This window comes from Arctopsyche grandis, chromosome 1, assembly GCF_051622035.1.
Source record: "Arctopsyche grandis isolate Sample6627 chromosome 1, ASM5162203v2, whole genome shotgun sequence".
NCBI classification, from domain to species: domain Eukaryota; kingdom Metazoa; phylum Arthropoda; class Insecta; order Trichoptera; family Hydropsychidae; genus Arctopsyche; species Arctopsyche grandis.
Window position 1 is genome coordinate 35,487,315 of NC_135355.1, and position 288,358 is coordinate 35,775,672.

The 288,358-nt window shown below is 32.1% G+C and overlaps 4 protein-coding genes across 4 annotated transcripts; 2 read left to right on the top strand and 2 right to left on the bottom strand.

The window, feature by feature from the left end:
* Positions 1-344: 344 nt before the first annotated feature.
* On the bottom strand, positions 345-12,111 carry LOC143919618 (acetylcholine receptor subunit alpha-L1-like). Its single transcript, XM_077442015.1, has 12 exons — positions 11,967-12,111; positions 11,514-11,852; positions 11,165-11,356; positions 10,946-11,077; positions 10,719-10,877; positions 9,289-9,482; positions 6,717-6,823; positions 5,862-6,099; positions 5,577-5,790; positions 5,344-5,496; positions 4,151-4,311; positions 345-888 (listed from the first exon to the last, which is right to left on the bottom strand). The coding sequence occupies exons 2-12, from the start codon at positions 11,584-11,586 to the stop codon at positions 736-738; spliced, it is 1,776 nt and encodes a 591-aa protein (XP_077298141.1). The 5' UTR covers positions 11,587-11,852; positions 11,967-12,111; the 3' UTR covers positions 345-735.
* Positions 12,112-23,855: 11,744 nt separating this feature from the next.
* Positions 23,856-177,110, bottom strand: Lrt (Leucine-rich tendon-specific protein). The gene is made up of 13 exons (XM_077433551.1): positions 176,915-177,110; positions 167,253-167,434; positions 93,731-93,771; positions 54,482-54,662; positions 44,919-45,117; positions 39,859-39,977; positions 39,499-39,790; positions 33,983-34,111; positions 32,143-32,334; positions 31,755-32,056; positions 28,499-28,728; positions 28,290-28,424; positions 23,856-25,594 (listed from the first exon to the last, which is right to left on the bottom strand). Exons 4-13 carry the CDS (start codon positions 54,659-54,661, stop codon positions 25,024-25,026), a joined length of 2,349 nt encoding a protein of 782 aa, XP_077289677.1. The 5' UTR covers position 54,662; positions 93,731-93,771; positions 167,253-167,434; positions 176,915-177,110; the 3' UTR covers positions 23,856-25,023.
* Positions 77,577-83,874, top strand: LOC143913656 (lysozyme-like). The gene is made up of 4 exons (XM_077433562.1): positions 77,577-77,895; positions 79,828-79,916; positions 80,217-80,280; positions 81,844-83,874. Exons 1-4 carry the CDS (start codon positions 77,745-77,747, stop codon positions 82,083-82,085), a joined length of 546 nt encoding a protein of 181 aa, XP_077289688.1. The 5' UTR covers positions 77,577-77,744; the 3' UTR covers positions 82,086-83,874.
* LOC143910720 (lysozyme) lies at positions 93,635-107,868 on the top strand. Its single transcript, XM_077429315.1, has 5 exons — positions 93,635-93,689; positions 93,818-93,997; positions 95,703-95,788; positions 107,282-107,345; positions 107,732-107,868. Exons 2-5 carry the CDS (start codon positions 93,829-93,831, stop codon positions 107,866-107,868), a joined length of 456 nt encoding a protein of 151 aa, XP_077285441.1. The 5' UTR covers positions 93,635-93,689; positions 93,818-93,828.
* Positions 177,111-288,358: the final 111,248 nt, after the last annotated feature.

Sequence of the window (288,358 nt, forward strand, 5' to 3'; positions counted from 1 at the left end):
GAGCAGGATACAACAGAAACAAGAGGAACAGGCTTTTCCTTTCGTATTAATGTGCGCGCGCAGAATACGGGAGGAAAAGCCTGTTCCTCTTGTTCCTGTTGTATCCTGCTCGCGCTAATTAAGTGAGTATGTGCCGTTTACCATGCACCATTTTTTTTTTATCTTTCGACTTAAGATCTTTCGATTTTCGATCTTTGCCTTCCGATATTTGCGTTTTCTGTCATTTAACATTCTGTCTCGTCACGTAGACCCGTGTTCACAATATACGAAACTATTGTCGATTCCAATGATGTTTACAAAATAATCACGTTGTACAACGTAAATGTCCAATAAGAAAAAATAATGAAACTTTGTACATAAAACAGAAAGTATGTTTATTATTGTTACTACATTTTTTTAACAAACGCACATATTGTCTGCCATGAATTCGTATACCGATTTTGAAAATATTTAATAATAAAATTCTTTTCAACTGCCAGATATTTCAGAGGCATTTCCATGTTTCGAAATATCACTAGAACCTCTATAAAATGTGCAACAATAAAGTTAAACAGGTCGCTGCTGGGCCATTGTGAGAGTCGGCTGCATTGTGAGCTTTCATGGCGACTGCAATTGCACCACAGTGCACTCGCTCCGAAATTGTAACCTGGAATCGTTACTCTCTCAAAAAGTAAAAAAAAAAAAAAAACAACAAAATCTGCATACATTTAATTTGAAATTTCACAATATTTAAAATCAATTGAAGCAACAATAGATGGAAAAGACGACAGTGAACACGGTGAAGATGATCCTGTCCAAGGTGACTCCGACCATTTTCCAGTGTGATTCATTGTCCTCTTCGCATTTGTCCGCGTCGTTCGTTTGTAATGTGGCGTACGATTCTTCCACCTGAAAAATTCATACACATTTACGACACGATGTGCGCATACACTCTGTTCATACTTAATTTTCAATCCTTTTTATACGTATCGGGTGTTTACTGACAGATGAAGAGAGTTTCGACGGGAGATATCGACCTTGGAAATTTGGTCGCGTCGTAAAAAATACGACGATGTGCGACGTAGGAAATGGGATGAGAAACGCCCTTACATATTTCACTTCCTTCTGGGAAAATTTTTATTTACGACACTTCCCTTCTTATCCTTTATATCCTCCCCCAGTAGTCGTTGCGGACCGATTTTGCGGACGCTGCAGAAATGTCAGCGTCGCGGACGATACGCCACAAGTTGCCGAAAATGCTTTCCAATTACATCAATATATTATTCTTATATAAAATAATTCATTTTTGAATACGATTTAAAGTTAGTTATTTTCCATTTTTACATTAAAACGGTATTTGTTATAGAAACCGCTTAAACATGGCTAATATAATAGTAAGCATTTACTAATAGTAAATATTAAGTAAGAACTGAAACAGAAATCCGGGTCCGGAACTATAAAAGGGATCCGGATCCAGAACTGAAAAATCAATCCGTAACCGGAACAGAAAAAATACACAGACACATACACATTTTTTCTAGATCATGATATTTATAAATTTTAGAGTTAAGTATAATAATTAAGATGTATTTTTAAATTAGCTTGATAGCTAAAATATATATAAATAAATAAATAAATAAATAAATATGAAAACGTGACCAGTAATCGATTCTGAGCTCGAATCAGTCAAAATCTCTAGAATTTTCGGGTGATCGTCACCGCACTGAATGTTAAAAACTCAAAAATTTTCGTTTACAGTACTTCAAATAGGGGTCTACGTGACTTGACAGAATGTTAAATGACAGAAAACGCAAATATCGGAAGGCAAAGATCGAAAATCGAAAGATCTTAAGTCGAAATATCAAAAAAAAAATGGTGCATGGTGAACGGTACATACTCACTTAATTTGCGCGAGCAGGATACAACAGAAACAAGAGGAACAGGCTTTTCCTCCCGTATTCTGCGCGCGCACATTAATACGGGAGGAAAAGCCTGTTCCTCTTGTTCCTGTTGTATCCTGCTCGCGCAAATTAAGTGAGTATGTGCCGTTTACCATGCACCATTTTTTTTTGATCTTTCGACTTAAGATCTTTCGATTTTCGATCTTTGCCTTCCGATATTTGCGTTTTCTGTCATTTAACATTCTGTCAAGTCACGGAGACCGTTCAAATAGATATGTAAAAAATTCTTAAAAGATTATTGGTTAAAAGAAATTATATAACCTAATTACGTACGTATGTATATTCGTCCGTGACCCAGTTCCCATAACTTTTTGTTTCAAATATGATTAAAAGTTATTTATTTTCAACTTTTATTTAAAGCTCTTTCTTATATCAAGGTTTTAACTCCTGTGCTTAATTAAATGGAAGTAAATAAAATCTGAAGGGTATAAATATCTTGTGGAAATTTAAGTTCAATGTATAAATTGCCGAAGTATAAGTAATTTTGCCGTAATTCTTCACATGTTTTCATAAACAGTTTCTAAAAAAATTCCGATTCAAGCATATTTTATATTCTGCAGACAAATTCGCCTTTGATGTGATGTATAATAGGACAGTTATGTATCTTATATACATATATATTGTATAGATAGATTTGAAGCATTCATTTATATTATTTTATACGTGAAATAATAAACCAACGTGAATAATTAAAGCCAAATATTAACGCATAGCATGAAGCCTACGCTCATATTATAATTTAACATCACATTTTCCGTATAATACTTTGCACGTAATTTTAGATTCAACAATTAAAAGGGGCTATATTAAAATAATTACATATAATCAGTCTGCTCATTTTTTGTTTGTAAAGGTAAAATTTCTATATATTTAATTAAACAAATATCAAACTGCTAATTGGAAATTAGTCGTTAGACTTTTAGTCATTTTTCATACATTGTTTTGTTTTAAATAGCTTGAATATGTATTTTTAACAAGACTTTGGCGTATTTTATACATATGTATGTATAGAGTTAAATATTTGCGTATTTTTATCTCAGTTTTATATATCAAATAATATATTGAAATTTTATATAAAAAATGTAGTAAAGCAATTATTGAATCTATTTGAAAAATAATTGTTAAATTTCTAAAATAGATAATGTCAATTGGACCAATTACTGCTGGAAAATACTTCAGATGTATTATGTTATATTTTAAAAATATGTAAAATAAATGAAAAAAATATAAGTAAGTTTAATATTCATGAAATATGTACTTGAAAAAAAATGAGCATTGTGAACTGAGGAGGAAAAACTTCTACTTAACTAAAAATGACTTTTAAACCTAAGCTTCATCGTTTGCTATTGAAATGTTTAAAGAGCGTAAAAGGCCGGATATTATCGTCAGACCGTTTAGAAACTCGTGTTGCACAAACTTTGCTAAAGTGGTGTCGTTTGTAAACGATTTTAAAAGAAAACTGTGACAAATAAGTGTAAAGTTTATCACTTTATTGAAAGTCACTTCTCCAACATAGTTTCTTAGCAGACTTTAACATAAAGGATTGTATCTATCACGTACATTATTTATAGCATCTTTTTTATAGTTACTGTAAACTCCCATCCCATAGTATCTTTTTAACTCCTAAGCCACTAAATAAAATGATCTGAAATTTTATAAATAAAATCTGTAATGTCAGTTTTATACAATGATATTTTTCATTTTGTCCCAGACATCTTTCTGACATATTTTCCAACTAGTGCTTAGGTATCAAGTGTTTATAGTAATATTCGTGCCTTTCTATATACATACATACATTCTAAGACATTAAAGAATTCCTTTGAAATGGTACAGTAGCGATTGAAACCAAAAAATTCGGAGCATCCGAAGCCACTGTCCGAGCTCCGGGATATATATGACCTAGTGGACGAAGATTTAGTCCCGTCTGGATGTGTCTCGGGACACTGCAAGGCAATAACTCAGGTCCGTGCTTCTTTCACAAAGGATGGCCGAATTATTGCCTAGAAATTGATAGCAGTCGTAAACGGATTGTTTGGTATCGGTCTACGAGCGGACCTTCGCCCTCACGACCCCTTTCGTGATTTCACGTTCGCGAAAACGAGATTCTCCCCTCTAACTTCACCCCATCCTCAACGACGATGAAACTTATATTTATTGCGCTGTAAATTGTTTTACTGCTTACTCTGCGAAGTAATGTTTGTGGGGTGTACCTCTATGTTGTGGAAAATCAGGCAGTTGTTGATACGCAAGCTCGATAAGAACTTGCGACTCCTGTCCATCCATGGTTGAGGGTCTGAACGCATCTTGAAGACAATCAGATTGACGATGATGCTCAACCAAATGCTAATCATTGCCCAGAAGTAGAATAACACTGAAATTTTTAATTTTTAGTAATTTAATAATGTGGGTTACAATACAATTAGTGCATTTTGCGTACTTGGTGGAAAATGTTGACTTTCCTATACATTTAGTGCTTATTTGATTATTTTTACGGATTCATATTTTAATCAATACTATAGATTTGATCAATACTTGATAAAATATTAAAAAACATATTTATTAAATTTTTTTACTATTGGTAATAAAGAATATCGAAATTGAATCTCTAATAAGAAATGTCCCCACATTATTTTTTTTTAATATTTTTAATTTAATCAATTTATACATATTAAATTAATATAAGATAAAACTAAAAAATATAATTAATCAAAAAAAATACTAGAATGTAAAAGAAACAACTATGATATGAAATTACTATCCAAAATGAATGATCTATGTATAATATATAAACATAATACGTATACTGGCTTTCGGCATAAACATTGAACAGTCAATGTATGTAGTATTTTCTTTCCAATTTTTATATGAACTAAAAATGTACACTGATGTATGTATGTATGTATATAAATATAATATAGTATGTGAATATGTACATATATACGGCCATTCGGCATAAACATTGAATAGTGAAAGTAATCATAGAAGAATTTATTTATATAACCAAATATAAAAGCTTAAGTTATACAAACATGATTTAAAGGTTATATTATATGTATACCCCAATTTTTACTTTATATATGTACATATGTACATACATTTGTAATATGTATGCGTATAATTCATAATAAGAAATGAAGTGTTGTTATTTTTACATCAAAAAACATTCCATTATTATTTTAAATCATATATTTGGGGTAGACGTATCTATAAATAAAACTAGAAAATCAAACATTATCAAATACTTTCTTGATAAAGTTATTAGGAGACCAAACAAAATGTATATTTTTCGAAAAAATGAGGATTAATCCAATGTAAACACTCATTTTATTGATAGATAAATCTCCTAAAGATTTGACCTTCGATTAAATATCTTCAATAAATAAACTTCAAATATGTTATTTACCAATATGCGGAAGTTGTTCGGAAAAAGCTGGAATCTTATCCATAACTTCAACTAAAAACATCAAAACGAAAAAGAGCTCAACACACAATATTGTAACTTTAACTGTAGTGCTCGTCGACACCCAAAATGTAATCAGAATCATTAAAATGGTACCTAAAATTCAAAATAAAACTTTTATATTATATTACTTCAAAAATACACAGGAATAATAGTATATTTTGTACGTTACTGACATATAAACGGAGCGTAAAGTGTAGCATTGTAAGTTTTATCAATTCTTCTAATCATCATAGATATGCTGAAGGTGTTCCGCGTTTTTCCATCATTATCATTATCATCATCAGATTCTTCGCCTGATAATTGCACATACGGTGAATAGTTGCTCCAATCACTTGACAATCCCATACCGAGCATTTCCCATTCGGTTGGATAGAAAACTTCATTGCCCTAAAATTACAAGATCATTTTAGCCAAAATTTACACATATATCCGATTAGCCTGTGGATTATAAATCTGACCATCATCATTGGATCATTTTGTGAGAATTCTTTATTAGTCGAGATGTTTAGTTGCGCATGCTGAGACCACAAACCCATTCGAAGAGCGCACACATGAGTATCATGAGGCCAATGGACCAAATCTTCGCTGGGAGAACACCATGTTCGTGCCATTACATGTGCAGTACTTACTATGCCACCTTCATGATTTATCAGTACATTTCCATCTTTCCACTCGATATCATTGAGATCCAGTGAACTAGATAAAAATTTCACGTGAAAAAATTAATAGATACTAAAGTATACCCAAATATTTCTAACCAAACCCTTTCCAAGCTCCAAGTAATACAAAATAAATCCCTAAAAATAATTTATAATACACCCATATATACTAACCTAAAAAAACTGCATGCCATTTATAATATTCCGTTTGTTACAGACATTACTAACAAACTAACCAGTAGATTCTATGACAGAATCACTAATAACCATACTAACACACTTGTGAAGAGTCTCGGTGATTACAACAAAATGTCTATACCCTTCAGGTATAACACACAGATTACCTAAACACAATCTGCTTTAGGTCATCGACTTTAGAGAGTCTTTAATTAATATTATGTATTAGATGTATTATGAACATTTATAAGGATTGTAAATAGGTTTTTGAGCTCTTTTTCCTATTATGCTTTAGATTAACATTAGAATAATATAATACTGTGATTGATAACCAAATTAAATTAATTGTAAAATAGAAAATGATCAGTAGATCAGTAGCTATTAAAATAGATATAAGATGTATTGTGAACATAATTTCGTAATAATAAAAAGCATTTAAAAATCAAAAAAAAAAAAAATACCCAAATATGAACCTACTCGAAGATTTTGATTTCCGGTTTCCATATTTCTTTTGTGTTGAAATTCATATAAGTTATATTATCGTAGTCTGCGGGGTCCCAGAGCAGAAGGTGATCTATCCAATGCTAAAATCATTAATATTTTTAATGTTTGGACCTTAGTGGCATTACAGGAACTTTTAATGCGCTACAATGGTCGACAATATATCAAAGAAAAAATGTATAATTACAGAAAAAAAGCAGCAAAAGTTCAAATAATAATAGAATTACAAAATATATTATAGTAGTTAAATATGCGAAAAAAATTGGGAACGACGTGCATCAACATTCAGCACCAATATATAACATGTATAATGATTTGACAACAGTTATCTTTACAGTGAATACAATTAAATTTTGTTACAGCTACATTAACGTCACCTTCACATTAAAAAATATCACATTTAGGCACAGTAGCAACGATTTCATTGTTTTATTTTATTTTAAAAATCAATACCACAAATACTTGACTAGTAGCTCCAAAGTGTCACTGTGGTTATAGTATAAATATAAGTTAAAACAAATCTAGAATAATAAAAATCATAAAAAAATAATAAAAATTAAGTAAGAACATATAATAAAAAACAAGTAATAAAAGTACATATAATAAAAAAAAAACAAATAAATAAGGTTGAAAAATTACATCGTGCTATTTAGGATGTGCTCGACTAACTCAACATAGCTGGCATTGAAGAATTCCAAGCAATGTGCCAGTAAGTTAAGGAGTCGAACAACTCTCGAGAGGGGGGAGTTCATGAGCACGTTTGACTTAGCCGCTCTTGGAATATGAGCCATTCGAAAAAGAACTGTGCGGGCAGAAGGTACAATTATCAAATGATGATGTCTATCACGCACATAATTACCAAAAACGACGGGAGTGTCGTATTAGAAGCGTAGAAGCTGAAGAACAAAACAAATTAATGAGAAGTTTCCACGAAGTTCAAGAGAATTATACCCAAGCATGCCCAAAATGAATGGAGTAGGGATATGGATACTACAAATACTATTTCCTACATAAGAAACGAAGAAGAGCTTTTTGAATTTTTCTATGACTATAGAGTAATTTGCTTCATGCGGATTCCACACAATACATTATACATTATAAGAGTTGAAAAGTAAGCGATAAGACAAATGGTCAGAGAATTAATATAATCTTCAGTAATGATATGTCATTTTCGATAACTTGAAATTTTCATTTCAGTGCGCATTTAATCGCAATATTGAGTCGAAAGATAAATAAGTAATAAAAATCCACCCCGGTCAAATTCCCAATATTGATCTGCTTCGAGTGTAAATATTAAATTCATCTCGGATTTTAAGAGCTGCCTTTCTGGTTCTCTCCAATATCGTTGCGTTTTGATTTCCGAATACGAAATATTAGTAGGTAATAAATCTTTATTATTTTTAGCTTCCCCTCCTTCTTCGATCTCTTCCTCGAATTGCTTCTCGATAGGCGCTTTCTAGCCGAAATTGAATGAAGATTTTACTGTTTATTTATTGTTTTTGCTTTTTTTCCCTTTTCATTCTCTCGTCGTGTTTAAATCTCATTGAAAATAAAAAAAAAGGTTTTTGTGACGGTGCCACAAACGAGATCAAAAGCAGATTTTTATTATGTATTTGTGAAGCCCCTTTGAGATTTTTAGCTTACGACTGTATTAGTGTAGGCATGTTATAGATTACGTCCATGTTATTGTTTTATCACTCGCTTAAATTATTTCGAACGAAAATTTTAAACTACATGCTTATTTTTTATTGTTGTGAGATAAGATAAATTTAGAGGAATATATTTTAATAATGTTTTTTATCATGAATAATATATTTCTCGTACAACAAAAGAACAGGGTACGTTCCATATTTTTATTAAAAATATAATTCCATTTTATTTTTTACTTAATCTCCTCCCCATAGCGATTCAGAAGTTGTCAACAGCGCGTATAAAGGAAGAGTTACGATTCGTTCGAGGTTGAGACCTTTTTTCACTGTATTTTCTTTCGTTTTCACGTTTGTCAGGGTCGTAAATTTTTTATAACACATTCAAAGGCGGTTTGAACAATAAAAGCTGAAAAACAAGATGGACCTACTGAAGTCTCATTTCGTTGTTATTTGTTCGCCGCAAATAATTTAATATTTGAATACGCTTAAATTTTTCGTGCAAAGGATCCCTCTTCTGCTGTCTAAAATAAAATTATAAATAAATTTATTAATTTATTACTGTCCGTTTAAATTTACTCGCAGTTCGTGTACACGTGTCAAAAATGTCTCAACGGCAACTTAATGGTTGAAAAGACAGTAGCCATTCATGTTAACATTGAAGGATATGGGTAACGATGCGAATAACATTTTTTCCTATGACATATGTCAACACTATTTACAAAGAGGCTTCAATGGACATATCATGGCTGAAGGAACGCAAAAAATATCCGAGATAAAATTCGCGCACTATTTGAACAATAAATCATTCCGATACACACACTGAGATGGCTTTACATATATAAAAATGTAATATTTACATACTTATATACAAACATACATATGTTAAATCAGATTATTACCGCTATGAGATTTCCATGAGTCGTTAGTATTGATTTGGTCACGTCAAATGATACACTTTTTACGCTGTAGTATAGCATCAATGATGTTATTGTAGATTCTGACAATACTGGTCTTCTATATTTGTCGTAATCTTTTAATAGATCTTGACGAAGACGTTCGACGTCGGTCAAATTCTTCAGGACAATTTCCGATTCTGCAAAAAATATGTGTTATGAATTAAGAGAAATCAAATAATATGCACAACTATTAAGTTTTGTAACAGAAAAACGCATTGCCAAAATGCTTTCATAGTATTATAGCTATTCATTAGGCTGGAGCGAAAAACGTGAATTTTAGATTTTCATCGATGGACCTAATGGAAAACTTTAGTCGTATCAAGAGACGTTAAATACAAAAAAAAATCATCAATTTTAAACAATGTCCTAAGCATCCAATCAATCGATATATCTCGACGAAAATGTAGAAAAAGTAGGTTTTTTTCATTTACCTTTTTTCCAAGAATAGTTTAAATTTATTAACTCTTTTTAAAAATAAAACAACGCTTTATATTTACTTATTGAAGTTTATTTGGTTCGATTATGATAAGTTTTGACTGATAAACGAGAATTTAAATTTGCCGTTTCGCTCGAAACTCTCTTTATAAAGCGGGCAATGAATATTTATATGGGGAAGTGGTATTTTCAAAAAATCGTCTTTTTTTCATGTTCCCGTGATAATTTTAAAAATAAAAGTCATTGAGAGGTGATTTAGGTTATATATATATTTAATTTGAACACAAAAAATGCCCAAAAAAATTACGAATTTTATGAAATATAAAGAGTCCAAAATTACTAGATTTAGACTTCATTCTTAGTTTATCGAAGTATGATAAATTAAACATTGTTTAATTATATACAAGTGGTTTTACCCGGCTTTTCTCGGTATTTGTAATATAAATCGCTTAAAAATGACTAATCTAATAGTAAACATTTTATTAAATTTATTTGAATAGTTTTATTTTATATAAATTTATTTGAATACTCATTTGTTTTTTTTTTATTAAATTTAAATGTCACGAAAAAACAAACATATATACTGTCTCTTTTGAAATTATATGTATACCAGGATCCGGCGCCTGCGCCCCCGGAGCCTTCGCCCCCGGCGGTGCCTACGCCCTCGGCGCCTTCGCCCCCGGGGACTCCGAATCCTTTGAATCGAAAAAAATCGAATCGGCGCCTATGAATCGAAAAAATAACTACAAACCAACGAACGAAGGTTACATACATACATATATGCAAAGTCTCATTCCAAATTATTTATTAGATTTCAACTCTAAAAGGGTTAAATATCAATATTATTCTAAAGTATAATTATAAGAATATATCTACTGCTATGCTTTTCCTATTTACCTTAATTAAATAGTAAATATCATATAAATTTTAAAACATACCATCTGTAAAATTTCCATTTATTGGACAATCATAAAGGACCTCTGCTTTGATATTTTTCCAAGAAGCAAAGCTGAAGTACTTCACATCTAGAGGAGAAGTATCATTATGGCTTACTATAGGTGTAATTTGTCCTTCTTTTCCAAACTCTACCAAGCCATCTAAATATCGAAAAAAATCGTGATTTTGCTACATGCTAAAATTTAAACTAAATAATAAATATATATACCATCGTGCACTTTGATCCAAAACGGCACAAATTTATTTTTATCCAATATTTTAGCTGTGTTAGTAGTACTTAAGCCCATTCTGGTACGTAACCTTCTCAATTCCGTAAAAGAGTTATACCCAGCTCCGACAGCTAATGATAAAAAAATTAAACAAACAACATTGATAAATTTATCCTCATATTATCAAGTATTGGATAGCCATTTATTTCCGTACATACTTATTTCATAAACCGGATCGTTCGTTCGCAAATACTTAGACGAAGCCAACAGAATGTGTCCGTTGTTTTCAGCCTTTATGGCAATGTGAATTTCAAACTTAATCCCAGGGGATTTGTGACCTCCAGTCACTTTAAAATAATCCTCATACGAATATCCTTTGGTACACGTGTAGCTTTTGCATTGCGAAGCGACTATATACGAAAATTTTGATTAATAAATGTAAAAATTATCACACTTTATATAATACAATATCTGCACAGTTTCCACTATATTTGATTTTTCACTAAACAAGCAATAAATTATACATTAGCCATTCTCGAATGAATTTTGGAGTTTTAATCAACTTACTCTTCTCAGTGAATTCGTAGTCGTAGTCCGATAAGACAACATTAATTAAAGACAAAAACACTATTAATTTCATTTTGATTTAAATACACCACTTATTATGGTTCTTCCAACGACCATTGAAAGAACATTCACAATGAATATTGAAATAAATATAATTAATCTCTGTTCAGTTTTTACTGTGAGATATGAAACCATCGGCACTGGAGCTGTATTAAAAACTTATAACATGTACATAATTACGATTGGACTTTTTCGATTTGTTTATAACGGAATTTTTCAAACATAATACTTAGAAGGTTTAATAAAAGAAGCTGTCAGTGAGAGTTTTTTTTTTGTGTGCTGAAAAAAAAAACATAACGAAAAAGTTGTTAGATAAGTGGAGTGAATTTAAAGTCTCCCCTTGAAGACGTCGAGAAAAACACACACTTTTTTCATTTTGCTTTATTCGTTGACCTTAAAAAGTTTCCCAACCCATGACTGAATGGTGGAGTTTTATCATTCGAAAAGTTGGTCCACTTCATGAATGATAAGCAGCTTCCGTTACATTTGTCACTTAGCGTTTCCTCGGTTCGCTCGTTCCGCTTGATAACGACACTCTGCTGGATTTTATGCGGTTAATTATCAAAAAAAAAAAACACACAGCTTCTCAACGCATTTATAAACGTTTATATAATTTATAGTGGCTTTTTTCGTAAAAATTCGGTATAAATGTCGGTATCTGAAGTTAACACTTGGTACGTGTGGGGTGGATTTCGTACGACAGATTGCAACTGAAAGGAAGTGATACTGATTGTCTGCATCATCAGGGCAGGAAGTTAATCCATCCTTGGGTGTCTTTGAGACACACTACCCGGTTATTTGTCGAATATCCGTTTCCCTTCCCCCAAACGAGCTGCCTTTTTGTATTTTGTCACCGAAACAAACGGTCCACAAGAAAAATAAAGTAAAAATCTCGAAGATAAACATCCAACACTTGAACATGCTTGTTTATATTTATACATGTTGTATAAATGTATGTTCAATACCTACAAATATAATAAACAATATAAAACATTTTTCTATTTTCAAAATTAGTTGGGAATATAATTTCTTTTAGTAAACCTTTTCAAGACTTGTAAATAATCAAGAACAGACTTTACATACTTCTAAAATGTCGAAATACGAGTACTGAGTAAATTTCAATTGAACGTCTACATACATACATACTATATACTATATAAATATATGTCCAAAACTATCTTGTTGTTTCTTTTTATATTCAGAAAATAAGTGATGACATTTGTAATTGATCTTGAAAGTTTTAGTATTTATAAAAAAAACATCTTTAATATTTTTTTAATAACACAGTTACCTGATCAGAGTTTCAACAATTATAATTAAATTTTCATTATTCGAATATGACAATATTTTTTTATGTGCTTTCCTTTATGAGATATGAGCGTAATCTATGTAAATCAATAGTTAGATGTTTTTTCTATTGACGCTGATAATAGTTGGCCCAATAAATAGCATGAGAAATAAAGGTGTAAAAAATATATATACATATATACATATTTATATAATATTTTGAATTTTAAAATTCGCTAGATAATTAATTACAAGCATTTTAAAGCAATTAAAAATTAAAACAAATAGAAAAAACATCTGACTATTGATTTCAATACTCATTTCTGTACGAAAGTACAACATTTTGAGATCAATTTTTATTTAAAGCATTGTTTTTAACGCTTATATCGCTTAAACTAGAGAAAATCAACACAAATCATTGTCATATTCAAATCTAATTAGTCTGTGTAACCAACTGTTAAAATTTTTATGAGATAAACTACAAAGGTTCCATGAAATAGCTAGAATAAAAATAATTATCCCATTTATTTCACAACCAACGCTCTATTTTGGGAAGAAAAATTTAATTTTAATTTGAGAATAAAATAATTTTTCCTAACAATCATAGCAAAAATTAAAATCAATGCATAATATACATATGTATTTTCAAACTGTCAAGATTAAAAAATGTATGAAACATCTACGTACATATAACTCAACTGGAATCTTACAGTAATGCCAGAATTGACGCCAACGCCTTAGAGAGCGGAGCGTCTCTCTGAAAATGTGAAAAGTCTCGCAGGAAGTGCCGAATTTCCACATTTTCACCATTTTCACTCTTTCGGTGGCACTCACAACCTCCCTCACTACATATACGTCGACGCGGCGTTTCGGCAATATGTTGTACCCATTTACCAATACGACTTTGTCACCCCCTACATCCTTATATAACACCATTGAGACCGCAACCTCAAGTTGGCCTATTCAAAAATTGCACCACGCTTAAATTTTCACCATAAAACTGCAATTTATATACGTATTTTTAATTTAATTTAAATTCTGATCTAATTATACGCAGTTTCAGTTCGTAATGGCATGGGATATTGAGATTGGGCTCCATTCGGACACTGTCCATGGGGATCGGGTTTTGAAAGCGTCCCGATTATCCGACACATGGGGTCCCTCCTATGGCAATAAGCTTTTAGTCCGATCCTAGATGCACCTGCTACTTGAATGCATTTTTTATGCAACTGACCCGTTTCTATACATACGATCGACCGGTTCGTAACAACACTTGTCTACAGCAAATATAAAAAAAAATACTTTAGAAGTTATAATTCTTCTAATTAAAACTATCAGAAAAAGTACATATGTATATCATACTAATTGACTAGATATACGTATGTATAATATTATCGTAGAACTAAATCTTTCCTAGATAGAGGAAAGAGTTGTCTATGATACTGAAAAATTCAGTTTTTAAAACCGTTATAAGTTCGAGATTATTAATAGTTCAGCAATAATAATTATATATTTGAATATATCGAAATAAAATAAATAACTTTATTACAATATAAGTTAATTGGTCTGGTAATTTTGAGTTAGTCTGCAGTATTTCGTCAAAGTAATGCCAAAAATGTATGAAGTCCGTAATAAACGATATTATTAAACGTACACCGCCGAGTAAGGCCGGACCACCGGATTAGGCCAAGTAACATCCCAGAGACAGTGTGACCATTATAATTGGTTTCAAGGATTATCTACAGGCTTAAGTGCAAGTCGGCTAAACAATGAATGCACTTAGCGGCGATAGCGGTACTCGGTCGCATTCCCGTGGAGTTCTCAAAAGTGACCGATACCGTGGGACTGGGTGTCGTGAGAATACATATCCGGGTACATTCCTAAACAATAGAGAAGTAACCGGCTGCCTTGAGTGACCGACCCGATATAAGGCGGTACTTAGGCGATATCAAGACATTCTGGACGGAGCACTGGTGGTGCGTGTATCTCCTTAATCATCAATAAATGCTGTGACACGACTTTGGCCTTTTACTTGGATCCTCCACCCACCCCTACGCAACAATATTATTCATTACGATGATTTTTACAACGCAAATGCTTGACAAGACAATGTTATTGTAACGTAGATATTAGGTAATTGGTGCTAGTGGACCACTGGTTTACCATCACTAATCGCCTGATCGCGCGTTCGCGCCAAATAGGTCTAGACGTATGAACAAGCTGTATACAACAGCCAATAAGATTTAACGATTCATCGACCAATGACCTATCTATGCTGAGAGTGCATGATGTTTCGGTGGTTTTGTTTGATGCTACATTCGGAGCTGGCTGGTTAATGGATCGATACTACCTCTACCAAACTTGCTGCGTCTTTTACTCGGATTTCGGAAGCCCCTCAACACGTCCACGCTATAATTACATGAATAAATCTTAATAAATGAGAGTGAAAAAATATAATTTGACCACTCTCTAAGTGAGTTGTGAAGGGGCGGTTTAAAGCCGCGTTTAGATATTTGCATATGTAGTTGTCATCGCTTCAATCTGACAAATGATTCAGATGTCATTCAGAAATTCGTTAATGATTTCACTCCTTTTGCTTCATGTTGGAGACAGGCTACTTAAATTTTAACTAATCCCGTATGTCGTTATGATATGAAGTGTGGAAGTGGTTTAAAATTAGATCACAATTAATTGACGGGCAGGAATTTTGTGTAACAACAGAATGATCCTAATAAAAAGCTTGGAAAAAGAAGGAACACTTCAGTGAGTCATACTTCATAATTTTATCCGTTTAAGCAAAACGGGCAAATTTTGAACACTCTAATATGTATTGGAAGTTGGATAAAAATTTCAGATGCACTTAGATGGAAAATATGTTAAAAAAATGAAAATATTACTAATAATAATCAGGGCTGCCGAGAGGAATCCCGAACCCTTGAAAAAATAATTCCGGGCCCTATAACAAATTTCAAAAAATATATTTTAGATATATTTATAATATGCAAAAAATCTATCAGAACTATTAGAAAAATACCTACCGTGTTGGTTGTTATTTTTTTAAATACTTGAATAAGAAAGGTAACGATTAACAGGCCCGTAGAATAACCCGGGCCCTAGAACTTTACCCCAGTCCCCCCCCCCCCCCGGCGGAACTGATAATAATAATAATATTCAATAATCAAAATATTAATAAATAATAAATAATAAACAATTTTGTATATAATATGTATTATTTTTATTATTTACATGATTTGTAAACGGGTATTTGAGCATTTTATGTTAGCTCTAACATTAATGATTGTTGAGTTATAAACTATGAAAATATACTACAATGTATTGTAAAAAATAAAAAAACTTAAAAACAGAGAAATGGAACAGATACAGGCTTTAAAATTTGTTTATAGTTTTAAGTATATTTCTATGTTTTTAAAAATAGCTCTACATAAATAAAACAAAGCGATATATCATTGTAATGCGTATTTTCCAGTTGGTATACGATACATATAATGGCCAGGAATTTCCAGGACATACCGAGATAAGCATATCCTTTGTAGATAACGTTATTGCATGTGCACTAAAATTTACAACGATTTACATAATCGTTGTATTTATTTAAAACATTCCTCAGACATTTTCACAGGTAGTCTTTATTTAATTCGAAACGATCGATCCGCGAAAGAGGCGGAAAGAAAGCTCAGTCCTATTTCAAACATTTCGAACAAAGGACGCGGATTAGCGTCGTTTTAAAATTCTGATAGTTCTCTGGATAGCCGAGTCCTTCGGGAGGCTGACGGGAGAGCAGTTCAAACACTGCAAAGTTTCATAGCTCGAAACGAAAGCTCGTTGGCCACAGATTAAAAGTGTACGACTCGTGTTCTCGAGGCTCAAAGCTCAATTTTGCCATAAAATGAAATACCCGACCTGCCTTCTGAACCACTAGACCAGAAATCTCATATCTTTTGTACATTCCCTTTCCGGAATTAATATGCGCCTGCAGGCTATCCAATATATCTCGTATGCACGTATGCATCTGTAAAAAGTGTCGTAAATCTATTTTTTTTACATATACGGATATTGTTGATTAATTACATTCGGGGTGAATTGATAGAGTGAACCGTTTTTTTCCTCGTGATAATATAAGTCACAGTCCAATACATCGTCTTATTGTCCCCTGACGCGTTTGGCAAATCTCCCTTCGGCTAGTAATCCATCTAGTCGTTGCGAGGGTGGCAAACTAACTTTTTTTATACACTTGTAGTGGGGTATATACAAATATATATATACATATATACGTATGTATGTTTTTTTCTATTTTGAATCGTTACACAAATCCACTCACTCTTATTGCGGGGCCATCTTTGTGATGGAAGAGCTTTTTCCGACGTCGAGAAAATCGTCCACCACGACGCCTTGTTCCCTTGTTTGTTTTTTTTTTTCCTCTCTTTCTATTCGTATCGACGACTTTCTGATCAATCACTCTCAAACATTAACTCTAATAAATTACAGAGAAATTAAATGAATAAGAGGAATCTATGTATATTCGATCATTCGCCGATCGTTAACTTGCACTTTACAATATTGTATACAAATTGATATGGTTATATGAAGTCAAAAGGATTGATATTATTACGAACATATTTTCTTTGAATACATACATACATTTTTATTTTTTATTTTTACATAGATGTCGCCAAGATGCTACACAAAGTACAATGCACTCAAAGAAATATGGAACGCTATATGGTCGGCGTAACGAGGAAAGACAGGAAGCGGAACACGATGTGAAGAAATCGAATGTGTTGTCTACGAACCAACGAACGAAGGTTACAAGTCTTTTTTGAAATTATATATTAGATTAACAACGTTAATATAATATAAGATCGTTCCGAAGGAATCTAATTATTTTTTGAAACCCAGTTGAAATTGTTCAGTTTAAATACAAATATTATTTATTTATTTAAAGTTTGAACCATTGAAGCATTACAGGATTTCTAATGCGCCACAATGGTCAAAAATATAACAGAAAAGAAAAGAAACAAAATAATTACCAAAGAAATTAGACATAACAAAAACAAAACATATATACATATACACAAACAACTAATTATAAATTATAAAAAACAACAAAGAAGGGAATGTCTTATAAAAGAAAAAAACAGAAAGAATAATCGTAAGTGAAACGTAAAGGAGGTATGTAAAAATAAATATAAACATATGTATGTACTGGGTCTACGTGACTTGACAGAATGTTAAATTAGAGAAAACGCAAATATCAGAATGCAAAGATCGAAAATCGAAAGATCTTAAGTCGAAAGATCAAAAAAAAATGGTGCATGGTAAACGGTATTTACTCACATAATTTGCGCGAGCAGGATACAACAGGAACAAGAGGAACATGCTTTTCCTCCCGTATTCTGCGCGCGCACATTAACACGGGAGGAAAAGCATGTTCCTCTTGTTCCTGTTGTATCCTGCTCGCGCAAATTAAGTGAATATGTACGTGAGTATGTACCGTTTACCATGCATCATTTTTTTTTTTGATCTTTCGACTTAAGATCTTTCGATTTTCGATCTTTGCATTCTGATATTTGCGTTTTCTGTAATTTAACATTCTGTCAAATCACGGAGACCGGTATGTACTATATACACAGACAAAAATACATTTATACATAATCATAAAAAAAAATAGCAATTATAATAGCAGATATGTAAAAATATCAAATATAAAATATAACATAAGGAATGCCTTGCACCTGGGTTTGGTGTATCCGCTCTAAAATCGCCAGATTAACAGAACAGCAGCTTTAAACGTAATTCTCGTTTTCTCGAATGATGAACATCAGATGACGAGTAACCTTTCGATGTGCACAGATGCAATTATTAAAATTGAGTTGGATCTTTCTGGCGAGTTTAATAAGGCAAGATTCGGAACTTATCGAATCTTCCGTTATTAAACTCGCCTGAAAGATCCAATTAAATTTTAATAATTACCATTTTAATAATTGCATCTATGCACATCGAAAGGTTACCCGTCATCTGATGTGCAATCTATCATTGGAGAAGACGAGAATTGCATTTAAAGCAGCCGTCCGTTAATCTGTCGTTCAATTTGTCTGGCGATTTTAGAGCGGATGCACCGCATCCCTTGCACCTACAGCCAGTTCCAATAAACAAGAATCAACTGCAAATACAAAACATCCCTGTGAGGCCCAAATGCAAGAGAGTTAATCAAAATACCACTCATAAATCACAATCAATCATGAAAACAATGATGAGCGCAGACTACCAGATAAATGGGTTAGAGTAATATCCGAAAATTTACGCTAATTTTTTATATTATTATACTGTTTAAAATAAGATACATAGGAATGGCTGCCCTTATTTTTTGTATTGAGCGTTATTGTCAGCGCATATTTGTCTTGCGCGAGTTAAGGACTGAAGCCAGCCCTTTACGACCAAGACAACACTCACCTAGATGTGGCCTGTTATCAATATGTTATCTAAACAGGATGGCTAACCACAATTATACGTGACCAATTATCAATATATTATCTAACAGGATAATTAAACCACAATTATATAATGTGTAACTTTACCAAATCCTTTGCTAGAAATAAGTATATACATAAGATCATAAAATGTGTAACATGTTAGTTCGTAATCATCTCTTGACTGAATAGATCAATCAATATATTTTTTATTCAAACCCCTCGTCTGCAAATCTTAATTCACGCAATTGTCGGAACACCTGTATATTCCAAATTATGAAAATTCGCGTAATCTCAATTGTTATTAAATTTATTAGATATTAAAAGCCATTGGATTTATATTTACGGTTTTATATGCATTAATAAGAAAAACTTTTTGAAAATCACACTTTGACAACCGTTTACTATTAAAAAGTTTAATTTATATAAAAGTTTCTGAAAATATATTTGAAAAAAATTTAATATATTGCCCGTTATAATTAAAATTGCATTCCTACATTATATAATATTTTATTACAATAATTTTATTTTATTTTTGAATTTAACAACATATGTATTGAATGTTTATTTTCTGTAATTTCCTTAGAAACCATTTTCCAAAATAAATCAGATTCATACTTAAATAATAACAGATTATTTTTCATATATTCTATTTGATTTACCAACCCCTGATATAAATGATAAATTCACTGTTGATCCGTTGCCTTTCATTATATACATACATACATATATACTTTTGTGCCTATACAGGATTTTCTGGTTGGCTCTTAATGCTTTCTTTTTACCCCAGAGTGCCGTTCTTGTCCCTTTATGAGGGGAAGTTCCTTTTAAATTATAGCCATTGCATATACAAAACCGCTGAAAACAAAAAAAAACGTTAATTTAAGTAAACGCACTTTAATTCTCAATATGAAAATGATACCAACATTTTCCAGTCTGATATAATATATATAAAACTTTTCATGTATCTAGAGCTATATTACAACATTAAAGAAATGAAACAAATTAAAAGTTTAATTACGTTTTTTCATTCAAAGATTCAACTCCAATATTCCGTCCGCATTAAAAATTATAAATTACGAAATTAAACTTTCACATAAGTTTTTTTGAGTTTGCGTCTGTTAAATCTTCCCACGCGGATACGCTTCGTATGATATTTATTTAACGCACTGTTTTTAATTATATGTACAAATATGATATTCCTTCACCCTGATAACGAATACGTCATAATGGGTGTATCCTTATGAGGATTTAACGGGGGATTATTTATGTATCCGAGTCGGATGTGATATTAGTTACGAAATTCGAGCAAAGTTGGCGGCAAGCCTGGGCAAGTTGTGAATCCTGTCGGTGCAGCATCCGCGAGACATAAATTAACGTGGACCAGCATATGCAGTAATGTGCAATAACATTATAATACTGCATTCTACTGCATACCTATGCACGCATTTGACTTTCACATCACCTGCTGCAATATTTAATACTTATGACCCATTCGAGCAGACTCTAAAGCGAAACGGCAAACTCATTACCCAATCAAATATTACACATGACTTACTTTAGACATAGATTTAGGTCTTCTTAAAATGATTTAATATAATATGTACATACGTGATTCATTCCTTTCTATGCAATGATTGAGAAAGTCCAAAAATAATTTCTTTATTTTTTATATGGACAGAGTATGAGTATTACCCATATAAAGTGATTTTCATTTCTCGAGGAATAAGAATTCTCAATTTAACTTCTTAAATTTCTCGAGAATCCTCGAGAAATTTCGATAAATGAAAAAATGTATATAACACAGTAAAGTATCGTTTATTCGGCATAATTGGATTCAAGAATACAAATATATGTTTTGGCATATTGTGTATTCAATGCATTCAGAGGATAATTGAGTATTTCTAAAGATTGACGCGTTTGCAATGTCCAGGTCAAAATAAGATAAAATAAGGCACGTTAGAAAGTTAGAAATCATTCCCAGACCCCTTCTAAGAAGTATGCACATTATGTATAAACCCGCCCTTTCAAATGTAGCATTATAAAAGGCAGTGGTTGTATTCTTTTTGAAAATATTCAAAAAAAAAATATTGTTGTATAATAAAAAATGTTTTATAAAATTTCTCGAGAAATGAGAATTCTCAATTTAGCAATTTTTTCGAGAAATTCTCGAGAAGGAACACTAACCTACCCTTTTCCTTTTGGACATGCTTGGGTATAATTCCCTTGAACTTCAGAGAAACTTCTCATTAATTTGTTTTGTTCTCCAGCTTCTACGTGGTAATACGTCATGCCCATCGTTGCCGGAACAGTTGGGACTTTATGTCCCTATTAATTATGTGCATGATAGACATCATAATTTGATGATTGTACCTCCTGCTCGCACAGTGCTTTTTCGAATGGCTCCTATTCCAAGAGCTATCCTCAATGAAATCGTTGCTGCTGAGCCTGAAAGTAATATTATATTTTCCAACTCAGAGAGTACTTTAACTTCCATTGGAGAGTACTTTAACCTATTTGTCTGTTAGCCTGCGCTCATCATTATTCATAATTGAATGTGATGTATGAGTGGAATTTAAATAATCTCTCTTCCATTTGGGCCTCGCAGGAATGTTTTTTATTTGCGACTGGTTCTTATATATTGGTGCTGGCTATATGTAGATGCAAGGCATTACCTACTTTGTATTTTATTATTTGATATTTTTACTTTATCTGCTATTATTATAATGCTATTGTTTTAATGATTATGAATTTGTTGTCTGTATATATATGCATGTATTTATATACATATGTTTATTTATCGATCTCATCTCTTTGTATTTTTTCGACCATTGTGGCACATTAGGGAATCGTGAGATGCCACAATGGTCTAAACTTATTCTTAAATAAATACTCCAAACAATAAATATACATGGAAATGGCAGAATATTAAATATAGTTCTATCGAATCGAAAAATTAATACCGTTTGATTCATATTATTCATCATATTATATAACCAGCAGCATACATATATCAATGGTTAACATGTAATGGTTTCAATTGAGCGGTCAAATTTTCTATTCCTGGTGTATGCTGCTGGCCACACCTTGAATATGTGACTCCAAAGTCGGTCGTTTATTATCAGAGTTTGCCAATTTATCTCATTTTATTGAAATGGTCCCATGAAATTGGCATTCCTGTCCTATCTCTCTCAAATCATTCAGCATCTCGATTTTCACTGATGCGTATAAATGCTGCAAATTTGTCCATATATGTCTCTGTGGATGTTTAATCGTTGTTTGTTGCAGTACTCCAGTATGATGTTTGGCCATAAATGGCGTGTTTAATGTAAATATATAATTAATAATTCTTAATCCATATAAAACACTCGTTGCATTAGAGCAATCTGTTAATAAGAGTGTGCATGATTGATTGAATAAATTGAAATATATTAAAAATATGATTTTTAAAATAAACTAAATAAATTGTATATACATACATATATGATATTGAGTTAGCACTTAAGGTGAGATTTCATCTCGTCGACCGGGCGCATATTCGACACACTTTTCTCGACATGGTATACAATAAGTTCGGTCGGAGAAAGACTTTGTACTGCAAATCGCGTTCTACATATACATATACATAGATGACGTTGCATCTGTGATTCAGAAAAGTGCATTGTGTTCTGTGTTCTTTCACCTTCTTGCAGCGCCGTACTTTGTGATAATATCTCAAGCTATTTTAAAAATTTCTATACGGAATGGCGAATATCTTTAAAAATGCATGCATGTGTATAGACTGATGTGATTTTTGATTGGCTGAAATTTTTCTAGTCGATGTTGACTAGGTCTTTTTAGTTGTTAACTAATTTTAAATATCAGATGTAATAAAACCTTTAAATATTTTATATATATATATATATACATATGTATGTATATGTATATGTAATGGCAGAAGGCACCTCTTTGACCTGGATTCTGCGATTGGTCTCAGCAACGAGCTTTTATACGCGCGAACAAAGCTTCTTGTCTCTTTTTTTAACGATAAGTTCTTATTCTTTTGCTACAATATTAAAGCTGTAGTGTGTGTATTTTCCTTTGAAATATATATTTTTTTTTACCTCAAAATAATTCTTGCGTATTCTTTAATCGGTGCAACCATCTCACAGTTTTCTTCTTTATTGTACATATTTATTAACAATATATTTTAAAAGTAAATTTTGCTTATTAATGAAATATTATCTACATAGCTCGAAGCTTTTGGCATACATTTTCCGTTGACCTTCTGGGGTTTTGTAATATTTCATAAGTGAAAAACACTCGCGTGAAGTGAACAATGCCGTTTTTCATGCATAAAGGACAAAAAAAATCCCCCCTGGGTTTTTATGAGAAAACCATATTTTTTTACAAGGCCATTTTTTTCTTATCTGCGTGTGTTCCCCTATTAAACTTAACCATAAATATTAGATTAATCTTAACTATGTGGAGAGTTTTTGAATTCTCAACAAAAATAATAAAGAAAAATGCATTTAATAACACTATATTTTCATGAAAATTATTATATAAAGTTACAGTTAAGTCTATTAATTACATTTCATCTCATATTTACTACAATACATTTCAATCAAAATGAAATATTTACAAAGTTAAATTGTCGCTTATTTGGTGTCGTCAGTAGTATTAATATTTTACATACATACGTAATATACTTTTAAATAAAACTTACACACGTACACTTATTATATATTTACATTCGATTAAAATTTCAAATACACAAATTTAAAGCAAATCCCAAAGAATCGGATGTCTTTCGCAAGACAAAATCTACAATTAAAATTAAATAAATAGCACATAAACAATACAGTCAATGTTAAATATTTCATAACATTCGTACACAATGGCATTGAAAAAATAAAATCACACAATTTACAATACATATTTCAAATTATACTCAATTAATATTAAAAATACTTTTTTATATATAATATGATTGACTTTTATTACAACATATTAAACATCAATATCGATTCTAATGCAGATGGCAAATACGTATCTTCTTTTAGAAGCCAAAGATAGCACTTACAGACATATATGATGAATTATATTTTATAACTCTAAATGACCAGTTTAAAGTTGTAATTGTACAACTATATCTTAATAGTAATAAATCATGAAAGATTATAAAAGACTTGCAAAAAGTATAATAGCATTCAAAGTCAACAAAATGTACAGAACTGCAATCCAAGTACTGACTTTTTGTTATTGTTTTGTTTTCAACACACACTTAAGATTATATTTCAGTCTTTCATTTATATTTTCAATTTATTTTACATATGTAAAAAGCAACCAGATGATTAACTTGAAAATGAACAGTACAAAACTGCATTAAAAATGTTCAAAAACGTGTTGAGCTCACATAAGTGATATAAACTGAACTTTGACTACAATAAAAGTGCATATTCATTTTCAAGACGCTAATTTTTTCTGTTAATCATAATTAATTACGCAACAACTTTGCAATATTGAAATTGAAACAGTATTACTTTGACTCTTTCGCACTATACCCTCAATATTTCCAATCCAATTTCTAGACACAGCCTCCTTGCAAGTCTGCGAATCAGTCAAGCTAACTGAACTGCTTCGGTTTCTTCAACAACTTCTTAGAAGACCACAATCAAAGTGGTGGCAGATCCTTAAAATTTTGTAGTAGCATGCAGTTTGACGTATCTGGAATGCTGGGCGGCATCTTCGCAAGTCTGCGGATCAGCTCTAAAGCACTGGTGAGGTTGATTGAACTGCTTCGGCTTCTTCAGCAGCTTCCTGGAGGCCCACAGCAAAATGGCGATAATCGAAATGAGACCTACACAGGCCGCAATCAGGACCAAATTGACACCTTTGATGGTGGCGACCGTTTCAAGCTGGCCCACCTTTTGAGCGGAGACGCATCGAGAACTGGGTCCAGTGACCTGGAATTCGGAGAGGGATGCGCAAACCCTGTAGGGTCCTTCGAGAAAGCCCTCCATCTTGACGAAGGTGCGATCGCAAGGCGTGTCCCTTTGGGCTATGAGCGAGCCCTGTGCGAATACGGCCAGGCTCACGTAGCAGTTGTTTAACATTTCAAAGTACTGTGTTATCTGCTCCTGAGACGGCTCCATGTCTTCGGACATCTCCAGGTTTTGCGGTCTGTTTGGTGGATATCCAAATAGGGTTATTTCTATGGAGAGGGTGCCATTGGTGGTGACATTCGACCTTACGCCCGAGACTCTGAAAATAAATTTCAATAATATTATTAAAATAATAATTATGAACAGCTCACGTTATTCAAGTTTCAATCGAAAGCTATTGCCGGTTATAAAATTATATTGTATCGGTCATAAAATTACACAGCTTTATTTGTACAGGGCTATTCGAAATTAGTGCTGTAATTTTTTTACCGAATTTCGGATATTAAATTCAAGATTAATGAACGTAATTATTTGCAACATCATGACTTTCATTTTAACATAAAAGCATCATAATTTGATATACATACATATATTAATTACTATACTGTTTATTTTTTCTAATATATAATTTCGAAAGAGACTTTGTATGTAAGTATGTAGGTATATACGTATGTTTTTATGTAAGTATCTTTGGTTGAGAACTTCTTAAACAAAATAAATTTTCTATGATGACAAATCACTTGGTTGAATATTATATTTTTTTCGATTCAAATAAATTTAATAAAAAAACAAATGAATATTTACTATTATATTCGCCATGGTTAAGCTGTTTATATAATAGGTTTTTGAGCTCTTTTTTCTATGATGCTGTAGATTAACATTAGAATAATATAATACTATGATTACTAACCAAAGTAAATTAAATTGTAAAATAGAAAATGATCAGTAGATCAGTAGCTATTAAAATAGATATAATATGTATTGTGAACATAATTTCATAATAATAAAAAGCATTTAAAAATCAAAAATCAAGCTGTTTATATTACAAATACTGAGCGAAGCCGGGTAAAACAACTAGTATATTAATAACTATACAGTAGATATTTGAAACAAATGTAATTTGATTATTTTATACAATTTTCTTCATCATTTTTGTTTTAATCTCAAGTCTGTTTTTGTCTTTGTAAATGTTTTTTGTTTGAACCTATGTAAATCTACATTTTTTAATTTAGAATCACCAAATTTGCTTTATACTATTTAATGATACTCCAATTAATAATATGACATATTATATTACATTTTCTGAAAAAATATATTTTGTTACATTTGATCCAAATTTCACAATGCTTTTCAAAATAAGCCAAAATAGGAAGATTTTATTAGCTTCTGTTAGTTACATAAAATTTCTGCGGGTCAAAAATTTGTGATCTGATTTTGAACCATTTCCACTCTACATATACATATATCACTTTCATTTTTTACTGACAATATTTTATATTTTATTTTATGTTTATCAAATGATTTCATATTTTAGCTAAAATTGAAGAATCTCCGACATGAAGCTAAAAGAGTTTAATCATTAATGAACATAATTGAAAATTACATTGGAATCTTGTGTCGGATCAAAGCTAGATATTCAAAGGCGACTTTCTACCGCCCCTTCACAACTCAATTAAACAGCTTTTAAATCGGAACTGTTTCAAGCTTAAGATATTTTTGAAAATAAATTGAATAAAAATAACGTATTTTTAATGAAATAATAAAATTCTACTTATACATCTGTATAAGATACAGGTTTTCTCACTTGTTAAGACATTGTTTACCATTACAGAGGTAGTGGGTTCAAATCCCGACTGAAATTGAGTAATGATTCGATTAATTTGCCATTTATCTAACTTCATTGTTTTAACTGATACGAAAAAATGGCATTCTCCTCCATTCCCCCCCCCCCCCTCAATTTCTCGCAAATTCGTCGCAAATCTGAATTTGTTGATTATTAATGTGCGAGATTGGCAAGTATTAAAGTGCAAGATTGGTTACATTTTGTGGGAACCTATAATAAAAATGAATTAATATAAAATAAAATGTTATTTATGGAATTAAACTATGAATTTTTTTAGAAAATTTTCTATAACATAAAGAGAATATTATGTATAAATAATAAAGCTGTTTTCAAACGTAAAAATTTCAAAGAAATAGTACCTGGAAAATTTTATTTCAAAGGGTGTAGAAATTCACTACGAGAGAACAGACAAGATTCAATTTCATATATGTACATATGTATTGTAAAAAAATGAGGCTTTTTATGCAGCAGGGACTATCAAATATTCATCATTATATTTATACACAAAAAAAACCAGTATATTGTAACAGTTGACGTAAACTATCAATAAAAATAATTCAAAACGAAAAATTACCGCAAAAATATATCATAAACAAGTCACACTTCGAATACAAGTACCTGACCGCGTTACAAGAAAATTTATGCTTTACTATGGAGAGTAGTTTTGCTCTTTAATGGCGCTCTATAAATTCGAGATCCTCGGATAATTTTGCATAATTCAAACACATGTCATAACGTATTTTTATACGCGAGTCCATTCCAAAACATGAGAAAACTTGGCGCCAAGTCATGGCGTTGTCCTCGCGAGGGCGACATTTATCGCATCAATAAAATTCTGCGCCGAAAATAAGAAGTTAAATCCCGCAAAAGTATTCCGACGTAGAACTACATCCATTCGTTGGGATACAAGATCTCTATTTCGATTGAAACCATGTAGACTTTCATCCGAGATTGTACCGCTATACGTTGAACACTAACTAATTGGCCTCGATATTTTTTCCACTCAATATTTGAAGAATAAATTCAATAAGCAAGAGCTGAATCTAAAGGCATGCATTTTTTCCCCCAGCTTTCTATATACATACATAAACACAGTACTTCTTTTGAAGTATAATTGAAGTGGGGTTAGTCCATTCGTACGGGCGAAAAGGGGAGCGGTTAGGATCATTACCTCACGGATGGGTCCTTTTGATGCACTCCCACACCACTTGTTGGATGAAGTGGTATAATATCACTACAGCCGAGCACCAGAGTTAATACGTAGCTGTACTTGGACCTCTGCAGCAGAACCAGGCAGTATCTGTACCTGTAAATTAATCGGGGTAGTAAATCAAAGGACTGCTCTATTCCACGACACGGAAAATTGCATGTTGCACTCACTTGTGGCCCTGTTTCAAGTCCCTGCTGCCTGGAACGGTGATTTTCAAGTCGACTGCATTCGGAACTGCATTGGAATCGCAATGCAAGGGTTCGGAGCTTAAAAATACTTCGTGTTCTCCGATCTCTTCGTATACAAAAACGGCGTCGCACGTATAAGGCATGGCATCTGCCTGGACCGACCATTGTAGAAAAACCAACGAGCCGTCGTATTGGAAATCGGTTAGAGTCAGCTGAAAAGTTCAAACATAATTAAATCAATGGGAAAGTACGTCAAATGGAATGGTTCGTTTCGAAATTGCTAGAAAGAAACTCCGTTCAAAAACTAAAAGTAACAAATTGAATATGTGGCAGAATTTACTTCAAATTTTCTCTGTACAAAAAACATCGTTCATAAATAGCAGGTTCATATGTAAATGCTTGCATTAATTCAAGAGTATTAACATCTCAATAATAACTAAAAATAAAACTATCACTGTTTGATCTGAATACATGTGTAGCTTGTATTGGTAAGAAAGTTTGTTTTGAAGAAATAAACAATGCAATTTGAGGTTATGGGTAGCTGTTGAACTAATTGTATGTATGTAAGCTTATTGTAAATCATATTAACAATTAGATACAACATAACTTCTTATTGAATACTTATCTCGCAGATAAAACTCCGTGAAGAGGTATACTTTAAGCCGTGAAATGTCAGATTTGACACATTTGGCCATAAATCAATATATATCGTGTATATTGATTTATATATACATATGAGAGTTAAAACTATAAATATTTATATATTAGAGATAACGAGAACCAATAGAGCAAATTTCATAAAATATAGAGTGAATTATAGGCGTTTAAACAATTAAAATCTTATATCGCCATATCAAGGCGAACAGGTTGGAAGATACGGGACGAACGCTTATTAAACGTCAGGGAGATTTACTTTCCGCGTGTTTAAAACGCGTTGTATACGATATTTTATCTCCAACGTAATGGCAGACGATACATTAACGTGTATTGATGACAAAAATGAACAATATGGCAAAGTATGAAAACGATCGGATAAGAGATAAAAATGACCACTGACACGAAAGCCATGTGAAACGTAAAGGAGGTATGTAAAAACGATTGTTGCCACATATATACATAGATATATTTATGTAGTAAAAACATTTGATTAAATATGTTAGTGCATAATAGACTAGTAGACTAATCGACTAATAAACAGAATAGTGGTTAGCATATAAAACTTTGAAGAAAGTGCTAATGGGTTCTGAGAAACGGTTTCAAAAAAATGGGAACCTTACCCATTTTCTTGCAAATCGAATTGTATAAAAAGCTGAAAATTTACAAATTTGATTATAAATGTCTCTGTGGATGTTAATTGATAGTGTAGCATATGCTAAAAGGAGCCGCCGTTATAATTGGTTTTCGAGGATTATCTCCAGGCTTAAGTGCTGGCGGCTAACAATGTCGGTAACGGCACCCGGCCACTTCCCGCTAGAGTTCTCAGAACTGACAGTACGAGACCGTGGGACTGCATATCTGGTACGAGACTATAACAATTGGTAAACAAACGTGTCGAGGAAGATGCACTGAGCGACCTGCCCTTTATAAGCAGGCACTTAGGCCATACCAAGGCATTCTGAACGGAACACTGGCAGTGCGTGGATCTCCTTAATCACCCAATAAATGCTATTATTTGGATAAAATAAAAAGCCACCCCTGCGCAAGAATATCAATTAACATCCAAATATATATGTATTTACTGAATTTTGCTGAATTGCTTTAAAAAATGCTGCAAATTTACAAATTTGATCATAGATGCCTCTGTGAGTTTTAATTGATATGTACATATTTACTTTGAATAATACTAATAATACTTGTATCAAATGTACAATGTTTCTGGCCAAGAAGGCGCATTGAGGTTACCTGCGAGACTTGCCTGGTATAAATTAAAATAAATATGTATGTATCTACATATGAGTCACAATATTTAACGATTCTATAATATTATTCATTTAAAAGTTAAAATTGAATTTTTAACTGAACAAAATCTGCTTTATGATGATTTATATTAATTAAAAATAATAGTTTGAATTTACTGGTACAAAATCTGTTGTTAATTTAATTTTGGTTGAACCATCAAAAGCACATCGATCAGAACTAAAAATAACAACGTTTGAAGCCTTCCTAAAAAATGAACAAATTTGCAAATATTGGCCAGTTTTAATAACTGCATAGTACATAATACGCATATCACATTCGTACATACATACAATAACTACACGGCATTAAAGCGTATTTTACAAACTCAATTCGAATGGTTTTTATCTATTTTAAACAGACAAATGTATGCCATTACATTGTATGTACATAGTTTTATTAACGATCAATAATTTTAAATATTTTATAAATTTATTATTTTGTGCCGCGATATTATGTAATATGCCTTTTTGAGAAAATGCAAAGTTCTATCTTTTGGATGGGTAATTTTTTTTATTTGTTGACATATTGATTATGTCACTAAAAGATCTTCAAAAATCTTAGGCTTTGTTATAAGAAATTCAATTCATTTTAACAATATTAACACAATTGAATTATCATTTTTCTCATTGGTAAGGAATCGATTTGAATACAATTCGTCAATATGGTTCCCTAGTTCACAGGTACATAGTAATTCCTTTGAAAGGATTCAGAATAGATTTATTAGATTCATTGTTATAATTTTTTTACAAAATCTAACCCTGTCACCAACAAGTATATTAAATTGAATATGATCAAACTTTGTGACAGGAGAATAATCAATGATTTATTATGTCTTTTTGGTGTTCTCAGTGGAGCTATGGACTGTAGTGAATTAGTGGACCTCATAAATTTTCATACACCGGGGAGATTTACCAGATGCAACTATTTATTACAGATCAAAAATTATGCCACTATAACAAAAATTGAACGTTACCCCGATTTCATAAACTGGGAAACGAATTTAGCCAATTTGATTTTTTTAATATTAGTAAACATAGTTTAAAAAAAATGTTGCATCATCATTTTTCTGATTTATACAAATGCTAAATGCATTTTATTTTATTTGTTTTAATTCATTCATTTATTTATTCAATTAGTTTTAAAACTCTTTTCTTTTCTTTTCTTATATTAATATTGTTTTTTTTTTTTGTTTTATTGTTCTATTTATATTATTGTTCAATGGTCCTTGCAGCCGTATATGTAAAGTAAATAAATAAATAACTTAATAAAGGATGCTTACTTGAGACTTTGAAATCGGCAAATCACCATTGCCTTCAGACATAGGCAAAACGGGTGCAACCAAAGAAGCTGTATAAGCAGCCAGCATCGTAGTCATGGTATCGGGAACGTAAGTCGTCGTTGAATCATCATCTATGGCAGAACATATTAATCTTTTCGGGGGTAAGTCGAGCAAAAGAGCACCCTCTAGATTCGGAGGGGTCGTGCAAATCGAAGTCGATCTGTCAGCCGTCGACAGGTGGGTCGAATACTGCAGCCATTGGGTGAACTCCAGCAGACTACAATCGCAATTGAGCGGATTCTCTGAAAATTTCAAATGGGATAAAGTTTTGCGTGATTGTCTGCCATCGTTTGGAAAAGTTTTGCTTGTTGTTGAAATATAATGGTACCGGATAAGGTGAATCTATCCAAGATGACGTCCGCAGAGAGCGCATCACCGGCCACTATTGAAATGTCGTTGTCGTCGAGACGAAGGTCCGTTAGTGCCTGAAGTGGTTTCACCAAGTCAGCGGTCAAAGCTCGCAGGAAATTGTGTGACAAATCCAGCTTCTGAAGCTTCACCAAGTGTGCCAATGAATTTCCTAGTCAAAAATAAAATAAATTATATCATCGTATTTAGGAAAAGTCTACGAAAATTCATCTTGTCTTTTTATTATTTTTTCTTAAATCATATGTTTAAATTTTAAGTTGTGCTTAATACCGTTTGAATATTTGTATGTACATCATATAATGTGGTATCCGGGCATGTACCCCCCGGACACATACCCCCGACCTCCAGTGCAAATAGCCCCCGCCATGGATAAAAATTGTTTAAAAAAAAAAGTTTTTTAAAAACATACCTCTTCTATAATTTGTATATAAAATTATTATTTTGAATAAAAATACCAATAATTTTATTCTACTACCGCCATCTATGTTAAAAATTAAAAACTGGATAAACGTCAGGCACTTTTCAGAAATTCAAATTTCAAACGCGTCTAAAACGATTTTTTTTCTCCATCGTAATGGAAAAGGATACATTGACTTAAGTTGATGACAAAGTATGAAAACGAGCAAATAAGAGGCAAATTTTTTCCTGAATTGTAATCGTAAGTGAAGCTAAAAGGAGGTTTGTAATAAAAATAGTATGAATAATTAATAATCTAATATATAATTTTGAAAGAGACTTTGCATATATGCATATATGTATCTGCGCGCGCACATTAATACGGGAGGAAAAGCCTGTTCCTCTTGTTCCTTTTGTATCCTGCTCGCGCAAATTAAGTGAGTATGTAAATGAGTATGTACCGTTTAACATGCACCATTTTTTTTTGATCTTTCGACTTAAGATCTTTCGATTTTCGATCTTTGCCTTCCGATATTTGCGTTTTCTGTAATTTAACATTCTGTCTCGTCACGGAGACCGGTATGTAACATTGGTTGGGAATTCTTAAAAAAACTCATTCGATTTATTTTTTTTTCGATTCAAAGGATTCGAAAGCCCCGGGGGCGAAGGCGCCGGGTGCAAAGCCCTAGAAAGTGAAGGCTCAGGGGTCGTAGGCGCCGGATTCTGGTATATACATATAATTTCAACAGAGACAGGGGCGAAGTCCAGAGGGGTGCCGGGAGAGCTACCAGATTCTGGTATATATATAATTTGGAAAGAGACTTAGTATATATGTTTGTTTGTTCGTGACAGTCAATTTAATAAAAAAGTAATTGAGTATTCAATTAAATTTAATAAAATGTTTACTATTAGATTAGTCATATTTAAGTGGTTTATATTACAAATACTGAGCGAAGCCGGGTAAAACCACTAGTTATTAATATCTGTATTTCTGAATCTGTATTTTTCTGGCTGAAATAAATTAGCATTGATACTGACTTTTTATTAATGATATTGTCAATTTTTATCCTTGACGGGGGGGGGGGTTATTTGCACGGGGGTTATTTGTCCAGGGGGAAAGTGACCTAGAACCATATACTATATATATGTATGATGTATATTCAAATACATCAAATATCGGATAAAATATAAATATATGAGCCGTTATGTTTGAAAGTAGCTTAAGTCCAATTTTGAAAAAAAAAAAGCGAGTTAAAGATAGAATCAGGTATGCTTTTTTTTCATGATATGATCAGTTGATTATATACATTTATTTTTATAAGAAAATATCTAACTTTAATAAAGCACGATTAATATAATATTATATGTAGGTTTATAATATAATATATTATGTATGTACATACCTGAAACAGCAACTATGCCGTTATGAGCTAAATCAAGTTCGGTGAGATTAGACAATTGCCTGAAGGCATGATCCTCTATTACGTCTATCTGGTTGTGTTGCAGGCTAAGCGATGTCAAATTAATCAAACCTACAAAGAAAATCAATAATATAGATAAGAATTAGTAAACAAAGGATGTGCATATTCGCAGGACCATTTTGGTGCATCAATTCAACATAAATCTCGCTCGACAATACCCATTCGCACTCCAAGTTTTCCGGGTGAAGCAATTTCAGTGAATCGTATCTCTCCTTTTAAATAAAACATTTTTTTTCGGTGACGCACGTTATTTCCACGTGATAATTGAGTTCGAATCCCGGGGGTATCTTCCATCTACGCGCCGGGTTTCGCATGCGTTGTGAATTTGCATATGTTTTCGCGTTTAAACGTATAAAAGCCTCCCTTTGATGTCCGAAACAAAGGGTCAGGAAAAAAAGGCGGCAACGAAAAGGGGGCTAAAATAGCATTCGAATGCGTGCGTATGACTGGTAAAGCCCTTTTTTCCGCGAAATATCCACATACAATACAATTTACTCACTGATTCGAGATCAATCAAATTGGACGGGTCGTTCTTTTGAATGATGCAAAGCGTTTTGGATTCGAAATCAAATTGACAATTATCGCTTTGAATCTGGTATAGTATGTGGTATAGTTTTTTATATACCTAAACTATGCACATTGTATATAGTATATATGGTGTCCCGATAAAGCCGCGTGGGACAAAATCGCCGGGACAAAGCCCTTGGACGAAACTGCGCAGCGACAAAATCGCACAAACCAAAATAGCGCTGCAAAAAAATTGCCCAACGCATATCTAATATATAATTTTGAAAGAGACTTTGTAAATATAGTTGGGTGGGAAACGAAAACAAGTCAAAGTTTCCATGACGACAAATAAATTCGCCTCCGGCCCCCGGGTGTGCTGGGGGCGCAGGTGCCGGATTCTGGTATACATATAATTTCGAAAGAGACAGTATATATGTTTGTTTGTTCGTGACAGTCAATTTAATAAAAAAAACTAATGAATATTCAAATAAATTTGTATAAAATAAAGCTATTCAAATAAATTTAATAAAATGTTTACTTTAAGATAAGTCATATTCAAGCGGTTTATATTACAAATACCGAGAGAAGCCGGGTAAAACCACTTGTATATTATATAAACAAATATAAGTACGAAAATAAATACAAAAACAAGTAATACAAATATTAGAAAGAGGTTTAATGTATAAAGATAAAACACAGTAGTGATAAAATAAGAATCATTTATTTCTATTGAAAGTGTACTTTTGAATTTGTGGTGATCCTTTGATAAATTATTTTAAATTTAGAACATATAATTATATTTATTTTGCCTATTCTTGTTATTTAAGATTCAATAAAGTGTGGATCAATTCAAAAGTACACTTTCAACAATAATAAACGATTCTTATTTTATCATTACTGTATTATATCGGATTTTTCTTATACATTAGACCTGCTTTTACAAGGCTCTTTGTTAGCTTCACTTCGCAATCGATTCAGTATTATTTCCTACAGTCTTCCAATCGTTTTGAAACTTTTCCATTTTTTATATTTATATTACTTGTTTTTGTATTTTTATTATCTTGGGTATATTTTATTATGTATGTGTTGCGCGATTTTTTCGCGGGAGCGATAATACGGTGTCGTAATATGACGTGTCTGAAAATCATCATATGCACCTGGCAACACTTTCGGTAGTACGGGTGCACTCGCCACTATGAATAAATTGTTTCAGTTGCTGCTGCTGTCAAATATAAATAACGGAAGATAGTAATGTCATATAGAATGAACTAAATAGCATTTTTGGTTCTGTTATTTAGAGGGCTGTACATCAGCAAATACGAAACAAAAAATACGAGCACACAAACAGAAAATATCTTTCTAAAATATCAGAAAATATATTTTTTAAATTGGTCCTGTTTTGGAGGAGAAAACTGGAGAATACGAAACCTCGATTTTGTCGATTTAAAATAGATATTATCTGGTCGAGGCGCAACTGTCGCATTCACTCAATATATATATTGATATATTAATATAAATTGCGAACGTAGGAAACTAATAAAAGGATGCAGTAGCTCTCCAGACTTCGCTCAACTAAGGTCTAGGAAAAAGGAATTCGAACTCGAACTTGGAAATAGATACGAAAAATTAAACCCAGAAGCAGACATCGAGGAATTGAACACTGTAATTAGTTCGGTTCTAACCTCAACAGGTAAGAAATTAGGTGGATTCAGGAAACAGATTAAATTAAGCAAAATTTCAGCGGAAACAAAAAACCTAATTAAGCATAAAAGGAGTTTAGATAGGGATAATAATAAGCAAGAATACAATCTAGTAAATAAGGAAATTAAAAAGAGAATAGTCAGGGATGTCAGGGATTTTAACAGCAAGTTAATAGAAAGTACCATTAAGAATAACCGTAGCCTGAAAAAGTGCAAACAGGATCTTTTCTTAGGCAAAAACCAAATGATCGCAATCAGATCAGAGAGCGGAGTAATAATTAGGAATAGAGAAGAAATCATAGACAGAGTTTACACGTTCTATGCAAAACTATACGAGAACGACAACGGCCAATCCCCCGCTCTGGAATCGACAAACGGCCAAAGGGTTCCTTCAGTATTGCCTAGCAAAGTAGAGGCCGCGCTAAAAACTGCAAAGAACGGTAAAACCCCAGGGGAAGATAATATTCCCATTGACTTACTAAAATGTGGCGGCTCCCCCCTAAATAATATCTTAGCTAGGCTTTTCAGCAAATGCATCCAGAACCAAGCTATACCAGAAGGATGGAATAACGCAACTATCATTTTAATACACAAAAAAGGTGATAAAAGCGATATCAAGAACTACCGACCCATTAGTTTACTTTCAGCGGTCTACAAGCTCTTCACGAAGGTTATTACAGAAAGGCTGAAGAATATCCTCGACGAGAACCAACCTATAGAACAGGCAGGATTTAGGGCAAATTTCAGTACAATGGACCACCTCCAAGTAGTTGGCGAACTAATCGAACGCGCCAACGAATATCAACGGCCATTGTGCCTAGGTTTCGTCGATTATGAGAAAGCCTTCGATACAGTGAGCCACAATGCAGTACTTAACGCTCTACAAACACAGGGAGTACCGGAACCCTATGTGGGGCTGTTAGCTGCAATATATAAGAATGCCACAGCTTCGGTTAAAATTTTTTCAGGTACAGATAGATTTAGCATAAGAAAAGGAGTAAGACAAGGAGATACAATCTCGCCCAAGTTATTCAATGCGGTGCTTGAGGGAGTTTTCAGGAACTTGGAATGGGACAAAGCCGGAGTAAGCATCAACGGTCGCTTCTTGAGTCACCTTCGGTTCGCAGACGATATAGTTTTAATAGCTCGTGATTCAGCTGACCTACTTAACAGACTAACACAGCTGGACAGGGAAAGTAGAAAAGTAGGATTAAAAATTAACGTAGATAAGACCAAACTAATGTTCAATAGGTATTGCATGCCTGATAGCATCCCATTAGATGATAAACCAGTAGAAGTAGTAAATAATTATTTATATTTAGGTCAAATAATTGACATGTCTGGTAATAAAGATGAAGAGATAAAGAGACGTATGAAATTAGGATGGAGTGCATTTGGACGGATGAATGCTGTTTTTAAATCAAAAATGCCACTCTGCCTGAAGAAAAAGATCTTTGATCAATGCGTTTTGCCAGTGATGACGTATGGATGTGAAACTTGGACACTGAACACCAAGATGCTACATAAAATCCAATGCACTCAAAGAAGTATGGAGCGCTGTATGCTTGGCATAACGAGAAAAGACAGAAAGCGGAACACGTGGGTGAGAAGTATGGCAAGAGTAGTGGACATAGTGGATAGAGTGAAGAGATTGAAATGGCAATGGGCGGGTCACGTAGCTAGGAGGATGGACGAAAGGTGGACAAAAGAATTGCTTGAATGGTACCCGAGAGAATGCAAAAGGGTAAAAGGAAGACCGCAAGGAAGATGGGTGAACGAAATTAGGAAAATGTGCGGGGTGAGATGGATGAGTGTTGCGCAAAACAGAGACGGGTGGAAGCGTGTTGGAGAGGCCTTCATCCAGCAGTGGATGGCGAGTGGCTGTAAATGATGATGATATATATACACTCAATATACGTATATATCGAAGAAAGGAACGGCAATAAAATTAACGTTTCGGGTATCCAGCCCTATTAATGTGCATATGCCACGGATTGACCTGTCCTGGTATAAACGAACCTTTATGTGGTGAGTTCAGAAAAAATAATTCAACTAGAAATAATATTTCTCTCTTGCGCTTTGAGGTATTTTTCGAAACCATTATATGTATCAAACTGAAATTTTATATCTATAAGATTATATATGTACATATGTACGTACATTTTTAAGTTAAAAAATCCATCAATCAGGAGTGGCAGCTTACCTCTAATATTGCGTACTTACTTACTTTTTAAGTGCTGTTTTTTTATAATGAAATTAAATTATGATCTACATACTAATATTGAGGTCAGACTTTTTTTTCTTTTTATTAAATTCAGTGTGTCGGAATTGAACTATTTTGTAAGGAAGATTTTCAATTTTAATTAAGATAAAACGTCCGCCGAATGCCTGAGAGGGGTGAACGCATCGCAAAAGTTAAAAAATCTCATTTAGAGATATGAAACTTGACGTAAAGTAGAGCTGTGCATCCACCGAAATAACTAACTACTTAGCAAGTTTCATCCAATAAGAAAGTTTTGGATCAAAAGCGTAACTCTCCCACTACAAAGGCCGCGTTATTACACATTTGAATCCCTGACATTTGACCTGATATATTACGTTACATCATCCATAAAAATTTAAGCTTTCATGTGAAAAAAAAATTACAGCGGCGTACCCAATTTGATTTAATTAAAGCAAATGGAATTTAATAATGTTCGAGAGTGGGAAATTCGCTGATAAAATCTAAAAAAGTGAGATTCCCTCCTATCATATTTTTCACTTTCGCAAAGAAGAGGGCGAACTTTTCAGGTTGTCTTCGCGCTATGATAATATCCAGTTTCCACTTTGAAAATGCGAAATGCTCGTCGGCTAACGAGAAAATTTCCAGGAATGAAATCATTAAGGGCAAAAGTTAGCGCGACACAGAGGTGGTCTTTGTTGGACCAACTATTATCCGACTTGCTTAACTACCTGTAAGCTTTAATCTGGCCGCGTTATATGTAACTAATTGAATAACCAAACTTGGCTCAACACCATCTTAAATATTTAAATAAAAATAGCTCACTCAATCATCCGGATTATTTATATACAAAGTCATTTCAAAAACGCAATTTTCATACCTGTTCATTTGAGCGAAAGAGAGCACCCACCTGGAGGGGGATAAAACACGAAAAGCTCGACCCGGTTTTAATTAAAGTGTATTGGCTTTTTTTTCCATTTGCAAATATTTGGGGACGAAAAGTCACTAACCTGCAAGGGCACCCCTTTTGACGCTCGTTAACCCGTTGTGACCCATCTGGAGCAGATGAAGACTCTGCAGCCTGGGCAAGGTGTTGGGTCCTAATGGACCTGACAGGGCGTTTTTCGTCAAGTCCAACTCACTGATGCTGTTCAGATCCTTCAGAGCAGCCAGTGCAGGGACATTCAAGTTGTTTCCTCTCAATCTCAACGTCGATAAAGTCTTGAGGGGGTGAAAGCAAGTCGGAGCCAAATGCGTCAGCTGGTTATCGCTCAACTCCAAAAAAGTCAAATTCGACAAACCCTACAATAAAAATATACATTGAAAATAATTCAAAACACTTATAATAGGTTTATTTTAACAACCCTCACCTCAAACGAATTATTTTCAAGGCTTTTAAGCTTGTTGTACGACAGATCTAAACGGTCCAGTCCTTGCAGTTGAGCCAAAGCCTCCGTTGGCACTGTCGTTAATTGATTGTTCGGTAAGCCTGATTCCAATAACAATATAATTATATAAAATAACAAGCATTTAAAATTATTTATCATGACACAAATTACTTGAGCACGACGCGATCGATAAATTTTGCAAAATGGCGATGTAATTAATTGTTTTAATTAAAACTAGACACTGATGCTATCACAACTCTTTCACGGCTTTTGTGTTTTAAATTCGTACATAGAATTAAAACAATTAACTTTGTAAAATATATTAAGAGTTTGTCCATATCATTGAACTACTTATGTATTATATAGTGCTATCTACATATATAATATTTATATTTTAGAGAATAAGAATATATTTTTAATATTATATAAGCTGTAATCAATATTTCGTTTTGACGATACGAAGATATGTACATATGTACAAATAGAAAAATATTTTTGTATCAATTTATGACGAAAACGCCTTTTTCAATTCCTTTTGGGGGAAATTCAGGCATTGTCTTATCTTTTTTTCGAATACAATTTCAAGTATATTTTTACTAGTTTCTTCTCACTTCGCTTTCGATTTTTTCGTCAGATTTCGTCTGACCAAATTTTTTAACATATTTAAAACAGTGTAAAAATAGTAGTCCAACTTTTGTATGAAACCATTTTTACTTAAAAGCTTTATTTTCTGGTCAAATGCAGAACTACAGTATCTGAAAAATTTGAGTAAAAAAAGTTGCTTTTACCACTGTTTAATTGAGTTGTGAAGGGGCAGTAGAAAGCCGCGTTTGGATAACTAGCTGTCATTGCTTCAATTTGACACAAGATTTCGGAGAATACGTACAAGTTTTTTATTACCTTCGGAAAAAATTACGATCTGATTTTGAACCACTTCCACTCATCAAGTCGCTTTGATATCTTACCGACCGGTCTCCGTGACGAGCCATAATGTTAAATTACAGAAAACGCAAATATCGGAAGTCTAAGATCGAAAATCGAAAGATCTTAAGTCGAAAGATCAAAAAAAAAGGGTGCATGGTAAACGGTACATACTCTCTTAATTTGCGCGAGCAGGATACAACAGGAACAAGAGGAACAGGCTTTTCCTCCCGTATTAATGTGCGCGCGCAGAATACGGGAGGAAAAGCCTGTTCCTCTTGTTCCTGTTGTACCCTGCTCGCGCAAATTAAGTGAGTAAGTACGTGAGTATGTACCGTTTACCATGCACCTTTTTTTTATCTTTCGACTTAAGATCTTTCGATTTTTGATCTTTGCCTTCCGATATTTGCGTTTTCTGTCATTTAACATACTGGCTCGTCACGTAGACCCCTTACCGACATACTAAAATTGAAGTTAGCTAGTGTATCCGACATGGAGCCAGAGGAGTTTAATCATTAAAGAAATCATTAAAATTTATATCGGAGTCTTGTGTCAGATCGGAGCAATGACAGCAAACTATCCATACGCCTCTTTATACCACCCCTTCACAATTCACAGGCTAAAAAAATAACTGATAACTAAAAACAACTTTTTACACTCTCATCTTACACTTAATCTCTCACAAACTTAATATTACAAGATTTTATACTTTCTCACACACGTTTTCGATTCAATAACAGATTAAATAAAGTAATATATTGGTGATATTCATGGCACAACTATTTTTTGTGTTTTGTGTTTTGGCCAAATAACCGTGTTGGAAAGAGATGTTCTCGAGCGTCCACACTCCTCATAAATTTTCACTTATTAAAACAGTTGTAAAGCTATTTTTTCACTCCCATTTACTCTCACTTCATAACTTAATACTATAAGCTTTTATACTTTCTAATATTTCTTTTTATATACATCAAAAGCTTATTTTTAATGAATTCGTTAACAACTAAACTCCTCTAGATATAACTTGAATGTTAGCTAACCCCCACATGTCTTAAGATATCAGAACGATTTAAAGAGTAGTTCAAAATTAGAGCACAGTTTTTTGGCGGGCAGGAATGTTACTAAACTAATAGAGTGACGTTAGTAAAAAGATTGAGGTATGATGGATGAGTGTAGCTAAGAATAAGGTTTTGAAGAGGCTTTCACTGATGGTCAATTAAATACAGTTAGATGCCAGAGTTTGTACTATTTATGCTACAGTAATTTCATAGTAGTAATGCAAGTATACTTTCACTAGTATTTTATGGAATTCATACTCCATATACTTCACATTTACTATAATTGTCTGGTAGTCTGCGCTCATCATTGTTTTCATGATTGATTGTGATTTATGAGTGAAATTTTGATTAACTCTCTTCCATTTGGGCCTTACAGGGATGTTTTGTATTTGTAGTTGTTTCTTACATATTTATTGAAACTGGCTGTAGGTGCAAGGCATTCCTTATGCTATATTTTATTTGATATTTTTACTTTATCTGTTATTATTAAATGCTATTTTTTATGTTTATGTATGGATGTATTTATGTTCATGTTTAATTGTTATTTTGTTTTTTTTTCTTTTTTGTGTTATATTTTTTGACCATTGTGGCGCTTTAGGAATTCCTGTTATGCCATAATGGTCTGTTTAAAATAAATAAATAAATAAATAATTAACGTCTTCTTCTTGTACCTTCAACAAAAGTTCTTAGATACCTTCTTCGGTGTATGGACGTTTAATTACATCAAAAGTTAAATTTGATTGAACCAAATTTTGCATTTTGTCTAACTACAGCTTCATATGGGGATTGCTTGATTGCTGAATGGAATATTTTGCTTTTCATAAATTGGACATTCCTCAGCCCCTTATTTCAATTGGTGCTAGCAACCAAGTTGACAGCATGTTTTCAATGTCCTGATTTGTGTAATTGCTTTGAACGACTGATTTTGTGAAAGTGTACTTCTAATAGTGAAAGTATTAGAATACAGATTCACTGTTACATGTACATTAATAAGACAATTTCCTCTGTCGGTGTATGAAACTTATATATCGCTAGTAGAGATAGCTAGTGCTATGAGATGAGTATATATGTATGTAGATATGTACATACATACAAATATATGTTGTAAATTAAGTTAGAATTATCATAAATATGAAATTGAAAGTCACATACGGAATAATTTCATAATAAAAGAAAATAATACGCAACACTATGACGGATCAAACAAGTCCTAACGCTATTACGGAAACACGATCGTAGCATGGCTACGATGGACCCCACCTACGCCGGACAAGGGTTGACCCGCTCTAATCGAAGGATCTTTCGACTAATTTAATATAACGGGCGGGCCTTCTTTCGCTTCTTTTCCTTACGGATAGAGGTGCAGGAGGAGTGGGAGAAGAAGAAGAAAAAAAGAAAAACGAGGAAAAAGTGCGAACGAATAAAATAGAAAAGGGTTTTTCTTTTTGTCGTCGGTTTTTTCGTGCGGCAGGGTTGAAGATATCTGCCATACATAGGCTTCCGTTGCTCGTTGTTTCTTTAATGAGTTCTCATTCAACCCCTGTCCGTCTGTCATCGCGTTTCTCCCCTCCCTGATTTATTGCCCCACCGACAAAGGACCTAGGGGTGTTATAGAAGTGCCTCAAGCACAGGTCGTTCCAAAATATTTACACTCAAACTTCGGTCCTAAGCATCTGATACAATAATTTTCTAACATTTCAATATATTGCATATACGTAATATTCAATATATTACATATAATAATATAACAAAATGTCTATACCCTTCAGGTATAAACACAGATTACCTAAACACAATCTGCTTTAGGTCATCGACTTTAGAGAGTCTTTAATGTAGCTGTATTATGAGCATTTATAATAATTATAAATAGTTTTTTGAGCTATTTTTCGTATTACGCTGTACATATTAACATTATAATAATACAATACTATGATTACTAACAAAATTAATTTAAAATTGTAAAATATAAAATGATCAGTAGATCAGTAGTTATTAAAATAAATATAAGATGTATTGTGAAGATAATTTAGTAATAATGAAAAGCATTTAAAAATCAAATATTTTAATAAACACAATATACAATGTCGAATTCAATTTTACGAAAACATTATCTAGAAATCGAACAGATTAATTCAACTTTTTACAAGCTTTTTATTAGCTTCACTCTGTTAGTTCAGTGAAATTCCTGCCCGTCAAAATATTGTGATTTGATATTAAACCACTTACCGACATAGGGGCCTAGCTAATTATTGAAATAAGGCAATGTTTCCGGTATGAAGCTAGATGAGTTTCATCATTAACGAAATCATTGAAAATTTCATCGGAATCTTGTGGCAGATCGAAGCGATGACTGCTAATTATCCAAACGCGGCAATCTACCACCCCTTTATAACTATATGTATATTTACATACATATATAACTAAAATTGAAGTAAGGTAATGTCTCCGACATAAAGCTAAGGTGGGGTTGCCATACATCCCGGGAGACCGATACATGTCCCAGTTTATAGATATGTCCTGGTCCACGAGTCAGCTATCCCGGTATTACATCTAGCTAGCTAATTAAACATAAACTACTAAAGGAAAACAAGTAAATGTGAGAATGAAAGATAAAAAGGCCGCAAAGATTCAAGTACAAGTGTGAATTTCAAGTCAAATTCTAGTGTGATCTTTCTAGTGTGTCCCAGCCTTTAAAATCTTGGAGGCGTCAAAATCTTCATCAAGAATTTTAATTTTAAATGAATGCTACCAATCACCGAATTTTTAAGTGAAATAATAAATGCAACGTTACAGCTTTTTAATGAAGTTTTTTTTTATTAATTGATATATTGAACTCTATAGCAAATTATAAAAAATGAACATTTTCTTTAAAAATTTTCATTAGACTAAATTGAGCTGCTACGGATAATATTATATTATCATTCAAAACTTTTGGAACCTTATTTTTGTACATAAAAATTCGAATCTATAAAAAGCCGTTCAATATGTAGGAAAGGTCAAACAAAGCAATGTCGAAAACAGCTCCAATGATATTGTGTCGATTTTTAATTGAAAAATAATATTTACCCAGAGCTTGTAGGGGTGCTGCGAGGCCTTTGAAAGCAGAGCTGTGTACATCCCTTATCTCCCCGGATGAAACGACCAAGCCGTGCAATGCAACCCCTTCCAACAATGCACCACCCAGTGCAGATACATTCTGAACTGTACAATCCAATAAAGAGACAGCTCGATGTGTCGGCAACGATCGCAATGTACGTCCGATGATCTGAAAAGTGATATGAAAAATAGAAAACAATTAAAAATACCATTGATTCGATTTGAACTTCACACGTTGGAATCTATTCATTGTATTAATGCATGATTTGATACGAGAGTTATGATACATATGTATGTACGATATATCTAAATCAAATCATTGACATGTCTGGTAATAAGAGGGAATAAAGAGACGTCTGAAGTTTGGATGGAGTGCATTTGGGCGATGAGTGCCGATTTTAAATAAAAAATTGCACTTTGTCTGAAGAAAAAGATCTTTGATCAATGTGTCCTACCAGTGATGATGTAAAGATGAAACTTGGGCATTGAACGCCAAAATTCTGCATAAAATCCAATACCCTCGAAGAAGTATTATCGAAATAACTAAGATAAGTACAAAACGGAATACCTGGGTGAGATGTATGATGTTTTTATTTATTTTTATTTTATTTATTAATAACACCCATTTTTTTATTTTACACGACATCTATGGTCAAAAATTGTACTTAAGTATTGTAAGTGATTGAAAGCCACTAAAAAATCGTAAATCCTGTTCCATTTCTAACAAAATTTCAATTTACAGCATCTCAAAATTTATCGATATTTAAAATTGTTAGCTAGTTAGTTAGTTGCTAGGTAGCATAATAACTAGCTGGTTCGTTGTTTTGCTCGTCCGCTATTTGGATGCTTTTTTCGTAAATATTGTCGGTTAATGGTGTCGTGCTTTGCATATTGTGTAGAGTTATTGGTGTTGCTTTAATTTTTGATTAAAATTTTTGCAATTGTGATTAAATACAGTGGTTAAACTGATTTCTAAGGTTATATTTTAAAGATAATTTTCACTTGAAAAAAAAAAAAAAAAAAAGAAGAAGAAAAAAAAAAAAAAAAAAAAGTTCTTTTGTTTCTTCAAATAATATTCGTTTGGCAACGAACGTGATCAAACTGATTTCTGAAATTATATATTAACTCTCGAACCCAGAGCATATTTACAATATTACAGCATAATGCAACATTGTTAAACAAAAAACTATTTATTTCATACATATTTTTGTGCGAAATTTTGAGAATATTCTCTTATTTAAATTATAAATTGTGACGCTAATAACTAATAATACTTAACAATGATTTGCTATAAATGCAAAAGTGTTGTGTTGTTGACTAATTATGTGCTGTGCGAGCTTTGTGAAGAACCTTTCCACCATGATTGTGTGGGGATTTCGGAAACAAAATACAAAAAAATGACGTCAAAGAATAAGGAAAAATGGCGATGCGTTTCTTGCCGTATCCATCCTAACCCCCTTCCGCCGTCTCAGTCCTCATCACTAATGCTCAGTTCTCAAGATTCAGTCATCAGTCCTCAGCCATCTTTATTTGATATACTTAATGAAATTAAATGCTTTCGAGCAGACTTTAATACCATGAAAAATGAGTTTGAAAACATAAAATCTGTAATCACAGACATAAACAATAAATTATTCACAATAGAGGCTAAGTCTGATGAATTTGATGGGAGACTAACCACTGCTGAAAAGAAAATTTCCTGCTTTTCTGATGTAAATAAAGGTTTAATTGAGGCGCAAAATACTATTGTTGAACTGAAACAAGAAAACAATCTGCAAGATCAATTCTCTAGAAAAAACAATGTAGAAATATCCGGCATACCTATGAAAAAGGGTGAAAATCTAGTGTCTATATTATATGACTTATGTGCTGTCGTGGGTCACAAATTGTGCGACACAGATATTGACACCATACACCGTGTGCGGCCGTACCCGTCCCAGGGCGTTGCAGGTTCACAGCAACAGCAACAGCGAGAGGGCAACAGCGATGTGAGTGTGCGCACGTCATCAGTGGTCGTACGGTTCACTCAGCGCCGTCGTAAGGACCTGCTGATGGCGGCCGTGCGCGCCCGCCGCGGCATCACCACCAACGACATCAATATTCCAGGCCCGCCCACCACCCTATACGTAACGGATCACCTTACACCAACGAATAAATTATTATTGAAGCGAGCACGCCAATTGAAAACTGAATATAACTACGCCTACTTGTGGGTTAAAGATTGCAAGATCATGATTAGAAAAAGTGCGAGCTCCAATATCATACAAATCTCAAAAGAATCAGATCTTTGCAAAATCAAATGACTAAGTGCAATATTAAATTTTAATAACCTAATAATTATCTATGCATTTATTGTCTACTGGTCTGCATCACATATTATAATGTATGTGCAAACAATTATGTACGTATGGCTATATAATTTATTATTTTTATTATTACTATATAACTATGCTATTTACATATATTTTACTCATAAACTAAAAAAGGTACGAGTTCGTTTTTATATTTGTGTCCATGTATACCTTTGCATTTCAACTGGTATCACCAAGGATGGTTTGCTTAATAATTCCATATCTTTATCTGTGTATGCAGTTATGTGTATGTTTATATGCATATATCTATTTTCATTTATGCATATGGATATTTATATTTATATCAGTACGTGCTCTATCTACTTCCTTTTTTACAATGTCTTCTAATCGTCTTGTCATTTATTATCAAAATGTCAGAGGTCTCCGAACTAAATCTGACTCTTTTCTTCAAAATGTATTAGTTAATAATTATGATATTATCTGTCTATCAGAAACTTGGCTAAATGACTCATTCAATAATAGTGAGTTTTTTGATGCCAGATATCAGGTGTTTTGACGTGACAGAGATTATTCTCTTCATAACCAAATATTTGGTGGTGGTGTAATCATAGCTGTGAAAAATAATCTACCCTCTGTCATTCAAAATAATTGGTTAACTTCCACAGAAGACCTTTGGATTACTATTACCACTAAATTTTTTAAACTAAATATCTGTACTGTCTATATTCCTCCTGGTAATTCTCACCAAACTCTATTAGTTACCCATTTAAATAAAGTATCTGATCTAATAACCAATTATCCAGAGGATCGATTCATTTTACTCGGTGATTACAATCTTCCCACTATTGATTGGACAAAATACGACTCAAATCTGCATCTATTTCCTTCCAATTGTATTAATTTTTCTTCCCTTTCCTTTACTCAATTCTTATCTTATAATAAACTTTATCAATACAATTATTTGTCAAATACTAATAATCGTATTCTTGACCTAGCTATTAGTAGTTTCCCCTTATATATTTCTCGTGCTGACTCTACGCTAATCCATGAAGATTCTCATCATTTATCCTTTTGCATCTCAATAATTTACAACAAATCTTCACCCTTGAATTATAATTATAATAAAACTTTCCTCTTTAGAAAAGCTGACTATGCTACAATTATTCCAATTTTAAGCGATATCAATTGGAATTCACTTTTGTCCAATTTAAATATTGATTTAGCTTGTAAAAAATTTTACGATACCTTACAAAATATTATTGAATGCCACGTCCCTTTTACTCTTAAATCTAAGCGTACCAAATATCCCCCTTGGTTTACATCGTCTCTTATTAAAATAATAAAAGAAAAAAACAAATTCCATAAAAAATTTAAAATTTATTCAAATCCCTTAGATTATCAAAGTTTTTCACTATTAAGAGCTCGAATTAAAAAATATTCTTTAATCTGCTTTAGAAATTATATTTCTCTTATTCAAAATAATATTAAAACTAATCCCAAATCATTTTGGTCATATATAAATTCAAAAAAAAATACCTCCTCTTCATATCCTTCCGTAATGTATTATGGAAATAAGTCGGCTTCACATGGTTCTGAAATCTGTACCATTTTTGCTGACTATTTTGACTCCACTTTCAATAGTGATTCTACCATTTACCTTTCTATCTCTAATACAGATACTTCTTCTTGTAACTTATCTACTTTTCATTTTGACTTATCTACTGTACTCAGTCACATCAACTCTCTCAATGTTAATCTTGGTGCGGGTTGTGATGGTTTGCCTTCTTTTTTCCTTGTTAAATGTGCTGTCCCATTATCTCTTCCCATAACAATCCTTTTCAATCTTTCTATGTCGAACGGTAAATTTCCTGACTATTGGAAATTATCTTACATCACCCCTATTTTTAAAAAAGGTGATAAGAATCTTATTGAGAATTACCGTCCTATATCTAAACTATCTGTCATTAGTAAAATCTTTGAAAAAATTATCTATAATTTCCTTTTCTCCAATTTCAAAAACTACATTATACCTGAACAACATGGTTTTTTTAAGGGGAGATCGGTAGAGACTAACCTGCTTAATTTCACTAGTACTCTCACATCTTATATGGACAAACGAATCCAAATAGACGTCGTTTATACGGATTTCTCTAAAGCTTTTGATAAAATCAATCACAACCTTTTACTCAATAAACTTTGGTCCCTTGGAATCCGAGGAAATTTATTTCGTTGGATCTCTTCGTATATACTAAATCGTCACCAAATCATAATTCTCAATGGTTTTAGATCATCACTTAGACATATTCCTTCCGGTGTCCCACAAGGGTCGCATTTAGGTCCCTTATTCTTTTTACTCTATATTAATGATATCTCATACATCTTCAAACATTCCTTTATACTTCTTTACGCTGATGATTTAAAAATTTACAAACCTATATACACCATAGACGATTGTCATAAGATACAAGAAGATCTAGATAGATTCTCTATATATTGTTTAAATAATGATCTTTTTATTAATCTAGAAAAATGCTCTATTTTAAATTTCACTAGAAATAAGTCAATTATTACTAATCAATATCAATTAAATCATTCAATCCTTAACACGTCATCTTCTATTAAGGATCTTGGTGTAATACTCAATAATAAACTAGATTTCTCTGAACATATTTCTTTTATTACCAACAAAGCATTTAAATCTCTTGGATTCCTACTCCGCTCAACAAAACCCTTTAATGATCCTTATGTACTAAAATTACTTTATTTTTCCTTTGTAAGGTCTCACCTTGAATTTGCCTCAATTATCTGGTCACCTTTTTATTTATCCCATATTAATTGTATTGAGAAAGTTCAACTTAAATTTATTAAATCCTTACGCTACCTTTTTCCTACCTATACCCATTCTACTGTTTCCGACATTTTAAAAATCCTTTCTTTTAACAATCTTTCTGTCAGGCGACGACATTCTGATGCTATATTCTTCTTTAAGCTCATAAATGGTTTCCTTGATTGTTCTGATTTACTGAATAAGGTTAATTTCAGAATCCCAGTTCGATACCCTAGACGCGTTACACTCTTTTCACTTGATCCTTTCAATACTAATTCCCAAAAATATTTTTATCTGCAGCGCGTTTATCGTATGTTTAACGGAGAGCTGAATGAGGTTGATCTGTTTGGTATTTCCCTACATCAATTCAGGTCTAACATCAAGAGAATCTTGACCGATTGATTCATTTTTTCTTCTATTCTATTTTTCCAATATTTCCATTATTTTTATACTTTAGTTTAGTTATGTAATGTGCTATTTAATCATATTATAGCTTTCATTCCTTTCCATTTCATTTGTTTATTTTGTATTTACCTTTTTCATTTGTTTTTTATATTTGTAAATTTCAATTTCTTCTTATATTCTATCTTATAACCTTTTCCAAATATTTTAATACTATAGTTTAATTATGCAAAGTACTACATATTTTGTCATGCCTTTATTCTTTACTTTTTAATTTGTTTTCCTTATATTTATCTTTTTCATTTTTGTAAAAATCTATTATTGGACTCGGGTGTTACATATATTATTTATTTACTTTTTGTGTTTTTTATACCTATCTCTGTACATCCTGTCTGTTGATTTTTCAATTAATAAAATAAATAAATAAATAAATAAAATGCTGGAAAAGTTTGTCCATAGATGTCTTTGTGATTGTTAATCGATGTTTACAATTATTAAAAACATAATCATAAATGTCAAAGGTTCACGCACGTACTTATTGGCATTTATTCAATTTTAAATATTACTTCTAAGTAGGGAGACCATACGTCCCATTTTGGCCGGGACAGTACCGATTTTTACGCGCTTTGCGTACGTCCCGTCGTTTTCGTAAAATTGTTCAATTTATTCCAGTTGTTCTCCGTCCACTGATGCACAGAAGAATTTCATTGTACATACATACATATATTTCCTTGAGTTTCCAAATCAATTTGTTTCCCAAAAACAAATATTATTATATAAATAAACATTTGCGTAATATATAAAATATTCATTTTAAATTAACATTTAAATATTTTGTTACAATTTTATGAAAACAAATGTAAAATACAATATTGTTATTCAGTTTTTTATCTTGTTTCATTTTCTTTTTTTACAGAAATATACGTTCTAGTAAAAATTATATAACTTTACAAAAGAAGAAATGAAAAGTAAAGAAATCGAAATTTTCAGTCGGGCATTATTTTTGCAGTTAAAAGAAACCGATAATATTGTTTTAGAAAATTAAGTTATTTGTTATTTTACACGATTCAGAAAAAAAAATCATGCCTGCGGCGCATGAACGTCGGCTATTCTATAATTTTTCGTACACAAGAATTTCAATTTTTTAATAAAATTATAATTCCTTTACTAATTTATATATATTTAATTCCTTTACTCTTTTAATTTAATTGGTTATTTGAGAGAAAATTTTGACATGCAACTAATTTTTATTATATAGACGGGAAGGGGACTTTTTGCGAGAAATTCCGTTTTGAGTCCTGGGAAATATGGTCACCCTACCTCTACAGCAAGAAATATCAACAAGAGCAAAGGCTTGCAATATTAAAACAAATTCTTTAAATTATTAAATAATACCACCTAACATGATGAGTTCTTAGAAATTAAGAAAATAGTAAAAAATCGGGTCACTTTTTGTTAAAAATTATTCAGATTTTAATTTAAAATAATTAAATATTTCGAATATCGAAACTCGAATAATTCAAATTGTTTGAGAAAATTGTTTTCAAATACACAGTTAATTTAATTTACTGAAGTGTTTGTCAATCAACGTTCTGTCCACAACAGTAATGGCTTAATAGATTAAATTTCCTGTAGAAATGCTGGTCTCATTTGAAACTAATACAAAATACTGTCTGAAAGCTCTTCAGACCATACATATATTTGTTAATTTATTTTGCTAGGAAAATTTACAGTTTTACTGATTTCAAAATTAATAACAAAAAATAATTATAAGAAGATAAACCATTTTAAAAATTTTCGCATATACATATGTAGGTGAGAGAAAAAGAAAAATGAAAAAATTAAAAATAACAATAAAATAGTACCAATTGTAGTGGTAAGATAATAATATTAATAATAATGACCTAGATTATAGTTATAACAACAATAAACTAATAATAATAACACTATGCGACACGAAAAATGGTTCAGAGACGAGATATGACTTTTCTTATAGATCTATAAAGTCAAAAGTACGTATTTTCACTTGGGATTTTTTCCCACTGTTAATAATATTTTATATTGAGTATTTTCTATTGAAACATTTTTATTGGAATAGTGTTTTGGCCGCACTATCTTTTTTTATCGTTTAAAAGGGTTAATTGGAAGTGTGCTTAATTTTAAATCGGGAAAAAATCCTAAGTGAAAATACGTACTTTTGACTAGATTTAAGCTGGACGACTACTTAGAGAGATTTAAAAGCTGAAAAGTACTACAAATGAAAGATAAAATACCCAACTATAGATTCCATTATTCATTTTGAACAGGAAATCGACAGCTTTTGAGACATCGACCGAACAACACCAAGATATAGAAAAAACGCGCGATTTAAAAAATAAATACTATGTATATTTATTTTTTATTTTTATTTTTTATTTTTTTATTTAATTTACACCAAGAAGGCCTAACAGGTAAACCCAATGCGCCTTCCTGGCCAAAGACAATTATATAAACATATATGTACACCATCCATATATACACAAATACTTCCACGTATACACAAATACACATACATACATACATAAATATAAAAATACAAATATATACATATACATACATACACACCTACACATTTATATATTCACATATACATACATATACATATATATATATATATATATATATATATATATATATATATATATATATATATATATATATATATATATATATATATATATATATATATATATATATATATATATATATACATATACACATACACATACAATACATACATCCATATACATACACACATTATACATGCATATACACATAAACACATAAATCATTACAATTAGTTATTGAGTTCAATTGACTCATATTAAATAGTTCTGACATAAAAATTAATGTCAGAACTATTAATCTCGAGCTATGTAATCAACATACTTTATTACCAGATTCGTGTTCACTGGGCATAGATCTATAAGAAAAGTCATATCTCGTCTCTGAACCAAAAAAAAAGTCATCATTTGTCGAACAGTGTAATTAGGTTAAAATTAAGCAAATCAGTAAATAATATTATATACAAAACTAAAAGGTTAGTATTTAAAAAAAGTTTTTTTAACCAGGGTTTTTATTTTAAAATTTTTAGTTTACTAGTTATATAACCGGAGTAGAACTTTTAAATCAGCTGATAACTAATAACTAAAAAAAAAACTACCACTGTTTGATCTGTGTACATATATTAAGCCTGTATTGGTTAGAAAGTTTGTTTTGATTTGAGGTTATGGGTTAAACGTCATTCTGTTAGATTCACTGAACAGTGTTGCCACCCTGCATAAAGGCCGGTGTGGCAACACCCAAGACCGTTGGCTCAGCAAGCCTCCACAAAACTATTAATATTTATATATTAGAGATAACGAGAACCTATAAAGCAAATTTTATAAAATATAGAGTGAAAAAAGAAAAAGTTATAGGCGTTTAAATAATAAATTTGAGAGCGAGATGGCAGGGCGAAAAGTAATGAAACTACCGATGTGAATGATGAATGTGACAGATAAACGTCACCGTGTAATACGATGCAGTATTTTCAAACGTGTCTTATGCGATATTTTTTCACCATCGTAATTGCGGATGATACCTTAACTTATATTGATGACCAAAATGAGCAATATGGCAAAGTATGAAAACGATCGGATAAGAGATAAGGGATATAAAAAATGACCGCTTACACGAAAACCATGTGAAACGTATAAGAGGTGAGTAATAAATTAAGTAAGATAATTAATTAGAAAAAACACAAAAATAAAAAACAATAATATAAAAACTACAATCTGTATAATTTAATAGACGTATGTATATTTTGATGCCAACTAATTGTTTCAAACGAAAATTTTTACACAATTTAAAAACCCAAATATAGTTAAATATCTTTTATAATAATAATAAAACTAAAATCGAATTTTATATAAAAAAATGGTTTCAAAACTGAAAAAAAGTGAATTATGTACCTGCATGGCAGATCGATCTCCGGTGCATCTCAAAGTGTGGGGAAGGTCACAGGAGCATTCAACAGCCGGATGGTCTTCGAACTGAGGACACCGCCATGCTTCCTCCATGTTGGCGGTGCGCGAGCCACAGTTTGAGAAGAGCGCCGCAAACAATACGCACATCGACCAAAAGTGACCCATCCTGAAAATGTACGAGCGCTTGCTTTAAAGGACATATATGGCTAAATTAACTGACAGCTGTTTCGCGATCGTTGCATTTTTCCTTGCAACCGCACAGTGGTCATCCATCGTTTGACCGCTGGCCAAAACACACACGAGTGAATTACGTATTTTTTAAAAACAATCTAAACATAACAATCTAGCCAGCAGCATAGCTCGGACGTTAAGCTTCTGCTTACCGTCAAGAAGGTGCCGGGTTCTATCCCTGAATGAAAATGAATTTTTCAGAGTATGCTGTTGGTCAGACCTGGATTTGTGACTCCAGGTTGATCGTTTCCTATCAGAGTTTGCCAATTTTCTCTGATTTCATTGTTGAAACGGTTCCCGGAAAAAAAAATTGGCTAAAAATTCTTCCTACCTACTATGTCACCACTATTTGAAATTTGATGGATGTACAATAAGAATTTATGTACAATTCATAGATGTCTCGTTAATTTGCGAGTTTTTTCAGTGTCTTGCAATTCAACGAATTATAATAAAAAATGCTGCATTTGTATTTGTAATTGGCCAGGAAGGCGCATTGGGATTTTCCTGTAAGGCCTTCCTGGTATATATGTAAAATAAAATAAAATAAAATAAGTCAAATCTAAGTTGAAGATTCAATTTTGTTTTATTTCATAGAAAATGAACACTCGCCTTTATAGATCATTCCAAAGCGACGAATGCACTTAAGCAGATACAATACAATAAGAAATTCTCATTTACAATGCGAATTCATACAAACGTCCACAGTGACATCTATGGAGACATTTTTGCAGCATTTTATTATTTATTAATAGTTTTGGACCATTGTGGCATTACAGGAAGAACCTAATGCGCCACAATGGCCTACATTTAACAAAGATATAAATACAAGTAAAATTAGTAAAAAACAGAAAAATTAGAAAGCAGAAAACATGGTAAAATAAAATAATAATAAAAAAGTAACAAAAGGAAAATAATAATACAATTAAAATAGTACATAAAAATGAACAAAAGAGAAAGAAAAAGTAAAATAAATCAAACAAAATATGAATAAAAAATAAAATCACAGCGAGGCCCAAATGGAAGAGAGTAGATTAAGATTCCACTCATACATCACATTCAAATTAAGAAAGTAATGATGAGCGCAGGTTACCAGATAAATATGTTAAAATAACATCCGATAATCTACGCTCCCCAAGGTGGAAAATATCACATTCAAGGACGGACATTCGGGGATTTTATAATCAACTAGCTGAACCCGGCATGTGTTGCAATGCCAGAATAAGGGGTGACCGTGATAAAGTCGAAAATATTCGTTTATCATGCATACATATGAAAAACAGTTAGTATATATATCAGTGGCGTGCGGTAAAACTCTCTCTCCCCCCATCGTACATCCTCACTTAATTTGCGCGAGCAAGATACAACAGGAATAAGAGGAACTGGCTTTTCCTCCCATATCCTGCGCGCGCACATTAAACAAGGCTATATGACAACAAGAGAGGTAATTTCACCGCATGCCACTGATATATATGTATTATATATACATAATACCGAATACCATGCACCCTTTTTTTCGATCTTTCGACTTAAGATCTTTCGATTTTCAATCTTTGCCTTCCAATATTTGCTTTTTCGACCTTTTTCACTTTTGATCCCGTGAGGTAGACCCCAGAATAAGGCATGCAATTTCCATTCCTGTTCCCGTTCCTCTTTCGTTCCCGTTCCCGTTCCCGTTTCAAGTACTGGTTGGAGCTCCACTAACGTCTCTTCAACGCGGTGTCGTCATAAACCAACTGGTAACGAACTGGTTACCAACGAACACATTTCCTTGACTACACAATGGCGCTTCAAACTTTCACGTCAGTAAAATCGTAATTATGAATATTTTTATTAAGAGGTTTTTTCCCGTTTTTTTTAACACAGTTTTTTTTCACATTCAAATTTTAAAAGTATTAACACTTAATCTTCCTTAAAATATATTGTAGAAATGCAGGATGAAAAGTATTTTCGTTTCAATATACTTAAGTATTTTTTTTTTTTCGGAAGGAAACAAACGTCTATACTGGCGGGATTTCGGAAAAAAAGTGTGCTTCTACACTCAATTGCGTTTTAAAATATTTTTATGAACAATACTGCACCAAATATTTTCTAGATAAATACAATAGAATATTACGCATTGTTTACAAAAAAAAAAATAAATAAAGTAATAACCCAAAATATAATTTATCACGAGAGCAGGTACACAAAATAGCCTCGAGTAACGCGTGTTCATACTTCGGTGAGCAGGCACTGTACATATTTATATATGTAGATAACTTTTTTTTAATCAATATAATTTTTTTATTGACAGGACTTTGTATAATTGAGAACGAGAGTAGAAGATCAACCACGAAACAGAACGTACAATCAAACGGCACAAAATACGGACTTTTTCAAGAAACCTTTATTACAAGCCTTCTTATCAGCTTGCTTTCGATTTTTTCGTCTGACAATATTTGGGTTCTTATTTATTTATTTATTCTTATCCAAAATTTTCCGATCATTTTCAAACTTTGTCATTTTGCTCAGCTTGGTCATCAATATATGTGGAAATCAAATCCGCCAGTACGATGGTAAAAATCACAAATAGACACGTTTGAAAAATACTACTTTATTAATAGTGTAATACATTTATGATGCAAAATAATCAAAAGCGAACAAAAAATTGACTCACTAGATATGTATTGTATGAACGTAGAACCGTGTATAAAAATATTGAAGATTCGTCACTTTTGATATTTATTTCATTGAATATGAAATACAGAACTCGTCTTTACAGAACACTCCAAAGAGAAAAGTGCACTAATAAAGATACAATACGATCAATATATTATACATAAGCGTTTTATACAATTCGAATTCATACAAACATGGAGAAATTTTTGCAGCATTATATAATATAATCAAAGTGGAGGACCTCAAGACGCTGAATAACTTCAGATTAGCAAGAGAGATAGGAAAAGAGATGCCAATTTTACGGAAATTGTTTCAATGGAAACCAGAAAAATTGACAAATTAATAAGAAACAATCAATCTGGAGTCACAAACTAAGGTATGGCCGGCAGCGGGGTTGTAGTGGGACTTGAACTGCTCGGAAGCTTAATATGCTAACTACTAATCCACGCCACTGGTTAAATTGCATATTATTGAAGATAGTCTCGGTTTCGGCAACTTGAATATTTTTACATCGATTTTACATTTACAAATATCCAAGTTTTGTATTAAAGAACGTCTTGAATCACTTACATATATCAAAATCAATAATACATGAATATTTTTGACCGAAAATGAATAAAAAAATGCTACTACGTATATATGCTACTATCTATCATCTATTGCTACTACGTATATACATTTGCAGATAAAGTAAATATACTGTTGAGCAAATATTGTCGCAGTGAGAACGGCGACCACTGCGCGTCGGGTAAAACTATTCGCGAACAAAAGCGCGAGTAGTCTTTTGCAAAATAAAAGCAGAATCCTGTTTCGTCCGGTGTCCTTTTAAAGGGTCCAAAAGGCCTTCGGGGTCTTCCCTACAAGGACATGGTGGACAGTCGAAGAATGGTGCATTATTCATTGAATAACGAACTCCCGGCTCTCCGGTGGCCCTTTAAACCGCGCTTATAGACGATAATAGCGCCATTGTTTATAAATCAAATTATTGCATTTACATACCAATATATAAATGTCTTTATCGCAACGAGCAATACTTCAGTGCCAAAATTTCAAAAAAACCCGTCTCCAACCACATACGCTTTCTTTATTCTGCATTCAAATTCGATTTATTGAAAGGGCCATACCATACATATGTATAATACCAGAAAAAATATAGCATTGCATATGTATGTATGTAGTCTCGACTATTCATAGACAAAATTTGTGTGATTGGTTGATTGATTGGCAAATATTGAGAGCCACAGTATAATAAAAAAATTTTATTATATATGTTTTTGAGCTCTCTTTCCTATTATGCTGTACATTAACATTAGAATAATATAATACTATGATTACTAACCAAATTAAATTAAAATTGTAAAATAGAAAATGATCAATAGGTCAGTAGCTATTAAAATAGATATAAGATGTATTGTGAACATAATTTAGTAATAATAAAAAGCATTTAAAAATCAAATAGAAATATTTGATAAATAAATGAATCAGTTTTATATTGTATCTGATACACATTTTTGGGTAAATGAATACATACATAAGTACATATATATGTATTAAAATATCTTGAAACCTATTAGAAATTTATTTTCAGATTTTGTCGATCATATCTATTGGAGGTTGCAATTTACTGTCAAATTTCATAAGCTGGTTTATGATTTATGCTTTTTCCTACCACCGGTATACCGGTATTTATCGATAAACGAAAAAAAAAGTGGATTACATAACGTTTGTGGTTACTTTTCCTAAAAAAGCTAACTTGGATTGAATCTTAAGTAATAAAAAAGTTGAATAATCACATACACATAGGTAAATACATTAATTAAGTTAATTCGAAATATTAAATAAATTAAATTTTTTTATTTTATTATTTTATCCAATATTTATGTTATGTCCGTTGAAATATCAACGGGTGGTTTCGGGAACAAATTGATATATGATTTAAAATTAAGTGTCAATACGAATAGTAATAATTAATCGGAAATGGAACTGAAATAGAAATCGGTACTGAAACAGGGATCGGAAATAGGAACTGAAACAGGAATCGGGATTCGGAACTGAAACAGGAATTGAGAATCGGAACTGAAACAGTAATTGAGAATCGGAAGTGAAATAGAATTCCGGATCCGGAACTGAAAAAGGAATCCGGACCCGGCATACAAATTGTATTAAATGATTGGACCATTTGACAGTTTGGATCATAATTGAAACATTCGTCTATTATTTATTTCGATTTGCTTGGTCTATGTTACCAGTGAATGTATCAATTTAAAATTTCACATTTAATTTTGGAAATAAACAAATTCCAGACAACTTAATCCACAATACGCCATTTGCATCGATTTAAATGTAATATTTTGCAATAATGCACCTGCATATGTACTTAATTCACGATAAAATAGTTTCCGATATTTACAGTTGGCGACATTTTGCCGATTTACAGATAAACCGGTAAACCGGTATTGAGATCCCTAATCTCTATATAGGTATAAAAATTGCGATATAAATATTTTATCAAATATTTATCTTAAATTTTAAAATAATAAAACAGATCTGAAATACGTATTACAATAACTAGTTTTAAAATCTAAGATATTATATTTAATTTAAGCATATAAACAGAATAAACAACTAAAAGAAAAATGCAAAATTGTTTGCATTCCAATTTTGTTTGCTTTTTTTGAGCGTTTTCCTATTATACTATACACTAACATTGAAATAAGTTAATACTATAAATAGTGACAAAAGAAATTGTAAAATAGAAAATTATCACTACATTAGTAGCTATTAAAATTGAACTAAGATGTATTTTAGCGTAATTTATGATCGGTAAAAAGCATTTCAAATTTAAAATAACGAAAATTATGTCAAAGGCGACTCACATCACATTATTATTATTATATTATTTTATTGTCAAGTATTATGTACATTACACTTGACAATAAAAGCAATACGTATTCTCATGCAATTATATTTTGAAGTTTTACTAAGCTTACACTAAGAAGCGTACTGAAGTTTAGAATATCATTTTAAACTTTCGTTTCTCCGATATTGAAAGCACAAGATATTGAAAGTCATACATATCGTAAAAACCACAAGCAGCTACAGAATCGCCTACAACTGGTTTATTCGTAATTGTCATTTCAATTTTAGTATGAGTTTAAATCGTACGAATCAGTCTATGAATGTTTGTCGAACTTTCAAAAAACCTATCTACGTTTGTATGATGCAGAAACTCGAAACGGGATTCATTGTAGTGAAATATCCGTAATATGAGCTTTTCATGTTCGGGAAAAAGCGTATATTTTACGACTTTTCGCATCGGTCTATCGAAAAATATTTTTATTGTTGGGCGTGTGGTGTACACTTTATGTTTATAGATTCTAAAATATTCGCGAATGCGAATTTTTGTATTGGAAAAATAACAACACAACGCAACTATTAAAAAATGAAGTAAATATTACGGGGCAGCAATGCTTCTGACGAAACATTATATCGTTATGAATGGAAATATTTTATCGTTGAGTAATATTATAAAGTTGAGTAATAATTATGTAATATCGTTATATTTAAATTAATAAAAATCCTACGTTTTATAAGAATTTACATATACTAAAAAAAATATTTGAAATTTTATACTATGAATTTGCATCGCGATTTTTTTTTATATCATACACACATACATCATCCCTCAGTTTACCGAACATTTAGATTTTTTTTCGTGTTTCTAAAACTAAAAGGCTTATTTTGAAGATAAAGTGGTTTTGTTTCATTTTAGGAATATCAAATATGCATAGAAAATATTGAAAATATATCACAACCCCGAATGGACGCAATTGCTTATTTTCTTCGATATACATATATTATGTATATATATCGTTTACTAATTAACCGTGGTTTAAACACATTTTTTTTTAATTCCTTACATACAAAATTCTTTTAATAATAAATACAGAATATTGAATATTTACTAAAATACCAAAAAAAAAACATTTATAGTTGAGGCAATTTTCAATAAGAATAAATCTACATATAAATTACGATATATAATTAAAAACCTAACAATTGAACAAATAATAATAGTTTTTTAAAAGAAAAATTCTTGATTTTTTAATTGTTATTGTTTATTTATTTTTACATATATATACATATACCAGGAAGGCTTGACAGAAAGACCCCAATGCGCCTTCCTGGAAAATTAATTACAAACAATGCAGCATTTTATTATTACATAAATAACTGTATTTTCAGAAGCTGAAGAACACGAAATAACAATGAATTAATTAATTAATTACATAATTAAACCATTGAGATATCTATGGATTTAGATTTTGTACATAATTTTTACAAATTATACCCACAATAAATACAGAAGATTTGTGACAGCAGGAAAGATGATTTTTTGCCAATTTTGACGAACCTTTTCAACAATTATCAGATAAAATTGGCAAACTCTGATAAGAAACGATCGATTTGGAGTCACAAATACCCCCAAATCTAACCAGCAGTTTGGCGGATCGAGCCCACTAATCACTTGGTGCTAAACATACACATACTACCATTAATCCATACTGCTGGCATGGGTCTACGTGACGAGACAGAATGTTAAACGACAGAAAACGCAAATATCGGAAGGCAAAGATCGAAAATCGAAAGATCTTAAGTGGAAAGATAAAAAAAAAAAATGGTGCATGTTAAACGGTACATACTCACTTAATACGGGATTATGTACATAAGTACATAATCACGTACATACTCACTGCGCGCGCACATTAATACGGGAGGAAAAGCCTGTTCCTCTTGTTCCTGTTATATCCTGCTCGCGCAAATTAAGTGAGTATGTACGTGAGTATGTACCGTTTACCATGCACCATTTTTTTTTTGATCTTTCGACTTAAGATCTTTCGACTTTCGATCTTTGCCTTCCGATATTTGCGTGTTCTGTCGTTTAACATTCTGTCTCGTCACGGAGACCGTGCTGGCATATACATATGTGTTTTAATATCATTACTATTTTTATTATTTTATTATTATTTGACATTTAATTTTATATTCATCAAATATACATTTTGTTGAGCACGGATGTTTTGCATGCTTATATTTACATATGTTATGATTATATGTCTGGCCACAGCTAAGCGTTAGAGTACTCTATAATGTCACTGTGGCAAATATGTTAAAATAAAATATTGAAGATATTGGATTGCACTATTATTCCATTCGTTTGGATTAAATAGCATGTATTATTAAACGGTATATGTACGTATTAATGTATTATATACATATATGTCAGATAAATCACAAATTTATGGTGATCTTAAGCACACACATGTGAATAGAATAGAGAGCTTTAGAAACAGATACAGTATAATATAATAGAATACAATCAATACATTCATACATCGTTTTTCATCGGAGTAAACTTCCGATTTTAACGAATTCCGAGCGCAAGGAGCTTAAACAAAATAAAAGCAAAAAATGATCGATTTTCAAAATTTTTATTCGGCATCGGCTCGCCATTCACGTCTGCGATAAAACGATAAGATCTGGACCCGAGAGAGATGCGCATTCCCGGTCATTCATGCGCCCCCCAAAAAGGACCTCGGGACGAAACAGACGGCCAGCATTGTGTCTGGTAGTCCTTAATCGGACGCAGTTGCATCCCTACAAGGATCCAACCGAGTGCATCCTTGCACCGTGGCCACCGTGGAATTACCACGTCGCGGAATTTTCCCGACTCTAGAAAAAAATGTCGCGGTCGACGTGTTTACCTCGGCGAGATATTCCGAAAGTATTCGCCGATTGATATTCGGCGAGTCATTATTTTCGTATGGATAAATACATCCATATGTACGTGTATGTGTGTATGGGATATATGTATGAAAATCGACCGTTTTCTGAATTCCATCTGTTGAGAAAAAATTAAAAATCAGCCGACTTTTTTGCTACTCGGATTCAAATATTCGATGCCTAACTGAATGGAAATATTTTGGTAGCGGTGCGTATAAAAATTTATTTTGTTGCAAATATTTCGAAATTTTACAGCGCCTCTATTATTGAATTGAACAATGGAATGTTTTTTCACTATTTCAAAATTGTTATCATAGGTATTTTACATATTTTTCAAATTGGTTCCAGCCTATAGCCTGGATTTAGTATTCGAATTGATGTGAAAAAAATTACAATATATTCACATTAAACATAATAATCGATAAACAAAATGTCTATACCCTTCAGGTATAAACACAGATTACCTAAACACAATCTGATTTAGATCGTTGAATTTAGAGATTCTTTAATTAATATTATGTATTAGATGTATTATGAGCATTTATAAGAATTGTAAATAGGTTTTTGAGCTCTTTTTCCTATTATGCTGTACATTAATATTAGAATAAAATAATACTATGATTACTAACAAAATTAAATTAAAATTGTAAAATAGAAAATGATCAGTAGATCAGTAGCTATTAAAATAGAAATAAGATGTATTGTGAACATAATTTCAAAATAATAAAAAGCATTTAAAATTCAAAATCAAATAAAATGAATCCAATTAGCATTAAGAAAAATGCAAAGGAGGTATGTAAAAATATAATTTCTTTTGTAATCATTAAGATAATAACTACAATTTCAAATTGAAAAAAACGTATGTACATATGTACCTATATAGGTATGTAGTTTTAAATATACATACATAATAGCACAAATCTTGCAAGAAAATTTTCTGATCTTTCACCTGTTGAATAATCTCAATATACTCGACTGTTTCTATCAAAAGTAAGAATACGTTTGGAAAATCTTTACCAAAATTGTCATTTAATATCTCTTTAAATCAACTTCATAGACAATTAAATTTTACCCTTTGTTCTTATACACATACATATGTATGTACATACAATCCTGTAATTCCTTTTTACATACAATAGATCTTGCTTTTCTCCTAATCATATTCCGCCTCAATTTCATTTTGTTTCTTTAAAGTTTTATAGTTTAGTCATTTTTAAATTCTGAATATCCCATATATTCCATATCTCAACTTTCAAATTGTTCATTTATTAATTTCTTATCTACAACTTTGAGTAAAAGAGTGTAGATTATATTTTCTAAAATTTTGGAGAGCATGCAATGTAAGCTAATGGGTCGTTATTTAGTCGGGTTTTTTAGGCTTTTGTCGGGCTTGAGTATGGGAATTACATTGGCTGTTTTCCAGTATTCTGGGAAATACCCAGTGAGTAAACATGCGTTGAATATATACTGTGATTCCTCCATCATCGTATTAAATACGTTTTCATCCAAAAATAGCACAATATTTGTAAGGACCTGTCAGCAAATGTCAGACCTTTCTCCTGTTGAAAAATCTCAATCGATATATTCGACTGTTTCAAATAAAAGTAAAACGATATTTAGAAAATCATTACTGAAATTGATATATCTCATAAAATCAACTTCATATTATAGACAACTAATTTTTACCCTTTGTTCTTACACACATACATATATACATACGATCCTGTAATTCCTTTTTATATGGATCTTGCTCTTCTCCTAACAATATTCCAATTCATTTTCATTTTGTTGTACCTTATCTTGCTTTAAATTCATACAGTTTAGTCATTTTTGCGATTCTTAATACTCCATATATTCCATATCTCCATTATTCAAAGCTTTCTTCACTAAAAAATTATTTATATCTTGTTTTAAATTTATATCATTATTATTATTTATTTTAAGAAACATTTTTGGTTTTGATGTTACATTCATATATGTATGTACATATGTACATTATAATACTTTTTGTTTCTATTTTTTTTTATTTAAAATAAACACAACAGAGCATAAATACGAAAGTCATTAATTTATAAGAAATTAAAACACATACTCTTATGTACATGTATTCCGAATGCCTTACATTTTTAACATTGAAAAATTATTTCATATTATGCTTATAGCTTAAAATTTAAATAAAATATAGCACAGTATTTCTTAGGAAATTTTCTGATCTTTCAAATATTGAATAACTAAACCAATATATTATACTCGACTGTTTCTAATAAAATAACAAAGATGTTTCAAAAATCATTACTGAAATTGAGATTTCATATCTCATAAACAATAAAATATGAATAAATATGACTTCATGAATATATTAATAATATTGAATAATATGAAATAATATTGAATAATATGAATAATATTGAAATATGAATAATATTGAAATATGAATAAATATAAATAATAAAATTTAACTTCATGAATAATAGTAAAATTTCTCCCCTTTTTACAAGGCTTTTCTTAGTTTCACTTCGCCTATCAGTCTGACAATATTTCCTACATTCTTCCGATCGGTTTGAAACTTTGCCATTTTACGCGGTTTGGTCAATGATATAGATTTAAATGGCTTCCGCTAGTTCGATGGTGAAAAATCATCGTAATAAACACGTTTGGGAATCCAATAATTTTGTAGACGGTGACAGCTCATTCATTTCCAATGGCCAGCAGCCTTGTTTGTTTCGTTTTGTCAGATTTTTTCGTGCAATAGAACATAAATCTGAAAGTTTTTGTAAAATTTGTCCTTAAATTTTTAATACTTATAATCTGAATACCTAACTTTAAAATTGAAATTAGTGCATCGAAAATTGGCGATGAGCTTTGTGGCGAAATGAAAAGGTAAATCTAGAACTTCTGAGAGTCTTGAGAATGCAAAGGGTTAAAGTCAATGACATGGAAACGACCACACGAAAGTAACCAATATCTTACCCGCTATCCAAATGAAAATTTACAATATCGCAAAGCTCCATAGCCGACTGCAAATGAAAACAATAATTCTGCGAGCTCGCTTTGAGGCACACAGCGGCCAATTTAATTATATCGCAATTATCAAAGGGTGAGTTCGGCTAATTGAATTGTAGTTAGTAGGCTTATTGCTTACCACTGTGCAAACGTGCCCAGGCTATGATCCGCTTTCCTAAATACATATAATACATATGTATATAATACCACAAAACAAAACGCATCACCATCCCGAGATATGTATGAAATGATTTCGGATGCTGAAAACCGGTGCGATTTTTCAGCGGAAGCCTGTTCAAATATTTATGAAATGAAATACGTCGGCGACGAACAATGGCGCTCTTAAAAGTCGATTACAATAAATAAAGTCGAAAGTTCGATCCCTTTACCCGGTTAAAACGCGATACGTCGTATAAATTCTAAAATGTATCGTCTCGGTCCAAAATACATAATAAATTTTCCATCACGGCTCCAAAACAACGTTTAGATGGATCCCATTCCGGACACAATTGCAATTATGTCCCCGAGGTGTGTGTTTATCATGAAACCTATTCTCTGGTTGCAATTTCGCATAAATTCCAGGTGTTGTCGTATGTTATTTCGAATTAATTGAAAGGGGCAAAACGCAATTATTGCATCAACGATAAATGTATAGAAATGCAAAGTATATAATTAATGCTATATAAATAATTCTATTTTTAATCTGAGACTTAATAAATTCGTATAGTATGATAAATATAATGACATATAGAAAGTATCATTACAAGGCTCTTTTAACTAGACTTTTCTATGTTTCACTTCGCTAACGAATCAGTATCTATTCCTACACTCTTGCGATCGTTTTGAAACATTGCCATTTTGATCAACGATGGAAACTTAAATCGATTTTGATAGTTCGAGGTTGAAAAATAATCGTAATACACAAGTTTAAAAATTCAAACAGTTTGAACATCCTGACTTTTAGCGGTCAGTAACCATATGTATGTATATGTATATGTTTGACTTTCCGCCACCATCTCGTTTTGTCAGATTTTAATTGTTTAAACGCCTCTAACTTATTATATGCTTTCATTATCTCTCATATGTGTATATTTTACCTTCACTAATAGATTATATAATGAATGACAAAAAAAAAAAAAAAAAATATATATATATATATATATATATATATATATATATATATATATATATATATATATATATATATATATATATATATATATATATATATCCTGGCGCTACAAACGATTGCAAACCAAGCAGGCGCATGCTCATTTCGCTTCATGCTCATTTCATACTTTTGTCTCGGCTTTTGCCATTTTAAACTTGCCAGAAATATCCAACTCAATTTTAAGAATTGCCAATCATCAATGTACATCGAAATGTCATCTGCGCAACCCCATGAATATCTCGTCTTTCGTACATGCTGAAATTCAAACAGTTAAAATTCAGTCGAAATGAGCATGCAGCCGGGTGGTTTGCAATCATTTACAGCAAACCCCTATAGTATGTATGTAAAATTGAATGTCTGTCTGTCTCGTATAGGTTCTTAAACCACTCAACTGATTACGATGGAACTTTCAGGATTTGTTGTATGCATGTCCGGGAAGATTATTGTGAAAAAAAACTGGAAAAACCTCTTAATAATAATATTCGTAATTACGATTTTACCGACGCGAAAGTATGAAGCGCCATTGTGTAGTCAAGGAAATGTGTTTGTTGGTAACACTGAGCAACAAAAAAAAAATACCAGAGCGGAGACTAGCCAATCTTTACTAAGTTTGACCCACTGAATTCGAATATGATATTGATTTTTGTTGGTGGGTGATCGTTTACGAGATATGAGCGTTTAAAAAAATCCGCGATTTTTACAGTTTTTTGGCTTTTGCGGTCTTTAACTCAAAATTTAGGATTGTTACGCTCAAAGTGAGTATTGGAATCAATAGTCAGATATTTTTCCTATCAATTGTTATATTTCATTGCTTTAAAATACTTCTAATTAATTGTCTAGCGAATTTTAAAAGTCAAAAATATATTTTTTTCCGTGCTATTTTTCATTTATTTGGCAATTTTTTTATTTCACCACGTTTATAAGGATTGGTTTTCTATCTCAATATATTTTTTTTTATCTAAACGTACTAACTAAAGCGGTAATTGCATATATATATATATATATATATATATATATATATATATATATATATATATATATATATATATATATATATATATATATATATATATATATATATATATATATATATATATATATATGTATATATATATATATATATATATATATATATATATATATATATATATATATATATATATATATGTATATATATATATATATATATATATATATATATATATATATATATATATATATATATATATATATATATATATATATCTTGTGTATACTATACCATTGTCTTTGTTTAACTGAAGCCATGTTTAATATCGTGTAAGTTAAATGATAAACGTTAGATGTTCAAAAACGTTCTTGTGACATATTCCTAACAAGCTGAAACGTTGGTCGTGCAACTATGCAAACAAACCCAACAACTGTCAAAGGACAAATTCAATATACTAATAGTCAAAAGTACTGGAATTTATCTACATTAAAAAAAATCACATTTAAAATGACCAGCCCTGAAGTATATGGAGCAAAAATTTCCCATCAATTCCAGTCTTATTTTGTTAAAAATCAAAATTAATTAGATTTCTCGTTCGCATTCACAAAGTAATTCATCTTTCCGAGCGAAGAGGAAGTGAAATTATTTTCCAACTTAATTTTACATCAATATCGCATGCATAATCTGTTCGGAACGAGTTCCCTTTGTAGCAAAATTTTTGACCTTTGCACACAGCAGTATGCAAATTTCGCCTCCAAAGAACTCTCGAATGCCCCATTATTGTATCGATTATAATTTAAATTGGATGCTAATTCAGTTGTACCGGGTGGGCTGTAATATATACATACATACATATATATATATATATATAATACATATATCTCAGCCTGCCCTTACGCCCACCCTGTATATACACCATATTATCCGGCGATAAGTGTGAGCTTTCAAACTAATTAATTTTACGACGTCACTTTGAAAATTGAGATTGTCTCGCCTTTGAACGAGACGCGAGGGACTACATTTCACTTTGTGCGTGCGTATTATCCACCGGATGATGATGATGATGATGGTGATGATGCTGGAGTAACACACCCCTCGACACACCTTAATTGATCCTCCTGCCTCGTTTAATTGAGTGTCGCGTACAAATTTCGCAAAGATTATCAAGACGGGGATGTATTAAAAATTCAATTAGACTAAGCGGATCGAAAGGAAAATCTCTCTATGTATGTATGTATGTTTAAAAATAAAAACGGACCACAGAATCACGTAATACATAGGTGAATTTTCATTTCGCACAATGGACCAGCCGTGATAAACGACACGATATAATGATGACACAGTCGTGCACAATGAGGGTCAACAACGGCTACAAAAAAAATTATACACACGACGATGTGGACGCGTCCGAAATTACCGCGAATATTTTTCATACAAATTTGCTCCACATATTCATTTAGTGAACGTGACGCTACAAACACTCTCAAACTTTTTTTTTATTTGTTTTTACAAATATACCACAGTAGCTTTGACAATTTTTGCAATACGCCACCATGGCCAGACTTGGTGTGAATATTATGCAAGTTGTTTTTATTTTTATTTTATTTTATTTTACATACATATGTATACGGCCACAAGGATCATTGAATTAATTTTAACAATTAATTAAGTACAGAAATAATCATAGACATCTATGGATTTTAGATTTTTTGTGCACAATTATTACAATTTATACACATAATAAGATTATAGAGACATCTATAGATTTAGATTATTGTCCATAACACTGTTCGACACGAAAAATGTTTCAGAGACGAGATATGACTTTTCTAATAGATCTATGCCCAGTGAACACGAATCTGGTAATAAAAAGTGTTGATTGGCTCGAGATTCGGAGATATATGTGTTTTTTAAATCGCGCGATTTTTCTATATCTTGGTGTTGTTCGGTCGATTTCTCAAAATCTGTTAATTTTCTGTTCAAAATGAATATTGGAATCTACAGTCGGGTATTTTATCTTTCATTTGTAGTACTTTTCAACTTTCAAATCTCTCTAAGTAGTCGTCCAGTTTAAATCAAAAGTCAAAATTACGTATTTTCACTTGGGATTTTTTCCCACTGTTAATACTATTTTATATTGAGATTTTTCTATTGAAACATGTTTATTGAGATAGTGTTCTAGCCACATTATTTTTTGTTTTCGTTTAAAAGGGTTAACTAGAAGTGTGCTGAACTTTAAATCGGTAAAATTGCGAGCAAAAAGCTCGTACTAGTGTTTACTCGTATTTACACGAATCTGAATTGAATTAATAGGGATAATATATTAAATTATCTTTATATGAGAATTAAATAAAATTCCACTTCGAAAAATCATATTTCGACTATTCTTGTGGATTAATAACAAAAATTCTATTGATAACTGGCGTACCTCGATAAAATAAACGAATTTTTGTTAATAATCGTTTATTTTATCGAGGTACGCCAGTTATCAATAGAATTTTTGTTATTAATCCACAAGAATAGTTGAAATATGATTTTTCGAAATATTAAGAAATTTATTCAGAGTATTTCTGTAGTGCTGCTGGTCAGATTTGGATATTTGTGACTCCAAGTCGATCGTTTCCAATTAGAGTTTGCAAACTTATCTGATTTCATTTTCATTCAGGGACAACCCGATAACGCCATCATGGGAAAATATAAAATTGTGTCCATTGGCGATGACGTCTTTCCCAAAGTGTAAATAAATAAATAGTAGGTAGGACGGTTTTTTCCAAATTTTTAAGGAACCCTTTTAACAATAAATTAGAAAACTCTGATAGTAAACGATCGATAAATATCCATATCTAACCTGCAGCACTGCATAAAAACTCCGAATATACTCTTTCTAATCAAGGTCAACTTAGGGCGCGAGCCCGGAACCTCTCGGTAGTTAACATTAACGCAACCACTTAGCTATACTGCTGGCTATTATAATTCAAGTCCATTTTTGTATATTTATAAATATTAAAACAAACACGAAATTGTAAAGTGATGTCGATTGTTTCCAATCAGAGTTTGCTAATTTGTCTGATTTCATTGTTGAAACGGTTCATTTTAAACTGATTTCATTGTTAAAACATCATCATTGGGAAAACCATCTTACGTACTATTTGAATATGATTTCAAATTTCAAACTTATAAATTTACAAGTTTAATACCTGGACAGGCTTGAGCTTACGTCCGTGAACGTACATAGGAACGAACGAACTTGTGTTTACGTACAAACGTGACATACGTCCCCCCACCAATCATTGTAATGCTCAATGACGTGAATTGCTCACGAACGTTTAACTAGACACGCGAAGGTGGTCCCCAGTGACACCTATACACTAAAGGTGCTCTTCATAGACACATCTATGAAGACACGTTTGTCCACTGATAAGAAGCGGACTCTTATCCTGCAGCTGGAATCACCGAGAAAGCATAAAGCCATTGGCAGTTCACCTCACTGAGAAAATTCAGGAAAGTTATACATTCATTAAAATAAATTATATACAAAGAGAGAAGAAAGGCATTTCAATCAACTCCACACACTCCCAAACAAGGTCCTTCGAACTTAACTACAACCCGAAACATTACCATTTCTGTCACTTGAGGGTAAAGCGAAACAAACAGATTGTGATTTTTACTGCTTTTCAAAGGATCTATTTTTATTTTACCACCACTTAAGTAATTTATTTATTTTTTATTCACTTCATAATTTAAACAAAATAATTTTACATTAAAAACAATCTCACATGGAATGTTTCATCACATTGATAAGCTATGAAAAAAAATCTGAAACTTTGTCGCACGAACCTCAAACGCCAGAATCGACCCAATATATTAGCAAAATTCCTTAAAAATTATTTTTCTTCGTAAACATCTTATTTTAAATAATATCAAAATATGATATTATTTAAAATAATTTCATATTTTGATCTATTTTGAAGAAGAAAAAAAATCTTTTTTTTGTCGATTCGCCAATTTAGTATGTAGATTTGGAATCTTACACGTAATCATTGAGAAGATCCAATAAATGATTAGTTTCGACTGAAATTTGCTTAATCGTCTTTTTTCTGTGAATTTAGTTACGTTTATTTAAGAGGAAATCATAGTAGAGTTTAATTCCACTCAATTGGCAATTGATAAACATGTTAAATATAAGTCGCTTATCTCCCGAGTATTATTTATTGAGTGTTTTAATTGCGTATTAAATTTGTTTACATAATACACTGTTTATATATGTATATGTATGTGCATAACGTTTGATAAGACCTTTCATGAAGAAATAACTGCAGATAAGCTACTGCTTGGTTAATGTGCAAATAATTAAGCACATGTGCATACATACATACATATATAAATTGTTGAAAGACAATATTTGTGATTCAAATCTGAAATAATGAACAAGAACTTCAAAATCGAAAACTGTTTATTTTCAAAGAGTTTGACTATGGAAAGAATATTAAAAAAACCACAGGTACTTCAATATTTCAAGATCCTTGAAGGATCTTAAAATAAAAATTAAATAGTAATGTTTGAAGTTTGAAAAGCTCAGTTGTTAAGCGCGCATGTTTTATGAAAAGCACGCTCATTTTTAACACTTTATAAAGTAATTTCAAAATTAAACATACCAACCAAGTTTTATATAAAATAATAAAAATAATCACTACACGCCTTTTTCATTACTATATTATTATGTAGCATCAAAATTTTATCTTGCTAATACATACAAACATACGCATTTATTAAATACGCAACATAATTTCTACTACCAAATTTGTCGATATCACAAAAAATTGTTTACTCTTACGGCGCAAATCTTTCAATGACAAAAAAATACTGCTAATCGTTTCTGTGAATACGATTACAGTTGCCGAATCATAAATCAAACTGATATGAGCCGTGTAGAGGTGTATAAAGTTTCATTTTTTTTTAATATTATATATTCCGGATCAGAGCTGGCTGTCGTTTATATTAAATCAATTATTGATGACAGAAAGTTCGGAGATAAATAAAAATTCGCTTCAAATTAAATATAAATTGCACCACCAGTATGATATATAAATTTGTCCAAAACTAATATTAGTAAATTGAAGGCTATTAACACTCAAATTCCAAACACATAGGCACATATGTAAATTCAACTTGATTATACGCCATTAGAAAAATTGACTTGAGCTGATTTTCACACTAACAAAATATAGCAGTCATCTGATCTCTATTGTGCGTTGATTTGATTAATTTATTTTTATGACTGGTAATAACTGACATAAAAAACGGGTATTTCCCATCCTAAAGAATGAAACTTGTACGGTTATAATACCGATTTACCTACTCAGATAAGACGAACGATACGCGTATGCAAATTAGCAATTTGCAACAAGATCATTGCATGTAATATTTTATGAGCTAATTATAAAAAATGATTTATTATTAAACAGCTTTAAAAATATACAGCTGTCGGCACAATTTCGTCTGAAAATCATTAGCATGCTATCGCTTAATTTATAAATATACATTTTCGCGGAATCGCAAAACAGAAACTTAACACTCTGCAATAATAACACTGTAATTACATTATTGTATTTCATTAATGCGGGTAAAATCGTATGCAAAGTGGAATATGCAGGAAAACATGTTCTAACTACGATGTTAATTAAACAAACACGATTTGGTTAAATTTACGGTTTCTGAATTAATATTTCGCCTGAAATATTAGCGTGGAAATGTAGTTGTTTTTGCCGTTCCTTTTTTCAGCTTTGAATAAATAGCTCTGATGAATAATGTATAGGATTTTTTCAATACAACACAAGCTGATTGACGATCAAAAAGCAACTACAGTGATATACTAAATTTGACAAAAACAAAACGAAACGTTTTAATATATTCCGAGACTTCGATGCACGTATAATATGGGGCACATTAGGGTGATCAGATGACTTTTACACGTTTTTTTACAAATCTGCAATTATAATGCATTCAATTTGATTTAGCCAGACTTTAGAAACCGTTTCTAATTCTCTCCATGTATATTTTATATGTTTTTTCAAAATAATTTTAATTAATACTGGTTCTGTCTCTTAACTTCATTTTAAAAAGCCGCTCTAATAAATAGATTTTTGCATACTTATTTTTTAAATCCATCCAATAGCTAGATAGTCTTGCATTTGGGAGGCTGTTTTTATATGCCGTATTAATTCGAACCGTTTTTAAATAAAAACTGTTTATATTATGTATATACATAGATACATATGTATAAAGCCATTCATTAATACTAATATACTGTACAACATCAACCAACCTTCAGAGATCTTTCCAAACAATCTCCTAAATAAGACTCATAATTGTCACGTCACCTTTTTGTAAATACATAATAATAGTTACAAAATATAGATGCAAAGTCTACATAGTGCAATGACTGCTTATTCTTACTTTCATTTAGTAAATATATACATAAATGTACAATGAATCGATAACATGCTTTGCGATGAATCGATTTGCATACGTTTTTGTGATAAGGCCATCTACAAGGTACATATGTATATACATGATAATATATTACATACGATTACACAATTTTTCATCATTTCACAACGAGTAATGTGAAATATAATATGTACATCCATATATTTCAATATGAAAATACGAATTATGATTTCATCTAAGCTGCACTACTTTTTTTCGATATTCAACCAAAGTTAACAAACAAAAATTGTGATGGTACATTTACACATTTTCCTTAAAATTATATAAATGAGAAAATATCTTTCTAAGGGCATTGATACGTGCATTGTTGAATAGTGCAATAATGAAGCTATGTAATAATAGAAAATAATTGACGTGATGGTTTACAGATGGTCTGTTGTATTGTTGCGTTAACATTTTGAGAAATATAAGAAATTTTAAATGAAACTATCGTAAAATCCAATGAAGTTCACGAAGCAAATGTATAAGACAATGATTTAAAGGTTAAAATAAATTAATATATGTATGTATGTACATGAAAGTAGCAACCCTGATTTTTTCATTTCATTAAAAAATCTGAGCTGCATTTGTAAATTAGGCGTAAATATAATATGTAATTGATAATTTTTAATGTGTTCCATTCGGCTAGTTGCTTTGCTTTTCTTCTACATCAGTGATCGGAAACCGTTTACAAACAAAGTTTCAAATTTACGAAATTGACAAATTATAATGTAAATATTTACTTCTGAATCGTATTTAATAATTTATTTCAAATTTTAGTATCTCCCAAAATATCCAAATAACAATCAAATGTATTATAAAATTACTTTCGAATTTTATTAATAAACTACATATGTACATATATACGACCCGTTATGTTTGAAAGTAAGTGAGTTGAATTTTTAAATTTCATCCAGATATTAAAGGATATGTCAAATGATTTTATCGTAAAATAGTTTTTAATTAAAATTCAACGGAAATTTAATATACATTCTGTCACAAAAAACCAACTTCAATATATACGAAAAGAATTTTGTATATTATAAGTTCATATATGAGCTGTTATATTTGAAAGGGCGGTAGTCTAATTTCCAATTCCAAAAATAATATTTCTGTTTGACTTAATTCCCATTTTGTCATCACTTATTTTAATTAGATATTTCTAGAATCTCGGAAAGGCACAATAAACGTATTACAGGCCACCAGTATTTTTACAAGCCCATTCTCTGTTTTTTAATATTGTTAAACACAAAACATTATATTTAATGTTTTGTGAGATATTTCTCGAAATAAAGAAAAGTGGTATTATACCGTATAACGTTTCTAATAATACATTCAGCATATTTTATCATTTATGGAATTTCAACTATGCTTGATTTTTGGCCTGTTTGAAATACAATAAATCTTAAATATGATTTATATATCATAGATTTACTATTGAAATGATACAAAAAGAAAACAAGAAAATATGAAAATGGTATTAGAATTTGTGGAAAATAAACTCTAAAAGAAAGTATTGTACTGTATAGTATAAAAAAGTATAAAACCTCGATTTAAGGGAACGTTAAGTATAAAATCTGATAGATTTTTGGCAACGAGCCTCCAACTAATCGACTTTTAAACTATTTAAAACAAATAAACGTTCAATAGTCACCTTTTGCAGTTTGTGACTATTAACTTACTTCGATGTAAGCTTACCCCTATTATTAGCTTACTTAGTATGTGGGTAAGCGACCTTAAGAGTGAAAGTGGTTCAAAATCAGATCACAAATTTTTGACAGGCAAGAATGCCACCGAATTAACAGAGTGAAGCTAATAAAAAGCATTTAAAAATATAGAGTGAAAAAAGAAAAAGTTATAGGCGTTTAAACTATTAAAATCTGACATGACCAGATGACAACGAAAATTAATAAGAGGCTAAAAAAACGCTCGATAAACGTCAGAGAGAAATACGAGGAAGTATTTTCAAACGGGTCTAATACGATATTTTTTCACCAACGTAAGGACGGATGACACTTCCGCTTATATTTATGACCAAAATGAGCAAAATAGTAAAGTATTAAAACGATCGGATAAGAGCCAAAATTGTTTTTTAAGAGGGCTGGACAGCAACGCCTTGTCCATACAAACGTACTATACTTTTCCCTACCTCAATTATAGCACTAGAGAAATTATTTTTAATATGCTATGGATATCCACCATTGGGGTGCATCTATCGTTTTATTTTTTTGATTAATTATTTTTTATAGGAGCTAGGAGCCGCCAAACATCTATAAAATCGCCTCTTTTTTACACCCACGAAAAGAGTCTAGCGTGGTTATTTAACGGTCGATTTTAAAAAAAATACGCCGATAGATGCACAGAAAATATCTTTCTCATACCGATGATGAAATTTTTTTTTAAATTTATCCAGTTTTGGAGGAGAAAATAGTAGAATACGAAACCTCGATTTTGTCAATTTAAAACACGTTTTATCTGTTCGAAGCGCAACTGTCGCATTCACTCAATATATATATTGATATATATATTGTCGCATTCACTCAATATATACATACACTCAATATATACATCGAAGAAAGGAACGGTAACAAAATTAAGGTTTCGGGTGTACAGCCCTCTTAGTGATCGCAAGTGAAAGTAAGAGGTTAATAAAAATACACGAATTTTTAAAAATATAAGCAGGTCAAAATGTCATATTTTGCGTATGTTCCCAACCGTTCACGACCACTGCTCTATATCATTGACTACGATGATTCGTAAATAATGTTTATATGATCGTGATTACGGTTGTTTGGCCTTGTCACTTGGCATGTGCCTGAGCGTAGTCGACAGTACAGCGGAGGCGCGAACGCACGCGCTTCGACGGGTACTTTAAAATACACAAATATACACATAAGTATATACAAAATCCGCACATCGATAAGAATTGAATAGCAGATACTAGGATGAAATACTTTCGAGAAAATCACGTCGCTATCGCTTGGCTGGTCTCGATATTTCTACTGATGCAACCCGCTGAAAGTAAGGTTTTCACGCGGTGCCAACTCGCTAGAGAACTGTACAAGCAGAATTTCCAAAGATCGTTCCTCACCAATTGTAAGTCAAATCTGATCGAATCTGTATATATGTATGTATACTCATGTCATGAATTCCTCTTTGAGTTGTGTAATTATATGTATAATATGCAGATTGTTTTTGATTGCTGCAAATAAGTTTCTTGAAAATAGACTTCGCCCTGATTATACATGCAAACATTCTGTCAATTGTATGTATTCAAAGATTGTAAAATGCATACGTTTCTAAATTATGTCATAATCGTTACAAGTTTACAACGAACAATAGCAATATTCACACATATTTGATTTTTAAATGCTTTTTATTATTCCTAATTTATGTTCACAATACATCTTATATCAATGTATTTTAATAGCTACAGATCTACTTACTAATCATTTTCTATTTTACAATTTTAATTTAATTTTGTTAATAATCATAGTATTATGTTATTCTAATGTACGGCATAACAGGAAAAATAGCTCAAAAACCTATTTACAATTCTTATAAATGCTCATAATACATCTAATACATAATATTAATTAATGACTCTCTAAAGTGGATAACCAAAAAAACACACATATACATACATATAATATCAAGTTAGGAAATTATCATTACAATTTGATGATTGAATGATGATTGAATTGAATTTTATGTGTACGTATTTACACATAAAACCCTCATTTTTATTGGTTACAAATTTCATTTGATTTGGTCAGTAAATAGATGATCAGTAAGTTATATTATCGGTCACTGACTTGATTATAATCTGTTAGCCTAAAAATACTTAAAAATAATTAACGATTAACTGACCATTAATTTCTATCTATTATGAACATTTTTTGTTAAAATTTACTTACCATTAATAGAAAAAAATTACCATTATTCATATATATAATATCACTATGCTGTGTGTCTGTCTGAATCACTTGTCGTACTATAATAGTTGTTTTGATTCGACATACATATGTATGCAAGTCAAAGCTAAGCCACTGCCAAAACGTATATACGAATACAATAATAAAGAAAAAAACTTCTATATATACTGATCTTTACTAATTTATCCGCTTGCTAGAGAATTTACCGCCATCTATTGATAATTTATTTAATTACATAATTAGTTTTTCTATTGGTGTTTAACATTTTTTAAATGTAGTTAGGTAGGTAGTTTTTACCTTTTTGCATATTTAACAATTAAATATAAATAATAAATAAAATATATTAAAAAGGTATTTGAAAAATTCGACCGCATGGGGATCGAACACGTGACCGACGACACATTTATTTAATTTTTTTTTATTTAATTACTGAATATGCCAACACCCATGCGATGATATTTCATCGGGTACAACACTAGTATTATATATTTGGCATTGGTATGTAATGTTTTTATTTGGAAAGTATAGACATTTCATTTAATTTATGTGAAAGGTCACTTTCTGACATTTATACCCGTTAGAGATTAGAATAGAGATATGCTTAGAACAACCTATCTTAGTATTAAAACTTTCATATTTTGTTCTACAAGAACAAAATACTACGTGTATGAACTCGTTTTCTATTGCAACAAAAAGACTCAGTTTTTTACTACGTATTTACAAGTTAAACCTTATCTCGGTTGAACATAATTACATGTATGATTCATTACCGAAAATAGCGTTTTTCAACTTGACCAATACGTTAAATAATTATGAAGAATGTTATATACATTTCAATACAAGAGTTAATACATGTATGAGTGGTTAGAACCACAATAACCGCAAGAGGAAACCAAAATTGAATAACAATTTGTTAAAAAAAATTATGTTACATTACAGTTTTGTGGTTAAATAACACAAACTAAATACAAATAAATTCACAATTTGACCAAATGATTACATATATTCGTTATGGATTAATTTATCTATGCATATTTACGTACATACATTAATAAATAATGATTTTAATTTATATAATTTGTATTACTTGCAGGGGTATGTCTCATTGAAAACGAGAGTGACAAAGATACGGCAAAAGTTTTGAGGCAAAGCAACGGAAGCTACAATTACGGAATTTTTCAGGTATCTACATAAACATACATACATACATATATGTGTAATGTATTCTTGATTCATTTTCGCTATTGTATTTATTGAACATTGGGCTATTTCGTTTTGCAACGTGCGACATGATTTAAATTCAAATTCAAGTATGGAAATGTATTTAAATCAAACCTGCATATGCTTGTTGTTTATATTTAGATTGAATCAAAAGTAGATTACGGTTTATTTGATGCATCGAATATCATGTGACAATAATATAATTTTAATATGTTAATATTTTGAATATCTAAATATGTTGAAAAAAAAAATATTTTTCAGATAAACAGCAAGAAGTGGTGTAAAATTGGCAAAAAAGGAGGCACGTGCAATATTGCCTGCGAAGGTAAAAATATTCATGAATGAATATACATATATCAGAATATTTCTATACAAAATTGATTCCGAACTGAAAATTATCGTACGTTTATTAATTCTACTCTATTTAATAAGAATCAAATTAACAAAATACGAAAAAAATACATACATACATATCATACGACCAGATTTTCCCAGGTCTCATTTGGAATTTAAATATATTCAGTTTAAAAAAATATCACCCTCCCCTTTCTTAAAACTTTTATTTTGTTTAAAATATTTTAGTGTACGTTCTGTTATGTTCCAGGATTTGTTTGTTACGAGGTTTTTATTAAAAACGTTGATTAGGATGATGACGATTCAGTAAACATCACAATTAATATTAATTTAATAAGTTCTGAATAAAATAAATTCTTTAACACTTAATATTTTAAAATATACACTTTTAATTATCACTAATATATTTGAAGAACATTTTAATATTGGAACGATGAACTTAAGAGATCCGTACAACTGTTTATAATGTACTGCACTTATTGACTGGCTCTCTTGAAGAGTCGGATGTTAAGTCTATAAACGCTTTTCCCGGGGATGACCGCTATAAAAGTCATTTGTAAAATTCCATTGACAATAATGTCATTACTCACTGGATAAACACAATACTTCAGGCGTGATTCAATATTTAAAAAAGTACTTGACATATTTAGTTACTTGAATAAATCATACAATATATATGTATCGAAAACTCCATTTAGTAATTCGTTAAATAAGTTTCGAAAAAAATGCTGCGGTCAAAGGGTTAAGAGCTTATATGTAATCGTGCTGGTTAAATCGATGTTATGACTTGTCAAATGGGTCTGTTGTTGTGACTCTACTGCGGAGTCTGATGTTATGACTGACTGTCGTACCTCGGCACGGTTTAAATACCGAATCTAATGATGTCGGTATTCATCTTAAATCGATTAATTTTATCTTATCGTTTTTATAGTTTTGTCATTTCCATATACATACGATTCGTGTATTTATTTAAAATTAGTATAAATCGTGTTTATCGACACGGGATACGTAACAGTACATACATACATATATCAAACCAAACTCTCCTTTTTTTATAAAGTCCATATTGATATAAATCTCAAACCTTCCTATTTCAATATCTAGTATCCTGTAGAAATTATTCGTGAATTAAGATCAATTAAGCTGTTTCGGAGTTATAAGACTTACATATATCTACAAAAATGATAGATATACTGTTTGCTTTATGCTTTTATGTGTACATATATATAAATATTGAAGTGATAAATAGGAAATATCATCATTTTATATATGTATTGTTTTTACTCATCAGATTGGTTGATAACAAGTCATTACGACGGCCTTGATTCGAATCGTTGACAATACAAAAACCATTAAAATTCATTTTAAATACCATACATTGCACAAGATGTACTTGTATATGCGCGTTTTCTTAACGAGATAAAGACGCGTGTTTAGGATATTAAAACATTTCCAAGTATCGAACAAGTGTCGTGAATAATTCATACAACTCACATCATGTAAAAATTTACAAAAATTTCATTACAATTTTCAGCTTTGTTGAACGACGACATAACGGATGACTCTGCGTGTGCTCAGAAAATCTTTGAACTCGAAGGATTCAAAGCTTGGTCTGGATGGATGAAGAGATGCAAAAACGGACGACTTCCTGATATATCAAATTGTCCTGATTTGACACCGCCTTCGTCCAGGAAAATATCCGAAACTGAAGCCTACAGAGTATCTCCTCCGAGGACTTTCCGTACAATTAATCATCCTTTGACTGCATTCGTGTAGATACTTTACACAAGGTTAAAATAATTATTTAGTCGTAAGTTATTACAGATAAAGACTTAATTTTATTAAAAATGATTAATATATAAGATAAATTTGCGTAAAACGGGATGCAATATACTTAAAAACTTAATTTGTATTTAGATTTGTACTTAGATATACATATAACTAAAATATCAACTTAGGTTTCTCCCAGTGAAATCATGTAACGTAAGAAAAAATCATTTTACATGTTTAGTATCAACTCTACTATAGATGTGTATATGTTTTTGTGAAATAAACAAAACTTAAATACTGGTTTTTGTTTTAAAAATCAAATTCATTATTAACGAAAACATTCACCAATCTTTCCAAAATATAAAAGAGAGTTTGCAAGTTGATTTTGCAGTTTGTAAATGGGTGCATATCTAATATCTATTTGCACAATTTTATAAGTTATATCGTATTTGCTATCGGTATATACTATATATATATGTGTATGATATACGTGCAAATACAAATCTACACCGATAAATAGACCCGGAGCTATCGATAAAAGCAAACTTTGGGACATGGCAGTCCAAACGGTGAATCTCACTGTTGTTTATTTGCTGGAAGAGAGAGAGAAGCTAGCATGTGTTTGCACGGAAATCGGTAAGACAAGAACTAAGTAAATCGTGCTATAATAAAACTGGCAAAAGTTTATATAGCAAAAATCGAATAAAAGCATAAGTATATACATAAATATATAGAGTAAAATAGGATCAACGGACCAGAGGATGAAATTATGGGGGTATTGGAATGGAACGTATGGTGGATTCGATATGACCAAAGTATTGGGTATTTGTTTTTCCTTCTTTTGTTGCATTGTCAACAATGCATGTGGAAATCAATCCAGGTTCGTTAGAATTGGCATGAGTGTTCTTTTTTTGGTGCATTCAATCACGGAAAAATCGAACAAATGATTGGTTCAGCTGAAGGCTCTATTGAATAGATTAAATTATATTTATATACAGATAAAAGTAACATTAGATTTCCATTTACATATACATGTATACAAATACGATCACATATGTGTATATTACAGTCCAAGTTTACATTTCGTTAGTTCATGAACATACTAGTTTGTTCATATACGAACCAATCTGGCTAGTTTCCCAATCGTTTTCCTCACTCTCTATGTAATTGAATATGCTTGCCTTGGATCGTAATATAATAATCTAATATATGATTTCGAAAGAGACTTTGTATCTTCGTTTTTATGACGACAATTCAATTGGTTGAATATTTTATTTTTTTCGATTCAAATAAATTAAATAAAAAAACAAATGAATATTTACTATTATATTCGCCATGTTTAAGCTGTTTATATTACAAATATTGAGCGAAGCCGGGCAAAACAACTAGTATATTTATATATAAAAACGGACGGGATGGATTTATGTATGTATATGCAAGTGCATCGACAAGTATGGAGATTTCAAAAAAACAATTTTTAAATACCAAGAGTGTTTAATAAAGATTTTAATGTTTCTGTTATATTTAATTTTACCGTGTATCGTATTGGTGTAAAATTTTTCTAGAATTATATTTTGTAATATTAATTACTATACCAATAATTTGTAGTGCTGTTTTACTTTTTAACTTATGACTTTCATGTTTTGTTGAATATGAAATATTTGCATTTAGACGACAATTGACAATTATTTATTTATAATAATAATACTTATGTACATATGTTAATTCATATATTCGAGAGAAAACGTTGTCAAAATAATTGATGTAATAAAATGAAATTTTAAGCAAATCATTACAAAATGTATAAAAACACTAAGTGTTGAACCATATGCAATAAATATAATATAATATAATATAATATAATATAATATAATATAATATAAATATAAGTGTTGAACCATATGCAATAAATATGATGAAGACATCAATATGAATAAAAATGATTTTTTTTGTTTCTTTATGTACATATGTATACCAAGGAATCGGGTTTTTAAGCTGCTTTTCATTTATGAGAGCTTAGGAAATCGAAATGGGAGTTTTTTGAAATAAACATTCGTCTCTTCGGTCATATTTATTTTCAGACGATGTAATTGCTTCAATAGGAAAATAATAAATATTTAAAGTACGATAATATAAATTTAAGTCAAGTAATCAATATTTCCATATATCTAAGAAGAGAACGAGGAATTATTAAAGTTGCGTGAAATGTATTTAAACGAATATCCCAAGTTCAAAATGCTGCTTTGCCTGTGTTTTGTAAGTAATGATACACAGACGTGAAACTTGAGCAATGAATCTCAAAATGTTGCATGAAAACTAATGAACTTCAAGATGTATGAAGTTATATATGTATTTATATTGTATATTGCACACTTATCGTACTAAGAGAGACGAAATATCAAAAAATGATACTAAAATATATTAAAGGGAGTAAACATGATGGATAGACAAAGTGAGAAAACTACTTAAATTTAATAGGTGAATAGTATTCAAATCAGAAAAGAAAATAAAGCATATTGTAGAGGCACAAATCTAGCAGTATTATCACAATTTATTTATTAAAAACAAAGAAAACAGAAACAAACAGCATTACAATGAACAAAAATTTATCTAAAGATTAATAACAACAATGAACAAAAGAAGAAAATCATTGAATAATGGTCGATATGGCATTTTATGTAGATACATACATATGTATTTATGAATTACTAAGAAAAATGATCAAACAATAGATATTTAAAACAAGAAAAGGATCAATATGAGGGAGAATATTCTTAAAAGAAGAGCAAGATCTATATGAAAAAGAATTACAGGAATAGTTGATAGATCAATGTGAAATAATGAAGAATTATAGAGGCAACTTATATTGGAATAGGATCTTTTTAATAAATAAGGACTATCGATTATTTATTTCAAATGCTTAAACATAAAACATCGTCATAAATTTTCCTCCTAGATTATTAGGAAAATAAATGATCGTTGTGAAGAAATCTGGCGATTGCAGAAGGATTAATTTTTTATTTATGCGTTCTAAATTATTACTATTTACGCGATATAAAGTAATAACAAATTCTAGATGACTTCTTACAAATAAATTGAAAAGCAAGGCAACATTACTATGGTATTTTAAAGGGCTTGAATAGTCATGAAACCCGAGTTCCGATATGCCTTGCGTATTATTAAATCAATATGAAAACGGAAAGATAATTTACTATCTAGTAAAATGCCATGGCCTCTCACACGATCAAGCCTAAGTAATTGTTTAGTATTGATGAGAAAATTAATCAATATAGGGGATGTAAGTCTAAAATATGTTATGTGGAAACACTTGGTTACGTTGATAAACAACTGGTTAGTAAGAAAATAATTAAAAAAAAAAGCATACCGGTATTGAAACTAGACATTTAAGATGTAAAAAATATATATCGAACAATCAAAATTGAACTAAACAATCTGTCAATCCTAAAAATCAAAAACGACATATGATAGTATCGTTCGTTCATTCGTAATACGAGTAAATTTTGTATGGTGTCACGCGCACAATAACACTCGCATGTAATTAATCACCGAACGCTGTGTACAAACACTTAAATTATTCGTGTTGCTTTCTGTCCATTTCTGACACAAATCTGAATTGAGATACGAGCTTTATCGGAACTAATGACACACGTTTTCATATTCAGCCTAGTTGTAATGACAATTTCGATATGAATTATACAAATTTGGCACATGAAACTAGCGACGCGGCAAATCGACGTTCGAAACATTCGACGCACGCAAATCAGTCATATGTATTGTATTATAGTTTAATCGTAATCAGAAATCGTCATACACTCGATACTCAAAGGTTTTTGCATTTAATTTTCATATTGGTTTGAAGGTCTTGAGATGATCCTGTGTGTGTGTGTGTCTGTGCATCAATTGCTTACTGCAACGTCCTCAAGGGAATATGGTTTTGTGCTCGTAAGGACATAATGTGGTGGTGATTTGTGTGATTGGCCTCAAGCGAACTCCATTGTCTGGATTGGGGTCGGCCAATACCCCATAACTATCCGCAGGATCATCACAACGAGATGATGAATAAAAAATATTTGATTCCTAGTAAAAAACAATTTTTTGGTTGTGTAATGTAACTGCAAGTGGAACTAATTGACAATTCAGACACGTTGACGCTAACTTAATAGTGTATAATTTGAATTATCAGTTAATTTAGATTATTGATTGTATGGTCATTGTCAAGCTTCAATTATTCCGTTTGCCAAACAATCACACAATTGATTGAATCACAATAATAATATATGAAGTTTATTACTAGTGACTGTGTATCCTTTTGTTGATCAAACTAGTGAGAATGAAGCCGTAATTCTATTAATTTAATTTAATTTAATTATTAATCCAATAATTCTTTTGAGTATTTGACTTATTATTAATATAGAGATGGAATTTATGCTGTGCAAAATTATTATTACAGTTAAAATTGAATATATAAATTTGACATTAAAAATCTTTTAGTTGAATTATAAGTCAAGACTTCACTTCCTTCTAGACCTTTTATTCAAAGTATATCGTAAATCAATAATTAAAAATAAAGTACGGCGAAAATATTGTACGTATACATGAGACTATGTATTTCAATTGATTATTATTTGAATATACATATGTATATTGCATGATATTTAAAGCAAAAAAATTCTTCAAAGCAAGGAGCACGCAAAAAAAAAATTTTTTTTTGACACTTGTTGATCGGTAATTCCCACGGTGTATAAGGGACTCAACAGCTGATTTTTTAATTAAAAAATAAATCGATTAAAATTATTAATGATTAACCGACAGTTCATGAATTAATATTTTATTGGTAATTTATTTATATATTATATTTATTTTTAATTTATACCTGGAAGCTTGACAGGTAACCTCAATGCGCCTTTCTGGCCAGAAAAATTGTACATTTGATACAAATATACAAAGTAAATAGATATCAATTAACATCCACACAGATATCTGTCAAATTTGTAAATTTGCAGCATTTTATACACACAATTCAATGAAATTCGAGTTGAAAACACGATATTTGAGAGAAAAAGGGTAAGTTTGCCAATTTATTGGAACCACTTCAATTGAAATCATATAAATTGGCAAACTCTGATAGGAAACGATGGTTCTAGAGTCACAAATCTAAGGTCTGGCCAGCAGAAACCAGTGGGATTTGAACCCGTGACCACTTTATCTAAAACATTATATCCTAACTACTGCTCTATTCTGATGGTTATTCTACTAGTCTAGTTGCCTAAATAAATCAATACCGGTACTATAGACAGTGTGATTTTTGTGAATGTCTCTATTTTTAGAATCCCTTTTATATTTGTATCTATACACACATATAAAGTTAAACAAACATGGTTTAGATTCAATTTTCAAGTATCCGAGGGCTGGACAGCAGCGCCTTGTCCATACAAACGTACTTTACTTCTCCCTTCCTCAATTATGGCACTAGAGAAATTATTTTTTAATATGCTATGGATATTCACGATTGACGTGCATCTATTGTTTTATTTTTTTGATTAATAATTTTTTATAGGAGCTAGGAGCCGCCAAACATCTATAAAATCGCCTCTTTTTTACACCCACGAAACGAGTCCAGCGTGCTTATTTAACGGACGATTTAAAAAAAAATACGCCAATAGATACACAGAAAGTATCTTTCTCATACCGATGATGAAATTTTTTTAAAAATTGGTCCAGTTTTGGAGGAGAAAATAGGAGAATACGAAACCTCGATTTTGTCAATTTAAAATACGTTTTATTTGGTCGAAGCGCAACTGTCGCATTCACTCAATATATATATATTGATATATAATGTCGCATTCACTCAATATATACATACACTCAATATATGTATCGAAGAAAGGAACGGTAACAAAATTAAGGTTTCAGGTGTACAGCCCTCTTAAGGTAAGGGTATATGTAGGTACATTTGTACTTGTACCAAAATACAAAATTGATTCCTACAAATACCATTGGACGGAAGACACAATCCTGATTCATAATAAGGATAAGGGCATCTCAAGCTTCATATAACCGATCCTTTAATCCGATTGCACAACAGACGATTACAATTTGATCCTTGCACATTGAGTCACGTATACACATGTACTCTGACGCTCATGCACGATGGCTCACATAAGAGGGAAAAGGACACACTGCGCTTCTCATACTTTTTACATATGTACATACATAAAATACATATATCAGAAACGCAACATCGTCAAAGGTCGTCCGTGTAATATAATATATATATATATACATATACATAATTCGATCGGAGTGTTTGTGCGCGACCCGGCGATCAATTAGTGGCAAGTTTGGCCGGCCCGTTCGGCTAATTTGTTTGCAGACGGGCCGCGATGTTAAACACAAAAGTTAGCCCGAGCATTGTAACACAATAACAATCAATACTATCCATCATCTAAGTGTCGAAGTTAACTGAGGTTCGGACCTAAAAGTAAACAGTGTCCAAGTTGGAGATTAACCGTTCGAGTCTGGTGGACGTTGCGCCACACCGGCACCACCACTTACTTACCCAACAAATTATTGCTCGGCAACTTTGCGATACACTATTGCTTCGACTCGTGCCTCAAATTCTCAATGTGTGTGGTTTTTCAGATCACGACTGATTGGGCCGTTGACGTGTCTTAAGTTGCATGCTTTGGCATAAGAAAATTTGCGAAAAAATCTAGCCCAAAATAAATTGTGGAAAAAATTTCGCACTATCTATCTTGAAGATATGCAGATGATACCGCATGCTTCACAAGTAGCAAAAAAGCAGACACTATTCGTAAAAATCTTGAATTTGCAATTAAAACAATGACCGAACACTTCACTAAGTGGAAAATCCAAATTAATCAAACCAAAACAGACGCCATATTCTTTAGTGTTAGAAAGCATAAGCCAAGTTCAGATCTGAAAGTCCCCTCAGGAGAAAGTCTGAAATGGCAGTCAATAAAAAAAAATATTTAGGAGTAACGCTCGATAAAATAAGGAGATGGGCACCTCATATCCTCAATATACCGAATATTAAAACGCCATAGCTCTTTATCAACTCAAAATAAAATAAAATTATATCGCGCGCTCATATTACATGCTTCACCTGTATGGAATTACGCCTCGAATTCTAACCTTTCCAAGCTTCAAATAATACAAAATAAATCCCTAAAAACTGCATGCCAAAAATAATATTCCGTTAGTTATAAACATTACTATCAAACTAACCAGTAGATTAAATGACAGAATCACTAATAACCATACTAACACACTTGCGAAGAGTCCGGTAAATACAACAAAATGTCTAAACTTTTCAGGTATAAACAAAGATTACCTAAACACAATCTACTTTAGATCGTCAACTTTAGAGGATCTTTAATTAATATTATGAATTAGATGTATTATGAGCATTTATAAGAATTGTAAATAGTTTTTTGAGCTTTTTTTTCTATTATGCTGTACATTAACATTAGAATAATATATGTAATACTATGATTTCTAAAAAAATTAAATTAAAATTGTAAAATAGAAAATGATCAGTAGATCAGTAGCTATTTAAATAGATATAAGATGTATTGTGAACATAATTTAGTAATAATAAAAAGCATTTAAAAATCAAAATCTATCTTGAAGGTCCTTTACATCTCTCGTTTTATAGTTATCTGGTGTTTTTATCGTTCCTATTAATTAAAAAATTCGGGCGTCACCAACCCATGACTTTATATATGTATTTGAGGAATATAAGAAGGTCACAAAACAAAATTTGATATTGAACCTTACAGAAACATTCACACATACCGGCAGCATTACGAAATACTATAGCTATCACAGTATTTTCGATACAAATTGAGCGCAAATGTATGGAAACTTGCACAGGGCCAAAGTTCTACTACCGATTGTTGGATTATGTTCAAATTTTTTTTTGACAAAAAAATCTCACTTCCGGTTTATAAAATTTAGTAATTTTTTTTTATTTTCATCCCATTGATACATGCGTAACACTTGATTTTTTTCGTGAAGAGCACAAATGTTAAAAGGGTCGAAAAAATCGAACAGGAGTAAACTGCCACTTCCGGTTGACGGATGCAAAATTTTATACACAACTGGGTATTAAGCTTAAAGTTGTAGGTATAAAATTTTAGTTCAATAAACCAAAAGGTTTCTGAGAAAAACGTAGTACTACTTCCGGTTCAGGAAAAAAATATTAAGTTCTAAAATTTATAATTTATATTACATGTAAACAAATTTCAATCCGATTCAGTTAGCTGTTTGGTAGATAATTGAATTTAAAAACTTAAAAAAAGAGGACACCTATGAGGGGAGGTTCCGTTTCCGGACAACTTGTTAATTTGAAAAAAAATTACGTCAGACACACATTTTTTATAGATCATGAAAACGTGATCAGTGATCGATTTTGAGTTCGAATCAGTCAAAATCTTGAGTTCGAATTAGTCAAAATCTCAAAACCTTGAAGTTATTTAAGACGTTGTTTATACATCTTATTTCTATTTGAAGTCAAAAAAATCAAGTTGATTAAATAAAATACTGAATCGCTCTCCTCTTAAAATTTCAATAACTCAATTATAAAAAAAAAAATTATCCTAATTTATTTATTATAATAGAACATTATTAGACTTCGTCAGAAAAAAATAAAACAAATTTTCGCAGTGCAACCGGATAAAAGGCAATTACTAGGGGATTGTGCATTTTCAAAGTTCAACTGTATTTTATTACATTCAATTATAAAAATACTAAATGTAAATTAAGAATTTATACAAAATTATTTCTTTTCCAGATATTTGGGATAAAATAAACGACAATATTTTTTAACCAGCAGCATACATATATCTGATTTTAATTTAAACGGTTCCAACAAATTAACAACCTATACAAATTTCTTGCAATTTTCGAGTTTTCAGCATCTCAAATTTCACTAACTCGTGTAAAAATGCTGTCTTTGTCCATAAAGTGCTCCGAAAATGTAAGTTTATCAAAAATTTATCCAAAGATGTCTCTATGATGCTTTGTTAAAATTATTCTAAAAATTGTATATGAATGTTTTTAATATGCCAGTAAGGCGAATTTGGGCTTACCTGTTAGGCCTTCCTGATAAATATTTATATGTTAAATAAAATATAGCTTATATTATTAAGAATTTTCATAAATAATATAAAAAAATATTTTTAAAACATATTTTATATTTAAATAAAATATTTTGATTGAATTATTCAAAAGTCACTGCTTAAATAACTCCCTCATTTACTTATCGTCAAATCTGTCAAAGTTTGTTGAAAATTTTAGCGTAGTAAAAGAATTTTTTTTTTATAGTATAATTTATACGAAAATCTCATCCTTCCTTTGACAAAAAATATAATTCAAATAGAAGCAATTTCCCACTAAAAAATTAAATGAACTGCGTAATTTGAAAATTTTGATCTTTACATTAAAAAAATATTCATTTTCCAAATACACTTTCATACATATTTTTAATGTAAATACAAACCTCAAAGGACGTAACAGGATGACTCAAATATGATATTATTAATAATTCTATAACTACGTATGTCTTTATATGTATATATACATAGATTTACTAATGTAATACTCGATATTTCAGCGTATTCATATTGAGAAATAATATTTGAACTTTTATCATTAAAATGATATGATATTTCAATTTAAAACGCCGAAAGATTTCAGGAAAAAACACAAATAATCTTAATTCTCTAGAGTAAAAATGCTCACATAGAATTCATAATATATTTTACATCTAAAAAGTTTCAGTCCAATTCAGCAAGCTAAGGTGACAATTAAATTATAAACTATTAGTGAAGTCAAAATATATATGAGAGATAATGAAAGCCTATAATAAGATAAAGTTATAGGTTTTTAAATAATTAAAATCTGACAAAACGAGAGGGTGCCGTAAAGGCAAAAAAATAAGGCTACTCACCATAAGACATCAAGATCAAAATTGTCAAACGTGTCTATTACTACTATTTTTCACCATCGGACTTTCTATCAGAATCGATTTAAATTTCCATCGTTGATCAAACTGCGCAAAATGGCAAAGTTTCAAAACGATCGGAAGACTGTAGGAATAGATATTGAATCGTTAGCAAAGTCAAACATAGAAAAACATTGTAAAAAGGAGAGACCTATTAGAGGAGGTACCACTTTTGATCAATTTAAAATTTAAAACGTAAGGGTGAACATTTCAGTAACTGATATCAAGATTCAATTAATGATTAACGTTATTTGAATTATAAAGTTGTTATCAGTCAAAATCTTAAGGTTGAATTTTCGCATGATCACACAATTATCACTTCGTATATTATATTATATATATATAAAAACATTAATCTGTGTATGTGTGTGTGTGTGTCCTAACGCTAGCCGAACATAATGAATTGATAAAAAGCCTAAACTTTGTATAAATTCATTCGTCGAGACTTTGCCGCGGCATCGAACCAGTGACCTCAAAATATCCTCTTATAGGTATACCTGAGTTCAACGGTCTCATCCACGAAGCCAAAGTCAATTTTTAAAATCACCTTTTTTTTAAACATTAATTGAAAGCATTACCTTCCCGCCATATAAAAAGTTAATAAAAAGTTAGTACTAATAATTTTATTTATTGAGGTTTTGAACCATTTTTTTTCATATTAAACAATTAAATATATATTTTTAATTCAAATTAATTTATATTCATATATTTGAAAAATAAAATTAATTCCAGATCGCGGTGTCAAACCCCCCCGTGCGCCCAGAGCGGTATACCATTCAAATATAGTCCCGACCGAGAAAATGCTTTAAATAACGCAATTGAATTGCGATCTACATATATATGTATATGTAATTTATAATATTCAAGGTTGCGAGGTCAATGACCGGGGTTATTTTGTACATAATTGTGGGTATTGGGTTTTGTAAATTAAACATACATTTTTGCTTTCGTAAAAATACGTACTTTTCATAGTATCCAATTCCGATTTTGGGTTTATAATTTTATTATTTAATATTGCATAATTTAATTGGCATAACCGATTCCCGATCATGTCTCATCATCATGTATCAATCCGAAAGCACCCGTTGAAATTTCAACGGGCATAAAACTAGTAGATAAAATAAAAGTAGACCATATAAATTCACATAACGTATTAAATTATACAACCACACCAATTGCAGTATGGCTAATTCATACATCCTCATCTCGAATCGCACGCATCCAAACGAGAAAAAAAGTACGTGGACCGTTTTAAAATAGGCCTACGAAGACGTTCAATTGACAGTAACGATTTACGCAACGTATTTTTCCAGGACGAGCCGTAGATTTGCGGCAATGGACTAAAAGCGGCGACTTCCGGTGCATTCGCTCGAGTGCACCGCTTGAGAAATACATACAGCATCATCTGATCGGATACTGTCGTGCAACACTAAATGCCAATCACTAAATAGAGTCATCCTCTCAGGATCCGTCACTAAAGTCTTGGCAGTCAGCCTCAGATGCCGTTCAGACCGACAACCGATCGCCATCATCGACAGACCACCATCGAAACCAAACCTCAGGTTCGAGCCAAACCCCAATCCACAAATTACAATCGGCTCACCTGCCATTAAGGAGTCCAAAGTCTCGTCCCGGGTTCGAGATCTGAAAGTAAACAATAATTGATTTGAATTAATTTTGTGTCGTTTAGAAACTGCCATCATGCTACAACCCAGTATTGCCTCGTCGCCATATCTAAGAGTGTTAACGTTAAGTATAGTGTTACTCTATTTGACGTCGTCGCATCCCGGCAATGCAAAAATCTTCACTAGGTGTCAGCTTTCAAAGGAGCTAATGAGGTACTCCTTCAACAGAAGCACCATTGGAAGTTGTGAGTATACTATGATGTCATATTTCCTTCATCTATCTTAATATTTGTCCGTTTTTCGCACGACTATAATCCAAAGTGTCAAGTTCGTGAAATTTTCTTTGATGAGCACACTGCAAAGTGCAAAATTACAACTATGTAGTTTCTACATCATTTGCAGTTTCAACTTGCTATGTTGTACTTCAAAGCTAAATAAGTTACAATTTTACAGCCGACTAAATTTATATACCTACATATATAAACTATTGAACCGACCCAAAAGATATAAAACAAAAATAGTATTAAATCTACATACATCTATTACAAGTTTAAAAAATTGTGCAATTTTTATATGAAAATGTGTACCTAAGAGTATTCAAGGGTATTCTGATTGGTGTGGTTGAAGAAATTTTGTGATGATTTTGAGTCTTTACAAGGTTAATATTAGGTTTATTTCGCTAATCGGTCACACAAAATTTCCTATATTCTTCCGATCGTGTTAAAACTTTCCCATTTTGCGAGGTTTGGCCGCCAATAGAGATTTAAATTATTTCCGCTATTTAAACGGTGAAATGTAATCGTAAAACGCTTAAGAATCCAAAAATTTTGGATACGATGACAGATAGCCATTTGCCATTATATGTTTTTGACTTTAAGTCCTCCACTCGCTTTGTCAGACTTTAATTGTTTAAAAGCCAACAACTATAACTTTTTAACAATACATCTTATGAAATTTGCATTATAGGCTCTCATTATCTGTCATATATATTTTTACCTCACTGATAGGTTGTTTTCAATTTTAAAACTGCAGAATCCGAAAAAATGCGCAAATTAATCAAAACTGCTTTGAATAGCACGTTTTACATAGAATAGTCGAACCAATGCTATTTTTATAAATATTTTTAGATAATTTCATAATTATTAGTATACATGTGTGCATGTTTATAAGCTGTGTATGTTCTTTAAAACATAAAAATAAGAAATATATAATTTAGAGTGGTCCATATTTTGCCAATTCATTTTTAATAATTCTAGATGTCATAGGAAAAAAAATATTTATTTATTTTCTGTTAAGGAAGAGATTTAGAACAAGCATAAAAAATATAAATCGTCTTATACTCAAAGGAACATTTAATTTTTTATGCTTTATTCCCATGAACATGCAAAAAAGAAATAATATAAGCTATGAAAGTTTCACCGAGAGAGTCGTACTTACTTTAAAAAGAAAAAAATCTACTAAGTGAGCATCGTTCTATGCAAAGTATTTTTAAGTGTGCATGTTTTAAAGAAGTTAGGCCGATTACTATTTAAACGAAACACATTAAAATTACATAAATATATTATTAATAATAATAATGCTTTTAAAAAAATCTCTTGAAATAACGACTTAAATACGAGTTGGTTCACCTTATTAATTCGCATGTTTGCTCGCCAGCAATAATTTATCGACGAGGGTGGACCGAAAGTTCATTTCTAAAACGAGCCATCTTATTTCACGTTGTTCAGTGATCCGACTCGGTCTTGGGATTGTCCCAAATTTGTTTTAATAGAGAGAGAGCCTTCAGCGGACTTTCGCCATTCTTTATTGAAAAACTTTACTGGCCGTGTTCCCGCTCCTTCCGAAATACCTTCGCCATTTTGTTTACTTTTTTCCTTTTCAAGCTCACTTCATACAACGTGCGATATTTAAATTGAAACAAACCTAATTTAACATTTTTTTTATCGACAGGGATATGTATAATTGAGAACGAGAGTGGAAGATCAACCACGAAACAGAACGTACAATCAAACGGCACAACATACGGACTTTTTCAAGTAAGTTTTTAAACCGTTCTTATCAATAGTGTAATACATTTATGATGCTGATTAATCAAAACCGAACAAAAAATGAATTCACTAGATATGTATTGTATTAACGTAGAACTGTGTATAAAGATAATGAAGATTCGTCACTTTTGATATTTATTTATTTATTTCATTGAAAATGAACACTCGACTTTACAGAACACTCCAAAGCGAGAAGTACATAAGCATTTTATACAATGCGAATTCATACAAACATGGAGAAATTTTTGCAGTATTATATAATTAAAGTGGCGAGCCTCAAGATGCTGAATAACTTGAGATTAGCAAGAGAGATCGTAAAAGAGATGCCAATTTTGCAGGAACCGTTTTAACAAAAATCAGAAAAATTGCCTAACTTTGATAAGAAAAGATTGACCTAGAACACAAACCAAGGTCAGGCCAGCAGCGGGACTCTAGTGGAATTCAAACCCGTGAGCACTCTGCTCGACAGCATAATATACTAACCACTAGTCCACGACGCTGGTTAAATATTAAATACTTTGATATTTTACCGACATATCAACGATATATTAGCTAACATAGAAGTAAGTTAATGTCTCCGACATAAAGCTAGAGGAGTTTAATCACTAACAAACTCATTAAAAATTACGTCATAATCTTATGACAGATCAAAGCGATGACAGCTAGCTATCCAAACCCTTAATATTTTCAATCTCATTTTTGACATCTGATCCCCGTATGTCAGTTTAAGTATCAAAGCGATCGGAAGAGTAGAAGTTTAGCCACAAGCATAGCTCGGTCGATAAGCTTCTGCCGAACACCGAAAAGCGCCGGGTTCGATCCCATGATCTGACCTCGATTGAAAAGAATTTTGTATAGAGTATATCTGTAGTGCTGCTGGTCAGATCTGGATATTTGTGACTCCAGGTCCATCGTTTCCTGTCGGAGTTTGCCAATTTTCTCTGATTTCATTGTTGAAACGGTCCCCGATTAAAAATTGGCTAAAAACCTTCCTACCTACTATGTCACCACTATTTGAGATTGATTGATGTACAATAAAATTTATGTACAATTCATAGATGTCTCGTTAATTTGCGAGTTTTCAGTGTCTCGTAATTCAGCGACTTGCATTATAAAAATGCTGTATTGTTTGTAATTGGCCAGGAAGGCGTATTGGGGTTTACCTGTAAGGCCTTCCTGGTATAAAATGTAATAATAAAAAGAATTGCACCTAACTAACGATAAACTAAGATTTTCAAATAGCGAATACCATAAATATGTACTTTCAGGAATGAATATATATATATATATATATATATATATATATATATATATATATATATATATATATATATATATATATATATATATATATATATATATATATATATATATATATATATATATATATATATATATATATATATACATATATATATAGTTGTGGATGAATTTTTTAAGCCTTAGAAAGAACTAAAATTTAGGACTTGACATATTGATTTCAAATACACTATCTATGGGTATGCTCTGGACAATCCAGCTTTCAGTGCTATCATATAATTACGAACATCGGATAAAAAGCTAATGGCCCTGTGAGTTCTAATTTAGCTTAAAATTACAGGCTCGAAACATTAATATACACATTATACTGATCCAAATTGAAATCATGACCCCGTAATAAAGAGCTAACGTTTTACGATTCCGACCGGACATTGCTTTGTATGTAGAATAGTGCGAGCTTTCGCCTTTCAGACTTTCTAAAACTGTGGGAGGGGGGGGGGGGGTTAGACGTATTCACCTGTGGAGCTCCAATTAAAACGGCCGCCGGTTTTTGTCGACAAATTCCATTTACGAGCCGGATTTCGCCCTGCGGAAACATCGACGGGTGATTATAAGCGACGGATTCAATCGTTCGGACGCAGCGCGACCAATTAGCCAAATTGAAACTTCATACCTTCGGGGTTGCTTTTATTTTTTTGCTTCTTTTTAGTTTGGAATATACGTGCACGATGGTCTATTTTATATCCATATAGATTTTTATGATGGTGGATTTTAAGATAAACACGATGGTGGAATTTTCCAGGTCGGAAAATCAAACCGTATTTTGATCGACCGATTACTGCAACGTTACTTATTGTTAATCGGTTGAACGCTTTCCGACACATATAGACTTATAGTATTTTTTCATTATATTATATAAAGCCTTTTCAATGAAATATTCGTATTGAAAATACAAATATTGACCGTCCAATTTAATATATCATCTACAATATATGCACATTAAAATTTAGTTCTTAAATTTTTGTCATACATTAAATCGAATCAATTCCTTGTCTTGGTGCACAGATATTGTATGTCCATTTTGAATTGCATTTTAATGTATGGAACTTTAAGTTTTTAGATGCTGGAATAATTCAGGTTTTTTTCTTTCAAGGTAATTTATGTGGTATACATAAATACGTAATTATATGTTACAGTGCAACTATTTTTGTCAGAGAAATTATAATTTCATGAGTACGGATTTAAAAATAGAATTGAAAATTCACTTCTTAATATTAGTGAATTTGTAATTTAAATCACAACGTTCTGCCAACCCAAACAACCTAGTCTTACATAAATAAAACCAACTTAACCTAAACTAACCTAACCTTAAATAAACTAAGTGTTGGCTGCTAACATATTTTGATGTGTTTGCTTCCACACCCAGTCAGTCCCACACATGTGGCATCAAAAAAAGCCAAATCGAAACAAATAGTAGACCATGAGAAGAGTGGGAATAGACAGGTGCAGGGTTCATAGTGGGCATGGAGAGGAGCAGGGTTGTGACGTGAGGTGGCGCGATTCGTATCGGCGACGCACTATCATCCAACTGTCAAAATTTTTAATTTCACTAATAGCAGCCAGTGAAAATGTACTTGGATTTAATTTCATTGAACTATACCGAGTGAAAATGTAACTGATTTCCCAGAAACGTCAGTGAAATTATAATATAACTGTGATATACATATGTATATATAATAAAATAAAAAAAGCAATAATTTAATATGAAATAGTTTCATCCAAATTTTATAATATTGTACTTAAACTACGCACATTTTATAGGGATAATATTTTTGGCACGGCTGTAAAATAAATTACACGACAAATGTCAAATCATCATCTCTAAAATAGCTTGCACGACAGAATCGGCATTCGCCCGGCAAATTAAACGTAAAAACGGGTTGCCAGTAACATAAATAAAATTTGACGTTTCAGTGAAATCATAACTTGTTACATCTTCACTGAATAATCGTAATATCTTTCACTGAATACCTAATATCTTATTTAAGATTATGTTGTTAGGGTCGGTATTTATTAAAAAAAAACATATCTTAGCAGCCAACACTTATTTATTTAAGGGTTAGGTTAGGTTAGGTTAGGTTAAGTTAGGGTTGGCCCTATTCATTAAAGATTAGGTTGTTACGGTCGGTATTTATTTTTGTCAAATTTTATTTTTATTACCGGCAACCCATTTGACGTCTGATTTGCCGGACGAAAACCGAATCTGTCGTGCGAGCTATTTTAGAGAGGAGCATTCTATTTATTTGCCGGGCCGATAAATGGTACCCCATTTTATATTGTAGTGACTGATTACACTTTCAAACGAAACATACATATGTACATACATACATGTATATGAAATATTCTTTAGAAGTATATCAATGGTTGAAGTTTTGTCATTTTATTTATATTTATTTATTTTTTACATAAATACCAGGAAGGCCTTACAGGTAGCTTCAATGCGCCTTCCTGGCCAATTACAAACATTGCAGCATTTTTTTTATTATACAAGTCGCTGAATTACGAGACACTGAAAAACTCGCAAATTAACGAGACATCTATGAATTGTACATACATTTTATTGTACATTAATCAATCTCAAATAGTGGTGACATAGAAGGTAGGAAGGATAATTTTACCGGGAACCGTTTCAACAATGAAATCAGAGGAAATCGGCAAACTCTGATAGAAAACGATCGACCTGGAGCCACAAATATATAGGTCTGACCAGCAGCACTACAGATATACTCTATACAAAATTCTTTTCAATCGAGGTCAGCTCATTGGATCGAACCCGGCGCCTCTCGACGCTAAGCCGAAACTTAACAACCGATCTATGCTACTGGCTTTTAGTACACCCTTATGCATATAAACCATTCACATATTCAAATAAAAACCAAAAATATATTCCTCTGAGCGAATTGAAACGCAAATAGATATTCTTTGACACAGACATATGTATGTATGTAAGTATCTAAATGTACTATATATATATATAGCATACAATAGCCGCACAGACAGCCACCAACCCCAGTGCAAAAATAAACCATCTCCATGCGAATTGAAGGACCGGAAACGTCAAATGCATTCGGGCACACAAAGTATAACCGGACTTGATTTACAATTCCGGTGAAATGGCAACGCCGGAATCCACCCGGATAAAACGCACACACACGTGCATATATACACGTTACATACAAGTCCAGGCCGTAAATCACACTCTCGCCGGTCCACCGGATAAATGACCGATTTATACAATAAATTGCGCTAATTATGCGATTCCGATACGGAGCCGGGCGAATTCGCTTATTAAATTAGCAACACCGCCACTCGACCGGCAATTCGATCGTTGTTGTCAAAAAGCAAATGCGATAAGCGTCGCTTAATTACTTTAACGGTTGACGTTTACAGACGTCAACCGGTCTCGCAAATAATATCCCAAATTATGCAATGAATTTACATATAAGTCGCATCGGGCAGCTGCATATGTAATATTTAACTGGATTTCCTTTTGTAAGGTTTTTTTTCATATATTATCTTGTGCCCGTTGAAATTTCAACGGGTGGTTTCGCAAACAAATTGATACATGATTTAAAACAAAGTTACGATACTTATAGTAATAATTAATCGGAATCGGAATTAAAACAGAAATTGGGAATCGGGAATCGGAACGGAAACAGGAATCGGGAACCGGAACTAAAAAAGGAATCGGAATCTGGAACTGAAACAGGAATCCAGATCCGGACTTGAAACAAAAGTCGGGAACTGAAACTGAAACCGAAATCGGGATCCGGAACTAAAACAGTAATCGCCTTTAATAATACATCCTGGCATAATAAAATTTGTTTTTCGAAATCCCCATACTGTTCTACGTTCCGTCACATCTTACATATAAAACACTTAAGTTTGTATTTTTCATCAATTTAATTAATAGTCGACAGTCTATTGTTCTGACGTCATCGAGCAAATAATTTTCTTTTTTCCGATTCAAAGGGTTCGAAGTTCCCGGGGGCGTAGGCGCCAAGGGCGAAGCCTTACGGCTTCGCCCCCTAGAGGGTGCAGACCCAGAGGGCGGAGCCCTAGGGCTTCACCCCTTAGGAGGCGCATACGCCGAGGGTGGAGCCCTAGGGGGTGCAGACCCCAGGGGTGTACATATAATTGTTCATAAGAGACTTACTATACATATATGTTTGTTTGTTCGTGACAGTCAATTTAATAAAAAAAAACAAATGAGTATTCAAATAAATTTATATAAAATAAAACTATTCAAATAAATTTAATAAAATGTTTAATATAAGATTAGTCATGTTTAAGCGGTTTATATTACAAATTCCGAGCGAAGCCGGGTAATAAAGCTAGTATTTATATATTTACCGATTACATATTTACCGACGCTCCGTTTTTATATATATTATTTTTATAGTCACTGATGAATGAAGGAATTGATAACCAGCGGCGTGGACTAGTTGTTAGCAAATTATGCTTTCGAGCTGGTCACGAGTTAACGTGCAATATTTACAAATTTTTGGCTTTTGCAATTTTTTATTTAAAATCTAGTATTGCTGTGCAAAAAGTGAGTATTGGAATCAACAGTCAAATGCTTTTTTCTATTGATTGTGTTTTTAATTGATTTGAAATACTTATAAAGCCAAAAATATACTATTTTTTTCAGTAATATTATGAGCTAATTTTTCAATTTACCACGTTTATAAGGATTAGTAAAGATTGATTAGTCTCCGCTTTGGTAAGTAAAAAATGTGATTTTTTTGTTGTTATAAAAGTGCATCAACAACTCAATCTAAGCAAATTGAAGACATATCATCATCATGCTCTAATATGTAAGTTTCATACAAGCGTATCTGGCATGTATTCAGATGTACTTTTAAAAATTCCCGGTTGGATTTAGCGATGCGAATTAAATTTCAGATTAGAGCGCATACACAAAGGGGTTGATTTTCAACTTCAGTTAATGTCTTTTATATTAAAAACAACTCACCTATGCAAAGCGCATCGCTAGATCTTGCAATATGCAGTTAATTTTAACAAAAGCGACACTTTACATCAACTTTATTATTAGCGTGAAATTGCATAGAAGATTGTCGAATTAAATCATCGGAAACGAACCACGTATGTATATGATGTAGTTATGTATATAGTCGACCGGTTTTCTTTTGGGGAAACTTCTAACAGCATCAACGACGGGGTTTAATAGTCGGATGATAAAAATGTCGCATTTGAAGACATTATATTTAATTGAAATTCGAAAGTGAGCCAAGCCGGGCGAAGGTTGCATCATCTCTCAGCTTTAATGTCTAAATTGTAAAGTTTTTATCAGTCGCCTAACTTATTTAGGCGGCTAACTTCCATCCATCAGCCTCAAGTCGGCCGCCGGGAGAATTTCCCGGGAAACTCGCGTTAATCATATCTCGTCTCGTTCTTTTTCACGCAACATTTACCGTCCCTAGTCTGCACTAACGGCTAGATTATATTCATCCGCGCACCTAATTAAGCCAACTTTCCCAAGAACAATAAATTAAGGCGGGAGAGGAGCTACGGATGGGGTGTAAGAGGGGCTCTAGATCCAGCCGGGGGTGTGTTTAATTCGCCGGAACGTTTTGTTCTGGACGCGTGACTTGGAAAATTCGGTCACAAACTAGCCATTAGTATAATAAGAGCACATACGGCACCTCAATATGCAACATTCCCAACCGAATGAACCTCCTTGGGAAATGTCAAATTAATTCAAATGCATGTTGTCATAAATAAAAATTAATATTGATAGTTGACTCTACTTATTTGAGGTTTTTTCATATATTTTTTGCATAAATTTAAAGCAATTATAATTGTTTATATGCTCATTTTTGCTCTTTTCAATTATTGAAATAGTCTCAGATAATCGAATAACCTCATAAATAATTACATCAAAACATCAATTAATTTATCTCATATATTTTTATTTTTGCATAAGAAGGCTTAACAGGTAAGCCTCAATGCGCCTTCCTGGCTGATTACAAAATACAATTACATTTTTTAGAATAATCTTAACAAAGCATCATAGATACATATATGGATAAATTTTTGATAAAATTACATTGTCAAATTTCGAGATGCTGAAAAATATTTATGGACAAATTTGCAGCCTTTTTTATACGAATGAGCGAATTGCGAGATTCTGAAAACTCAATAATTGTGAGACATTTTGAGGTATAGGTAAAGGTTGCCAATTTGTTTGAACCATTTTAATGATAAACAGATAAATTGGCAAAATCTGATCGGAAACGATCGACACTACAGACTGGCTGCAAGTCAACAGGTCGACTTATTATTAATAATATAAAGAATTATCCCTGTACTATTAAGCCATTTTTTTATTTTATGTGAGGGAAAATCTCATATTTTAAGCCTTTTTATAGGCAACATATAGACATGCCACGTGAATAACTTCAATATGATTTGTAAAGCTCAAATTTTTACCAATTTCTATACTAGGGCTTCAAGCCGGTTTAAGCCGAAACCGAAAACCGGCTTTTTTGCTCGATCAACCGGCTTTGTAAGGTTTCCTTTAATTAATGTTTTTTCCTCAAAACTAGCAATTATAAATTTCAAATTTCTATGAAAGATCAAAATAAATGTGTATATCCAAACTTTCTTCAGAAATAGGCGTACATTTCTTTGAACAACAAAAAAAGGTACAGCACTTAGCGGTGGCTTTGAGATTTAGTAATGGACGAAGACCAGGTCATAAACCAATAAAATATTATTGAAAGTAGTTATTATATGTATATTATGCAAATATTATATATAATATAAAAATTTAAAACTTAAAAAAATCTTAATTTTCTGAAACCGGTGAAAGCCGGTCATTTTATTTGTAAGAAAACCGAAAACCGGCTTTTTCTTTTGGGCGGTTTTTTGAAACCCCTATTTCTATTCCAATTTTTAAATATTTATACTTATAAATAGTAAAATTCTGTAAAAAAAATTTCTGCAAAACGATTTTTACTTACCTCTTCTTAGCTTGCAAACCTTTTTGTTAACAATTTGTAAAACTAAAAAAAAATATATATATACATATATGCATATATGTATGTATATATATTTGGCAAACTTTGGACCCATATGCATACATACGTACTTTCATATATCATCGGAACAATACATGACGCGTTTCATCGTCGAGTCAGCATCATCCAATCGATCAATCGCACGTACATAATTGAAATACAGCCGAATATTAATTTGCACTTATGCTAATTACGACGCGATTATTGTGCGAACGTCGCGATGCCACGAACACGCGCACACACTATACACAAACTCCACTCAATTGAACCAAGATTAAACGGCGATTTGCATAATCGAAACAAACGTTACACGACGATAAAATAGTTGGTTTATTTCTACTGTATAAATTGACGGAATGCCCGTCATACTATTGTCGATTCGAAGGCGTGCATGTTTACATTGCACAGTGCAGTCTGAGTGCTGGATTTGGGCTTCAAAACGCTCATGCACTTACTTTTTCAATCTCACAGCTATCTCGTCAACCGTTTTTTGAATACAGCGTTTTATCGAAAATTTTATTTAATCCCATTTTGAAGATATTAGAGATATTTACATTAGAAATTAACTGTAATTAACATATTTGTGAGACATGTTTGAATATTGTCTGTATAAACTACTACATGCTATTGTTTTTCATCAAGTTTTGTAGTCATTTTCTGTCGAAACAACAGTTAGACTTGAACATCTATATACATATGTACTTAAATATACCTTCAATTTATTCAAAATTATTTAAAAATGGTTTCGAACTAAAGTATTTAGCTGAAAAAAGTATGGCAACTAAATATTTGATCAGTTATTAGTTGGTCAGTTACTTATTTTAAATAGCCAGTGACAAACAGACAAATGAATGGTTTGAATATAGAAATGCACATATTGATTTCTTCAAAATTTACGTTAGAAAACCATTTCATTATGCTAAAATTTCCAATTGAACTTCATATCTCAAATTACAAACCCACCACAAAAAAATAAACTATTTTTTGATGAAAATATTATACTAGTGGTTAAATTTGTAGATATAAACAACTAATGAAAGTAAAAATGAACATACGTAAAATAGACAATTGAAGCGTGCGGCCGAATAAAGATATATGTTACAATTTTCTTTTTCTTTAATTATTATTGAATAATAATACAGGTATCATCTTCTACCGATCTTTATTCATAAATATGTATTTCATGTGTGGTTGGATTACATATTATAAATCACTAGCGGAATAAAGATATACATACATATGTGTTTTGTTATTGCTTTATCATTCGTCAGAGAGTGCATTAGTACTTTGTGGTATATGTAATTATTCTGTAAAACACAACATATATATTTATTCGGCCGGACTCTTCAATTTATCATAACTACAAACCGGTTGTCTACTGATCCAAATTAACTGACCGTTTATTTAATATAATTATTTACTATTTATCATATTAACCAATGTCAGTAAAAAGTGTCGAAACAGCGCGGTATGATAAAACGTGTTAAATGGCTCTCCTGTAAAATCGATAAATACAACTTATATATTTGTTCGGCCACACGCATCAATCTATCATTATTACAGACCGGTTGTCTACTAACCCAAATATACTGACCGTAATTTAAATTATTTACCATTTATTATACTAACCAGCACCAGTAAAAATGTGTCAAAACAGCGCGATATAATGTAATTTGTTATATGAATCTCATGTAAAATTGTGAAATACAACAAATATCTTTATTCGACCGCACGCTTCAATATATTGTATCTACAGACCGGTAATCTACTGACCCAAATGAACTGATCGTTCATTTTATTTATTATACTAACCAGATTAAAGCTGCTTACGGGTCAAAAGGTATCAAATCAACGCGATATAATAAACTGAATTTTACTAAATATAATATCATAGTATTTTTCAATCGATTTTGAATACTCAAATGACCGTGATAGAATGATAAAGTTCTTACTAGATGATAATATTTAAAAATGAATAGAAAACAAGTTTTATTTCATAACATATGTATCTAACATTATTTTAATATATAAATTCGATTTTTTTCAACTTTGCTTGTATAAAAATGTAAATTCTCCTTTTTTTAAAATTGTACTTTGAAAATTTACTGCATAGAAACATATATATACATATGTATAACGCTGTTGGAATAAAAAAAGGTTCAACGAGGGGGAAAAAAGTGTGTGACAGCGTTCGAATTTCATCAGTTCGCTTCCGGTGCAAATGTGTTCGCGGTAGAGCGATTGTTTTGAAACTCAAATTGTCTGAAAAACAACTGGGATTTTTCCACGTTTGTTATCGGCTCAACCATTCGATCTGAACCGATTGTTAATTTAGCAAAACTATTCGAAATCGCTTTGGTGCATTTCTGGAAAGCCTGTCATCCATGTACATAGATTTAGTCGTCAGCGAAATTGATGAACATGACAACATTAAAAAATAAAATAAAAAAAATATACCTATGCACTTTAACTAGAACAAAAATATATAAAATGTAAAATATATAAAATTCAGTCCTATAGGAGAAATAAAAATCAGTTTATAAATAAACAAATTTAGTCCGGAACGCATTCATATGATAGTTAAAATGCCCTAAAATTGATTTCATTGATTGATCCTCAAATTACAAGCATTACAGTAAGAAATTCATAGCTTTCAGAGAATTGGTTTAAATAGTAGGATGAGGAACATTTTACGGACCATACTTTTGACCTTTCAACTATTTAGTTTTCACTCAATTTAGCGTCATCCGCCGTACAGTCACAAATCAAAGCTTCAATTTTACGTGTGTTTGCGATTTTTCCTCGATCTGGACATAATGGAAATTGAGTTTGGACCGAGGCCGGACGCGTCGAACGTTCCCCAATAAATAACGTTCAGGAGAAAGAAGTTGTGAGAATAGCCGCAAAAGTAATCTCCTTAGTAGATAATATATCAAACGGCACAATATATGCCGGCAAAACATAATCGCAAAACTAACGAAACTTTCCCTCGAATCACACTTGACGTCGAAGCTCAAGTTGCGTGAGCTTTTCCTCTCCTTTGCTAATTCATGCCTAGCTTTTCCAATGGAATAATATGTTGTCTTTATTGTAATTGTTTTTTTTTTACTTTTTACAGATCAACAGCAATACATGGTGCAGAAAAGGCCGTAAAGCGGGACTATGCAATATGAAATGCGACGGTATTGAAATCAATATTGAAAATCATCATCATATTTCATTGAATTTTGATTTACATCAATATATTTGATTTAAAATTTACATCAATATATTTGAATTTTTATATATTCTTCTTCAGATTACACAAATAAATATATTTGATTGATTATTTTATCGCTATACAAATAAACAGTTATCTATTTAGAACCACCAAATATTTGCATACTATCTCATGATACTCTATGTATTTTAGTTACCAAACTATAAAGTCTCTATATATTTATATCACAATATTTCTACACTAATCAATTACACATGTATGTCGAAATCTTAATCTTAATTGCTTCCATCTTATCTTAATGGATATGTTCTAAACAGTTTCTTATTATTTAACTGATCATTTTTACAGATCTATTGAATGAGGATTTATCCGACGATGTGAGGTGCGCCAAAAGAGTTTTCGAAAAACAGGGCTTTTCCGCTTGGTCGTCTTGGACCACAAGATGTAAAGGAAAACCCATTCCAGATATTTCCAGATGTCCTTAAATAAATCAAATATTTTATAAAAATAACATTAAAATTTTACCGAATCAAATTATCCTTCAATTGGAATTTATATTTAGATGGTATGTATGTACGTTTTAAATGCATATAATGTATTAGTAGACAAGTTAACATCAATTATTAGATATTATTATGCGCATGATTTATAAAAATTGAAATTATATGATTTTTTTTATACTTTTATACTTTTATACGGTATGTATATATTCAAAAATAAAAATCTATTTTCGTTGAATGAAATTTATACGAGTGTTGTTTGAAATACAAAAATTTGACGTCGAAAAAAAAACAACAAATTTTTTATATGATAAAATATTTCTATTTTTAATGTAAATTGATTCAATAAAATAATTAAAAAAAACATATATTGATTGCGTGCTTATTTTAAATCGATCCCATTTCGGCGAAATCTTATCCGCCAGCTTATTATGAGACTTCTGTCGAGAGAAGAATGCGGTGATAAATTGGGAAGCTTTTCTTTTTTGTTGAGCACGATGGGGTTAAATACTGAATGCAGGTCCATCCACCACACACATTTGTGGGAAAGAATTGTCGCCAAACTGGTGTAGCCAGTTGTGCTGACTCACTATGCCGAACAAACAATACCTCTTACAGTTGCAGCATCAACTAGACATACCCAGATAAACGCACCAGCATATAAAACGTGCGTGTGCGTATCAAATGATAAAACAAGAACCCGATCGCTACGAAACTTACTTCAGTAGTTCGACGAACGACGAAACTTTCACTGCTTGGCATGTTTTTGTTGGGGAAAATACATACAAGTATGTTAAAGGTACGTGCATATATTTTTAAAGGAAGTATTCGATAGAGAAGGATGAAAAAAAAGCAATAAATACGTACATATTACATATGTATATATGAAAGTCAAAGTTTATCTTATGACAAACGGTTGGAAAGTTAGCTGTAAGAACGCTCTGTAAGCAGTTTTTAAAAATGCTTCAAAACTTATGAAAATGGTTTACAACCATTTGTAACTTCATTTGTAGTATAAAATATGTACATATGTACTACAGATCAATTCGAATGTCATCATATAATAAAATCAATTAAAATATTTATATTGATGTTTATTTCGTGAAGGGTATTAGTAAATAGTAAGCAGTTTTTAAAAATGCTTCAAAACTTATGAGAATGGTTTACAACCATTTGTAACTTCATTTGTAGTATAAAATATGTACATATGTACTACAGATCAATTCAAATGTCATCATATAATAAAATCAATTAAAATATGTATATTGATGTTTATTTCGTGAAGCGTATTAGTAAAATAGCATATTTTCTTATCTAGTAAAATTGTTCATATACAAATATTTTATTTTATTTTATTTTTTTTACATACATACATACATATATATACAAATATACCAGAAAGGCTTAACAGGTAAACCCCAAATGCGCCTTCCTGATCCACATAATTATTACATAGATACATGTATGTAAATCTAAACATACATGTATCTATGTAATAATTATAAATGTATATATACATATATATCGGATATTTGTAATACAAACCACTTAAACATGGCTTATCTAGTTTTGTTTGAATATTCATTTGTTTTTATATTAAATTGAGCATCATGGATTCTACGAACCAAAAAAACATAGATACAAAGTCTCTTTCGAAGTTATATATTAGATTTACAGTTATTGGTCAATGTAAATGTATATTATTGCAATGCAAACGTATCCGTTTCCTTTACAATTAAAATGTGCATAAGGGGATCAAAACGGTCTTTTTTACAAGGTCATTTTATTAGCACTACTCTGCTAGTACTTCAGTGACATTCCTGCCCGTCAAAAATTTGTGATCTGATTTTGAACCACTTCCACTCTTCAGATCACTTTGATATATTACCGATATACAAGGGGTTGTTTACATTCAAGTAAGTTAATGTCTTTGAGATGAAGCTAGAGGAGTTTATTCATCAATGAACTCATTAAAAATTAGATTGGAATCTTTTTTATTTGTGAAATTGCACAGAGGCTATACAAAAATGTATTCGGATAGTGAGGTGTTATTGCGTCGATCTGACAGATGATTACGATGTAATTTTTGATGATTTAATTCCTCTATCTTCATGTTGGAGACATTTGCTTATTTTAATGAGAACTAGCCCCGGATGTTGCTAAAATATCATAGTTGCCTGAGCAACTTTGATATTTCAACAAATATCAAAGAGCGGAAGTGGTTCAAAATCAGATCATGATTTTTTGACGGACAAGAATGTCACTAAACTAACAGAGTGAAGCTAATTATTATTCTTTTCAATTATTAAAATAATTTCAGATAATCTAATAGCCTCATAAATAAGTATATCAAAACATCGATTGGTTTATCTTTCTATTATGGAAGCTCCCAAATTTCATCTAACTAAATAAGAGAAGCTAATAAAACGCTTTTAAAATATTCATAGACATGAATATGTTTATGTGCTGCAAAAATATAAAATGAAAGATAAATATAGAATAAAAAAGCAACTTGAGAAAATACTTACATATTTACATATACGCTAACTAAGCTGCCTAAAAAATACACATCTCAACAGCTTACTTTTCTCATGTTTTTTTTTTAATTCAATTATTTTATTTATTTATTTTACCGTCAATTTACAGAAAAGAAATTCTAAAATAAGTCCTTAAATGCGATTTTGCACAGTTGAGATAAAGCTCAGTCGTATATTTTGACTCTAAAGAGGCTTTTCTTCAAAATCCTTATGCTCTTTTTCAAGACAAAATCAACATACAAAAATTGCTCTTTTAATAGAATATAATAAAGGACGATATTCCGAATCCTATTTAAAGCTAAACAAATTGTGTTTTAAATTACATTTTGGAAAAGGATGTACATATGTACATACTGTCGCAAGCAATATAATATTATATCATCTATCAGTAATAAACATTCGGGTTTTGAATCAATAGCACGAATAACTTTAAGTAGATTTAGAAATTGGAATCCAGCAGGATTAGCAAGATATGTCCCGTGTAAGAACTAGACCCAATTAAGATTTTGCTAAAAGCCTCGCGGGAGTTTCGATCGATTCCCGACTACGTCTAATCCCGATTTCTCACGTGACACGTTCGCCCTTCGGAAGTGATTGTGTTTGCTTTATTTCGTCGAATTAATCCCAAGCAAGGAATCAAAAGCATGAAACACTATTGACGTGTAAACACATAGAGACGTACGAGCTTGATGGTGAATTGCTTTCGCCGAGTTGACAGACAATACCAGGTTAGCACTTCACAGTTAACCTTGTGTGTCTTGTTTGAGTGTCGAAGATAATACCCGTCAAACAATTGACGTTCGTCGTGGATTTATTGGTGATTTTGTGAAAATTTTCGATTCGACCGTAATCAATAAGAGGGGCGGGTCGAGTGATCCAGAACAAATTCTTCCTCTGTTCGGTGAACGTTTTAAGAGTGTGTAGCTGACAAGTAAAGAGTCCAGTTTCGATCAATGCGATTCGAGAAGTCCGTTGACTCCTTTTAACACAGAAACAACCTTCCATATAGAGATGTAGAACTTTTGAAATGTTCCATTTATATCTCGTTAAGAGTAAAAATCGATGTGGAATGCTCAAGAATTGGTACAACTGAAAATGAATCTGGAGTGCGTACAATACATATACGTATATATAATACGAACTGTAAATATTATATCGACACTATGTATATACATATTTACCTCTACTTTCATAAAATAAATAAATTTGCTCTATTTTTGGATCCATTTTAAGATTTTTTTAATTATTACAAAACTTCCTAACCAATATTATTTATAGTATTTCAAAATTAAATTTTCATCGTAAATAGTTTTTTGAGCTCTTTTTCCTATTACGCTGTACATACATATTAACATTAGAATAATATAATACTATGATTACTAACAAAATTAAATTAAAATTGTAAAATAGAAAATAATCAGTAGTTCTGTAGCTATTAAGATATATAAGATGTATCATGAACATAATTTAGTAATAATAAAAAGCATTTAAAAATCAATTTTCAATAATGGTTAGTAAAATATATTTAAATTATATTTTGTTTTACAATATTTTAATGGGAAATAGTTCTCGTTAAAATAATTTAATTACACAGGATAATTTACATTTACAGGTCTGTCAAAAGCATCCGAAAAATAGACGATCACTCTAAAACGATTTTTGTGTTTATTTTATTTTTTTAAAAGCGTTCAAAAGCTTTTTTAGCAATGAAAAAATTCACGAAATGAAATTTTAAAAACTGTCGAAATTATAAATAAAAACTAACGAAACATTTTAACTGTGAATTTTTCAACTAGCTGATAACTGGCTTACCTCGATAAAATAAACGAATTTTTGTTATTAATCTACAAGAATAGTCGAAATATGATTTTTCTAAGTGGAATTTTATTTAATTTATTATTCTCATATAAAGACAATTTAATATATTATCCCTATTAATTCAATTCAGATTCGTGTACACTAGTACGAGCTTTTAGCTCGAAATTTTACCGATTTAAATTCAGCACACTTTCAATTAACCCTTTTAAATGAAAACTAGTGTGACCAGAATACTATCCCAATAAACATGTTTCAATAGAAAATACTCAATATAAAATAGTATTAACAGTGGAAAAAAAATCCCAAGTGAAAATAAGTATTTTTGACTTTTGATTTGAACTGGACGAATACTTAGAGAGATTTGAAAGCTGAAAAGTACTACAAATAAAATATAAAATACCCGATAATAGATTCCAATATTTATTTTGAACAGAAAATTGACAGATTTTGAGACATCGACCGAACAACACCAAGATATAGAAAAATCACGCGATTTAGAAAACACATATATCTCCGAATCTCGAGCCAATAAACATTTTTATTACCAGATTCGTGTTTACTGGGCATAGATCTATAATAAAAGTCATATCTCGTCTCTGAACCATTTTTCGTGTCGAATAGTGTAATTAAAACAACAACAAAAGTTCAATGGAGAGTAACTACATATATTCCTATTAATCTCTGAACGAGATTGATGAAAGGAAAAATATTTTTTTTCTATTTTCCGATTTCCTGCCATTCACAACGCAGACGGCAGATGAAAAGAAAAAAATATTCATAACTTTTAATTGGGAACGACTTAATTCTGTAAACTACATATATCACGGTATTCAAAGACCGATTTTTCAATAGGCTCTAATCCTTTAAAAAAAATGTTTTTATCCGAGCAACGCTAGGCAAACAGACTTTATATACTTTATGTACATATATGTATTTAAAAATGAATTTTTTCATGTATGTACATACATCCACCATGAAAATCTACATTTTTTAATTTCAACTACCAAATTTTATTTATTAGTGCTCCAAATTTGACCGCAGATGGATGTTGTAAAGTAGAATTTATATTTTTTCCAACAACGCCTGGCAATGCACGGAATCGTCAGTCAGTTTTCTCTACAAATATGATAATATTAAAACTACGGTTTTGAAATTAAAACCACCAAATATCACGATACTTAAAATTAGAGAGTGGACTGAGACCCGTATTCAATCACCTACCGAAAAATTTCAATCACTGACATTTTTAGACATTTACTAAAATAAATTTGAAATTACAGCAATATTTACATATATTTTGATAAATCTAATCTATAATTTGGAAAGAGACTTTGTATGTATGTAAATATGTAAATATCCTTGGTCGTCGTCGTCTTCGTCGTCCGTAGATCGGTGACGTCATCGAACACGTGATTCGATTTTTTTTTTTCGATCCATGGGCGCCGATTTGTTTTTTTCGTTTCAATGGATTCACCCCCGCGGGGGCGCAAGGCGAGTAGCTTCATGGGGCCCCGCCAGGGGCGCCACAAGGGGCGCAGCCCCGTGGGGCCCCAGCCTCATGGGGCGCAGCCCCATGGGGCTCAAAAGGGGGCGCCACAAGGGGCGCAGCCCCGTTGGGCCCCGAAGGGGGCCCGGGGGGCCCAGCCTCATGGGGCGCAGCCCCATGGGGCTCAAAAGGGGGCGCCACAAGGGGCGCAGCCCCGTTGGGCCCCGAAGGGGGCCCGGGGGGCCCAGCCTCATGGGGCGCAGCCCCATGGGGCTCAAAAGGGGGCGCCACAAGGGGCGCAGCCCCGTGGGGCCCCGAAGGGGGCCCGGGGGGCCCTGCCACAAGGGGCGCAGCCCCATGGGGCTCAAAAGGGGGCGCCGCAAGGGGCGCAGCCCCGTGGGGCCCCGAAGGGGGCCCGGGGGGCCCTGCCTCATGGGGCGCAGCCCCATGGGGCTCAAAAGAGGGCGCCACAAGGGGCGCAGCCCCGTGGGGCCCCGAAGGGGTCCCGGGGGGCCCAGCCTCATGGGGCGCAAGCCCTAATAGGCATTAACTAAGGGGGGCGAAGCCCTAGACGGCAATTAATCATGGGGGCGCGGAGGGGCGAAGCCCTAAAAGGCAACTGATCATGGGGGCGAAGCCTTAGACGGCATTTAATCATGGGGGCGCGGAGGGGCGAAGCCCTAAAAGGCATTAACTAAGGGGGGCGAAGCCCTAAACGGCAATTAATCTTGGGGGCGCGGGGGGCGAAGCCCTAAAAGGCATTAACTAAGGGGGGCGAAGCCTTGGACGGCATTTAATCATGGGGGCGCGGAGGGGCGAAGCCCTAAAAGGCATTAACTAAGGGGGGGCGAAGCCCTAAACGGCAATTAATCTTGGGGGCGCGGGGGGCGAAGCCCTAAAAGGCATTAACTAAGGGGGGCGAAGCCCTAGACGGCATTTAATCATGGGGGTGCGGAGGGGCGAAGCCCTAAAAGGCATTAACTAAGGGGGGCGAAGCCCTAAACGGCAATTGCTCATGGGGCGTGGAGGGGCGAAGCCCTAGAAGGCAAAGGCTCAGGGGGGCGCCGAGGGCGAAGCCCTAGAAGGCAAAAAAAATTTTGATTTTTTTTTTTGATTTTTTAAAAAAAAATTTTTTTATTTTTTTTTTATTTTTTTTTTATTTTTTTTTTAATTTTTTTTTTTGATTTTTTTTTTATTTTTTTTTTATTTTTTTTTTTAATTTTTAAATTTTTTTTTAATTTTTTTTTTTTTTTTAATTAAATTAGCTTAGTCATGTTTAAGCGGTTTATATTATAAACACTGAGCGAAGCCGGGTAATACAGCTAGTACATAATATTTTCAAAATTAAAACCCCACGTTTGTATATCTCTAAAACCATTCTTCTACAAATTTATTTAGAATACATTTTTTTCAAATTTCTATCCATTTGTCAAGCTTCTGGTTTGAAATCTTTAAATTTACGATATTCAATTTACAAATATTGTCTATCGGTATGAAAACGGCACTATTTCAAATGCATTTTTTTTCAACTTTTATCTATTTTTCGAGCTTCTGGTAGGTATTCAAATTCTTGTTTTGCAATAATCAATCTATCTATTGATATAAAATTGGAAATCCATCTTTTTGCAACACATAAAATCTCAAGTTGAATATACGATTTATAAAATGAATATGTTTTAATATAATTATAAACCAATCTATAATTGTAACGCTTCTAATGATTCAAAACAAAAAATAATATATTTTTATTAACCCTTTGGCTGCTACGAGGTTTTTCAATGTCCAAGCGAAAAATGCTAACATTTGTAATTACTTTATAAAAAAATAAATATAATATATTTTTTTACATACTTGCTTCGCCGAACGCGCGTAATTTTTTAATACTTTATATACATTTTTAAGAAGCAGTTGTGGACTCGCGCTCTCTCTTTCTGTCTTGCTTTTACATGCGTGCGTGCGAAAGAGATACCTACATATATACACTAAATAAGTTTTGACGATTGTTTCCGACGCATTATTTTTTTCAATAATCTATTTTTAGACATCGATGTATTTGTCGTTGTTAAAACATGCGATACATTTGAAACAGGTAGCGGTCTTTCTCTCTTTCTTTCTTGGTTTTAATTGTGTATGTGTGAGCGAGACACACAAGGATGCGAAGTTTCTAATAATCAAATAATTTTTCAACATGTATCATAAACATTTTGTATGCATTTCAGTTGCATTTGATTGATTGCACGAATTCGTGACGTCTCGTGACCTATATAATTGAAAGCGGATTTATATTGTTTTTTGCCATTTATTTTAACTCTGCAAAATGATATCGGACAGTGAAAGTGACGAAAGCGAAATAATAGCTCCTCGCCGAGGAACTCGACAAATCATCAGCTCTACTAATTCTGAAAATGAATTTATCGACAATAATCAATTCCCAAGTAATAACTCCTTATATGACTTTGACAACGAACCCGAAATTTACTTTGATGATGAACCCGAAATTGAAGAGCTTTTAAAAAATTGATAAATATTTATAAAGCTTGATTGAAAAATAAATATAAATACGTATATAAAAAAAATGTTTCGTGCCACTGATGCGCTGGCAAAGAAAGTATTGAAATATGACAATTAATGACGACAACAACGATCGTCGTAGCAATCTTCGCCGATTTCAAAACAACGATTTATCGTTGTTGTAGCAGTCAAAGGGTTAATTTCATACTTTGATTGTTCACCTCCATACATGTATATAATTAAGTGTGGATAAATCAAACAAATTCAAATATCGCCAAAAATTCATTCGCGTCTTTCCGACAACTAATCTAGTTAAATCGTTGTAATTTCCTAGATATGCAAAATACATTTTTTTTATAAATTAGACGAAATGCGCCAGGCTTTTATCTAGGGATTTTTTATTTATAAAATGCTAATTTCCAGCTACGGACTAGAAATTCTCAACTGTGTGTAGACGGTTTTTCAAAGGGGTCAAATCCTGCTGTCCTTTTGATAAAAAAAGTTAAATATTTATTCTTTTTATTACAGCTTTGATGTATTCATGAAACGCTTGACAATTCGACTTGTTTATACATACGTATAGTATTACAAATTCATATAAAATCATAATACATATGTACATTTGAAAAATATTCCATATATATCACCTCATACAATCTTTCGTCCAAAATAAACCATTATACACAAATGACACTTAAATTTTTTAAAATGCAAAATATACAAACACATCTTGATGATATAACATATTTATTATTTATTATTTATTATTTATTATTTATTTTATTTTATTTTATTAATTGAAAAATCAACAGACAGGATGTACATAGATATGTATAAAAAAAACAAATAGTAAATAAATAATATATGTAACATCCGAGTCCAATAATAGATTTTTACAAAAATGAAAAAGATAAATATAAGGAAAACAAATTAAAAAGTAAATAATAAAGGCATGACAAAATATGTAGAACATTGCATAATTAAACTATAGTATTAAAATATTTGGAAAAGGTTATAAAATAGAATATAAGAAGAAATTGAAATTTACAAATATAAAACAAATGAAAAAGGTAAATACAAAATAAACAAATGAAAAGGAAAATAATGAAAGCTATAATATGATTAAATAGCACATTACATAACTAAACTAAAGTATAAAAATATTGGAAATATTGGAAAAATAGAATAATATATATAAAAACGGACTGTCGCTAAATATATTTGTATATTTGTATATTTGTATATTTGTATATATGTGACGGACGATCAACCGTCAACCAGTATGGGGAACAAAATTTTTTTTTTTTTCATTTTTTTCATATTTTTCATATTTTTCATATTTTTCATATTTTTCATATTTTTCAGTTTTTTCATATTTTTCAGTTTTTTTCAGGTTTTTTCAGTTTTTTTAATTTTTTTCATAATTTTCATTTTTTTCATAATTTTCATTTTTTTCATTTTTTCAGTTTTTCAATTTTTTTCATTTTTTAATTTTTTTCATTTTTTCAGTTTTTTCATTTTTTTCATTTTTTTCATTTTTTCAGTTTTTTCATTTTTTTCATTTTTTCAGTTTTTTCATATTTTTCATATTTTTCATATTTTTCAGTTTTTTCATATTTTTCAGTTTTTTTCAGGTTTTTTCAGTTTTTTTAATTTTTTTCATAATTTTCATTTTTTTCATAATTTTCATTTTTTTCATTTTTTCAGTTTTTTAATTTTTTTAATTTTTTTAATTTTTTTCATTTTTTCAGTTTTTTCATTTTTTTCATTTTTTTCATTTTTTCAGTTTTTTCATTTTTTTCATTTTTTCAGTTTTTTCATTTTTTTCATTGCCGGGGGCGCTGGCGGCGCCGAAGGCGTCAGCGGCGCTGGGGGCGAAGCCCCCGGGGTGCCGAAGGCATCGGGGCGCTGGGGGCGCCGGAGGCGTCGGCGGCGCTGGGGGTGAAGCCCCCGGGATGCCGAAGGCATTACATTCGGCACCCCGGGGGCGAAGCCCCCGGGGTGCCGAAGGCATCGGGGGGGCTGGGGGCGCCGGAGGCGTCGGCGGCGCTGGGGGCGAAGCCCCCGGGGTGCCGAAGGCATCGGGGACGCTGGGGGCGAAGCCCCCGGGGTGCCGAAGGCATCGGGGGGGCTGGGGGCGCCGGAGGCGTCGGCGGCGCTGGGGGCGAAGCCCCCGGGGTGCCGAAGGCATCGGGGGTGCTGGGGGCGCCGGAGGCGTCGGCGGCGCTGGGGCCGAAGGCCCCGGAGCGACGGAGGCATCGGGGGCAAAAGCGTCAGGAGGTCGGCGATGCACAAAACGTAGTTCGTAATTCGTAATCACTTCGTAATTCGTGCATCAATTTCTTTCCGAAACCAGTCGATTCAATATCTTTAACTTTATTTTTATTCGAGTTTCAATTCCTTTTCGAAACCACCCGTTGAAATCAACGGGTCCAACACTAGTATTAAATAATGAACATACACGAAGACATCAACGTTGATTTTTGGATCAAACTCCAAAACAGACATTCGGCACTCCTTCCGTTAGTCACAGACATTACTAACAAACTAACCAGTAGATTCTATGACATAATCACTAATAACCATACTAACACACTTGTGAAGAGTCTCGGTGATTACAACAAAATGTCTATAATCTTCAGGTATAAACACAGATTACCTAAACACAATCTGCTTTAGATCATCGACTTTAGAGAGTCTTTAATTAATATTATGTATTAGATGTATTATGAGCATTTATAAGAATTGTAAATAGGTTTTTGAGCTCTTTTTCATATTATGCTGTACATTAACATTAGAATAATATAATACTATGATTACTTACAAAATTAAATTAAAATTGTAAAACAGAAAATGATTAGTAGATTAGTAGCTATTAAAATAGATATACGATGTATTGTGAACATAATTTAGTAATAATAAAAAGCATTTAAAATCAAAATCAATTTGGCACTCCAATCAAACACCCTTCAACGAGCGAACGGACAAAGGCGAGCCTAGGGCCACTGAAATCAAACATAAAGAAACACTCCTGGATATGGAAGCCAGTCGTAATTATTTGATACATGATCGTCGTTGAATCGGCGATCTCGACCAAGTTTTCCCCGGCCCTGCGAGGGTTACATAAAATATTCAGGCCTCTCCGGTACAGGTCTCCGGTTCGCAGCCTCCGAGAGGGCCGCATGCCGACGTGTCCCTCGTCACAATCTGACTGCTCAATAATTTATGGCGATCGTGTCTTTATTTCTGCGCACATGTCGTCCGGCGCTATACAGCCAACCGACAATTAATAAATGATGATTCGAGGGAACGTGGCCCGGGGGCCCGCGATTGAGCAGCCCTGGCCGCCTGCCTTTTTTCGCGGCCCGCGCGCGAAATCGCATCTCGCAAATTTCGACGGGAAAAAACCCCTCTAATTAAATCACAATCAGTCGTAAATCATATGTCCATTCATAACATTCACAATATTGTCTTATTGTGTTATATTTCGCCAAGTTGTAGAATTTATTGTGCACTTCTGCGAGTGTCCTGAGGGTTTTTCGAACGACCCTAGACTCGACATCCAATTACGTACCACTGGCAAGAACAAACTGCACTGAACAACATCTTTCTTGAGTTATGGATATTTTTCTCTGTGTGCCATTTTATTTTTTATTTTTTTCTTCTTATTGGCGGACTTTAGACTCCATAAACTCGTTTATACGGCTGCTCTCGGGACTGTTACAAATTTTCAAAATAAATACGAGCCTCGCTTACTATGTATTAGTTGTAAGAAATTACATTATCTTTTAATACCGTGTCGCTTCTGTCTATAGTTTATATTGGGATTTATCAATAAAAGCTCACTCGTATATAATTTTGAAATAGGTCAATTTGTTTTCAAATCATAATTTATTCATTAAATTTATCAAACCTTTTATTTTATTTTATTTTTATTTTACATATATACCAGGAAGGCCTTACAGGTAAATCCCAATGCGCCTTCCTGGCCAATTACAAATACAAATACAGCATTTTTATTATAAGTCGTTGAATTGCGAGACACTGAAAAAACTCGCAAATTAACGAGACATCTATGAATTGTACATAAATTTTTATTGTACATCAATCAAATTTTTCAAATAGTGGTGACATAGTAGGTAGGAAGGATTTTTAGCCAATTTTTTTTTCCGGGAACCGTTTCAACAATGAAATCAGAGAAAATTGGCAAACTCTGATAGGAAACGATCAACCTGGAGTCACAAATCCAGGTTTGACCAACAGCATACTCTGAAAAATTCATTTTCATTCAGGGATAGAACCCGGCACCTTCTTGACGGTAAGCAGAAGCTTAACGTCCGAGCTATGCTGCTGGCTTTGTTTTCATGTGATTAATACTATGAGACAAAGATAATCAATATCTAAATAGTTATTAAATTATTTTTTATTAAAAACAGTAATTAAGCTATAAATGAAACCATAAAATATTAAAAAAAATTGTCACAATTTTCTAAAAGAGAGTCTGGTTTTAAAAAGATTTGTAATATTACATATTATTAATGGAAACGAATTGAAGGTATAATAATAATTTATTTTAGCGATAATATTAATCTTAACCTTATCTACATATATATAATATAAAAAAAAATCGCAATTTGCAAGAAAGAATGTTTGTTTTTAATTACAAAACACTCATCTGAGATACTTCTTACGAAAAGATTTAAAAAAAATTCTATTTAAATAGAGTGGTTTAAAATTGGAATAGTCTACCAAATAAATAAGAAATTTCTATGTATAAACTTAAACCTCTTAAATAAAAAATATCCTTAATAACGTTTTTGTAGTTTTTTTCGGTTTATCCTTATGGCATTTTTTTTTGTTTTATTTTCACTAGTTTTAGTTCCCTTTTAATTTTGATTCTAATTTTTATCCTATTTTAATTTTTATTGCTTATTTAATGTTGAGTCCATTGGATTATTAAAAAAAAATATTTTTACGGATAATCCGAAAAAATAATACGGATTTATCTAAATATTATGTGTTTTATTATTTACAACCTAAATATTACTTGTTATTATATTTTATAACCAAAAGCTTTTAATAATATTTCCAGGAAAAAAAAGTTGACTTTCTTCATATATGTAATTTTTAAATACAATAATTGATATACATTTTTTTAATTCATTGTATATTTTGATTTATCGAAAGTGATTTTAACAATAATATTTTCGCAGTAAGAAATTTAAATCTTAAATCCATCTATAATAAAAAAAGTTAATTACTAACGCTTCTTAATTAACCGTTAAGTATATCAGGATGAATATTCAATTCGAATCAATTTCAATAATTAAACTTTGCATTTATTCAATGTATGTTAGTCTTTGTGTAAAAGCCCATTAAAATCAACATTTTGCAATCAACGCTTCAAAGGCAACGTTTTTTGTCCATACTTCAATTATACGGCAAAACGACCAGTCAGAATACATATATGTATGTATGTACATAATATGTAATATACAAACATACACATGTGGTTGTATGTATACTATTGTACAGTGTGATTTCAGTGTTTGTTCTGTTTAATAATTTCGAATCAGTCTCTCGAGAAACGTCCTTCTCACCCAGCGTGAATTATTCAAGTTTTTGCCAACATCTGCACACAGTTCGTCTCATTCTTTTTATTGCCAACTGGAACATGCATGCCTGCATGGCTCCTGAAACACCAAGTTATTCGAGAAGCGAATTACTGTAAAGTTCAAAAACATTTTTTTCAAAAACAAAACAAAACATGCTCCAAGTATCTAGTTATCATACATACATATATCACAATATGTTAATATAAACTGTAAATGGGTTAATTTGCATTCCTTAAATATTATACTAACATTACATAAAGAGAAAAATTATATATGTAAATACTAACTACTAAAATGTGTTAAATCGAAAATATTACGTAAAACGAATTATAAAAAAAGCTTTTAAGATTCAAATTGAAACTTCTGTAGTTCTTTAAGTATGATATCTGAAATTATGTATTTTATTATGAAGTATTCATTTATCAAAGAGCAATAAAATAGTTTTGTTTTATTCAAAAATTGACGGAGAAAATCGAGAAATTTCAATTGTGATTATTATCAAACAAGTAATTTCATTATCATTTCACGTTAATCGTAACTTCGAAGATTCGTTTTATTCGGTTTTATACTCGTTTCATTTTTTATATTACGTTGCCAAATTACTCGGCGCTGCTCAGATGCATGATCTTTTTCGGAAAAAAAATTATGAGAATTTATATTTATTTTTTAAACTAAATTGAAAACTATTATTATAAAATATTATTATTATTATTTATTTATTTACATACATATTTTCACATACATATATACAAATATACCAGGAAGGCTTAACAGGTAAACCCCAAATGCGCCTTCCTGGTCCACATAATTATTACATAGATACATGTAAATCTAAACAATATCTGACATCTATGGTCAGATATTACAAACATCGTATTAATACGATAAATAACGATGAATAACTTTCATGTAACAATACGAATTTTATATTCGATAAACAACCACAGAGACATCTATGGTGAGCAATATGGCGAAACCTAAGATATAACAATAACTAAAGGTTCGCAACAGAAAATTGGGAAGGAAACGCCAATTTTACAGGAATCGTTTCAATGAAAATCAGAAAAATTGGCAAATTCAGATAAGAAACGATCGACCTAGACAAATCAAGGTCTGGCCAACAACGAGACTTAGCGGGGAATCGAACTCGTAACATCAAGTACGAAATAATTCACCTTTCACCACTAGACCACGCTGCTGGTTAAATATAAATTAAATATATAAATTAAACATACATACATACATATGTATAAACAATATAAGCTACTCATACATAAAGGTCAATTCATACTGGCACAGCAAAGACTGGCAACTGCAAGTAAACAGCAGTACGACAAGTATTCTTTGATACATTATGTATCGAAACATTTACATGTACCATAATATGTATGTACGTGGCGTAGACATAACAGCAGTAGCCGAGAAAATCTATTCATATTATACAACAGTACATGTCACCGTAACGTATCAAGCAAAACCAGGTTTCTTTGGACGTAAGAATATTCACTCACGACGTGACGTCATAGTGGCGAGTGCACGCGTACTAACAAAAGTGCACATGCGCATATGAATAATTTCAAAAACGTCATATTGTAACAGTATTGACTCAACGAAACGACGTAAGCAATATTGCGCCATGTCGTCGCGCTCTTTAATGTGTATGTAAGCTGATTTTACCTTGATGGTGCGTGCGCTGCTGTATAGTAGTTTTTATTTTTAATTTTTAATTTACACCAGGAAGGCCTAACAAGTAACCACCCCAACGCGACTTCTTGGATTGAAACATTGTACATTTGATACAAGTATTAGTATACAAACTAAATACATATCAATTAACATCTACAGTGACATTATGGTCAAATTTGTAAATTTGCAGCATTTAATATAATTCAACGAAATTCGAGATTGCTGAAAACTCGAAATTTGCGATAAAATGGGTAAGGTTGCCAATTTTTGGAACTTTTTCAATGAACATCATATAAATTGATAAACTCTGATATGAAACAATCAACAATCCATGATCTGGCCCGCAAAAACCAGTAGGATTTAAGCCATTTATCCATGCTTGACAGTTATTGATAACGGTGTATCGTATATTTGAGGAAAGTAGGAGACCTCCCACAGCGGGGAGCCAAGCAAATTGCGTGCCGTTTTTCCCTGTGTGATTTTGCCCTTAGTCTTTTCCGTGCACTACTGTTTTCTTTCAGTGCTAGATAGTATGAGTATACGTAAAGTCGTACATATTTTTCTAAATTTTGAATTGGAAGCGGCTAATTTATGAAATCTGATATATATGTACATATGTAGAGCATGAATAATGCGACGCTTGTGTACAATGCCTTTATGCACATTCATTATAATGGAAACCTTAGACGAATTTTCCGGCCGAGGCGACGTCAATCGCATGCCATTGCATTCGTTGCAGCGTCAAAGGACGATGAAGATCTGCAAAAGACCGGTTCTCAATTTCTCCACTGCCTTGCAGTCACATTCCATATCGGTAGTACCAATCGATCAATCGGCCGAGGAGTTGACTCAAAAGGTTGCCAATTACTTCCCATATAATAAGGCATCGATTCCTCTGCGGCACTCTACCACTCAAAGGGCGATCTGCGAAACGTGTTTTCGTGCCCAACTACGACACGGTCCTTTAATTTCATCGTTGCGCAACTCTACATCTTTTTTGTAGGGGCAAATTCGTTTTAGTTTTAATTAACGGCCCTCATTCGCTTCGGGGATAATAAATTTCTCTCCGGATTGACGACGGTCAAATGAAAACAATTCTCTCACTCTCTCTGTCCTCCCAGTTTGAGGAATGCGCGTCCAAGGACGAGATCCTTGACCCAAAACTAGATATATATTGAATATAACATTCGCCATAATTCGTTCTGATTGTATAGCGACTGGAGACCTCTCCCGTTTCCAGCCACTTTATCCCGATGTCAAACCCTCTTGACTTCTGTGTCACTTTCCATCGTCCCGGTGTCACCTCCAATTGAACTCTTCATATTTGTCTAATTAATTAATCGTTGAGATGAAACAGTGCGACGTTTACTATTATACTTGATGATAAGTTTGTCACAAGGACAAATATACATACATACATACACACTGATATTCGATATTTGTACAAATAAAATAGATATAATCCACGCAAAACAAAAAAAAAACATTCAAAATTGAATTGAATTTATTTAAAAGAAGAAATTTAAAAATAAGCGTAAAATTTTTCATTGTTTATTTTAATTACAAAAATAATAAAATTATTATTTTGAATAAAAACACCAATAATTTTTTTTTAATACCGCCATCTATGTATAAAATTAATGACTACCAACTGTCACCGAGATTAAAAATGTTCGGACTTGAAAAGCTTCTTAAACGATATTTTATCTCTATCGTAATGGCGGAGGATCCATTTACTTATATTGATGACCAAAATGAGCAATATGGCAAAGTATGAAAACGATCGGATAGGAGGCAAACTTTTTCCTGAATTGTAATCATAAGTGAAACGTAAAGGAGGTATGTAAAAAATGATGCGATTTACATATGTATGTTTGTGGGTATGTGTGTGGCAGACACGTGGACAAATATGGAGATTAAAAAAAAACAATTTTAGAATACTAGGAGTATACGTCATGCAAAGGAGTATACGTTATGCATAAGGAGACGCGGGCAGCAGGGAATTGGGGGGGTCTGGAACGTCTGACATGTGCTCCTGATATTGGGCGCCTGACTTGGAACGCGTGTCGTCAGCGTCAGATGCACGGGAGCGTACACATACACACATCCTTGAAGACACACACACACACACACACATTCATTTATTCATAATTTCGACGCGGGCAAACGGCGCCTTATGTAATACGCGTGTACGCGCCTATAAATTCCCTTACATACACTATATTTTTATATAACTTTATTTTAATTCGAACATTCCGAATCAACTTTCCGAAACCACCTGTTGAAATCAACGGGCATAACGCTATGCAGTATCTAATATATAATTTTGAAAAAGACTCTGTATGTAAGTTTGTATCTTTGATTGGGAACTTCGAAAAAAAAACAAAGTTTCTATGACGATAATTCAATTGGTGGAATATTATATTTTTTTCGATTCAAATAAATTTAATAAAAAAACAAATAAATATTTACTTTTAGATTCACCATGTGTAAGCTGTTTATATTACAAATACTGAGCGAAGCTGGGTAAAACAACTAATAATACAATATAATGAATATTCAATAGCAGAATGAACAAATTTCATATAGAAAAAACCTATTTTAATCTATTACGTAAAATAACATATACGGATGTATTCCTTCTTTTGCAAAATTTTCTCTTTCTCTTTGTTCGAAAAATTTTCCAAACATTAGTATAGGTAATGTCAAACTTCATGCCTATTTGTCTGGTAGCCTGCGCACCTCATTATTTTTATAATTGAATGAGATGTATGAGTGGAATTTGATCTTTTGTCTTCCATTTGGACCTCGCAGGGATGTTTTGTATTTGCGGCTGGTTCGTATATATTGGTGTTGGCATTCCCTACTGGTGTTGGTATTCCCATTGATTTGTGGAAGACATAATTTAATAAGTTGCACCATTGATTTGTGGCACACCAAATTTAATAAGTAGCACCATTGATTTGTGGCACACACAATTAAATAAGTAACACCATTGATTTATAGCACACCTTTAGCACTGACTAACTAATATTGTACCACACGTGTCTTCAACACTTCATTGTTTTAAAGAAGAGTATATAAACTCATTACTGTTAGACTTTAAGTTAGTCATCACTATCAAGACTCCAAGAATGGTAGTCATCACCATTCTTGACTCATCAGACTCCGAGAGCAACAGTCAACACAACAGCAGCAGAACAAAGTTAAATAGTGAAGCCAAGTTAAAGTTCTACGTATCTCATTTAAATTCTCCGTTCCATTATTAAATTCTACCAATAAGATAAATGTAACGTTATAATAATAATAAAGAAATCTTGATTAGTTAACCAAGTAGTTTTAAAAAAGAAAAATTATTTAATCTTTCATTGGAACGTGATAAGTATGTACATATATTTATTTATTTATTTATTTATTTTATTCTAAACAGACCATTGTGGCATAACAGGAATTCCTAAAGCGCCACAATGGTCAAAAACATAACACAAAAAAAACAAAATAACAATTAAACACAAATCAATACACAACGAAAATAATACACCCATCAATTATACATAAAAAAATACCTTTGAACATAAACATAAATACATCCATACATAAACATAAAAAACAGCATTTAATAATAACAGATAAAGTAAAAATATCAAATAAAAAAAAAATATATATATATATATATATATATATATATATATATATACATATATATATATATATATATATATATATATATATATATATATATATATATATATATATATATATATATATATATATATATATATATATATATATATATATATATATATATTTTTTCATTTGTCTCATCTCTCTGTATTTTTCAACCATTGTGGCGCATTAGGTACCCCTGTAATGCCACAATGGTCCAAACTTAAACTTAAATATGTATGAAGTATCTACATGTAAAATATTTAATACAATTTCGCATTATATATTGTATGAATATACATAATGCATCTGAATAGGAGGAAATGAGTTCAATTGTGTTGATATACAATTGCATTTATCATAAAATATGTCAGTTAACGAATTTTATTCATACCCATTCATTAGACAAATCAGGAAAATTTAAATAAACCGAATGCATACAAAACATACTAACTATTCGTATCAATACAAGTAGAAACCACGATTCTTATCAAGTCGGTAAGCAGATGCTACGAAAGAGTAGGCAGTAACTATGTACATACAAGTAAACTTGCATTTTCTCACGGTAAACATTAGACTTTGTCTTTCGGAGGAATAGTCAACCGCCTTAGCATACAAGAAGAAAATGTTAAATATTTAACGTGACTGCAAATTCCGACGGCAGACTTGCACACGCGGTACAATCGAAAAAGGACACACACATATACAAAGAGAGTAGGAAAAAGGCGAAAACTGTTGCCAAGAAGTTTCTAAAAAGCAAAACAGCGCCTTTTATGTAAATTTTGAAAAACAGACCGAGCCACGAAAAGAAACTCCACTGTACGATTCGGCAAAAACTCGTAAAGAAACAAATAACTTCATTAATACGAACGTCTAGTTTACATAAAGATACACACATGTACGTATAAACGAACCACTAGTTTTATTTAAAATGTAACCAAGTATTGAAATTTGCAATTGATTGATTACGCTAATGACATTTAAATACCCGTACAGCGGAATAAGAGTTGGAATAGGTAAATAAAACGTCTATGACGATTGAATAAATCAAAATGAAAACCAATATTTAGACATCCCAACTTTAATCTGAGATACATCAAACTATAATATATAGTTTTTCATATACACGTATTTCAACATTTTAATTTTATTCAATTATTATTGGTTTTACCCAGCTTCGCTCGGTATTTGTAATATGATTTGTAATATAAACCGCTTCAACATGGTTTATCTAATAGTAAACATTAAATTGCTTTTTATTAATTTAATTGAATAGTAAAAATAATAATATTCAACCATCGTCGTAAAAACTTTGATTTGTTTTTGAAGCTCCCAATCAAACCTTACAACCTTACAAAGTCTCTTTCGAAATTATATATTAGATTTATATAATGTATTAGTAAATAAAAAATGTAAATCAGAAAGATTGAAAGCCTATAATATAATGTTTATATGAAATAGTGTGAAAAAAAATAACTGTTTAAAATACACTTATTTATTTATTTTACATATATGTAAATATATATACCAGGAAGACCTAACAAGCTAACCCCATTGCGTCTTCCGGTAGCCCAAGAACTCGGCGCACGATTGGGTGACGATATGACCGACGATTTCAATAGAGTAATTATTTTAGAAAACGCATTTAAAACTTGTTAAAAAAATTGATTTTGGGGTGAATTGTCCGTGCGCTGAATTTTCCGTGCGCTGAATTGTCGTGCGCTGAGTTGTTGTGCGCTGAACTGTCCATGCGCTAAATTATCTGTGCCGAGTTGTCGAGGTTCCTTTTTTCCTGGCCAATTACAAACATCGATAATCAATTAGTATTATTTTACAGAGCATCATACAGATATTTATGAATAACTTTGAAAATTTAGATATATTTGTGTTTTATAAATCGGCGAATTTCGAGATGCCGAAAAATTCAAAATTTGCGAAATTGTAAAAGATCAACCTGGAGTCACATATCCAAGGTCTGGTCAGCAGCACCGTGCAAGGATTGAACCCGTGACCACTCGGATTGAAAGCATTATATGCATACCACTAATCTCTACTTCTATATAACATGTGAATTTAATTAGGGACGGCAAGTAGGCTCTTCTTTTAGTCAGCTGTCATCGCGTCGATCTGACAGTCGATTCTGGTGGAATTTTGATTACTTCGTTGATTTAATTCCTCGTGCGTTATGTCGGAGAAATTTGCTTACTTTAATGGAGAGCTAAAATCAGCTGATAACTAAAAATAATTGTATGTGATGTATGTATGTAAGCTTATTGTAAAAAACTAAATGTATGTAAGCTTATTGTAAATCATATTAACAATTAGATACAACATAACTTCTTATTGAATACTTATCTCGCAGATAAAACTCCGTGAAGAGATATGTATACTTTTAGCCGTGAAATTTCAGATCTGACATATTTGGCCAAAAATCAATATATATCGTGTATTACATTACATGAAGCTAGACGCCAAATTTGAAATTTATATATACACATGAGAGTTAAAACTATAAATATTTAAATATTAGAGATAACGAGAACCTACAGAGCAAATTTTATAAAATATAGAGTGAATTATAGGCGTTTAAACAATTAAAATCTAAAATGGCCATATCAAGGCGAAAAGGTTGAAGATAGATTATGGTACCCTAGATTCTGGATATTTTATACGCATTGTATACGATATTTTATCTCCAACGTAATGGCAGACGATACATTAACGTATATTGATGACCAAAATGAGCAATATGGCAAAGTAAGAAAACGATCGGATAAGAGATAAGAAATATAAAAAATGACCACTAACACGAAAACCATGTGAACTTAATAAGAGGTAAGTAAAAATATCAAAGCAATTGGGAGACTCGAAGTAGTTCAAAATCAGCTTTTTTTTTTAACTACTAAAAATTTTTGAGCCAAACGTACATCTTGTGAAAATAATAAAAAGCTTATAAAAATCAAATAAGTATATATGAAATATACGACATATGAATTTGTTGGTAAAAATTGTAAGTGGTAATATGAAGAAATTGATACTAAATTCAATTTCAAAATAAATAAACTATTTACAATTAAATTATAAAAAAATCAAAAATGTTACTGAAAGTATGATCCGAAACGAAAGTTTGTTATACGTAATACGATCTGAAAATACAATCAAATTTGAAATCAAGAACTATCAGCTCTGCTTCTAGCACTAGAGATCGCAATAATAAAAAGTAGAAATCTAAGACTCGGTTGCATTGCATTAAGCATGAACAGAAGAAGACGCTACTTGCATTCTTTATCGGTACTATTACTCAATTTTGCCTTTTAAACATTTTAAAATTTATAAATTCCATATTAATATATAAAGAAAACCTTCCCTTCCTAACATCTAAAGAAATTTTTAAATTTATAAATTTCATCAAATACTTTATAAACAAACTATAATTATATTAATGCAACTTTCGAGTACCTATCATATAAAATGATTCAGTTAGTTTAATTAAAGTAGTTTATCAAAACTAATTTCACGATTCCAACGTCGTGGCAAAGCTTTCGCCACTGGTCTAAAATCTTAGCACTCTCTCAAGCCTTGCATTTAATGATTCGAAATTAAATTTCGCTGCAGCCTCCGCATATAAAATAGCACGGAATAAAAGGAAAGAGCTGCACTCTTATTCCGAAGCGATACTTTGTTATAATTCTACGAACGTCATCGATTCGAATATGCTTTCGGATACTATTATACACATATATTTAAAAAAAAAAATAAATAAAAACAGTCACACATTCCTTACATTTATTTTATATCACACACCGACAGCTTGCCCGTTAAATAATTCATATAAAACGATCCACTTCACGCCGAAAATAAAAAGAATGTATTTGTCAAACGGCAGACTTTAACTTAAAAAGTAAATTTGTTTTGACAATATACGAGTATATGTATTATATGTATGTATTCGAATACGATTCATATCAACGATTAAAATTGAATGCGAAGCTATAAAAATACTTTATTATTTGAAAACACGTGCCTTTATTGTTTGTTCCATTCGCATATTTGCATTTATAGCTCGTATGTTTGTATGTTTCTAGGCTTATTTATATCAGAGATGCCTTATAATTTCAAATATATTAGATGGCAGTATTGATGTCAATATTAGTCGTCTCGTTCTAAACATTGTAAGCAAAAACTAAATAGGATAAAGTAAACATACAAATTCTATTATATGTAAAGATTACGCTTTAAAGTTCAGTTTGATTTTCTTTATCTTTAAAAGTTTGTTTTAAGAAATTTTGCCAGTTTATATAATAGAGAACATATTTTCTATAAAAGGCTTATTGTTTGTAATTATATTTTAAAATAAACACTTAAATCAACGAATAAGACTCGAAAAGACGACTTTTATGAGAAATTCCCCGCGATAACAAATAAAATAACGTAATAATTTTAATTTAAAAAAAATTTAGATGAAACCAATTTAGCTTTACGTATATCTGGTCAAGTGTAAGAAGTATATGCAAAAGATTAATTTTTAATAACATATTTTTATCATTATCGTAATTATTATAATGCATAGATACACTGACCATACATCCTTTATTTAACAGGACGGTCCTTTGTTTTACTACTCCATCCTTTAGATTTATTTATTTTATAACAAGCTTATGTTTAAATATTCAACTACAAAAAGTTTTACCCGCAAAGATTTGTTTAATGGGGCAAAATCATAATACCCAATTGTATAGGTAGTAAAACTAACAAAAATTCATATAATACATATGAATACGCATAGTCGAAGTGTATCTTCAGTTGTAATATATTCCAACTGGCGTTTTAGGTCATTCATATTTGAATAGAATTCAACTTGTAAATTATATCTCCACAAGCGCAAATACACTTACAATAATGTGCGCCAGTCATAATATAACAGTTGAATTTTGACAGCTCTGATGTTTTTACGAATGCTTTAATGTTCGCTAGGTGTTACAAATTATAGTAATGAGTATTGTATTACATACAATAACTCTAAGAATGTGTTAAAAAATGTGACTATCCAACTTATATTTGAAGTGTATTTTCAGTTGTAATATATTTTGACCAGTTGTAATTCGCCATATTTTATTTTTATTTTAAAATTAATCATGCACACTCGCCTAATAGATTGCTCCAAAGCAGCGAGTGTGCAAAAAAAGATTAAGACTCGAGAAATTTTATATTACATAATATATTAAATACAAAATTATTACAGACATACACATGTAAATCGAAACAATACCTGACATCTATGGTCAGACATTACAAACATCGTATACAATACGATCAATAACATTTTTATGTAACAATACGAATTTTCAAATTCAATAAACATCCACAGAGACATCTATGGAGAGAAATCTGGCGAAACCTCAGATATAACAATAGCTCAAGGTTTTGCGATAGATAATTGGAGAGGAAAAGCCAATTTTACGGGAACCGTTTCAATGAAAATCAGAAAAATTGACAAATTCTGATAAGAAACGATCGACCTCGACAAACCAAGGCCTGGCCAATAACGAGACTAGTGGGAATCTAACCCGTGACACCTTGCACGAAAGAATACAACACTCACCACTAGACCACGCTTCTGGTTAAAATCAACTATATATGAATCAACTTATGTGGGCTAGACGGAATACATTCCAACCAGTCAAAATATATTCCAACTGAAGATACACTTCAACTACAACGATACTTGGTACCAGGTTAGAATACATTAGCCAGCAGCATAGCTCGGTCGTTAAGCTTCTGCATATCACCGAGAGGCGTCAGGTTCGATCCCATGAGCTGACCTCGATTGAAAATAATTTTTCTGAGTATATCTGTAGTGCTGCTGGTCAGACCTGGATATTTGTTTCCTATCAGAGTTTGCCAATTTTCTCAAATTTCATTGTTGAAACGGTTCCCGATTAAAAATTGGCTAAATCCTTCCTAACTACTATGTCACCACTATTTGAGTATGATTAATGTACAATAAGATATATATATATATATATATATATATATATATATATATATATATATATATATATATATATATATATTTATATATATATATATATATATATATATATATATATATATATATATATATATATATATATATATATATATATATATATATATATATATATATACAATTCGTATGTAGATGTCTCGTTAATTTGCGAGTTTTCATTGTTTCGTAATTCAGCGACTTGTATAATAATACAAATGCTGTATTGTTTGTAATTGGCCAGGAAGGCGCATTGGGGTTTACCTGTAAGGCCTTCCTAGAATAAAAATAATCAGCAGCGTGGTCTAGTGGTGAGTGTTGAATTATTTCGTACTTGATGTTACGATTCCCCGCTTAGTCTCGCTGTTGGCCAGACCTTGATTTGTCTAGGTCGATCGTTTCTTATCAGAATTTGCCAATTTTTCTGATTTTCATTGAAACGATTCCTGTAAAATTGGCGTTTCCTTCCCAATTTTAAGTTGCAAACCTTTAGTTATTGTTATATCTTAGGTTTCGCCATATTGCTCACCATAAATGTCTCTGTGGTTGTTTATCGAATATAAAATTCGTATTGTTACATGAAAGTTATTCATCGTTATTTATCGTATTAATACGATGTTTGTAATATATGTACATATACTGACCATAGATGTCAGATATTTAGATTTACATGTATCTATGTAATAATTATGTGGACTTACATAATTAAGCCTTCCTGGTATATTTGTATATATGTATGTGAAAATATGTATGTAAAAATTTAAAAAAATTTAAAATATTAAAAAAAAAATGTAATCAAATAAAAAAAAAAATTAAATTAACTAGTCAAAATATGTATATTACAACTGGAGGATAAACTTCAACTGTATCATAGGCCACTAATGGCCTATACACCTACAACCGAATGTGTACCCAACAAAATGCACTATTGCACTCCAAATGGCCACATTGCGATCGTAAAATAAACAATAAAAGCGTCGAGACAAGAACGATAACGAAATCGTCAAATCGTTATACGGAGCACGGCGTCATACGTACAACGAGCGTGGGCAGTTCTCCTGCCCACAGTACCCCGGTAGTTCTCAGAGAGCACTCGAAAAGAGTGGCAAGTACCCAGACGAGACTATTTATCAGACGAGATCATCGCGGATCAACACCGACCCGCCAGATTTGCATATGAATGAGAGACGAGACCCCCATCCTGTGTATTTACCGAGCCGAAATTCACAACAATGCCTATTATTTACGAGGCGACAATACAGACGACCGTCGCTGTCGATATATCGCCTCTCTTCCTTTTTTATTTACAACAAACACTACCCACTTCCATATTGTATACATATGTATGCACACAAATGTACGTACGCCGGGAAAACGGGAACGTTGGGATACGTGTCGCGGAAAATGAGGAGAGACAGACGAATCCGTCTATCCGACAGACATACATATTGTTGGGGATTTGATCGATTTTTTAAAAACGGGTTATCGTAATGGTCGTATGTATGCATATTAGACACTTGATATGGTGATCGAATTGGAGGTGGTGATTCTCAAATTGTTCCTATAATATAGCGACTTTGAATTTTCAAAATATCGTGAGTCAACTTTTCGTTCACAATTTACAATACTGCTGAATATTTATTTATTTATTAAGTTATTTTTTACTTTTTGTACATAAATTTCAAATCATATTCAAATAGTGGTGACATAGTAGGTAGCAAGGTTTTTTAGCTAATTTTAATCGGGAACCGTTTCAACAATGAAATTAGAGAAATTGTCAAACTCTGATTGGAAACGATTTATATTGGAAATATTTTCAATCGAGGTCAGCTCATGGGATTGAACCCGGTGCCTCTCGGTGATAGGCAGAAGCTTAACGACCGAGCTATGCTGCTGGCTATATGCAGAATATGGTGACCCGAAAAAGCCGCGCCAAAAAACCTTTATTTTCGACTCTCTGATTTTTACTTTTTAAGTTGATTTTTTTTCAATTTTGTAGTTTTCTTTTGCGTGAATTGTCAGCGCAGCAAAGACGAGGTTGTTCTACGCGGCATTGTTATACGCGACATTGCCGCGTCGACAAACCCGCGTATAGCAATGCCACACAGAATAACCTCATTTATGCCTCACTGACAATTCACACTAAAGAAAACTACAAAAGTCAAAATCAGAGAGTTATATACAAAGATATATAAGATCGAAAAGAGAGACACCAAGCAAGCAACAAAAATGCTTTGGCCAAAGAACGAACACCGCATCGGCCATTTCAATTTTATAAAAACATATAATTATCATTCATTATTCATATAATGCATTAAATCAATCAGAGAAATATTCATATTTATATAATAGACAATGAGAGCCTATAATGCAAATTTCATAAGATATATTGTGAAAAAGTTAAAGTTATAGGCGTTTAAACAATTAAAATCTGACAAAACGAGTGGTTGGTAGAAATTTAAACAAACAAGGCTACGGGCTTTAAGCAAAGAGCGAGCTGTCACCGACCCCAAAATTTTCAAACCTTTAAACATGTTAATTACGATATTTCACTATCGACTTAGCGGATACAATTAAAATCTCTATCGTTGACCAAACCGCGCCAAATGGCCAAGTTTCAAAGCGAACGTAAGAATTTTAGGAAAGGAACACTTATCGTTGCACAAGCGAAACTTATTAAGTATATAATTAAGCTCTAATAAACGATCACGTAACTGCGATATCTAATTATGAGAATTTTTTATATGAAATATAATACATAGGAATTTATTTTTGTCCTGCGCGGCTATGGGCGAAAACACACAGCGATGAACGGCAAATCGTGTGCATAGCCCAGCGCTGTGGGTGGTTTCCTACATTTCTTCAAATATGGGATACACCGTTATCGATCACTATCAAGCAAGGATAAATACAAGGATACAATTTTATCAAAACATCCCAGAGGGTCATTTTGGAGCGGGGCGTGCTGGGTGTTCCATGAATATGTGCAAAACACGGCCCATTTTTTCACATGTTTAAAAAGAATCTAGAAAAAACCACGTACCACGTGCATCGCTGTGTATTTTCGCTATGTCTTTGCGGCAATGTTGTGCGCGGTTTTTTCAGCGCGGCATTGTCATGCGTGGCATTGTCGAATTTATATTTGAATAGAGTTGTACTGTTATTTAGCAGTAACCATTTAAAAAATTTAATAAAAATGGAAACTTTAAAAGAGGAATGGAAAAGCCTCTATGCAACAGCTATGGCAGACGGCTATAAATGATGATGATGATTACTTTCTTGTTGTTAAAAAATGTTTTAAATATATATTACAATAAAATAAATGACATTTTAATTTAACATTCTTATACATGCATTGCAAAAAATACAAAAATAAAATGCATATATATATATATATATATATATATATATATATATATATATATATATATATATATATATTTATATATATATATATATATATATATATATATATATATATATATATATATATATATATATATATATATATATATATATATATATATATATATATATATATATATATATATATATATATATATATATATTTATATATATATATATATATATATATATATATATATATATATATATATATATATATATATATATATATATATATATATATCTTACATACATATTTAAAAGTAGTACTATAAATAAAACTGATTGATAAAAACACATTGGTTTGACCCTATTTTTTCAATACCATTCAATTTACATGCATAAAAACTCAAACAAATCTATGGACCATATTTTAAGCACAGCCGGATCTAACAAAATAAAGAGTTTTCCTCAATCATTTCCCTATGTATTTACTTTAGAAAAATTATCAAAATTTACTGAAATGAATAAATATAACGGACCCATATTTTATTGATCAGAAACTTTGAGTATTTTTTCAGTTAATAGATTTTAGTTAAGAGTAAATATAGTAGATGACATATCAGTGAATTGTTGACCTATCAGATAATAAATGACCCACCAGTAAATAGATGACTTTTTTTGTAATTATTTAATTTGTTTGTATTGTATTGTTATTATTTGACCAAACATTTATAAAAAAAAATCCGATTGGTTATTTTTGGACATTTTATTAGATACTATAAAGCTTTGCTTATCTACGTTGGAAATATATGAAGGCATCTAAAAAACATACTCGTATTATACAGTCAAATTCAAAGAATCTTTATAAGTCACATATTTTATTGACGCATGCAAATTTGCTCACACGGACAAAAATTTAACAATACATATTTATGTATGTAGGTAAATAATGAAAACATCACGGGTTGAAATTCGGATACCTTCCAAGAATAAAATTCACGGATACGACATCGCCAAACGTCTACCTGATAGACGGGTATTTAAAATTCCGATATAATTACACACGTCCGTTACTATTTGTGTTTCGATTGTAAATCTTGGTCGCGCGTTCAATATTTAGGCGCGTGGGTGAAAATTTTCAAATTTTCGTATGCTTATTACTCGCATTGCCACAGATGTGAATGAAACTCGTTCTCACAAACACGTAATGTAATTTAAGCATCGACCGTGATTAAATTTTAAATCCACTTGACAATTTTAAACTGGTCTATTTATTATGAAATAATTGACAGATGACAAACACTTCCCTGAATCGATTATATCAACTGATCTTTAGAATCTTGGAAGAATTTTCCTTTAGTTTTATTCGAGTGATATTATATTTGTACATACATACATATGTAGATCCAACCAAATATAAAAACTGAAAATTTCACGAATTAATAAATTCTCGCTGAATAAAACCGTCAAATGTTTTTAACCAAAATCATAAAAATTGCATTATCACTTTCAATATAAAATAATAATTTTGAAATATTACAGTATATGTTCAACGATTCGCTCCAACAATTATAAACCTCATTTATTATCAAATGGTGAATTAGTGCACCGCAAAATGCGTAATTAGCCCGAGTTCAAATAGTTATCAACATTTTAATCAATGTCTTTTCGACTCAGTAATTCATAAGAACATATTTCATCACAACATAAGCACATATTACATATGTTGATTAAATAATATTCATTACAACTCATATTCGGTATTGGTAATATAAACCGCTTAAACGTGACTAATCTTATAGTAAACATTTTATTAAATTTATTTGAATAGCTTTATTTTATATAAATTTATTTGAATATTCATTTGTTTTTTTAATTAAATTGACTGTCACGAACAAACAAACATATATACTAAGTCTCTTTCGAAATTATATGTATACCAGGATCCGGTGCCTGCGCCCTCGGCGCCTGCGCCCCCGGAGCCTTTGGTGCCCCCCGGAGCCTTTGGTGCCCCCCGGAGCCGGGGGCGAATTTATTTGAATCGAAAAGAAAATATATCGTCATAGAAACTTACCTGTTTAAAAAGTTACGACCGAAAAATACATAATTACACATATACATATACATATACTAGCTGTATTACCCGGCTTCGCTTGGTATTTGAAATATAGTCCGCTTAAACATGACTAATCTAATAGTAAATATTTTATTAAATTTATTTGAATAGTTTTATTTTATATAAATTTATTTGAATACTAATTTGTTTTTTTTATTAAATTGACTGTCACGAACAAACAAACATATATAGTAAGTCTTTTATAAAAAAATATATGTATACGAAATTTTATGTATACCAGAATCCGGTGCCTGCGCTCCCTAGGGGGTGGAGCCCTAGGGCTTCGCCCCCGGCGTCTGCGCCCCCTACGGCCCCGGGAACTTTGAATCGGAAAAAAGCTTATTATTTGTTCGATGACGTCACGGATTTCTACGACCTAACGAACGAAGGATACATACATTCATACATAAAAAGTCTCTTTTCAAATTATATATTAGATATAAGATATATGCAAAGTCTCTTTCGAAATTATATATAAGATATTATCCTTGTATTAAAAATATCCGAACAAAAAATATAATAAATGAAATGAATTTATAATATTAAAAAGTATTAGATTATATTTAAACCTTACATATTTCCATTTTATAAAAAACATTATAAGAAAAAATTAAAATAAAAAAAAATTGGAATAGGAAGATAAACTCAAAAACTTGTTTCACAAAATAGTAAAATTGTCATTCAAAATATACATAGGAACAAAATTCAATACTGATAAAATCTCATATACATACATATGTTCATATGTACATACATGCCTACTACAATTAAAAAAAATATATATATATTGAAATTTAAATAATATTAATAAAAAATTATGTCAAAAAAGTAAACCGGCAACTATTATACATACGCTGATAAAATTACCACACAATTGTCGCATCGTCACTGACACATTAAGCAGATGATTAAATTTTCACCGGACGCCTGTCAGATATGTATATCACAAATCAAATCAAAATTTTCATCAATACGCACATACTATAGGCAAAAATCAATAATCGGTAATGCCACTCGAATGGGTCGCCACGTTGAATATGCAATGAAAAAATCATATTTCGCACAAAACATCCTCGTATGCATGAAAATAATGTAAAAATCCACACAAACTACATATGTACATACGTACAATATACATAATTCATTCAAGCCGAGAGTAATTTATACATACATACATAATATGTATTTAAATTGTCGAATTAGCAACGCTATTGTTTGGCGGTCGTTGTAAACTCGATTCGGTGACTTTTTAGTCGGTAAGTGTAGGCGAATGTATGGCAGAGTTCGCCAACCTTTTTCACCCTATTGATTACAGTGTAAAAAGCTATAATGGAATGAGAAAGACGTTACATGAGTTTCAACTTAAGTCCACTGTCTGCGGACAAAAAATAAATCCCAAAGAAAGGGGATTTTAATTTATAACGAAAAGTATCGCACTTGGAGTAACTTTTAAATAGTCATGAGCTGTTGCGTTTGAAAGTAGATTTAGTAATTTTTTACATAAATATATGTATTTTTTATAAAATAAAAGTTTTCACATTAATAATTGATCTAAATACTTGTTATATATATGTAATCACAGAATAAATTGAATATGTTATAATACAATGTTATTTTTATTCTTTTAAGATTAAAAGCCATTATTCCATTGAATTCGAATATTTTAAAAGTGAATTGAATAAAATTGCACGTGAAACTATTTTCAATTAATGAAAAATCTCATTCATCGTTAATTTTATCATGAAAAACATTTATATTATATTTTAAGGAGAAACGTTAAAATATGTATGTATATACACTTCTCTTAGACTATAATTATGTATTTATTTTCAAAATAGCCTAAACTCACATAACGAATTTTTTCAACACACAAGTGAAATTATATAATGTTATAACAAAAATTTGAAGTATTCACTTATTATTCATAAAAATTCATAGCAAATTAAACTACACATCAAATATTCAATAAAATTTTTATATCACATCATTACGGTCACTAAAAGCTTGAATATAAAAATCAGAAGATCAATTGGTTTAAATAGAGGCAAATTTATAAGTATGATAATTTTGACCTTTGAAAAGATTTTTAGGTCAAATAACCACTAATACGGCTCAACAAAATACTGAAGTAACTTCCGGTTGAGGTGAAAATTTTTATATAATACTTCTGTATGAAATAAAAAACGGCTTAGGAGATAATTGTATTCAAAAAATTGACAATATAACGATAAATATTGTAGACACTGACACGAAGTTTCAGTTTGACAAGACTAATGATGTTCAAATTATCTCAAAATTAAACAAACACACAAACTGGGACACACATTTTTTATAAACCATGAAGTGATCGATTCCGAGCTCAAATCTAATCTGAAATTTCACAAGATCACAAAACTTCATCTATTCTTAGAAGGTTTATATTAGGTTCACTTTGGCAATCGTTACTACGTACATATGTAGGGCCGTAGAGAGAAAATCTGAACCCCAGTGCAAATTTGAAAATCCGGGCCTCCCTTTGACCTATTTTAGTAAAATAAGTTTTTCAAAATATGTATAAAAAAAAGTGATGTGGATATTTCAATTAATATCGTTGCTAATTAATAAAAATATATTTCATATTAATTTATATACATAAATACAAATGAAATTAATTAAATACAACAATAAACTATAAGAACACAAAAAACTAAAAATTAAATAATTAAAACATACATATGTATACACACTTTGAAAAATAGTTTCATTTAAAAAAAATAATGCCGTCATACATGAAACAAAAATGAAACATATAACATAAAAAAACCATAAGATATCAACTTATATTATTTGAATTTGGGATGATTTTTCTGTAAGAGCTTTTTAAAATGTCTTCAGATTGATACATGTTCATTATGGGTTAAAATAATCATCATAGAAAACAATTGAATGATAAAAATGAATTCGTAAACGACAAATATTATTAATTTAAAACTTTGATTTGAAATATTCTAAATCCAGTCTACCGTTCGCAATTAGATATACAGCAAAATTTCAACATGTTTGAATAACGTATTTTTCTAGTCGAAAAGTCGAAAGACAAACGGATACTTTTAACGATTAAAATAAATCAGTATATTTCTGCTGGATTATTATTACTAATTATGCAAGTGCATTAAATTTGCAATTTAAAGTTTCATATCAAATTTGCAAATAGGTAAATGTGAAAGATTTTATCTTTATTATCGATGTAAAAATGCACTCGTACTTTTAACTATCCACTTGTTACCCGTTTGCGTCAGTCAAGGGCTATTTTACTAATTTGTTTTGGACATTGTGACGAAGAAACTGACCATTCTGAACACCCGAACGGATCTTTCTTTAAATTTAATTATGCCATAAATAAGTAAAAGCCTTTACTCGAAAACAGTTATACCATTTTGTTTAGTGTTCAAAAAACCCTAAGAGTATAAAGGCCAAGTGTACTTATTATTTGCGGGGGCTCCGGGCCCCCTTCTATAGCCGGGCCCCGGGTTATTTGCATACCCTTTCCCCCCCCCCTTTCGTCAGCCCTTCATACATTCATAGGTAAAGTAAATGAATAGCACATTTAATCCAAATTTGACATCAAAATGATCAACTAATCTGATCCGCACGAAAAAACGATCATCATTTGTAACGCATTCGAAGTCAAAGTTGACGACCCCTGCTCCGAAGTGTCACGGCGACAAATCACCAGGTCAAGTTGACGTCTGTCCAAATAAAACTAATAAATGACCCACGTCATTCGAATCGATATCGAAGCGAGGAATGTGACCCGCTACCGACCGACAGGTACCGAACCAAGCAGCGACCTTGTAGGTCAAAAGTCATCGTCGTATCGACATCATTGATTCATCAATTCCAGACGACCGGAAGCTGGTATTGCGTCGTCTTCGATTCGAAGTCGCCTGGCGTCGGTTTCATCGTTTTCCGACGCGTAATTAAAATCAGAGAGGAATCAGAGGAAAAAAAACCGGCTTTCGTAGGCGTTGAGCGACTCGGCGTAGGCTTTGTACACAGCCAGCGAGGCACTCCCATCTAATTCTACGTGGGTTTTGCTTCTTTCGAAAATTACGAAACCGACTAACCGAACGTTGGCTGAGTAAATTGGAAGATATATAGTTTTAGGGACCTTTCATCATTGAAGAGTCGGACGATGAATGCGCGCCGAGGTGCTTTCGCTTAATGTAATATATGGATAGAATTACAATAATGTGCCGTTTACTACATAAATACTCCAATTTACGCATATTGTATTCAAAACGTATGTATTTCCATTAATCCTCCCTCACCGAAGTGAAGTATGAAAGTGCCCCAATTATTAAGTTTTTCGTAATAACTATGTGGTTTTCAAAGCTATATACCCTATATTTATTGTATTCCTATAATGAACTACAAGAAATTTATTTTAATAGATTCTTAAATCGCCAGACAAATTGAATGACAGATTAACGGACGGCTGCTTTAAATGCAATTCTCATCTTCTCGAATGATAGATTGATTGCACATCAGATGACGGGTAACCTTTCGATGAGCACAGATGCAATTATTAAAATTGTAATTATTAAAATTGAGTTGGATCTTTCAGGCGAGTTTAATAAGGCAAGATTCAATAAGTTCCGAATCTTGCCTTATTAAACTCGCCAGAAAGATCCAACTCAATTTTAATAATTGCATATGTGCACATCGAAAGGTTACTCGTCATCTGATGTGCAATCTATCATTCGAGAAAACGAGAATTACGTTTAAAGCTGCCGTTCTGTTAATCTGGCGATTTTAGAGCCACCAAACCTGATTTAAAGGCGGTAGCGATAAGTCATGTTTTTGAGTGTTCGCTTGCATATTCTTGTTGATCGATGAATCAATGCGAGACAAAGAGACAGCTATATTTTCGTCGCTTTTGGCGCGTGGCTATTGAGTCATTCAGTCGCCTGTTGGCCTTACCTATGTGCGTTTGCGTGTCGATGCTTGTCGTTATTTTTTAATACAAAAATAGTCAAAAACATGCTATAGGACTAAAACTTTTTATGTTGATGTATAAAATGATTAATAAGACATATATTGAACCCATTTGTATTAATAAAAGCAGTATTTTGATTTGAAAATACTGGGGTCTTATTCGATCCCGGTTCGGGAAACTCGTTCGATCTTGACGCTCCGTCCTTTAAAGGTTAATATGAATTATTTATTTATTTATATATTATTATAAATTTATATATTTAAAATATAGAAAAAGTATTGAATAGGTGTCATATCATATTCATATTCAAATTGTGCACTCTAAGTAGCCAACCAAACTTTGAGATATCAATAAAGTCATTGAAATATAATACATATTGAGCATTGAGCGCCTGTTGTGGTTAGATGATTGATTGATATATTGTAATATAATATCTAAGCAAAAATTGTAATTTGTAAAAAAATAATCAATGCATCGATGAGAGTGGTAGCTTATTTAATTTAATTGAATTTCAAAGAAACTTCTCGTTAATTCGTTTTGTTCTCGAGCTTCTACATAGTAATATGTCATTCCCATCGTAGCTGGAATAGTTGGAACTTTGTGTTCCTAACAATTATGTGCGAGGTAGACATCATCATTTGATGGTTGTAATAGTACCTCCTGCCCGCACAGTCCTTTATGGGATGGCTACTATTTCAAAAGCTATCCGAATTCGTTGCTGCCGTGCCTTAATGTAATATTTTCCACCTCAGTGAGCGTAGATTACCAGAGAATATTTTAACCTATATGTTTGTCTCGTAGCCTGCGCTCATCATTATTTTCATAATTGGATGTGATGTATGAAAGAATTTTGATCTTTTATCTTCTATTTGGGCCTTGTGAGAATGTTTTGTATTTAGGGCTGGCTCTTCTTCATATGTACATATGTATATTGATTCTCCTTATATTGAACTATTATTATATTTTTTGTTACTACTTCTATATTATGCGAACATTCGCTGCTGTTTCTTTGTTTTATTTTATTTATATACTAGCTAAACCTGGCATGCGTTTCCATGCCACAATAATGCATGCAATTCCCGTTCCCGTTCCTGTTCCCGTTCCCATTCCCGTTCCCGTTTCTCGATGTGTTTCGATAAGTGAATGTTTCAGTTTCAAATTAATACTTATTAATCAAATTAAATTAGAGCAATGATAATTTGTCGGAAAAACGCAGGCGGCCAACAAATTTTAAATTATTCAATTGTTTGTTTGTTTTACCCTAACAACGCAGATGGTGACGCGATTACATTTGAAATTATTGCGGTGCAATGCCACTCATTCCTGTTTTCCCGATCCCATTCCTGTTTTTGGGTGATTTTTTTTAAAGAAACCATTGCGGGCATGCACACAATAACTCACGTTAGTTTCATCGCAATCGGTTGAATGGTATAGGAACGCATACGTGACAGACAGTTAGAAAAACATTGTTATATATATAAATATACCAGGAAAGCCTAGCGGGTAAACCCAATACATCTTCCTGGCCAATTATGTATTGTATGTACATATACATACATATATAGTATACTTTTTGTTTCTTCTCTATTATACATATTGTGAAACTCCTATATTTGCCACAATGGTCCATATAATTAAATTTAATGAAAAAGTAATGATGAAAGTCTCTTGAAGAAAGAATCTTATTACAAAAAAAATGTTCATTTAAGTTTGATCCCTTATTACTGTTGCAAAGGTTATCTCCGTGTATACAAATACGCTTTTCATACATTTCTAAAAGAAATAAAGTAAAAATGTGAGATTTCGACTTATATGTTTGGACTTACGAAAAGCCAAAAGAGGAAGAATCGTTTCACGATATACATATATATTATATTAAAACTTTTAAATAATCTTTAATAAAACATTAATTCTAAAACATTCTCACCATCGGCCATCCACCATTGAAAACCTTTCCGTTCTACATTTACTGACACATTACATCACACATTCAACGGATTTCACACACTTTTCTCACATCATCAGATCAATTCATTCCAGTTCCTATTATCAACATGATCTCAGATACCTAACAGAACATCTTTCAATCAAATATTCTTCCCACTGCAATTTCAGTATCGCCTACCTTCGTCACACTTCTCACCCACGTTTACTTATTCCTGTTTCCCTTTACAGCATAATACCTTATGCAATACTCTAATTTTTAAACATGTATATTTTAAAAATACAGAATCATTCAAGACATTCGTTCGCCAAAAGTCAAGCATCGACCACTCTCTAAATAATACAAACAAGACACATTTTACTACCGAAACATAATCGCTCTGTTTACAATCCGGATTTTCCGGATATATTTGACCGTCGGTAGCGATTCGTGCTCAATTTGTAATATTCGAAATATAATACAAAACACTTATAGGCTGATCTTATAGGCTGTATGTATCGCATGACGCGTTTCTCCTCGTCATTAACACCTTCGCACCGCTTTTAGTGTCATTAAAGTACAATTTTCGACGTTCAGATAAGGCGAAGAGATTTAAGGGGGGTGGGAGGAGGCATGGAGGTGACAAAACGATGTCAAACACACAGTTTTGGAAGCATATGGCAACACATGTACATACACATACATTTGAACATATGTCGCCTTATGACGGGAGACTTGGCCTACGCGAGTTATTCGAGCGTGTGGGACGAGGACCACTCTCCAGCGTCTGTTTCACAATATTGAGTCAAACAATTTTACAAAAGCAACTGCCTGGCGTGTCGACAAAATGTTGTGGAACTAACAAATATTAAGAAATCTTCTGAGTGATGACGATAATATTTAAAAATATATATAATATTTGATAATAGGTATATCAAACGTTCGCCGTTACAATCTTTGGCGTGGAAATGTGTGTATTTATATGAGAAATAGACAGCATATGAAAACAATGGATCGGTGACTTTCGGTCCGTCTTTCGTCAAATTCATAAGAAAAATATCGTAAATTTTTTATTATTTTTTTTACATAGATACCAGGAAGGCTTGACATCTTACTGGCTTTGATATTGTTACGTATACTAAAAAGAGCCGCTGAGTAATTGCAATCGGATTAGGCCGGGTAGCGTCCTGAGAGACCGTGTGACCGGTGTAAGTGGTTTTAAGGATTAGCGACAAGCTAAGTGCATGTAGGCTAAACAATGGCGACCGAGTTGGCTGGTATTGGTCCTTTCGCAGAATTGACCTGTATCATGTCGTGGGAATGTCGTGGGAAGACATATCTGTACGTGACCATAACAATAGGTAAACAAATTAGACGTCGAAAATGTCCTGAGAGATCTATCCCTTATAAGGCGATACTTAGACGATATCAGGTCATTCTGGACTGAGCACTGCCAGTGCGTGTATCTCCTTAATCATCAATAAATGCTGTGAAACGACTGTTGGCCTTTTACTTGGATCCTCCACCCACCCCTACGCAACAATATCTTACTGGCATACGGAGGTTTGCTTACATTACTAATGTTAGTACGTAAGTAAAAATAAAGTAAGCTAATGTCTCTGACATAACGCTAGAGGAATTTATTCATTAGCGAAATCATCAAATTAGACTATTAGATCGACGTGATGATAACTAACTAATATGTAGTGAACGTATTCATGCTGCTTCTTTCGCAACGTAAAAGTTTAATACTAAGGGTGTCGCTTACGGACAACCCGTAATGGCATCATGGGAAAAATATAAAGAAAAATAAAGGTTTCCACTAATTTATTCCGGCGATCGACCTTATTGAAATGCCTGCCATAAATGATTTATAAATATATTTGCGATTGTAATAAAAGAAATTTATGTACATAAAATAGTAGAGTTTAATATAAATCAAAGCGTTTGCGTCCTGTCCCTTGCCTTCACGGCTAACGGTCAAATGTTGTCCGATGTCGGAAAATTTTCAAAGAAGGTTTCATAAAAAAAAATAAAATGTTTTCTCCCGAGCGCCGAAGAAAACTGGGCGAATGTAAACACGAACTGTTTTCCACTATTCGCTTTTTCAGTGTTTCCTTTGAAAACAATACTCCTTTCGTGTTTTTCCGACCTATTTCACAATCGCTCTGCATTTTCTTGGCGAGAAAAAAACATATAGAACGGCTAAACAAACATTGAACCGGCGCTAAAAAGCAAAAACGGTCCTTTTACCCGAACCCAAAAAAGATTGACATTCACGATAAGATTCCATATTATCTAATTCATATAAAATTCGTTTTGCATACGTCGGATAACTCGACTGTACATTTAAATTTGTGCAACTTTACAAAAGAAGCCAACTGAAGATATTATGCTAGGAATTTTCAGGCTTTCGAGTTTGAAAGACGTCTCGAAAAGAATGTACAGTGTGTTATTTCCACCAAACAAGAAAAAGAAAGTAAAAACGGAAAGAATATTAAGTTTCAGAGTATAATCCAACCGCACACAGCAGTTCATCTCGTAAAGTGTATCAACTTTGTCAAGAATCTACAAACGAAATTAGCCACTGAACCATATAATATACCAATTCCGAAAAGCCACATATGTGCACACGTAAAACTCAGTAGCCATTTTTCTCCATCATTTAATTTTACGAGCTTGATTTATTAAAAAAAAAAAAACAATTAAACTAACCCACGACGTAAACTATACTATATCAGGAAATCGTGACATTTGAATAATACGAACCTGCTTTTACGTACGATTTGAATATCAATGCAAACAAATCCATTATACGCTCAATGCTAATACATTAAATAATAGAACGGTGCGTGTTTAAATATTCCAAACAAAATCAAACCTTTTGACATTGCCCGATTTTACTACACGATAAGTGGTAATATAATATTTCCACACAAACACACATTAATAGGTTTCAACAGATTAATTTATAGTATCGTGTGCTGATACCAGATATATTATCACTGTTTGGAATCCACTCAGAAATAGATCCTGGCGGAATAATATGATCTCGGACGGAGCGAATCGGATAATTGAGACGAATCCAATTGTCGCCTGAAAGGACTCCACTTTTGCGAACAATGTCCAACTTTCGCAATTCGTTTATATATGTGAGTAGACGTATAATAGTTTTTGCATCTATTATTGTTTTTCTTCTTGAGCCAGTTAGCGGAGAGCTTTGAAAGCTTTGAGTTGCGGAAACGCCTAGCGAGAGCGTTCCCTTTGTGACTTGTTTCAATATTGGTGTATCGGATTTGTGTTGTTATTACTCGTGATTAAATTTTAATGAAGCCCACCGAACAAATTCGCACTCGTGTTATGCCGTTTATTTATATTCCATTGATGGTGTTGCGGTTTCGGTGAAATAAGCCCACATACATACATATGTATAATTGTACTATATTGAATTAAGCAGTCGATTCTGTTTGATTTCGAAGTTCAATTCATTTTTGTCACTGAATCGCACAAACATACATACGTTACACGTGGAAGAGTAATTAATCATTCAATTAGTCGCTTCTCTTAGCATGAACGACTAATCTGCAGGGTTTGTCAGTTACGTCCCGCGCAAAAGCTTCAAAGTAGCCCTCGATGTGACCTAGTAATTCGAGCAACAAGTGGAATCGGAGAAAAACGGATATATTCATATCGGATGCCTAATGAATTATCATTGAATACAAAATAATAATGATTCATACATTATTAAACCTGCAGATAATATATTACCACTAGTGTCGGGCCTGTTGATTTCAACGGGTGGTTTCTGAAAGGAATTGATACACATTGAAAAAAAGTTTCTTCGATACCTTTATATGAGGAAATATAAATATTACCCCTATTTATTTCCTACTGCCTTTTTACAACGTGTTCTAGCCTTTGACTCACTATCTTCGAGGAGAATTATTGCCATTTCCAAATACTTCCTTGGAGTATTAAAGGGAAGTATTGACAATCCTTCGATTTTATCGGAACTTAAATTTTGGGCGCCTGAATGCGGTAGAGCTTTGTGTCATTGCTTACTTTTCCAATCTATTGCTGCGAAAACGTCTGCTTTCAATAACTTGAAAAGTCTAACCGATTCCATAATATGATAGATGAACTTTTGGACCTGTTTGATTGTCATGTTGATGATCTGGTCAATTTCACGAGATTCAACACGAGTCTATTTGAATGAGATGAATTGACGTTTGCCAATTTGTTACTGTTCTTTTTTTATAAGACTGGTGTGACGTATTGGGGGCAACCTGTCAGGTCACATTGGGCATTATTTTGTTATTGTCGTTATCTATCCATTTATATAATGTATTTATTATAATAATAAATAAATGTTATATAAATAAATATATATATATATATATATATATATATATATATATATATATATATATATATATATATATATATATATATATATACATTTCTATAAATTATATCATCTTTACTACATAAAAAAAATTATTTGCATGTTTTCAATATTAATTTCATTTAATATAATCAAAATTGGTATGCTTATAAGAAATATATTGACTTCTTACACTCTATTCTAACATTTGGCTCAACCTGTAATTCCAAGTACGTACATACATACATACATATGAACGATAATGGCGAAAAACGCGAAATTTGTATTTTCATTGTTGGACCTGATGGAAAACCTAAATCGTATCAAGGGAAGTTAAATCCAAAAATATATAATTGATTTTAAGCAATGTCCTGTGTAACCAATCAATTCATCATCACAAAGTAGGTTTTTATCATATAGATTTTTTATTTTTCAAAAAAAAACGCTTAATATTCATCTTTTGAAATTAATTGGGGTCGATTATGATAAATATTGACTGACAAACGATAATTCAAACCGCCAAAAGAAAGAAGCCAAAATTATTTCAATAACATTTAAAATACAATAACACTTTCAAGATATTTTAAAATGAAAATGAGAGTTTCTCGAAAAAATTATGAGGTAGAAAATGAACACGCCTTTGTAACTACCTATACATACATACATATTTCTATAATATAATATTTCTAATAGAAACACTTAATAAAAACATACTCTTCCTAAGATACATATGTACATACATATTACCCAAATATTACGTACTATTACATATATTATATTCATTAATTACATTTTTCTTCACAACAGCAATTAACTATGCTCTTACGTTTCTTATTGCCCACTTAATAAATACAATAATAAAATTATGTATGACAGCATACATATTAACACGCTTTTATTTAATAATAGGTTCTGAAAACACAAAGTATACATATATATGTACATATAATATAGCGGCAGCTTTCCACAGACTTATATAGGGAATAATTATATTTTTATTTAATTTTACAACATACATACATACATACTATTACTAATATTATTTTTAAAACATAGCAAGACATACATATAATACAATAGCGACATTTATGAACAATTAAAACAATTTTCCAGAGCAATTTTGTGAAAAATACATGATGTGAGTAGCATTATATAAGATTCAACAAATCCGAGACGCAAAATTACTTGAATTTGCATCACAATAAATCATCAACAATTTTAAACATATCAGCCACAAACGAATGAACACAATATTATAAAAAAATCAATAATAATCATGCAATTCACAGAGTCAAAATTTTTAAATCGTCAACGAACTGTCACATAGCCTTATATGCAGATGATACCGCTTGCTTCACAAGAAGCAAAAACCCAGACACTATTCTTAGAAATCTTGAATTTGCAATTATAACAATGACTGAACACTTCACTAAGTGGAAAATTCAAATTAATCAAACCATAACAGACGCCATATTCTTTAGTGTTAGAAAGCATAAGCCAAGTTTAGATCTGAAAATCCCCTCGGGAGAAAGTCTGAAATGGCAGTCAGTAATAAAATATTTAGGAGTAACGTTTGATAAAAGAATGAGATGGGCACCTCACATTGAGGCAGCGAAATGCATGGCGATGCGGGGTATATCCTCAATATATCCAATATTTTATCGCCATAGTTCTTTATCAACTCAAAATAAAATAAAATTATATCGCGCGCTCATATTACCATTATTAACTTATGCTTCACCTGTATGGAATAGCGCCTCGAATACTAATCTTTCCAAGCTCCAAGTAATACAAAATAAATCCCTAAAAATAATCTATAATACACCCATATATACTAACTTGAACAAACTGCATGCCATATATAATATTCCGTTTGTTACAGACATTACTAACAAACTAACCAGTAGATTCTATGACAGAATCACTAATAACCATACTAACACACTTGTGAAGAGTCTCGGTGATTACAACAAAATGTCTATACCCTTCAGGTATAAACACAGATTAACTAAACACAATCTGCTTTAAGTCATCTACTTTAGAGAGTCTTTAATTAATATTATGTATTAGATGTATTATGAACATTTATAAGGATTGTAAATAGGTTTTTGAGCTCTTTCTCTTATTATGCTGTAGATTAACATTAGAATAATATAATACTATGATTACTAACCAAATTAAATTAAATTGTAAAAAAGAAAATGATCAGTAGATTAGTAGCTATTAAAATAGATATAAGATGTATTGTGAACATAATTTGGTAATAATAAAAAGCATTTAAAAATCGAAAAAAATCGTCAAAGCGTTGACTGTGTTCCGTCATTCAAAAAAAATATATAATAAGATTATTCAAATTAGAATAATCGTAGGACTTGTCATTATAAATACCGAACAAGCGATTGCGATTAGATCATCACCGCCATCGCCATATTTTCGACCCGGGGAAAAAAATTAATGGTAGCAGCAGCATCGCAACACATACCTGCCAGAACACATCATCCATAGGAGTGTACACACACACACACACACACACACATTCGGCGACATTCGAAATGATAAATAAACGTCAATGGCAATAATAGAGTATAGGAGTGGTTCGGTATAATTTGTGCGACCGGGGGGGTAGTTGTTGGCGGTACAATAAAACAATCGCAACAATGAATAACGGCCGACGCCATTGTTCGCCTCGCACTTCCATTGTGGCTCAATGTTGCGGCTTTTGTCACTTTGTGGATTTTGCTTTGCCTTTTGGGAAACAATGATCGATTGGTCGCAGGCGTGCTACGCGGACCACAGTTTGACGTGCGCCGAACGACGTAGAAGAGCGCGTAGACGACGTGCTACGAAACGCTCGAAGCGAAGACGAATGCAAATTTATTTTATTTAATTAATTTAACCCGAGAACTGCTTTATTATTTACTGTATATGCATATGTATATCATATATGTATATAATATCGCTATTCTGTGAGTCTGTGTGTGTGTGTGTGTATCTGCGATAACGCTCGCCGTACTATAATAGTCGTTTCGATTCGACATACATATGTACGTCACAGGTAAAACATTGTCAACAAAATTTATGAATATTATAACGAAAGAAAAAAGCTTATATATACTGTTTGCTACCAATGTTTACTCTAGGCTACGATGTCTTGTGAAAATTACTTATATCTATTATATACGCTATTCTCTGTGTGTAGATGTGTTTCTGTGTATGTGTCTGTGTGACATTACGCTCGCCATACTAATATATTCGTTTCAATTCGACATTTGTAAAAACACTGCCAACAAAACGTACGCATATATAATACGAACATTATAACAGATCAACAAAAAAACTTCTATATACTGTTTGCTACCAATGTTTCCTCTAGGCTTATAAGTCTCTGAGCATTTAGCGTCATCTATTGAAAATTTATTTAATTAATATTTTTTTCTATTGGTGTTTTATATTGTTTATCTGTAGGTAGGTAGGTAGTTTTTACCAATTTTTTTTCATATTAAACAATTAAATATAAATATTAAATGAAATATATTTAAAAGGTACATAAAAAAAATTTGACCATGTGCGGATCGAACACAGGACCGACACATTTCTTTTAACAATCAATGGTCAATTCGTCAGTTTTTTTTTTCAATAAAATTTTTCAGTTATAAAATAAAATAAAAAATAAATTTAAACATTATATCAATAACAAATATACGACAGTATAAACTATAAATATATAAAATGTGTGGGATTTCAATCAAAATTATAATCCCGGCTTAAACTGATGTAATTAAATATATTACTAAGAGGCTTGGGCCGCGTAAGTACGTATGTAATGATATTAAGACCGAGAACGATAATAAAATAAAAATAAAATGTGCCGATTTAAATAAAATAAAATAAAATCCATTTTTAGTTCGCTTTTGATTAATTAGCACCATAAATGTAAATCAAACGTGCCTATTACGATTATTTTTCACCATCGTAATGGCGAATTTGATTTCCACATATATTGATGACAAAACCGAGCAAAATGACAAAGTTTGAAAACGATCGGATAAGAACCCAAATTTCGTCAGAAAAAATCAGACGAAAAAATCGAAAGTGAAGTAAGAAGAGTCTAGTAAAAATCAACTCAACCTAAATAATATAAGCTATATCTACATATGTACATATATGTATATACAAAATTATAAAAATTTTAAACCTGAAACACTAATTTAAATATTTTTTATTTATTAAAATTTTAAATATTTATATGCAAAAGTTACTGTTTTTAATTAACTAACGTGTATTTAAAAAATATCCATTTAATTTTTTATATTCATTTTATCGTCCTTTCAAAAACTATTTAGCTGACGTTCAAAAGCAATTTTCAAAACATAAACGCAACGAGTGTTTTAGACATTATTTCGTACAATTTTGAACCAAACATCAATTTTTTTTCGTTCAAATTTAATTAGTTACTATGAACATATGTACATACAGCGGTAATTGGAATATTAGTCACATTGCGATCGCCCAAAAGACAATTTTCGACATGAAAATCGCGAATTCGGAATATTTTGCACTCGAATTCTCGTTAGTATGATAGTTCCGTTATAGAGATTTTAGTGACTTTTGGGGGAGCGCTTTGTTACCAATAACACTGTTCGACACGAAAAATGGTTCAGAGACAAGATATGACTTCTCTTATATGTAGATCTATGCCCAGTAAACACGAATCTGGTAATAAAAAATGTTGATTGGCTCGAGATTCGGAGATATGTGTATTTTTAAATCGCGCGATTTTTCTATATCTTGGTGTTGTTCGTTCAATGTCTCAAAATCTGTCAATTTTCTGTTCAAAATGAATATTGAAATCTATAGTCGGGTATTTTATCTTTCATTTGTAGTACTTTTCAGCATTCAAATCTCTCTAAGTAGTCGTCCAATTCAAATCAAAAGTCAAAAATACTTATTTTCACTTGGGATTTTTTCCCACTGTTAATTCTATTTTATATTGAGTATTTTCTATTGAAACATGTTTATTGGGATAGTATTCTGGTCACACTAGTTTTCATTTAAAAGGGTTAATTGAAAGTGTGCTGAATTTTAAATCGGTAAAATTTCGAGCTAAAAGCTCGTACTAGTATTTACTCGTATTTACACGAATCTGAATTGAATTAATAGGGATAATATATTAAATTGTCTTTATATGAGAATAAAATAAAATTCCACTTAGAAAAATCATATTTCGACTATTCTTGTGGATTAATAACAAAAATTATATATGTATATAACTGGCTTACCTCGATAAAATAAACGAATAGTCGATTTGATCTGTATTTATAAAAATAAAATCTGCAGTAATATAAATGTCTTACCATTCACCCATATGAACTTAAGCTTATGAACAATCTCCCCTCAGACAAAGCTATCTGTTACATGAATATATTCGTATACACATTAATATTTTGATACGCGTTATATAGCACATGCAACTTTTTGGAACGGCAACACTCTCAAATGTCGTCGCTACAAATTTTCGGACAAAAGAACAACACGGAAGTTCGCCCTCTCTTTATCCGCCCCCCTCACAGAGTGCAAAACAAAGCCTCGGCAACGCAAAAATGAAACGCGAGACTTGACTTAATTTTCCCAAGCGGGTGTGAAAACAAGGGTTTGAGAGTTGGAGGGCCGCATCTCGACGAAACTGGCGCACTCCATCGTAATTATTGTCGAGACTATCAATTTCAAGACAAGTTTCCATAATGAAGTGCAGCCAAGATCCGATGACGAAAGCCGGAAGATGCAGGCGAGTGCAAGCTGCACGCGAGATATTGCAGCGCGAGACTTTGCTGAAAACTTAAATGGCGACGACAGTGCAAGACGCTGAAGTTTGCTCTGTGAAACGCTTACCGAACGAGTTCCCTTGTTATACTCTGTCAACATTTTCTTTATTTTCCCTCAATAATGACCCTGCTGAAGAGTTTGTTGCGATTATATTTGTACAGTATTAAGTGTACTATGCGAGGTTTTACTTTCATTTTTAAATCGTTTTTATTGTTTACTAGTGTTGTGCCCGATGAAATATCATCGCATGGGCTATGGCATATTAACCCTCCCTCACCGAAGTGGGGTATGCAAGTGCCACAATTTTTACGTTTTTTGTAATAACTATGTGGTTTTCAAAGCTATACACCCTTTATATACACCCTATATAAATAATGGTTGCAGTAAATTAGCTCAATAGCTAATTTATAGCAACAATTATTTAAGAATGTAATTTATTTATTTATTTACATATACATATACCAGGAAGGCCTTACAGGTAAATCCCAATGCGCCTTCCTGGCCAATTACAAATACAAATGCAGCATTTTTATTACAAGTCGTTGAATTACGAGACACTTAAAAACTCGCAAATTAACGAGACATCTATGAATTGTACATCAATCAAACTTCAAATAGTGGTGACATAGTAGGTAGGAAGGATTTTTAGCCAATTTTTTTTCCGGGAACCGTTTCAACAATGAAATCAGAGAAAATTGGCAAACTCTGAAAGGAAACGATCAGCCTGGGGTCACAAATCCAGGTCTGACCAACAGCATACTCTGAAAAAATCATTTTCATTCAGGGATTGAACCCGGCACCTACTTGACGCTAAGCAGAAGCTATGCTGCTGGCTTAAATAAATAAAAGAAACTATAGAATAAAAAATAGAATTGACTCTACGTATACAATTTTAATTTGAATATTACAATGATTTTATTTTTGTTGTTTTGTTGACTTTCTCCCGTTTAAGAGATATGAGCGTTTAACCCTCCCTTACCGAAGTGGGATATGCCAGTGCCCCCATTTTTACGTTTTTCGTAATAACTACATATGTGGTTTTTAAAGCTATACACGCCATATTTCTTATATTCCTAGAATGAACTACAACAAATTTATTTTAATAGATTTTGTATGATTTAGAAAAGGGGTACATCGTAAAAAATACGTTTATACATTTCTACGTTCCAAAGTATGATTTAAAGGCGGTAGCGATAAGTTATATTTTTGACTGTTCGCTTGCATATTCTTGTTGATCGAGGAATCAATGCGAGAGAAAGAGACAGCGACATTTTTGTAAGCTATTGTTTTCGTCGCTTTTGGCGCGTGGCTATTGAGTCATGCAGTCGCCTGTTGGCCTTTCCTATGTGCGTTTGCATATCGATGGTTGTCGTAATTTTTTTAATACAAAAATATTCCAAAACATGCTGTAGGACTAAAACTTTTTTATGTTGATTTATAAAATGATTAATAAGATATATATTTAACCAATTTGTATTGAGAAAAACTGAATTTTGTTAAAAAAATATTGGAGTCTTACTCGACCCCGGTTCGGGACACTTGTTCGATCTCGTTGCTCCGTCCTTCAAAGGTTAAGCTATTATATTAAGAAAAAATTAAAAGAAATGTGTCAGTCCTGTGTTCGATCATGCTGAAACCATACTGCTGGCTAACATATGTATACATATACATACATATGTATGTATACAATTTTTTAAGCTTGAGAAAAACTTTTGTCGAAAAACGTATACAAATGTATAAGTACATACTTGAATAAATCTTTAACGTATCCTCGACATAGAATTCTACGTGTTACACATAGGAAGCATGCACGTCATACAAAGCCAGTTTTAAAGTAAATATAACTTTTTGATAGCTTCAATTTTGAGCTTACAACACAATGCAAATTCATTTATTTTGTTAAAAGAAGTGCCCTTTTATCCACACTTGCGATGACAATACGCCATTGTTGGCTTTCATAGAACGTATGAAAACTCGTAAAAGCGTATCCGAAATAGAATTTTCACAAGGACGCTGACCCGCCAAACACAAAGTGGCTTCATTTACAAAATTGCACTTAAATTATCTCGAAAATAAAAGAACCCGCACTCGATGATGCCACGAAAATTTGAATTCTCCACGGAGACTTGATCCGGTTGGACACACTTGAATGAATCTGACGATTCCACTTCCAATTTCTGCACTTTTGAGATTTCACTATTTAAAATGACGCCGTTTGAATGTACATACATACATACATATGTAAGTATGTGTACGAGGAGGGGGGGGGGGTGCCGAGGGGGATTATTATTGTACAAATTCCATCTCTATTGTAAATCTGCGTGTTCATTTGTGAATGTGTGCGCTAATCTGGACGTTCATTATGCTTGTGCGGAAGTGGTGTCCGATTGTTCTATTTTTCCAACCAGTAACAAAAGGGAGCCTCGTTCCGATGAAATCGTGTCCGGACACTCTGCCCTCTACTTTGTATTATGCAACGTCCGTGCAACGTCATATGCACCGCAAGGCACTCTCAAACTGTGGGACGCATCGCTGACCATACTTAAAAAACCCCGCCCTAATGAACTTCTTAATTAATTATTGCAATCAAGTCCATTTAACGTGCTTAAAATTTACTTTTCTAATGAGCTCATCTCACAATAAAACAAATTTTATAAACCACTAGCTGAACCCGGCATGCGTTGCAATGCCAGGATAGGGCATGCAATACCCGTTCCCGTTTCAAGTGATGGTTGAAGCTCAACTAACGTCTCTTCAACGCCGTGTCGTCATAAACCAACTGTTAACGTGGTTACCGACGAACCCATTGCCTTGATTACACAATGGCACTTCAAATTTTCGCGTCGGTAAAATCGTAATTAGGAATATTATTATTAAGAGGTTTTTTCCCCTTTTTTTTAACAGTAATCTTCCCGGACATGCATACAACAAATCCTGAAAGTTCCATTGTAATCGGTTCAGTGGTTTAGTAGCCTATACGAGACAGACAGACAAATAGACAAACATTCAATTTTATAAATATAGATTATTAAATAATTGTTGCTATTCTATAATATGTAGATAGAGTGAAAAAAGAAAAAAATTATAGGCGTTTAAACAATTAAAATCTGACACAGCGAGATGGTGGCGAAAAGGCATATAAAGTAAGAAGAGGCTAGTAATGTTCAATGTGGACGAACAATGTGGACGATAGACATCATCGAGAAATATGATGGAGTATTTTCAAACGTGTATATTTCGATTATTTTTTACCATCGTAATGGCAGACTTGATTTCCATATATAACCAGCAGCGTGGTCTAGTGGTGAATTTTGAATTATTTCGTACTTGATGTTACGAGTTCGATTCCCCGCTAAGTCTCGCTGTTGGCCAGACCTTGATTTGTCTAGGTCGATCGTTTCTTATCAGAATTTGCCAATTTTTCTGATTTTCATTGAAACGGTTCCTGTAAAATTGGCGTTTCCTTCCCAATTTTATGTTGCTAACCTTTAGTTATTGTTATATCTTAGGTTTCGCCATATTGCTCACCATAGATGTCTCTGTGGTTGTTTATCCAATATAAAATTCGTATTGATACATGAAAGTTATTCATCGTTATTTATCGTATTAATACGATGTTTGTAATATATGTATACTGACCATAGATGTCAGATATTTAGATTTACATGTATCTATGTAATAATTATGTGGACCAGGAAGGCGCATTTGGGGTTTACCTGTTAAGCCTTCCTGGTATATTTGTATATATGTATGTGAAAATATGTATGTAAAATAAAAAAAAAAACAAAAAAATATATATATATATTGATGACCAAACCAAAGCAAAATGGTAAAGTTTGAAAACGGTCGGTAGAGTGTGGAAAAGAACCCAAATTTCCCAACCCAAAAGTGAAGTAAGAAGAGGCTGGTAATTATAAAGATATAAGTTTAATAAAAAAGCTAAAACTAAATTGATTTTTCTAAGCAAAATTTTTATTTTCCATCTTAATTTTTTTTTACTAAACCTGTCTACCGCTTTATGAGAGAGTTGAAGTTGACTTTCGAAGACAATAAACGTCCTGAAAAACAAATGTGAGACTTTATGCATTATCTATTTAAAATATTGAAAACCTTTTTATTTAAAGAGTTAAAGCATTACTGATTTTACTAAAAATATTCAATGTTTGGAATACACACACACACACACACACATATGAACATATCTATACATACACACACTCGCAAGTTATTTTATAAGGTTTTTTTTTTAATTCTAGATGAATGTTCAATTTAATACGGAGCAAACTTTAGTCAAATTTTAAAATACGTGGTGCAATGAGACAAAAAATCATAGGAAACTTTTTAATGAAAAGTTTTGGAAACGTGTAGCGTAGGTGAAACTGCATATCGTACGGATGTCCGAGAATACAGAGAACCCATTGGACTTGGACTATCCTCTTTTTTATTGTGTTTCGTACTATTTTTTTGCTTTTTTTATTATTTGAATAGGCTACTTCACTTGTTCAATTATTCTACACCGACGGGAGTCGGACAAAAAGCGTCTAGCACTCGTCACGAGTGAATGTAAAACTAAAATTTTATGAGAATGTATGGGGGGGTGGGGGGGGGGGTGTCTGTATGTGGAGCTTTAGAATGTGCTGCAACTTTACGATTTCCAGTCTGCTGAAAATGAGGTGGAGTCGTTCTGGCCATATAACTATTCTATTCACTGCGAAAATGGGATATTTATCTTTAATATTTTTTATCACCGTTCAACCGTAACGGTTCAAACATCGCGTCAATTTATTGAATACGATTGTCAATTTGAAAACGTATATTCTCATTTAAGTATGATATGAAAATAAATTCAGTGCATAATTTTTGAATAAAAAATCGGGTGCGACCGGCCCACGACTTCAAAACCTCATATTTGAGCCATGAAATTTGATTCAACGATAAGCTTCATCCATTGACCGATTTTTTATCACTTGTTCTCATAAATTAACAAATGTCCTACTAACGTTGAGCATTTCATTTCTAATGGTCTATTTTTATAAATATTTATGTACGTATATATACATATTTTTTATGTCAATGTAATATAAAAATGATAAATATGTTAGATGCAGGTTTATACATGTACATATACATTGTTTTCTATATACTTAAATTGAACTAATATCATTTTGAATTTGAATTAAGAAATGGGCTATTATTTTACATGCAAACTATTTTTTTTACATTGAAATGGATTTATCAACGTTGACATGTGTTTTTCAACATTAAAATGGAATTTTCAATATTAAAATGGATTTTCCAACACTTGAATGGATTTAAAACATTAAAATGGTTTTTCAACATTAAAATGCGAAATATCATTTTTCTTTCAAACTCCAAAGATATGTATGAATATTATAGAAAAAATACATTTCAGTCAAAAACTCGTTCAATTTAGGAATAAACTTGATCCAAACTTGATCGAACCAAAATTTTCTCTCGTATATTAAAATAAAAAATAAAAAAAACAGAATATAAGATACTATATACTGATACTAGCCAACATTTTTGAATTTTACCCGGGGTTCTGGCGGATTAAAATATTGAAAAAAGGACTTTCAAAGAATTCCGATCCTTTCCAAAATACTATTTTTGATATATATATATATATATATATATATATGTATGTACGACAAAAACATTTTTCCAGGTTTCAAAGAGAGTCAGAACACAAAATGCAATTAAAAAAAATAAAACAATGAAAAACTAATGAAAAATTGTTTTAAAAAAAAAAACTACTTCCGGTTTACGAATTCTGACTAAAATCCTACCAGCTCTAAGTTAGTACACAATGGATAGAAATATAAATTTTCAGCTTAATACGTTCAGGGGTGCGGACAGAGTAGTGGGCACAACATTTTTGACCTTTCCACGAGGAAAAAAATCCCACTTCCGGTTCATTAAATTAAGTAAATTTTTTTTTATTTTTACTTAAAATCACTATTTTTATCATACACAATAAATATCAAGAAGCTTAAAATAATTTAAAAGGTCAAAATAAAACAATGAAAAAATAATGAAAAATTGTTTTAAAAAAAAAAACTACTTCCGGTTTACGAATTCTGACCAAATCCCTACCAGCTCTAAGTTAGTACATAAAGGATAGAAATATAAATTTTCAGCTTAATACGTTCAGGGGTGTGGACAGAGTAGTGGGCACAACATTTTCAACCTTTCTAAGTGAAAAAAATCCCACTTCCGGTTTATAAAATTTAATAATTTTTTTTCATTTTCATCAAATTGCTACAAGAATTATACTTAAATTTTTTTGTGACGAACACACATGTTTAAGGGGTCGAAAAAAATAGTGGAAGAAAAATCGAACAAGAGTAAACTGCTACTTCCGGTTGACGGATGCTCACTAAATTTTATAATTAACTTGGTATTAAACTTAAACTTCTAGATATGAAATTTCAGTTCAATTAACCAAAAGGTTTCTGAAAAAAACATAAAAAACTTCGATTCTCTAGAGTAAAAGTACTGCTTCCGGTTCAGATAGAAATATTTAAAAAATATGAGATTATAAAAATTATTATTTGTATTATATTTAAAAAAAATTCAGTCCGATTCAATAAGTGGTTTGGGAGATAATTGAATTCAAAAACTTAAAAAAAGAGGACACCTATAAGGCGAGGTACCATTTCCAGTCAACTTAAAAATTTGAAAAAAATTTACGTCGTGTCGATAAGAATTTCAGTAACCGATACTAAGTTTCAGTTCGATAGGACTAACGGTGTTAAAAATATCCCCAAAATACACACCCACACAGACACACACACAGACACACACACAGACACACACACAGACACACACACACACACACACACACACACATTTTTTCTAGATCATGAAAACGTGATCAGTGATCGATTCTGAGTTCGAATCAGTCAAAATCTCGAGTTCGAATTTTCGCATGATCACAAAACTTCATCTATTGTTACTACGTACATAGATAAAGTAAAAAATAATATACCTAATTCGGTAAAATCGAACATATAAACAAGCAAACATTCATTCATATTTATAGATTACTAGTTGTTTTACCCGGCTTCGCTCAGTATTTGTAATATAAACAGCTTAAACATGGCGAATCTAATATGTAGTAAATATTCATTTGTTTTTTTATTAAATTTATGTGAATCCAAAAAGAAAAATCGAATCGCCATCATATTTCCAACCAAAGTTACCAACAAACACGTACGTACAAAGTCTATTTCGAAATTATATGTATATTAGATATTATAGTACATATATACATAGATAGATAAATTAAATAGTTCAAATATTGGCAATACACTTTAATATATAATACATATGTATGTACCTAGATTAAATACAATTTTTCCCCTTTAAAAATAACACGTTTTGCATATTTACAAAAATCATAAATGCATGGAGCAGAGTCGGCTCACGGAAATGATATTTGCTCAGGCTATTGCACCGTTTACCTACCGTTCTCGTCGTTGTCTTTTCAGTACAATGTTTACAGATAAATAATAAAAAAGAAAAAAAAAACACAACAAAACCGTCTCATTAACAGTCGAAAGGCACTATAGCGATGGCCTGTTTTGACTTGGCCTTTTTTTACGCATCCCGAATCGACATCTCGCATCGCCTCAGATTTATTGTGTGTGCGGTCGAATCTAAGCACATGGTCCATCTGTTTCATCAGGCATGCCTTTCCCTTATCAGGATAAGGCCTTAAACTGTGTTTTAATTAAGGGAAAATCGCGTTTTTCACCAGTCTGTCGCCAAACTCCAAAGGACTGACGTTTGATTAAAAATACATAGCGCCAACGCGCGACTCTATTTTTTTTTAACCGATTCCAACGTCCACTTTTATCGCATTTAAATTCTAAAAATCGCATAATATATCGAAAAGTAAATTCCATTCATCGGTTACGGCCGGTTCGTAATAAAATTGAGCTTTTTAATGCAAACGCCGTTGCGCAAAAAGCACACACCTACCCCGTAATAAAAATCATATTTATATTCGAATAACGGGCAAAATGTAAATAACAAAATGGCCTCTGGGGAGGGCAGAGGATATTACCGTTGAATTTTAAGCCGCATTTGAAATATTCACCACTCTTCGTTAATGCAGATTTGCATACTTATCGGCAATTGCATATGTTAATTAGCGAATTGCATTATGCACGATAAATATTGACTTTGGCCGTTAGTAAATTTTCCACCATGATTTGTGAACGGACAGACAGATACACACACACACACACACGCACACACACAAACACACACACACACATACACACACACACTGACATGAAATTAATATTATATCATAGAAATAAACATATCTAAGTTCACATTTGAAAAAACTTGCATACAAATATTTCAACAAAAAATGGTAAACGGTAATTTAACTTAAATAAAACACATATTTTATGAGTGAACTTTAAAAATACTATTTAAATCCGAAAGTTTATTTTATAAAAATAATGCAAAAATACAATATTAATCATATGATCAAATCATTCAATAACCATACTAACACACTTGTGAAGAGTATCGGTGATTACTAGTCACCGGACCCAGAAGGTGCCGCGTATTGTTCAAAGGTTGTAAATGCATTGTTAAAGGTTTGCCGAACCTTTTTTACAAAGGATTTACAACTATGGAACAATGGATAGCACTGTGACTATCCTACCTCTAGTGATTACAACAAAATGTCTATACTCTTCAGGTATAAACAAAGATTACCTAAACACAATCTGCTTTAGGTCATCGACTTTGGAGAGTATTTAATTAATATTATGTATTAGATGTATTATGAGCATTTATAAGATTTGTAAATAGGTTTTTGAGCTCTTTTTTCCTATTATGCTGTACGTTAACATAAGAATATTATAATACTACGATTACTAATATATAAGATGTATGTATTGTGAACATAATTTTGTTAAAATAAAAAGCATTTAAAAATCAAAAAAAAAATCATTCAATTATCAAAAGATCAATTTTTTCGAGAAATTAATCAATTACATCATAATCCTACAGTAAAAATGAATCAATTTCAGTATTTGTATTTAAATATTGTTACGTACGCCGTGGATTGAGCGAATTGTACTTAGACCAACGGATATCTGTTATCGGTTAACTAAATGCATGCACTTACTTCCAAAGATTATATCTGGACTCTAAGTGCATTTAGGCTAAACAATGACCGTTATTAGTTATTTCTCAGAATCGGTATGGGAAGACCCAATCTCTTGGAAATACATATCCGAATACGTGACTATACAACAGGTAAACAGATTATGCGTCCTGAGAGATCTACCCTTTATAAGGCGGTACGTAGGCGATATAATTCATTCTGGACTGAGCGGTGACAGTGCGTGTAACTCCTGAATCATCAATAAATGCTGTGAAACGACTGTTGGCTTTTAGTTGGATCCTCCACCCACCCTTACGCAACAATATTATATTGATTATTTTATTTTTGGTTTAAGTTCGGACCACTGTGGCATTACAGGAGTCCCTAGTGCGCCACAATTGCCGAAAAAATACAGAGAGATGAGAAAAATAAAAATATATACATATGTACATACGTATAATATATACATACACAGACAAAAAATACATTTGTATATTATCATAAAACAACAAAAGCATCATAATAATAGCAGATAGAGTAAAGATATCAAATAATAAAATACAAAGTAGGGAATGTCTTGCACCTATAGCCAGCACCAATTTATAAGAACCAGACGCAAATAAAAAACATGCCTGCGAGGCCCAAATGCAAGAAAGAAGATCAAAATTCCACTCATAAATCAAATTCTATCATGAAAATAATGATGAATGCAGGCTACCAGACAAATAGATTAAAATAATCTCGGATATATTGGTTTACTAGCACTGCATGCTTGACCTCGCATTTGCGCCAGAAATACTTCACCGTATAAATAAACCGTATATAACAACCAATAAGGTATCGCGAACAATCGACCAATGATCTCTCTGCGCTGACAGTACACACTATGATCCATTCGGAGCTAGCTAGCGACGGATCAAAAGCAATAAGCTACCTCTACCATACTCGCTGCGTCTTTCACTCCATCAATACGCAATAGTATTAATTTGTACATATTTAAATTTATACATTATAAATCATATTCAAATGGTGGTGACATAGTGGGCGTATCGTAGGTGTATCAGATAAATTGACTAACTCTGATCGGAAACGATCGACTTCAACGGAGTCACAAATATCTACATCTGACCAGCAATACTGCATAAATATTCGGAGTAAATTCTTTTTCTATCGAGGTCAACCCAAGACTTTAACCCGGGAACCTCTCGGTGGATATAATTAACGCAGCCACCGAGCTTTACTGCTGGCCTTTCAAGTGCTGAGACACAATACACTTAATTTTTCAAAAAAACTGTAAATATACGTGGATGCGGTGCATCCGCTCTAAAATCGCCAGACAAATTGAACGACAGATTAACGGACGGCTGCTTTAAATGCAATTCTCGTCTTCTCGAATGATAGATTGCACATCAGATGACGGGTAACCTTTCGATGTGCACAGATGCAATTATTAAAATGGAAATTATTAAAATTGAGTTGGATCTTTCAGGCGAGTTTAATAAGGCAAGATTCGATAATTTCCGAATCTTGCCTTTATTTAAACTCGCCAGAAAGATCCAACTCAATTTTAATAATTGCATCTGTGCACATCGAAAGGTTACTCGTCATCTGATGTGCAATCTATCATTCGAGAAAACGAGAATAACGTTTAAAGCTGCCGTTCTGTTAATCTGGCGATTTTAGAGTGGATGCACCAAACCCATATACGTAGTTCAAATGAACTACATACATACATATGTATATCGTATCATCTTATTAGTCAGTTGATGACTTGTATGGGATGTGCCACCGTCAATTCAATAAAAATTAATGCTGATTTATGTCCATTCAATTCAATAAAAATTCAGATAGAACCACAAAAAAAGTCGCGCTATGACTGTCATAAAAACGATATTTTGTTCTATGTATTGTATATGTACGTATAATTGTCATAAATCAAACTTCCAGCTTGACCATTAGATCGTCTTTTATAAATGACACCGACGATTCGCTTTAAATGATTGTCAAATAGTCCGCTATATACATAAAACGTGATATCGTTTCACTAATTAATAGCATAAATAGTAGATACACACATACATAAGTCATAGCAATATGGAACCACCCACGTATCGTCTCGTCATGTGAAATTAGTTTATTAACTTCTAAAATGACGCAATGCGTCTACACAGTGTCGCACGAATTAACATTCGGCTCGTAATAAAAATCATAAAATTTACGGCTCGGAATATTTTTACACACCTAAAATTAATAATATCATAATTTATTACATGTTACAAGCATAATAATAAGTCCACTCACCTTTCAATAATTGATGATGCTGCCCGAATAAAACTTGTGATTCACATCTTTATCCATCTTTGTAACACAAATATCCTCATACAATTGAACACTTTTATTTATTATCATCGCGTTCGATTGTTATCCAACGGCGAAACTTTTGATTGATTAATGTTATAATATTATATTGTTCTGTCTATAAACTACATACACACGTATAGATATATTATATATATTATTTAAACAATTTCGATTCAAATCTTTTTCTTCCTTTTCATTTCACTCGCGATTTTCAACACTGAAATTTTCATTTAAAAATAGAAAAATCGCCGTCTAAAACTAGACGTCACACATTTACCGTATTAAGAACACTATGTACAAATACAACTTCAATACAAATCATACACGAAAATTAGTTCTAATAAATTACCGGAACCAAAACTGTACCGATGTTTTAACCTTGTGGAAGGTATAGATAGTTTAACATAACTTTAAAGCATTTTTGCAAGGTAAATTTAAGTTCTAAGGTCAACTAATTCTTATTTAAAATAAAACATCATTCTTGTTGTACTCGAAAACACAACTATTGTTATTATACAGAAGATAATCTCAGATTTATATCGATGTCAAAGGCGATACATTTCGTGTCGCGACACCTCGTGAATAGACATACATACATAAATACATATATTTCCAGTGAAAATCTATTTTAAAAAGTTTGTATGTTTGACTGCTTATATATTTACATACATATATACAAAGAATGTATAACATAGCGGTGTGTAGTTTGAACTTTCAACCGGACGAGTACTGAATCGTATCTGTGCATAATGACAAGCTCCACCTTTGTCTCTTGTCGATATGTTTGTACAAACGAAAGAAAGGAATCTCTGTGGAGGAAATACGCTGCTGCGTATTTGCTTACAATCGTGTTCATAAACAATAAGTAGTGGATGTGTGAACCGACAGTACGTGACCTAGCAATACTTCTCCGGATGAGGAGACTTGTCTTCACAAAAAGGACATCTGGGGCCTTTGTGTTTGTGTGTGTGTGTGTGTATTCGTCTGACGACGGATCCTTTACAATTTTGGCAACCGGTTTAGTTTTATCAGACAAAACGTGCTTTTAAACCATTTCTTTTTAACCGTTAATTTGTAACGCGGACTATTCAATTTTTAATCTTCTTTGGTACTATTATTTTATTTTATTGCATTTTATACCAGGAAAGCCTTACAGGTAAACCCCAATGCGCCTTCCTGGCCAATTACAAACAATGCAGCATTTATATTACACAAGTCGCTGTATTACGAGACACTTACAACTCGCAAATTAACTAGACATCTATGAATTGTACATACATTTTATTGTACATTAATCATACTCAAATAGTGATGACATAGTAGGTAAGAAGGTTTTTAGCCAATTTCAATCGGGAACCGTTTCAACAATGAAATCAGAGAAATTTTCAAACTCTGATAGGAAATGATCAGGTCTGACCAGCAGCACTACATATATACTCAGAAAAATACTCTTTCAATCTATGTAGGTTAGCTGATGGGATCGAACCCGGCGCCTCTCGGTGTTAGTTACTTAACGACCGAGCTATGCTGCTGGCTAATATATAATTTCGAAAGAGACTTTATAAGTATTGTTGGTTGGGAATCGAAAACAAGTCAGTTTCTATTATGATTCGATGGGGTTGAATATTATATTTTTTTCGATTCAAATAAATTTATTTAATAAATTATTAAATTTAATAAAGAAACAAATGAATATTTACTGTTAGATTTGCCATGTTTAAGCTGTTTATATTACAAATACTGAGCGAAACCGAGTAAAACAACTAGCTTAATATAATAACAAAAAGTCGGAAAGAAAAAGTATAGAGCATACACTTAGATATTCAATTATTGACTGTAAATCTAATAAATATAAAATTTCAAAAGAGACTTTCTAACTATATAAGGTTTGGGTGGGATCATCGAAAACAAATCAAAGTTTTGACGAGCAATGACATCAATGATATCGTTGAATTTTATTTTTTTTCGATTCAAATAAATTTAATAAGAAAACAAATGAATGTTCACTATTACATTAGCTATTTTTAAGCGGTTTATATTGCAAATACCAAGCGAAGCCGGGTAAAATCACGTATTGTATAAATGCATTGTTTATTTAATTGATATTTATACTAACGGATGAGAACCAGCGGCTCTTTGTATGACTAAAGTGCGACTATCAGTATCACTTCTTCTTTACATAACATTAGAAGCATACAATTATACTGCACCGTATTATGTTACTTTACGTAATTATTCACATATGCAAATATGTACATATATATATTTTTGTAACTTTTAAAATACAATAAATTTGAAATAAGACTAAAAATAGACCTACCCCTTATGTTCTAGAAAAAAAAATATTTAATTTAAAATGGTGACGAAATCTATAATAAATTTTACTTATACAATATATGTATGTATGTACATATATCATCGGTGGTATCACTACTATGACGTGGGGATATTCAGTGTATGCAAGTCCTTTGGATTCGGGGGGGGTTCGGGGGATCTCCAAATATCAATAAATTATTTTTTTAAATAAATAAAAAAATATAGGAAAATCAATTTCTGAATTCACAATAACTGAAAACAGTAACAACGAACAGAAAAATTTGAACCGCATGCAAAAGCGACCGAAATTCTTTTTTAAATTAAATAAATAAACTTGCAAATTTTAAATATCCTTCCAAAATTCAAAAATTTTGCAATCACATATTTTAAAGACATTTTCCGAACTTGCAAGTTCGCCAAGTCAAATACTCATCATAAATTTCGTCACTATATGTTTTATAACCTTTTTCTAGAATTTAAGGGGTAGGTCTATTTTTTGTCATATTTAAAATCTATTGTATTTAAGTCACAAAAATCGGGGTAAATTTAAATTAGATTTTAAAATCATTTTCTTAAAGATTGTAAGGTATTTATTTATTTAAAAAATATTTCAAAAATTTGATACTTCATGCGACAACCAATTTAATTATTAATTAAATATTTATAGAATAATATGCTGCGGCTCTCAGAGTCATTTCTCGAGCTCGCAAATTTTGCCCTAGAATTTGGCTCTTTGTTCGAAAAAGGTTCCCAACCACTAATTTAAGCATTCTATGATTAATGATTACAGTGTATTGAAATCCTTCAAAAGACAAAACATAAGTAACAAATATTTTAAATTGAATTTAAGGTTGAACCAATTATTATCACTTTGTTACTCATTTTTCTACCCATTCCACATCACTTACAAACGTATGAACGTACATACATAGATACATACATACATATGCCACAATATCAAAATTAAAAATTGCAATTTTCAATAACTGCTGGCATACGACATGATCAACATTTTTTTGTTAATTCAAACAAAAACTATCACGGATAAGATTTCAAATTTTTATTCTAAATACAATCTGCTTTAGATCGTCGACTTTAGAGAGTATTTAATTAATATTATGTAGTAGATGTATTATGAGCATTTATAAGAATTGTAAATAGGTTTTGGAGCTCTTTTTCCTATTATGCTGTACTTTAACATAAGAATAATATAATACTATGATTACTAAAAAAATTAATTAAAATTGTAAAATAGAAAATGATCAGTAGATCAGTAGCTATTAAAATAGATATAAGATGTATTATGAACATAATTTAGTAATAATAAAAAGCATTTAAAAATAAAAATCAAATTCTAAATACATACATATGTACATTCAACAACAACTTTCTTTCAATACATTCTTAAAAGAACATAGTGTGTAATTTAAAAGTACACTCAATATCTAGTATGCCACGTGCGAATATAACTAAATAATGTACATATGATATTTAATCTCAAAAATATAAGGTAAAATAACCGAACTTTCTCCAGACACGTTAGAAAGTGAAAATGAGGCTTAGAATTAAACCATTTGGGATCGAATTCTGTTTAACAAAGAGAGTGGGTACGAGCCGTTTACACATTTTACAAACATTACCGACCAAAAGTGACCAAAAACCAGTTAGTCTGTTGGTCGAGCGCCTCTTGTGAAATTTATACGTGGAAACAACCCGCGTGGGTGGATCTCATGGACAGACAGACAATTTCATTCGGTCGATAGTATAAGGTAATATATACATATATACATATGTATACGACCACAACTCAACAGTGTGACACACCTTTCTCGGTACTCCAACTAACACAATTCATAAATAGGTACATACGTCGAGAGACGGAAACCTTAACTCCCAATTAAGTGAAATACTCATATCTCAATTTACCCAAGTGAGATGACTTCACCAATAACTGACCAAACGCACTGGATATTTGATTATCTAAACCGGTACGCAAAGTATTAACAATAGTGACCAAACAATAAGTGTCATCATTAAAATTGCAACCAATCCAAAATAGCAAAATCAAGTAGCAATACTACTTTTGAATCAATGAAGAGAGGAAGAATGGCGCTTTGTAATGATGAAAATTATTTGCCTAGGTAACTAACAGCCACCCGTGTATTCATTTTTATGAATATGAAGTCAAGTATATAAATTACCACAATAAACAAAATTGCTGTCGATTTTCATGATATTATCAAAGCATATGTATAAATAAAACAACTATAAATTAAAAGACAACTCGAGTTTTTTCATTCCCGAAAGAAAACACAATTTTGGCCATACATACATACATTATTCTACGTATAACGCTTTACCAACGGATGACCGCTATAGACGTCATGCGTAAAATACCAGTAGCGAGTATAGCGTCACTCATAAACAAAATACTTTATGTATGATTGACTATTTAAAAAAATATTTCAGGTGTTGATTGACATATTTGGTCACTTGAATAAATCTAACAATATATAATATGTATATATATATATATATATATATATATATATATATATATATATATATATATATATATAAATATCTATGGTCAAAAACTCGATTTACAAATACACTTTAAAAGTGGCGCCAAAGTTACCGAAAAGGATTACTTTAGCAAAGTTTAAAGGTCTATTCATACTATCCAGTACTGCAAGCCAACAGCCCGGCACAGCAGTGCACGAAAAAGGATACTTCTATTCATACTATACAGCAATGCGCATTTTTGCCTCGTTTATGTTTGTTTACACTTTGGCAACAACATTACATATTTTTCATGTTAATATCAATTTCATTACAATACATATATGTAATAAGATCCACTATGTATAAATTGTGATATGAAAATAAATCCTATAATTTTAATACCTGAACTATGTATGTATATTTATAAATTATATTTAACAATTTAATTTATATAATTAAGTCTGTTTTTAATCATCAAATAATCCAACATTTTAATTAAATTTCGCTATCAATAATGAGACATATTAAAATGAACCAGTCTAAAGGCGTGAAGTACACAAGTGCGATAACAATAGACCGCGTCATAAAAACGATACACTACATGATAATAAACAAAAAAATACTGCAAATTATAACATTGCCAAATCTTTATAAATAAAATAATCGATATTTGCGAATATAAAAGATTAATATACCTACATATATAAACTGAAACAACTTTTATAAAATTTCGAAACACAATTTTTAATGGAAATTGGAATGGAATTCAAACGAGAACGTTTCAGCGCTACTACATACATAAAACAATGCTCGACGCGTGCCACCGTTTGAGTGCCACCAGTTTATCTGGCCCTGTTTGACCATTGTTTTGTCATCGGCCATTCGTATACGTATACGCATTTTTGCCATTCTACAGACCCTCCCAGTTGTCAAAATGCGTTTTGCATGCAACCGACCGACCAAAGCTGGAATTAATTAAAAAAAAATGTCAAAATTTAATACGTTGCAATTTATGAATTATGTATTTTCCATTTTTTTTTTCAGTCAATCGAGCGGTCGATTGCTCGCCCGTGCGAATGACAATATTTACAAATTAATACACCTTTGATCAAATTTCATCCCCCGTTTAGACATTTGCAATATTTGATCGCGTCATTACAATAAGCATGATATGTTATATGTATGAACGTATATAAAAATGATATTAAATAAAATGGTATTAAGCTGACTAGAATGTATCAACGGATTCATCCTACGCGTATACTTTTTTGACACACTTAACTTCAAGAACATTTTTTTTTCAATATAAAATCAAACACATAAAAATATATAATAGTATCCAAGCGTGTATTATTCTCATTGTTGCCTTCTATTACAAAATTTGTAAAAAGTTTGCTTTACGTCATGCAAAAATAAAAATCGTCAAAATATTACTCATGCATGTAAATTGGATCCATTACGCAAAACAATATACATATTTACACACGTTCAAACATGAATCATCTAGCGACAAAGTTTCTTAAAATAAACTTCAACATCTGCTCCCTTTATATGCACATATATTTTATATAATATCGTTAATCCTTTGTAATCACCCCTAATTAGACTATTTCCACGATAAATTAATAACTAAATGAACAAAGAAACCTAATATCATTTCCGATTGATATAATTTAAAGCAGCTACAACTTTGAATTGAGTTTCGTACTACTTATAATTGAACTTCATATCTTACAAAACACCTATTCATTCTTCGTACTGTATTTTAGATAAAAGTAGTTTCTTTATTCAATTTCATTATGAGATAAATAAAGTTTTTACTCTCATTTTTATGAGAGTAAAAAAAGTTACTTTGACCACTGTCTTAAAGTCAGTATTATATACATATAGTCATGTTTGATTAGCTGCTGTCATTGCTCTGATCTGACATAAGATACCGATGTTTATAAGTTCAATAATGATTAAAACTTTTTAGCTTAATTTCGGAGATCATTAGCTTACTTCAATGTTAACTTTTCTTATAATTGCTTACTTTTCCATATGTAACTCCATGGTCAAAACGGATCCAAAATATAATTAATACAGTTGATTTTTCAGGCTTCGAGAAATTGTAAAGGAGAACTGAGGGGCGGGGGGGCTGAAGAAATACAATTCCAACCCCGTTTCAAGAACCATGAGACATTACATCAAATTTAACGACTTTTAATTGAAAACTATGTTAAATTCTACATAGTAAAGATTGAAGATTTATTCAGTGTGTAGATATGACACTAATCGTACAAATTTCACACAAATAATAATAATAAAATTCGGGTGTAACCAACCCATGACTTTATCTATGCATTTGAGGAATATAAGAAGGTCACAAAATAAAATTCTATATTGACCCGTACACATATAGAATTTTACAGCTTTTATGAAATACTAAAAGCTATGACAGCACTTTTAATAAATTGAGCGCAAATGTATGGAAACTTGCACAAGACAAAAGTTCTACTTCCGGTTGTCGAATTTCGTTCAAATTTTTTTATTACTTAAAATCACTACCAGTATTATACACAATAAATATCAAGAAGATTTAAATAATTTTAAAGGTAAAAATACAATAGTGAAATATTGTATTAAAAAAACACTACTTCTGGTTTAGGAATTCTGACCAAAACTCAATCAGCTCTAAGTTAGTACATAAAAAATACAAATATAAATTTTCAGCTTGAAACGTTCAGGGATGTGGAAAGAATAGTGGTCACAACATTTTTGACCTTTCTAAGAGGAAAAAATCTCACTTTCAGTTTATTACATTTAGTTTTTTTATTTTCATCACATTGATACAATTTTCGTGAAGAACACACATGTTTAAGTGGTCGAAAAAAATAGTGGAATAAAAAAGAATAAACTGCCTAAACTAAAATTGTATACATAACTTGGTATTACACTTAAACTTTTAGATATGAAATTTCAGTTCAATAAACTAAAAGGTTTCTAAGGAAAACATAAAAAACCTCGATTCTCGAGAGTAAAAGTACTACTTCCGGTTCAGATAAAAATATTTAAAAAATATAAAGTTATATAAATTATTATTTCTATTACATGTAAAAAAAATTCAGTCCGATTCAGTTAGCGGTTTGGGAGATAATTGAATTCAAAAACTTAAAAAAAAGAAGACACCTATAAGGGGAGGTACTATTTCCGGGCAACTTAAAAATTAAAAAAAAATTTACGTCGTATCGATAAGAAATTTAGTAACCGATACTAAGTTTTGGTTCGATAGTACTAACGGTGTTCAAAAAATACACAGACACATAGCCACACAAACATTTTTTCTAGATCATGAAAACGTGATCAGTAGGGATCCCAATCGAATATTCGAATATTCGAGTATTCGAATTATTCGTCTGATTTTTCAGCCATTCATTATTCGAATATTATTCGTGTATATATTTTTTAATAAACTAAATACACAAAATCAACATGAAAAGAGTGATGACGAAGAAGCCGACGATTATGAAGAAAATGAAATATATAATGGGGATAACTGTGATAAAAATTAAGATAATGAAGAAGATGAAATGTCTACATGTGAAGAAACCGATTTGTATTCATTAAATATGGAAATTTTTGAAACTTTCCGATCGAGAATAATCTCTACGAAATTTTAGAAAACATCAGAAAAATAATAGGAATATTTAAGAAGTCACCGGCGAAATAAACATTTTTACAAGAAATCATAATGAATAAAGAAAATAAAAAATTGCTAAATTATTATTGGCTGTGAAAACGAGGTGGGTGGAATTCAATGGCAACTATGATAAGACGATTAATTCAAATTTATGCTTGGTACATATGTAATAACGTTTTTTTTTTAATTTTAGAATATATTCGAATATTCGAATAGGTATTGATTTACTATTAGATATTCGAATAGTTGAACTCGACGAATATTTGGGATCCCTAGTGATCAGTAACATACATACATACATAATTCTACCTATAACGCTTTACCAACGGATGACCGCTATAGAAGTCATGCGTAAAATACCAGTAGCGAGTATAGCGTCACTCATTATGTAAACAAAATACTTTGTGTATGATTGACTATTTAAGAAAATATTTCAGGTGTTGATATTTGGTTACTTGAATAAATCTAACAATATATAATATATGTATATCTATGGTCAAAAACTCGATTTAAATCATAATGAATAAAGAAAATAAAAAATTGGTAAATTATTATTGGCTGTGAAAACGAGGTGGAATTCAATGGCAACTATGATTAGACGATTAATTCAAATTTATGCTTGGTACATATGTAATAACCTTTTTTTTTTAATTATCGAATATATTCGAATATTCGAATAGGTCTTGATTTACTATTCAATATTCGAATAGTTGAACTCGACGAATATTTGGGAATCGATTCCGAGTTCGAATCAGTCAAAATCTCGAGTTTGAATTTTCGCATCATCACAAAACTTCATCAATTGTTACTACGCACACATATAAAGTAAAAATCGAAAGCGAAGTAACAAATAGATTAACACTAATAATTTCAATCACACCACCGACGAATCGTACCACCCAGCTATACAATAAACGATAATCGCGATTTACACATACAGTACGTATGTACGTATATATGTACTTCATACACATTCAGTCGAATATTCAATCAATTCGTGCGGGTTCAATATGTTGTGCACACGGTGGATTATTAATTACATATATATTCTGGCGGTTAGCGCGGACGTACGACAATTATATTGTGTACACGTCGTATGTACCTGAATCGCGTTAATCCCGTCGGACAACGAACTGTTGCGACAGTGGGTCTATCATCGGATCGGTTTCGTTATTCGAATTTCGAATTTTTGGCGGCAACGTTTGACAGTACGAACTGCGTGTGGGTGTGTGTCCGTTCGTCCGTCCGGCACGATAGTGAACTGCGCGTGCGCACCTCGCAGTCAACGACTTGACACTGACTCACCGGCGAACACATGGACCGGTTAACCAGCTCAGGTGATCAGATCACCTAGTGTTGTCACGAGCTGTATTCACTCTTCGGTCATAGATAGTCTAATTAGTAGAAACACCTATTTTGGCCATCTATTTTTGTCAATTTTAGCATTTTCATTTTGCATTTTAGCGTTTCAGGGCATTAAAAATGTTCAATTTTAGCATCCATTTTTAATGGGTGACACGACAACTCGTTCGCAGATTTTCCGTAAGCCGAGGATGCGCTCCAGGCATTACGTATACGGCCATCTCTTTCTCACCCCGTCTGTTCACCAAGATCTCGTTTACTATGCCATTACGTATGCAGCCATCTCTTTCGCAGACCGTCTGTTCACCGATAACAGAATTTTGTTCCTAATGAATTAATTTTTATGTCAGAACTATTTAATATGAGTCAATTGAACTCAATAACTAATTGTAATGATTTATGTGTATATGCATGTATATGGATGTATGTATTGTATGTTTATGTGTATATGTATATATATATATATATATATATATATATATATATATATATATATATATATATATATATATATATATATATATATATATATATATATATATATGTATCAGTGGCGGGCGGTGACTTTTCAAACAAGGGATGCTGTCCCTTGTTTGAAAAAAAAAACCGACCAATTTATTTTTTAAAATTTAATTTTATTCTTCGTTCCTTTTTACAAAATTCATCGATAACCGCATCATAGAATTTTTTATTGTTTTTTAAATTTGACATTATTTTCTTTTCGATTGCAATTAAAGCAAGACCAGAGAGTCTTTCTTCACTTTGACTACTTCTGGTGAACGTTTTAATTCTTTTCATAGTCGAAAATGATCGTTCAGCCGATGCGCTCGTGGAAGGTATCGTACAAATTAATTGTATTAAACTAAATACTTGTTCCAAAACGTCTATTAGATCATCTTTCACAATTAATTCCTTTACGTCATTTATAGATTTCAAATGAAAATCTTGCGTTGAGTACATGTAAATTAATTCGCTTTTTAATTTCATAAAATCAAAGTATTTTCCATAAGTTAGGTGGAGTGATTTAAATAGGAAATCTGGAAAATTATTTTCATATTCTTTAAATTTTTTGACGTTAAAAAATTCGAGAAATTTTAAATTTTCGATATCTCGAAATCGATTGGTTGTATTTACTGAAAGAGTTTCTAAAATTTCAGAATAGTGAAGTTTATACGTTGTTTTCACATCTTCTTCACATTCAGCATATTTTCTTTTTCTATTAAAATTTTTAGTTATTACTTTGTTCCACAATGAATCAAAATCGTCTTTTTTGTTATCTAAATATTTTACAAATTTTTTAATTTCACTTACGCAATACGATATGTCAAAGGTTTTTTTTTGTAAAATTTCAAATAAAAAATCTGCCGAATTAAATATTGCAGAAAATAAATGCAAATTGAAATTGAATTCAAACTCTTTTAAATAACGATGAAGGACTTCAGCATTTATGACAGCATCAGTATCCCATTCGTCTTCGTCATTAATTATTTGATTAAATATTTCCATTAATTCTGTTTGATATTCTAATATCATATTTAAAATTTTGCTATTGTAGTTCCATCGTGTAGGGGCAGCAGTGGGAAATCGTTTTTTTATTTGACAATCGAGAAGGGAAATTCTTCTTGAAGACTTACAAAAAAAAGTTGAAAATGACAACATACGGCTGAAAAAACGTTTGCATCCGGATATATGTTTAACAGATTGCGACAAAACTAAATTCAATCTGTGAGCGTAACAATGGACAAATAAAGAATTAGGACAAATATCTCGAATTTTTCGTTGCACTCCATTATGCTCCCCGGACATTACAGCCGCTCCATCGTACGTTTGTGCAATTAATTTGTCCAAACAACCAAATTCTTCCAAGGTCTCACGTATGTGCTGAAAAAGAGCATTAGCTGTTCTATTGGGACTAACATCGACAAATCCAACAAATCTCTCCTGAATTTCATTGTTTTCATCTACATATCTAAAAATAGTAGATAGCTGAGCTTTGCGACTGATATCTGTAGATTCGTCCACAATTATGGAAACAAATTTTGATGCACGTATTTCAGTTTTAATCTCATCTAGCAAGACTTTTGATATTGCGGATACCAAGTCATTTTGTATATGGTTCGATAGTCCAGTAAACACCGTAGAGTTATCTAAATGAGTTTTCAATTTTATGTCTGATTCACTCAACAGATACAGCAACTCAATATAATTCCCTCTATTTTCCGATTCCTGGTGTTCAAAATGTCCTCGTAAAGGTTGTTCTTGTTTTGCTAAAAAACAGATCGCGCTTATTAATTTCGACAAAATGTATCTATTTGCAGTAACTTCTTTGTTGTGCATTTCAATATTTGCTTTAAATTGAGCACTTAAAAAATTTTCTATACGAGGTCCCTTTCCAAATTTTTTAAATTGAGCAGCAGAACATATGTGAGCTTGAGAACATTCATGTCTCTTGCGCGATTTACTTAAATTGTTTAGGTCAGAAAATCCAAATTTACTCCAGACATTCACTTCTTGAGAAAATAAAATACATGGCCAACAGAATAATTTCGTTAAGTGAGCACATCCACAAATCCATGAAATTTTTTCGTATGTTTCTGTGTTAAAATACCTTTTAAATGTTTTTGTTTTAGACTGAATATTTAATATTGGTGTGGGTTTGGGGCTCTTAACAATAATCTCCTTTTCATTAAATGGGAGAGAAGCAAATCTTCTTTTCAGCACATTTTCAATTAAACAATTGCAATTATTATTGATCTCGACGACAAGTCCACTCTCATTGTTATTTTCGATATCCATATTAAAGGCAATAATGAAAACTCGTAAGTAGTGGAACAGTAAACTAAAAATAAAGTTAGACGAAACTAATTAAAATGAAAACTTAATTCAAAAGTAAAAAATAACCAACTTACAGTATAAATGATTAACTTCGTCTAAAGAAATGAATCGGCTAGCTTTTTGATAAATAACTTGGGGCGTAGCGTGCGGAAATATCGATCAACAGCGGCTTCCAAGTGAAACTCAATAGATAAGCAAACAGAGAAACCGAATCCACCGTAGAGGTTAAACAAGTGTCAACGCGTCCGCGCGAATATGACAGCCTCATAGTGCGCATGCGCAAATGGGATCGGTCGCGACTCCGAATCCATGACGCGCGCGCACTTCACTCAGCGTCTACTCGCCAGCGTCACTCGCCTGTGGCCGGCCTATGCGAATGCGGCCTATGCGAATCCTTAATAAAAATTATCAAAAGATCCTATATAATGCATCATGTAACAAAAAACACGTGATAAGTGAAATATATATATATATACTCATATACTACATCATAATCACGTACATCACTAAGAATACATCGAAGCGAAATTCAAATATTTATTAAAAATACTCTTGGCTTTTTAAAGTTATAGGGGATGCGCCGCATCCACCGCATCCATGGACCGCACGCCACTGATATGTATATGTATGAATGTGTATTTGTGTATACGTGGAAGTATTTGTGTATATTTGAATGGTGTACATATATGTTTATATAATTGTCTTTGGCCAGGAAAGCGCATTAGGTTTACCTGTTAGGCCTTCTTGGTGTAAATTAAATAAAAAAATAAATAAATATACGTACGTACTGTATGTGTAAATCGCGATTATCGTTTATTGTATAGCTGGGTGGTACGATTCGTCGGTGGTATGATTGAAATTATTAGTGTTAATCTATTTGTTACTTCGCTTTCGATTTTTACTTTATATGTGTACGTAGTAACAATAGATGAAGTTTTGTGATGATGCGAAAATTCAAACTCGAGATTTTGACTGATTCGAACTCGGAATCGATTCCCAAATATTCGTCGAGTTCAACCGTCTGTTCACCGATAACAGACGGTCTGTGAAAGAGATGGCTGCATACGTGATGGCATAGTAAACGAGATCTTGGTGAACAGACGGGGTGAGAAAGAGATGGCCGTATACGTAATGCCTGGAGCGCATCCTCGGCTTACGGAAAATCTGTGAACGAGTTGTCAGGTAACCATTTTTATGGAGAGTTTAATTTTAAATAATAAAAAATTTTGATGAATACATACATATATACAATTTAAAGACAGCACGACGATTAAAAAATAATAGAAAAATTTAAAAATGTTTTGGAATTAAACTTACCATGAAAAAAACATGAATATAAAAATACAAAAACAAAAAATATGAATAAAAAAATATAATACCGATTAAAATTTATTAAAACTCAACATTCTTATTTGAGATTCGGACGACGATCGGTAACAATTAATTAAATTGTATTTACTAAAATACCTTTCAGCATCCACACTATTGACGGAACACCAAATAGATTTTAGAGCTGCACAACCAAACTCTTCATATTTAATTTTTATTGCCATCAATACAGTTTTTGCAAGCCTATTTCACCCTTTTGCAAGTGAAATTCACCCTTTTGAAAATGAAATTAATTATTTTGCAAATGAAATTAATTCTTTTGCAAATGAAATTCATCCTTTTCAAAAATCGTATTAAAAAATAAAGAAACCGAATTAAACAATGTGTGCTTTTTTATGTATTTTAGTTTAAACTGATATTTCTATTTGTATATATGTACATATTTATTTAGAAGGTGCAAATATTATTTTCATTTTTTTATTTTCAATTTTTCAATTTTTATTCAGTTAATCAAGTTAATACATACATAATTCAGGAAATATGGTTATACTCAATGTTTGGAGGAATAGATGTGTCTCATTTAGTCTCGAGTGTGAGTCTAGTTTTAAGACGCTTTTTTGAGCAGCCTTTTGGATACACAGCTCCAACTGTCTTCTTTTGCTTACAGTAGTAGACAAAAGCAGTTGCTTGGTTTTGACAGGAAAAATACTGTCTATGGTAAACTGCAAGCTCTGTTTTATCCCCTCAATTTCTTTGTATAATAAATGGGGAAAATTTTAAATTGTCTATTAAATTGTCTATTAATTTTATAAATTTTATGCAAATTTCACTTTTGTTTGTTATTTTAGCATCTATTCGCATATGTTACGATTTTAGCATCTATTCCGAATTTTAGCATCAATTAAGCATTAATAGCAAAATGCCCAAAATTCGTGTCTCTACTAATTAGCATTAGATTGTCTATTGAACGTACATACTTTTTGTATGAGAGAATTGTATAGATAAGCCAGCAGCATAGCTCGGTCGTTAAGCTTTTGCTTAGCGTCGAGAGGCGCCGGGTTCGATCCCATGAGCTGACCTCGATTGAAAATAATTTTTCTGAGTATATCTGTAGTACTGCTGGTCAGACCTGGATATTTGTGACTCCGGGTCGATCGTTTCCTATCAGAGTTTGCCAATTTTCTCTGATTTCATTGTTGAAACGGTTCCCGGTAAAATTGGCTAAATATCCTTCCTACCTACTATGTCACCACTATTTGAGATTGATTAATGTACAATAAAAATCATGTACAATTCATAGATATATCGTTAATTTGCGAGTTTTTCAGTTCCTGGTAATATTGAAACAATTTGTTTATTCGTAAAGGCGTTTCTATTATTATAACATTTCTCTGATCGGGTTTGGTGCATCCGCTCTAAAATCGCCAGATTAACAGAACGGCAGCTTTAAACGTAGTTCTCGTTTTCTCGAATGATAGATTGCACATCAGATGACGAGTAACCTTTCGATGTGCACTGATGCAATTATTAAAATTGAGTTGGATCTTTCTGGCGAGTTTAATAAGGCAAGATTTGGTACTTATCGAATCTTGCCTTATTAAACTCGCCTGAAAGATCCAACTCAATTTCAATAATTACCATTTTAATAATTGCATCTGTGCACATCGAAAGGTAACCCGTCATCTGATGTGCAATCTATCATTCGAGAAGATGAGAATTGCATTTAAAGCAGCCGTCCGTTAATCTGTCGTTCAATTTGTCTGGCGATTTTAGAGCGGATGCACCGCATCCCTCTGATCATACATACATATGTACATATTAAATATAATTTACACCAACCTAGTATAACTTGGTCCTCTACTTTTTCCAAATTCTCAACCTTTCGAATTGAGACTGCAGGATGTTGACCATTAATCAAACTTACACAAAATCTTCTAAATATATGAACTTTTCACAACCACAAACACTATTTTTTAAATTTTCAAATAAAAAATTATTATTATATGAAAGAAACAAATGAAGTCTGATTAAATTTTCTAGTGAAAATTCCGGTACGATTTTTAAAAACCGAATTCATCACTGCACTTATAAATCGTATAAATTTTCAATATAAAATTAAAGCACACTATTTAATTTTCAATATTGAAAAACCCAGACAGTATTAAACGGTCCGAGTATTTTAAAATTATCTCGAATAACCGAATAATGAATCTCCTACCGGCTTTACACTAGGCAACGTAGTAACTACAAACAAATGAAAGTATTATATTTATTTTAAAGGCAACATTGAATATAAAGATATTTGTATTAATTTAACGGTTGCGTTCATACAATAGAAGACATATTTATAAAAACGAACAAAAGGAGAGGGCTTAAACCGATGAAATTTTAAGCAGGATGTTTAAATGCCTTAAAAAGCTGCGAATCTCGACAACTGGAATTATCCCGAATTTTTACGAAAGCACCGACAGTGGAAATTTCAATATTTTCGTAAATTTGTATTAATCCAGCTTTTGAAATTCTTTATGTAGTGAAATCCGATTTATAGGATTTTCCACTTATTTTTTCAGCCCTCGTCGTTTTTCCGCTTTTATTATTTTTCGCTTAATTTAATTAATTCAATTTTTAAATTCCAAATACCTAATATAATAAGTGAAACAGTACTAAGATCCACCACCTGTGTTAATTTTTACATACCTCCTTTACGTTTCATTTACGATTACAATTCAGGAAAAAGTTTGCCTCTTATCCGATCGTTTTCATACTTTGCCATATTGCTCATTTTGGTCATCAATATAAGTAAATGGATCCTTCGCCATTACGATGGTGCCAAAATATCGTGTAAGACGCGTTTGATATCTGCCCGGCGAGATAGTCGTTGACGTTTATACATCGTTTGTTTATTAGTTTTAAACATAGATGGCGGTAGTAAAATAAAATTATTGTTTTTATACAAAATAATAATTTTATATACAAATTATATAAGAGGTATGTTTTTAAAAAAAATTTTTTTACAAGGCTATTCTTAGTTTTTATTAGTTTCACTTCGTCAATTGGTCTGAAAAACTTCCTATATTCTTTCGATTGCTTTGAAACTTTGCCATTTTGTGGGGTTTGGCCACCGTAGGGATTTTAATTGGGTCCACTAAGTCGATGGTGAAATATAAACTTTAGAAACACGTTTAAGAATCCAAAAATTTTGGAGAAGGTGACAGCTCACCCAATCCAAATAGCCTTTTATTACTTTCCGCCCCTTTTTACTCGTTTTGTCAGATTTTAAATGTTTAAACGCCTATAACTTTATCTTTTTCACACTATAACTTTCCTTTTGACTTGTTCAACAGACAACCTGGATCATAAGATATATCATCATCACTATATTCATGATTGATTTAATATATGAGTGGAATTTTCATGTTCTCTCTTCCAGCAGTATGACTCAGTTGCGGCGTTTTTGTTGAGCACCAAGAGATTATTGGGTTCAATCCCGGGCTAATCTTTAATACTGCTGGTTAGACTTGTATATTTGTAACTCCAAGTCGATCGCTTCTTATCTGAGTTTGCTAATTATATCTGATCATTGTTGAAACAGTTTCTCAAAATTGGAAAAAAGAAATCATCCTACCTGTTGTCATAAATCTTCTGTAATTAATATATGTACAATTTGTAAAAGTCTAAATCCATAGATGTCTCAATTGATTAATAAATTCATTCATTGTTAATTTCGTGTTCTTCAGCTTTTCTAAATACAGTGATTTATCTCTTAAAAATGCTGCATTGTTTGTAATTAATTGTCTAGGAAGGCGCATAGGGTCTTCCTGTCAAGTCTTCCTAGTTATACAAATATAAATACAATAAATAAATAAAAATTTGGGCGTTCCTATACCATTAAACCAATTGCGATGAAACTTACAGGAGTTATTGTGTCCCGCGATAGTTTCTCCAAAAAAAATCGCCCAAAAACGGGAACGAAAACGGGAAAAACGAGAATGAGTGGCATTGCAACGCAATAATTTCAAATGTTTTCGCGTCACCACCTGCGTTGTTAGGGTAAAATAAACAAACAATTGAATAATTTCAAATGTGTTCGCTGTCTGCGTTTTTCCGACAAATGAGAACGGGAACGGTGTTCATTTTGATGTATTATTTTTTATTTTGTTTTTACTTTATCCATGTACATACATACTCGTACGTAGTAACAATAGATGAAGTTGTGTGATCATGCGAAAATTCGAATTCGAGATTTTGACTGATTCTAACTCAGAATCGATCACTGATCGCGTTTTATCCTACTCCTATCGAACTGATACTTAGTAGTAGTTATTGAAATTCTTATGGACACGACGTAAATTTTTTTCAATTTTTAAGTCGACCGGAAATGGTACCTCCCCTTATAGGTGTCCCCATTTTTACTAACCTCTTATACGTTTCACATGGTTTTCGTGTAAGCGGTAATTTTTTATATCCCTTATCTCTTATCCGATCGTTTTCATACTTTGCCATATTGCTCATTTTGGTAATCAATATAAGTTAAGGTATCATCCGCAATTATGATGGTGAAAAAATATCGTATTATTACAAATCTCTTCTTAGTTCAGAATCGATTTTGTCGTCTGTCGAAGTTTGGGTTTATATTGCATCGTTTTCAAACTTTGCCATTTTGCTCGATTTGGTCATCAATATGAGTGGAAATGACGTCCGCCATTACCATGGTGAAAAATAATCGTAATAGACACGTTTTAAAATACTGCATCTTCCTTTACAGTGACGTCTATCGTCCACACTGTCCCATTTGTCCACACTGATTGAGCACTTTTCCATACTCATGATCAAAGTTTACGTTTACGTCTTATTATCATATTTTTCTGATTTTTCCTTTTTCTTTTTACATACCTCCTTTGCATTTCACATGGTTTTCGTGTTAGTGGTAATTTTTATATCTCTTATCTCTTATCCGATCGTTTTCATACTTTGCCATATTGCTCATTTTGGTCATCAATATACGTTAATGTATCGTCTGCCATTACGTTGGAGATAAAATATCGTATACAATGCGTATCAAATATCCACAATTTCGGTTTCGGTGACGTCTTGCAAGCTACCATAATCTATCTTCAACCTTTTCGCCATGAAATGGCCATATAAGATTTAAATTGTTTAAACGCCTATAATTCACTCTATATTTTATAAAATTTGCTCTATTGGTTCTCGTTATCTCTAATATATAAATATTTATAGTTTTAACTCTCAAATATATATATAAATTTCAAATTTGGCGTGTAGCTTCTTGTAAGGTAATACACGATATATATTGATTTTTGGCCAAATATGTCATAATTCTATGTATATATTTTTTTCATCCGTTTTCTTATGTAAAACATTGTGGCGTATTAGGTTCTTGCTGTAATGCCACAATGGTTCAAAATTATAAATAAATAGAATGTATGGTGAGCATAATTTATAAACAATAAGAAGTATCTGCATATGTATCTAAAATCAAATACAAAATTTGATAAACATTCACATAGCTTTGACGCAATGCTGCAGCAAATTGATCTTGGATTAAAGGTGATACTTCACTGCCTCTTATACACAGGTATCATCACGAATATCCGCAGTTCTACGTAAAAAATCATAATTTTTTCCGTTTAGCAAATGAGGATCTAATTTATGTATTCTAAACCCTCAACGATTCCGCCATAAATGTCTCTCCGCGTATTCCGACGGTCCTTATGCAGTTCGGCGGTGTTTTTTTTCAACTTCGCTATTCGGAAGGTACGACCCTGATTCTCGGACCCGTCAGCCCCGATGGTCAAACTGTGGCTCGCCGCTAAAAAATGACATTGACAACGCGGAGACTGCTCCAAGAGCAAACGGCCAAATAAGCGTTTGCAGTCGGAGCTTTTTGGGTGCGGCAGCCGGTGCCCGCCATTGTCCATGTACGGTAGGACTGGTTCGCCCATGCACCGACTGCAACTGTCCCACTTGCACTCACTGCAACTCCACACAGTGGGAGAGGGAAGGTGGAGAGATGCATGCTCCAGGTGATCTTTCGCTAGGCGGCTTCTATAAAAACTGTCCATAGGTAAAGGGCGAGACAAGCACACATGCGATCGATTCGCAATAAATGAACGTGAATTGAACAAATTCATATACGTTAAATTATGAGAAAATATATTTCATCACGTTAAAAATCATATTTATCATCACGAAATAAAATTGAATTATATCGTGCACTCTTATTTCCCATTCTTATGCAACACCTGCACGGAATGATGCCTCCAATACTAAGCAGCCAAGACTCCAAGTAGTCAAAATTAAATGATTTATAATTCACCCAATTATACTCAAATAATAACTAAAAAAAAGTCAATGGGCCTGGTTTGGACAGAATTTTTTGTACATATTTTTGTACATTTTGCCAGCAGTTTGGCTTAGTGATAGCGTTTATATTTAGCATCACTGAGGTCATAGGTTCGTGTCCTCGCCACTGCTGGTTAGATTTGGGGGTTTTGTGACTCCAAATCGATCGTTTCTCTATCAGAATTTGCCAATTTTATCTGATCATTGCTGAAACGGTTCCTGAAAATTGGTATTAAAAAATCTAATCCTGTTGTCACAAAAATCTGCCTGTGTATAATTTGTATTAATTATACACAGTAATCTGAAATCCATAGATGTCACTATGATTATTATTTCTGATCAATTTTTATATTCTATATTCTATATATTCTGATTGTATATGTATGTATTACTGTATTTCTGATTTCTGATTGTTTATGTATTTCATTAACGTACACCCGTCGCATTGGAGCAAATCTGTAATGGCGAGTGTTTATTGATTTGTGACAATAAAATAAAATAAAAAATAAATAAAATATGTATCTTGCAAGTTTAAAAACTTTTTATTATTACAAAATTATGTTTACAATACATCTTATATCTATTTTAATCTATATATATATAAAAATGAATGTCTGTGTTTGTGTGTCTCGAATAGGCTGCTAAACCACTGAACCGATTACGATGAAGTTTTCAGGATTTGTTGTGTGCATGTCCGGGAAGATTACTGTGAAAAAAAACGGGAAAAAACGGGAACGGAACGGGGAAAACGGGAATGAGTGTCATTGCAACGCAATAATTTCAAATGTGTTCGCTACCTGCGTTTTTCCGACAAATGGGAACGGGAACGGGAACGGGAACCGGAATGGGAATTGCATGCGTTATTATGGCATTGCAACGTATGCCGGGGTTCAGCTAGTAATAACTAAAAAACGTCACTGGGTCTGGTTTGGACAGCATTTTTTGTACATACATATGTATCTTGCAAGTTTAAAAACTTTTTATTATAACGAAATTATGTTCACAATACATCTTATATCTATTTTAAAAGCCACTAATCTACTGATCATTTTCTATTTTACAATTTAAAATTTAATTTAGTTAGTAATCATAGTATTATATTATTCTAATGTTAATGTACAGCATAATAGGAAATAGAGCTCAAAAACCTATTTACAATTATTATGAATACATAACATTAATTAAAGACTCTCTTAAGTCGATGACCTAAAGCAGATTGTGTTTAAGTAATCTGTGTTTATACCTGAAGGGTATAGACATTTTGTTGTAATCACTAGAGGTAGGATAGCCAAGGTGCCGCTCATTGTTCCATTGTTGTAAATCGTTTGTAAAAAAGGTTCGGCAAACCTTTAACAATGCATTTACAACATTTGAAAAATACGCGGCACCCTCTGGGTCCGGGCTTTGGTAATCACCGAGACTCTTCACAAGTGTGTTAGTATGTTATAGTATGGTATGGTATATAGAAATATGTATATGCATTTTCTATTTACAAGGCTTTTATATGTGTGCTTTAACTATTTCAACAACGAAGTTTGGACAGATCTAATCTTCGACATGTGGGATTTCAAAAACGAAACGGGATGAGTTAAAAGTGGCTTATAAAATCTAGTACGATAAAAGGTTTGTAAAATGTCGCAGTATAAATATATAAAATCAACCCAGAAAGACCGTTTAAAAAAATAGAACTAGGCGTTTAAACAATTAAAATCTGACAAAACGAGAGGGTGGCAGATAGGAAGAGATGGTTAAAATTATAACAATTTTTAAACATTATCTATTACGATTATTTTTCACCATTGTACTGGTGGATCTGATTTGAATATCTATTTTTATTTTTAATAGATATTCAAAAATAGATATAGATAAATAGATATATCTATATCTATTTTTGACCAAACCGCGCAAAATGGAAAAGTTTCAAAACGATCGGAAGAATATAGGTATGTTAATATCCATATGTTGTCAGACTAATGAGCGAAGTGAAATATAGAAGAGCCTTGAAAAAAAACTACAATCCCACAATAATACTCTGTTAATAATACATACATATATACCTACATATACATCAGTGTTCACGTGAGCTACATACGTTAGGGCGTAGTTCATTTTCCTAGTCTTATCCTATTGGTTTATTTTTTACTATACTGCTATATTTTTTACAACATGCAGTTGATAGGGGTTTTTAATGTAAAATATAATATGTATTTGAATAAAATAAATCATAATGAATATATTAACAAGTACTTATTCATTGTAATAAAATAAGTCAATAAAATGTAAATATTTTCGGGTTAAATATTTTAGATACGATCCGTAGTTTCCTTTTTCTCTTGTTGTGGGAGGTTTATACCTACTTTTGTATTTACGATTTAGTATTTACAAAATACGCGAGAACAATATCAGTTTCTTGATTGGCATTCGTCCTTTATTAGTCGGAAAAAAAAGGTCCTCGCCCAAAATATAAATTACACCCGAAAACGGCTCACTTGGCGAACACTTCTATACATAATTTATTTTTCTTTTATAAGACATTCCCTTCTTTATTGTTTTTTTTTTTTATAATTTGTAATTATTATTATTATCCGCTATTATATAGCTTATTATTTTTATGATTGTGTTAAATGTGTTGTTTGTGTATATACATATGTATGTATATGTTTTATTTTTGTCATGTCTAATTTTTTTACCTATTATTTTGTTTCTTTTCTGTTATATTTTTGACCAATGTGGTGCATTAGAAATTTCTGTAATGCTACAATGGTCTAAACTTTCAATACATAAATAAATAATTAAGCCGTTATATTTTAATTCGATATGTCCAGAATTTCGTAAAAGCAGAGTAAACGTCTTACAGGCCACCAGTATTTTTATATATTGTTAAATGCAAAACATTATATTAAATGTTATAAGAAATATTTCTCGAAATGAAGAAAAGTTGACTTATTCCAGTTTCAAATATGTATAACGGCTTATATATTATATATTATATAATATATGTATAAGCCGTTATATTTGAAACTGGAAATATAATAAGTATATAAGTCATGGAATAAGTATATACATATATACATGTGTATAGCTAACAAACTAAACAGATGATTTTATGACAAAATCACTAATTACACTGAGTAACAAAAAATTACGAGAGCGGATGCTTATTAATATTTACTAATTAATAAATTCTAATATGAATATGTTTTTTATTGGTTCCCTCTCGTTTGTGAGAAATTCGCATATGAACTCCGTTCTTAAGGTTCAAACACACTGAATCATACGGCATGGACGTGCTCATGGTTTCCATCTGGGAAGGACATTCCTTAAGTTCAATTTTAATTCGAGAATTGTTATTTCGACAATTTCCGTGTGTCCGCGCCTTTATTGAAATTAAATGTTACCTGTATTATTAGTATTTATTTATTTTATATTATTAAGAATAAAAAATTATATGTAGTTGTAATTAAAATCCACACTCAAAAGTCCATTGAACCTTCACATATTGAAAGTACTGTTGAAATTAACAACTTTTAAATACGTACATGATATAATATTCCATTATAAATAAATGTATTTGGAAGGGTTTTCGTTCATAAATTAAATAAATATATGTAGGTACAAATAATGAAATCGCATCTAACCTCATACAATTATTGCGTTACATCCGTTGTTTATACATAATAAAAGCTAAACCTGTTTACAATCAAACACTAAAGGCTATTATTATTTGCAAAATAAAAACAAAATTCCTCACATTTATACACAAACGCACTTAACAACTTCATTTTCAATTATTGTGCGTATAAATTAAATTCCAATGAATATAGCTATCTCGTATCCCTTATACATTATTCTTTTTAATTATTCCGGTCTTATAAGCAATTCGAAAGCGATGCATAAAATAACAGATTTTCCATTTGTGGACTTTTTTATTCATTTCCTTTGTGAAATTGTACATACATAATAATTTTAATGTTACCGCACACTCGATGACAAAATACCATTGTGTGAAAGCTGCAAAGTTATCGACTGATATTTAAGCCGCATTATTTATTCAAACCGAAAATAATCATCATCACATTCACCGCAATCCCATTCGTTCATCCGATTTAAATATGTACATTAATAAATTTACATATGTACATATATGTATGTATATGTAGTTATTAACTTATTTTGCATTTTCAATATGATATATAAAATTAAAAGTCTAAATTTTAGCTTCAAATCAATTCTTTTCATCATAATCGTCATTTTCAAATTCAGTCCCCCCGTATAATTGCAATCTATAATATTATGGCGTAGGGGTGGGTGGAGGATCCAAGTAAAAGACCAAAGTCGCTTCACAGCATTTATTGGTGATTAAGGAGATCCACGCACTGCCCGTGCTCCGTCCAGAATCCTCAATATCGCCTAAGTACCTGCTTATAACGGACAGGTCGCTCATTGCATCTTCGACGACCGGTTACTTCCCTATTGCTTAGGCACCTACCCGGATAAGCATTCCCACGATCCAAGGCACTCAGTCCCACGCTATCGCGCTGTTAGTTCTGAGAAGGGACCGGATTCCTTTAGTAAGCCAATCCGGAGGTCTCCATTGCTTAGCCTACTTGCACTTAGCCTGGAGATAATCCTCGAAACTAATTATAACGGCGGATCCTTTTAGCATATGCTACAATATTTAGTGACTTCAAATTTGGACCATCTTAGCGTTACAGGAATGTGCCACAATGGTCGAAAATATAACGGAGAAGAAACAAAAAAATATTGTAGCTTGGTCATGTAGAGGGGTTTCAAAAATCGGAATGTAAGATGTATGTATGTAGTTAATTATTCTTGATCCGTCGGTCTGCTAGTTCCGAAAGAAGCACGGATCAAAACCACCGAATATTTATACCCATCGGGTACAGAGAGATCATTGGTCGATGGATTTCGAAACCCTATTGGTTGCTATATAAAGCTCGTTTATGCGCCGAGGCCTTTTTAGCCCGAACGCGAGATCAGGTGTTTAGTGATGATAGACCAGTGGTCCACGAGCAGCAATTACCTAATCTCTGCGTTACAATATATTAATCGTATATAATAAAATAATAGAAGAAGTTGTCAAAAAACATATAATAATAGTTAAATATAAAGAGAAAAATTGAGAATGTCTGGCATCAACAGTCAACACCAATATGTATGCAAAACATCCCCGTGAGACCCAAAATAGAAGATTATAATTCACTCATAAATCACACCCAATTGTGAAAATAGTCATGAGCGCAAACTACCAGACAAATTGGTTGATATGATCTCAAATAATCTACGCTCAGTGAGATGGAAAATATAAAATTCTGGCACGGCAGCAATGACTTCATTAAGAAGTCGGATAGGTCTTGTAATATGAGCCATCCGATTAAGGACTGTGCAAGAAAGAGGCACAACCATCAAATGATGATGTCTACCTTGCTCAAAATTATAAGAGACACAAAGTTCCAACTGTTCCAACAACGACAGGCTTGACGTATTACCACATAGAAACTGGAGAACAAAACGAATTCTAGTTAAAGGGCTTTATACCTAAACATGCCCGAAAGGAAAGGAGTATGGTAGATATATGGGAAATATCAATACTCTTTCCTATATACGAAACGAAGAAATGCTTTTTGAGCTTTCTCAGTCACAAGACAGTGATTTGCCTCAGGCGGATTCCACACAATAGCTTTATACTCTAGCTTTCTTCTCACAAGCGAGTTGAAAAGCAAGCGAGAGACAGGATTGGAGAATAACCTTGCATATCTCTATTATCTTGCATTATCCCCAGATCACACAGTTCTTTTTCGAATGTTTCCTATTCCAAGAGCTGTTCGGCTTCTCAACGAAATCGATGCTTCTGAGCCCGAATGTGATATTTCCCACCTTAGCGAGCGTAAATTATCGGATATTATTCTAAAATATTTGTCTGGTAGCCTGCGCTCATCATTATTTTCATAATTTAATGTGATGTTAGAGTGGAATTTTGATCTTCATTTGATTCCATTTGAGCTTCGCAGGGATTTTTGTATTTGCCGCTGGTTCTTATATATGTATGTATTGGTGCTAGCTTGAGGTGCACGACTTCCCTACTATTATTATAATGCTATTGTTTTTTACATACCTCCTTTATTACGATTATCTATAAATGTATTTTTTGTCTGAGTATATGTATGTATGTATGTATATATTTTTTCTCATCTCTCTGTATTTTTTCGACCATTTTGGCGCATTAAGGACTCCGGTAATGCCACTATGGTCCAAACTTAAACTTAAATATTTCAATACAAATCCGAGTCGATGAAAGGAAACTTCAGTGACTGTTGGTCAGCATTAGCATCTTGATGTGGTTGTGAAAGGTGAGTTGAGGATTATAAGTGATACCCAAATCAAAAGTGATCCAATGGAATTGAATGATATACCCATACTTGAAAACGCCAGTCAATTTTGAATATTCGTGTATTTTTAAACTGCCAAATATGTATTCAATCTAGTAAAAATAATCTTTGAGTGTTGTGAAAATAATTTAATCCAGCGATAATTTTATGAAAGGACCATTCGCACGCGTCAGATCCTTCCGGTCGAAAATAAAGCCAGAGCTCATCTGATGGCTCGCGAACGAGTCACGTAACCTTTTTGTGACACGCATATAAAAAAAATTAACACAAACACTCTCCAGACCCTTCGTTATCCCGAATGTGGGAGAGGAGCACGATCCCGCTTTCGAGAGGGAATTAAAAAATCCCGAAACGGAATTAAGCAATGATCCACGTCACGCGCAAAGTTAAAAGCTCGATCTTTCGATGGTAAAGCCTCTCGATCGAGCCCCCCCCTCCGTGTAAAATAGCAAAAATAATCATTCCAATATACATAAATTCCCTTTAATATAAATTTAATGGAGGAAGTTAATATATAGTACGTTACGGATCCCATTTGCGAATGCGTACGCTTATATGGGGGAAGATTTCCTTTTATTGCACTCGTTAATATCGTATAGATTGTCTCCGAACGTCTTCCTTGGGTACGATTCTGTGGAAAAAATCCGCCGAGGATGCTTTTTTCCTCACTGGGTCACCCCGGAATGAAAGCCTTTGGGGGTTTTCCGAATATATTCCCCGCCACGGATGTAATGGGTCTCTACTTAACTCTTTACGTCTTCATATCTGATATCATCCTAATAATCCTTTTGTAGGCGGTAGAACAATGGCTTAACGATATCGTTTCAGTACTCGAGATTCTGGATCAATTCCATTCCGCAGTTTTCTCTCAAATGACGTCATAACACACTGAACAGTCTATTGTTTAGGGTTGCCATAACGCATCATTACGCTCAAGGGCCGAGATAGACGGGCTAATGCATTATTAATAAATTTATGTTGTACGCTACAAAGCGAGCGAGTTTATAATACTTAAAATTTACGATGGAAGTGTTATGAATTTTGTTTTTATTTTTTTATATTTCGAAATATATCCTATTCATTTTATAATGAGGTGGGAGGAAGCTTTCGCTTCCGGTTAAATGGTTCCTATTCTGAATCTTTTTCCAGTTCTCCGATCATTTTCTCTCCTCTCAACTTCCTGTCTTGCCATCAACGATGCATTCGAAACTGAAGGATTCCAAACTTTCAAACGAAATAAAGTAAAATAAACTAAATTGAAAAAAAACTTGACAATTTGGTCTAAACACTTCAATAGTGGGGCCACGAATTTCACCAATATATTATATTTTATTCAATCAATCATGCACACTCGTTTTAACAGATTGCTCCAAGTGTGCTTTACAAATTAAAAGGAATTCGTTATATTTATTTATTTTTATTTTACATACATATTTTCACATACATATATACAAATATACCAGGAAGGCTTAACAGGTAAACCCCAAATGTGCCTTCCTGGTCCACATAATTATTACATAGATACATGTAAATCTAAATATCTGACATCTATGGTCAGTATACATATATTACAAACATCGTATTAATACGATAAATAACGATGAATAACTTTCATGTAACAATACGAATTTTTTTATATTCGATAAACAACCACAGAGACATCTATGGTGAGCAATATGGCGAAACCTAAGATATAACAATAACTAAAGGTTCGCAACAGAAAATTGGGAAGGAAACGCCAATTTTACAGGAATCGTTTCAATGAAAATCAGAAAAATTGGCAAATTCTGATAAGAAACGATCGACCTAGACAAATCAAGGTCTGGCCAACAGCGAGACTTAGCGGGGAATCGAACTCGTAACATCAAGTACGAAATAATTCAACATTCACCACTAGACCACGCTGCTGGTTATATATGTATATATGTACATAATTATTAATTATATATTTACATTAAACATGAAATCTATGGTCACACATTGTACAGAAGTATTGTAAGTACTATACAAGGCAAATGCAAACAACAAATAACATCCACATAGACGTATGTAGACAAATTTGCAGCATTTATACAAATCAACAAAAACGAGATGTTGTATAGCTCGAATTTTTTTGGGAGAGATATGACAGGTATGCCAATTTGTTGGAATCGTTTCAATAAATCAAATAAATTTAAAAATTCTGATAGAGAACGACCAATCTTGGACACACACATGACATTTAATCTATTGGCGAATTGATCAAGTTCATGAGAACGTTTAAAGGCTGTAATATTAGGAGTATATGAAATAAAAATAAATTGGAGTGACAAAAGTAACTGTTACCACTGTTAAGTGAGTTGTGAAGGGGCGTTAGAAAACCACGTTTGGACAGTTAACTGTCATCGCTTCGATCTGATTTATTTTCATCATTGTGTTAAATGCTTCTAGCTTCATATCAGAGACATTTGGTTACTTTAATAAAATATAGCCTCGTTATTTTGATAAAATATCAAAATGATCGACAGAGCGGAAGTGGTTCAAAATCAACTCACAAATTTTGGATGGATAGAAATTTCATCTAACTAACCAAGTGAAACTAGAAAAAGCTTGTAAAAATGGATATAAAATATAGTGTAAAGTTTACTTTTCACAATCCTTAAAGCAGGAACCAAATATTGAGTAATTTATATGATGACCAACTAAGCAGATGATACATATATTTTCACATAAAGCTTATTTTTATTTTATTTTACAGATGGCTAAATTATTTTTTACATAATAACTTACAATATATAATTTTACAGTACAATTATATAAATATAAAATATGATAGAGACATCTATGGTATAATCAACACATTTTTACATTACTATAGAGTATGTGCGTAGCATATTTTTATAAGAATCAACAAATTTGAGATGCTTAAAACTCGAATTTGCGAGAAACAGAGGGGGAAGATACCGATTTATTTGATCCGTCACAAAAATTAAGTTAGATAAATCGGAAAAATCTAGCAGAAGACGGAGAATTGCATTAGCAACAGCGTTATTGGCCAGGACTTGAACCCACGACCTCTTTACTGGTGAGCTCTTCCAGTGAGCTTCACTGATATCACTCTGGCTTACAATTCATGTTTATTTATAGGAAAGGGTCCAATCAAACTCTGATAGAAAATTGTATTGTAATTAACATTATTGATATTTGTTAAGTATCAAATAAATTAACAACTGATTCCGAGAATCCGTGCAAAACCGTTCTAATGAAATATCGTATTATAGATACTTAATAAAGTTCAATTAAGTATGTTCTACTTACTTACGAATTATTAGTGCCGTAGAACCATATTGAAGTTCTCATATGTATATTGATTTTCTAGACGCAATATAAGACAAGGTTTCGTGGAAAAGGCTTATGTATAGTGAAATTAGGTCCCCGTTAGACGTTGAATTTAATTTAATCTTCTTTGCTTATTCAACTTAATGAAGACATATTTCTACTGCGTTTGTTGAAGCAAACTTTATCTGTTTTTATTATAAAAATGTCTTTCGAGGTATCATTTTAACTACTGCTTCAAATATTAAAAAAATACACTTTAGTCAGCAGTATAATTCGTGTATAGTTAATGCTAACCATTAAGAGGTTCCCGGATTCAAGCCTTGGGTTGACCTCGATTGAAAAGAAGTATTTCTGTAGAAGTTACTGCTGGTCAGACTTGGATGTTTGCAAGTGGTTTGTTTTTATCAGATATTGATAATTTATCTGATTTTTTCACCACTATTTGACTATTTGAGACATCTATCGATTAATTTAGGCATTTTTAATAGATTTACATTTTTTTTAATATATAAACCACCAAATTACAAAATGCTGAAAAATCGATATTTGCGAGACATCTATGGACAAATTTGCAGCATTTTTTTAAATCAGCAAATTGGAGATGCTGTTAACTCAAATTTGCAAGGAATAGAAGAGGGTTGCCAATTTATTGGAACCATTTCAATGAAATCTGTTAAATTGGCAAACTCTGGTAGGAAACGATCAACCTTGGAGTGACTTGAATTGAACTCGCGACCACCCAATTGAAATCATGACATGAAAACCATTGATTTATGATGCTGATTTCAAAAATTTATAATTAATATTACTAATTAACTAATTAACAAATTACTCTTTGATGATTAAGAAAGTGAAAAAGCATTTCTTTGATTCCTATGTATGTATATAGGAAAGATTATGGACATTACCCATATCTCTACCCTTCTCTCTTCCTTTTCGGTATAATTCCCTTGAACTCCGGAAAAACTTACTTACTCACTAAATCGTTTTGTGCTCCAGCTTTTACTTGGTAATACATGCCCGTCGTTGCTAGAAAAGTTGTGACTTCATGTCCCTAATAATTATATGCGTTGTAGACATCATCAATGATGGTGGTACCTCCTGCACAGTTATTTATTGAATTTCTCCTTTTCCAAGAGCTATCCGACTTATCAATGAAATCGTTGCTGCTTAGCCTGAATGTGATATTTTCCACCTCAGCTAGCCTAGGTTATTGGAAATTATTTTTAACCTATTTGTCTGGTAGCCTGCGCTCATCATTATTTTCATAAATGAATGTGATGTATGAGTGGAATTTTGATCTTCTCTCTTCCATTTGGGCCTCACAGGGATGTTTTGTATTTGAGGCTGGTTCTTACATATATATCGGTGTAGGCTTTATGTAAGTGCAAGACATTCCCCACTTCGTATTTTATTTTTTAATTTATCTGCTATTATTATAACGCTATTGTTTTTTTACATACCTCCTTTGCATTTCACATGGTTTTCGTGTTAGTGGTCATTTTTTATATCTCTTATCTCTTATCCGATCGTTTTCATACTTTGCCATAATGCTCATTTTGGTCATCAATATACGTTAATGTATCGTCTGCCATTGCGTTGGAGATAAAATATCGTATACAACGCGTTTTAAAAACGGGGCCCGTAGACCTTCCTGACGTTTAACAAGCGTTCGTCCTGTGTCAACCAACTACCTTCCAAATATCCACAATTTTGGTTACGGTGACGTCTTGCAGGCTACCATAATCTATCTTCAACCTTTTCGCCTTGATATGGCCATATCAGATTTTAATTGTTTAAACGCCTATAATTCACTCTATATTTTATAAAATTTGCTCTATAGATTCTCGTTATCTCTAATATTTAAATATTTATAGTTTTAACTCTCATATGTATATATAAATTTCAAATTAGGCGTCTAGCTTCATGTAATGTAATACACGATATATATTGATTTTTGGCCAAATATGTCAGATCTGACATTTCACTGTCTATCTCTTCAGTGAGTTTTATCTGCGAGATAAGTATTCAATAAGAAGTTATATTGTATCTAATTGTTAATATGATTTACAATAAGCTTACATACATTTAGTTTTTTACAATAAGCTTAAATACATACATCACATACAATTATTTTTAGTTATCAGCTGATTTAATTTATCTGATGATTGAAAAGTTCATTTCTGTAAATACATAAACTCATTTATGGACAATCATACATTGATAAACTATTCTTAAAGCAAATCATCAAAGCAATCTTAGTATTATTTATGATTATGTATAAATGTATTTTTTGTTTGTGTATATACATTTTTTTTTTCTCATCTCTCTATATTTTTTCGACCATTGTGTTGCATTAAGAACTCCTGCAATACCACAATAGTACAAACTTAAACTTATATAAATAATTTATAAATTTATGTATATTTGTACAATCAATTTTACCTTCGACAGATTGAATTCTCAGTCTCAATTTAAATCATCCTTTCGATCGAGTCTTACGCTCAATCGTTTCGTGGAAATGTTCACCGACTAAGTGCATTTCCGTCTATTGGAAAGTCTGACGCTTTTCAAATCCGCTTATTTAAAGTATTTAATTATAAAAAAATCATATAGAAGTAGTTCGCTGTAAGATAATTAATAAGTAAAATGACTAACTGGAGAAAATTGTAGAGTTTAACGTTTCATAGCGTCAAAGCCCCCGACTTACTTTGAGTGAGTCCTTAGACATAAAATTATTAAAGACACTTCTTTGAGTTGCAGCTAGAGCGAAACCGACTACCAACTGCGTTAAACTGCTCTCAGGGTTAAAATTGTGCAATGGCATATTTGCGCAGAATCTTATTAAATCGTTTGAGTCGCACAAAAGGTGCGATTTTAAATTAACGTAATTATTATGCTCGTTATGCACGAGGACTATTTTTATGCGCTCGCCAATTTTGACAGAACACTAGCGCGTGTGGAAAATAGTCAAAGTGCGGCTTTTCCTGCTCGAAAGAGAAAGGTGAGAGGTCAGCTTTATTAAAATTGAAGTCTATGGCGGTAGTTGAAACTTTCCTTAATGAGAATTGAACTTAAGAAGTGGAGTTTCTAGGTAGCGGAGCGCCGCGCCGAAAAGCACCCTCGGGGAACGGAAGGGTTAGAAGTGCTCCCCTAAAATAACTAATAGATAATAATTACGAGAATGATTATGAGACGGCCGTGTGTTTCAAGCTTTAGAACGCGAATCTAATTTTAATCTAAAGCTCCACCTCCGGGGGGCATTAAATTAAAGCAACCATATTCTGTCCAATACAAAAAAATAAGCTGCCACTTCCTGTTGATGGGTGCTCAACAAATTTTATATATAACTTGATTATTAAGCTTAAACTTCTAGATATTAATCTCAGTTAAATACGCCGAAAGGTTTCCGAGCAAAATATAAAAAATCCTCGACCCTCAACAGTAAAAATACTACTTCCGGTTGAGGTAAAAATATAATTAAGATATAAAATTTATAATTTCTATTACAAATAAAAAAATTCAGTCTGATTCGGCTAGCAGTTTGGGAAATAATTCAAAAACTTTAAAAAAGAGGGTACCTGCTAGGTGTCCTCTTTTTCCGGTATCATTTCCAGTCAAATTTTGAAATTTACATCGTATAGCTAAGAATTTCAGTAGCCGATACTAAGTTTCAGTTCGATACGATTAACGGTGTTCAAAAAATCCCCAAAATACACACATACATTTTTCTAGATCATGAAAACGTGATCAGTGATCGATTCTGAGTTTGAATCAATCAAAATCTCGAGTTCGAATTTTTGAACGATCACAAAACTTCATCTATTGTTACTAAAAAAAAAAATAAAACTATAAATATAAGCATATTTAATTGTATTTATAAAATTTTTGGAATTTTTAGTAGTTATATACAATAAAAATGAGTTCAATTGTAATAAAATAGAAATTAATATACCTAAGGTTAGGTTAAAATTGTGGGCCATAAGTTCAAAACAAAATTTTGGCATTTTTATGTTTTTTTTTTGTGTAAAATCTTCATGAGCAGTATATCAAAACTATTTATATTATACTAGCTGAACCCGGCATGCGTTGCAATGCCACAATAACGCATGTAATTTCCGTTCCCGTTCTCGTTCAAATTCCTGTTCTCGTTCTCGTTCCCGTTCCACAGACATTCAATTTTATATATAGGTTTAGATATATATGTTGACATGGGCCATCCGCTGTGTGTTTGTAGTACAGCCCTGAATGGTCAATACATTCGAGTGCGAGGTAGGCGTGGCGCGATTATTGTCACACTCGCGGCGTGATGTGTTGAAGCCGGTACAGCTTTACTTTTGGGTCAGTAAAATCGTAATTACGAATATTATTATTTTTCACAGTAATCTTCCCGGACATGCATACAACCAGTAGCGTGGTCTAGTGGTGAATGTTGAATTATCTCGAACTTGATGTTACGAGTTCGATTCCCGCTAAGTCTCGCTATTGGCCAGACCTTGGTTTGTCAAGGTCGATCATTTCTTATCAGAATTTGCCAATTTTTCTGATTTTCATTGAAACGATTCCTGTAAAATTGGCGTTTCCTTCCCAATTTTCTGTTGCGAACCTTTAGTTATTGTTATATCTTAGGTTTCGCCATATTGCTCACCATAGATGTCTCTGTGGTTGCTTATCGAATATAAAATTCGTATTGTTACATGAAATTTATTCATCGTTATTTATCGTATTAATACGATGTTTGTAATATCTGACCATAGATGTCAGATATTGTTTAGATTTACATGTATCTATGTAATAATTATGTGGACCAGGAAGGCGCATTTGGGGTTTACCTGTTAAGCCTTCCTGATATATTTGTATATATGTATGTATGTAAAAATATGTATGTAAAAATAAAATAAAATAAATAAAACAACAAATCCTGAAAATGTAAAATTTTCTACATTTGTATTTTTATTTAGAATTTCAGGGTAAAGAGTTTTTATATTTCTAGATATTTCATCAATTTTAATTTAGTAGTGTATCCATTCGTATTTCAAAAATCTTTTGAGGCAGAATTTCAAGACCTCAAAAATAGGACATGTCCAAAGAAAAGAAGACTAAATACATCCAAGAAGAATAAGGGTCATTTTTTATTCGTAATTAAATTAAACCATAAGATTATACAATTTTAAAAAGTGTACGTCGGCAATGTTAAGGTGGTACTTACCACCGAACGCGAAAAACCCAGAAAGGTGTGAGGTTGAAAAGAAGAGAAAAATGTGGAAATTCCTTAATGAATTGCCCGGACAGGACACGGCGCTCCCAGGGATTATATTAATCCCTAATAAATTTCCATCAGGGTAGCACTATTCTTTTTCGCCGACGACGGGCCGTGCGCTCGCGGCGAATTTTCAACAGGTGAACTATTAATAACGCCTCAAGTCGACAGGGACAACCGCAGGAATTGGACAAATTCCATATTAATTAAAAAAAATATCGCCGCAGCGTTTTATCTTGCCTTGAACGGTGGGAAAAGCCCGCGGAAAAGTCGGGAAAATCTTGATTAATCCGCACTTACGCGGGCGACGCACATTTTAATTCATTGTTATGCTACGTTGTTCTCGACGACTTTACATATTATGTTTTACAGTATTTCCATTTATTTTTTTCATTATGTATCTATTCATATTTTGCAATATAATAGTTTTACACACACTTACCTTATTTACATATGTATGTACATATATACTAGGAAAGCCTTACAGATAAACCCCAAAGCTCCTTCTTGGCCAATTATAAGCATCGATAAACAATTACAAAGCATCCTAGAGCAGTACTACTCAAACTATGGTCCGCGGCCCATTACCGGTCCGTGGACCAGCGGTAGACGGTCCGCGAAGAAAGACGTAATTAAAAAAATCAAAATATAGACTGGATAACCAAGCTAGCTTATTTGACAGATATTTTTTTGCATTTTGAATGAACTTATCTTATCCATGCAAGTAAGAATATCATCTTGTTTCACAATGGCGGACAATACAGATAGGTTGAAACGAAAACTAAAAACATGGAAGATTCGTGTTTCAAAAGATTGCTATGACATGTTTCACAATTCGGCTGATATTATTTACGAAGGAGGAGAGGACCTTAATAGAGACGTATTTGCGTGATATAATCAGTTTTCATTTGACAAATTTATCAGAGCGATTCGATTTCTATTTTCCACCACATGACGATCCATGAAAGGTAAAAGGATGGATACGAAATCCATTTTTACCATGGAATGATGATATATTATGTAATGTGGAAGATAAACTAATTGATCTGACTGCAAATCAATAATTAAAAAAAATGTTTTGAAACCACAACTTCACTTGTAGGCTTTTGGATTAAATTAAAAGTTGAATTCCCATATATTTATGAACTTGCAGTGAAAACTCTCTTACCATTTAAATCAACTTACCTTTGCGAGATTGGTTTCTCAACCATGAGTAAAATTAAAACAAAACATCGTAATAGTGTGGATATTTATGATCCATTGCGTGTGGCATTGTCTTCGATTAAACCACGACTGGATAAGTTATCTAATAACAAACAAACTCATATGTATGTCTCATTATTTTTTATTTTCATTTTTTATCTTTGTCTAAGTATATACATATTGTACTTCTTTGAATTCAATAAAATAAATTCTACCACTAAGATTTTATTTTATTTTTATTTGTTTACAAGTTTTCAACCATATACATACATATATAACCTTTTTATTTTAAAATATGATGCTGGTCCGTGAGAATTACTGAAAAATATATACTGGTCCACTAGCTGAAAAAGTTTGAGTAGCACTGTCCTAGAGACATCTATGAATTTTTATTTTATTTTATTTATTTTTAATCTATACCAGGAAGGCCTAAAAGGTAACCCTAATGAGCCTGGCCATAAAAATTGTACGTTTGATACAAGTATTATACAAAGTAAATACATATCAATTAACACCAACAAAGACATCTATGGTCAAATTTGTCAAATTGCAGCTTTTTATACAATTCAACGAAATTCTAGATTTCTGAAAACTCAAGATTTGCGAGAAAATGGGTAAGGTTGCCAATTTTTTGGAACCGTTTCAATGAAAATCAGATAAATTGTCAAACTCTGATAGGAATCGAACTGGAATTACAAATCCAAGATCTGGCCAGAAGAAACCAGTGGGATTTGATCCCGTGACCACTTTGTTCATTATATACTAATTACTATTCTATTCTGCTGCACATTGGGTTATGGCCAATTACAAACAATGCAGAATTTTTTATTACGCATGTAAATCGCTGAATTTCGCTGTAAGATGCTGAAGAACATGAAGTTAATTATTAATTAATTCATACATTCATTCATAGAGACATCTATGCATTTAGACTTGTACATACATTTTTAAAATAAATCAAATTCAGATATTGGTGACATAGTGGGTAGAGTGTTTTTTGGCAATTTGATGAAGAAACCGTTTCAACAATGAAATCAGATAAATTTGGCAAACTCTGATAGGAAGCGATCGACTTCAAGTCACAAATATCCAAGTCTGACTAGCAGCATTAAATATAAGCGCGGGATCGAACCTGATAACCTCTCGTTACTAAACATAAACGCAACTACCAAGACATACTGCTGGCTTATATCAAATATATAGTCGCATATATAAAATATAATTAGTTTCTAAGCCTTAATTATCTTTAACGGGGTTATTGATATGTGCCATCTTCCGAAGTCTCATGGTAGAATGCACCAGTATTAATACCAAATCGTATAGAATAAAACTAAAAATATGTTTTTTAAAACTTATTCGAAGGCATAAAGAGCACTGTAAGTATGTAAGTATCGCCGTCATTCATAAAGCATTCATATTCAAAGTCTTTAACGGTGGGGTTGATCCCGTTCATCCCCTATTTCACGGCGGCTTCCGCACTTCCCATTACAAAATGCAGCTTCACAATTTTCCATTCCGCTTTTACTGCCACGCCCCTCGGCAACAGCAATCCTATCGGTTTAATTTTTATAGAAAACTCTTTTTTATATACGAGACACCCCTGGCTACGAGAGGGATGGAACTTAGCCGGCTTTTCCGCCGGTCGGGAAGCTCGCTCCTTGTGCGGAGCTTTCACTTTAATTGCCGGATTAAAAGGAAAAATTCCCCTTTGATGTTTTTCTTTAAAATTACAATTTTGTCTTCGTCCGACGAGCGCTAGACCGGCTCCTAAGTGGATGAGTTCTGCTTGATTAACCTCAAATTATTCAGGTTGATAAATTATTCACATCATCAATTTCATCATTCATTTTGAACGAAAACTAGCTTCGGGCATCAATCTTACGTCATAATAATTATATAAAATATAAAATAAACATGTGATATAAATATACACGTTATTATTTTATATTTGTATTAAAAATAAAACATTTATATATATCGAAAGGCTCTCGTTTAATATTTCTGTAAGAATTTGACGAAGAATGTTTTCAAGGTTTTCAATCTACTGTCAGAATATACATATAAGACATCGTTTCAAACGATATTTCATTTTATTTATTTTTCCAAAAAAACTGTATACAGAAATAGTCATCACTTTTATACATTTTAGAATTATATAAATATTATATATCCTACATCATATACTGAAAATATATTTTTTCTAATAAACAGAAATATAAATTGATTCTTTATCTCTACCTTTTCCAAAAGGACTGAATCAATTTTAATACAGTTTTCTCCTTCGTATAATATTAAAATTTGTCATTGGATGGATCAATCAATCAATCAATCACTCAATTATTTTTTTTAATCATACAAACAATAAATTATATTATATTATAAAAATAAAACCAAAATAGCTCAAAACACAATTAAATAGAATGGAATTTACTCAAATATTATATAAAAAATATTCACCAGGGTAGCAAAAAAGTATACGAGATGTTATAAAAAAGGGTTACGAGAATAATTGTATATAATGGAAGTTAAATGGAATAATAAAGACTTCTGAGATATCTGAGAGGCCCTTGAAGTAGGACAAATTCAGATTATCTGATGAATTATTAAAAAGCTAATATAAAAATAAAACAAATCGATAAAAGATAGCCAGTAGTACAGCTAGGTGGATGAGTTGATGCTAACCACTGATAGGTCCCGGGTTCAAGCCCTGGCTTGAATTCAATTGAAATTAATTTATTCGGAGTATTTCTGCAGTGCTGCTGGATTAGACTTGAATATTCGTGACTCCAACTCGATCGTTCCCTTTAAGAGTTTGCCAATTTATCTCATTTCATTGTTGAAACGGCTCTCACCAAATCGACAACCAACCTCTCCACTATTTGAATATATGTATAATAGCGATATTATGTGTGTGTGTATCTGTGATAACGCTTGCCGTGGTATAATATTCGTTTCGATTCGATTTATGTATGTACATACATATGTATGTAGGTCACAGTTAAAAAACTGCCAAAAAAATGTACGAATATAATAACGAATCAAGAAAAAACCTGTATATAAACTATTTGCTACGAATATTTCCTCTAGGAAAATAGTCTCATGATAATTTAGCGCCATCTATTGAAAATTAATTTAATTAATTAATTAATTTTTCTATTGGTGTTTTATATTGTTTACACGTAGGTAGGTAGTGTTTACGTACATATAATACACCCTGAATTTTTCATCAGTTCTATCATTATATTACAAGTCTGTTACCGAGAGTTGGCGCGTTCTCATACTGACGCACATGCGCGCGAAAGAGACTTTTTACTAGACTTTTCTATGTTTGACTTTGCTAACAATTCAGTGTGTATTCCAACAGTCTTCCGATCGTTTTGAAACTTTGTCATTTTGTGTGGTTTGGTCAACGATGAAAATTTAAATGGATTCTGATAATTCAATGGTGAAAAATAATCTTAATAGACACATTTAAAAATGCAAACATTTTAAACTTCTTAACATTCCGCGGTCAGTAACCTTATATGTTTGGCTTTCCCCCACCCTCTTGTTTTGTCAGATTTTAATTGTTGAAACGCATAAAGCTTTATCTTAGTGTGAAAAAGATTTCATTATACGCTCTCATTATCTCTCATATATATTTTTACTTCACTCATAGGTTATATAATGAATTTTAAAATGCTTATTTTATGATTCGAAATTCGTCTTTTGGCCAAAGGCTGAAACTTTATTGTTGACATTCATGTCTGACACTCGGAGTTTGTTTACAACTCTCTGATTTTGGCTGTTCTTCGAAGAGACCGATCTTTTACATTTTACAAGATTTATATTTTTATATACAAAACGTAGAAAAAACTAGTTTTTAAAAAACTTTTTTTTATTACATAAATCGCTGGATTTCGAGAGGGTGAAGAACAAAAAAATAACAATTAATTAATTATAACAAAGAGACATATATGGATTGATTATTATTGAATGCAGTGTAACAGCATGCTATGCACACATTCACAGACACTGCACTTGCCCATTTGTTCGCGCCAACTCTCAGTAACAGACCTACATATAATAGAAATTCCTTACGTCACACGTTAATTTGAATAAGCGCGGTTTTGAACCTTTTTTTCATATTTTCATATTAAAAATCATGGTACAAATATAAATTCATTTAAAAAAAAATCGCAAAATACAATGTATGTTATAAAACAATGTATTTTATTAATGAATCGGATTAGCATACTATGTATGTATGTATAATGTACTAGTTTCTCATTATCTAGTTCACACTACATCGTTCATATTTGACCCGTGTGAATTTGATATGCTGAAAAAGCCTTTATGCTCCAAAAAGTGGATTTATAATTGAATTTGCGTCGTGAAAGCGCTCAAATGACAGCTTTGAGATGCTTCAACACATATTGTGGGCATTTGTGCGGTCTCGCGTTAACCGAAAAAAAAAGTAAAGTATTTTTCTTTGGCCATTGTCGTTGAAAGTGGGCCGCAAGTTTCTTTTGTCGTTGGAAAATCATATCGCCATTGTCGTCGAGATATTTTCAACGAAGGACTTACGGCAAATCCTTCAGGACGAACGACAGCTGGCTCCGTTGAGACCGTCACCCCTTTTCCCCACAAGTACAATAACTGCAAAGCCATTAGCCGTATCCCAGATCGTCTCGTAAATAAATTATAATTCGGATATGACACACCACCTGAAAGAGGGTTTGCGCGCTAATCTCCATACGCCATAACCGTATAACCTCGCAAAATTGTATTTAGAATATGGAAGTGCGTTGAATGGAAATCGCGGCTGCGAGACGTGAAAAAGCCTTTCAATTTATTGAGAGATTTAAGTGGACGCTTAAAAATCCTTTATCGCAATAAAGATCATTTAAACGCATTAAGCGGATCTTCTTTTAGTGAATAGCGTGATTTAAAGTTCTTTTTCGGTTTAATTTCTATACCATTTAATAAATAAGACAATACAGAATGGATCAGTAAATCGATAAAATATATTAATTTATTTATTTATTTTTATTTTTACATACATATTTTCACATACATATATACAAATATACCAGGAAGGCTTAGCAGTTAAACCCCAAATCCGCCTTCCTGGTCCACATAATTATTACAAAGATACATGTAAATCTAAATATCCGACATCTATGGTCAGTATACATATATTACAAACATCGTATTAATACGATAAATAACGATGAATAACTTTCATGTAACAATACAAATTTTATATTCCATAAACAACCACAGAGACATCTATGGTGAGCAATATGGCGAAACCTAAGATATAACAATAACTAAAGGTTTGCAACAGAAAATTGGGAAGGAAACGCCAATTTTACAGGAATCGTTTCAATGAAAATCAGAAAAATTGGCAAACTCTGATAAGAAACGATCGACCTAGACAAATCAAGGTCTGGCCAACAGCGAGACTTAGCGGGGAATCGAACTCGTAACATCAAGTACGAAGTAATTCAACGTTCACCACTAGACCACGCTGCTGGTTAATAGAAATTAATAGAAATCTTTTTTTTTATATATAATACATTTATTTATTTTAACATATGGAGATACATACCAGGAAAGCCTAACAGATAAACCTCAATGGGTCTTACTAGCCAATTACAAATATTGCAGCATTTTTTATTACATAAATCGCTGAAGTTCGAGATGCTGAAAACACGAAATCAACTCAATAATTTTTTTTTTTTTGATTTTTAAATGCTTTTTATTATTACGAAATTATTTTCACAATACGTCTTATATCTATTTAAATAGCTACTGATCTACTAATCATTTTCTATTTTACAATTTAATTTCATTTGTTCAGTAATCGTAGTATTATATCATTCTAATATTAATGTACAGCATAATAGGAAAAAGAGCTCAAAAACCTATTTACAATTCAATTCATTAATAAATTCATTCATTCATAGAGACATCTTTGGATTTAGAGCTGTACACAAATTTTAACATATTGTACATAAATCAAATTCAGATCTTGGTGAAAATGAAATCAGATAAATTGGTAAACTCACACAAATATCCAAATATCCAAGTCTGACTAGCAGCATTAAATATTAGCAAGGGATCGAACCCGGTAATCTTTCGGTGCTTAACATAAACGCAACCACCGAGCCATACTGCTGGCTACATAATTTCACATATTAAATACTTTGAAATTATTGAAAGTAAATATATAAAAATACTTTTGAAATTATTAGAAAAAATCTAAGAAACTTGAAATTTCTTTATGAACCATTTATAAACTAGATATGAAATTTCAGTTCAATAAACCAAAAGGTTTTTTAGAAAAACATAAAAAACCTCGATTCTCTAGAGTAAAAGTACTACTTCCGGTTCAGATAAAAATATTAGGTTATAAAATTTATAATTCATATTACACGTAAAAAAATTTCAGTCAGATTCAGTTAGCAGTTTGAATTCTATTGATAAGGACATCCTCGTTGAAAGGCCGTAGCCGTCTGCGCGACCGATGCTTGTTTCACACCGAGCTCGTATCGCCTTGGATGCTAAAGTTCTCTACAAATCTTTTGCGCATGCGCACTAGTAACCTGTCACTCTTGCGTATGTGCATGAGTGAGACGACTCTACAGCCGTCTCGCTCGGACGACACTTGCTTTGGAAGCAAAATCTCCTTTTACGTATGTATATACTTGATTCGCTTCTTATGTATGGACTTTCGCTTGATTCGTTGATTGATATTTACTTTTATTATTTATTGTAATTTATTACGTCCTAAATTATTATTTATTATGGCCCTAAATATGGATAGCCAAAGAAACAATGCAAGTGAATTTATCGCCGTTGTTAGTAATGATTGCAATTGTTTAATTAAAAATGTACTAAAAAGGACATTTGCTTCTCTACCATATAATGAAAAATCAGCTGATAACTAAAAATAATTGTATGTGATGTATGTACATATGTAAGCTTATTGTAAAAAACTAAATGTATGTAAGCTTATTGTAAATCATATTAACAATTAGATACAACATAACTTCTTATTGAATACTTATCTCGCAGATAAAACTCAGTGAAGAGATATACTTTAAGCCGTGAAATGTCAGATTTGACACATTTGGCCATAAATCAATATATATCGTGTATTACCCTACAAGAAGCTACACGCCAAATTTGAAATTTATATATACATATGTACATATGAGAGTTAAAGCTATTAATATTTAAATATTAGAGATAACGAGAATCTATAGAGTAAATTTTATAAAATATAGAGTGAATTATAGGCGTTTAAACAATTAAAATCTGAAATATCATATCAAGGCGAAAAGGTTGAAGATAGATTATGGTAGCCTTACGTACCTTCATAAACGTCACCGTATCCGAGATTCTGGATATTTGTTACGCATTGTATACGATATTTTATCTCCAACGTAATGGCAGACGATACATAAACGTATATTGGTGACCAAAATGAGCAATATGGCAAAGTATGAAAACGATCGGATAAGAGATAAAAATGACCACTGACACGAAAGCCATGTGAAACGTAAAGGAGGTATGTAAAAAGAGATTATTGTTAAGAGCCCAAAACCCACACCAATATTGAATATTCATTCAATAAAAAAAGAAAATATATCGAAGAAATTTTAATAAATATAAATATGACAATGTTTGGAAGAATAAAAAAAAACATCATCCAAAGACAGCATCCTCTGGTTGAAAAGTCACCGCACGCCACCGATACATACATATTTATATACATACATCCAACGATAAAAGATCATGTCAAAGTATTATTAGGTACTTATTTTAAAACGTAATTTTTCTTTTAAAATAAACGGAGAAGTGAATTTTGGACGTGGACACTTTTCACTTTATTTTAATAGTTGCCGTTATTTTTTTCCCCGTTTAATTATCTTATATATCAATGTATTTGGGGGATCATTAAGATTGATCACGTCGTCGGCTCCCACCTACAACGGGTCACATTTGTTTGGGTAATCAATCTTAATAAATTGAAACCTGACGATATCGAGGTAAGAGAGGATCCCTGTGAGATGTTCGAAGAAATCGAAAAGGTGGGGTTCGTCGACATCCGAGCATTAGAAAACACCTCTCAGATTAGTAACCTGACGCGTCAAAGCTACTGAAGCTTTTTTTTCATATATACATACATACAATATACATACATACCTGTTTACGTACATACGGGGTATATTTTTCAATATTTCCGGAATTATGTGAGCGTCCGGTAAAAGTTTGATTGGTAGCGCTTCAATCAAAAGCCTGTCAGAGGTCGGTTGACGTGACCCACGACCCACGTCAAAGGGGTGCGTCTCGACGACGAAACGAATTAATTTAAAGTTTAAAATCGACCCGCACTCTAAGGGTTATTATGTGTAGCCGGCGGCGGTATGGCCGGCGCGGGGAATCAAAATATTCATGAACGTCGCGTTAAGGAAGATGAGTTTGCAGATTGGCTACTCGTGGGATGGGTCTGGACCATCGCAGAACTGGGTCAGATAGATGAAGAAATTTCACCATAGAAAAGATGAAATTAAACGTGTATTTCTTCCCCCAATTGGTATCGATCGGTGTACAGTTTGAAACTTGATACGATTCTCAAGCTCTGTTGCGCATTGCTCTAATACTTCTTCATACATATAGCCAGCAACATTTTTTTTGATTTTTAAATGCTTTTTATTAATACTAAATTATGTTCACAATACATATTATATCTATTTTAATAGCTACTTAGATTAGTGCTTCAAATCCTGGAAGGTTACTTCAGCACCGGGATTGCGGTGCTGGGAATTTCCGATCCCGGGATCCCAGTGCTGAAGTAACCTTCAAATGTATAAATAAGGATTTCAATTTCAAAATAAGGATTTCAAATGTATAAGAAAAAAAGTTCAATTCCATATTTTCATATTTCAAAAACGTTCAATTGCATTTTGCAAACTCTCCCGATATTTCACGCAAAAAATACTCCCATATTGGTAATATTACGTACTAATTTTGAGAATTTGGCTACATTCTTTAAATTTTCGGTTAAAGGGGGTCACATTTAAAGGGGTTGAAAAAAATAGTTGAATAGTTGAAAAAAAATTGAACTATAGTACACTGTCACTTCTAGTTGACGGATGCTTAACAACTTTACTACTTTACTTGGTAAAATTTCAGTTCAATAAATTAAATGATTTCTTAAAAAAACATAAAAAACCTTGATTGTCTAAATTAAAAGTACTACTTTCGGTTTATGAAAAAATATTGGGGTATATTATTAATAATTTCTATTACATGTAAGATATTTCAGTTCGATTTAATGAGTGGTTAGGGAGATAATTTAATTCAAAAACTTAAAAAGAATGAGAACAGCTATAAGAGGAGGTACCATTTCCGGTCAACTAAAAATTTGCAAAAAAAATTACGGTGTATCGATAAAAATTTCAGTAACCAATACTAAGTTTCAGTTCGATGGGACGAATAGTGTTCAAAAAATCCCCAAAATACACAATAAACATACAGATACTCACACAGACACACGCACATTTTTTCTAGATCACGAAAACATGATCAGTGGCCGATTCTGAGTTTGAATTAGTTAAAATATACTTCAAATATCATTGCGGTTGAGCACAATATCTGCGACAAAATACAGGCCGTTCATACTATTTCGTGGAAACGGCAAGCCGGCGTCGAAACGGGTGGCAAACAAATGGACTATGACTGTCATTGCTCATCCCACCATTGTTCAGTATATAATATTGCTTTATGTTTTTTCCATATTATTTTTGTAAAAATAATACTTTTGAAGAAATTTCTGCCAGCACCGTAATCCCGTAGTTCAGACTAGTTTCAGCACCGGGATTCACGGTACCAGAAAACAGATCCCGGGATTGCTAGCCTTATTTATTGATCATTTTAAATTTAGCCTTATCTATTGATCATTTTAATTTTAGCCTTATCTATTGATCAGTTTCTATTTTACAATTTTAATTTAATTTTGTTAGTAATCATAGTATTATATTATTCTATGTAATATTAATGTACAGCATAATAGGAAAAAGAGCTCAAAAACCTTTTTACAATTCTTATTAATTCTCATAATACATTTAATACATTATATTAATTAAAGACTCTCTAAAATGGATGACCTAAATCAGATTGTGTTTAGATAATTTGTGTTACAGCCAGCAGTATGGATCTGTGGTTGCGTTTAAGTTTAGCACCGAGGGGTTACCGGGTTCGATACCGTGCTAATCTTTAATGCTGCTGGTCAGACTTGGATATTTGTGACTGCAAGTCAATCGTTTCTTATCACAGTTTGCCAATTTATCTGATTTTATTGTTGAATTGGTTTCACCATCAAATTGGCAAAAATGTTGACTCGATGACGCGTTGTGTGATCGAGTCAACATTGTTATAATATGATGTTTCCGAAAATATTCATTCCGTTGGTGCGGGTGCACTCGCCACTATGACGTTACGTCATGCTTCAATATTTCCAAAGTGGCCAAAAAAAAAAACTGGTTCTGCTTGATACGTTTTGGTGACATGTACTGTTGTATAATATGAATAGATCGTATCAATGGTTGCGTTGAAACTAAGCACTGAGTGGTCACCGGGTTTGAGCCCGTGAGCTGACCTCGATTACAAATAATTTATTCTTGGTATTCTTCGTGTTCTTCATCCTCTCAAAATACAGCGATTTATGTGAAAACTGGTTGTAGTTAATTGTCTGGTAGATATATACCTGGTAGGTATATATCTATGTAAAATGAAATTAAAAAAAAAATATGATCCTAACGTAGGTGTAAAAGCTTCGATAGACTGTTGAGACTGTCAAATACATATGTAGATTTCAATATGTAATTCAACAGCTTTGGTTCCTTTCAATGGAGCTCTGAAGATATAGGATTAGGAATGTTCATTTTGTGCAGCTGTGTGATTCAAAAGGATCGCCATTTGAATCTCTAATACCAAAATATGATAAATCACAATACTATAATACTTCTATGAATTACTTGACTTTATGGTATACATCTTTTTAAATTCAGTGAAATTACTTATAAATTATTATATCGTTTTCTATATTTAAACGAAAAACGATCTTATAGTAATCTACGAGTAATAAACACTGCTACTTAACAGCATACAACTAATCAATGTTTACTAAATTTGAGCCACTTAATTAAAATATTAGAATTGGTTTTCATATTCATATTATCACTATCATATTCAAATTCAGTGGGTCAAACTTAGTAAAGATTAATTAGCCCCACTCTTGTTATTGGTAGGTTTTTAAGAAAATATTATAGCTTAAGCTTTTCCACAAGGAAGTAAAAATTAAGATGAATTTACACACCTGAAAAAATTATATAAATTTAAATATTTATATCAAATAAATTTAATTCTAATTACTGATTGGAGGACATGACACAAAGTTTACTAATTATATCTTCTTAAGTTTCACTAAGTTTTTCGGGTTTAATTATAATATCTTTCCAACATATGTATCTTCCTCTAATTTTCAGTCATCTACATATTTGGTAATCATTTTTAATTACATTATTCCCCAAATTGCACGAGCATTCCCAACCTTATACTCGAATACAATAAGTTTTTGAGACAATTATTAAAATAATTCCATCTTCTAAATCTTTCAATAGAATTACGCGTTTTATTTTAATTATTTACTCACTAAAATCATACAAAACCAACACTTTTTTTATATAATATTACCAACCAAAAAATTCATTCCTATCTCAAATTACTGTAAAAAAAAAACGGGAAAAACGGGAATGAGTGTCATTTCAACGCAATAATTTCAAATGTGTTCACTGCCTGCGTTTTTCCGACAAATGGAAACGGGAACGAGAATGAGGACGAGAGTGGGAACGGGAACGGGAACGGGAACGAGAACGGGAACGGGAACGGGAATTGCATGCGTTATTATGGCATTGCATCGCATGCCGGGGTTCAGCTAGTTTTGAATAAAAATGCTAATAATTTTATTTTACTACCGCCATCTATGTATAAAATTAATGACAACCAACTGTCACCGAGATTAAAAATGTTCGGACTTGTTTCGCTTCTTAAACGATATTTTATCTCTATCGTAATGGCGGAGGATCCATTTACTTGTATTGATGACCAAAATGAGCAATATGGCAAAGTATGAAAACGATCGGATAAGAGGCAAACTATTTCCCGAATTGTAATCGTAAGTGAAACGTAAAGGAGGTATGTTATAAAGAATAGGCTATACAAATTTATAGAAGCAATCCTTTAATTCAAATAAGTGTCGCATCATCAATAGTGCATAATACAATGGATACGTTCAATTCGCCTTCATTGAAGAATTGATATTCAAATTAATTTGCGATGTTTGGAATGTGGCCATGTCCCTGTAGACTTGAATAGTTCCATTTGGGTCGGTCTGGCATGTTAGTGTGATCAAAATGGCGTCAAAATGCAAAATACCAAGAGCTAAAGTGGAAACGTCTGGTGCAGTGTAGGGTGACATTTGCCTCACTAAATCCCCTATAAATATCGTCCGCTGTTCGTTCTTATTGAATATGGAAATGCAGTTTTCATCACGCCTTTATACGGATACTTAACATAAAATCGAAATGAGTAATCCATCAATCATTCCTAGATACGTTCCTGCCGACTGTTATGTACATATGTATATGTATATATCCTCGAACAATTTATTTTAAAATTATTTATAAGGCAGTAAAAATTAATTAAAATAGTCACACTACAGAAATTAGACAATTTATAAATTAAAAATAATATTGAGATAATTGTTTACGAAGTGAAAGATAAAACTGACCCGATTAATTCATAATAACACGGGGAAAAAATGTGTAAAATATATATTTTTAACATTATAATAAGCTAGGCAATTAATTACAGATGTTTTAGAGCAATTAAAAATCACAATCAATAAAAAAAACATCCGACTCAATAATAACAGTACTCAATTGAGCACAAAAATAGTAAATTTTAAGTTAAAAACCGCAAAAGCTAAGAAACTGTAAATATTGTGTATTATTTTAAACGCTCATAAACACGGTGCATTTGATTTTGATTTTTATTATTACTAAATTATGTTCACAATACATCTTATATCTACATATTTTAATAGCTACTGATCTACTAATCGTTTTCTATTATACAATTTTAATTTAATTTTGTTAGTAATCATAGTATTATATTATTCTAATGTTAATGTACAGCATAATAAGAAAAAGAGGTCAAAAACCTATTTACAATTCTACGGTGCATTTGTGTACATATGTATATATGTATGTATAATTAACTTTATGATTTTTGCATTTATCGACAAACTGATATTAACATCTTTATAATCTATCTCAAGGATAAATAAAATTAGACATATTATGTTTAACTTTTAAGTTTAAATTTTGAATATGTTATACATACATGTACATTTATATTGAAAAATAAATTTAAAAAATGATAAAACGAATCTGCATAAAATTGTATTTTAATAGCTAAATGTATAAACATTGCATTTACTACAGTACAATAAAATTACAATTTAGCGTCAAATGCCTAAAAGAAGTTCATACAATATGATTACATTAGACCTTAAGCTTTCACTCGGCTTTAAGCCAAAAACAATGACAATGTGTTTTCCAATACAACATTTTTATCTTGAAAATAAGTATGGCATGTGTTCTTATTATCGAATTAATTAAAAATTTGCCAAATAGTCAATAAATACTAATTAAAACTGATACAACTACAAACGCGCACAGCACTGTCTAGAGCGAACGAATTGTTAATACGTTCGAGTTGAATATTACCCAAAGTATTAATATTAATTTTAATGCTTATAAAATTAGTGAAGTCGGTTGTTATACAAACGATATCAACCCATTCTGTCTCGTTATACTCCAATAACGTGTATAATTGAAGTAATTAACCTTGCTAACTGCGTATTCTGCTATTAAATTAAGCACTCTCGAGCGTCGCACGTTGGAAATTTTATCGAACAAAGACTCCCATTACACCCACACACATAGGAATATGTATTTTATACATGTATATTATACACAGTGTACAATTTATATAAGGCAAAAGTCATTTAAAGCTTTCCACCTACCCCACAGCATCGCCCACCCACTTCTATTTGAGATTTGAGTGTCAGGTAGGGGTAGGTTCCGCCGCCTGCGAACGTCATCTCGAAAAGTTGCAAACTTACAATTTGATTTCTTCGAAACCACCCACCCACCCTCCCACCCACTTGAATTATTAAGCTCGGCGGGGTGCCGGCCCACCCCTTAAGAACCCCTCGAACCGATCAACGTCTTGTAAACTCAACCCGAATCATTGCAAATCCGGTCATAACCCATCGTATCGGACCACCACCGCTGCCGTCTAAAAAATTCATCACGGCTTGGAGTTTCCACAATACCGGGAATTTTCGCTACGGAAACGGGAAGAATGGAAGAAAAAATAAACTTTGCGGTTTTGTAATTTGAAATTTCGACTTGTGCGAAATGGACGTCAATCACATTTGTGCTTACACGCAATCTGCCAAAATGTATGTAAGCGGGCCTATTAGAGGTGGCCTAACTTACATATATCGGAAATATATATTTCAAGTTCATACAAAAAAAATACAATATTTCAATCAAAAATTTAAAACTAACAATTTAAATATACTCACCTTTTTAATTGTATACAAAGCTTTTATATGTTTCACTTGGCTAACGGTTCAGGCAATATTCCTACATTCTTCCGATCGGTTTGAAACATTGCCATTTTGCTCGGTTTGGTCACCGATAGAAATTTGAATCGCTCCAGATAGTTCGATGGTGAAAAATAATCGTAATGAAAACATTTAAGAATGCCTTTATATCATTTCATAATTACGCGACCCAAGGCTTTAAGTAATATATTTAATTATGATTGAAATCATAATCATTTTTGCATTACATCAAGAATACATATATATAGTTTAAATAAAGATATTCCACTAAGACTGTTATTTAGGGTGGGATTGTAATAATGATTGAAATCTGAAACATTATTGTATATCTGAAACGTGAAATCTGTTATATTTTCGTACATTTTTTATTAGTACACTTGTGTTTTTACCCGGCTTCGCTCAGTATTTGGAATATAAATTAAACATGACTTATCTAATAGTAAACATTTTATTAAATTTATTTGAATAGTTTTATTTTATATAAATTTATTTGAATACTCATTTTTTTATTATTAAATTGAATGTCACGAACAAAAAAACATACACTGTATCTTTCGAAATTATATGTATATATACCAGAATCCGGCGCCTGCGCCCCCGGAGCCTTCGCCCCCTAGGGCTTTGCTCTCTAGGGTTTTGCTCACTAGGACTTTGCTCCCTAGGGCTTCTCCCCCGTAGGCTTTGCCCTCTAGGGCTTTACCCCCGGCGGCTGCGGCCCCGGAGGCTACACCCCCTAGGGCTTCGCCCCTGGCGGCGGCTGCGCCCTCGGCACCTTTGCCCCCAGGGACTTCGAATCCTTTGAATCGAAAAAAATTGAATCGGCGCCTATGAATCGAAAAAAAAATCGAACGTGTCGTCTACGAACGAACAAACCAACCAATGTTACATACAAAGTCTATTTCCAAATTATATATTAGATTGCTAAAATTTTCTTTATATTTTGTTTTTTATTTATTTTTTATATTTTAGTACATTTGATATACGTATGTACGTATGTATACATTTTTTAAATATAAATTTTTTATTTTTTATTTATTATATTTTTATACATACATATGTATATATACTTTTACGTATGTATATAATATATACTTTTTTATATACATACATAATTATATACTTTTTTTATAAATTTATGTAGAAAATTTTAATTTTAGTAAAGTTATTGACATTGTTGTTTAAGCCTTTGTGTGTTCACATGTGAGTCAAAAGAAAGAGAGCATATTTACCTATAGAAAATTGATTTTATAAGAAAATTTATGTATAGTATTTTGTTTAAAACAATAAAATGAAAACTATGAAAAAAATCTTCATTTGTTTTCTTATTACATTTATTATTTGAATAGAAAAAAAAAATTATTTAACAACCTACCAATCTCAAGTGTCTTTGAGGAATCCAGCCAATCAGAAACGAATAACAGAAGCCGGTTCGGTTTTACATTTTTATTTTTTATTTTATTTTATTTTTACACATATACCAGGAAGGCTTGGCAGGAGAACCCCAATGCGCCTTCCTGGAAAATTAATTACAAATAATGCAACATTTTATTATTACATACATAAATCACTATATTTCACAATTAATTAAAGAATTAATCCTTTGAGACATCTATGGATTTAAATTAGTAGAAATTATACATACAATAAATACAGAAGACTTGTGACAACAGGAAAGATGATTTTTTTGCCAATTTTGAGGAACCGTTTCAATAATGATCAGATAATATTGGCAAACTCTAATAAAAAAACGATCGATTTAGAGTCACAAATACCCTATATAAGATACATTTTAACTTCATGAATAGATTATTATACAATTTTAAAATAAAGTTCATACTAAGAAATCTATACAAATAAGTCTTTTTTTTATATATAAGAACTTTTTTATGGCACTTTATAATTGTCAAAATGCCTTTACAGTAAGACTTAAATTTTGGCGTTATTCATTTTCTATCCCAAACACCAATGAAATAAATTTAAATATACTGTAGAATTCATCTTTTGTATTAGTAACTTATTTTTTCACGAATACATCCTTTATTTTAATGCTGCATAATTCATATATTATTCAAAAGAATTATTAATTACTCACCTTAATCAAAAAATAGCATGCTATCACAACATCAATGGATTCTTAATTGCGCTCAAAGCGTTCATCAAAAAATAGCAATGAAATCCAAACCTACGATCCTTTGTATGGGGTGTCGCAAATTATTAAAAAAAAAAAAACGTTTTCTTAGAAAAGAAATAAAAATAATGTAAATTGCAGCAAGACACTCAAAGCAGACAGAACTCGCTGAATCATCACATTTATTGTTTTCGCCTCGGTGTCGTATTTTCCCCGACGCTATTATTTATCATTTTTCCCCCGGGGGCGAATTTTTCATCTACGACGCGGCTGGGCCTGATCAAAAGATGTCCATTTCGAGAATTCGTCCACGCCGTGGATTCCGGAGAAATTAAAAAAAAAATCGCCAAAAAAAATTGTAAAGAAAACAAAAGAGTAGGTCGGAACGACACGTAGCGCGCTCGGCTGAGCGGTGTGACCGTAAATGATTAACGATCTAACGAGTCCATTGTTAGAGTCCCGACGGTGGTGTAAAACAACCGCACCAGCCTTAGGAGGACAAACGTGATGTGAAACTCCTGTGGGATGAATGGGGAAGGAAAAAAAGGACGAGCGGGAAAGGAGTTTTCCTGCACTGCGTGCCAAATACGGCACGTGAACCGCGCGAACTTGCTAACGACGGAAAAATACGCAAGAGACTTTTCCGCAGATCGGTTTTACGAACTCAGTAATGTCATCAAACAGTCCGAATAATCATGATGTAAAATTAATTTTTAACGTTATAAAATTTCATATTTGTTACGATTATTGGAAAAAACACACTTTTGTAATGCAAGTACTGCATGTTGACTTATTTATTTTAAGAAGTAGCTCAATAGCTAATTTATAGCAATAATTATCTATATTAATCTGTATCTACATCTAAATATAAATATTAATCTATATCTATCAGGTCGTCCCGGAATTAATATCGTTTTTACATACCTCTTATACAGTTCACATGGTTTTCGTTTAAGAAGTCATTTTTTATATGTCTTATCTCTTATCCGATCGTTTCATACTTTGCCATATTTCTCATTTTGGTCATCAATATACGTTAATGTATCGTCTGCCATTACGTTGGAGATAAAATATCGTATACAATGCGTATCAAATATCCACAATTTCGGATACGTCTATGACGGTGGCGGCAAGCTACTATAATCTATCTTCAACCTTTTCGCCTTGATATGGCCATATCAGATTTTAATTATTTTTCGTGTATAATTCACTCTATATTTTATAAAATTTGCTCTATAGGTTCTCGATATCTCTAATATTTAAATATTTATAGTTTTAACTCTCATATGTATATATAAATTTCAAAATTGGCGTCTAGCTTCATGTAATGTAATACACGATATTTTTGATTTTTGGCCAAATATGTCAGATCTGACATTTCACTGTATATCTCTTCAGTGAGTTTTATCTGCGAGATAAGTATTCAATAAGAAGTTATGTTGTATCTAATTGTTAATATGATTTACAATAAGCTTACATACATTTAGTTTTTTACAATAAGCTTACATACATACATCACATACAATTATTTTTAGTTATCAGCTGATTTTTCATAGTAAAATTCAAACTTAATTATTTTAATTATTTATAATTCATCAAGATATATATCATCAAGAGTCAACATTGGATTTGCGATAATTCATCAAGAGTCAAAATTGGATTTGCTTCGATATCCGCCTTTAGAGATTTATTTATTTATTTATATAGCAAACTGCTAATACACATAACACAAAATAACAAAATAATAACAAAAAATTATAAATCATCTTCCACAAAGATATCCATTAACACCCTTCAAGAAAGCATCAATGTTATTAGAACCTCTAATGCCTTCAGGAAGGGCATTATACATTTGAACACCTCTGTGAAAAACACCCCCTGCAGTTTTAGCTTTCTTAACTCTACCTATAATTAATTTATTCCTATTTCTCGTTTTATAATTATGTATATCTCTATTCCTAACTATATGATTATTAAAATATTTGGGTAATAGATTCTTATCTAGCTTATACATATATAAACTTTAAAGTGCTTACTTTAAGACTATTTCTTATGTCCAACCATTTCAATTCATCATAACATACTTCTTACATTCTTACGTTTTCTCACATTCAAAATTGCACGCATTGCTCTATTCTGAACTTTCTGCAGTTTATCAATACACAAACCACTAAATAGATTGAGCACTGTAGCACAGTATACAGTATGAGGCCGTACAATACAATTATATATCAATATTTTACTTTTTATACTTAATAAATTTCTTAACCTACAAAGTACACCAACTTTTTTTGCCATTTTTTTAATAATACAATCTGCGTGCACCTTAAAACTTAATTTAGAATCCAAATAAATGCCTAAATACTTAATATTATCTACTACTTCTACCACTATCCCATCCATTAACACATCACTCACAACTCTTTTATTATTCATCCATATGATCTTAGTCTTACTTAAGTTCACTTTCAGTTTATTCTCACATAACCAATCACTTAAATACTGTAATTCCCTAGATAAAATATCACTCTTAATTTGCACATCATCACCTACAATATGCATTCGATATCCTCCGTCCACTTCGAGGCTCGTCATCCAAGCTGAGATTGCCCGATTGAAATTTCTTAAACCAACGTTGGCACTTCCTTATATCCAGTATATCGCCGTATATATATGTCGCAAATAAATTTTAAAGCCTCTACGGCACTTTTTTTTGCGTGAAACAACAATAACATACTGCTCCTTAAATGAACTTCTGATGGACACGTCTCTATCATTTTTTGTGGATGGTCTACCAAAGATTTTTTTTGTTAAAAAGGATCACAACGAATGCAGAACGAGATCGGGAACGGGAACGGGAATTGTATGCGTTATTGTGGCATTGCAACGCATGCCGAGTTCACCCAGTAAATAAATGAAAGAAACTATACAATAAAAAATAAAAATAATAGAATAAACTCATTATCTATCACTAGATATCTATCACCAGTCCAAAAGCTGCCGTTTGAATAGCACTGCCTCATTGAATACGCAATGAAATATTTGTAATAATTACATAGATAAGTCAAAAGTTTTATCAAAATATTAAATATTTAATAAAACATTTCATTTTTCCTTTGCAATCAAATCTTTTTTTACCTTTTTTCATATAAAATTTTTGAATTTTCAGTGATGAATCCATTCATAAAGCCGAAAGTACTCAACGGAACGCTCGCACACTTCAACATACATATGTGTGTATGTATGTACATATACATATATGTACATATATGTAGATAACACTGGAGCACTCGGACCGCTCGATTTTCCAATTTCAAATGCAACATTCGGAGATTTCACTTCAAAAACATTCAAACAGACAACTGCCGAAATTAAAAACGGCCATCCGCCTACAAACACACACACACATAGAGAAACGAATCTGTCAAAGTTTAATATATACAAAGTTTTGACATTGAAGTGAAAATTTCCCGGTTACAATTGTGCTAAGGCAGCGCAATTACGACGGCCTTTTACTGATATCGTAACAAACACAACGTGAGTTATTTGGCAAATGTTGAAGTTTCCACACCCCGTCCAAACTCCCTCTTCTTTAACAATCCTCGAGAAGACTCGTGTAGCCCGTTTATGATCCGGGTTAGTTATATCAAACTAAAACCGCAAACACCACCAAAAATGTTCCAAGGCTGTACACTTTTGGCCTCCCACCCTCCCAATTTCACCCGTAGAGTTCTCTACAAGTTTACAACATCGACAAGTTTGGGTCGTTGCGAGGGCACATTTTAATATCGCACTTAACACCAACCACTCATCTCGTGCACAAAATGGGCTTCTCAACGTTTTTCTGTACAAACCCGTATGCGTTTCAAAAATTGCTACGAAACAGAGGACTCTTGATGTTTGCTAAAATTCATCGAAAACTTCCAACTCAGCCAGCAGCATAGCTCGATCGTTAAGCTTCTGATTAGCGTTGAGAGGCACCGGGTTCGATCCCATGAGCTGACCTCGATTGAAAAGAATTTTTCTGAGTATATCTGTAGTGCTGCTGGTCAGAACTGGATATTTGTGACTCCAGGTCGATCGTTTCCTATCAGAGTTTGCCAATTTTCTCTGATTTCATTGTTGAAACGGTTCCCGGTAAAATTGGCTAAATATCCTTCCTACCTACTATGTCACCACTATTTCAGATTGATTAATATACAATAAAATTCATGTACAATTCATAGATGTCTCGTTAATTTGCAAGTTTTTCAGTGTCTCGTAATTCAGCGACTTGTATACTAAAAAAAAATGCTACAATTTTTGTAATTGGCCAGGAAGGCGCATTGGGGTTACTTTTAAGGCCTTCCTGGTATATATGTATGTAAAAAAAAGTAATAACAAATGATATCAAAATACAACTTATGCAAGCAGTAAGTTATCTATTTTAACAAGCTTTTATGTATCTTTTAGTTTAGTGACATTCCTGCCCGTCAAAAGATTGTGATCTGATTTTTTTACTACTTACAACATACGGGGCTTAGATCAAATTGAGGCAAGCTAATTTTATTTTACATAGATATATACCAGGAAGGCTTAATAGGTGGACCCCAATGCACCTTCCTAGATAATTAATTACAAACATTGCAGCATTTTTATTACATAAATCGCTGTATTTCAAAAGGCTGAAGAATACGAAATCAAGAATTAATTAATCCATATATCTATGGATTCAGACTTGAACATAATTTTTTACTTACTGTACAAATATCAACGAGCAACGTGGTCTAGTGTTGTATTCTTTCGTGCAGGTATAAATTCGTATTGCTATATGAATAATGTTATCGATTGTATTGTATACGATGTTTGTAATATCTGACCATAGATTTCAGGCATTGTTTCGATGTATGTATTTAAATATATGTATATATAATTTATGAGTCTTAATCTGTTTAGCACGCTCGCCGCTGTGGAGCAATCTGTTAAGCGAGTGCGCATGATTTGAAAAATAAAAATAAATAGTGGCTATATTATTAAAAAAAAAAATCAAATTCAAATATTTGTGACATAGTGTTTAGGATGATTTTTGCCAATTTGATGGAGGCACCGTTTCAACAATGAAATCAGATAAATTGGCAAACTCTGATAAGAAACGATCGTCTTGGAGTCACAAATATCCAAAGCTGACCAGCAGTATTAAAGATTAGCATGGAATCGAACCCTCTCGGTGCTAAACAGAAACGCACCAATGGAGCCATTAGAAACATCTGGCTAATGTTTCTAATATGAAGCTGGAGGAGTTTGATCATTAACAAATTCATTAAAAATTAAATTGAAATCTTGTTTCAGATTGAAACGATGACAGCTAGCTTCACTCTGTTAGTTTAGTAACATTCCTGACGTCAAAAAACTGTAATATGATTTCGAACCACTAATTGTGATTTATTTATTTTTTACAATATCATAGAGACATCTATGGACAAATTCGATAAACAGCAAATTTAGCGAGCGATACGTATCGATGGCTTGGTGCATAGATATTGTATGTCCATTTTTGAATTTGTATTGAATTTAAAGTTTGTAGATGCTGGAATAATTCAGGTTTTCCCTTTCAAGGTAATTTTAACTAAAAATTCGATACAAACTTAAAATTCGTCACAAATTCAATATGTACATACATATCATATGCACCAAGCCATCGATATGTACATATGTACATTTTTACAGATCATGTAGACTTTTTTTTTAAATGCTTTTTATTATTACTAAATTATGTTCACAATAAATATTATATCTATTTTAATAGCTACTGATCTACTGATCATTTTCTATTTTACAATTTTAATCTAATTTTGTTAGTAATCATAGTATTATATTATTCTAATGTTAATGTACAGCATAATAGGAAAAAGAGCTCAAAAACCTTTTTACAATTCTTATTAATGCTCATAATACATCTAATACATAATATTAATTAAAGGCACTCTAAAGCCGATGACCTACAGCAGATTGTATTTGGGTAATTTGTGTTTATACCTGAAGGGTATAAACATTTTTTTGTAATCACCGATACTCTTCACAAGTGTGTTAGTATGTTTATTAGTGATTCTGTCATACAATCTACTGGTTAGTTTGTTAGTAATGTCTGTAACAAACGGAATATTACTTTAGGCATGCAGCTTTTTCAAGTTAGTATATATGCGTGTATTACAAGGGATTTATTTTGTATTATTTGGAACAAAATGGTGTTTTATAGACATATGTATGACATATGAATTTTCCATAAAACAAGATGTTGTTTGAAGGGCTATTTTTCAATAGATTTTGATTTTATCGGAACTAAAAAACTATAAGATCAGAAAATCTCAATAGAAGCATTCTACATACATACATATAATAATGCGCAGTGTCAGTTAAATCGGCAACTGTAAGGGTTGAAATTCTGACTTTATTAAATAAATTATTTCAATATTTGAATTCCAGACCTTTATCGAATAAGTTTTAACAATTTGGCCTTCTGAATTATAACTAAAGGACACTGAAGATTCTTTAAATCGCCGATTGAATATCTTTGTACTAAATACAACCACAATTAGTCAACTTATGACTTTGTGAATAATACTGGACGGCATAACGGATCCTAAAAGCATTTAAAAATATAATAAAAATAGTGAAAAACAAACTAGGGGAGAAAATGTTTGGAAATTGTGCAGTATAGTAATGAGTGATGCGGATGTATGTATGTGGAAGGGTCGTTCGCTTCACGCTACATATATTTTTAACGGGTCACTTTTGTCGCTTTCGGCCTGAATATGAACGACCCACCTACATAGCTGGACGTTTCCTTCTAATTGTGCTCTTTTATTACACCCACATAGGTATCCACGTCCCTGGAACTTTGTCCGGGTGTACTATATAGTGGATGACTATTAAAAATTATGTATGAAACGATTCGCTTTATTCCGGACAAAGTGGCTCGACAGCAATTCGCAATCGTGAAATATTACATTTTTTTATTTTTCGTATTTTGGTTCGCTTTCCAATAACCCTTTGAGCGGCCGTTTGCAAAATGTAACATGAAATTTTGGCCGAGCGGTTGAATTCGAGCAAATTGATTGATTTCCGGGAAAATGAAATTTACGCGTTACAAATTAAATTCGTGAACAAATTTCTTTTATTCCTGAACAGGCTTAATTTTTCGTTCTGTAAACGATTTCATTTCAATTTGATGAACTGATTTTATTTTCAATCAATATAGTAACATTGTATGTATGGTACATATACAATATATTATTATTAAAATACATTATTTGAAATCAAAAGTAAATGACAAATGAAATGTATTATATTATTTTGTAAAACAACTAGCATTTGTTTTTAATTTTCTATCGACATTCTTACCGATTTTCATTTAGTTTAAAACATTGTACCATTTAGCTATTTATATACATGTTTAATACAATTTCCAAACGGAAAGTTCACTTCAAATAATTATTTATGAAACTATTCGGATAGAGTGTGCAAAACGGGAATAAATTTTAATCATACAACGTTCAGGTTTATAATATACACTCGTTCGTAATATCAAATGCATATACATACATACTTACACATGTATGTATGTGCACTTACAAATTTAAAATTGCATTATAGAGATGGAAACTGAAAGCTGCAGTGAACATGTGCTAAAATCCAAAATTCCGGATGTGGAAAATCCTATATCCGAAATGAGTTTATCCTGTCAGTCGTATGAAGAGGTTTTGAAAAGCAAAATTAAATCACTGGAGGATGCCTTACAAATGCTTAAAGAAAAAAATGTAAATTTAAACAAATTTATATGCTATTTAATATTTCATAATCCGTACGAACTGGTGCGTATTTCTTACACGTTTCATTTTCCTCAGAATGCCATTATAAAAGTCAAAAGCCAAAATAAAGACGAAGATATGCTATTACGGAAAATACTCGAAATGGAAGATAGACAAGTTTTCGTCACGATAACATTAGACAAATGTGATGGTGTTGCTGAAAATTCATTAGAAATTGAACAAAATTATGATACTGTAAAAAATCACTCCAATTATAAACCTGATGTATTGAATTCAAAAACGTATACGATATAAATTATACTTATATTTGTCTACCTGACAATTTTCAGAATTATAATTTAAAAGAAAATATTGATGAGTTGAAAACCAAACTTGAAGAAGCTGAAACTATTAATAAAAAATTAACATCAATCAATCATACCCTTGAAGAACAACTTAAAAATTTTAATAATGAAAAGGTTTTTGATTAAAATTATGTTAAAATCTGTAATTAATAATTATGTTGGATGATAATATGTATTTTTTAGGATGGACGGCCACAGAGTGTAAGCTGCAATACATCAAACACTAGTTTAAATTCAAAGTTTCATAGGAATGCAGGGAAACATCATTCATCTCAAACTTTAAGCATGTCTTCGATTCAATCATTTTCCAATCAAAGTACAAGAAATCTAATCGAAGATATAACCGAACTAGTAAGAATTTTAATTATATAAATAATTATTAATATAAACCGTGTATTTATGTAAAAATTCTTTCCCAGGATTCGAGTGATTGTAAAATTCAAAATAAAGTTTCAATACCAACTGAGTTTTGTACAAAATCTGTACTTCAAAAAATTATAATTAATTTAGTTGAACAATTGATTTATATAAAATTGAAGAATGACATTTCATCGGGTGTTGATAAATTGGAAAATCATACAGGAAAAGTTTCAAAGAAATTCAAATTGACAATTGAAACCAATTTAAAATAAAACAAGAAAAATTACAGTATTTATTAAAGATATAAAATATTATATTTTTATTTTTATTTTGTTTGAATAAAACTCCCCTTTAACAAATTGAAATTTTCTATTAATTCATCGCTTCCAGTTCAAACATAAAATGGAACATTAAACTCGGGTTCATACGCACTCAAATTTAAGTTTTATATTTTAAATATACAGACGTTTTAAGTAATATACACAAATACCTATACACAAATTTATTGTTAATAAAGTTTTACTATTATATAGTAGATTTAATATCACAATAACATAATTAAATGCTCATATATCATTTATTTACATACATATATAACAGGAAGGCCTAACAGGTAAACCCCAATGCGCTTTTCTAGCAAATTACAAATATCGAGAAACAATTTATTTAGTAATTTTCCAGAACATAATAGAGATAGCTTTGGATATTTTTTTTATGAATTTTCATTATTACAGCAATTTTTTTTATTATATGCTAAAATTGCAAAATTTAAAGATGCTCAAAAACATCTAATAACATCTATGAACATATTTGCAGCATTTTATAAATCAGTGAATTTTGAGATGCTGCAAATGGGATAGGGTTGCAAATTTGTTGGAATACCTTTTCAATGAAATAAGTTAAATTGGCAAACTCTGATATGAAACGATTGATATATCCAAAGTGTGGCCAGCAGCACAGCCAGGGAACGAGCATGTGACTACTCTATTGAAAGGATTACACGCTAGCCATTGATCTATGCTGCTAGTTATTCATATTTTAATTGTTGGGCGAATTTTTATTCAAGCACTTGATATAATAATATTCAAAAAAGTTTCAAAAGTGAACGAAATATCATTTATATTAATTATTATTTATCAGTTATAATCAAAAAATAATAAAATTAAATCGTGATGATAATTGAGATCGTTTTGAAAACACGTGCTTTTATATTTTATTGAAATTCCGATACAAGTTATAATGAAATAGATTCTTTTAACACTGAATCTTTTATTTTTCACAACGTATACTTCTTTTATATTTCTATTGTATTGGAAAAATACCTTTGAACTTGATCTTAAAAGTCGAACTTAATATTGAATTGAATCGGTCTGATGTTCTGGCTGTATTGCCTGAATTCTTATAAAGAACTAAAGTTCTGACTGTGTTGCCAAACTGACCTCATTGAGTCGAATGTAATGCCTTATTTTTTACTGAATTTTTACAAAGATCTAACCTTTATACTTTTGTTTATCTTAGAGTTATTTATTTAAACTTGTCGTTTTAATGGTTTTGATGTATCGATATATGATTCATGTATTTGTAATAAAATGTAGTACTTTGATAAATTGTGATGAGAATTGAGATCGTTTCAAAAACACGTGCTTTCATATTTCTTTGAAGTTTTGATACAAGCTATGTATAATGAAAGAGATTCATTTGGAACTGAATCTTTTATATTTCACAACGTACGCTTTTTACTAAATCTGGTATATTCTAAAAGCACTTTTGAACTTGATCTTAAAAGTTGAACTTAATATTGGAATGATGAACTTGAGAGACAAGTAGAACTGTTTTTACATACCTCCTTTGCATTTCACATGGTTTTCGTGTTAGTGGTAATTTTTATATCTCTTATCTCTTATCCGATCGTTTTCAAACTTTGCCATATTGCTCATTTTGGTCATCAACATAAGTTAATGTATCGTCTGCCATTACGTTGGAGATAAAATATCGTATACAATGCGTATAAAATATCCACAATTCCGGGTACAGTGACGTCTATGACGGTGACGGCAAGCTACTATAATCTATCTTCAACCTTTCCGCCGTGATATGGCCATATCAGATTTTAATTGTTTAAACGCCTATAATTCACTCTATATTTTATCAAATTTGCTCTATAGGTTCTCGTTATCTCTAATATTTAAATATTTATATTTTTAACTCTCATATGTATATATAAATTACAAATTTGGCGTCTAGCTTCATGTAATGTAATACACGATATATATTGATTTTTGGCCAAATATGTCAGATCTGAAATTTCACGGCTAAAAGTATATCTCTTCACTGGGTTTTATCTGCGAGATAATTTAAGACCTTTCACTCGCACTGTACTAACTTAGTCTTATGCCCTGACTGTATTGACTGAATTCTTATAAATAAATAACAAAATATTTCGGGTACGGTTTATATAATGAATACGATGATGTCCATGTTTATTTAAAGGCAATTATTTTATCTTATCGTTTTCATAGTTTTGTTATAACCATTTAATGATTCATGTCATCATCATCATCATCTACAGCCGCTCACTATCTACTTCTGGATGAAGACCTCTCCAACATGCTTCCACTCATCTCTGTTTTGCGCAACTCTCATCCATCTCACCCCACACATTTTCCTAATTTCGTCTACCCATCATCCCTACGGTTTGCCTTTTACCCTTTTGCATTCTTTTCGGTACCATTCTAGCACTTCTTTTATCCACTTGTCGTCCATTCTTCTAGCTACATGGCCCACCTATCGTCATTTCAATCTGTTTACTCTATCCACTATGTCCCTATATCCACCTACCCTTGTCATACTTCTCACCCACGTGTTCCGCTTCCTGTATTTCCTCGTTATTATGTACGCTGTATGCCCAGCATAATGATTCATGTATTTAGAATAAAATGTAGTACTTCAATAAACTGTGATGAGAATTGATATCGTTTGGGAAACACGTGCTTTTATATTATATTTCGAAAAAACATCTTAGGCAACAGCTCGTGTAGGTATATATGTATGTATGTATTTTGGGACAGCGTGTATAAATTTTATTATTAGTTATCGACGAGGCGTCAGACACAAAATGATATTAAGGGCGTCAATATTTTTGTAACTCGTTTTTCCCGCGTCACGCGTTTTCCTTTCAATTTTCCGTTCTGTCACTGTCACGCGTTTTTGTCGAGCGCAGAACAAGACGGCGAAAAAAACACGCAATAAAGGGGAAAATTGATGAAACAAATGAACCGAACCCTTTTTTTTATTCTATTCTATCGAAGCGCTGCCGACAAATCTCGCGACGGGGAAAAACCGACGCCAAAATAGGAAATACGTCTAAATATGATGGATCTGCCGAGCGCTTTTCTATTCAGCTGCACGCGCTCTATGGACGCGTCGAATTTTACCCCAAAGGCTTTCGGGGATTTTTCCAAGGACCCATAAGGATTGATTTGCAAACAACCACCACCACACTTCAAACGAACCCCTCCCCTCTCCGTGCCGCCTGTCTTTTTTCCTCCTCCGAGGTCCTTTTTCCCCTTTTCCCTTACTCCTTGCTGCGTCGACGTGAATGCGTGTATACCGCATACATTATGCACAAGTTGCTTTCGCATAAAACGTATGAAGGGCACCAAAGAGAACCCTCGGCAATAAGGGACGCCCTGCTAACCTTTACATTATCATCACTCCTCGTTCTTTCCATGGGCGAACTTTTTTTCTACATCTCGCTCGTCGGAATACCCACAAATAACCCTTAAAATATATTTTACACACTCTTAAATTCGCATTTTTATTTACATATTCATGAGCGAATCCACTCAGACTTTTCAAATCTCACCAAGTCTACCATCAGCATTTTAATTCTTCTCTTTTGTGTACATCATACTGAATGTGGTATGCTTTAAAAAATCATAATATATATAGTATATACATAACATAACAAAATCAGTTGTATACAGTTTATTGTATCATATTATTAATAATACAGTTCTTTAACATTAAATTTTAATTTAAAAATCTCCAATTTAAAGTATGCTAATCATACGTCTTAATGTGAACTTTGGCTTAAAAATCCGTCTGCAGACAAATTTATTTAGAATTTGTTAATTGTAGTTATTTTTCAATGACTAGCAAATTGTCTGTCTACAGATGAAGCTTTTGTTTTTAAAATTACCATTCAAAAACTCGAATACTATAATCACGATACTTTCTTTAACAAACTACATACATACATAGGCTTAAATGTATCGATAAAATTTAGTTGTATATCAACGTAGTCCTAAAATTATTTAAAAATGTAATTTTTATACGACAAAAGGTTTTTAAATACATTTTATTTTAAAATTTGACAAAATTGTCCCAGAAATTTTACTTTCAATATGCCTATAGAAGGATCTTTAGCTATGGTAAATTTCATAGCAAGAAATCTTATGAAAGACATCTCGGTATATATGTAAATATCTAAATCTCTGACCACCTCATTTAGGTCAATATTGATTCCTAATGATTGAACATAACCAATGTACCCAATTTTTATATTTTCCCATGGTTAAATTGTCTACTTTTGCCCCTGAGGTACATCTATGGTATTAAGGTTTTACATACAAAACCTTATTCATATAGTGGTGATATACATAGTTGGTAGGATGATTTGATGAGGATTCTTCAAATTGGCTAATCAATTGACAAACTCTAGTAGGAAACGATTGACTTGGTATCAAAAACATCCAAGTCTGACCAGCAGCACTACAGAAATACTCGGAATGAATTATTTTCAATCGGCAATTATTTCAAATCTGGCAAGCTCTCAGTGGTTAGCATTAACTATCCTATTTGCTGTTTCACCGCTCGTTTTACACATTTTTAACAAGCATTTTACTATCTGTGTTAAATCAATGACATTCCTGCCCGTCAAATCTGCGATCTGATTTTGGACCACTTCCACTATTTAGATCACTTTGATATTTTACCCACATACGGAAGTTAGTTAGCATTGAAGTATAATTATTAACGAACTGGTTAAAAATTACATCCGAATCTTGTGTCAGGTCGAAACGATGACAACTAGCTATCCAAACGTGGTTTTCTACCACCCCTTCACAACTCACATAAACAACGGTAAAAGTAACATTTTTCAGTTTCATTTAACCTTCGTATTACAAGCTTTTATACTTTCTCATAAACGATTTTAATTCACTAATAGTTTAAATTGTAAATATATTTCTAGTATTATGTTAATGTTGAATCGTATTAAACCTAAAAACCTGCATACAATTAATTTTATGTATTATTTAAGGCACTATTTGGCATTGATACTCTACGTTGTTATACCTTGAATGGTAGTTTAGCATAAAATTGAAGAAAATGTCAACTCCACACATTAACCCTTTGACTTCTTGACGCCTATTTAACCCTGCGTGACATACCCCGAAGAAGCTCTCATGTTTATTTGAGTGGGTAAATTTTATTACACTCTTGCGCAGACAAGTACTGAAATCTCGTAAAAGTGAGCATTTTTCCCCTTTTTGCGGTCGACACGATGTATAATAAAATGGTGCTTCGGGAAGCGCGCTGTCACGTAGCGATACTGAAATCCATCAATAAAAAAAACATGATTATCGAAATGTGTATGTACATATATTTTAAATTTAAAAAGAATCACGTGCGAAACCTGCACGAAAGCAACTGCAGTGTGGGGATACGTAAGCCCCTTACAGGATCAAGCTAACTCGTTCAGATTGGATATCACCTGAATGTTTCGCCACCCCTCGTCCGGGTCTTGCTCTAGGGGGTGATGAGGGGTTGGATCTGGGGTTTTCAAAGCACTTCCCAGATCCGAGCGAGCAGTAAGAGACGTACACACAGGAGGAGAAGACAAAGGTAAACCAATCCAACAGAGACGCCAGACGAATCCCTTATTAGAGACAGTGACACGTCTATATCGCTCTGAAGCGAAGGGGGGTGAAATACCCCCAACAATTGTCCTAGAAGACGTAATTTATTCAACTGAAGAATAATGAGGTACTCAATGAGCTATCGTCTCCTTGGTTGATTTATTGATGCGCCCTTTTGTTTGAGTCGCCGACTAAATTTTGACTTCCAACCACCCTACCTCCCCCTGAACTTTTACTTTGTAAGGATTTGATGAATCGTTCTCGATTCGTAGACGAAAATAGATCACGCCAATCCTATTTTTACTGGGATTCGAATTTGTAAACGTTATTCATCATAGACAATCATTTGACCAAATTTTGAATATGCAATTGTAATATGCATATGCACTAATAAGATCAACGGTTAACAGACTATTAAACAGAATGAACACTTGAATGAGGGACACTCAACAAATGGACGCTTGACCGAACTGACATTTGACGGAATGAAATATTTAATTGCTTAAATTATATGAGCTTTGATGATTTAATTTAATGATAATTTTAGAAATGAAATATTTAATTGCTTAAATTATATTAAATTATATATTTGAATGTGGCAAAAGTCCACTTTTCTTCATTTCGAGACATATTTTGCAATCTAAGATAAACTTTGACCACATAAACAACAACAACACATTAACGGATATTTATGACAAATATTTATTAATTTATTTATAGTTTTGGACCATTGTGGCATTACAGGAAGAATCTAATGCGCCACAATGGCCTACATTTGAAAAAGAGAAGAAAAACAAAAATAAAATAAAGTAAAATACATAAAATTAAAAGAAAAAAGCAAAAGCAGAAAAACATGATAAAAAAATAACAAAAGAAAAATAATACATAAAAAAATCAACAAAGGTGAATAAAAATTTAATCAGCTGATAACTAAAAATAATTGTATGTGATGTATGTATGTAAGCTTCTTGTAAAAAACTAAATGTATGTAAGCTTATTGTAAATCATATTAACAATTAGATACAATATAACTTCTTATTGAATACTTATCAGATCTGACATATTTGGCCAAAAATCAATATATATCGTGTATTACATTACATGAAGCTAGACGCCAAATTTTAAATTTCTATATACATACATATGAGAGTTAAAACTATGAATATTTAAATATTAGAGATAACGAGAACCTATAGAGCAAATTTTATAAAATATAGAGTGAAATATAGGCGATTAAACAATTAAAATTTGATATGGCCATATCACGGCTAAAAGGTTGAAGATAGATTATAGTAGCTTGCCGTCACCGTACCCGAGATTGTGGATATTTGATACGCATTGTATACGATATTTTATCTCCAACGTAATGGCAGACGATACATTAACGTATATTGATGACCAAAATGAGCAATATGGCAAAGTATGAAAATGATCGGATAAGAGATAAGAGATATAAAAATTACCACTTACACGAAAACCATGTGAAATGCAAAGGAGGTATGTAAAAATCAAATAAAAGAATAAATTCAATCCTCAAATCCTATTCTTAGTTTTTATAAAAAAAAGACAAGTGTTTTTCCAATTCCAATTGATCCAATTTAATTTACAAATCAATTGCGATTCACTTGAATCCATCTTAATTTTGAACTACAAATTTAGTCACAAGAATATATACATATGATTATATTTAATATAATATAATAAATCAATAGATTATACATATATTAGGTACACAAACAACAAACACATTCTAAATGACAAGAAAGGCTTCACATTACCGTACGCGTTGTGAATACAAATTGTACTTCAAACGTTTGTTTGTTAATTACAAGTAATGGGAACAAAAAACGTTAAATTTACATATCTAAAAGCGACTCGGAAAGCCCGACAAACGTATTCCATGTACATACATACATATGTATATGTATTAATTCACATTGAAATTAATCTCTGAGATTCGACGATTAAATCTGGCAGTGAATGTAATATAGCCACAAAACGCGTATTACTGGTCTACTATCTGAGCACATATGTACGTATAGCGAGGAAAACTAATAGAAAAGGGGAAGAGATTTAAAGGAATAGTCGTCTGGTAGTAGCGAGAGGGTTGTATTTTGTAAGTGAGTCACATACAAACCAACTTTATTTGGAGATATGTCTAGCTGGAAGCCATTGTCTCGACGATTCTCCACGGTTCAAACGATAACCCATTTTGTCTCCGAGCAACACTATTCGAGTCCCCTTAATGGGAATCTATGATTAAAACACCGAACAGAAATGATTTTCAAATGTTAAATATGTCAGTTTGAATTTAAGTTGCACTCACTTGTTATGTGTAATTATTCAAAATGATATTTGATATTATTTGTTTTGTTTATCAAATATATGTGTATGTTTTCGTATAATATGCATGTTACCTAAAAGGTAAAATTTAGTAGTATTTTTTATTTTTCAATGCTTTTTATTATTATCTTCACAATACATCTTATATCTAGTTTGATAGCTACTGATCTACTGATCATTTTCTATTTTTCAATTTTTATTTAATTTTGTTAGTAATCATAGTATTATATTATTCTAATGTTAATGTACAGCATAATAGGAAAAATAGCTCAAAAACCTATTTACAATATTTTTATAAATGTTCATAATATGTACATCCAATACATAATATTAATTAAAGACTCTCTAATGTCGATGACCTAAATTGTGATTCGGTAATCTGATTTAATATTAATTGACTCTCTAAAGTCGACGATCTAAAGCAGATTTGGTAGTATAAAATTATTCAAATATACAATTTTTGTGCCAGTAAAAATAAGTTGAAATTATTTATTTTCCTTTGATATAATAAGAGTGGTTTTCATCATTCAGTTTTTTTTTTATTTGCAATAAGTACATACATAGGTAAAAGCAGCTTTTAAAATGCTTTTATTGTATCTATAGAATAAGCATCCAATATTTTAAAACGTGTACATATGTTATTGTATTTTTATAAACGCTAAAAACACATACCATTTTTGTATGTGTTTTGTATTTGAAAAACAAAGAAAAGAACAATATAAATTACCAACCATTCATCTCATTCATATAGACTCGTATTGAATCTCATGAAACTGACCATCTCATCAAGATAACAATTGAACAAGTCCAAATGTTCGTCTATCACATTAAGGAACCGGAAAGCCTTTACAAGAGACGAGTAATTGAAAGCAGGCGTTTTCGCAGGAAAAGGTAGGAAAAATAAATTATGACCCAAAGCTCTACCACATTCAGGCGCCAAAAATTTAAATTCCAATAAAATCGAAGGGTTGTCAATTCTTCCCTTTAATACTCCAAAGAAATATTTGCTAATGGCAATAGTTCTTCTCGAAGACAGTGAGTCAAAGCCTAGCATTCCTTGTAAAAAGGCAGTGGGAAATAAATAGGGGTAATATTTATATTTCCTCATATAAAGGCGTCTAAGAAACTTTGTTTTTTAAATTTTTATATCAAGTGAGGGAATTTAATTTCAGTGGGACTCCAAATTACAGATCCAAACTCTAATATGCTCCGGACAAGCGAGCAATAAAGCAACACCATTATACTTGGATCTTGGAAGCAGTGAGCATATGAATATTCCATAGGATTGGTTTGATTTTATATATATGTATGTAGATAAGACAATATGATGCATTTTCTCGTGCAAGTTTTCACATTCGTTTCTCTTCTCAAGTAAGTTGTGACGTAACGGATTTTCGGTAGTGTATAAATGGAAATATATGCATGTATATAAAAGGAAATGCAAAGAGATCAGGAAGTGGCCATAGTTTCCTGAAAAGCTTCTAAAACGACTTTTTCTGTCGGACGGTAACGGTGCCGTTATCAACTAGACTAGCGCCGTTATAACCGTTCGGACAAAATTCCACGTTAAACCTCGGGAATAAATATGGTTATTGCATACTTTGGGGAACACGTGCACAATCGCCACATTCGCGATTATTCTAAATGAAAATATTACACGGGACACACGTACGGCCGCTATTTCAAAATGTTACATTAAAATTCGACGAAATAAAATCATCGTTAGACCTCCTTTTCAGTTTTAATCGTCGGAAACTGGAAGCTCCTCCACTTTGGCTGATTTTTGGTCCGTAAAATATTAACTGTGGCACTCGCGCTCTCGGAAATTTAAAAACTTTTTCGGCTCTTTGCCGTCATTTATATGGACATTGTACATTAAATAGGGGCATTTAGAATCGCGGATGATTATTGGATCGTTAAAAAGTTTTAATGGCGTGGCGTTAGCCTCTCAGAGCGCTTTTAAACAATAAAGTAACGAAACGCTATACTATGGTTAGTGCGCAAATATTGCCCTACCGGCTTACAACGTATTTTAAAAGGAAATTATTATTTATTGCTTTGAAATATCGTTAACTTCGAGATATTCACGATCAATCAAATGCTTAATTTAATAAACATTATTTTATACAACAACTGAAATAAGTACTCCTCGATCGGTCAAAGTTCACATTAATGCACCCACACAATTTCAATCGCCTGATTTATTTAAGGTATATTCATACTGTTGCGTAGGGGTGGGTGGAGGTTCCAAATAAAAGGCCAAAGTCGCTTCAAAGCATTTATTCGGTGATTAAGAAGATCCACGCACTGCCCATTCTCCGTTCAGAATACCTTCATATGGCCTAAGTAACTGCTTATAAATGGCAGGTCGCTCACTGCATCTTCCTCGACACGTTTGTTTATTTATTGTTATAGTCACGTATCAGATATGCAGTCCACGGTCCCACTGAGAATTTTAGCGGGAAGTGGCTGGGTGCCGTTAACGCCGCTAAGTGCATTCGGGGGTCTCCATTGTTAGCCGACTTGCACTTAAGCCTGGAGATAATCCTCAAAACCAATTAAGACGGCAGCTCATTTTTTCGCATTCGTTGCAATACTATCCAGCAGTTCACGACTAAAGCACAGCACAGCAGCTTGCGTAAACGACGACAATTTCTATTCATACTATATAGACGAGTTTGGACCGAGTGATAATATTAGAGCGCGACAATATTGCTTGCGTTGTGTCAACATTGTCATAATATGACGTTTCCGAAAATATTCATTCCGTTAGTGCGGGTGCACTCGCCACTATGACGTTACATCATGCGTGAATATTTCCACAGTGACCAACAAAACTGGTTCTGCTTGATACGTTTTGGTAACATGTACTGTTGTATAATATGAATAGATCGTGTCAATGGTTGCGTTGAAACTTAACTCTGAGAGGTTACCGAGTTTGATCCCGTGAGCTGACCTCGATTGATAAGAATTCATTCTGAGTATAATCTTAAATGCTACTGGTCAGATTTGGATATTTGTGACTCCAAGTCGATCGTTTCCTATCAGAGTTTGCCAATTTATCTGATTTCATTGTTGAAGTGGTTCCTCCACCAAATTGGCTAAAACAATTTTAACCACTATGTCACCACTATTTGAATAAAATTTATTATCTATAACATACATAGATGTCTCGCTAATTCTTATTTATCATATTTGTAGTATGCTTAATTGTCTGGTCACAGTGGCGCGTTAGAGTATTCTGTAGTGTCGTTGTGGCAACTATATGTAAATTAAAGTATTTAAATAAAAATAGATATTATTTAAAAGTACTTTGGATCTTATTATGTTCCATTCAAATGTGAAATATATTATAAAATCAATCAAAAGATAAAAATTGATACACCTTCCTAACATAAATATGTATGTATGTACAAACATACATACATATTTATCGTCATTGCTTATTTTATTTTTAAAGTTAAACTATGTACCTATATATACTTATTAGGGTACATATAAGCGATTACCGTGGATAGAAAATGTGTCACTTTTAAAATAGTTAAGAAATTTTAGTAAATTTTTTGAAGTTGCATTATTTACTTACATATGTATATCATTAAACAAAGCTAGAATGACACTTAATAAAATAAATCAACCTGATAATAAACAGTCGGTCCGAAATACTACGTCAAAGTTCAGAATATAATAAACGATACTAAATACTACAACCATCTGCGCGATCTAGTGGTGAGTATTGAATTCTTTCGTGCTTGATCTTACGGGTTCGATTCCCACTAAGAGTCTCGTTGTTGGCCAGACGTTGGTTTGTCGAAGTCGATCGTTTCTTATCAGAATTTGCTAATTTTTACATACCTCTTATACAGTTTACATGGTTTTCGTGTTAGTGGTAATTTTTATATCTCTTATCCGATCGTTTTCATACTTTGCCATATTGCTCATTTTGGTCATCAATATACGTTAATGTATCGTCTGCTATTACGTTGGAGATCAAAAATCGTTTACAATGCGTATCAAATATCCACAATTTTGGGTACGGTGACGTCTATGACGGTGACGGCAAGCTACTATAATCTATCTTCAACCTTTTTGCCTTGATATGGCCATATCAGATTTTAATTGTTTAAACGCCTATAATTCACTCTTTATTTTATAAAATTTGCTCTATAGGTTCTCGTTATCTCTAATATATAAATATTTATAGCTTTAACTCTCATATGTATATATAAATTTCAAATTTGGCGTCTAGCTTCATGTAATGTAATACACGATATATATTGATTTTTGGCCAAATATGTCAGATCTGACATTTCACTCCTAAAAGTCTCTTCAGTGAGTTTTATCTGCGAGATAAGTATTCAATAAGAAGTTATGTTGCATCTAATTGTTAATATGATTTACAATAAGCTTACATACATTTAGTTTTTTACAATAAACTTATTCTGATTTTTATCGAAACGGTTTATGTAAAATTGACTATTCCTTCCCAATTTTCTTTTGCATCCCTTGAGCTATTTTTATATATCAGGTTTCACCAGATTTCTCACCATAGATGTCTCTGTGGTTGTTTATCGAATGTAAAAATTCGTATTGTTACATGAAAAATGTTATTAATCGTATTTATACGATGTTTGTTATATCTGATCATATATGTCAGGTACTGTTTCGATTTATATGTGTATGTATGTATGTAATAATTATGTATTTAAATGTCTCGTTAATTATGAGTTTTCAATTTCTTGTAATAAATTAGCCTTTGTGCCAACCTGGAGCTAATCTGTAATGTCACTATGGCGAAATTGTAAAATAAATATATATATATATATATATATATATATATATATATATATATATATATATATATATATATATATATATATATATATATATATATATATATATATATATATATATATATATATATATTTATATATATACAGTTCCTCATACTACTTCGGGCCTAGTCAAATTAGCATTATGTTTATTTGTAATATATCATCAATTTAATTGTAATTTATTCACCGAATTGAAGTAAGCATGCAAGTTTCCAATAAATCCATTTAATAATATAATATTGATCCGTTCCATTTCGACGTGCCCGCCAGCTAAGGAAGGCGGGTTCTATGATTTGTTCGGACAATAATATCCGGCGGTGGTATGCCGATGTTCCGATTTTAGTTTGAGTATTTGTGTCGTGGGTTGGCTCCTTAAGTTTTCGCCAAGAAGTCTGCGGTTCTGGACCGCTGCACAATCATTAAATTACCCCTCGACAATAGGCGAAAGGGGAGGCATTCTGGCCCGACAACCACTCTACAACTGCCCTCACACGTAACGACAATACTTGGGGTGAGATATCCCAAAACCACGTCTAAAAGTACCTACGTAAAATAATATACTTGAATTGATTAATATTACAATGTTCGTTTTTAATTAAATAAAAATAATAATAGCCATGCAAGTGTGATCAATTTAAATCACAGATACATATTGCGTACTTCGGTTAAAAATCGATTTCTTTTCATATATTCTTATTTTATTTTAATACGATTTCTAATTAATAAAAAAAATACTAAATTGGAAACTAATCAGTCTTTACTAAATTTGACTCAGGGCAGGAAACAAGCGCCTTGTCCATACAAACGTATTAGATTTCTCCCTTCCTCAATTATGGCACTAGAGAAATTATTTTTTAATATGCTATGGATATCTACCATTAGAATGCATCTATCGTCTTATTATTTTGTTTAGTTATTTTTTATAGGAGCTAGGAGCCGCCAAACATATATAAAATCGCCTCTTTTTTACACCCACGAAAACAGTCCAGCGTGCTTATTTAACGGTAACGAATTCTGCGCGCGCACATTAATACGGGAGGAAAAGCCTGTTCCTCTTGTTCCTGTTGCATCCTGCTCGCGCAAATTAAGTGAGTATGTACGTGAGTATGTACCGTTTACCATGCACTATTTTTTTTTTGATCTTTCGACTTAATATCTTTCGATGTTCGATCTTTGCCTTTTCTGTAATTTAAAATTCTGTCTCGTCACGGAGACCGATTATTTTGATAGCAATAATTTTTTGATTCTATTTTTATTCTTTAGAATCAAACTTTATTTAAAAAATAGGCATCATATATCATTTTCTGTACTAAATGTAATCTTAAAGGACTGCTATTGATTATGGTACATTTTCTTTTAAGGAAAAAATATTTATGTAGATGCATTAATCAAAGTTTTTCTTTTGTGGTTTGAATCCTATTATCAGAAGTAATTTTAAATTTTCTGTAATTTTTATATATTATATTATTATTAACTATTATATTATTATTATTATTATTTATTATTATTAGACTTATTTATTATTATTTATTTATTATAATTATTATTATTTATTATTATTAGACTTATTTATTATTATTTATTTATTATAATTATTATTATTATTATTTATTATCAGTAATATTTATAGATTTACTTATGTATTTATTTATTTATTTTTTGTTTACTATTTTTCAATACTTTTTTTTTATCTATATATTATTTATATGGGCGTTGGGGATTGCACTATTCTCCTCATCGTCTGGAATAAAAGCTATTATTATTATTATTATTATTATTAATTTATCATATTTTTAAATTTTCTGTAATTTTTAATTTATCATATTTTTAAATTTGTTGTATAATATACCGAATATGAAAACGTTTGCGATCAAAAGCATCTGCCAGCGTATGTATTACGTGTGTATATACAAAATAAAAATTCGCTCGAAAGAGGAATAATAACAATTTTACGACTGTATCCGAAGAGTTTATCAGCAAAAAGTTTTGGCAACTCGCTCTGTCGAAAATTTTTGCGTAAACGAAACGAATGAGAATAATGAAATAAATGTTCTGTCACGACGGTTAAATGGAGAAATCGTGTCGTTGAAAAGTTGACAATGCATAGTTAAATTGAGTGTTTAAAAAAATATACATAAATACACATACAATCAATTCGTTTTAAAACCTCACATTATATATTGCGCAACCCTTATGAGATTTAGGCAAAGTTCGTTAGTCAGATGACAGCTATGTGTACGTATAGAATTAACAAACTTGCACTAACGTCTCAAACAATAGCGGCAAAATCCCATAGGGAAACTGAGCAATCAAGATATATGTATCTCACTTAACTGAACGTAAACCGTCTGAATTAATTAATACATTCAAATTCGAATAAAAATACTTAAACATCAACCCATTTGATAATTGAACGGTTCTACGAAAACTTTCCGAGTACAAAACAAGTTGTCAAATCCGTACAAGTACAAGAAAGCTCTTTAAAATTCAACTTGGCAATTTTACACTATCGCGTTTTACATATGAGATCGTCGGCTTTAAGTTTCGAACAAAAGTTCGAATCGAAACGCAACTTGAATACCGTCTTTCATATCATAATATACGTACGTATGTATGTACGTATTATAATGAGATTCTAAGTTTACTTACATATGTGTGTATTGAACGATCTGAACTTTCATATTTTCGTAGCCCGAATTCGAACTCAATAAATACTATACGGTTTTAAGCAAACGCTATCCTTACATATTATATAAGCACGTGCTCGGATAAAATTAGGTCTGTTTTGCAATTAAAGTTATCGTGTTATACGTATAATATACATATATAATAGGTATATCAAAGGCGACCCTTGTAAGTTGTTATCACCAGTGTTTAATAGTGCCATTAGGGTCGTGGAAACACCCTTCTCGTGTTTTCCATTCATCTATTCTTATTAACCGCAATCTTCTTTCTCGCAAAGCGATGATTTTACTAACCCATATTTGAAAATTTTCAAATTATTTATAAAAACTTAAATTGACCAGCTCTGTTAAAACAACTTTTGGTGTTTGTTAGACAATATCTGTCGTTTTTGTTTAACCCACCCTCATCGAAGTGGGGTATTCAAGTGCCCCAAATTTTACGTTTTTCGTAATAACTATGTGGTTTTCAAAGCTATAAACCCTATATTTCTTGTCTTCCTAGAATGAACTACAATAAATTTATTTTAATAGATTTTGTATGATTTAGAAAAGGGGAACATCGTAAAAAAATTCGGGTGTGACCAACCCATGACTTTATATATGTATTTGAGGAATATAAGAAAGTAACAACACAAAATTTGATATTGAACCGTACAGACAGATTATGAAATATTAATAACTATGACAGCGATACAAATTGAGCGCAAATGTATGGAAACTTGCACAAGACAAACGTTCTATTTAAAGTTGTCGGATTTTGTTCAATTTTTTTTTAATACTTAGAATCACTAACAGTATTATACACATTAAATATCAAGAAAATAAAAATAATTTAAAAGGTCAAAATAAAATAATAAATATTGTTTAAAAAAAATACTACTTCCGGTTTACGAATTATTATAAAGGATACAAATATAAATTCTGAGTTCAAATCAGTCAAAATCTCGAGTTGGAATTTTCGCATGATCACAAAACTTCATCTATTGTTACTACGTACGTAGATAAAGTAATAACATGTGTTCTTTATTCAAACTTATGCAAATTATCGATATGTAGGTTATACATAGACTTTTATTTTAAGCAATATAAAGACCACATATTTTTGTGTCGTAGTTACTAATTCAAAAACCAGCAGCATAGATCAATGGTTAGGTTAGATTAGTAATTGTGTGTTCACAGGTTCTATCCCTTGTATGTGCTGCTGACCAAACCTTGAATATATGACTTCAAGGTCGATCGTTTCCTATCAGAGTTTGCCAATTTATCTGATTTCATTAAAAAAAAATCCAACAAATTAGCATCCCTATCTCTCTCGCAAAAATTTGAGATATTCATTATCTCGATTTTCGCTGATTTGTATAAATGCTGCTAATTTTTCCATAGATGTCTCGATGGATATTAATTGTTGTTTGTACTTCAGAACAATATTTGACCATAGATGTCGTTTTTATTGTAAAAAAATATAATTAATAATTATATACCTTGTATAATATAATTAATAATAATTCTTTATCTATGTATATAGCAATCTGTTGAGACGACTGTACATGATTGATTGAATAAAAATAAATATAAAATTAAATAATCATTTTTTGTACATTTTCTTTTTGAACAGCATTGGAATCGGCAATAGTTTCATACATATATGTATGTATTACGGTCATCCATTGAACTTCATACATTTTCCGGAAAAATTGAATGTTTCATTGTAGACTTACTGTAAATCAACACATTTTAAAACTTCGCCATTTTGTTAAATTTCAATTTTTTTAATCGAGGGTCATAGTACAGGCAATATATTCTAATTAAATAAACTTTTTGATTTTTTTGATTTCAATCATTGTGAAGGTCGCTATCACTGCAGCAGTGGGGGGACTTTTTTTCTTGGAGCCTTGGGAGATTACGGATTACTCGCTGAATTTTCAATTTTTTTGTCTAAAAATTTTATTATTACCAGCAGCGTGGTCTAGTGGTGAATGTTGAATTATTTCATACTTGATGTTACGAGTTCGATTCCCCGCTAAGTCTCGCTGTTGGCCAGACCTTGATTTGTCTAGGTCGATCGTTTTTTATCGGAATTTGCCAATTTTTCTGATTTTCATTGAAACGATTCCTGTAAAATTGGCGTTTACTTCCCAATTTTCTGTTGCGAAACTTTAGTTATTGTTATATCTTAGGTTTCGCCATATTGCTCACCATAGATGTCTCTGTGGTTGTTTATCGAATATAAAATTCGTATTGTTACATGAAAGTTATTCATCGTTATTTATCGTATTAATACGATGTTTTTAATCGGTCTCTGTGACTTGACAGAATGTTAAATGACAGAAAACGCAAATATCGGAAGGCAAAGATTGAAAATCGAAAGATCTTAAGTCGAAAGATCAAAAAAAAAATGGTGCATGGTAAACGGTACATACTCACTTAATTTGCACGAGCAGGATACAACAGGAACAAGAGGAACAAGCTTTTCATCCCATATTAATGTGCGCGCGCAGAATACGGGAGGAAAAACATGTTCCTCTTGTTCTTGTTGTATCCTGCTCGCGCAAATTAAGTGAGTATGTACCGTTTACTATGCACCATTTTTTTTTGATCTTTCAACTTAAGATCTTTCGATTTTCGATCTTTGCCTTCCGATATTTGCGTTTTCTGTCATTTAACATTCTGTCAAGTCAAGTAGACCCGTTTGTAATATATGTATACTGACCATAGATGTCAGATTTTATTTAGATTTACATGTACATATCTATGTAATAATTATGTGGACCAGGAAGGCGCATTTGGGGTTTACCTGCTAAGCCTTCTTGGTATATTTGTAAAAAAAAATAAAAAAAAATAAATAAAATTATGTATTTATTATATATTTACAAATAGAAACTTGAAACTATAAAACATTCCATGCAGTAGTTTTTTTTTAATTCCCAAAAATCACCTTTTTTTCACGCGGTTACACTAGTGGTCCCCCTAAATTATATTATGTACATTATAATAAGGCTAGTACAAATGTGTGGTTATTTCACAATTGACCGTTTCATTGCCGCTCGTCGTGTGTAACTAACTAGTCCATTATGAGGAACGACGGGCGATGTATTACATATATATAAATGTGTTGGAAAAGCGTAATGGTGATGAATAGTTAGCTGCAATGGTAGCAGATAAGACCTGCAAAATCCTTTGCCGAGTTGCAAGGAAACATTCTGAAGTTTTAATTTATTAACAGGAAGAGACTCGCAGTTCCAATTCGCCGCCCGAGTTCGCAAAATTCAAAACGTAACGTCGCAAAATGGAATTTTGATGAAGGTTTCATTAAGTCCTGAAACGAGGGTACATTAAAATTTCACACGTTCAATATAATAAAGCGAGATGACATAACCGCCGGAGAGAAACGCATTCAACATGCCCCATCGGGAAACGATTAAAGCGGACCGAGATAACAAAAAGATCTGGACTGGAAATAAAATAGACAAAAGGTGTTGGGAAAACTCGTCAAAACTGAACGTGAAAAATAAACTCGATACCACGATGGCACCATTGTGCGAGCGGAAAAACTATCGAACAATAGGCTGGCGGGTGAACGCGAGTGTTTGTCTAGTTTAAAGTGGATTTTTTGTAATAGTTCAAACTATATATACATATGTATGTACATCAGTGACGTGCGGTGACTTTTCAACCAGAGGATACTGTCCAAAACACGATCAGTTTATTTTTTTAAATTTTATTTTACTCTTACAAACATTGTCATATTTATATTCATTAAAATTTCTTTGATATTTTTCGTTTTTGAATGAATATTCAATATTAGTGTGGGTTTTAGGCTCTTGACAATACATAATCTCTTTCTTTCATTATATGGTAGAGAAGCAAATGTCATTTTTACTAACCTCTTATACGTTTCACATGGTTTTCGTGTAAGCGGTCATTTTTTATATCCCTTATCTCTTATCCGATCGTTTTCATACTTTGCCATATTGCTCATTTTGGTCATCAAATTAAGTTAAGGTATCATCCGCAATTACGATGGTGAAAAAATATGGTATTAGACACGTTTGAAAATACTGCATCGTATTACTCCGTGACGTTTATCTGTCACATTCATCATTCACATCGGTAGTTTCATTACTTTTCGCCCTGCCATCTCGCTGTCAAATTTTAATTATTTAAACGCCTATAAATTTTTCTTTTTTCACTCTATATTTTATAAAATTTGCTTTATAGGTTCTCGTTATCTCTAATATATAAATATTTATAGTTTTGTGGAGGCTTGCTGAGCCAACGGTCTTGGGTGTTACCACACCGGCCTTTATGCAGGGTGGCAGCACTGTTCAGTGAATCTGACAGAATGGCGTTTAACCCATAACCTCAAATCAAAACAAAATTCCTAACCAATACAGGCTTAATAATACAGGTACACAGATCAAACAGTGATAGTTTTATTTTTAGTTATTAGTTATTAGTACATTTTTAATTAAACAATTGCAATTATTATTAACAACGGCGATAAATCCACTTGCATTTTTACTTTGGCTATATATATTTAGGGCCATAATAAATAATAATTTAGGACGTAATAAATTACAATAAAATAATAAAAGTAAATAACTTAGGATGTAACGTACGAAATATCAATCAACGAATCAAGTGAAAGTCCATACATAAATGACGAATCACGTCCATTCATACGCAAAAGGAGATTTTGCTTCCAGAGCAAGTGTCGCACGAGCGAGATGACTGTAGAGTCGTCTCACTCATGCAAGAGTAATAGCTCACTTGTGCGCATGCGCAAAAGATTAGTAGAGAACTTCAGCATCCATGGTAATACAAGCTTGATGGGAAACAAACACCGGTCACGCAGATGGCTACGACTTTTCAAAGGGGATGCTCGTTTATGTCAATTTTGGATCAGACAAAACATCGTATATATCATAATCACGTAATCAAAAATAAATGAAAGAGAAATAAAACTAAGGAATTCAGAAAAAAAAAACAGTATGAAAATATTTTTGACGTAATTTTTAAGGGATGCGCAGCATCCATGGACGGCACGCCACTAATATTTGTACATATTAAAACATACTCGTAAGCATTGCCAGTACTAGTGGGTTGTTAAATATCGCTTAAAACCAAAATTAAATTGTAATTTATCCAAATATGCAAAAATTACAAACATAAATATGAACAAAAGTATGCTTAAAATCAATAAAAGTTTAATTGATTTTTTATATAACAATAAATTGGTTTAATATTTATCATGACTCTTGACTTCTATTTCTGTTCAATGAAATTTCTTAAAAATGCTCACTTTCCTGTTGGTTTTTGGATGGTATAAGACTTAAATCTCACCGTCAAATATTAGAATAGTAGAACATTTTCCAATTATTCAAGTGTTCAAATATTCATTCAGAATATAAACTATGAAGTTTTGTGTCTTTCAGCATGAGAAAATATATGTCATGATCTATCTTTCGAATTAAAAGCAGAACAATTTGATAATATGCTTTTTATATACCTAAATTATTTTATTTTAAATTTAAAAAATATATATTTCAAAATTTATTCAATAAACACTAGATAGGTATCAAAACGTCAAGTGTATTATTTTATATTCCATTTTATTTACGTATTTACGTATTACTTTATAGCGTATACCTCAAGTGCCAGTTTCGTCGCATTAAAATCTAAAATTCACTATTTTCGATGAACCCTAATGTACATAGAAGGGATCCCAAATATTCGTCGAGTTCAACTATTCGAATATCGAATAGTAAATCAAGACCTTTTCGAATATTCGAATATATTCGAAAATTAAAAAAAAAGGTTATTTCATATGTACCAAGCATAAATTTGAATTAATCGTCTTATCATAGTTGCCATTGAATTCCACCTCGTTTTCACAGCCAATAATAATTTACCAATTTTCCATTTTATTTATTCATTATGATTTCTTGTAAAAATGTTTATTTCGCCGGTGACTTCTTAAATATTCGTATTATTTTTCTGATGTTTTCTAAACTTTCGTAGAGATTATTATCGATCGGAAAGTTTCAAACATTTCCGTATTTAATTAATACAAATCTGTTTCTTCACATGTAGACATTTTATCTTCTTCGTCATCTTCATTTTTATCACAATTATCCCCATTATATATTTCATTTTCTTCATAATCGTCGGCTTCTTTGTCATCACTCTTTTCATGTTGATTTTGTGTATTTAGTTTATAAAAAAATATATACACGAATAATATTCCAATAGTTGATGAAATATTCGAATAACGAATGGCTGAAAAATCAGGCGAAAAATTCGAATACTCGAATATTCGAATATTCGATTGGGATCCCTAGTACATATTTATTTTTATTTTTTATTTATTTTTTTATTGTTACAAATCAATATACAATCGTCATTACAAATTTTCTCCAACGCGACAGGTGTACGTTAACGAAATACAGAATACATAAACAATCAGAAATCAGAAAGAGAGTAATACATATACAATCAGAATATACATATAGCATGTAACAATTAATCAGAAATAATAATCAAACAGACATCTATGGATGATTTTTAGATTTTTTTTTTTGTGTACAATTTTTATACATATAATAAATACGTAATTATAGAGATGTCTATAGAGATATCTATAGATTTCAGATTATGTGTATAATTATTACAAATTATACACAGGCAGATTTTGTGACAACAGGAATAGATCTTATACCAATTTTCAAGAACCGTTTCAGCAATGATCAGATAAAATTGGCAAACTCTGATAGAGAAACGATCGATTTGGAGTCACAAAACCCCCAAATCTAACCAGCAGATGGCGAGGACTCGAACCTTTGACCTCAGTGGTGCTAAATATATACGCTACCACTAAGCCAAACTGCTGGCTATGTATATGTATTGGAAAAGTAGTTTTCTTGTAAAATCAAAAAGCTTTTTAAGTTTTTGATATATTTTTATATATTTGCATATGTCACTACACTGTACATATATGTAGATACAAACGCTGTTGATTTATATTGAATACAAACACTGTTGCATAATATAATAAAATATTTAGATTTTTTGCTGTAATGAAAATAGCTTAAAATTTTCTTTGAAAAATTCTAGTATCTGTGAACGGGAAAGGCAATTATTTGGCGAACCCTTTTTACACACTTAAAATGCAATATGTAATTTTGATACAATTTTTAACAAAGGTTTTCCACACTGGCCAATTTTCCCCAGGGAGCCGCCTTCTCGGGCGATTGTGCTCTAAGACTGAGCACCGAGCACAATGAGCGATAATGAAGAATTTGTATGCCGACCGCGAAGGACCACTTTTCAGTCTCTTTCTTCCTTTTTTTCTCTTTTTCTTTATAGTTATGGTTTCGATTCGCTCCATCAACCGTACCAAGAGCTGCTCTGCAGAGTCTGACCGCCACACAAAGGCCCATAACGTTTGCGGTCCAGAACCCGCACTCCCCTATCCATTTTCTTTTCCTACTCTTTTTTTTAATTTTCACTTCGCACCCTTTTCAATCTAAAAATCACATTCGCAGATAATGCGAGTTTGATAAAATAGCTTCACGCCTCGAATACGAGGAAAACTGTTGGCTTAGACTCCCCACGTAACGTGTAAAGCATTACGCACAACATATACATAGATTTCTATAGCAAACTTTACGTATTCTATTCCTATTTCGTATGAACACTTTTTATTCATATTTTATTTTTACATAGATATATATCACGAAGGCTTGACAGGAAGACACCAATTGGAAAATTTATTACAAACAATGCAGCATTTTTTTATTACATAAATCACTGTATTTCCAGAAGCTGAAGAACACGAAATAACAATTAATTAATTATTAATTAAAGAATTAATCCATTGACACATCTATGGATTTAGATTTTGTACATAATTTTTACAAATTATACACACAATAAATACAGCAGATTTATGACAGCAGAAAAGATGATTTTTTGCCAATTTTGAGGAACCGTTTTAACAATGATCAGATCAAATTGGCAAACTCTGATAAGAAACGATCGATTTAGAGTCACAAATACCCCCAAATCTAACCAGCAGTATGGCGGATCGAACCCACTGATCACTTGGTGATAAACGGGTCTACCTCACGGGCCCGAATGTGAAACGCCCGAAAACGCAAATATCGGAAGGCAAAGATCGAAATTCGAAAGTATGTACCGTTTACCATGCACCCTTTTTTATCTTTCGACTTAAGATCTTTTGATTTTCGATCTTTGCATTCCGATATTTGCGTTTTCGGGCGTTTCGCATTCGGACCCGTGACGGAGACCGCACATGCATATACATATGTATGTATACATACATATGCACATATATAATTCAACAAAGATCTTAAAATTCATTCAACGATGAATTTGGCTTCGCCTATTGTCGGTTTTCTCTATAAACTGACAATTACTGTAGATGTACATATTTCTCAGTCTGAAATAGCAGTCAGTAATAAAAATATTTAGGAGTAACGTTCGATAAAATAATGAGATGGGCACCTCATATTGAGGGAGCGAAATGCAAGGCGATGCGGGGTATATCCTCAATATATCCAATATTTAATCACCATAGTTCTTTATCAACGCTAAATAAAATAAAATTATATCGCGCGCTCATATTACCATTATTAACCTATGCTTCACCTGTATGGAATAACGCCTCGAATACACTAGCCTTTCCAAGCTCCAAGTAATACAAAATACATCCCTAAAAATAATTTATAATACACCCATATATACTAACTTGAAAAAACTGCATGCCATATATAATATTCCGTTTGTTACAGACATTACTAACAAACTAACCAGTAGATGCTATTACAGAATCACTAATAACCATACTAACACACTTGTGAAGAGTATCGGTGATTACAACAAAATGTCTATACCCTTCAGGTATATACACAGATTACCTAAACACAATCTGCTTTAGGTCATCGACTATAGTGGGTCTTTAATTAATATTATGTATTAGATGTATTATGAGCATTTATAAGGATTTTAAATAGATTTTTGAGCTATTTTTCCTATTATGCTGTAGATTAACATTAGAATAATATAATAATATGATTACTAACCAAATTAAATTAAATTGTAAAATAGAAAATGATCAGTAGATCAGTAGCTATTAAAACAGATATAAGATGTTTTGTAAACATAATTTCGTAATAATAAAAAGAATTTAAAAATCAAACATATTTTTCATTATAAATTGAAATAACCTAAACTGCAATTTCATTTATTTACTTCTATTTATATAATTAAGGCAAAATAATCAAATCTAATGACCATATATATATCTGTACCTGTCTATTTAAACAAAATTGGTTATAAATTATGCCACACATGTGTGTATATTCAGTAGGCACGTACACATATACATATATTGACCAAAAAATATATTTAGTGAGGAAAAAAGGGTGCGAAATAAGACTTTTTGCACGAGGGTTTAAGTGTACAAGTTTGTCACCACACCCAAGCCAAAACACACACCCAAATGTATGTATATAATATATAAAGTAAAAAGCTCCACTTGCAGCAAGTTCCGTCTGACCGGCTTAGTTCTCAGTAACTAGACAGAGCTTAACTGGGAGGCCAAAGTTGTCCGTTTACGGGACAGTGACACATTTACTTTCTACACTGTCGAGATTCTTATATACGCTTATACATGGATTTTTGGCCGTTTTTTTTTTTACGTATCCCATCTACCTCCGGGACTGTTGGGTACAAATCCCCACATAATATCGACTACATTTTTCAGCGTTGTGTCGGTGCGAAGAAGATAAAAAGTTCTATTTTATTCATGCGAAGCTCTTTTTTCGGAAGAACTTTGACGCGAGGGTGGCCAAGTTATATTTACTTTTAGTTTATTACCTTGTCTTTATATGTATATTGTGAAGAATTTTACCGCTAATTAATTAGGAAAAGGGAATTAATTAGAAAACTACATAAAATGAGATAAATTTAAAGGCATTCTAAAATTATGTATCCAGCAAAGTTCTAGCACACTTAACCCTATACATACCCCCCCGGACACATAACCCCCGGTCAAAAACGCCCTGGAAATTAACCCCTCGTGAAAAAAACCTCCGTGAAAATAGCCCCCCCTCCCTGTGGTCAAGGATAAAAATATTTTATAAAAATTGACAGTATCTTTAATAAAAAGTCGGTATCAATGCTAATTTATTTCAGCAAGAAAAAAAATACAGGTATTAATAATAAATATATCAGATTCTTTACAAATAATCAATAATCAATAATAATAATTTAAAATATACAAAACTCCAAAATCAATTGTATTTTAAAATCTCTTTCTATTCCTTTTCTCGATTTTCCATCCTATGTAATTCCATCATGGATAGTCTAAAAATATTTAAAATTTAATAATAATAATATATACTTTTTTAAAATTTACTTTCAATACCACTGAACGCAAACGCTAACTGGTGAGTCTTTTAAATTGATATTTATTCTATTTACAACAATAAATTGAAATCAAATATTGTATATAAATTGAAATTCAATATGCTCTACCACACTTAATATATTTTTATATATTACTTTACTTTATTATTAATTATTAATTATTTATAACTAATTTTATACAATTTTTATCCATGGCGGGGTTTTTCGCCGGGGGTATGTGTCCGGGGGGTATGTGTCCAGAGGGTGTCTACGTGACGAGACAGAATGTTAAATTACAGAAAACACAAATATCGGAAGGCAAAGATCGAAAATCGAAAGATCTTAAGTCAAAAGATCAAAAAGAAATGGTGCATGGTAAACGGTACATACTCACGTACATACTCACTTAATTTGCGCGAGCAGGATGCAACAGGAACAATAGGAACATGCTTTTCCTCCCGTATTAATGTGCGCGCGCGGAATACGGGAGGAAAAGCATGTTTGAAAAGCATTGAAAGCACGCATGAAAAGCGATCTTTGCCTTCCGATATTTGCGTTTTCTGTAATTTAACATATTGTCTCGTCACGGAGACCGGTACAGGGAGTACATGTCTGGATACCATCCAGCAATTATGTATCTGAATGTATCCAGCTAAATCTAAGCTAAAGGTCAAATTTTTAAGTGAATATTAAGTATTAAATTATTCAAACAATCCTTCTAAGAATATACAGAAGCATTTCTTGTTTGGATATTCATGCCGAAATTCGATTTCAGATATCGCAATGCCAATGCTGGGGAAAATCAGGAAGCGCTCTGCTGCCGAGTTTTCCTCGGCCGCTAAGTGTCGGCCAAGTTTTCAGCTGAAGTTTACCTTATGGACCCGGTTTGTTCCGCGCTTGCTTTGACTAACTTTTGAAAGATATTAAATTGGATCAACAATTAATTTATCGATGCCATAGGTTACTCACATCCGAAACAAACTTGCTCAATTTCCTGCTGCTCAAACTTTCCGTGTCGGATTCGCATTTCGCCTTCTCGCCCAACTATTCAGACATATTTCTCGTATAAATCGACATTTATTGCCATAGAAAAAAGCAAAAACACATAATAATTCAACATTAGCTATATCCTTTTTATAGCACGACGAGATTAATCACTTGAAGAAATTAATCATCGATGCACGCCCACATCTTCCAAACTTACTCGGACCGATTTATATAAAGAGTAAACGAATTGAACTTGGTGTTAGTTTAAAGCAGTGGTTATCTACCCATACAATGTCTTTCTACATTTATTTATTTATTTATTTTTTACATATATACCTGGCCAATTACAAACATTGCAGCATTTTTAATTATACAAGTCGCTGAATTACGACACACTGAAAAACTCGCAAATTAACGAGACATCTATGAATTGTACATAAATTTTATTGTACTTTAATCATACTCAAATAGTGGTGATATAGTAGGTTGGAAGTATTTTTAGCCAATTTTAAACGGGAACCGTTTCAACAATGAAATCAGAGAAAATTGGCAAACTCTGATAGGAAATGATTGACCTGCAGTCACAAATATCCAGGTCTAACCAGCAGCACTACAGATATACTCAGAAAAATTATTTTCAATCGAGATCGCCTCTCGACGCTAAGCAGAAGCTTAACGACTGAGCTATGCTGCTGGCTTACATATGTTTAATAACTTCAAAACAAACCTTTTTCTTATAAAGCTTATTATTTGTACGCAGTACCTACAGTCACATACTTCGTTCATTTATTCAAACATACCTTAACTGTTTTCATACCCACAATCAATCAACGAGCAACTATATGTATCAATTAGAAACAGAAAGCTCAGTGGTTAGCGTATAATGCTTTCAACTGATGGGCTCATTGCCTGGCCCGGTGCTGCTGGCCAGACCTTGGATGTAAATCATTGTGACCAGAAATTGATCGTTTTCTATTAGAATTTACCAATTAATCTGCCTTCATTGTTGAAACGGTTCCACCAAGTTGCCAACATATCCTTATTTCTCACAAGTTTTGATTTTCTAGCATCTCAAATTTTTGATTATTATAAATATGCTACCACCTACACTAGCGGTCATAAGTTTAAGACCAACACGTTTTTTGAGCATAAATTATACAATTTTACATCAATTTTCAAAATATAGAGTGAAAAAAGAAAAATTTATAGGCGTTTAAATAATTAAAATTTGACAGCGAGATGGCAGGGCGAAAAGTAATGAAACTTCTGATGTGAATGATGAATGTGACAGATAAACGTCACCGTGTAATACGATGCAGTATTTTCAAACGTGTCTAATACGATATTGATGACCAAAATGAGCAATATGGCAAAGTATGAAAACGATCGGATAAGAGATAAGAGATATAAAAAAGACGTCTTAATGTGAAACGTAAAGGAGGTTTGTAAAAAAAATAAACGCAATTTTATTCAAAAATTATATATCTATTAAAATTACTAAACAGATTTTAAGAACTACTTGAAACAAAAAAGTAAACAAACAAAAACAAAAATCCAATGGGCTAACTCCTTATTTTTTGTTTAAATGATATTGAGGCATGTGTGCAATAAATTGGCAAACATTTTGTCAAAATATTTCACGGTATTTAAGTTTTACGAAGCTTTGAAAATTACCTATCCTTCTGGTCTTAAACTTATGACCGGTAGTGTACATACTCCGTCAAAATGTATTTATTTTTCGCAAAATTTTTCTCTTTGTTAAATTTGTCCGTATATATCTCTGTAATATTGTATAAATATAATTGTTTTGGAATGTTTGAAGTTGTTAGTACTTATGTATGTATGTATGTATGTACAAAAAAGAGTTCGCCTGTAATAAAATTAAAATAAAAATAGCATAAAATTGTATAGTTTTATCTCACTCCATTATGTCATTACTTTACTTTGAAAAGGTTCTAACTAATATTTATAACAGGTGTAGTTAGAACCATTTCAAAATAAGGCAACGATATGTATGTATGTTATTATTATCATCATAATCTACAGCCACTCACTACCCTTAATTGAATTTATTGAATGAATTAAATGAATTACACTCCAACACGCTTCCATTCATCTCTACTTTTGAGCAACTTTCATCCATCCTTCCCCACACATTTTCCTAAATTTTCCTACCCATCCTTGCGGCCTTCCTTTTACATTCTTTCGGATACCATTTAGCAATTTTATATCCATCTTTAATCCATTCTTTTAACTACGTGACCCGTCTATTCCCGTTTCAATCTCTATACTCTTTCCTCATAATCGCTACCCTTGTCATACTTCTCACCCACGTATTCCGTTTCCTATCCCTACTTATTATGCCGAACATACAGTGTTCCACACTTCTTTAGGACGAAATCACACAGGGTAGAACGGCTCGTCGCGTGCAACGCTCCCCGCTGTGGGGGTATTTCCTACATTTCTTAAAATATGGGATACACCGTTATCGAACACTGTCAAGTAAAGATAAAATTTTACCAAAAACACTCCAGAGGGTCATTTTGGGACGGGGCATGCTGGGCGTTCCATGAATATGTTCAAGGCAGGGCCCATTTTTTTCGCATGTTTAAAAGTATCTAAAAAAAACCACGTGCCACGTGCATCGCTGTGTGCTTTCTCCCTTAGGTGCATTAGTGCAGCATCTTGGATTACATCTAATACGAGAACTATTATCATTATTAAAATAACATATTAAGCCAGCAGTATAGCTTTGTGGTTGCGTAATTGCTAACCACCGAGAGGTTCCCGGGTTCAAGCCCTAGGTTGACCTCGATTGGAAAGAATTTATTTAAAAGTATTTCTGTAGTACCACTAGCTGGACTTCCGGTCTATTATTACGTATCAGAGTTTGCTAATTTATCTGATTTCATTGTTGAAAATGATCCTCATCAAATTGGCAAAACCATCTTACCCACTATTTGAATATGATTTCAAATGTATGACCTATAAATTCATATGTATTATATATGAATACAATCTTCACTCGAAATATGTTATAGTTATATGATTTCAAATTGACGTTGATACTATATATATCTATATTTATTATATAATTTAATCATATTGAACGTTATGTATTCTAATTAAATATTTTATTTCTCCCAGACTATGGATAAATATTTAAGTATTTGTTCGTACCTCTTTATTTAACAATTCTTAGGACTGAAGGAAAACAAACTGACAGAATATTTATATTATATTGTATATTAATCATACTTCTGAGAAAACCGAATAATATAATACACGGTATCTCCCGCGTACCCTTACACAATTTTCGAATAAATATTCAGTATCCACGCCTACATTTTTCCGACTATCTTAGTATATTTTTAACTCCATAGAAATAGCATAAATCTAGCGAATAGTTTCGGATAGATAATTCGCCAGTGGGCCATCATTCGCCTTGACCGCGGGTCAACAAAATACATCAGCGATGTCGCAATAAAGATGTCTCGAATCGGCCTAGGAAAAAATATATATTTGAAGTGGAATTTGTAGGTATGTGTGTGTATCTTCACCCCACTTTACATTATCCCTGGGGCACTTACTGTCACTTACACCGGTGGGTGGGTGATTCAAGGCTCAGAGGCTGACCGGATGCCCTTTGGACCGTTTCTCCGACCACTCGGCTTCCGGCCCTTTTCCAAGACCCCGACATCGATAATTATTGGCCTTTGGGATTTTTTCTTTCTATAATCAAATCAATTCCATAATCGATTTATAAAACGCAATAATTTTATTTGGTAAAATGTACGTAGAAAGCTACAGCAAAATCACTTTCAGTAAAGTCGATAACTTTTGAACAGTTCAATCATGGAAAAAGTGGATGCTACCATTTTATTTTTGAATATCTTTAGAATAAACAATAGTTTCTTTAAGTACGACTATTTTCAAAATTTCATCAGATTCTTGCATAACTGTGCCGCAACACTGCATAGTGACTAAACGTCATCAAGCCGACTAGTTATTGTTGATACAAAGAGGCATTCTTGTTCTATTCAGAGATTTATATTTTCGTACTAAATGACATACCTATTCCAAAAAATAAGCGTAACATAGCCCTATATGCAGATGATACCGCTTGCTTCACAAGTAGCAAAAAACCAAACACTATTCGTAAAAATCTTGAATTTGCAATTAACACAATGACGGAATACTTCACTAAGTGGAAAATTCAAATTAATCAAACCAAAACAGATGCCATATTCTTTAGTGTTAGAAAGCATAAGCCAAGTTCAGATCTGATAATCCCCTCTGGATATAGTCTGAAATGGCAGTCAGTAATAAAATATTTATGAGAAACGTTTGATAAAATAATTAGATGGGCACCTCACATTGAGGCAGCGAAATGCAAGGCGATGCGGGGTACATCCTCAATATATCCAATATTTAATCGCCATAGTTCTTTATCAACTCAAAATAAAATAAAATTATATTGCGCGCTCATATTACCATTATTAACCTATGCTTCACCTGTATGGAATAACGCCTCGAATACTAATCTTTCCAAGCTCCAAGTAATACAAAATAAATCCCTAAAAATAATTTATAATACACCCATATATACTAACTTGAAAAAACTTCATGCCATATATAAAATTCCGTTTTTTACAGACCTTACTAACAAACTAACCAATAGATTCTATGACAGAATCACTAATAACCATACTAACACACTTATGAAGAGTCTCGGTGATTACAACAAAATGTCTATACCCTTCAGGTATAATAGCGCTATTCCGTGTGTATGTATGTATGTATATGTAAGATAACGCTCGCCGTACTATATGTACATAATACTCGTTTCGATTCGACATACATATGTACGTCAAAGTTAAAACACTACTTACAAAACCTACGAATATAATACGAACATAATAGCAGATCAACAAAAAACTTTTATTTATTTTATTCTAAACAGACCATTGTGGCATAACAGGAATTCCTAAAGCGCCACAATGGTCAACAAATATAACACAAAAAAAAAAAAATAACCATTAAACATAAATTAATACATAACGACAATAATATACTAATCAATTATATGTACATAAAAAAATACATTTGAACATAAACATAAATACATCCATACATAAACATAAAAAATAGCATTTAATAATAACAGATAACGTAAAAATATAAAATAAAAAAATATAGCATAAGGAATGCCTTGCACCTACAGCCAGTTCCAATAAATATGTAAGAAACAACTACAAATACAAAACATCCCTGTGAGGCCCAAATGGAAGAGAGTTTATCAAAATTTCACTCATAAATCACAATCAATTATGAAAACAATGATGAGCGCAGACTACCAGATAAATGGGCTAGTGTAATTTCCAACAATTTACGCTCACTAAGGTGGAAAATATCACATTCAGTCTCGGCAGCAACGATTTCATTGAGAAGTCGAATAGCTCTTGGAATAGGAGCCATTCGAAAAAGTACTGTGCGGGCAGGAGGTACAGCCATCAAATGATGATGTCTACCACGCACATAGTGATTAGGGACATAAAGTCCCAACTGCCCCAGCAACAACGGGCATGACGTAGGTAGGTAGATATTTTCACCTTTTTTTCATATTAAACAATTAAATATAAATATTTAATTAAATATATTTAATAGGTATTTGAAAAAACACGACCGCATGTGGATCGAATACAGGACTGACATATTTATTTTAATTTTTTTTCATAACTTGATATGCATAGCCCATGCGATGATATTAATTCATCGGGTACTACACAAGTACATAATAATAAGTATGTACATATACTTTCATAAAAAATGTATATCTGAAATATTCAACTATATAACGTTAATGCATTTTACGTTTTTAAAAATAGATTGTATAGAAAATTTTATTTTATTGATGAATTTTACACCTTCTTAGCTATACCTCCGTAATTTACCAATGAAAATACCTTGAGAAGGGCGTCGTATCGGAGGGGGGGGGGGGCGATAAATCTTCAGCACAATTTAAGAGAAATTTACGTTCAAAATTGAAATTTATGGGATTGGATTAAACGTATACGTTTGCGCTATTAAAATTCGTTATTAATTTACAACCGGCCGAACCTACCGGCCTTAACGAAAATAACATTTTCATGGGACGTATTTTCTATAAGGGCAATAACGGGACCTTCTCTCGTGGTCCCTTCCTATCATACGGCTATGGCGATAATCACAAATTTACACAGCGCATTTATTATCAAGAAGTAATTAGAAACGGGGTTCCGTCCAATGAATGTACATATTTACTACATTACTCTGTGTACACCCAAGGGCCAGACAAGCCCTCCGGCCAAGGGCTTTCATTAAATTCCCGCCCGCATTCAAATCTGGAGCGTTTGCTTAATGAAAAATGAGTTAACCCCCTCCCTTCCCCGTTCAAAGGCAAATATATCGCGGGGAATTTTTTTGACAAACACTCCCTCAGAACGCCACTTTTTTTCACCTCCGCGCGAAAAAGGCCCAACGAATAAATATACCGAGATTAAATTTCTTAAATACATAAAAAGTGCCTGTTTGAATATTCTCGATTCGTCGCTGAAGTCTCGCTACTCGTTTGCCGGGTAAGTATATAAAAAGTTTATTATTTTTTTAGGCCGGAAACTGAAAAAAGGTCACCGTTTCAAAAGAGCGACCCTTTTCAGCGCGGAAAATTAGCCTGATGACGACACTGCGAAAAAAATCATATTCCGACTGATGAATTAAGCTCAGACGGTAATGGATGACAAATCAAGTTTGTCTCTCATTATGTATATAGAAAATACTTCTCGAAATATTTCGCAGGTGAATCATACCTTTGAATGTGTCAAATTGAATCCAATTTTTAATAGTTGGACAGCATTATGAAACTTTTCATCAACCTTACTTTATATTTGGATATATGTAGCATTCTTCGTAAAACTTAATGTATTATTAATACTACATATCAACATATCGTATAACCAAAAACGTGGACTAGTCGTTTGAATATTATGCTTCTTGAAGAGTAGTCACGGTTCGATTTCCACTAGTAGCTGTTGGCCAGACCTTGGTTTGTAACTCCAGGTTGTTTGTTTCCTATCAGAATTTTCCAATTTTTCTTATTTTTATTGGAACGGTTCCTGTAAATTGGCATCTCCTTTGCAATCTCTCTTACAAATCTCAAATTATTCGGCGTCCTGAGGTTCGACAATTTGTATTATAAAATGCTGCAAAATTTTCTTCATAGATGTCATTGTGGATGATGTTTGTATGCATTCGCATTTGTATAAATGCTTGTATTGATTGTAGCTATCAACCATTCAACCGATTGCGATGAAACTTACGCGATGGTTTCTGTAAAAAAAAATCACCCAAAAACGGGAACGGGAATTACATGCACTATTGTGGCATTGCAACGCATGCCGGGTTCAGCTAGTATACATAGTATAAATAAATGATGAATAACGACCATATCAATGTATGTATGTAATTTAAATTTGACATACAAGTCATAATTAATTAGCTTACAATCTACATACTTTGTACTACTGAACTACTATTATATAAACAATTGATGTATATATTCCCATAAAATATGACTTATTTTCGAATAGTCAAACGTCAAATTCACATGATGCAAAAATAGTATAACCTAATTGAATCATAAAAAAATTGAATTTACAACGCCCTGTATCTGGAATAATTTCAAATTCCAAGCACAAACTTCATATAATTGTATAATATGTACATAATAAATTTGAAAACGTATCGAAACTCACTCAACGTTCAATAGTACGCATTTGAAATTAATATGAATCAATCTCAACACATCGATCCGAGTTCGGGTATCTACAAGGTGTTGGGGCACAGGTTTACCCTTCTTCCCCCCCACATCCCGATTAAACATTTCCAACCCCCTCCCCTCTCCCTGAATTTTCCGTAGACTCCCCACTTTAATATGGAAAGCCAATTTTCCCATCCGAGGGTCACACATAAACGCAATAAGTTCGCACCAATTGACCCTCTGAAAACATTATGAGCCTAGGGTTAATTAACTTGAAATTATACGCCATTCCCCTCACAGCCTCCCTCGCCTCGTCCGGTTTTACCTTTCGAAATCGGGTGCTCTGATTTTCGCATTTCACCGAAAGAAGTCTTAATTCGCAACAAACCGAGTTAGGCGTTTTTCAAAAACCCTCCCCGTCCTTCCGTTTCTTCCCACCTTCTCGTGCGTTTAAGAGGCTGTATAAAGTCGGACTAATTCGGCGGATTATAAAGGGTGCGTTTGACGCGTAAAACTGATCCTGAACAAGTAATTCCGTTTAAAGTCAAGCTTTCCCCGCTTCCTTCTAATTTTATATTTATTTAATCGTTCCGGACAAATTTCTGTTTTAATTGAACACTTGCGGAAATCCGTCTTGTAATTTTATTTACATATATATTCATTTGTATCGGAGCATCTCTTTGCATGACCAAAAAGGGTTCGCAAAAATTAAATATTTTCAACAAAATTTTTCATATAAAACTAAGGTTTCTGATTTCCTGGACTTTTTCAATTACCGGGACACGGGACGGAGCTTTGGAATAGTTCATAGGATTCCATACATGTGTTCTAAAAATCACTTACTTATTAAGTCGTGGCTATTTTTATTTACGTTACTTTTTAGTTTTGCTTTGATAGCTCCTTAATTGATTCTTCATTCACCGTCAAATAAGCAATTATCTCATCTTCATCAGAATTTAAAAGAGTTTCTTCCATTATAGAATCCTCAATACAAGAAGAGTACGCTGACTTCATAATAGTTTCATTTACTTTTATTAAACCATTTAAAAAACATTTGATTGAAATATGAGAGAAGAATTCTCGAGCAAAAACCCTATATAAAACATGCATCATAAGAGTGGTAATATAATACAATGATTACTAACAAAATTAATTTAAAATTGTAAAATAGAAAATGATCAGTAGATCAGTAGCTATTAATATAGATGTATTGTGAACATTTGTAATTTAGTAATTATAAAAAGCATTTAAAAATCAAAATCTATAAGATTGGTCTGTTGTTTTCCTTTTTTTAAAAAATCGATTTGAAAAGGTATGTTTGTATTCTCAGAATTGATAAAGTTATGATTACAATCTGTAAGCTGAAAGTAATATTTTTTTTATTATTTTAGGAATGGTAAAAAAATTAAAATTTTATGTTAACTTGCAATCGTAACTGAATAAGGTAAACCAAAATCAAGTAATTGACAGTTAAAATTATTACTAAATCAATTAGTTATAAAATAAATAATATTTAAATCATATCCAAAATGCTTTGTAGTATACATGTACATATATTCATAAAATAGTACAGATTATTATATTTAAATATTTATATGAAGTATTTATATTTTATATCAACCAGTAACATAGATCGGTGGTTAAAATGTAATGCTTTCGACTATGTGGTCACGGTTTCTATCCCTGGCTTTTTTTGCTAGCCAGATCTTGGATATGTGACTCCAAGGTCAATCGTTTCCTTTCAGAGTTTGCCTATATATCTGATTTCATTGAAAATGTTCCAAAATGTTCTCGTATAATTTGAGTTTACAATTTGTTGATATTTAAAAAATTCTGGAAAAATGTCCATAGATATATGATGATTGTAATGTTTGATTATCGATATTTGTAATTAACCGTGAATAATACTCGCATATGTATAATACAATGCTGACAGTATACGTCGTGATAACAAAAAAAGGTGTAACTTGTATAAATTTATAAATGTTTATTATGATGTCATTATGGGTTTTTCCCCAAGGTTTTGTACCTGAATGTACTTATAGATTTAAAACATTATTGTTATAAATTTTAAATTAAATTCAAATAAAGATGACAAATGAGGATAGGTTGCGAATTTATTTGGAACCGTTTCAACAATGAAATCAGTCACATATATTTAAGGTCTGGTTAGCAACCCTGGACCAGGAATTAAACTCATGACCCCTAAGTGGATAGCATTATACGTTAACCACTGAGATATGTTGTTAGTTATTATGAAACTTTAACACACCTATGTATGTACATATTAAATAGAATGCATAATCCACTTCCAACATAAAAGCTGTTAATAATAAAATTTTATAATTGGACACTCCCATGAAGTACTAAAAACAGCACCTACTTATTTCAAAAACTTACATACTTCCTGTATAGAAATTTCTATCGTGTATAAACATTAGTTTTATACAGTTTCATTTTTATTACCTTTAATAATGTAAAACATGACATTTTCATAATGTAAGTACTAAATAGTAATCAATTGTTATAAAGCTTTTAAATTTCAAATTCGTCATTTCACAAATCAAATTCGTCATTTTACATATCAAATTTGTAGTTTTACAAATCGAATTCGTCGTTTTACAAATCAAATTCGTCATTTTACAAATCAAATTAAATAATTGGCTGTATTTTTTAATATTCATTTTATTATACATAGAGAATATTTAATACAATATGTATGTTAGAGAATTAATTATACATAAAGAATGTTAGAGAACGCCATTTTCAACTATGATTCAAAAGGTTCTTTCAAAAATTAAATTTTTTGCTAGGAATTTGCTGGCGGATCCTCTATAATATTCTCTATGTATAATTAAATGAATTGTTTAATTTGATTTTTTCAAATTCGTCGTTTTACAAATCAAATTCGTCATTTTACAAATAAAATTCATCATGTTGGAAATAAAATTAAACAATTGGATGTATTTTTTAATATTCATTTTATTATACATAGAGAATATTTAGTACAATATGTATCTATAGAGAACTAATTATACATAAAGAATGTTAGAGAACGCCATTTTCAACTATGATTCAAAAGATTTTTTCAAAAATTAAATTTTTTGCTAGGTATTTTCTGGCGGATCCTGTATAATATTCTCTATAAAGTTCTCTATGTATAATAAAATAAATTGTTTAATTTGATTTGCAACATGACGAATTTGATTTGCAACATGACGAATTTGATTTGTAAAACGACGAATTCGATTTGTAAAACGACGAATTCGTTTTGTAAAACGAGAAATTTCATTTGTAAAATGACGAATTCGATTTGTAAAATGACGAATTTGAAGTTCAAAAACTGTAGTATAGTAACTGAAGTACATATATCGAGAAAGGGAAGGATATCAACCCAAATTAAGATCAAATTTCATTTTAAAAAAATGGCTCAAAACTTGATCTCAAAATCCCACCCACACTAACAGAAATGTTACGCTTAATAAAAGCGTATAGTAAAAAAAAATGAGGCAAAAATGTCAAGTCGTCGGAAAAATGCTGAGAATTTTCACGCGCACGAACGAAAACGGGAAGAAGATTTCAAAAAACAAGAGCCATATTATATCTGTTTCTTGTGATATCAAAAAGCTGGATCTGCATCATCTACTTTTGAAGCGAAAGAAAGCTTAATTCAGACCGTAGCGAAAGAAAGTTTTTATATGTCCTTCCTTCCGGTGGGTCGTTAGCGTCTGCCGCGATTTCCTGCTAAGAAAGAAGCACTCCTCGCCCGTAATATCCCTCATATTTTATTCCGCACTAAAAAATTGTATTATAAATGTGCGTGTGTATCGACTTTATAATATGCTCGGCTCGTAAACTTGACAAAATGTCTCTTCTTTCCTCCGAGGGACTAATAAAGTTTTTTGACGGCGCGATATCGCTCTTGCCGTAATGTGTAATAAATATTTTCTTTTACGAATGACTGGATCCTTAACTGTCTTTCATACATAAATGGGCTCATTTTATTGCTGAAGCCTCTCCAAAATTTAACATGTTATATGAAAACATATTTAATAACTTAACTGAGATTCTTTGCAGATGTACACTTGAATATATGTAGAAAGTTGTACCATATAAAAAGTTAGCGTTTTTTACATACCTCCTTTACGTTTCACATGGCTTTCGTGTCAGTGGTCATTTTTATCTCTTATCCGATCGTTTTCATACTTTGCCATATTGCTCATTTTGGTCATCAATACACGTTAATGTATCGTCTGCCATTACGTTGGAGATAAAATATCGTATACAACGCGTTTTTAAAACGGGGAAAGTAAATCTTCCTGACGTTTAACAAGCGTTGTTTAACAAGGCGTAAACTGTTCGCCATGACACGGCATTATCAGATTTTAATTGTTTAAACGCCTATAATTTACTCTATATTTTATGAAATTTTCTCTATTGGTTCTCGTTATTTCTAATATATAAATATTTATAGTTTTAACTCTCATATGTATATATAAATTTCAAATTTGGCGTGTAGCTTCTTGTAAGGTAATACACGATATATATATTGATTTTTGGCCAAATATGTCAGATCTGACATTTCATTTTTCTTCATCGTAATAGCGGAGGACACATTTACTTATATTGATGACCAAAATGAGCAATATGGCAAAGTATGAAAACGATCGGATAAGAGGCAAATTTTTTCCTGAATTTTAATCGTAAGTGAAGCTAAAATGAGGTATGTAAAAATGGCAAACCTCGCAAAATCGCAAAGTTTCAAAGCGATCGGAAGAGTGTAGGAAGTTTGTGAGACCAATTGATGAAGAAAAATAATAAATACCTTGTAAAAATACTGATAATGAAAAAGTTTTTTCATTACACATATGTATGTGTTACAGTCGGTGTATTTTCAGTTGTAATCTAAACCAACTGTCATTGATATTCATTCGAATACAATTCAACTTGTAAATATTATATTTCTACAAGCGCAAATACACTTTCAACAATGTGCGCCAGTTGTATTATAGCAGTTGATTTTTGACGGCTCTGATGTTATTACGAATACATAAATTAGTATTCAATAATGCGTTAATATTTGCTAGGTTTTACGAATAAAGTTAATGATTACTGTATTACGATAGCTCTAAGAATGTGTTCAAAACAAAAATGTGACTTTCTAACCCAATTTACTAGTCTAACCGAGTACCAACTTATGTATAGTTGAATTATATTTTCAATTGTAATATATTTTGACCAGTTGGGATATATTATAATTCGCCATATGAATCAACTTACGTGCGTTAGACGGAATATATTCCAACAAATCGAAATATATTACAATTGAAAATATACTTCAACTATAACGAAATTTGGTACCCGGTTAGGTGGAATATATTCCAACTAGTCGAAATACATATATTACAACTGGATACACTTCAATTGTAACGTATCCATTTTCCTCGTTATATGAAAAAAATGCTTTGATTCGACCTTTGTTTGAAATTTATATTTTTCGTTTCGAAAATAAATTTATCCGGTTCCATTGTATGTAAATATATTTCTCAGAAACGAATAAGAATATTGTAAATGTTATATGATATTTGAATATTCAATATGTGGAATATTTGAATATTCAATATGCTTTTCCTGCGATTTTGCCGTTTATATGGTCTCTGTTTAAAATTAAATGAACTGTACGTTCAATTTTATTTCGTTTTTTATGCATGCCTTTTTTTATCTCATAAATATATATTTTAAAATCAAAAAGATCAGCACTTATCTCCATAAATGTAAAAAATTGCTTGCCACTAATTTTAGTGATTTATGTATATGATTACATTGAGCAATAAAACAAATTACTGGATAGAAAAATAATCTATCTTTATTGAATATGACCTACTTAATTTGAATATGACATTTATTTTTTTTTTGGATTTTTCTCATTTTTGAGATATAAACGCTTAAAAAAGAAACAATACGCAATTTTTACAGATTTTTGTTTTGTCTTTAACTTAAAATATAATATTAATAAGAATCCATAATCACATATTTATAAATATTGGTTTTTTATCTCAGTATTTATTTTATTTTATTATCTTAACGTACTCATTTGAGCGGTAAATGATTTTGAGAGATTGATTAGTTTCCGCTCCAGTAAGTAAATAACGAGATTTTTTGTTGCTCAGTGTTATTAATCAAAAACTATTACGATACTTATTTGCACTGTATTCTTATTTTTATTTTAAAATATTTTTTATTGTTCATAAATTGTGTTCACAACATATCTTTATTCTCTTTAAATCTTCAACTTTAAGTCTATGAACATTTATAAGAATTGTAAATAAGTTTTTGAGCTATTTTTTCCTCTTATTCTGGACATTAACATTAAAATAATAATATACTATAATTATGTACTTTCAAAAAAATATACATATATAAAATAGAAAATGATCAGTAGCTCAGAAGATATGATAATGCATATAAGATGTATTGCGAACACAATTTAGTAATAATAAAAAGCACTTAAAAATCAAAATCAAACATCTAATTGCAAAACCTGATTATTTTGATCAGTCTATATAAAAGTATAAAATCAATTGTAAACATAAAATCAGGTATTTGAGCTATTTTCTATTTTGCTTTATACCTTAACATTGAAATTAGATAATACTATACATATTAACAAAAAAATAAATATATAAAATAGGCAATGTTAGATTTAGCAATTATGTAGATGTTTGATTTTGATTTTTAAGCGCTTTTTATTATTACTAAATTATGTTCACAATACATCTTATATCTATTTTACAACCCCTTTTTTCCTCACTAAATATATTTTTTGGTCAATATATGTATATATGTACGTGCCTACTGAATAAACACACATGCGTGGCATAGTTTATAACCAATTTTGTTTAAATAGATAGGTACAGATATATATGGTCATTAGATTTGATTATTTTGCCTTAATTATATAAATAGAAGTAAATAAATGAAATTGCAGTTAAGGTTATTTCAATTAATAATGAGAAATATGTTTGATTTTTAAATGCTTTTTGTTATTACAAAATTATGTTCACAAAATATCTTATATCTATTTTTATAGCTACTGATCTACTGATCATTTTCTATTTTACAATTTAATTGAATTTTGTTAGTAATCATAGTATTATATTATTCTAATTTTAATGTACAGCATAATAGGAAAAAAAGCTCTAAAACCTATTTACAATATTATTAATGCCCATAATACATCTAATACATAATAGTAATTAAAGACTCTCTAAAGTCGATAACCTAAAGCAGATTGTGTTTAGATAATCTGTGTTTATACCTGAAGGGTATAGATATTTTAATTTGTATGTAAGGTTTTACAGTATATTAGGAAAAAAAAGCTTAAAAACACTTGCACTATAAGTAAAAGTATGTATTATCATTTACATTATCTACAAGCTAACTCAAAAGTATTGTTTTTTTTTTACACAACCAAGTAAAGTTATATATTATCATTTTATTCATTAGTATTTCAACACTTAGACGGCAATGTTAAATCTGCGAAAATGCGCATCCGAAATTAGCGCTGGGCGGAAAAACGGAAACGCAAGACGACCAACGCTTAAGCGTGTTTTTCTTTACGTCATAAGCGGACACAAAGGGGGAGAAAACCCGAGGTTTTCCACTTTTCCCGGCCGTCGACGCCGGAAAATGTAAGTCTATTTTTCTCGGTGGGACAACAAACGGCAGTCGGTGGGGTGGCCACCGTCTGCCATGCTGGCTTCGATTTAAAATTCAAAGCAGACCAAGTCGTTCGTCACAAATGCACCGTTTTGTACACACGGGGCTCGCCCCGACCAAATCCGTTGGAAAGGAGACGGCGAAAGGACGACAAGAATGGGGTGCGAAAGGGGAGGGGAGAGTGTCGGTGAATGGGTGGGAGGGTGAGGGGAGGCGAAAAAGAAAAACAGGAAAATAAACGGGGAAAGAAAAACCTTTTGCGGCGATAGGAAAAAGCGGCGATTTTCGTGACCGCATTAATTCACGAGCCCTTTGTTTGGGTGCATCCCCTATACCAATTTATTGTTTGCGGCATGGGAATCGATTCTTTTGCTCCTTTTTATTTTCGTATCGGACCGTCGAATTAACGACGCGTTTCTCAAAAAAACGTTTTGGCTGCTGACTCTAAATTAATGATGCATTTTATGTCTGTACATATAATTATCCATTATATTCAAAGGCACTTTTATCTATTCCGGTTTTAAAATAAGTAGAATTCCAATACATCAGGACATATATTTGGAAACATTTTAATATATTATTCTATCAGTGTATATATATGTACATATAATAAAAATACAGGACTATTTTATACATTTTTTTAATAAATCATGCATGCTCGTTTTATGGATCGCTGCAATGCGACGAATGTACTAAACAGATCAAGAAATATCAATCATAAACACTATATATTTTACATTAAACATGACATATACATATTGTCTATTATCTAATTTTTATTATTATACAGGATGTTATGAAGCTAAGTGCAAAGCCTTAAATTGTTGATAGATCATTTTATTAAGAACATTTTGGGCCACACATATGTATCTCAGCACAAGTCCTTATCGTTTATTTTTATTAATTTTTTAGTAAAAACACCAAAATCTAACAGTTAATTGCTAATACGTTATTCAATTATTATTTTTTATTTATTCAATCAAATAAAAAAATAAAATAATCGGTTTTAACAGAAAAAAATATTAGAGCACAATAAATTTTCAAAAATTTGTCGAGTAGAAAAAACCTAAATTTTCCTTAAGAGGTCAAAGCTTTTTAAAAATATGCCTGATTATTGTCCTTTCTTTTAAGATATGATTCATGCAGATCTCTTGCAAATTATCAGAATTAGCAAATGTCGCCATTCACAAGCGATTTTAATTCTACATAACTATAACGTCAAATAAAACAAAAAATTTGCTAAAATTATTTCTTATGCAAAAGATTTCATATTTTTCTGATTATGTGTTATTTATTTATTTTTTATTTTTTGTATCATTAAACTCTGTATACCTACAAATATAATTGTAATAATATAATTAATTAATACAATAATCATAATGTTTTTTAAAAATATATTGTTTTAAATAAATAAAAATCAAAATTGAAAAGAAAATTCGCTTTTAGAAAAAAAAAACGCAATTACATATACATACATACATACATTTTTGAAGAAATTAAACAATAATTTAATTTTATGATATATGCACATAAACATCGAATCAAATATTTTACATAATTACCATTTTTAAAATCATTAAAACTCATTGAATTTTCATATTAAAATATATTGCAATCTAATTGACTGTAGTCGCAATTAAGCTCTTCCTTTGAATCGTTCAATCCGATTTAAATTGCATAGTGAAAAATACATTTTTTATCAAAAAAATCACTCTCCAATAGTTTCATATAAAATACTGAATTGAATAGATATACAACATAATATTAATTGAAGGCAAACAAATATACAGATTTGACTCAGCGTGCGACAGAACGTCATTAAAACCGAGTTAATGTGAGGAGAGTCGAGTTTGGTTTATTCATCGCAGACCAGAGATTTGTTTAGTCTTAAGGCTCTATCGGCACACTGATTGCTTGTTCGATGGGGTAATTTAGAGATCCGACTTAATTGGGTTTCGCTCAAATGAGAACACCCCAGAATCCCAACCGGAGAGTAAGGGGGTTGGGGGGGGGGCGGCTTTACGCCAACGTTCAAATTCAAATCAACGCAAAAATACCCCCGTTCTGCGTGAAGTCTAACAACTTTCAGAGGTCAGTGGAATAATATCCTCGGGTTTTTTTTTGCAATCGTACATCTTAAATTCTGTTTGACGACCTACATTTTTAGCGGCGATCGAACGGGAACAAAGAGAGACGCCGTTACGAGTACCAAATCCTTGCAGGACGTGACCAAGCTGCCAGAAGAGTGGGACGACTACACGCCTGGAACGAAAAACAATAAAGTGTTGGGAAATCACCGACCAGTGACGGGAATATCGAATGAGACATTACATGCCACCCCCTTCTCTTCCTCGTTTTCCTACGAAAGCGATAAAATTCGCACCGACAACGTTGAAAACTCTCACAATTTTGCATGTATTCTTATTACATGCATGAGCAATACGTGGCTCAAATTTCAATAATAACAAAGAAGAAAATGTTAACATATACATATATACATAACAACCATAGCGTAGTGCATTTGTAGAGCTATTGCATACCAGTAGAGAAGTTGTGGGTTCAAGTCCCAGCCAAATACACTGCTGGAAAAATGTTGTAGTTATTAGTATTGTTACGTACGCCGCGGATTAAGCGAATAGAATCCCAGAGCCTATGTGACCGTTCAAGGGTTATCTGTTATCGGATTAACTATGTAAGTGCATGCACTTACTTCCAAAGATTATATCTGGACTCTTAGTGCATTTAGGCTAAGCAATGACCGTTATTAGTTATTTCTCAGAATCGGTACGGGAAGACCCAATGTCTTGGAAATACATATCCGAATACGTGACTATACAACAGGTAAACAGATTAGGCGTCCTGAGAGATCTACCCTTTATAAGGCGGTACGTAGGCGATATAATTCATTCTGGACTGAGCAGTGAGAGTGCGTGTAACTCCTTAATCATCAATAAATGCTGTGAAACGACTGTTGGCCTTTTACTTGGGTCCTCCACCCACCCCTACGCAACAGTATTGTTGCATAGGGTTGGGAGGAGGATCCAAATAAAAAGTCAAAGTCGCTTCACAGCATTTATTAGGTGATTACGGAGGTCCATGCACTACCAATGCTCCATCCAGAATGGCTTGGTATGGCCTAAGTATCTGCTTATAAAGCTCAGGTCGCTCAGTGCATCTTCCTCGACACATTTGTTTACCTATTGTTTATTTTTTATTTTATTTTATTTTATTATAAATCAATTAATCAAGCACACCCGTCTAACAGATTGTTCCAAAGCGACGAGTGTGCTGAGCAGATTAAGAATGGAAAAAAGAACATGAAAATACAAGTAATTAAGCTTATTGTAAAAAACTAAATGTATGTGTTGCGTAGGGGTGGGTGGAGGATCCAAGTAAAAGGCCAACAGTCGTATCACAGCATTTATTGATGATTCAGGAGATACACGCACGGTCACTGCTCCGTCCAGAATGCCCTGATATCGCCTACGTACCGCCTTATAAAGGGTAGATCTCTCAGGACGCCTAATCTGTTTACCTGTTGTATAGTCACGTATTCGGATATGTATTTCCCCGATATTGGGTCTCCCCGTACCGATTCTGAGAAATAACTAATATCGGTCATTGTTTAGCCTAAATGCACTTAGAGTCCAGATATAATCTTTGGAAGTAAGTGCATGCATTTAGTTGATCCGATAACAGATATCCGTTGGTCTAAGTACAATTCGCTCAATCCACGGCGTACGTAACATATGTAAGCTTATTGTATATCATATTAACAATTAGACACAACATAACTTCTTATTGAATACTAATCTCGCAGATAAAACTCACTGAGGAGATATGTATATGTACAGTGAAATGTCAGATCTGACATATTTGGCCAAAAATCAATATATATCGTGTATTACATTACATGAAGCTAGACGCCAAATTTGAAATTTATATATACATATGAGAGTTAAAACTATAAATATTTAAATATTAGAGATAACGAGAACCTATAGAGCAAATTTTATAAAATATAGAGTTAATTATAGGCGTTTAAACAATTAAAATCTGATATGACCATATCACGGCGAAAAGGTTGAAGATAGATTATAGTAGCTTGCTAGACGTCACCGTACCCAAAATTGTGGATATTTGATACGCATTGTATACGATATTTTATCTCCAACGTAATGGCAGACGATACATTAACGTATATTGATGACCAAAATGAGCAATGAAAATGATCGGATAATAGATAAGACATATAAAAAATGACCACTAGCACGAAAACCATGTGAACTGTATAAGAGGTAAGTAAAAATACATAAATGGAAGAAAAGAAATAGAGAAAAATAAATAAACATGACATAAAAATTCTTAACTGATCAACTCAACCGTTCTAATTGGTCGCAACTTCCGTAACTTAGGGAGTGGTGCAGAAAATGACGAGAGATGTGACAAATGTCAATGGCACCATCCAGTGAATTTAAGAAATGGAGGCCACTAGGAATGGGAGAATTACTATAAGCCACAGTTCTAGCCAGAGGAGTGTGAAAAAGGGGACGATGGTGCGTCTACATACATATGTATATCACACTCTCCGGAGCATGAAGGCCCAACTCAGCCAGGATAGACGGACAGAAGATAAAGCATCTAAATATGGAAAACAAGAACTTGATGAGGGCAACACTCCTCCTGTGTTTAAGAGAACTGTAGCCGACCATACTCATTACGAATTGTGAAGGAAATAAATATGTTATAGTCACGTACCAGATATGCAGTCCTACGGTCTTGGCACGCAGTCCCATGATTACCCGCTGTCAGTCTGAGAACTCTAGCGGGAAGTGGCTGGGTGCCGTTGGTTACACGCCAATTGGTGCAAGTCCAAAAGGTTCAACGACAAAATGTACCCGAAAATTAGTGCACTGACAAAATGTACCCGCGACAAAATGGTCACGCGACAAAATGTCCACGGAAATAATGTTCAAGCGACAAAATGTTCAAAAATCCTAAATTTTCTATTTTAATGGATAAAGTAACTTTTTATTGTATTATATTTATCGATGTATATGGTACTTTTTATCGTATAGATCGCGGATGTTATTAAATAAGTATAAATTACAGGTGTTCTCAACCGCACCAACATATTCTTATTTAAATTGAACAATTACATTTTAAGCGAATGTCATTGTGACTCATTGAATATCATTTTAAGATGTCATTGAATTAGTTTAAATGTTAGGGGTTTTTAGTCGTATCCAATATTTACTTATTTAAATTGAAAAAAAAATACTTTTTAAGCGTAGGGCGTTATTAAATTAGTATAAATAACACATGTCATAATTTAATAAAATTTAGGATTTTTGAACATTTTGTCGCTTGAACATTATTTCCGTGGACATTTTGCCACGTGAACATTTTGTCGCGGGTACATTTTGTCATTGCACTAATTTTCGGGTACATTTTGTCGTTGAACCTTTTGGACTTGCACCAATTGTCGCGTCCCCGGTGCCGTTACCGACCACTAAGCCCATTCGGGGGTCTCCATTGTTAGCCGACAGTACTTAAGCCTGGAGATAATCCTAAAAAACCAATTATAACGGCGGTTCCTTTTAGCATATGCTACATTATTTATTTATTTTTAATCTATACATTACTGAACGTGCGCTGCTATATATGTATGTAGTATTTTTTGTTTATTATTTTTATTTTTGATTTTAATTTGTACCAGGAAGGCCTAACAGATAACCCCAATGCGCTTTCTTGCGCATTTGATACTTATTAGTATCATTAGTATTATTAGTATTATTAGTATTATACAAAGTAAATACATACTATCAATTAACACCCACAGTGACATCTGTACCGATGCGGTGCAAGCGATCAAAAAGCGTCAGACAGACTGAACGTCAGATTAACGACACGTGTACATTATGCGTGCGCACTGCTCACACTTACACTAAGCGAAATCTACCCGAAGTCCCGACATACCTACCCTGTATACGTTATGTGCTTCTGATACTTTAGTTCCGAATTTTTCCTTATTAAATTATTAAAAACTCGCCAGAAAGATCCAACCCAATTTTAATAACTACCATTTTAATAATTGCATCTGTGCACATTGAAAGGTTACTCGTCATCTGATGTGCAATTTTTCATTCGTGAAGTCGAGAATTGGGTTTAAAGCAGCCATCCAGTTAATCTGTGGTTCAATCTGTCTGGCGCTTTTCGATAGTTTGCACCAAACCCCTTCCTCCTCAGTTTCTCACAAATTCGAAATATTTGAATTTCAAGTTTGTTGAATCGTATGAAATGCTACCTACATAATGCATTTCTCGCAAATTTTCTGTTCATCAAAAATTTTCTTGATTATCTGTAGACGGTTTCTATTGTATTCTATGTCATGTCATATTTAAAAATTGTTAGTTTTTATATTCAAAAATAATCCAAACATAAGTTTCGACTTGGAATAATTCATTTAATAACACATATGAGGTATATATGTATGTAGTTGTATAATAAAAAATATGTGGTAACTTTTTTGTAAAGCTGGACAACAAAACGAATGAATGAGAAGTTTCTGCGAATTTTAGGGGAATTATACTCGAGCATGCCCAAAAGGAAAGGAGTATTGTAGAGATATACATATGTAAGTAATACCCACACTCTTTCCTATATAGGAAACGAAAAAATGCTCTTTGCACTTTCTCAATAATTAGAAAGTAATTTGATTCATGTGGATTCCACACAATTGCATTATATTCTAACTTGCTTCTCACAAGCCAGTTGAAAAACGAGCGAGAAGACGAAGGGTTGGAAAATAATCTAGCATATCTCAAGACAAATCCGAATTGACGAAAGGAAACGTCAGCGACTGTCTTGATATAGTTGTGAAAGGTAAGCCGAGGATCAAAAGTGATACCCAAATCGACCATAGATTCCATAATATATTATCATTATTTAAAATTCCACATGCTCTCGTTTTTATTTATTTTAATTCATTTGTATTATATTCAAAATGTAAGCCTTAGATTATTTCAACAAAATTCATAAAAATATATGTTCATATATTTTCATTTATTTCTAGTTAATATGTATGAAAATTTATAAGCAGCTAGTTGATGTTTCGGTCGTGTGCTAATTGCGTGTATATAATTTTCAATATTTAAATCTTTTAATGGTGTGTGCATTTTGCAAAATACTAGTTTAAAAATAGTTTACTTTTATTTTGACTAGCTGAACCGGCATGCATTGCAATGCCACAATAACGCATGCAATTCCTGTTCCCGTTCCCATTTCCGTTCTTGTTCTTGTCGGGAAAATGTAGGCAGCGAATACATTTGAAGTTTTTCAATTGTTTATTTTACCCTAACAACGCATGTCGTGACGCGAAAACATTTGAAATTATTGCGTTGCAATGCCATTCTTTCCCGTTTATCCCGTTTACGTTCACGTTTTGGGCAATTTTTTTTACAGTAAGCTTTCCGGACATGCATATAACAAATCCTGAAAGTTTTATCGTAATCGTATTTTATTTTATTTTTATAAGTATTTTAGGAGCCTATACGAGACAGACAGACAAACAGACATTCATTTTTACATACCTCCTTTAGGTTTCACTTAAAACTACAATTCAGGAAAAAGTTTGCCTCTTATCCGATCGTTTTCATACTTTGCCATATTGTTCATTTTGGTCATCAATATTAGTAAATGGAGCCTCCGCCATTACGATAGAAATAAAATATCGTATAAGAATCATTTCAGGTCCGAAGATTTTTAATCTCGGTGACTGTTGGTAGTCATTAATTTTATACATAGATGGCGGTAGTAAAAAAAATATTGGTGTTTTTATTCAAAATAATAATTTTATATACAAATTATACAAGAAGTATGTTTTTAAAAAACTTTTTTTTTTACAAGCCTTTTCTAATTTAAACTTTCTGTATTAGTATTTCATAAATACATATGTAGTATGAAATACTAATATTGTTTTCGTGAGAAATTTACACCTTGTTATTTAAAATTAGGTCTCATGTATTTTTGTTTTATTTCCAGTGTTGTAATTATTACATATATAGGTACTAGCTTAGAATAAGGAATGCAATTGCCGTTCCCGTTTCAAGTAATGGTTGGAGTTCTACTAACGTATAATATTTTCAAAGCCGAAAGTCTCTTCAAACCGTATCGTGGTTACCAACAAACACATTTCCTTGACTACAAAAATGGCGTTTCAAACTTTTACGTCGGTAAAATCGTAATTATGTACGAATATTATTATTAAGAGGTTTTTCCCGTTTTTTTTTCACAGTAATCTTCCCGGACATGCATACAACAAATCCTGAGAGTTCCATCGTAATCGGTTCAGTAGTTTGGGAGCCTATACGAGACAGACAGACAGACAATTTTATATTTGTATATATTGAGATATAGATGAAAAAAATCAAGTATACAATTAAACATTTATTTTTAAATGCAGTGATTGGATTGATATTTGAAAATAGTATCGAAATATTCAACTATTTTCATTTGTTTTTTTTTTCAACTAAACAATGCTTGTTTCGAAAATGTTTGTTTACGTAATTTGATCGTTAAGAGTTTATAAAATCAGTGAAATAGTTTAGTGTTGTAAATATGCTTGACCAATCATCATCAGCCTTCTGCTTTGACCCGAAAGGAAGAATAATTTATATAGAAATACACAAGTCGGTAAATATACATACATACATACATAGGTATAAATATGAATAAATACTCTTTTTTGGACGTAGAAAGTAACTTTTCAAATAATTACATATTATATTTTGCGAATAGAAGTAGTAAGCATGTGTATGTATGTATGTATTATACATAAAGTAGAGATTTTTCGATTCGGAAGGACCTCCGCTAAATCAACTCGGCTTAGAAAAATAAAATAGTTCCCGCAGCGTATTATCTATGAGAGGATTTCGTTCTAGGATTGGACATCGCCATAATAGGTAGCGCTATCACCTAAGTATATTCCTGAAAAGAGGATAATAACGTGATTTAAAACGGCTTACTGGTAGATTTTTTCATCCATGCAAAATTGCAAAGACTCTTCACATACATACATTTTTACCTACATACTTACGGTACATTTCCGAAATATTCGAATGAATGTAATCCGAGACTTTTATTTGAAAGTGGAATTACTATCGAGATATTTTTATTCCAGTGTAGTATTTATACCTTATCAATGTAAATAGGAACAATAGATGAAGTTTTGTGATCATGTGAAAATTTGAACTCGAGATTTCGACTAATTCGAACTCAGAATCGATCACTGATCCGTTTTCATGATCTAAAAAAAATTTATGTGTGTATTTTGGTGATTTTTTGAATACCGTTAGTCCTATCGAACTGAAACTTAGTATCGGTTACTGAAATTATCGACATAAGGGAATTTTTTTTCAAACTTTTAAGTTGACCGGAAATGGTACTTACCCTTATAGGTGTCCCCTTTTTATGTTTTTAAATTCAATTATCTCCCAAGCCGCCAACCGAATCGGACTGAATTTATGTAATAGAAATTATAAATTTTATCACTTAATATTTTTTGAATATTTTTATCTGAACCGGAAGTAGTACTTTTACTCTAGAGAACGAGGCTTTTTATGTTTTTCTCAGAAACCTTTTGGTTTATTGAACTGAAATTTCATATCTACAAGTTCAAGCTTAACACTTTCAATGCTGAGCTAGAATCCATGCTATGCTGATATTTTATAAAATAGCTCTGTCTCACAAATGTTTTGACAGTGGAAGGCGCGCCTACCTGCATCTTGCATAAAGCACGCTATACAGTACCTATGTATATTTATTCATTATTTTCGTAAAAAAAAAAACTTCTGGAAATATTTTGTTTGTAGAGTTAACAAATAATATAACGATATTTAAAAATAATAAAACACTTTAATTTATGTTTTAACAAATATATTTTTTAAATAAAAATTGCATAAAATGATGATAAAAATCGTATGGTCCGTATGGTCCCCATGTGCAGCAAAAGTCCTAGCCAAATTTTAAATTCTTCGACTGTTATATCTTTACAGCGTGCTATACGGCAATGCTCACAATTCGATCTAGTTAATATTTCTACTGCATATAAATTGCTTTGTTCAATCACGAGATTATAAAATTCCTGATCTAATAATAAATTAAAAAAATCTATGCGTTCGTTTCCCTGAATAGCAACTTTAATCCCTGGCCTCCCCGCAAAAGGAATCTCCTGACGCTGCATAGCTGTATACCATGTTCTTGATTTTGAAGGCTGGCTGGTTGACCATTTTGAAGAAGTTGAAGGTACAACAGAAGACATTACGGTTTGAGAAATTTTAGAAGGAGCGACATTTTCGTCGTTATCGCTATCGCTATCAGACTCCAATTCGCACTCTCTAAGACGGTCCAGGTTATAAATGTGTAGCGGAAAATCAAGTAGATACGTAAGTCAAGTAGTGAAGTCTCAAACGACAGTTGAGCTAAGACGGAATATACTTTTCATATGATATCCCGTGAAAAAGGAACTTGTGGTTTTTTCCCATATTTAGTTCCCTTAAAAGGTAGCGTAAAAGTCCACAATTGCTAAAAGGTATTACATGATGTCCACTATTTTTTTCGAACTCTTTAACATGTGTGCTCCTCACGAAAATATTCAAATATAATCCTTGTATTAATGTGATAAAAATAAAAAAAAAATACTAAATTTAATAAACCGGAAGTGGGATTTTTTCCTATTAGAAAGGTCAAAAATATTTTGCCCACTCTTCTGTCCACACCCCTGAATATATCAAGGTGAAAATTTATATTTGTATTCTGTATGTACTAACATAGAGCTGATAAGGTTTTGGTCAGAATTCGTAAACCGGAAGTAGTATTTTTTTTTAAATATTTCATTATTTTGACCTTTTAAATTATTTTAATCTTCTTGATATTTATTGTGTATAATACTGATAATGATTTTAACTAATAAAAAAAATTGAATAAAACCCGACAACCGGAAGTATAACTTTTGTCTTGTGCAAGTTTCTATACATTTGCGCTCAATTTGTATCGAAAATGCTGTCATAGTTATTAGTAGTTATGTGTGAATGTGTCTGTACGGTTCAATATCAAATTTTGTTTTGTGACCTTCTTATATTCCTCAAACACATAGATAAAGTGATGGGTTAGTCACAACCAAATTTTTCACAATACAATCAGTTGGGTAAAAAAATATTTCTTCGTTTTAATAAATATTACAAACTATATTTATGGTCGAAAACACGATTAAAAAATTCAGTATAAAAGTATTATTTTTAGTCCCGGTAATTTTTTTGATATATATGTTTGTATGTAGGTAGTTTTGTTTAAATATTCATTCTATCTTTATAAAAAGAAATATGTTATAAACAAAGCTTTCACGCTAAGCTTTAATCGTAAAGACACAACAGCACCTTAGACGTGCTTTGAAAATCTCGACTAAGTCCACATAGCGATTTCGCTGAATAATTTTCCGTGATAAATTGTGTCGTCGAGTGGCGTATGCTCATCCAGAGTAGTGGAGGGGCTAAAGGGAGATATTCTCGTCTGTATAAATGTTTGAGGATTGTGATCCGTAATCCAATATGTCCTCGGCGACGCCTCCGGTACGGTTCAGCTAAACGGCTGAGTCTTTAAAAACTTTTGTCAGCCAAAAGGGGATATAAACGAGACGTCCTTAATGTCGCCGTCGCGTATTACCTGAAACGGGGGACACAAAGAGATGGATATATCCGGGGACCCGGGTTTGAGAAAATGTGGAGGATGACGTCGTAACGACGGGACGCTAAAAACACAATCGTTCCGACAGATTCGCCAAAGGAGATTGGGCAAATTTTTACATTTTACACGACTGGGTTGCGCATTACTGGCTGCCAAGGTAAAATTTACATGAAGTAAACGTGCTTAACGCGTTTACTTTTCAATTCTTATTTTTTTTTATATTATCTTATACGGTAAACTGGATATCAACCGAAGTAAGATATAGAAAGCTATGTATGTATGTATGTTATTCGAATGGTTTCATGCAAATTTGTCTTTATCTGTCCGTTTGTCTGTCTGTCTGTCTGTTTGTCTTTATCTGTCCGTTTGTCTGTCTGTCTGTCTGTTTGTGTCTGTTTATCTGTCTGTTTGTTTGTCTGATTGTCTTTCTGTTTGTCTTTCTGTTTGTCTGTCTGTTTGTGTCTGTTTTTCTGTCTATGTATTTCTCTGTCTGTCTGTTTGTCTGTCTGTTTGTCTGTCTATTTGTCTGTCTGTTTTTCGGTCTGTTTGTCTTTCTGTTTGTCTGTCTGTTTGTCTGTCTATTTGTCTGTCTGTTTGTCTGTCTGTTTGTCTGTCTGTTTGTCTGTCTGTTTGTCTGTCTGTTTGTCTGTTTGACTGTCTGTTTGTCTGTCTGTTTATCTGTCTGTTTGTCTGTCTGTTTGTCTGTCTATTTGTCTGTCTGTTTGTCTGTCTGTTTATCTGTCTGTTTTTCTGTCTGTTTGTCTGTCTGATTATATGTATATCACGTATGCGTTCCTATACCATTCAACCGATTGCGATAAAACTTATGAGCTTTTGTGTGTATGCCTACGATGGTTTCTGTTAAAAAAAATCTCCCAAAAACGGGAACGGAAACGTGAATGAGTGGCATTGCAACGCAATAATTTCAAATGTTTTCACGTCACCACCTGCGTTGTTAGGGTAAAATAAACAAACAATTGAATAATTTCAAATGTGTTGACCGCCTGCGTTTTTCCGAAAAATTATCATTACTGTAATTAAATTCGATCATTAAGTGTTCATTTGAAACTGAAACATTCACTTATCGAAACACATCGAGAAACGAGAACGAGAACGGGGATTGCATGCGTTATTATGGCAAGCCGGGTTCCACTAGTATCTTATAAAATTTGCATCATGGGCTGTCATTATCTCTCACATACATTTTAACTTCACTAATAGATTATAAAATTATGTAAATCATTTTGAGATCCCTCTTGAGCACGAGCCTTACATATAATAGTATGTACACTTAAAACGACGATGGCGCGAACAAGTCGCAACCCCTCGATCAAGCCGCGAAAAGTGTCTCCGAAGTAACGAGCCGACTTGCCGAGAGAACAAAAGACGACTACGAACATAATATTATATACATAATACTCATCAAAAGTCGACGAAATAATTCGCAGCCTCTGCCGCCGCCGAAGGCACGGTAGTTTTAATCCTGGGCGGTCCCGTGCGCCTCGCCGCGAACGAGTCCTTTAATTATGACGGCAATAACGCGGATCTCCTCTATTTACATAACAATTCCTTGTGCAATTCTCCCCCCCCCCCCCCCATATCTCCCCGACCCACTCTGACACCTCCCTTTTCTGACACACACACACAATAATTGGGGGAGGGGGTGGTGTCGGGTCGGGGGTTGAAGGTGGCGTCTCGAGTCGCGAAAACTTTTCTGCTAATACTCCTCGAATTGTTGTGTTAACAATTCGCCGCCGCCACTGTGCCGGGAGCTTTAACATCACTCTTGCAAAAGGGGAGAATGCTCGTTGTGCTGTGTTTCTCAATGGTTAGAGTATGGGGTTGTGGTTCAAAGTGTCGTGATCTCTATAAGTGTATTCATATTTGTAATTAATGGTCATTTGTGTATATGTATGTGGGTCTTGTCGGAGCACACTCTCGAGCTCGTCAAAAAATATGTATTGTAGCGTACACTAAAAAGAGCCGCCGGTTAAGTGCAATCGGATTAGGCCGAGGTGCATCCGTGACACTGTGCGACCGTTATTTTATTATTTATTTTATTTTTTATTCAATTTACACCAAGAAGGCCTAACAGGTAAACCCAATGCACCTTCCTGGCCAAAGACAATTATATAAACATATATGTACACCATCCATATATACACAAATTCTTACACGTATACACAAATACACATACATACATTCATAAATATAAAAATACACATATATACATATACATACATACACACCTACACACATATATATATATATATATATATATATATATATATATATATATATATATATATATATATATATATATATATATATATATTTACAACCCAACTATATTGGGAGAAATGAAATTTTGGGTTCCATCTCGCCTCATTGATTATCGATTGCGTCCATTGTTCCAAACTATTAAAGCAAGAACTAATGTTCTTGCTTTTTCACCAATCGCTCGAGTCTTACGCTGCTTGAATTTGGTCAGCAATCACATTGATATTTTCAATATTTCACCGGATAATCTATCCGTATTTTTACTGTTTTTTACTTTTAATTCAATTTAAACTATTTATATATGTGTTTTTTTTTTTTGTGTATTATTTTCATTTTTGATTTTTCAATTTATTAATTCTCAATTTTTCAATTTTTAATTTTTATGTACAATTTTTTAAATGTTTTATTTTATTTGTTTTTCTATTATTGTTGTTTTATTTTTTCTTATGTATTTGATCTTTTATGTATTGTCTGGCCACAGTGTCATATTGGGGTGACCTGTAAAGACTCTGTGGTATACTTGTATATTAAAATAAATAAATAATAATAAATATATATATATATATATATATATATATATATATATATATATATATATATATATATATATATATTCACATATACATACATACATTACATACATCCATAAACATACAAACATTATACATGCATATACACATAAACACATAAATACACATAAATAAAGATAAATTACTCATATATATATATATAAATAAAAAATAGCATATATATATATAAATAAGATAAAACCAACATACATACACATAATGCTAAATAATAAAATTACAAAATGAAAACAACATGTGTAAATATGTATGTAGCTAGAAGTCATTTAAAATATGCTGCCTGACAGAACTGTATGATGAAGTAAAAACATCAAGGCTCCCAGAAAGCAGGTTAAATAGTCGAATGACTCTTGAAAGGGGTGAGTCATCAAGCACATTAGTTCTGGCCCGAATAGGCAGGAATAGAGTTCTGGAGCGAGATTCTCTCAGTTTCTCAGGTACTCTAAGTTTAAGATTACACAGAACTTCAGGAAGATGACATTCACCCCTTAGAATTTTTAGAAAAAGCTTACCAAGATGATTGTTTCTACGTGAAGCTAAGGAGTCAAAGCCCAAGGAGCCCATGACAAACTTACTGGGAAATAAGTAGGGATAGCGCCCAAACTCTCTCATGTAGAGATAGCGAAGAAATTTTCTTTGCACCCTCTCTAACATTAGCGTGTATCTTAAATGATTAGGACTTATAATTGGTTTCGAGGATTATCTGCAGACTAAGTGCAAGTAGGCTGAATAATGGCCACCGAATTGGCGTAGTAGCGGCACTCGGTCGCATTCCCGTGGAGTTCTCAGAAGTGACCGATAGCGTGGAACTGAGTGTCGTCGGAATACATATCCGGGTACATGCCTAAACAATAGGGAAGTAACCGGACGTCGAAGATGCCCTGAGCAACCTGTTCTTTTATAAGGAGGTACTTAGGCAATATCAAGACATTCTGGACGGAGCACTGCCAGTGCGTGTATCTCCTTAATCACCAATAAATGCTGTGACATGACTTTGACCTTTTAGTTGGATCCTCCATCCACCCCTATGCAACAGTATTAACCAGCAGCGTGGTCTAGTGGTGAATGTTGGATTCTTTCATGTAAGGTGTCATCGGGTTCGATTCCCACTAGAGTCTTGTTGTTGGCCAGACCTTGTCGAGGTTTTTTTCGTTTCTTATCCAATGCTCCTTCCTAGACAATTAATTACAAGCATTGCAGCATTTTTATTGCATAAATCGCTGTATTTCGAAAGGCTGAAGAACACGAAATTAGCAATTAATTAATTACTGAATTAATCCATAGAGACGTCTATGGATTCAGACTTGTATAATTTTCTACTTATTGTACATAAATCAACCAGCAGCGTGGTCTAGTGGTGAGTTTTGGATTCTTTCGTGTAAGGTGTCACCGGGTTCGATTCCCACTAGAGTCTCGATGTTAGCCAAACCTTGTCGAGGTCGATCGTTTCTTATCAGAATTTGCCAATTTTTCTGATTTTCATTGAAACGGTTCCCATAAAATTGACTCTCCTATCCAATTTTCTATTGCAAACCTTGAGCTATTGTTATATCTCAGGTTTCGCCAGATTTCTCTCAATAGATGTCTCTGTGGATGATTATTGAATGTAAAAATTCGTAGTGTTTTATGAAAAATGTTATTGATCGCGTTGTTTACGATGTCAAGTGTTGTTTCGATTTACATGTGTATGCGATACGTGTCAACGACGCACTATCATCCAACTGTCAAAAATTATAATTTCACTGAT

Bases quoted from the DNA above. Each gene is read 5' to 3' on its own strand.
- LOC143910720 (XM_077429315.1), top strand. From the start codon at position 93,829: ATGCTACAACCCAGTATTGCCTCGTCGCCATATCTAAGAGTGTTAACG. The intron at 93,998-95,702 runs GTGAGTATACTA...TTTTATCGACAG, and splicing joins CAGAAGCACCATTGGAAGTT to GGATATGTATAATTGAGAAC. The intron at 95,789-107,281 runs GTAAGTTTTTAA...TACTTTTTACAG, and splicing joins CAACATACGGACTTTTTCAA to ATCAACAGCAATACATGGTG.
- LOC143913656 (XM_077433562.1), top strand. From the start codon at position 77,745: ATGAAATACTTTCGAGAAAATCACGTCGCTATCGCTTGGCTGGTCTCG. The intron at 79,917-80,216 runs GTATCTACATAA...AATATTTTTCAG, and splicing joins ACAATTACGGAATTTTTCAG to ATAAACAGCAAGAAGTGGTG. The intron at 80,281-81,843 runs GTAAAAATATTC...TACAATTTTCAG, and splicing joins GTGCAATATTGCCTGCGAAG to CTTTGTTGAACGACGACATA.
- LOC143919618 (XM_077442015.1), bottom strand. From the start codon at position 11,586: ATGAAATTAATAGTGTTTTTGTCTTTAATTAATGTTGTCTTATCGGAC. The intron at 6,100-6,716 runs GTAGGTTCATAT...ATTTTTATCTAG, and splicing joins CCGGAAATCAAAATCTTCGA to TTCACTGGATCTCAATGATA. The intron at 4,312-5,343 runs GTAAATAACATA...TAAAAATTTCAG, and splicing joins CGAACAACTTCCGCATATTG to TGTTATTCTACTTCTGGGCA.
- Lrt (XM_077433551.1), bottom strand. From the start codon at position 54,661: ATGGGTCACTTTTGGTCGATGTGCGTATTGTTTGCGGCGCTCTTCTCA. The intron at 39,978-44,918 runs GTAAATATTATT...TATTGGAATCAG, and splicing joins AGCACCCCTACAAGCTCTGG to GCTTACCGAACAATCAATTA. The intron at 28,729-31,754 runs GTAAGCATCCTT...TGAACTTTTCAG, and splicing joins TGCCGATTTCAAAGTCTCAA to CTGACTCTAACCGATTTCCA.